The following is a 223,353-nucleotide window of genomic DNA, read 5'->3' on the forward strand; positions in this document are numbered from 1 at the left end:
TGATTTCCATTGTATGTACAATGATAAATTATCTGTCTGTTAAAGACACCTCCAAGTGCTGTGAGTTAGTTGATTTTTTTTTTTTTTTTTTAACAAATTGACTTAAAACGATTCTGTGCAGATGGAGAAAAGCATCAAATTGTCAAGCAAAAGCTTGTATTCATTTTTTTTTCTTTGTCTGCACATGCTGTCAAAGGTCAACACTAAGAAATGTAATCTTTTTAAGACAGTAATGCATGTTTTGTTATTGCAATTAAATAAATGAATTTATTTTAATGCATAACTGTGACCATCACCAGTCCTCCCTAAGGAAGGGTAAGAAACAGTTTATTTTAGGAAGGATATAAAAAGAGAGGGCAGTGTTATACCTAGGTGAGGGGGAAGGGAACAGGGAAGAGGGAGTCAAGGTAGGAAATCAAAAGGGTGTGGAAGAGTTGATTATTGTAACGTGGGAGTGAGATGTGATGTTAGTTGTGCATATTGTGCTTATTGTGTGGTGTAATCAAGCCTGTCTGGTGACAAGTGTGAAGCTTAGGTATAATGGTGGTTGTAGACAGAGGGAAGGAGTGAGTGGTTATACCTAAAACTGGTATTTGGGATCAACATGTCTAAGGTTAAGCCCAGTACGAGTTTTATCCCCCAAGGCATGCCAGTGCATCCTAGCCCCGGGCCCAAAGATGCAGCCAGGCCAGCAGAAAGAGAGGGGGCCAAACTGGCCACAATCCAGCAGAGCCGCACAGCCCCAGACCACGCTAGGACAGCAGCCCACCTGGGCCTTCCACTGCGGGAAGGAGGCAATCAACGAGAGAGAGACCCCGCAAAGAGAGCCACCCCGCGGCACCCCCGAACCATGCCAGCCCCACAGAGCGTGGGGTCACCTCCCACCCCCCATTCGCAGCCGGGCACCAGCCACATCCCCCAGCGGTCCAGGGAACGATCCTCGCCGCACGCTTGTATTCTAAGTATAACTTTAAGAAATGTCTAAGGCATTAATAGGTAAGAAAAATAAAATTTTAATTAACCAACACATTTACTTTATTAGCTTATTGTCCCATTGGATTAACTTCCACCTTTGTTGGTTGTACAGCGATTTATTGAATGTTATTTATACAGAACAAACAGTTTCAAAGTGCTTTATTATGAAATAAATAAGGTAAAATAATATTGGCATAAATAAATAAAATGTAATATTTCAAAACAATAATTATGTCGCCACCAAGAGCAAAATAAGCCAGCACTTAAGAAAGGCCAACCTACATACATGAGTTTTAAGAAGTGCTCCCATGGTTACCACTAATGTTATAGGCCAGAGATTCACTGGAAGTGGATTATGGGCTCCGGTCAGGCTAGTAAAAAGACTAAATTTCTCTAATGTACGCAGATGCCTGACTATTAAAGGCTTCAGAAACAAGCAGTAAATGTTTAGATTTGGTTTTAAAACTCACTTTAAACCTGGCAGCAGCAGTCTGCTCTGTTCTGCTGTATCTAAAAGGGTTACAGTTATTATCAAGCGTCCAGGATGGTTTAAAATGATGACTATGCCTTGTTATATAAATGGAAATCTTTTTTTTTTACTATCTATAAAAATAAACTGAACATAGACGGACTTGGCTTTAATAATATTGACTGGGGGCTTTTTGTACTTACTGGCTCCTCTTTATTTAAACATTATTATTATTTTGCCTTTCTAGGAGCTGACCTCTATTGTTCTGTGTTGATATATGTGTATATTTTTAAAATGACAAATCAAAAGAAGAAGAAGAAGATTAAGATTATTTTGCAACACTTAACTTGAAATTTAATATATGGGGCTGAAATTGCCCTGTCATTAGCATGAATAAGGTGTCATGAAGGCTGTCATTAAGTGTCGTTCGCTAAATTATGACACCTTTGGAGCTACTTTGGTGTTTTTGGGATTAGGTGGAGTTATGGTTAGGGTTAGGGTAATGGGCGACACTTAAAAACAGCCTTATTCATGCTAATGACAGGTGTCATGTCATAATAATGGCAGCGTAATATCAGCCTTTGTGTATAAAACAAGTAAAGTGCCTATTCTTTCTTATTTAAAACTTCCTTCAACATTTGGTTTATTATTTAGTCACATGAATGTGTGTCATTATTGTTGTTGAACTCCCAGCTTTGACATGAGAGACCAACTACACATACTGTGCAACTGGGGCCACATTTTGAGGCTCAGATGCAGTTTTGTGTATAAACTGGGATGTCAGCATTAATGTAGAAAGGAGCACTCAGTGGTGTTTCTCTCTTTTAAAGGTTGAAATGATCCATAAGTAAAGCAACGACATAATATTTCAAATTTCAAATTTATTTATTTATTGGAGGATATGCCCCTTGAGATGGAACATCTCGTTTTCGAGGGGGTCCTCATTTTCGAGGGGGTCCTCAAATATCCCAGGAAACCACATGGTGGACCCTCAGCCTGGCAGCAGTCTGGATGTGGTGATGTTTTTTTTTTGTTCAAGTCAGACTCTATTTGTTACATTACCACCAATGTATCGAAGGCCTTATTTTAGAGTTACAGAATGCAGGTAGGAGACTAATAACTCCCACAGTAAAACAAAGCCTTGGCTCGGCTCGTTTCAGCTCTAACAAGTGGACTTTAATATGTGGTGAGCAACAAGCAAAGACAAAATGCACAACGAAGCCTAAGATACTGAAGTATTGATTTGAACACTCACTGCCATCTACTGTAGGTTGACGTTCATGCAACAAACGTGAAGTGTTGAATCTAAGCGTAAGTTGTATCTCATATTTCCAAGTAAGTTTGAGTCTGTTTTCACCTTTCATTTTGTTTATCTTTAGAAAAGTAAAGTCTAAATTCAATTGGCCCAGTAAACGCAACACAACATCAAGATTGTCCAACAGTTTTATTAACAGTTTAAAAAAAAAAAAAAAAAAAAAAACCATATCAACTGTATGTCAAGTGCAGTTGAAACAAGTTATATACAAAGTGAACAGCTGCTTTATGAAAAGATAAAACCGTTATATGTGTGATTGTAAAATGATCATTACAATGTTCAAACTTGGCTGATTCAATGGACCATAAATCAAAGTAATATTCACACTCAGTCGATAAATCCACACAGAACAAATCCAAATGTTAGTAGTGACTTGTAGAAAGCTGCAATCGTTTCATAACTCTTTGGGTTCATCGTGATAAGATCAGCAAAACTGAAATGTGGTAAGAGGAGAATTAAAACACTTAAATGATATCATTATCAATTAAACAGCACTTACAGAAACATGTTGACAACAGGTGTAACACACATAATCTGGCAACATTAAAAAAACATTATTCAGCTCCAGCTTGCATATCTAAATGCTTTTAGTCGTGTTTTATTTTAGCGTTATGTTAGTTTTACTACAGCTGTAAATACTAAACTGAGGGCTAATGTGGCTGATGATGCACTTTTTTTCCCTGAGGTAGAAATAAATAAGGCTCGTGTTTAATTTTCGATTGGCTCTCTTTGACTAAAATGAGTTTGACAGCATGGGTTAAAATTGGGTGATAGGAAGTGACCTACCTTCCAACGGTTGCCGCACTCGTTGCATAAAACAAATGTGGTCATTGGCTCATCAGCACTGCGTGTCTGCACCTACACACACACACACACTTGTAATAATTTGTCACCTTTGTGTGCTTTGTTGTGTATTTATTGTGACCTGGTTGTAGGTGCAGTTCCTCTTCTTGCACTTGCCGCACTGCAGCAGGTCGGTGGAGGTTCCACCAGTTTTGGCCATCTGGTGTTCCCTGATGGCCTCCTGGGTGAGAACATTCCTCAGCTGCTTCAGCTCGTCACTGGCCATTTCCTAAATGAGGAGTTTAATTCCAAGGAACAAGAGGTTGGAAACTCATGCCGAACAGAGAGAAAAGCATGTGGGAGGTGTTAGTGTCAGCGTGAAGGAGGAGCCTCTCAGCAGACCTACCTCTGCAGACATGGAGGCAATGCGGCTCAGGTCGATGCTTCCTGCAAGAACATTTCTGCGTAGCCCCGGGTTCTTTGGGTCCTTCAGGTTGCTGATGCGGCTTCGAACCCTGTTTTTGTATTTCATGTCAGTGGCTTTTATCTCCTGGTAGATATGTGAGATCAAACAGTCAAGGGTGACTAAACTCTATGCAGCAATATTTATATTCCAACTTAGAAATATGACTTATATAGATCAGCCATTATCTGAGGTGAAAGTAATCGATTACTTGTACTTTTTTGAGTATATTTATAAATCAGTAATTATACTTGTACTTACGTACATTCTAAAAGAAGTGAAGTAATTTGTGACATTTCTACACCCAACCATTACTGAGTAAATTATGTTAAAAATTAAACCACAATACTGCACTGATTTCAGGTCAACAGTTTATGAAGACACATTGAACATAATCCATATGTTCTTAGTCGTGCAATTTCTGATCTTAGGTTCAGGTTGTGGATTCTAACTATTATGTTGTTACCCACATGGCACATTTGGCCGGGCACAAGGAATGTACATTTTGATAAACCTTTTATTTTATACATTATATTGTGCAAGATGTCGTCCATCCTTATAAATGTATATATGAAATGTTTTCTAAGGGAACCGTGGCAAGATCTATTACTAAAACTAAATGTGGGGGGTGAAAGTAACTTGTAACTTTTACTTAGAGTACTATTTAATTGAGCTAGGTTTTACTTGTACTTGAGTATTTTATGAATGACTTACTTGTACTTGTACTTGAGTACAATTTCAATCAAGTAACAGTGCTTATACTTGAGTAGGATATAGTGTATCAGTACTCTACACTTCTACCATTAACAGGAGGAGGAATCTCTCCACATGGTTGCATCTTCCACAGAAGTTGCAAAACTAAAAACTGTACTTCTCTGTAAAGTAAAATCTTAAGCAGATATTTATTAAAATAAAAAGCTCACTTTTTAAAAAAAATAATTGTAATGCAAATTACATAATTTGTGATAATAACAGGACTTCTACTTGAGTAGGATATATCAGTACTCTTTACACTTCTGGCCATTATTCATGAGAGAAGGATATGATCTTCGATCTCTGCTGCCATGCTGTCACAGTTTGCACCAAAGTCTTTGTAGTCATCTGTGGAGGAATACAACTCGTGATCAGCACCGTAAACGTTTAAAGTGTACATTTAACAAAGCTCATGCAGTAGACGTTCAATCTGACTGTCTGTGCGGAGAGCGGCCGTCAGCATCTCGATGCACTTGTCTCTGATGGAGTCTCCAGTAGCAAAGTGAGGAGACAGCGGACCTCCAGGTGAGGAGAAGCTGGGGGACATCGGGCTGGTTGGAGTGGTGGGAGTTTTCGAAGGTTCCACTTTACTTTTTCTGAGGTAAAGACAACCAAAATAAAATACATTTTTTCTGGTGGATGTTTAGATACGACTAAACAGACAAAAACAGGTTTGTGTGCACTTTCCTTAAAGTGCCAAAACACTGCAGTTTTTTTTTTTGTTTTTTTTTAATTACAGTATAACCGACAGGCAGTCTTAATAGGACAACACAAATAATTTGACAAACTAACCAATTTTATCAGGTTTTTAAATAATATGGCGTATTGGAGTTAGCGTGTAGCCTTTATCCAGGGCATTTATTGTGAAAGGGTAGAAGAGAGGGTGCTACACTCTGTTTAACTCATGTCTCATTTTATCCAATATATTTATCGCACAAGTTGCACCCATGATTAGGAAGTCGCAACCCTAGGGATAAGATGAGGTTTATTTCATCAATTAAAAAAGGTAACTTACTTTTCCAAGCTGTCGGTCGACAGCTTCCTCAGAGGAGGGCTCGGCAGGGAAGGCTTAGAGCCATGAGACTCTCTTCTACACATAAACCAAACGTACAAATATTGTTCAGATATTCAGATATATATTATAGGAAGTTTCTCTTTTTTTATATAAATAAAATGGCATTACATTGTTATTAAAGCAGAACTAAGTAACTTGTGCTTAGCGCTCCCCCTAAAGGTCCCTTTTGGTTATGTCACTGTGGTAAACACTCCGCACCCCCGTCGCCTGCCCCACCCCACAGCTACATGCACACCTTTGCTCTCCCAAGACGGTAGCAACTGATCACTGAAAAATCCTGATACAACAGTGACACTAAGGGTGCTTTCACACATATAGTCCCATGTGACCATGTGAACAGTATGAGGAAGAGAGACAAGTAAAATAAATGAATGATGTGGGAGTAATACGGAAGGGAGTGTGGAAATGTGTGTGATGTGTTTGTTTGTGTGCTGACAAAGCGGCTCTAAAAATGGATGGATGGATGGATGGATGGATGGATGGATGGATGGATAGATAGATAGATAGATAGATAGATAGATAGATAGATAGATAGATAGATAGATAGATAGATAGATAGATAGATAGATAGATAGATAGATAGATAGATAGATAGATAGATAGATAGATAGAGAGAGAGAGAGAGAGAGAGAGATATAGATAGATAGATAGATAGATAGATAGATAGATAGATAGATAGATAGATAGATAGATAGATAGATAGATAGATAGATAGATAGATAGATAGATAGATAGATAGATAGATGGACGGACGGACGAACAGATAGATGGATGGATATTTGTGTGTGTGCTGCCTGATGGAGCGCTGGCTGTCACTGCATTGAGTTGCTCTGTTCCTCAGACAAAGGTCTTCTCTGCCTTTTTTTTGCTGGCTCTGCCATGATATAAGTTTGAGAAAAGTGACTTAATAGACAACCGTGTGCAGGCACGGGGCTGGTCATAATCTAGCATTTGTTTGTATTGGGTAGCTGTAAAGCAGGTAGGAGGCAGGAAAGTTGCAAGTCCTGTTTTCTGACCAGAGACAGCAGGGGGAGATGAAAGACCCCCCCCCAATCACCCCATAAACACTTGTATTGCCCTCACAGGGACTACAAGAAAGATTTCTTAAAGTCAAAAAGTTACTTCGTTCTGCTTTAATTGCTGTTATTTTTCAGTTACCTTTCACCTGTTAGCTTCTTTGCTGGTGGCGGGCTGCTTTTATTCTCATTAGTGGATTCCCGCCTTGTAAATGAAACACGTTAAAGTGTATCCCAGTTAGAGAAAAGGAATGGCCTATTACAGAAATCTTGAACTCAGTGGTGCACATCACTCTGACCTTTCAGCTTTGGATTCAGTTGAATGGCGTTTCACAGCTTGGCCAGGCATGCAGTCAGAAGACTCCCTCCTGCAATGAAAAGAAGCATAAAGTCATGAAGGCATCTTGGAGCCTGGCCTACTCATTGATGCTGTGCTTTGGATTTACATCCATAAGTCCAGCAAACCTGTGGTTTTCCTTTCGGACCTCCAAACTGGATTTTTTGGGTGTCGGTTTTGACTCAGACGAATCTTTTCTGATGAAAGGGAAAAATGTCATTTGTGTGGTTGCAAACCACATTAACATCCACCATGCACACTCATATTAGGTTTCAAGGATGAAATGTTAAACTCCAAACTTCTTTCAGTTTGATGTGTTATGATCACACTAGTGACGTGCCAACCTTTCCCTCTTGGCCTCGTCCAAGTGCTTTTGAGTCACTTTGTTATCCACAGAGTTTTTTCTGTGAGAAGGAAACAATTGGTATCAACATAAAGTCACGTAAACAATGCATATGTTTCATGCATTATTGGTTGCCAGATCCCAGACCTGTCCTTCTTTACGTGATCAACAGTCTTTTTCTCTGTAGGCTGCTTTGAGTCTTTTGGTGACTTCCTGTCGTGGCAAAAACATTCAAAACGCAAAAATATTTTAGACAACGAGGAGGCCGTGCCATGCAGGGAGCAACGATAGCCCACCTCTCTTGGTCTTTTTTCCCTTCAAGTGTGTGACTTTTTGAGGGAGGTGGAGGAGGGTGAAGGTGAAGAGGGAGTGGAGGAAGAGGAGCGTTGGGGTCGGGAGGCTCCTTTCTATGCAGAAATAGATCTTAGAGCTTCACACATTCACAGTGAGTAGCATCAGTAAAAATCACTTCAATGGGAAGTGCAGAGTCAGACCTGGGAGGAGGGGGAGGATGAGGATGAAGGTGGAAAGGGAGAGGAGCGATCGGAGCATTTGGGTCTGCTGCAGGTTTCCTGATAAGATAACCAGAAATACTGAGTCTATTGACAAAGTCTGAACTCACTGGTGTTGTGCCCCCTGCAGCAGGTCTGACCTCTCTTTCTTTAGTTCTACTGAGGGTCCTTTAGCCTTAGGAGATGTGGGTGGAGAGGCGTGAGGACGAGGATGTCGGGACGAAGACTCTTTACCGTCCTTTCTGAACACGTCACAATAGATGAGAGCAAAGCACATGAGTTCCAGGTGATGCTGCGTACAGGTCAGGCAGATCATGAGTGAGTCAGCACAGCATGCACCATGCACAGAGACCACAGAGGAGGCGTCAGTGCACACAGGTAAGTCAGACACTCTCATGTCATGCAGGGGCAGCTTTTCAGGAGTCCTGACCTGTCTTTTTTCAAGTCCGAAGCTGGATGTTTGATGGGTAAAGGAGGCCGAGCAGGTCGAGGGGGTGAGGGGAACCGAGTGGGGTACAGAATGCTGCTGTCCAACACGCTTCTCCTGGAATAAAGAATCCCTCTGAAGCGCTTGTGGATTGTTCTGAGGTTTAAAAATTCAACTTTAATCTGACACAGTCTCACCTTTCAAACATCTGCCGATAGACATCAGCTAATTTCTCTCCGTGTGGTTCACTGTGTGGCTTTGCTCGCTGAAGACCATGGATGGGCCTCTGGGGTCGGCTTTCCTCTCGTTTGTCCTTCTTCTTGTCATCTCCACAGTGTTTGTTCAGCTCCTCCTGGTGTTCTTTAGAGTGTCTCATTATTTTTGTTTCTCCTGATGGTCTTTCTTTCCTCAGCTCTGACCTGTGTTTGTCAGATTGATGTTTCTGCTTTTTGTCTTCCATCTGAAGTCGAGCTGTCTGTTCGACCATTTGGATTTCTGGAGGATTTCTCTCATTAATGCTGTCCCTCGAGTGCTTTACACCACAGGAGTCCTCTGTGGGCGGCTTGTTGCTTTTCACTTCATGGTTTTGTTTTTCTTTTCTTTCTTTATTGTCTTTTTTATCAGGCTCTGAGTTGTGTTTCAGTTGGACATCCATTCTATGACTATCAGAAACAAAATGACAGAAAAACATAGTTTGTCCATTTATTCAAGAGCAAAAAGGACTCGTCTCTGTCCTCCCACAGACAGAACTCGTGACGAAGAAGTGACTGTCGTAATGCATTCAATGGAATTTTTTGAATTCTAAACTTTTTTCATCTGAGACCCAACAAAGAACCAAGGACGACACGATTAATGGAGTGAAGTGCGTTGGTTCCCTTTGATGTTTTTGAAAATATACAGTAAATAAATAACATTGTCTAATCACAATGAGGTTTATATGCAAACTGTATTTCTTGAGGTTGTCAAACGTGTGCAAAAACTGTTTGGTTCCTGTTGCTTTGAAACATGAAGACAAAAGCTGTCAAAGGTCAAACAGACCTGTGTTTCTGTGCCTTTTGTTTGATATATTATTCATATGTACTTCTCATGAAGCCTCACACAAAATGATGACCCAACAACTTGAATCCTATTGTTTTTTTACAAACAATGTAATTTGAGATGAACCTGATGGACATTTTTTAAAAGATTTAGGATTGAAAATGTCATGAGACTTCATCCAGCTTTTTTTTTTTTTTTTCAAACATCTTGATGATGTATTTTGTTTGGATTACAAGCAGATTTTTCCTGTTGATTTGTCTTTATTCTGTTTATGGACAAGATATTGTTCATGGAATAATTTCAGGATGTTCAAAAATGTGTTTTCCCTAAACTTAACTTGGCATGAAACACAACAAAAGTGTTTGTTACTGCTTTCCAGTTGATGGTGCATTACTGCCTACATGTTGAAGATAAACACAAACCTCAGAGGGATGGAGGTAACTGTCTTAACTCATTGTTTAAGGCAGGGATTCTCAACTGGGTCGCGGACCTGTACTGGGTCGATCGTGTTAAAAATAAATAAATACTTATTGTCTCTCATGTTGGACTTGTCTTTTATTTTGATGCATGCTGTGAAATGCATGTTGCACAGAAAAATATATAGATGTATGTTTTTATGTGTGTGTTTTCAACAGCTATTTAATAACTGTGGCAAAATGTGGGTCCCAGAGTGAGACCAGTTGGTTTACGGTCTGAATTTAGAGAAATAATGATTATAATAAAATGTGTTTATAGCATAAAGGGAAGTCACACATTAGATCATCACTTCATAATACCTTTTTGAGTTTTTTTTTTTTTCAACAAACACTAAACCAGAAGGTTCAAAGTAATTAAATAGATCAAGTAGTTTATATTCAGTTATAGAAAAAGTTGGTGTAACATGTTCTTTAACTTTAACTAATGTTTTTTGAGTAAATTTAACTATATTTGTTTAGAAGTAAGCACAACTTAAAAACACAACTTAAGTACAACTTAATAGAATTAAGTAATTACATGCTAAAAAAATAAAGTCATGTTATTTCTGTTGTTTTAACTAGGGATTATTTAAAAAAGGATTGTAATTTAACAAAACTGTTAACAAAAAAGTTCAAATAGCCAGTTTTCCAATCTTTTAAGGTCTGGAAAATGTTGGCTTTTAAGTTAATCAACTAAAAAAAAACTCAATTTTTTTGAGTTCCGATAAGCTATTCGGGTTTACAGTGAAGCTGTTGTAACTTCTTAGTCTTTTACGGAGGCTGTGGCTCAGGTGGTCGGATCTTTCCTCAAACTGCAAAAACAGTCAGAAACCCAAATATAAGTTGTCTTTGTTTTCCAAGTGTCCTTGAGCTGAACAGTAACACAAACAGCTGGCAAAGAAGAAAGCATCTCCATTACAGCCCAGCCACTTGTCCTGTTCCATGTGCATGGATGAGACTGATCAAGTTTGAAGTGTAAATTCTGCAGGAAAGAGAACCTTAAGGTTTTGAGTGTCACACTCTGTTGTGTCTGTGTATCTGTCTGTATACTTGTCTGTGTACCTGTCTGTGCTCTGCGTCTCTGAGGGCGAGCTGCACGGAGACGTTTTAGTGGAGTCCAAACTGTTCCTCCTTTCATCCACTTTCTCAGAGTGAGAATGACCCGAGTCGGCCTGAGCTGAAGACAAGTGGAGGTCACATCAGCATCGTATCAAATGTGTGTGTGTGTGTGTGTGTGTGTGTGTGCACTCTGTCACTACCCAGAAGTCTCTTCCAGTCTTTAATGAGGACTTTAGCCAGAGACACGACCTCTTCATCCGTGCAGTGTTTTCTGATGCCATTCACAGACATGCCGATTCGTGTTTCCTGAAACCATCACACCAAAGACCCCGTGAAGACTTACTGGTTTTTTTTTTTGGGTTTTTTTTACTTTAGCCTGCATAAATGTCTTATGGAGACTTTTGGTTGACATGCACATGAATGACAATGACACTGTTAGCTGGATCTCACCTGAAGAAGTTTGAGTGTCATGTTAAAGCTTCTCAGTTCCTTCAGCAGATCCATGGCACCCTCCTGCACACCAAGCAGTGAAAGCACCATCAGCCAAACACTCATTCAAACGTGTGAGTTTACCTTATTAAAACTACTATTGAGTCAGGAAAACATTGTTAGGAACTGTCATGTAAAAAAAAATACTTTACCTATCCGTAACTTACCTTGAATGTGTTCAAAACTAGGTAAAGATAGGGATTTAGTTTGTGTTTTGGTTGTCTTTAAAAATACTCTAAGGGTTAGGGTTAGGGTTAGACTAAGACTAGTTATAGTCTTAGTTCTATAATTACCAGTTTACATAGTTACTGATGATAATCGAGGTTTAGTTAGACATCAATGACAACAGACAAATTCATCACTGTTTTTGCTTTTTCCCAAGGGCTAAAAAAGCAAAAGGCACTGGTCATGGTGTTTTCACATTAGTGGAATGGGGTTCAACTCCCTACAGTGTCCTTGCTATAAGCCAAAATATATGAAAACACAATAGTTATCACTCTACACATTTCACAACAAACCTAAATGTCCCTGACGGCCCACCTTCAAACACAACCTCATTTGGCCATCCATGAAAAACCTACTTAACCTCCCACTTTTCTACAGCAATACATACTGGGCACTGCACTAGTATTAATACTAGTGCATGTATTAATACATTGGATTAATACTAGATCCCCACCAATTAAACAGGCCTCTTATATAATGATGGGGTATGTGCATGTGCATGTGCCTTTCTGATGCATCGTATGCTGAGGCGACTTTCCGAGGATATGAAGGTACTTCAAAAGGAAAAGAACTTTTCGTTTGGAGAGTTGGAGGAACGTAAACAACGACTGGAAAAGAAAGCTCGAGGAGATACGGAGAAAAAGGACAGTGAGGAGGAGTAACAACAGGAACAATGACTGCAGACGAGAACACATCACATAAAAAAGGACAAAAAAAAAAAAAAAAAAACGTTAATGAAAAGATGAAATTATGGTATGAAGAAGATGAAAATGTTTGACAAGGGAAGAAACGAGGTTTGATGTAAAATTATCTGTGTTCAAATCAGGGGACGGATCTAGATAAGCAAAATGCTTTTTTTCCGTCGCCCTTTCCGGCATGCAAAAGGACAAAAAAAAAAACCATGATGTGATTTTGCTGTGAATGTCAAAGTGAATTTCTGTGATTGCAACCATGTCGGAAATGAACTGAATAAATACAAAAAAAATAAATAAAAATAAATAGCGCGGTCAATAGCCCGTCTGAATAATCTGTCCGTCCCTAATATAACTGATGATGTATTAACATTCTTACAGCACTGATGTTCTGTGGCTCTGTGCTGTGCTGCCTGCAGTAATGACAACATAAATTACAACACTAGGAGAAGAGCTCAAGTTCATTGTTTACGGTTACATTTTCCCTTTTTTATTTTAACCATGTTTACTGATTGTAATTTGAACAACTTTATAACTGACTAACAATTTTTCTTACATTGTATCCTGGAAAATGTACGTTTTACAAAAGTTTTCCTTTTCTTATTTATCAGTGGCTTTACAGTCATTATGTTGACAGTGTCACTAATTAAAGTTCCTTATTCTAATTTAGTTTTTTTTTTGTCTTTAATCATATTTTGGACATTACAAGAATTGTGACCTTTGTATATCAATGTTCTTGTTTCATATATCAGCCGATTATTAAGATACCCAATATTAGTATCGGCATCTGATCCAAAAATTCCATCTTGTTCGGCTCTAAATACTAAGGGTGTAAGAAAAAAACGATTTGGAGCTAAATCGTGATATTTCACTGTGCGATTATTGTATCGATGCAAAAAACCTCCAATTTAATTTTTTTATAAAGAAAAAAACATTTATTTGCGCTGACATATGCATAGCACATAAACGCCTGGTCACTGTCCACATCAGACCTTGTTTAACTACTTCACTCCTCAATGCATTTTAGTTTGGTAGTTGATTGCATTTTTATTTTCATAAAACATACGGTGCATTTTTATAGATGTATGTGACTAGTTCTTTTGTAGAATTTAAGAACTTAACAGAATCAGAATCAGTTATAGAAGCAAAAGTTGAACTTTTTTTAATATAAAAAATGTAATTTGACAGTTTGATCAACATACCACTTGTTTTTTTATATTGGCACTTGAATTAAAGTGAGTTGCCATTTACTGGTTCTCACAAGTTTAACAAAAATAAAATAAATTGTATTCAATACCATTTTGTACTTGTAAAGGAAAAATTAGTAATTATTGATATTGCGATACATCGTATTGTTTAGTATCGGGATATATCGTATCATGACATGCACATAGTGAATCATATCGTCACATTCACAGCAATTCAAACCCCTACTAAATACTAATTGTTTTTGTTTGTAGTGGCTTTTAATACAGTTTCTATATATATATACATTTTTCATATAAATTATTCTGAATTGATTCTTCAAATTTGTTTCCATATTTTTTTAGCTTTTATGCAATAACTTTGTTGTTGTTTTTTGTACTGTTGACCTTTAAACAAGCAATAATGCGCAAGCTCTCAGTGTATAAAGAACACAGTAATGCACATGTTGTGTTTATTTTGTGTGATTCTACAGATCTATTCACTGCTGTGGTGTTTATGTCGATGGACTGAGCCTCACGCGCGCAGCTCTGTTATCTCTGCGCAGCGCGCGCCCACAGGAAAATGTCGAGTGTGCACATTCACTCACACCGACCTCTGTTTACTGGCCGCTCTGCATTGAAGGCAAATGTCACTGAATGTGTGAGGAAATGTGCAAAAAGAAAAAAGACAGACAAGAAAGAGCAGCAGACAAATACATCCAACATGAAGGTTGGACGCCCTGCACGCACCGAACACCTGTTGATCGTTTGTTACAGCTCAGACAGGCCAGTGCTAAATCTGTACACAGCATTAACACAAGGAATGAAAAGAAATCACTGTCACATATAATGCAAAACTAACTAAATAATAATAATAAATTAAAACAAAAGTGTGGACGTGGCCTGCAGCTACACGAGGTTACAGGACGACGCGCCACCTGTGCGTGCCAAAATAGTCTCACCGTGTTATTTCTAGACACCATTTTGTCCAGTTTTTTAGCAATCCGCATAAGGTCCTCCTCTCGGGTCATCGCTGCATTTGTCACCAACCAACCAATATTTCAATATCTTCTGGTAACTGGTTTAAAAATTAAAAAAAAAAAAAACAACTGTGGGAAAGTGTGGATCGGCTGCGCGTCGGAGTTTACGCACGGCTGACTCCATTTAACCCAGAGGCGTGTCCTCCTCCTTCACTGACCTGCTCCACACATGACATGACAACAACTAAATATAGCTGCTGTAGTATATACAGGCACCACAGGAGGGATTGCAAAGAACTATGTGATTATTAATGCCAGTGTTTCATAAAATTGCATGCAACATATTCATCTTTACGCATTTCCTTCAGAACATTTGGCTCCCGTTCCTAGCTGCAGTGTAAAGGCTGCTCATATGTCAGGTCAGTGTGTAATGATTAATCTGTGTTTGCACTGCAGTGTCAGCAGCTGCTGAGCCTCACAGAGGCCTGACCCTGTGACTCAGTGTTTATCACCAACTTCACCATGTCTACATGCAGCCTACGGTACAAACTAAGAACTGCACTTTTCCTTTCTCTTAAATCCATGCATTGGAAAATAATCTTAGAAGTTACAAACATTTCCCCGCTAGATGGTGCTGTTCGGTCAATTACCACATGTTTCCACTTTATGGATAATATCCATCTAATAATAATCTGACCCCTAGTGTTCAGAGGTGTAAAGAGCACTGATACAAGTACTGTTACTTGATTGAAATTGTACTCAAGTACAAGTACAAGGAAGTCATACATAAAATACTCAAGTACAAGTAAAAAGTAGCTCAATTAAATAGTACTTAACGTAAAAGTTACTATTTACTTTCACACCCGCCATGTTTTTTTTTTGTTTTTGTTTTGTTTTTGTCAATAAATCTTGCCACAGTTCCCTTGCACACAGTAAACATCTCATATATAAACATAAAAAGGAAGAGACCAAATCTTGCACAATTGGAACTTAATTTATTTATTTATTTTATCCACAAAGGCATCTGTATAAATGATCGGGAATCCTTTTTCTGATAAAGCTCTTTATTAACCTTAAAAAGCATCATATGAATGGACAATGAACACCAAACTAAATACTCTCCTGAAAACATATTTTTCCCCAGCCTCACTGATTATTTCATTTATTGCCTGTGTATATTATCCCAATATCTCATTGCCTTATTTTTCCCACATATATCCATCCATCCATTCATTTTCAGACCCGCTTTGTCACAGACAGACAAACAACCACTCATATTCACTCTTACGGGTAAATTGAAGACTCCAATCAATCAAACAGTCATGTTTTTGGATTGTGGAGGAAAGCCGGACTACCTAGAGAGAACATGTAAACTCCACACAGAAAGGACCCAAGGGCTTGAACCCAGGACTTTCTTGCTGTGAGGCAGAGGTGCGAACCACTACACCGCAGAGGTAGGACGATATACAAAGTTCACAAGATGGAACGATACATGATATTCAGCTCCTGATAACGATATGGGAAGATATTCTTGGAAAATGAAAAAAATACCAATGAAAATGCAGTTTAAATAACCATGCTACCACTTTAGGTCTGACCTTTTCAACTCAGTAGGAGTATGAAATATAAAATAAACAATTACAAAATAAGACAAAATGTTTCCCTATTTGTAAAAAGTGTCACTTTGCAAACATAAGGCAAAAAATGGTAAATAATTGATCATTGATGGCAGTGTAAAATTAAAACCAGAGCATGTTATCATCATGACATTCTTCCAAATAGCAATTAAGAAAAACAAAAAAAACTAGAACAGTCTTCACACCCAGATTTACAATATTTTCAACATAATTAGATTGTCTACAATTGCCCCACCCTATATAGTATAATATATATATTATTATTATATATATATAATTGATTGTTAGTTTGTTTTTAGAAATGTTATTGAAAACTTTCTAGTACAAGAGAGGGAATCTTTAGCAAAGTAGTAACAATTTACATCTCCATTAAAATGCTGGTGTGACGATGTCCTAAGTTAATATTAAAGATTGTCTTCTTATGTGTATAAAAGTATTCCTACACGGTCACAGTGATCCACCATTCCCGTTTTATGAGAATAAAAAATAAATGCAATAACTTGATGATTGTTGTGTTGTTTACAAATTCACAAAATGTGATTCATCACAATTACTTCACATCAGATTTCTCTTTAATTAGTTATTTTTTCTATTTGAGTCACATCACTTAAGTTAAAATGTAGCATGTCACTATGGTAACTATCAACAGTAATATTAAATATGTAAATAAAGCCTGCAGAAAAGTATTACTGTTATTATTATTATTATTATTATTATTATTATTATTATTATTATTTCTATTATTATTATTATTATTATTATTATTATTATTATTATTATTATTATTATTATTATTATTATTTTTGTCCGTTGACTTCTTTTTTTTTTGGGGGGGGGGGGGGTAGGGGGACGCCTACAAGCTCCTCCCACACAAAACAGGAGACAGGCAGCGTGTTTCTGAATGGCTGAAGGAAAATGAAAATTCAGTCAAAAAAAAAAAAAAAAAAAAAAAAAAAAAAAAGATTACCACTACACTATGGGAGGCCGTTTAGGAAAAAACACAGTGAAAATGAAAACATATGTCATTGCTAGTAACCTGTTTGCAGGTTATCAGCAGAGCAACAAAAGTAATTATCAGCATTATCAGCAAACGAGAAAAGCACGTTGAGTCACTGCAATAAGCACGTAGCCGAACTTTCACATCAACCAACATCCGGTTACACATCAATCAACGTCCGGTTACACATTTTTTGTTTTTTGTTTTTTTAATGCGCAATTTTTTTTAAGATTCAGACACTCATTTTCATTGAGAAAAACATATCTAATGAGCTTCATCAATGTGAAAAAAATAATGTAATTGTAGCTATATTGAAAAAAAATGCATTAAAAAAATGGATTGGCGCCATCTAATGTGTAAACCCATGGTTTTCGTTGAGTTTTTTAGGTTTTCATTGTGTTTTTTCCTACACGGCCTCACATACTACTCCCTCTGTTTTCGTTTTTTTCCCCCTGTTTTTTTTTCTCACTACTGGCTCTGTTTTTTGTTTTATTTTTCCTGTTTTATTTTATTTTTTTTTCTTCTTCCATTACTAGCTCTGTTTTTTTTTTTTTTGTTTTTTTGTTTTTTTTTAGTGGCCCTTATCCTCTTCCGTATCTCAGAGATTCAAATTCCGTGGTTAGTTTAAATATAGTCATGCATAGTTTAAATTGTTGCCTTCAAATCAAAAGCTCTTCGTTAAATTTACTTGAGCGGACTCAAGGAACTTCCCCCCAAAGATCCACAGTATCCCTGTGTGAAAGTGTTTGTGTTCCGTCTTTGACAATATCTTAAAATCATTCACTTGTTTTCATAGGAGATCACTTCCAGATGGAAATTCACTCCTAACATTTAATGCTATGTAGTTTTTGCTGCCACAGCCTCTGGAGAACTGACCGATGATATGGTTCAGAGCTGAGAGAGGTGCGTTTTCTCCACAGTTGCAAGCTGAGACACAAGTATCAACAGTTTGCTTTTGAAGTCGGATCAAATGTCAGGTGGAAGAGATTGGTTAGAATTGCACTTACTTTTGTCGAGAAATCTGCTCGTGCTGAGCAGTTTAGAGAGGCCAAGTTTATGTAGACAGTGATACTTTCTGACTTAATTATATATTATTACAGAGCAGTATTGGTTGGAAAAGTTAAATGCTCTTCCTGGAAACGAAGTGCAAGCATATGTCTTCAAATTCATCGACCTAAAATATGAATTGCCCATTAATCCTTAAGGTGATTTGTGTCACTCCTATGAGCCAGGCGGGGATTTGAAAATAAGTGTGTTAATGACTGCAGGTGAAAGTGCAGGTTGTCTCAAGCAAAGACTATTATCTCATTACACTGTTACACAACATCCTGAGTGTACTATACTTCCTCGACTGGTCTGGACACAACGGAGTGTCTGGCACGTATCATGAAGTGGACTCGATCCCTGTGAGGAAACAGAGGAAGTAGGACAAGAGGAAGAAGCAGTGATAAAGATGAACCTCTATTGACCTTTAACTCAAGGATTAAACCATTCAGCCTCGGGAAAGTGGAAAGGAGAAAGAAATAAAGTCATGTTTGCAAATGTTGACCTCTTTTCAAGAAGCTTGGTCTAAATAAACAGTCGGATCACTTGATCTTTAGGAAGAGTAGCCCATGTGTAAACATCTCTTTTCTCTGAAAACGTCCTAAAAAACATCACCCATTAATCGTCTGTATGTTCTGACACCTTTAGTTATTCAGTCTGTCATTGAAAGTCACTTTAATATTAGTGTGTAAATAAAAAGCAGTTAAAATGTAAGTGTACACTTGATTAGTGTTTCTCAAATTGGGGTACGTGTATCCCTAGGGGTACGCGATGGCACTACAAGGGGGAGAGAGAGAGAGAGAGAGAAATAAATCTATTCAGGAGCCACTAAATCAGTGCTTTTCAACCTTGGGGTCGGGACCCCATGTGGCGTCGCCTGACATTTAAATGGGGTCGCCTGAAATTTTTGAAAAATTCAAATACATTTTTAATTTAAATTCTTTTTTTTTTATTGGAACAACACACAATCTTAAACAACTGTACTTCTATAGAAATTCTTGATATCAAAATGGGGTCACGATCCAAAAAAAAGGTGTGGAACCACTGCACTAAATACTGCTTCTTTCTACTTATTTACAAAATGAGATTCTTTAAAATATGTGTTATCACTCATTCATTCCATCATTATGCTCTGTAGATGTTTTTAAATAGTTTTCTAAGCAAAATGTAGCAATCGGACAAAGGGGGTATAGGATTCAGAAAAAGTTTCAGAACCACTGCACGAGATATTCAAAGCCCTGTTCTGAACCATCTATACCCCAGTACTTATACTGCACTGTGGTTTATTTCTTACCAAATAATACATAATGAAAAACGACACTTTCACTTTGCCATGTGTTTGTCAGTGGGTGTGATGATTATGTCTGTACAGCACTAATAAGGCTCTGGTGCTGTAGGCAGTGCCTTTAGATTGACATCACAAGTAACACGATACTTTTCTGGTGACCAAAGTGTTTAGATTTTATCCCACACATTTCCATGGATTCATTTAAAAAAAAAAAAAAAACTGGACGTCCCAGTCAGGATGTCAAAAGAGGACATGTCTGGGTGACAGAGAACGTTTGGTCACCCCACAGTAGCAAATATGTACTTGTTTGTAACTACCAGTCAACTTGTATTTGACATGTGATACATTCAGGTGCACTTTAAATGGAACAATATGATCTGGGATGTGTTTCTGTGCTCTACATCTACTAGACTGGACAAGTGTTGGACATGTGCATTTATATTACACTGTTTTATTGTATTTATTAGGAACAAAAGCTCTTATTTTATAGCCGCCCTAATCTTCTAATTGTCCATAAAGTTTACTGTTATTTGGCTGTTACTGACAGGACTTTAGTTTGAGCATCTCTGACTCACGTTAACGTTCAATGGCAAAGACAAAGTCAAACGTAATGAGAAATAATGAGAAATGTAAATTGGCCAGTGTTTTGTCCCCCTTTCGTTATGATATACCAAAGAATAGGCCTATGAATAGTTACAGTCTGTTAGTGGTCTATTAGCAGTTAAGCTAAGTTTAGCTTACACTGAATAAATACCTTCTTTAATCAATAATTTGTTAATTGATCATATATTGGGCACAATTTCCTGTTCAACAAATGTAAGATATTTAGTAACAGCATATTAATAAACATATGTTTAAGTTCATTACAAGTGTGCAGCCTGTTTCCATTTTTGTATTTGCTCATGTACTGTTGCTTTGCGGCAGTGCTGCTATTACTTTGGCCTTCTATAAAAGGCATTAAACCACTAAAAAGTCGATGCCCTTAAGTCTCAGCGAGATTACTTTTGTCTTTTTCTTGAATTGTATGTTAAGTTGAAGTTTCGTTCAGTCAGACAAGGTTTTGTTAATTTCTTTGAAAAAAACGAAACCCCAACTTAACATACTATTCAAGGAGAAAACTATAAATCTCGCTGGAACTAGTACATGGAAGTCAAGTGAAACTTCAAAAGAGACAACAAAGGCAATCAGCAGAAATCCTCTGATGAAGAATACAAATTTCCTGAAAAACCTTGCCTGAATAAACAAAACCTCAACTTGACACACTATTAAGTCTGTTGCTGAATGTTAAAAGCATCTGGTAAATGCTAACTGTGCCTTTAACTACACATGCTTGTATATAAATGAACTGATAACATCCACCAGCCGTCTTCAGTCCATGCTGGACGTCCAGTGCAGCTGTTTTCTGCCAGTCACAGACCAAAGACGCCGAGCCAGAGTAATTATGGCAATTTTTGGATGACATCAGACCAGAAAATGAATGATTTCATTTCACTGACTTTTTTTTTTCTGGATCTGGTGGAAGATGCAGAACCTATAATAGAGCATGTCAAAACAGAGAGGCTGAAATGTTGACATCACATCTGCAGTCGGTTGGAAGGTAATCCCAGACTGGTGGGGTTTGGTTCCTCTGTTAATAATGACCGCTGTTCAAAGTCGGCACTCACCAAAAGAAGGATGAGCGTCTCTGAAGGCTTGGACCACCCAAAGACTGAAAGAACAACATCATTGACTCTATTTACAGCCAACACACCAAATCTGCTACTGCCAACAATATTTTGGTGGTGCCATCCTTTAGGCCAACGTTTTACCAAAATATACTTGGTTTCTCACAGTTAAACCCAATCCATCCAAAATAACCAATGAACAATAAAACAATATCTATACAATAACTATACAGCAAGCAGCAGATGCTTTGATCTTATTGGAATTGACCGAGTTGTATTTCAACAAACAGAAGTTGTAAAAATGAGACAAAGTTCCAATTCCAAAGCTGAACACTAAACACCAAGGGACGTCTTTAAAGACAGAAAAGCTGGAAAGTGATATGTAAAATATGTGTATAGCTCATCCACAACTATCAATTACACACTGGCGAACTGGGTAGACATTGAGTCATTTGTATAGAGTGTCTGCAAAAAGATCTTGTGGTTCTTTCCAAGCCTGCGATTTGACCTACCCCTTTAGTTTGTGCATAAGCTACTGCCTTATGCTGACAAACTAGTGCTTAAAGCTTTTGGATGAGGACTAAAAAGGGAAAATACCATCAATGTAATGAGACGCGTGTGTTGTGTGAATGAAAGCACATGTTGGGAAAAAAACACCACAGTGTGTAAAAAGGATCAGAGCAGCTTTGGATTTGATGTAGAAAGTGAGTTATTAGTTAGATACACACATCACACACAAACCCGTTACTTCTAACCGGGCTAATTGACAATGCAAAGTCCCAATGCTGACAAGCTGAATTGTGTTAGTGTGTAAATCCCCTCTTAGTCTCATTTCCTTTTCAAATGCCCACAAATCTAATTAGCCCGCTGTAGATCAAACCCAGCAGTATCCAATGCACTTTTACATTTCTTGCGTTTGCTGTGAATTCATTCATGTTAGAGAAAAGCCACGAGCCACACTAAAATACAATATAACCATACGGCAACCATCTAAATCTACCCATACATATGTATGAGCTTTATTTAATCATCTATTGTAGCCAATGCATTTCCAACCAAATATGATTCTGATATTATAAATGTGCCATTTTAACCTAAAGAAACACTGAAAGTAGATTCACACATCATGCACCCAGAGTTGTTCGTAGACTTCTTAACAACATCAAATCCCTGCAGCAGATCAGTGCAAACAGATTTCACCCCTTGTATCTTTGCTGATTTCACTAATGTCTGTTATGGGACTCCCACCCACACAGTGTTCAGTTAGCTTTCACTGACCCTAATGTACAGTACGGTATGTTACTCACCACTGCAGTGAAGTAAGGACAAATGTGATCACAAGCAAAGTTTTAAAGACGATTTTATTAAATCTGCACGTTTAATGTGACCCATTCCTGGAATATACAGATGTCTCTCTCTCTCTAGGCTCATAAAGTGTAAGATTTTGAAGCACTATTAATAATGACCTCAAAACAAGGAAAATTTAAGTTGTTTATTTTTTATTATTATTATTATTATTATTATTATTATTATTATTATTATTATTATTATTATTATTATTATTATTCCTGGTTTGTTTTTTGTTCTTGTATTGTTTTTAAACTGTACTTAGTGAATAAAACTTTTGTGATTCTGATTCTATAAATTACATTTATTGTATTGGAACTACTGTATGTATAATTGTATTGTCCCTATTTAAATACAATTATGGAGACAATAACAGGATAAAATCATTGAACAGCCCTTACTTTTAGTAATGACTGTCAGGGTGTCGTTCCAACCAAATTTTGTAAACTACATTTTTTATTACCTTTAGCTACATTTCTGTTCTGTACTGTATTAATTTGGAAGAAACTAAAATGATGAAAACCTGTTACATGAAACTTGCAGATAGTCTCTCCAAACAGAATCTAGCTGCACTTATTTTTAGGTTTGGAGTTGATTTATTGCAAACACATGATATTCTAACAGCCCAAAATGTAGGTGGAAAGTACTGAAAGAAAAAAAAACCTGAACACATGACAACCACAGAGGCCAGTTTTTGGTATTTACAGACTGAATTTTCAAAGGACAAAGCTTCATACTGATGATGTTGGAACGAGATGCCAAAGCTTGTCAATACTTATGTTTCCACTTCATTTGGGTGGTGTCTACGATGCCAATGTGTGCTTTTGTTGCTGCTATGGTTCACTGACGGCACACAAACATGCTCTTGTCTATATGGGGTCCAGGAAGTTAAAGTCTCAGAGCAGAGCTTCTCCTCCTCCAGGGCTTCAGTTCATCTGCTTGGCTTTTCTCCAAACAAACCACACACAACACATGTGCATTATAGTTTCCAACGTATTCCTTTGTGACAAACTGAATGTTGTCCAGTTAGTTTTATTATTAGAGCATGTTTATTTTGCTGTTAATGTAGCCTGTTTAATTCAGCTGGAATAAAATGATGCTGCAGGACAGAAGGAGAGAGAAGCACAAGGTAAACAAAAAGATTATAAACATGAGGAAAAACAATGTTATCCAATTAAGCATTAATGTAACTGTGTCACATGGAAACCAGGTTATTGTGTTACGTCACTTGGCCCAATGCCAAAGGTTACTGTTGGCTACTCCAGTTTACTCAGGCACAGCACAGTCACTCCTCAACTTAAGTTCATGGATGTTTTAGCAAATGTGATGTGCTCTTGTAGGTCTGTAAACCAAAGCCAGCTTGATTTTTAAGTTCATTATGATAGAAGGCAACAGAGCAGGGAATTCGTAAGATTTGGTGGAAAAAGATAATCATTTGAGACATAAATTGTCATCGTTTAAGAGTACAATTTCTGAGTTCCTGAACGACAAACCAGAAGGTTTTTTCACGCTCTTTTATCTCTAATGTCCAAAAAAAAACCAAGTGAAACAGCTGTGTTTCAAACAAGAACAATTATTTACAGGGATATGTAACTGATATTTAATTAATAGAAAAATAAAACACACAATTCCTGCAAATAAAACCCATTCAATATGAATTGAAAGGGAGCCTGTAGTAGAGCCTTGGGGAACACCAAACGTATTAAACCTTTAACTGCAAATTTTTTAAACACTTGGTAGGTGGACAAATATCTTACGAGGAAGGCTGTGTTTTATGGTTTTCCTTGAAAATAAGTAAACAAGAGTTAATATTTAAAAAATTACTGAATTATACATTGTCAGTTACCTGTTGAAAATGCACTTGTTCAGACTTTTTAGCATTTGTTCATGTAACGGTATATCCACATTTTCCATTAAGTATGTGAAAATGCAGCCAGCTGACAATGCGCACACAAAATAGTAGTATTACAAGTCATTTTACTCTCACATTGTTAATGTAAAAAGATTTTCTTGTCAGTTTAAACAAGATTCTAGCTTGAGTTTTATTTTTTTCTGTTTGCACTATTTTCTGCTTTGATCCACATGAAGTACATTTAAAGTTTGAGATTGTTAAGAATTATCCTCAGGACACGGGCCTTTCTTCTTTCTCTTTGAACAATATGGGACAAATTTAGGTTCAACTTTTGCACAAGGTTTTTTGCAAAACATGTTGCAGACAGACACAGTTTGAAACAGAATGCACCTGTTTTGAATCAAAATGCATACTAGCACAAACACATCATGGATTTGTGTGTTAAATTTCATACCAAGAAGAAGGACATTGTTTCCCGATGACCTTTGAGCAACATTTATTTGTTAAGCATTTATTAGTGTTATCATTAGAGATAATGTGCTCTGTGAACTAGCAGCCAAGCGCATCATTTACTTGCTGAAAGCAGCAGATTGTGGGGGTCAGGCAGCAGGCAGAGCAGTCGGCTTGGATGAAGTGTTGTTTGAGAATAACTGTACACTGGTTATACTGGGTTTTGAGTAAACAAACCCACATCAGATGCAGAACCCCATGCATTCTCCCAAAAACCCCACGTGAAAATCCTCAACACTTCAAGAACACAGTCAAGCCCTTCTCTCCACATCACCCTTCCTGTCCTTTAAAAGGAATGCATGAAGGGGGATACTGGTGAAAAGAGCCTTCTTGATGGGCTCCACATGGTGTCCCAGTAGTGTGAAAGTGATGATCTCATATGGAAACCATCATTATAGTCCACTTCTGAGAAGTGGGATTTATTTCCTATATGAACTTTAATAAATGCTACACTATGATTTATATAACAGATTCCTAGGCACTACTGTGTATTAAATAGATTTTTATTGTATATTACTTGAGTTTTTCCTTTTAAAAAGCTAAAACATTCTTAAATTTACTGCAGTAAAGAATATTTTGATCTCATGTGTTGTGTAGGAGCAATAGCAAATCGAAATCCAAAAGTTATTCCAACAAAGAGCCAAAACAAAAACGGGAGACTCAATATAATGCATCAAACTTTTAGTAACAGGGATCACAGACACAAGACTCTAAATAAAACATTATCAGAAACAATAATGTGATTATGCTTGTGCCTTATTGCCAAATATGAAGGTGCACATGGATAGGGATCGACGGGCGCATCACAGGAGCACTGGGTGTCGATCACACTCATGAGCCTTGAGACTTCATTAATAAATGAGAACAGCACCACTCAAGAACACATAGACACACATTTTCAATATTTTCAAGAGAATGGCATAATCTGAGCCTAGTTCATCTTTTAAAGAAAGGATTTTTGGAAAAAGAAATGTGAGGCTGAGTGTTCATCATAGACAGAAGGTAATTACCTTTTGTGGCTTCTTAACAAGCCCTAAATCACGTATCACGAATGACCTTTGCTCAGTCCTATCAAGTCTGCAGCATTCTGTGATGTAGCGGTCACTCGTACGTCTGTTTGAATGTTTTCATGGTTAAAGAGTAACTAAACTCTGAGGTTTGGGATAAAGTGCATCTAGACTGGAAATTAAAAACAATGCCTTGATTGTGGGCGGAGCTTCTGGAGCAGATAAGTCATTGCTAATTTACACTTAAAAATCTCAAAAAACAATCTATGCTATACTCACTATATAGTACATACTGTATATACTCATGTATACTATTCAACCTACTCGCCACAGATTGCATTCGACAGGTGCAAGTTTTTATAGAAGGGGCAGGGCCAACTATGGTGGTATATGACCACAAACCCTCATCATTACTATTGTAATAGCTGGGTTTCAACCCATAAAGGCCAAGCACTTACATTACATTACATTTTTTACAACAAAATGTGAAAACATTTTAAAATCTTGACTATAATGTCAAGAATTGGACACAAATCACACTACCTCATACCCAAATACAAATGATTTCATCAGTGGTTTTTGGAGTTTAGTTACTCTTTAAAGCTGATATCTGGAGTTTCTGAGAAACGTCTTGATGTCCCGCCCTAAACAGCCTCACTTCCCACTGCCTCTCCCATTCTTTCTGCACGTGCATCGCGGAACATAGCAAGGCCGCATCGGGCAGCATTGATATAGGTCTATGAGTCAGATAAGAGCCAAAATCATATTTGTTTGCTGTTTTGACACAGTCAGACAAAGCAAATATCTCCCTTTGACTTACAGATGTGCTTAGCCATCTGGATGTATTTATCATGCTGATAACAAAAGTGATTGAATGTGTCATTTAAAGACTAATTACCTTAAAGGTATTGTAGACGATGTTTAAAAAAGAACCTCTCCACGTTTTGAAAAAAAACGCGCATGCCAACACGCCTACGTGTGCGGGAGAGCGTGCACGAGCCCCGTTTTCCTCGTGCACAGCTCTATTTACAAGTTGGTGTGGACATCGGTCATACAAGCTTACCTTACAAAATTAGATTTGCACTTTTCCCACGATGTCAGACTCGCCACCGGTAAGTGAAAATCCATTTTCAATGGACCCGATGCGCACCGGGCACGAGCACGTACGACAGCCTTTCGTAAACATGACTGACAATTAGGAGGACCAATAGTCTTGATGATCCACCCGGAAGCTAAACATCGTCTACAATACCGTTAAGGTAGACAGGATTATTTTATATATGGAGGGTTATTTCACTTAATAACAAGAGCTTAATTGATAACCAATGATAATCTATGGAGCTGGTATCCCCCCTCGGACCATAACGTGTTTGGATGGGGACAGAGATGAGGGGTCCCCATAACCCCCCACCCTACCAGTGGGTAAACTCTACACAGTGTAGCCATTCAGTTGGCTCATCTCACTGGATAAAGTTAGGATTGTTGTTCACCAGGCTGTAATGCCAGGAATGCTCAGTGCTGGCTCCCCCTGCGTGTAAAGTGTCACTCTCTCACACTTTCTGCCTTTCCAGCAGCCGCTTCAATCTAAGATGACAAATAAGAAAGCCCAACTCTAAAGTAAAAAAAACAAGCTTTAATTCTAACCTATAGTTTTCTAGTTTTGTTGCTTTTGAAATGAACGCAAATGCACGCTTCTTCAGTGCTTTTTCAATCTACTCCACTGTTGGCCTCCTGCCCAAGACTGTCCTATCTGTGGTTTGCATACTGGTATTTCAATCATGCTCCATTTGGAGAACATGACATCACTGTTAAAAGGACACACACAAAGTTCTGAACCGACCTAATTCAAAAGTGGAATTAAATAATGATGTTATTCTTTAAAATACTGCCAAAATGAATCATAGTCTCTCATCTAAAGCCCTGACAGACGATGGTAGAATCACAATGGACTTTTAAGGACAGGAACACCACAGCTGTGTGGAGTTTCTGCCTATGTGTGATGGACTTTGCCCCAGCAACACAACAACAACAACAACACAAAGACAGAGACATGTGTTTCCTTTTCTGCACTCTGAGGATGATGTCACATCCATAGAGGCATGTGCATCTTAATTTGAAACATCCCCTCATCCTCAGTCATAGCAGTGGGATTCAGGCTTTATTTTGTCTTACAACAGGTGAAAAACACAGGGGGGGATGGATGGTCAACAAAGACACAAAATGAGAATCTTCCAGTGGGATAATGGGCAAGTGGTGACTTCATAATGGCTCCCTTGGGTGCAGAAAGCCTTTATGGGGAGAAATAATAGCACAGTTTGATTTGTGTTGTGTCGAGAAATTGCAAAATCTCTGTCATTAAAGTGTTTCTATCCTGTCATCACTCTGGTTTCACGCACACTCAAACACAGACCTCAAAATAAAGCCCAAATTAAATGTCTCAAAAATCTCACACCATTATCCTAAAGATAATAAAAAAAAAAATCAATCCATCTAAATGTACCAGACATGGTAGGTGATATATTTATTTTAATTCAAGCACATGAGAAAGCTGCCTTATCAGCAGAGCAGGTTGGCTTTTCCACATTTTGTGTTGATCCTTCTTAATCATGAGGAACAATTTTAAAGTTTCACTCTTAAAAAACACTAAAAGGATCATGGATTTAGAAATAGATTTTACATTAGTCTGAAAAATCAAGTGCAAATGGCAGGAGTACAGTTGGAGACTCGGTATTATCTGCAAGCTTTGATGATGAAAAGCACATAAACTCTCATCAGATGTGTATTCAAAACAACTCTTTTCGGAACAGCCAGAGTTTTTCTTGATGTCAGGAAATAAAATATGATCAACAATATACACAATAGGTTAAAGATTACACACACTTTCTTCATGAAGCCCATAGCAATTCCTCCTGTGTTAGTTAATAGACATGGAAGATATGGCCTAATTATCAAACTTTAACTCAAAGGTAGACCAATGACTGCACAGCAGATACAGCTAAATTAGGACAGTGGTAGAACCCAAACTTGTCAACATCAAAGAGAATCGTCCACAAATGGTAAAAAAATGGTAAAAATAAAATAAATCTTGAAATTGTTTCACTGAGCTTCAAATTAAAGTCATACTATTTATTTTTACATTTAAATATGAAGCGCACCAAAAATGTGACTTGGTTTAATTTAAAATTGAAGTTGTCTCATTTCTGTCAAATAGACCCAACATGCAGGAAGACAATTAGAGTTGCATCATTCCCAATCTCGGTTCTTTGCAGTTCAACAGTGGCTGTAAACATTTTTTCTTTTAATTTTCACAAACCTACAAGGATATCTTATCACTTAAGAAAACAAAGTTTGCTTTGCAGCGCTTACATTAGTGGGAGAACAAGCCAGTCTTTGTTTGGAAGCTTTAGTATCAAAGAGGAGAGAGAAGCCATTGTGCTTTAGAAAGGCCTCCTTATGGTTCATGTCCTCAGATTGTAATGGATCCTCAGCCCCAGTTTAACAGATGCAAGTCACTCCAGCTAACAGTATATGCATTTCATTGGCCCCGAGTACTGGAAATGAACAGACTGGTTGCCAACTGCTTGTCAAGTGTAGAACAAACAAGCATCCCTCCATCCCACCAATGGCAAAGAGAAATGGACAAATGTTCATCTCTCGTGTTGGATTAAAACTAATCCTGCAATCAGACGGTTTATTGAAGCCGCTGCGCTCCAGCAGGGGGGAAGCACAGATAATGATCACTTTAAACTAACTGTAGTATTTAGAACCAAATATTAAAATATCAATGATCATTACATAGAGAGATATTTGATATTTTTTCAATACTGGTGGAAAAACCGATACCGATGTTGGCTGATATTACATTTTATGGCAAATATTAGCCAATGATATAACCCATCTCTTATTCTAGGCCTAAATCCCATAGAATAACCACAATAACATGTAATCTGTTTTTTCCTCTTTTTAATCACACATGGTTGAATGTTTCTGTTCCTAAACAAAGAAACAGAGTCATCGAGAAAATACTCAAAGCACAGGTGTCATTATACAGATGTTTTCAGAGCGTTTCATGGTTTCTTTTATAGGCACTTGGAAATACAACAACATTCCCTATCCAAGCATCAAAATACATCTTTGGTCCAGTTTGTAATTAGTATGAAAACAACACCAGCTTCATCAAAATGTATTTCTCACTTCTATAAAGTTAAAAAGACTTTTTTTTGTAATACTTAAATAAGATATTGCTACATCTCAGAAATGACCAGCAGTCTCACAGATGTCTTACAACGGTAAGTAAGAGAGTAAGAAGAGTTTAGGTGTCGGCTCAATCAAACATACAGCAGTAAAGGGTTGTTGTTGTCAAGTCACATTTGGCAAACGTCGTTCTTCTGGTGTGTATTTAGTCCACCAGCTTTGATGGAGTCGCGCTGACCTCAGTTCAGCTACAGGGCAGCCATGTCTGATATGAATTACTGCACGGCGCGACATGTGGAGGCTGCACATGTGCAATATAATAATTACTGAAGTTAATGTCCTGGACATAAGGGGCTGGCTGGTAGTAACACGTCACATTGGTGACGGTGGGGATGGCGTTCTGTTCGGCCAGCACTTTCAGCGCCAGCATGGAGATGAGGTTGAGCGTCTGGCGTCGCTCGTGCCCCATCAGACACACGGTGCTCTCGTTCACCACGTGGTGCAGCGTCATCAGGCACTCGTAACGTTTGTGCTCCATGCCGGCAAAGTGGTTCTGCAGGTAGGCCTCCAGCTTCCTCTGCTGCTCGCCTATGTCGGAGAAGTCAATGAAGAAGCGCGAGCACATGTAGCGTTGCATGTGCTTCATGTCGGCCTCCGAAGAGGGCCTGAACCCTTGCACCAGCAGGTGACAGTACTTCAACAAGCCACCGCCTCTAATTTCCTCAGGGCTGCGTGTGGCTATGGTCCTCTGACACAGGTGGTCCATGGCTTCATTGAAGTCTCCGTACACGCTCTCCCCGATCACAGTCGGGTGAAAGCTCTCAGACATCGGCGTCTCCGAGCAGCGATCAAAGAGAAGCAGAGAATCAAGGCAAATCTGAAACGAGTCCACACTGAATTCAAACTGTCGTCGTAACGAGTCCACAAACTTAAGCTCCACGTTTTTCCCCGTGTTATTAGAAAGCGAGATGAGGCTCCAGCGATCCGTGTCATTACAGACCTTCACCAGTTTCTGTACGTAGGCCTCTTTGAGGGTCAGTGCTGAGATGCGCTCCTTGGATACCCCGACTGGTAGGAAGTCCAACAGGCAGTCTAGTACCACGTCTTTCACCAAACGGAAGGCCTGGTCGTCTTTCAGTGACACCCCGAAGATCAGATCCAGGTCTTTGTAGCCCCGCCCTGTGTCCTGGTGGAGCACATGGCTGGCAGCTGAGCCGTTCAGCCTCACGTCCTTCACACACACTCCCCTTTCCTCCAGCCTCATTCGCACCACCTGGACACAAACACACAGGAGATGTTAATGTAACATTTACCATTACTGTTAAAGTTATTACATAATCTCTTGGAGATGGAACAATGAAAGCCTTCCTTTTTTTTAGTATGGTCTTTTTTTAAAATTTTATTTCTATTTATTTATTTATTTATTTATTTTGGTCTTCATAGGTGACCGTGGCTCAGGTGGTAGAGGGGTCATCTTCTGATGGAGAGGTTGGGGGTTTTATACCTGTCTATAGGGTTCAGTGTCCTTGGGCAAGGCACTGAACCCTAATTTGCTCCCAGTGCACATTGTTGCACAACATCACATTGCAGTCCCACATTAAAATAATCGACTCCTCCGCACCCACCCCGTCCATCGTCCCACCCTGACTCCCTCTTCCCTGTTCCCTTCCTCCTCACCTAGCTGTAACTCTGCCCTCTGTTTTTACATCCTCCCTCTAATAAAATGATTCTTACCCTTCCTTATGCAGGGCTGCTGATGGTCACAATTATGCCATAAAATAAATTCAAATTAATTGCAATAATAAAACCTACATTGCTGTCACAGTGGTTGACTAGTACCTTGCATGGCAGCTCAGTCCCACTGGTGTGTGAATGTGAGTGTGAATGGGTGAATGAGCTGATATTGTAAAGCGCTTTGAGACTGCTTCAGTGTAGGGATAAAGTCCATTTACCATTTATACCCAAAAGACTTTTACATTTCAGCAGGACTTTCTAAAAACCTTATCAATTTCTGTAGAAAATGTCAGGTTTTGAGGTCACGGTGATAAAACACAGTTAAAACAGTTCTGATCTGCGAGTATAGAACACCAATCATTTTGGATCACCGGTGGCTAGCAGAAAAAGAAATTGGACTCTGGGGTCATTGTGGGCCAGAAGCATTTCCCTTCCTTGGTCTCAGTGACCTGCAGCTGGAGGAGGGAATGCCCACATCACTTCACTACAATTAGGGAAACGTGTCTCAGACATCCTTCAAAAACTCTGCGCATGAGCCTGAAGGGGGCAACTACAATCTGCATGTGTTCTAAGAACGTTTTCCTTTCCTTCTGAACATTTGGAAGCGATCAAAGCGCTCAAGCGCGGAGTCTGTTGGCTTCAGCTTCCTGTTTTATCTGGTGGCCTCTGAGGCGTTTGGAGTAATTTGTTGTATACGCAGCAGACAGACTGGATGCTAAAGCTAACACATGGGTTACACTGTAAATATGTACTTTACTTACTGTATGCGTAAGCTACATTTGGAGGTATTGCTACTCGTCTTTGATTGGAAACAAGTCTGCAGTGTAAATTAACATCTGTCTTTCCCGTTGAATCCTGGACCTCCATCATGGCTCTGACCTGTCAGATTAGCGTCTAATAACTCTCTCCCATGGTGATCAGGTAACATGATAGCTCTATTTTTACATTCTGGGTCAGGCTGCGGACAAAACACACTTTTGAAAAGAAGTTAACCTCTTTACACCGCAAAGAAGAAGAAAACAAACCAGCGAGAGCAGCAAACACTTAGCCGGGGAAGAGAAGCTAATATATGTTTGAAGCTCATTTTAAAAGCAACACTAATGGACATTTTATGGACAAGTCTGAGCATGTTGGGCTGAGTTTATAAGTGGGTGGATAACACTGTCAGCTTCTGAAGCACTGAGACACAGTTTAATCATATTTTCACGTTTATGTATAAAAAAAAACTGCATCTCTCATTTATAAAGTGGCCTAACTTAAACGTTCACACCATGGTTTAACAGTACCCACTTTACTAGGACAGATCATGTCTCATTAGTGAGTAGCTGACAGCTGTAATTATGGGTGTTGGACATAGGCTGTTATTTGTCTTTGTTTTAATGGACTTTAAACACCCTTTAAGTATTTTCCATCACAGAAGCACGGCCAAGCCTTGATTAGGTCATATGCACAATGAGTATGCAACATTTTTAACATAATTACTCTATGTGTGCGTGCGTGTGTGTGTGTGTGTCCAGTTCTTCATGATGCTGCATGACCTCTCGCAGCTTGTTTGTGCTTTAGAAGGACTACAGTTCAGTCTTATTCATGGCTGTAATGGATACCAACAGTTACACAACACATCCAAATGAATACTTTGCTTTTGTCATGCCAGATATCTTAATAGTGATCAAAGCTCAGCCTGTTCTTACATAAAACTATGTGGCAACTGGTAGGCCTTTGTTATAAAAAACACAAACAGTATGAGTCTCCACTCCAGAATGTTCAATGGAGCATTTATCTTTCCACAACCACGAGCATGAAGCGGCTGGTTTGACATACTCGGTGAGCTCATCTTGAATATGTTAACGTGTCATTCAAATGGAATGGGAAAAGGGGTCCATGTTTATCCCTTAAACTCAAACACAGCATTTCCTCAGCGGGCTAATGGACCTGTCAAAGGACACCACAGGGGGAAGTGAAATGAGATCCAGCCACAAAGCACAAGAGCCACGGGTCTGATTTCTATTCTCATGTTAAACCATAAGATTTCATATCCCTGTATATAGTTAGTAAACATGGCGTTTTGTGAGAAAAACTCATACATTTGTTGTTCTAAAGCTTGATGAATCTTCAACCTGTTTTTAACCAAACACAGAATTAACTGGTTTCACGAGCTATTGTATTAGTTTCTTTAGTATTATGATCAAAATATGAATGAATACATCTGTTGCTTTATTTATATATGTATTGTGATAACAATGACTGGAAGGGGTACGACCAAAGCTAATATAAATCAGTGATGTATTCAAATTGATGACATTGTTGTAAGAATTTTGCACCGTAGTGATGCCTTTGACACTGATTTGTAAGTACTTTATATTTCATGCTGCATGTAATAGTTTATCTTTGTATTCTTTGATTGTTTTAATTGTATTGTAACTTGGTGACAGTCCATATGTCGACGTGGTTTTATGTTTTCTTATATGTTTGAATTGGAAAACAAATGGAAATAAGCCAAAGTGCTAAATCTGCCATATTTATGTATTGTTGTGTATTCATATATATATATAATGTGTGTTCCAGCCTGAGGTAATGAGTTCTATTCAGTGTGGTTCAGAAGAGACCACCAGGGGTCGTTTATAATGAGATCTAGGTTATAAAAAAAAAAATACACTGATCAATTTTAGTTTATTTCATCAAATTTTACTGGTAAAATTTAATTTTCACACAATAAAAAAAAAAAAAAAAAAGTGCGTACTTTGTGAGGGTGATGCAGTGTGTGTGTGTGCGTGTGTGTGCGTGTGTGTGTACCTGGACGATCTGCCGGGGTTGCACGGACAGAGTGGGGAAATTCCCCCGGCCGTGGATAGGAATCGGTTCTCCGAGGATCGAGTCCAAACGCTGCACCTGATCCCAGGACAACACACAGAACCTCCGACTCTGATCCGAAGTGCCAGACATGACCAAACTCACTTCCAAAGAAACAAATAAAAACCAAGTGAGCGAGTCGTGCGCGTCCTTCTCTGGGTATTCCTGCCTGTGGGGATGAGATGAGACGAGATGAGCGGTCAGTGCGCAGAGAACCGATTCATAAAGAAGCAGTGATGGTTTAAAGGCAGCTCATTAGCATGGAGTCTGCCATTGGCTGCTGTGTTTGGTCACTGGGCCACAAGTGAAGGAAACACCCTGCGAGTGACGCACGGTGCACTGACAGGGCTTCCCCTGCAGCAGCGCTCATCAGCCAACGGGCTTCTCACACCGGGGTACGCGGACCTGCAATGCTATTTCTGGAAAACTAAGTAACTCCAATGCCAGCCTGACTGTTTTTTAAAGACCCTCAGAATATTTTGTCCCATGACAATCTGACATCTGAAACAATAGATTCTCTACCTACATCAGAAAAAATACTTTTGTTTCTAGCTTGTTTGGTTCTTCTGTAATCCGCAGTTGAATAGAAGCAAGTTTCACACAAATCGCCAGTTCGTGACAAAAAGCTGAGAAAAATGGCTTTTTCTGAAAAAATCTACGAGTGACTTTGAAGCAATTATTATTATTATTATTTTTTTTTTGCTTTAGGGACACCTCAACATTGGTTTCCTACTATTAAACTAGAAAAACAACACTGAAATTATTATTATTTTGCTATCTATGTCAATGGTTTGCTTACTGTATTTTGGCCGTCCTCCAAGTCTCTCCCCCGTCATTCTCCACACACGCAACTTCCTCCTCCTCCCGGACATACCAAGAGTCAGCGATTGCCCTGTTTTTTTTTTATTGTTTTATATATATATAACAATTTTTGCTTATTTTTACATTTTTACCCTTTTTCTGCAACTATACCAACTTGCCATATTTTAACCTATTTTCATCACTTTTTTTGCCATATTTTCCATCACATTTCAATGCCTTTGGTTTTTTCCACTTTCAAGAAATGTTTGGTACTTATAAGCCCATTCCACCACTTTTCCCACCTACTGTTGCTTACGTCGATCCTTTATTGTCACTGCTAAACTCTTTTCACCATATTTGATGCTTATTTTTTTTGCCAATTTAACCACATTCGCATTTTTCATGCCCTATATTTACCAATTTACAATATAGTTTCTACTAATTGCTCCCATATTGACACTTTGAACACTTTTTACTACTGTTTTTCGTCCATTTTTGGCCACTGTAATTTGCAAATTTTAACCAATTTCAGTGATTTTTAAAATCCCATTTCACCACATTTGCCACCATTTTTAACCCATTTCATGTCTGATTAAAACAAGGATTTGCATCTTTAAGATGGCTATACACTATGATGTAGATAATAATAAACTTCCTGTATAGCAGTGGATATTATTCAGATAAATAAATGTGGTTTTCACAGATTCATCATTTTGCTGACTTTATGGATGGGCATTTTACAGCATTTTGAAATTCATTCTAATCAGAATCAGAATCAGAATCAGAATCAACTTTATTGGCCAGGGGTGTATGAATACACACGAGGAATTTCTTTTGGTGACCTGTGCTCTCTCAGGTAGTATAACATTAAATAATAACAATCAACTAGAATAAAGAAAAATAAATAAAATAAAGAAAAATAAAATGAAAAAAGAAGTATAAACATAAATATAAGAGTAGTTAGACTAATATGTGCAAACTAAATAAAAATAACAAGATAATAATAATAATAATAATAATAATAATAATAATAATAATAATAATAATAATAATGAAATAAAATAAGAATACAATAATAATAATAATAAGATAATAGTGCAGTAGTGCATTGATGAGTAGTGCAAATAGGTGAACATTTAAATGAAAAAATTATGTCCATGAACATTCACAGTGACAAGGTTGTTCCAGGGTTGATATGTTTAGTTCCAGGTTATATCACAGTAACAGAAACAGGTCCGACACTCTTTGACTGTTTAGTGTTGAGCAGAGTGACAGCCTGAGGGAAGAAACTGTTTTTATGGCGGGAAGTTTTGGCGTACAGTGATCTGTAGCGTCTGCCGGAGGGGAGGAGTTTAACAGATTGTGTGCAGGGTGTGAGGGGTCTGCAGTGATGCTACCTGCCCGTTTCCTGACCCTGGACAGGTATAAGTCTTGGATGGAGGGCAGATCAACACCAATGATCTTTTCTGCAGTCCTGATTATCCGTTGTAGTCTGTGTCTGTCTAGTTTGGTTGTAGATCCAAACCAGACAGTGATGGAGGTGCACAGAACAGACTGAATGATGGAGGTGTAGAACATGATCAGCAGCTCCTGGGGCAGGTTGAACTTCCTCAGCTGTCGCAGAAAGTACATCCTCTGCTGTGCCTTTTCCTGGTTGTGTCTATGTGGGAGGACCACTTCAGGTCCTGTGAGATTGTGGATCCCAGGAACCTGAAGGAGTCCACGGTAGCCACTTTGCTATTCAGAATGGTAAGGGGGGTGAGTGGGGGGGGATTTCTCCTGAAGTCCACTGTCATCTCCACAGTCTTGAGTGGGTTCAGTTCCAGGAGGTTCTGACTGCACCAGAGAGCCAGCTGTTCCACCTCCCGTCTGAAGGCAGACTCGTCCCCATCCCTGATGAGACCGATGATGGTGGTGTCGTCTGCAAACTTCAGGAGTTTCACAGAGGGGTCCCCTGAGGTGCAGTCATTGGTGTAGAGGGAGAATAGCAGTGGGGAGAGAACACACCCCTGAGGGGCGCCAGTGCTGAGTGACCGGGTGCTGGATGTGATGCTTCCCAGCCTTACTTGCTGCTTCTTGTCAGTCAGGAAGTTGGTGATCCACTGACAGGTGGAGGCTGGCACTGTGAGCTGGGTGAGTTTCTGGTGAAGGATGTCCGGGATGATGGTGTTGAACGCAGAGCTGAAATCCACAAACAGGATCCTAGCGTAGGTCCCTGGGGAGTCGAGGTGATGCAGGATGTAGTTCAGTCCCATGTTGACTGCATCCTCGACAGACCTGTTTGCCCGATAGGCAAACTGCAGGGGGTCCAGCAGGGGTCCTGTGATGTCCTTCAGATGGCTCAGTACCAGCCTCTCAAAGGACTTCATGACTACGGATGTCAGGGCAATGGGTCGATAGTCATTAAGTCCTGTGATGGCAGGTTTCTTTGGGACTGGGATGATACTGGAGCTTTTGAAGCAGGATGGTACTTCACACAGCTCCAGTGATGTATTGAAGATCCGTGTGAAGATGGGGGCCAGCTGCTCAGCACAGGCTTTCAGGCAGGAGGGAGATACTCCGTCTGGTCCTGGAGCCTTTTTGATCATTTGTCTCTTGAATAGCTGGCACACATCTCTTTCATTGATCTTCAGGGTAGGTGGGGGGTCAGAGGGTGAGGTAGGGGGAGCAGGAAGGGCAGAGTCCAGGTGATGGGCTGATGCTAATGAGCAGGGGGGTGGGTGAGAAAACCTGCAGTAAAAGCTATTCAGGTCTTCAGCCAGTCTTTTGTTACCAGTAGGGTGGGGGGAGGGTTTCCTGTAGTTGGTGACTTCACGCAGGCCTTTCCACACTTCTGAAGGGACTTTGTTTGAGAAGCTTTGTTTTAGCTTCTCAGTGTAGCACCTCTTGGCTACTTTGATCTCCCTGGATAGAGTGTACTTGGCCTGCTTAAACAGGACCCAGTCCCCACTCCTGTAGGCTTCCTCCTTAGCCTGACGCAGCATCCTGAGTTGAGGTGTGAACCAGGGTTTGTTGTTGTTGTATGTGCAGAAAGTCTTGGTCTGCACACACATGTCCTCACAGAAGCTGATGTAAGATGTCACAGTGTCAGTCAGTTCATCTAGGTTGTCTGATGCAGCTTCAAAAACACTCCAATCAGTGCAGTCAAAGCAGTCCTGTAACTCCTGCTTTGACTCCTCTGTCCATTTCTTTACAGTCCTTACTACAGGTTTAGCAGATTTAAACTTATGCCTGTAGGTCGGGATGAGGTGAATCAGACAGTGATCAGAGAGCCCCAAAGCTGCACGGGGAACAGAGTGATATGAATCCTTTATTACAGTGTAGCAGTGGTCCAGTGTGTTGGCACCCCTGGTGGGACACTTTATATGCTGTCTGTATTTTGGGAGTTCGTGGGTTAGATTTGCTCTGTTAAAATCCCCGAGAATGATTAGCAAAGAGTCTGGATGTTGTTTCACCACGTCTGCTATCTGGTCGGCCAGGTGCTGTAACGCCTCTGTTACACAAGCCTGAGGTGGGATGTAAACACCGACCATAACAAACGAAGAGAACTCCCGCGGAGAATAAAACGGTTTACAGTTTATAAAAAACTCTCCAGATTAGGGCTACACGTCTGTTTCAACACTGTGACATCTGTACACCAACCTTGGTTAATGTAAAAGCATATTCCGCCGCCCCTCGTCTTCCCACAGAGCTCTTTTACGCGGTCCGCTCTGAGGAGCTGAAAGTCCGGTAGATGTAGAGAGCTGTCCGGGATGAGTTCACTGAACAATTGGAGTCAATGCAAAAAATGTAATTTTCTAACATCAGTATTTGACTTATGGAGCTACATAAGGTACCAACATCATGTTGTCTACATGCAATTTGTGTATTTTCCTTTTTCTGTTTTAATGAATGATTTTTTGACAGAAATCTGCCTTTAGACGCTAGCTTCTGTGTTTTTGGCCTAAAATTGCCTGGCCCCTACCATTGCTGCACAGGAGCTACAGTATATATAATAATTGTCTCAAAATAATGTTTGCTTCAACCTTAAATCTCATATCCGGAGTTTCTGAGAAACGTCTCGATGTCCCGCCCTAAACAGCCCCACTGCCTCTGCAATCTATCAGAAGCCACGCCTCTACTTTTCAGGTCTCATTGATACAGGTCTATGGGTCAGGTAAGAGCCTAAATCATATTTATCTGTTTGCTGCTGTGACGCGCGGCCTTGTTTGCGTGCACATTTCCGCATTCACTTTGATTGACAGTCTCAAAAACAGGAAGTTAAAGCCTAGTGGCTGTGCACACTCGGCGATCGTTTCCATTTCTATAGGGGTCTATAGGACGAAGGAGGGACTTATATACATTAATGTATATGAATGACCACTGGCAGTAGACCATAGTAAAAGACGAGTTAGGTCATTTTCCGCATTTCAAAAGAATCATACATGAACATAGATTTCTCAGAAACTCCGGATATCAGCTTTAAGTTCATGTGTTCATATTTGATCTAATATTCTGGTTTTTCTTATTCTGTGGGAGCAAGTCATCTTCCCCTGGGGATTATGAAAGTATTTCTAATTCTGAAATAGAGTTTATAAATGAACATATTGTAATAGAATTGCTTGGACATCAGTGGGGAAAGAATCATAGTGAATCTCCTGAACTGAATACAAATGAGCAGGTATTGAACAGCTGAATCTAAAGGGAAAATTACTAAATTCAACTTACACCACTTGCACCATACAGACCCGCACTAGCCCAAAGGCATCTGAAAATGTAGAAAAGGCAGGAGGCCCGTTCGAGAAAAGGACATTTGACCTTCACCAAACAGGATTATCCAGATATCTCAAACTTTGACCTGAGCTTACTAACCTCCAGGCTTTTCTTTCCCACCCTTTCTAACCCAGTTTAGACAAAACACACTAGGCAGCTTTTAGAAAAAATGCCTAAAAAAGACCTGTTAAACCAAAGAAAAACAACATGTTTGAGATGTTTAACTGAGCCACAAAAAAGTAGCAACTTTTACTAAATAGAAATCTTTTTTTCACTTTTTTTCACTGCAAATGATACTTCACATATTTGGAAGCCAGCAGCTCAAAACCTAAGACTAGATTATGGTTTTGTTCTTAAATAAAGGTTGGAGTATGCCCAAATGAGGTTGGGGAAGAAAAACATCAATCCTTATCATATTTTAACATTGGAAATGTATTATTATTATTTCTGTTGAGATGAAATACTATGTCACGTTTACTCTCCTTTGCGCCCTGACTAATGTGGTCCCTCCTGATCATTTTGTGTTCACAAAACAAGTTTAAACACCATTTAAAGGAGCATTATTTATGGATTCACATTTAATCATGTCATAAAAACAAGTTAATTTGATCAAATTTGTCACTGTTAAAAGAGTGTGAGCAGGTTGTCACATGGTCACACACACACACGATGCCTGTACCGATAGTATCTAATGTTTCCTCATTCATGCAGGTGGAAACTAAAACTTACAGTAAGGTTTCGATTCACACACATGTCCATATTGCTCTGGCTTCCCTTTGTCCTCCATGGTTCAGTCTTTGACACTCCTTAAATCTGAAGTGAACATGTGAGTAATTCTATGGTTGACCACTGACTATGTGCAGTACTCAACACTGTGTGACATTTTCTTCTAATTTCACAAATGCTCTGCAGTGAATGCCAGACAGGCCTAATGGTTCACTTTTCTGTGCTGCTTACAGGTTATTATGAGTATATAATAACACTCACTCTGCTTTAATAATGAGCATTACCATGACTGAAGGGACTGATTTTCAGGTTTTATAATCTTTTATGAAGACTCCCATTTCACATGTCTGTCTAACAGCATATGATGCAGTTAAATGTTTATGAGAGAGTAAAGTTCACACCATGATTGCCCTTTGGCAACACTCAGTAACTTCAAAACACAGATGGAAAGAAACCGGCAGGCTTAGAAACGATGATGCCTAATACACACGTGTCTGGTGGTCTTCTGCGTAAACGGACTCATAGGATCACCGTCAGGGCTGTGATGTCAACACGATTCAGTTTCCATGGCAACAGCATCCGCTGTTGTCGGGCAGCTGGGATGAGGCATCTCCAGCTGAGGGTGCCTGCCAGGTACCGATGTGAGACATCTGCGTCATCCGGCTATAAATAACCAGCCGGGGAGGGGGGCATATGTGTGTGGTGGAGGCAGAGCCTGTATGGGAAACACTTTAGTCACAAGAAAAAGAATGGTGGCAGATAAAAAGCACCTCAAATCATGGTTGGGGTCAATTATAATTGTAACTCCGTAGTTGATAATTCATTACATATATGGCAAAATTATATTTGCAATTCTAATAGAAAATAAATGTTGCTGTTGTAATTACAATGAAATTGTAATCGAGCTGATATTTGACTTGAATTGTATTTTTCATTAAAATTGTAAAAAAAAAAAATGTGTCAGTTATCTAATCTACACATATGTAGTAAACAATTATTAAAATATGATTCACGTGACGCTTTCCCACATTTTACTGTTTAAAAAAAGTGAAATCAAGGGGTACACTGACGGAAAAAAGGTTCAGTCGCCCACACCAAAAATATTAAAACCTATATTTTCATTGATTAGGAAGCCTAACAAGGAGAAATTAGATAAGAGATGTTTGTTTTTAGTGTATTTTACAGCTGATTTAGGAGCTGTTATCATTAGAGACGCTAACACAAGAATAAGGTTAACCTTTATTAGGTTGTTTATTTCAGGCTCAGTAATTGTGATTAATTGTAATTGAACTTTAGTAATTGAGAACATAATTGTAATTGACTTTCTGAGGATAAAAAAAAAATAATTGTAAATGAAATGTAATTGTGAAAAATGCTGGTCACTGTAATTGTGATTGAGTTGTAATTGAATATGAATAACCAAAGACGTAATTGTAACTGAAAAATGTAAGTGACCCCAACCTTGCCTGAAACCCACTTATCATTCCCAGGTTCCGTTTATTCACACTTTCAGATTCACTCTACGACACATTCGGGCAGGTTACAGATAAAACTAAAGAGCAGAAATGAAGACTCCATGCTTGCTTTGTGTTTTCTACTAGTCTTTCTACAATCCTGTGTTTACACCAGAGTTTACATCCTGCTGGATCTCTGACAACTGAGTATGTAAGTCCTGTAGGTGTGGTGAGATCGCCAGTATTCCTACACACCTTAGACAAATGATATATTAGTAGAGGGACGTGTGTTTAAGTCCTAACCATTATCCAACAATACACAGCAAACCCACAACCAGGACAACATGAAAATGAGCCTATGAATGAAGTCTCATTAAAGGCATCAGTTGTTCTAAAACACGTCACATTGTGATTTTTATGCGTCGTCATAGCAATGTGGTCTTAATCAGTAGGCCTATCTGCCTCATAGGCAGTTTGAAGGAGGAACAACCAAGAGGTCACAGCGGGTTGTAAAAGTTGTGAAAGTACATTGGAGTCCTAATGAAAGGATCAGGCGTCGCGTCTGTTATTCTGGAGACACATAGTAGTAAAACAGGTGTCTCCGTCAGGGAACTGACTGTGTAAATGAACTCTCGCAGTGATTCTCTCATCTGACACTGCAGCGTTATTGAAGAAGACCAAAGGTTTTGCTAAAGTTAGAAAGCACATGCACCAAAATAGAGGAGGAGGCAGCTGCTGCCTCTTTACTGCATGCGTGACATTACCCTGCATGTTTCATTTTACAGTAAAAAACTTCAATAACATCGCTGCATCAATTAGGGTCCTGATTTCCAGGGTCAACGTGTAATTGCAACAGATAACCGCACACTCATGTAGGCAGGTTGACTTGACCAGTCACCTGGACACAGGGGCCTACCAACGTTTGATAAGAGGCTGTTTACTTTTCCAGATTGCTCCATATGAATTACTTCAAGGGAGCGAGGTTACGCAAGCAGCGCTCCCTCTGACGTCCCAGCAGCTCAATTAATGACATGTGTATGATGTGGCTATAAAATAAACCTTTCAAAGCACAAAGGAGATTCAAAGGGCATCAAGATAGGCTCACCTGCAACAACTCGATAAAAAGGAGGAACAAGAAGAGACGTTTGTTTGTCCACCTCATTATGTGTGAGATAAATTACACTCGAGTTTGGAAAAGTTTAGTAAAGTAAGATGAATATGAGAAGTAAATAATAAATATGTTGTAAGACTTTGGTAAATAAACTTCAGTTTTTAAAGGTATATTACAGGTTCTTCAAGTTTCCTTGAGTCACAGTCCTACAGTAGTTTGGGCGTGTAAAGGTTAGTGACATAGTTTAAATGCTCTGAGGCTAAACGGTCAAATATCATCTTGGACTGTGTGTTATGTAAGGCCCATCTCACTCTACTATCTGAATAGGTGGGGGAAAAAAAGCCTGCTGAGAACAAATACATTATTTCAAACCAGATTTTCACTAAAAGACAATGAAATTAAAACATAATTTAATTTCCTGGTAAATCTGCTTCTAAGAAGATAAATCAGGAAGAGGAATTCACTTAGTGCAAAGTAACTTCTTTTTTTTACTCTGAAACTTTGATTTTCAGTTTTGATTTTTTTTTTTTTCTTCCCCTTTTTTAAAAAAAAAATTACACTGGATTTAATTTTTGCAAGTATTTTTTTTCATCCGTAATGGGAATAAAGTGCAACAGCAAAGCTTTAACAAAGAATGTTAAATCCCCTGTGAGTTTGATAAAATAACAACCTACCCAACCAAACATGAATCCCTCAGCATTTTTATAAAGAGAACCTTGCATTAGAAAAAAAAAACCTCACACAAAATTCACAATTAAAAAAAAGCAATGGTAGTAGCAGGGCTCTATCACGTTAAACATGTGTTTGAAACTTGCTTTTCAACAGTTGTAAAGGGTAGAGAGACTCTTGTCATGATTACACATGATTAAACAGGAATTTACGCGAGTCCAAAGCCAATAGTAAAGCAGAGATAAAGTAAAGTCTCCGTACATGTGACTATAGTCATGCTCAGAGAGGAGCCCAGGAATGTATGAAGCCCAAAGCTTGGTAATAAAACACCCTCACTGCCCGGGACATTTAAGCCTGGAACAGTTTCCCGTGCACTCTAAATCACTCTCTAACAGCCACAAAGACAAGATCTGTAAAAGTTACAAATGTCATCATAAATACTGCCCACTCATCAAAAACAATATCCCCTCCAGGAAGGAGTGAATGGCAGCTGCTTGGAAGGTGTAGATTATGTCCAGTCACCAAATCTAATGTTTAAAGGAAAGAAACATTTCCTGTCATTTTTCTAACACATGCGCCCTCTGTGTGGACCCTGGAAAATGAACAGGAAAGAAGTGGTGGATGATGCTCTGATGGCATTTACTGAAAACAAAGGGGAACCCCTTTTTTTTGGCTTCAAGCTCTGATTTCACTCCCAGAAATGGTGCTCCAGTAGTCCCCCTCACCCACAGCCCACCAACCAGTAGCTGACTGAAAAACTGCACCCCTGTGGGCATTTGTGTCAGCCCCGCGGACATGTTTGGGTTTAAGCAAATCAGAAATAAAGAGCAGCTACACATAGAACCTATATCTGTTAAGGCCATGATCATGTAAGCGCACAGCTTGACTGAGCTTAACCAACATGTTTGACTCATCATTCTTTCTGTCAGAGTCCTTTTGCAACCTCTTGTCTTTCACATAACTCCTCTCGGGGTTACACAAGCGGCCATGATAAGCATTATAGAGCATAAAGCTGTGCTGCTCTTTACCACAGTGAAACGACCCCTGGAATATGTCTGTTCATGTTCCAACAATGACTCAGCATCTATATCTTGGAGTCACATTGCTCCACTCGTTTTGCCTTCTCACCTCTTCTTCTATCCTACATAAAACCAGTCCACGACCAAGTGCAGTCAGTTTGGTCACATCACTAGTTCAGTGGCCTTTATTGGTTATTACACAACTGTGTACTGTACATACGTAGAATTTGCTTGTGTCGTGAGGGCTTCTCTCTGATAACAGATGCTCTACATACAAGATAATACGTACAGTGTGTGTACAGAAATGTTATTCGTACAATGTTCAATGCAAAAAGTTGACATTTCTTTGGTGTCATAATGCCATGTGTGTCAGAAAACCAGTATACTGAGATAAAAACACACTAAAAAAAATATTGGATTATATCCGCCTGTGTCTAAAGTCTCCGATTTTGGTTTTATTTGATTTATTGAGTCTAATTTTAAGGTCTTCTAATTTGTTTTTCATTTATTGTATTAAATTGTAGAATATGCTTATGTTTAAGTTTATCTAGTGGCTACTTTGCGCTTTTATTGGATTTAGTGAAGTTATTTTTCAGGGTCATCCTTTTATATCAGCTGCAGAATATTTTTATGTTATACAAATGGGTCAGTTTTTCTCATATACCTCTTGTTGCTGACTATTATTCTCTATTTGAGTAATATTACTTGATCAAGTCTTTTCTAACATTCCACACTACAAAATAAAAAAATAAAAGTATGTATGATCTGTGCTGATATTGGGTCAGATCAATATTGTATCGATATCTGGCAATTTTCAAGGCAACAATATCGATATTTTTACTGCCAAACCTTCATAAAATATCTAATATTTATTAATAAAATATGTCACTGAGTGGTTCATTTAAAGCCCAGTTTTTCAAAAGCAGTTTTTATGACGCAAAGATTGACAATGCGGATGTATTATTTACTAATCTGGCATTAAAGCACATATTCAGGTGTCCTTCCACCCCTGGACAATATGTTTTTGCTTGTTCTGGCACCTAATCTGTGCACTTAATAGATCATTTTGTTCAAAACATTTTCATTACAGAGAACAGAAAAGTACTTTTTGCAGGATTTGATGACTTCAGCACATAATCAAAGTTGGCACATTCACAGTGTTAAATTGGGATCATACATGTGCTCCAGCCGGAGCTGTAACCCGCCCGGTTCGAGGAGTCACACACATATACTGTAACCTTACACTTATAATGAAACTGCAGTCAAGGATAGTTTATTACAGACAGGGTTCATAAGTGAGAAAGAGACTGTCAGCGATGGCTCAGTGAGTGTTCCTTCATCCACAGGTTTCAGAGGACAAAAAGAGGAAAATGTGTTGCCTTCCCCCGGCTTTTATCTGCTCCGTTGCTCCTCTTTCATTGGGCCCTCCTTCCACTGGTCTGGCCTGTTGGTCAGTGTCTATGTGTGATGTGTGAGGATATGCTTACTTGGTACTGACCCAACTATAACGTGCATGAAGTAAATGATTGTCTAACCTTTTTCAGGCCTTTTGACCAGACTGACACAAGCCACCATGTCAAAAAACATGTTTGGTCTATGAGGGACACAAAGAAAGCTACAGATAATAAATACTAAAAAGCAGTGGTGGACATCAGTTTTACTTTTGACAGCAAATTTTTATTTAGATTTAGTAATAGTCTTTTGACTAAAATGCAACTTTGTTTTAGTCAAAATGTAGTCATTAGGATTATTTCAGTATAGTTGTAATCAACTAAATGACATTAAGATTTTAGTCCACTGAATATGTTACAAATACAGTCGACTAAATTGTAAAGCAAAAGAGTTTTTGCCATTTGGGCAAAGGATTGGGGGTTTGAATCCCGCTCTAGCCAAGTCATTGTTGTTGTGTCCTTGGGCAAGGCACTTTACCCACATTGCCTAGTATGAATGTAGCTGGATTTCCATTACAGATTTTTACTAAATAAATTAAATATATATATAATATAGTAAATATTTCTAAATATAGACAAAGTATAATTCCCGTATGATTTCATCCCACGAGACTTCGCTGCAGAAAGACAGACGCTCAAAACCTCCTCATAACACTCTGTATTCCTTTGTTGTTTCACAACTAATACGTCCTGTGACGTGTATTTGCGAAAAAGGTGTTTCCATGGCGCTTTTGCGACACATTTCAATATCGAAAAGTCTAAAATACCTCCTTGTGAAAGCGTCAAAACTATTTAGCAATATTTGAGTGTTTTTTCGAAATTCAGGTATTTCCATCACCAGTTTTTATTGCGCTATTTTAGATTCTGCGTATTTGATGTAATCAATGCGTAGATAAATTTCTTCCATTGTGACAAACTTATTTTTTTATCAATATATTGTTGCTGATGATGTGAGATTACTTTAGCACGTCTTGCACATTGATATTTGGGGTGTAACGCTGGAGAAGATCTCATTGTTCCTGTTTTTGTGAAGAAATCATGAGCAAGAACAGTTTGCAGTATTGTGTAAGGAATTTCAAGGCCCCTGTGCACGGTGCCCATGGGAATGGGCTGTTTCATGTTTCACTGGCAGTAGCAACAAACTGTACTGCCAGCTGCCATCTCCCTCAAGCTGGTTTGCTTCGTCCAGCACCGAGTTAATTATATCCAGCTTCAGAGAAGCTCCTTCTGCTCAGCTCGGGGATGCTGACTGCAGCCCTGACCGTGAGTCACCTGTTCTGTTTACCTCACTTCTGCTCTCTGGATGACAAAAAAAACTTGTGAGAGTGAGACACGCTGCACACATGACAGCAGATAGAGAACTGATGAATCACGTAGTGGAGTGGTGGAGAATTATCCCAAGCTTTGTGCATTCAAACCATCACCAAGTCGCTGCTCTGACAAAGATAGATGTTTATTACAATCTACTGAAAGCAGTAGAACATGAGTATTTACATCCAGCCCACTGATGTATTGCTCCATCAGAGAAGTAAAAGAAAGCCTTTTGATTTGCATCGAAGATAATGAGGCCTCATCTCACTGTGTGGCCTAGCTGCTCAGGCTCTGCACCACAATAGTCAGGGTCAAAGAGCATGACGTGAATAATCACCTACAGCTGGCGAATCAGCTCTCAGTAATCCAATGTCAACTCTGCTTACAAACAAATGTCGCTCGCCTGGTGCTCCATTGGCTTTCGTTAGAAAAAAACTCCAAAGTTCATCCATAGAGTTTTTATTTTCTGCAAACAAGCAATGAAATGCAAACCAGCTGCTGATGTAGTGATGCTTTGGCTGTATCAGCAGCAGCCCAACCATCTGCTTCATGTTAGCTACACAGCAGTAGAGGCTGGCCAATAGAGGGCGCTCGGGCGCCGCCCCCCCTAGTGTTTTTGATTTTTCTTTTTTAAAATAAACAATAATCAATTATTTTGAGCACCATATGTGTTTAAATTTCCAATGACATGTTATATACAAAATATAAATTATAATTTTCGGGGGAAATGGTCTCTGCAGTGTCCTGCTAATGTCTGCTGACTCGTTTGGGCGATAGAACAATTACCTAGCCAGTGCGGCAAAATCACCGTCAAGAGATTTGACATAGCAACAGGAATATCCAATCAGCGTCGACTTCAAATCTGATGCCGCTTGGGCGACATCTCTATCGCTTTCTGGCAAGCAAAGTGTGCCTATAGTGTAGTGAAACACGGGACCTGTGGAGGGCAGCAACGGGCCTTTGATGCATCTCGTCTGCCGGTTGTACTTTGATGTGATCATAGACATTATGGATGTGATAACTATGATGACAACAATGATGAAACTATACAGTCTCTCCTTCAAAATTACTTTGAGAGGAGAACATTGGTAGAAAAATTAAAGATAACACAGCGAGGCCCAGATCAGCATCAAAATATGCCAACAAGCCAGCGAAAAAGGTAATGTTAATGAACTAGGCTTCTCTCGTAATAGAACGTTATCATCCGGAACACTTGGCCTAGTAACTTGCCCCCCACCCCATTTTGAGAGGTGCCAACAAACGAGCTAGCCACTTACACTCAACTCTGGTGAAGAAAATGCCAGGTCTTACAAATATAGACTGGGATTAGATCCCCCAGAAAGACTGAAGTATGAAAAGAAGCTGTCCTTGCTCGGTTTGGAGTGTTGTCCATACCAAATTCCTCAAGGTTCGTGGAACGACAACCCAACTGGGTGGCCGGCTATTTACGAGTACCTGGTCGAGACTCCTGGTGTGTTCACAAAAGAAAAAAATTAGAACATACCAAAGTCTTGAGGCATACATCTTTTTTGAGGTAAGACCTAAAGCCATGGCTATTTTTAACTCATTCACTGCCATTGACGCATATATAAGTCATTTAAAATCGAGTTCCGTCGGTGTTAACTCTTCTCAAAGTTTGTGCCCATTTCGATTGTTTTTCTGACTCTGTTGGGAACAAGAAAAACAATTTCCTTCTCGCCTTGCAGTGAGTGGTTGCCGCATCCAAAAGCAGCACACCTTATAGTCATGACATGTGTGACGTCAAGCAAATCAATCTATTTGTACAGCAGGAAGGCTTGGCTAGCTGGATGTAGTCATGTAAATGTATTGTATTGCTTTCACACAGAAGGACAGAAGGGGAAAATTCCAGTACAAGTAAGACACACACACAATTACTTCAGTCAGGTCATTTAAAGGTACCATCATTTTTGTCCAGTCCAGTTTCATAATTCATACAAAGTACTCTTCAACAGAAGAGTACTACTGTCTGTCTGTATACACACATTAATTCCCTTGACCAGATTTTTCTTTGTATAAAGTTGACCGATTTAACACTAATGCACTGTTCCATGTGCTCAGCTGTATATAAAAATGTAAAAATGTGTAGCAAGTAAAGTGATTAATTGCCAAAATTGTGGCTGTGCAATATGTTGTTTCTGTTTTGCGCAAAAAGGCCTCAAGTTATTATTATTGGTATTTAATAAAAATTATTTCACAGAGCACTGATATCCTGTCGTTTCTGTTCAGTTGTATCAGTATAGTTACTGAAACTGACTTTTGACATGATATGGCACAGCCGCCACTGCTACACAGGTTACACTGACATTGACTCAACTGGATCTTTTTCTCTTTCAAGCAGAATGAGGCAGAGGAGCTAATGGAGAATGATGAGGTTTTGGGGATGGCAAATTTTCCTAAAAATGTACACTTTTAAGGGGTTTTTAAAGGAACATGCTTGCTTTGCATTAATTTACATCAACTAAAAGCACAAAATTAAGGACGTCTTTAACTTTATAATATTGTTCTTGTAATCATTGTTTAGGTCTGTAAATGTGAGCATTGACACATTCCAGCTGTGTATCATAAGTATAGAACTAAAGGTTTGTTCAGCATCTCTGTGTCCACTGTCCACGTCTATTTAGAGAACAAATTCAAGCTGTAAAAATAGGAGGGTAAAATAAGTGTGAGAACAAAAATATACATATATGAAAAAGATGGTAAGTAACATTTTTTACATGTGTGTATTGTTCCCACTGTTCTTCAATAAAAAGCAGCAGATAAGAGATTCACCCATTTTACGTGCACAATTATTATTTTGAACCTAATGAGATGAGATCACTTCTTAAGATGAAAATAATCATTTCCCAGTCAAGAGAAGAATCTTCACTACAGTTGTCTAAATCAAGAGCAAATTCCACTATGTAGGTATTTTACCATCAAAGTCAACGAAAAGCAGAAGACTTCTCCTGAGTAAACAGATAGGGGTTTAGATTAGAGTCTGTGCAGTGCAGAAATCACTGACATAAAAATGTACTTCAACCAGAAAGATTCCAAGAGTGGAATATGAAAGATAAAAGTAACCCAATGAGCCAAAGTACACTGGAAAAGAAACCACTAAATTCCTTAAAAGTAAAGCGAAGAAGAGAAACGATCGCAAAGGTGAAGACAATCAGCAGATCAAAGTCCAGCTGAGTGTTTGACTTGCTGTAGGAAAATAACACAAGAACAGTATTCAGACTAGTGACATTTTTGTCCATGATAATCTTAGTTTGTCTGATAACATGCCAACACAATGACTCCATGAAAGGCCCTTTCAGGAAAACCTTAAAGCAAACATTTTCGCTTTGTTCAGCATAGTTAGTTGTGAACTCACTAGAACTCAAGCTTTCAGGGCATTTTTCTCTCTCAGCATTTCAAAAACTGCAGACAAAATATCTGGTGTGAAAGACTTATTTTGTTATCCGGCCATTACATTTAGATTATAAATGGAGCTAAATATGACAATTATGCAAGAAAACACTTCATACACAACCTCCTCTTGTACTGATTTTGGGCTTTAAAGAGTGACTAAAACCTAATACCACTTTTTCTGCTGAAAACAAATGTATTTGCTATGAAATAGTATTGTTGAATGATTCTTGTCTAAACCCTGATATATGCTTCTGCGCCAGGACCTACGCCGCCAACGCGCAGAGGTTGGCCAACTGTAGTTCTGCGTTGAGGGAACGCCTCGCTATGCGATTGGCTGCTATGTTGAGGCAGAGTAGTGATAATAACAGTAAACACACCTTTTGTCTGTGATAGACTCTGTTTGGCGGTACTTTGCGTGTGCTGCAGTCATGAGTCTCTTGGACTCAATCCACTGTAGAAACAACTTACGTATCGCTCCACAAAAAGTTGAAACATGGCGGTGTTGACTGAAAAATGCAATGACCGGGGCTGAGGTTTGGAGCTGACCCTTATGTTCCACGTGGCCTCAATGTTTAGTCAGGATTTTTGGGAGGAGCAAGTCAGGTTACGCATGTCTACGGTGTCAATTTTACGCAGAACCATCAGGCTTCACTCTTGCTGTGTTTCCATTACCTTGGAAATGTGCAAAATCTAAATAGCTCAATAAAAACTGGTAGTGAAAACACCCGAATTTTGAAAACATACTCAAATATTGCTAAAAGGTTTTTTTACGCTTTCATGAGGATGAATTTCAGACGTTTTGATATTGGAATGTGTCACAAAAACGGTATGGAAACACTTTTTCTGCAAATACACGTCACAGAACGTGATGTACATGGTCACATGACCACTTCTCTCCGAGAAAACATGGCGCGGGACGTGTAAACAGAAGAGGAGACCGGAACATTTCTTAGCATTATAATGAAAAATGATTACTGCCACATTAGACGTTAAACAACAAAGGAATACAGAGTTTTATAAGTAGGGTCTGAGTGTCCATCTTTCTGCAGCAAAGTCTAGCGGGATCAGATTTCACGGGAGTTATGAGGCTCCTGCCCAAAACAATGTTCAAAGCGCAATTATACTTTGTCGACATTTAGAAACATCACTTTTATTTTGCGAAAATTTGTAATGGAAACCCAGCTTCTGACATTTTAGATAAAGTATTTCAAAGTGGCGTATTTTATAAAAAAATGACTGACCCATAGATTGCCCTCTATGGGATGAAACCTGGCTATTGCAATTGAATTTTGCTATTGGCTGAGAATGGTGATTTGTGATGTTTTGATGGCTTCTGACATCATAAACCAGCCCTGTTAGCCCCGCCTCTCCTATAAAAACAAGTACCTGTTGACTCTGCAATCTGTGGTGAGAAGGTTGGATTGAGATAAATATGAATAGAGCTAGAGTAATAGTAATGAGTAGCTAACATACCATATATTGTTTGGAGATTTCATAGTATAGACCGGGCGTGTCTTAACTGCGCCAAAAGCCTTGCCCATCATCAAGGCATTTTTAGAATTTTCACCCTAATGGCACATCAGCCAAAACCTGATTTAGTAACTCTTTATTTTAAGAGCGGCTTATTAGACAGATTGACACGAATGAACCCGTGAACTGTCTAACAATGCATTTTTGTCTCATCTGGTGTCCACACTGCAGTCTCTGCACATGTGGCTGACATGCATCTCTTCTTTGTTTCCATGAGTACACTGTCCAACATCTCCACCACAATCCATTCAGACGAGCTACTAAGAAAAGTGAAAACAATGCGTTTAGAAGACTGTTTGGTTCATAATGAATGCACTGTAAATAAATAGAAACAAAGCAGGTCAGGAAAAGTCATTTATTAACAGCTCCACTGTTACAATCTCTTACAGTTTGTACAAGGCCTGCTTGTAACCATCCTATGGCTCTGGATACAGGTTGATGAATTAATGACACACCAACATGGCTTTCACAACTCACAACACAGCTACAGCTTCAAAACTCAAGTACACACACACACAAAATGATCCAACACTACAAAGGCTTTTTATTTCCACCTAATTCTACTGACAAGACTCAAATAACTACTCACAGCCTGCCCCCTAGTGGCACAGACTCTGCTGTCATTTACATTAAGACTGTCTGGTCACTCACAAAACAGAATGCAATAATAGTAGCCTATAAACCACATACATGTCCACAAACTAACTCTGCATCGTGTCCATAATGCATCATGTTTCTTTTTCACCTTAACAGGAAGCGGCTCATAGCTGATATGAATAATGTCACTAGGTTCAGTCTTTGACATTAAAGACGCACGTCAACAAGTGACTAGAAGTGAAATATTTTACTTGTGTGATAAGGAGTAAATCTCAAATAAATCATTTAAACAGTGTCACTTCTATTAAACATTCTTGTGCAATAATTTCCAAATACTATATTAGATTATGATTCCCAAGATCATTTTACACCATAAAACATGCAGATTTACAAACAATTGCTGGAAGGAGTTGGAGAGAGATAATCCGAGCTTTGATTATTATTGATTATTTCCATCACAGGACATAAAGATAATGATTAGGCTCATTATACTGACGATGCTTTTTCTTGCATCCTCAGCTGAAATGTGTCAGTTTGCTGAGATTCTCAGACTCATAGTTTGCATAAAAAAACTACAGGAGCTTCCACACCGAGGTTGGGGAGAAGAAACATCCATATGTGGTATAAAAGGTAAAAAAAAATATTTGTTGTGCTTTAAGTATTACTAGGCTTTACTGTTGTTTTAAAGGATGTAGTCATTTCCTCCTACACACCTGTGTGAAAGCAACCTGCAATGTGCAGGGTCACATCACAATGAGAAACAGTTTAGCAACAGCCATGTTTTCAGCAGCAGATCAAGATCACTACCAGCCCTCAGTGCAGCGGGACAAAGCCAAGGTCTGGAGAATCACTCAAATTCAACGCAAAGTGGCTCAGAGATGGTGAGGGAGAAGCCAGACGGAAAGCTGGATTTATGGAATGCAACGAGTCCCTCTCATTGGTTCCTAAGCCAAACAGGGCACAGGAATCAGCAGCAGGTTTTATGCTGTGCTGACCTGAGCAGGACGTAGAGTTTGGAGGCTCTGTGGGCGTTGCTGCTGATGTAGGAACTTCCAGGACCAAAGGGGTGGTTTTAGGGGTCCCAGGAGGGCACAGGCAATGGAGGTCAGAGGTGTGCACCATCCTTTCTAACATGTCCTTTGTGCTGGGCGTGCACTGTGTGAGAGAATTAAAAAAAAGAAAGAAAGCAGACTGATGAAGAAAACAAGAGCTGCAGAAACACACACCATAAACAAGCATGGAAAGATCAATCATCAATGTGATTTAAAGGGTTAGTGAAAAGAAGCAAGTGGATGATAAAATGACTCAGATGGAGGAGCAACCAAGATGTAAGATTCACACCGTGGATGAGAACATAGAACAAATAGAGAAAATGACTGACATTGGAAGAAGCTGCTGACTTAATGTTTCCTGTGAGTGAAAAGAAGGGCATGTATCAAGAGTGAGTGGAATTATTAGTGACCCATTACATGCAGCAGTGACTGAAACCATATTAATGAGTGAAATTGAGACATGCATGGAAACCACACAGATGAGCTGATGATGTCATGGCTTCTGATACCCACAGAAATGGTAATTACATGAAAACATAAGAGAGGATGCAGGGAATGGATGAGGAGATGCTGTGGTGGCTTTCATGTTGAACCCTAGTCTTACCATACACTGTCTACATGTGGCAGAGCACTTCAGGCTGTGCAGGACATAGAGAAATCCTGACAGTTCTCCTCCTAACAGGGTGAAATGATACAGTGCAACACAAGTCTTTCAGTCAACTTATGGACGAAGACACAAACCCAACATTTCCTTCAACTTACCACCGCCCCAAAAAAATGTCTTGATAAATACTTACAAAAAAAATGCAGGTACAAAAAAACTGAGGAAAAACAAAAGACCAAAATATAAAAATAATGTTTATTTGAAACATAGTAGAAAACATCTTTTGGATGTAAAAGTAAAACATTCGAAAAACATGAAGCAATGCAAAACCTGTAACAGAATATTTATAAAACAGAAACACATTTTTCAAAGGGTGCACAAAAAAAAATAATAATTGTATGTTCAATGTAACAACTGTTCTGTCAGTCGTGGAACCAAGGCAAAGAGGTAGATATCCTCTGTTTGAACATCACAAAATTGACTGCAACCACTTAACAGGTTTACTTCAATTTGTAATTCACTTATATTCTTCTTGTATTCTTCATTGCTAAATAATGCATGGTTATATCTCCTGCAGAATGTTTCATAATCTGGTTAAATAATAAGGAGTTAGATAAACCAATCATCTCATAAGGCCTTTGCCTTTAAAAAAAAAAAAAACAATATATTTTTTTTGATTCAGTTAAACAGAAAAAGTAAATATATCCTTTCAATACTGTGAATGCACTGATGAGACTAAATGGGACACACGCTATACGAGGAACTGAGGGATGACGAAGGGGTGCTGAGCTCACACAGAGAGAGGCGGTCTAACCACAATACAGCTATGGGACGGGTCAGGACTTGAGGAGGATCCTGGAGTCTTTTCATCCTACCATGTTTACGTCGCTCTTGACTGCAAAAGGAGGAAGCTCCATACGTGAGGCTGAACCGACAGGAACCGCTTCATCGGACAGAACAAACCCTCTACGATCGATCAAACTACATCACAGAGTCAAAGAGGAAAGTAAAACTCAGACTTCCTGATATCAGCAATGGGGAAAAAGGCATTCATTACTCACCTTGGAGGCATGGGGCCACATAATGTTGCACAACAGTTGGTTATAATGCTGTTGTATGTGTATGGGTTCCCGGACTCCTCTGCTCCCCTTTTACTTGACCAGGAACCCTTTATCTGTAAAGTCACTCTGTCAGTCCCACAGTAACAAGATGCTAGTAATCATTTCAATTCTAAACATGTCCATTTGGTGTGAGTGTGACCTACGTCTTCATTTGTGGTGAGGTTGGATGCCACCAAATAGGTATGGAAGCCTGAGAGGCCCAGAATGGACCAGATGGAGAAAAAACAGATCACCAGTTCCACTACAGTAGAAATTAAGAGTTAAGGTTTATAAAAGAAAAAGTAAAAAAACAAAAACAAACCAGCACTTTGGACAAAAACTTGTTTCCAAGCTTTGAGAAAAAAATAAGTGTAAGTATATTTCTGTAAGAAGCAGTTTACCATAGATTAAGAAACAAACTGGCTGTTTTTTGAAATAGCACACTCTGTACTATGCACTACAAACTCAATGAGTATATACTGTCTATTTTATAGTATAAGTATGGTTAGGATGATTAGTATGGTGACCGTTCTCACTGAAGTATGCTTCCAAGTTTCCCAAGATGCATTTCAAACCTACGACGACAAAAACCTGAAGAATATTGAGGCTAAATATCTCTGTTAATTTCAGACTCGCTATTGTGCTACTGACTAAACTTCTGGTTAACTTCAAGATAGGGCTGGGCAAAAAAAAAAATCGATTTATCAAATTTGTAGATAAAGACAATTTTTATTTTGCAAATTCGAGTTTAAAAACAAAAAAATTCCACCACAGTTTTTTCAGACTTTTTTGCGTTCCGTCCTTGTGGGTTACCGTAGCGCGATGTGAGCCCGCCCCCTCTTTGTTTACATGTGTTTACCCTTTGAGTAGGCTATATGTGTGCCACAGGCATGTTTAATGTTTTATTCGCACTATGCTGAGATGCTAAAGGAAGAGTTTATTATTTTTCTAAATATTATATGTTATAAAATATGTAGTTATCTGATTTCTTAATCAGAAAACTTAAGCTACTGTGAAGTTGCTGTTGCACTTTTGCTTAAACCTGGGTTAAAACTTGAAATAGTTAAATGACAGAACCTCATTTATTTTTTATTTTGTGATTGTTTTATGCATTGTAACTCTTGAGGACAATCACAGTAATAAAGTTGCACTTTTGACAATATATCTGATGTCTGCAGTAATTTTTAAGTGCATTGACAAAAAAAAATTTTTTTTAGGCAAAATCACCCAGCCCTACTTCAAAACAAGAGCCCTATTTACAGAAGTGTTAAAAAAAATAATGGAAGACAAGAAGAGATGTTTTTGTTTTGAAAAGGCAATGTTTGACTTTTAGCTTGAAGACTATTTTACATTCCACTCACAATGCATCATGGGGCGGTTGAGTATGACTAGTTTGCCCATTGTACATACTTCAAAAATGTCCAGACATAGTATACATCCGGGTATTTCTCGCATACACAATCTTTCCATAGTATCTAATGTGAACGCACTACATACTAATTTTGACGTCAGACTTAGTGTGAGTAATACATTGGTATGTGATTTCAAACACAGCCAAGCACTGTGGCATTCTTGTCTACATCTATCTTCCTGCTGACATCACCTCACATGGACTTTGCGGCTACAGAGCCATCTGCTATTGGTGCTGCTTCACTGCATGTTAACCCTCTGATCCTATTAACTGTGAGCTTAGACTGGGGAGCAGGGGAAACACAGTTGCTTGCAAACTGGGAATGTAAAGGGTGGAAAAAAAGGATATCTGGCAGGGCTCTCCTGAATGGTTTGAATGATGCTTTTTCCTGTCTGAGAACCTGCAAAGACCAACCAATCAGAAGCTGAGTGAATCTAAAGTTGCTCCTGATCACAGTGTATACTAGGAGTACTTACGTAGAGTCAAGTGTGTGATGACACATCCAAATATAAAGGATGTCAGAAAAGACAAGGAGATGATGAAGATGTAGAAAAAGCGGTAATTGCGCTTTCCAACACAGTTTCCTACCCATGGACAGTGGTGATCAAATCGCTCTGAGGAGAGGAAAAACACACACAGATAAACCATAATTGATATTTCACTGCAATCAAGTCTAACGTGTTGCACAAAACAAAATCACACTGACTTAAAGAGCTATACAATTTATGAGATGTAAACATCCTCTATGTTTGCAAAAATTAACAAACGCATTAAAACCATTAAAGGAAAGCTGTACTCGTCATGTTTTTTTATCCATCCTGTTTTGTGTATTACCAATAAACACAAAATGTGCATATTCACTTCAAAAACACACACCATAAAATTACTTTTCTGAACAATTTCAAACAGAGCTGTTACTTAATACAAGGACTCGTGATGAATATTATCTGACTGAACAAGTACTGAAGTAATACACACAATCATTTGATAGAGCCAGAGATTAAAGGTTTGCTTAATGCAGTGGTTCTCATACTTTTTTTGGCTCAAGTACCCCCTTTCTCTCATTTCTGAATCCAAGTACCCCCTTCGTCCAACTACATTTTGCTCAGAATACTGTGAAAAACCCACTATGCAGCATAAAGATGGAATGAACGAGTGACAACATACATTTTAAAGAATCTAAATTTGTAAATAAGTGGAAAGAAACAGTACTGAGTGCATCCTAAATATAATTATTCCTACAGTTTTTATAATTTCCCTTTCAAATTCAACCCTTGTATTATCAGTTCATGTTCTAATCATATCATTTCCACCATCATTATTATGATTATTTTTAACTAAAGATAAACAACATAAAATCTCTCTCTCCCTACCATTTGAGAAACTCTACTTTATTGTACGTATCTCCTTTTACTTTAAAAAGCCCTGTGACCCTGAAAACTGGAACAAGCGGGTCAGAAAATGGATGGATGAATAGTTTACAAAGCAAAACAAACAATCAAACACTGAACAATAACTGCAAGGCAAGTCCAAAGAACAAACAAAAGTAAACTCAAAGTTTGATTATTTTACTGTCATACATAACACTGAGTGCATCAACATCTAAAAGATTCTCCAGGTAATCAAAGTTTTCTCTCTGAGCCTAAAACCATGCAATCATGAGAACTGAAAGCAGTCACTAAAGAAGCAAAGTAGTGTTGTTGTTTTTTAAATTGTCTGTTACTATGTGTTCACGTCACAATCCTGAACAGGACAAGCAGATATAGAAGCTGATGTTCAGAGGCTGTGGATGTACAGTTTGGAATTATGTCAGCCCAAGTCTCTCAGTATAAATGGACTCGAAGATCTGCAAAATGTGCTGAACTTCATGCTGGAATAAATAAACTATAGGAAGTGGTAAATATCCTTACCTACACAGTTGTCACACATGCTGCAGTGTGAGGTTCGAGGAGGGCGGAACATTTTACAAGTGAAGCAATATTTGAGCTTCACCACCTGCTGATTAATGAGGATCTCCTTCGTCCGTGGAGGGGGGCGATACGTGGAAGATCCTGAGGTATCTTAAATCAGAGGAAAACAACAATATGTGCTTAGATTTAACCAAACAATAAGCAGGCGTGTTAGAGTCCGATATGCAACAACAATGTAACAAGGCCTGAATTGCTGCAAAAATGTTTTTAAAAAAACCTGAAATGTAATAACTGGTCAACAATGTTGACAAGATACTGAGCCCAAAACGTAAATACTTTTTACCTTTTATATATATATATAAACTTTTTAAATGTATGTATATATAAACATATATGGAGGTATAAAAAAAAGTTACCAACAATGTCGAGGTTCTCCATATGCATTTGTATGTATGATGCTACTCCCTACATTGAAGCAATAAGGCCTTTAATCCATAAATCAATGACCCACTCTGTGATGTAATAAGATGATTACATTATTAGGGGAACTATTCTTTTACCTGCCTCATAATGTAATAACAAAAAGTAAAAATATATATAATTTACACAATGGGCTGAGCATCTTTTTTTTATATATATTGACCAGTTGTAACATTTTGTAATGACATTTCGGGCTCAGCACTTGTTACATTTCATGATTTTTTTTTTTTTTTTTTTTTAAATAACTATTCGGGTTTTGTTACATATCGGGCTCCGACAAGGCAGGTCATGGGAAATGAAAATGCATTCATTAAAGTATGTCTGGCTTTTGAGGATAGCAGTCATAACAGAGTAAAGCTGCTTAAGTCTTGGTCTGAATTTTAACAACACAACTCCCCAGATGGCCAATCTCCTTGTCTCATCTGCCTCCTCCAATGAGCTCTTACCTATCTGCCTCTCTACATCTGCAGCTTCTTCTGTGGTGGCTCTGGGTAAAATGCCTGGGTCTGTGAAGCTGGTCCTCAGCAAAGAGCTGAGCACAAACACAAACAGCACGCCGCCGATTACAGGGATGAACACGGTCAGGTGCTCCACCAGGAAAGGGCAACTGGATTTAACACAAAAACAAGATAACACACTGGTTAATCATAAGTGGACTGTTACTCCATTAAATAAATATCTGTACTTTCTACTCCTTACATTTTAAAAATGAGCTTGTTACTTTTAAAAACCTTAGAAGATGACATCACGACGTAAAAAGACGCAAACCAACAACTCTGAAGCCAAGACTAATTTTTTGCCCAATTCCAGAAACCTGGAAAACATGATTCTCTTGTGGCTTAATAAAAAAAGGGCAATTTGAGCTTGTTTCTGTTTGGCTGGTCCCTTAGCTTTATTGTTAACATTTTCATGGTTTAAAAAAATGTTAAACTGGGTTTAATTATGCATTTGCGTTTTTCTTTTCTTGAAACATTTTATTTACTAATTGCGTCTATAATGAGTGCTAAATTCTCCAGGAGTTTCTGGGGAACAGATTTAATTTATTTCCATGTAAAAGTTTTCAACAAGTTCCTAAAAATGCTCTGGTTTTTTTTTTTTAACATTTGCACTTTTTTTTCTTGACACATTTTATTGACAAATTGTATTTATTATGAGTTCTAAATTCTCCAGGTGTTCAAAGTTAACAGACTTAACTTGTTTCCATGTACCAGTGTGTGTGTGTAGAGAGAGAGAGAGAGAGAGAGAGAGAGAGAGAGAGAGAGAGAGAGAGAGAGAAAACATGCATTTTTATATATATATATATATATATATATATATATATATATATATATATTGAAGGGACTGACTTTTTTACTTAAGTACATTTAGTAGCATGTACTTTTTTACTTTTACTCAAGTAAGGGAGCAACTTCGATCCTATTAGTTTTACCAGTCATTTTTTTTTTAAAGTATGTATACTTTTACTTGAGTCCTGAAGACTCATATGAACACAAATAATGGCTTTTTAGGCAAACAGGATCCATTGAACAGAAACAGTCACACACACAGACAAACATGTCATTCCCGTTACTCACTCAAATGCAAAGAAAAGGCCACATGTGACAACAATAAGGCCCAGGGTGAGAGGCAGGACGCCATTCTGTCTGGCTAAGATGATCCGTCCATCGCAGTAGAAGCGGTTCTTTCCCGGGAACACTTCCCACTTCCTCCGGGGACGCTGTCTCTTCGCCTCCCCGAGGCTCTGCGCAGACTGCGGGGACACCGACAGCGTCCTGGGGTCTATCTGCTGGTACTCACAGTTCTTCATTGTTCGTCACAGTTACCAGGTGAACGAAGGCACGCACAGGGACGCCTTGTCTCGCTTTTCCAGATCCAAACATGGGAAGTGTAAACGGTGCCCTGCGCTCACTCATCCATTCTGGAAGCTAACGCTGGCTAATAACTAGCCTACGGTATAAGTCATTTTTCTTAGTGGTTCAGTCTTAAAAATCAGCTCTAAATTAAACCTGGGTAAAGGAATGTTATCGGGGACTAAACTAACGGCTGACACAGGCACTGCCACTCAGAGTTTGTTCTTATAATCCTGGCATTTGAAGTCTCCGTCCCAAGCTTCTTGAGCTACTTTACGTTTCCTTTGCTCACGAGCAATCTGCTGATGAGCGTCATGACGTCAGACGCAGGGCTGTCACGTACGAGCGCCGATTAAAAATAAAAACACAAAACGACTGTAAACTCGTTTACACAGATTCACGGGCAAGTAAATAAGATAATTTAATTAATTGATACACCAGACTCATAATTAACAAAAAAAGTCCAGTAAAAAAGTCACAAAATTATTTCTCAAATATAAAATAATCTAAACTAATGCCAAGTTTGGCTGTAAATGACAAAGCACTTCAGAGATTCCTAATCCGTGTTGCAAATTGCTGACTGAAAAACATTAATTGATGACTTGCATCACAAAATATAGTTCATTTTTCAATGGGTTCGAGGCATAAATTCTCATTGAAAACTAAGTATGAATTATATTTTATTTGTTTGTCCAATTACTTTCAATCACTTGAATACTTGGGGTCAAACGTTATTATAATTTAAAAATCAAATGCAAGTGGTCTGAATTTAAAGCTCACCATTGGCTCTTCAATCCCACATAAGTTTTATCCGTTAAATCCATTGTGGTGATATAAAAAGATGAATTGTTGTAAATTGGGTCAATGTCTTATTTTTTTCTGGATCTCCAATGTTCAGTACATTGTAATACTAATATATCTGCTTGGTCATATTAATACACATGTATCAAAGTTGGTTTGATGACTTTTTTTCTCAAAGAAATCAACAGAAACTATTTTGATTACCTCTCGTCTTTTATTTATTATCCAAACTCATTGAAACCCTTAACCTAGAAACCTGAATGTCATTTTAAACATGCAGTGCAAGCTTCAGAAAAATGTCAGCAGTAAAAAATAAATAAATTAATGTAAAAAAAAAAAGCTTTTTGTTTTTTTCAAGTACACCTGCAGTTAAGATAATATTTACAACCCTCTCAGTGCTACAAACTGTCAAACATACTTTACAATTAGGTTTTTGTTTTTAACAACAGACATGACTTGCCTATGGGGGGCAGATATATACAATCATTGTAATGGCATATAAGATTTTACAGTTGACCTAGATTTCTTGAAATTTCAAGAAGTATTTTTTTGCGTTTAATTATATCAACCATATGTCTTTGTATTGACTGATTTTAAATACTAGATTTAAAAATTGTAAAAGATGAGGAATGTGCATAAAACCCCCCATTTTTAATAAACCTGCTAAGTCTATGAAATATTGCATTCAAAGTTTAGACTTCTGGTTAACGCTCTCAGTTAGGTCCAAGGCAAGAAATTACAATGCAAAACAAGGCCCAGAACCCAGTATGACAGAAAATAACCCAAGATGCTTTGAGTGGTGGGAGAACAATCTTTGAAGTGTGGCAGCAGTGCTACTATGGGGTTGTGAGGTGCGAGTTTGAAACCATTTCTGGAGTGTGTTTGGATCTGCACGTTGGGGTTGGATGTTTTCCGTCGATGAAGGAGTGGCTCGTTGAGGAGCAGCAGGTGAGCACTGATCCAGAAGGGCACGGGAGATGAGGATGCCAAGAATCTGGTGAGAACCTGGAAAGGGAGGTTAAAAAAAGGAGGCGAGCATTAGATCTGACCTGCACACATTAGGGGGTGTCAGTGTCCGATCCTTTCACGGGCCCAATCCTTTCAACGCATGCACAAAGATTACGTGCACTTCCTTCACACGCAATATTTACGACAGAGCTCCTGGGATGTGATATTTGAATGTAAACCAACCATACAACGTTTGTTAAATATTTTAATAGGACACATTTTAACTCCCGAAGACAATCACAGCAATAAAGTCGCACTTTTGACAATATATGTGATGTCTGCAATCATTTTTTTTTAAAAAAATGATCAAAAATGTAATTGAAACTCGATTTTTTCTTTAAAAAAAAAAAAAAAAAATCAGATTTTCTTTTTGGCAAAGTCGCCCAGCCCTACCAAACAGAAAATAAAATGAAAAACAAAATAAAATCGGAATTCACTCAAAACATACATTTCTAATTCGTTTTAAATAGTGCACAAACTGCCGTAAAATAGGCCGACCGGATGTAGATGCGTATGCGTTGAAAAGATCCAAAAGGATCAGGCCCGCGAAAGGATTGGGCACTGACGGGGGGAAACGGTTAAAAAGAAATGAAATAAATACCTGCACATGCATGCACAGTGTTCCAAACACCAGGAGCACTGCAGAGTGTACAATGTATACAAACACTCTGGGATTAAAGAATCCTGGTATGGGCTTGTCAAGTCCTTTGCTTGCAGGTGTCTCCCAAAGTCCTAGTCTCAGGCACAGCTCTGAGTTAGCTTGAAAATATGCATAGGCAGCCATTATGCCCAGAGTGGCCATCGGCAATGCCAGAATAAAGTTAGGTATCTGCTTCAGCTCAAAATAACGAAGGAAGCCCACATCCCAATATACATCTTGGATATGAGAATAAAGCAGAGGGAGGGCTCTCATACACCAAAGTGGTGGTGGACCGTTTTCATCGGGAACTCGATAGCCTTTACGCTCAGCCAGCAGCAGAAGGCCAGGATGGATGCTCTCCAAGGAGGTGGACGGAGTGCAAAACGTCCTATAGCCGTAGTATTGGAAAGCACAGAAAGGCAGAGCGATGATGGCAGTTCCTAAGAGAGATGTGATCAACAGGCTAGCGACGGCCCAGATGTAGTGGAAGACTTTGCTGTGACCTTTTGTCGTTGAGCGATAGAAACGGATGTGGGATATGGCGTGCAGTGATGGAAGATACAGAAGAAAGCCAGTGTTGACCAGGCCATTAGATCGCGCTGCAGTGGCTATGCTGAGAGCCAGGCAGGCTCGGAGGGTGAATCCTTTCTCCAGCAGGAACAGTCCCCCAAAGGTGAGCGCAGCAAACAGACTTTCAGAGTAACCAGCCGTCATAAAAACATTGGCAGGTGTGATGCAGTAAAGCAGGCTGGATAGCAGAGCGAGGCGTCTGTCCTGCAGAACTGTTCTACTGAGAGCGTACAGAGCCACCACACTCAGCAGGAAGAGGGCGCTGTTTCCCAAAGCCACAGCTAGCAGAAGGCGTCCCCGCAGGCTCAGCCAGCTGCTCAGGGGCCAAAGCAGAACATCTGCCAGTCCTCGGAGGACAATGGGGAAGAGGGGGAAAAAGGCAAAATTGTGCTCATACAGGTATCCTCTCTCTGCAATAAAGAGGTAATGCTCAGCATCCCAGCGGGAAAGGCCTCCCAGCAACCACTCCACCACCGAATCCAAGTACAAAGGCTCCTCTGTCCGAGGGGGCCTGAACGCATCAGCATCATGATCAGGGATGACAGCATTCAGGACTGCCTGAAAGGGTTAATGATACGTTAGAAAAACAAAGTATACACAGATGTGAGGAATAATTCTAGAAAGTTAATTCTTTCTTTTTTTTTTTTTTTTTAAATATATGTTAAGGTTTCATTTATTCAGACAAGTGTTTCGACTGTCAACAGCCAGTCTTCCTCAGAGGTGATTGCTTTGGTGTATCCCTACGCGTTCACTCATAAGAAAGGCATCAAAGCATCTTCCGATGGCCCCCATGTGTCCTTATAAGTTATTTCTGGGAGTGGCAAACCTGAGAATTCTCTCAGGCTAGCCACGCCCCCTGTCGCCCAATGTTCTCTGGAAAAGAAAGTTCCAGCTGTGGGAGAGTAAGAATGTTCCCACATAGCTGTTGATGACTTTTTGATCTTGATGGCTTCTTTGATCCAGCGTTTGTGTTTGATTCTTTCTCTCCCAATTATTTTTGCGTTGTTCCAGTCCACGAGTTGATTTTGTGTTCTAGAGTGTTCTGATATTGCAAACTTCAGGTTTTCCTGTTGTGCCTTTTCTTTCCCCATCCTTGTGAGTATTCCTGCTGTCTCCTTTTCACACTCCCTTTGATGTTCAGTTTTCTTTGTATTAAACATTCTTCCTGTTTCATCTATGTATGTGTGTCAGCATGACATGCATGGAATTTCATATTGCAGTGCATTCGGAAAGTATTCAACCCCCTTCAGTTTTTCTATGTTAAAGCCTCATTCCAAAATGGATTAAGTTCTTAATTTTTCTCATAAATTTACTTACAATACACCATAATAAAAGTTTTTTAGGATTTTTTGCATTTCATTAAAAATAAAACACGAAAAATACCACATGTACATAACTATTCACACTTTATTTAATGCTTTGTTGAGGCACCTACAGCAGCAATTAGAGCGTCAAGTCATCTTAGGTAGGACGCTACAAGCTTGGAACACCTACATTTGGGGATTTTTTCCCACTCTTCTCTGCAGATCTTAAGTTCTGTCAGACTAGACGGAGAGCGTCGCTACACAGCTAAATTCAGGTCTTTCCACAGATGTTCAATTGGGTTCAAGTCTGGGCTCTGGCTGGGCCACTTAAGGACAATCACAAACTTGTCCCAAAGCCACTCTTTAGTTATCTTTGCTGTGTGCTTCGGGTCGTTATCCTGTTGGAATGTGAACCGACGCTCTAGTCTGAGGTCCAGAGAGCTCTGGAGCAGGTTTTCATCCAGGATATGTCTGTACATTGCTGCATTCATCTTTCCCTGTATCCTGACTAGTCTCCCTGTTCCTGCTGCCAAAAAACATCCCCACAGCATAATGCTGCCACCACCATGCTTCACTGTAGGGATGGTATTTGCCAGGTGATGAGCAGTGCCTGGTTTCCTCCAAATGTGATGCTTAGCATTAAGGCCAAATAGTTCTATTTTTGTTTCATCAGACCACTGAATCTTGTTTGTTATATTCAGAGGGTCATTTACATGCCTTTTGGCAAATTCCAAGATGGCTGTCATGTGCCTTTTACTGAGGAGAGGCTTCCGTGTGGCCACTCTTCCATAAAGGCCTGATTGGTAAAGTGCTGCACTGATGGTTGTACTTCTGGGAGGTTCTCCCATTTGCTCAGAGTAATGCTGAAGCTCTGTCAGAGTTACCATCGGGTTCTTGGTCACCTCCCTGACCAAGGCCCTTTTCCCCCGATTGCTCAGTTTGGACGGGCGGCCAGCTCTGGGAAGAATCCTGGTGGTTTTGATCTTTTCCCATTTCCGAATGATGGAGGCCACTGTGCTCTTCGGGACCTTCTATGCTGCTTCAGTTTTTTTATATCCTTCCCCAGATCTGTGCCTCGATATAATTCTGTCTTGAAGGTCTACAGACAGTTCCTTGGACCTCATGGCTTGGTTTCTGCTTTGACAATCACTGTCAGCTGTGGGACCTAAATAGACAGGTGTGTCCCTTTCCAAATCAAGTTAAATCAGTAGAATTTACCACAGGTGTGCTCCAGTCAAGTTGTAGAAACATCTCAACAACAATCAGTGGAAACAGGTTGTATCTGAGCTCAGTATTGAGTGTTATAGCAAAGGGTGTGAATAGTTATGTACATGTGATATTTTCATGTTTTATTTTTAATGAAATGACAAAAAATCTTAAACTTTTTTCACTTTATTATTATGGGGTATCAGGAGTAGATTGATGAGAAAAATTAAGAATTTATACATTTTGGAATGAGGCTTTAACATTACAAAATGTTGAAAGAGTCAAGGGGGTTGAATACTTTCCGAAAGCACTATATTACTTTGCATTTTTTGTCTTGTTCAATTTTTGTCTGTCTATCAAAGCAATCACCTCTGAGGACGACTGGTAGTTGACAGTCGAAACATGTCAGGAGATGAAACATTTCCTGAAAAAAAAAACTTGTCTGAATAAACTAAACCTTAACATAGATGTGAGGAATGTCTTGCAGGAGTACAATAATACATACACTAAAGAGAAAATCTAAGCCTTCTTATCCAACATCTGTGCCTGACCTCAGGAATGACAAATTAAAGTGGTGCTTATGTGCAAATAGTTATCAGCTAGAGTAATTACCTGCAGGACCAGTGCGATGCCCCTGGTGACTGTGGCAAACTCCAGCACTGCCCTGGCATCCATGATCAATGATGTGATAGAGGAGCTCGTAGGAACCCGGCTAGGACAGACCAAAGCACCGCTGCTGCGGAGAAAAACCCGCCGCACCATTCCTACGAACCATAACTGGCTTCACTACCAACGCTACAGACAGATTTGACCAGGTTTAAACCATTGTTATAACCTTTATACAGCTGTGACCATGTTTGTTTGTCCTCTTCTCTCTGTCGCAGGCTGCCGCTATCGGTTCACTTCCGGTGTGATCGTCAAACGTCCTTCAAAACAAAAGCTAGGCATTATGATAACTGGCTCACCTTTTACTATAAATTACACAGTAAACACTCAAATTTAATTCCAATAATGTATAATGGACTGTATCTTTGATTGCACGGTATAAACGCATATGTTAAAAGTTTAATATAGAACACTGAATACTTGATGCTGTTAAATTACACGGTGTATATTTCTTTACCAGCAGGGGGCACTCAACACCGTGTTGAACCAAAGTACATAAAGCGTATAGAAAAAAACACTACTTTTGGCACTTGGGTTATTGTTTTGGTAATAACATATCTGAGGCGAAACTTACCCATGTTTAATTTTATATTAGTTTAAGGGTAGTTTATGCATACATTTATGCATCATCCGCATCTGTCTCTCCAAAATAAATCTGATTGTAAATGTATGCATGCACCTCTGTGTTAAGGTCATTCAAGTGTGTATATGTATGTAATTTTGTATCCATTATTATGTTCACTGTTTCTACAGTATTAAAATGTGAGTTCGTCTTAGGGCTGGGCGATTATGGACCAAAACTCGCATCTCGATATATTTTTTTCTAAAATGGCTATATATATATATATATATATATATATATATATATATATATATATATATATATATATATATATATATATATATATATATAAATCTCGATCATTTTAATTCAATACAGTCTTAGCAGAAAGACAATTCTGGGTTAAATGTGCTGATGCAAAATATCACACAGGCACATTCATTAACTAACAGCTGCACAATATGTGCCACTTTTGGCTTTTTCTCCTATAAAAGAACAGCTTGTGTGAGTGAGTTCTGTAGTGTGTGCTTGTTTAGGGGAAGGTCTGGGTTAGGACACACTCAGAAATCATCTAGCTGTGCTTTTCATGTTGTTCTGAGAAGTAATGAAAGCAGCAACTCCTAAAACGAGTCTTTTAAAACAAAATAAGCTATATATACATATACGATTGAGAACCACTGGTTTAATAGACACCGTATGTATTTATCCTAAATGACTCAATGTAACTGTTGTACCATAGTTTATATATTTTATGTTATTTCCTCTTACAGGGTGAAGTTCTTAACCATTTGCAACATTTGTAGTCTGAAGTCAAACATTGTATACAATCAATGTGTCTAAGTAAATATTGTGTATGCACTTCAACCTCTGTACTGCCACGAGCGCAGTATTCTTTCTGCTGTTTTAGTGTGGGAAAACTGCAGTAACCAGGTTTGATGTAAACAAAGGTAGTCTTTTTCAGTTTTTGCTTTTACATCACTTGGTGGTAGTCACAATTATTTGGGATTATTTGTACAAAAGCAAAAAAAAACAAATATTTATTTCTATAAAAATGTACCACATATAAAGTATATTTCAGAATCTGTTAACAAATTGGAGGGTAATTGTAATTAAATATACAAATGTTTGTATTACAAACATATGTATTGAAATTTTGCTTGAATTCGAGTTCATGCGAAATAATCTGAATTTTAAAACAATTGTCACTAAACTCAAAGTTCAGTGATGTCAAGTGGAATTCTCTATTTAAGATTGCATTTAAAAACCCTGTCTTTTATTGCATACACATTGTATATCAATATATATTGCTACATGTATAACATGTTAAAAGAAGCCTGTCTAGTCCTCCCTTTTCATAATTGTTATACTTATGAAACCAGTTAACAGTGGGCTTTGTTGACTGGAGAAGCATTTTTAAATAGCGTCCACTTAGGAATATTAAAGTGTTTTTTAAAAAAAAAAAAGCCAAAGGAAAAGCAGTCTGCCACATGTTTCCTGACAGCAACAAGAGCTTAAAAGATTGAATCAATAATTACATCCAATTTACTTTTTTGTTGATAAGGTGTAACAAAGCATCAAACAGCTTACCAAGATTTAATGTACATTTATTTTTACCACGTGGAACATATAGTATAAAGATTTCATACTGAATAAATGATATTCATTGAGCCAAAAAAAGGGAAGGGGGGGAATTTACATGTTCTTAGCTACATAGTCTGAAATACAAATATGCTGAATCCTTGACTTGAGAAAACTTGTTAAATGTGTACTTCATCTAGTTGATTTTTATTGTACCAGGAGATAACAAGTTTGCGCCCCGATTGCCATACTACAGAGCTAGAGTGGGTCAAATAGTCAGGGTCATGGACCAAGCTCATGTCAGCCCCCACTCCTCACCAATATCAAGTGTGAGAATAGTGACACAGACAGACAGACACAGAGAAAGGAAGTATAATGTACAACATTATATATACACCACAGCAAAGCTGTAATTGAAGTTTAAAACCAGTCCTAAGAGGTGATTTCTTTTCATAAGGGTATCCATACAATCAAGGGATAGGAGGAGGTAAGGGTGTTGTAGGTTATCAATACTTTGGGGAAGAAAGCCATTTTCTGTTTAACACCAAACTAAAATGACCGTAAAACTCTAGAGGAGCTGTCACCAGCTTCTGTGTGAAATGTGTTACAGAATTCATACACTCGAGAGCAGTACAGAACAGAAAATGTCCTACAATCTACTGCACAGGCCTCCCCGGTGAAGGTGTCGGATGAAAGTATTATGTCTACTGTCGGGCTGACTGGTGAGATTCCGACTACAGCAACTACCACCAATAGGCCACTTGTCAGTCTGCCTCTTCTCTGAACGCCAACCAGTTACAGACTCGCATCGCAGTACCCTCGAGGATGGAGTTAGGGCACACCGTAGCTCCCAAACTCACTGTAAACGAGACAGCAACTTTGGTAACAGTTTTTGTTTTTCAGCTATTCTTTTATTTATCTTTATTAAAATCTCCCCTCAAGTGCAGAACAGTCTCCCATCTGTGGTGCTTGGTTCTGTGTCATTCAGTTGGCTTTCCTGTTGCAAGTAGTGTCACTTTGTCTGGATCTCTGCTTTATATTCCACAACATTTCTGATCACCTTCGTTGGGCCAGACCAGCACAGAGAGGGCTCAGAGAATTAATTCTCAAGAAGTTTCATAAATTAAAAGACAGTCACTCGAACGTTCTTTGCCCTGTTACATACAACAAGCCAGGTCACCTGCGAGAAGGGATTAGGGAATGAAAACCCCTTAAACATGGAGCCACGGCTCCCTACAGCTGTCATGACTGGCCAATCAAAAAGAGTACATCACAGATAACATGAGAAACCAACGAGTTCATTAAGGGTGACACAGAAAGATCGAGGAGTCGAGACTCATGTAGTGTGAACTCGGAGTGGTTCTCCTCTAACTTTGCTAAGGCGTGCAGTGCCCGGGCAGCTCGCCGCATCATGTCCGGACTTGTGGGCTCGAAGTGCATCCCCTGTAGGTGTAGTAGCGAGCTCTGGCTCTGTTGAACCTGCGTGGCAGTCAGGCTGTCCTCAAGGAAGCCGAGCAAGTTCCCCACGCTGCCTTTTTGAACAGCGATTGCTCGGGCTGCTAGAGTGTCACCCTGAGCCAAATTGGCTAATAAGACCACAGCCATCTCCCTGCACACCGCAATCCTCCTGTCTCCAATGAGCCGTACCAGGTTCCCATACAGCTTCTCCAACCGGCTGAATGGCGGAGTGGCCAAAATGAGGTCCACATTGTTGTCTTGGATGCTTAGTTTGCTTAGTGTCTCCAGGACTAGTCTCTGAGGTGACAAAGCACTGTGGGGACCCAGGGTGGGGAAGGGGTCCTGGGCCTCTGCTGAGGGGCAGACAGCCCAATGGAGCAGACCATCTAGCAGAGGCAGGCAGATGCTCTCAGGGTAGATGGAGAGGTCCAGTTGGCCTGAAATGTTTGCCAAAGTGACCAATGTGTTCTCCCTTAGGAGTTCTAAACAGTCCCACCACCATTCATCTCTCTGGCCTGTTCCCTCTTCAGAGTCCTCGTCCTTCTCGTAGGTGAGTGGAGCTTGTTTGCGCTCAGGGTGGCGGTGGTGGAGCAGAATCAGGCGGCCCAGTAGCAGCAGAAGTCCTGCGTGTTTGGACATCTCATGGTCGTTGCCAGGAACAAAGGAAAGGCTGCGAACAATATTGGAGATACAAACACAGCGGCGAGCCAGAGAATCCTGCCAGTTAGCCAGCGCAATGAGTGGCCCTTCGTCTTTACTGTGTGGCTCGTCCTCTAAGATGGTACCTGTCTGCTTTGATTGTGGTGCAAAAATACTGCCAGAAGAAGGAATAGGTTTATTATTCTCCTGCTGGCTTTTAGACACCATCTCAGCCACATCTCCTTCAGCTTCCATCTTTTCATTCTCCAACTCATTAGAGGACTTCTCCAACATAGCAGTTGTTAATGAGTTTATTTCTTTAAGCTTTTCTTCTATAGTTTTTGTTTTGTCTTTCTCAATCGGTAGACAAATCTCTCGAACCTCTTCTGGAGCTCGTCTCTTCAGTAAAACCTGGGGCACAGGGAAACGTTCGCGTGCTTCCAAAAAGTCTTTACGAGGTTCAAAGTGGGTCTGAATGTGTTCCGTTGAGTCTCCACCACCAGCACTCCAGTGAAGCAACCCACTGTCAAACTCTTGCAGGTTGCCATGATTATTAGTCTTGGCAGCCACAAAAGGGTCTTTCTTTCGTATCACCTTTAGGGGAAACTTGTCAAACTTGCTGGCCTGTTGGGGTTTTTCATGAGCTGGTGAGGATTGCAGCAAAGCGGTTGGTTCTGAGGAACAGATTTTGTTCTTTCGCTCCTCATCCTTTCCCTCACTGACTCGAGAACACTCCTCCTGAGTTTCCTCCTCTTTTACATGGGATGTCCCCTGTGACTCCTGGTCCTCTTCATCCTCATCATCTTCATCTGCTTGCCCCAATTCTTCAACGCCAATCTCCTCTTCTTCTGTGCCATTCCAGTCTGATTTCAAGGCATCAGGATCAAGTAGTGTCCTCTGGCCAAGGTCTCCAACCTCATATTCCCGCAGAATTCCAAATATTTCAATGAGGCAACGTCTGAAGTATTCCACCACCAACTCCAGCAGGCCAGGTAACTAAGTGAGAAGACAAAGTAAGCATGAGACATGACAAAACAATGTCCTACAAAACCAAATTTTAATTAATTTTCAAGCCTCACCGTGTTGAGATCGAAGGTAGAGATACTGCTGTCATCGTACAGGAGGATATTGATGGTATCTAAAGCCCATGTGCTCTCAGCCAATAACCCAGATTTTAATGACATCATGACTCTCCATGCTTCTGGGGTTCCTAAAAGGCCAGACAAACAACAGAAAAATCACACCAACTCCTTCATTACCCAGAAAGTCAACGGTCCTTTCAACACCATTAACAAGTGTCAATGAAAGTTGTCATAATAAACAAAGAAATATTGAGAGACATACCAATATCTTTCATGGTGAGCCTTCGGCGTGGTTTCAGGACCGGAAGCGAAGCTTCCACTGAGCCCGGGGGAAAAGGCATGTCTCTCCGTATTAGAGGTGACTGCACTGAAGGGGGCACTATGTGGGACGCAGGCACTGGAGGTCCAGCCTTTTGCATCTTCATTACTCCATGCATGTAAGGAGATTTACTTGGAGATGTCCTACTCTCCATGGGCCGTGGCATAGAGGCTGGGCTAGACACCTGTGGAATATGATTTTGCACACCCTGAGGGGACTGATAGTTGGACTGTACCGAACGAGACAAGGGTTGTCCAGGCCCAGCTGGACCATACGAAGGCTGCCGAGGACCCATTTGGCCCCCCCACTGGCCATCGTGATTTATGCGCTGTTCTGATGACATCATCTCCTCTGAACGATTAATGGCAGGGTACCCAGGCCCTTGGGGTAGGCCACCTTGACCACCCTGCCGGCCGGGGTAATTTTGATAGTTAATGTCACGGGGTCCCTGCCACATGCCTCCCTGAGGACCGTCAGGGCCCGACTGCATCATCTGAGGAGGCATGTTGGACTGAGTGTTGGGACCCGTCACGCCCTGCATCCTTTCTGGCCCAAAGGGAAACGGGAATTGATTGCCAGGGCCGGGTGGGCGGCGATCAGAACCAGGGTAAGGCCCACCGCTGCTGTACTGATTGTACGACTCCTGTTGTCCTGAAGAGGGTGCAGAGGCACCCACTTGCTGTTGCTGCTGCTGTGCTTGTTGCCCTCCAGGGAATGGCCCTGTGTACTCCGTCTCATGGCGTTTTGCTGGAGGGTAACCCCCTTCTACAGGACGTTTGTAACTCTAAAGAAAAGAGAACAAACATATACATTGACTATACAATAAAAAAATAAAATAAATCAAAAATAGAATCTTGATAAATTTCACATAACTAAATATTTAACAAAAAAATAAAATAAATTCAAAGCTGAACATAATTGGGAAGAGTTCCATTTGTTGCAGCCACTAAAATTGCCCCAAAATAAGTTTTTAAATTACATACTGTAGCCATAACCTTATTTTTAGCTTTAAGACTAACCATTTCATACTGTAGCTGTGACAGAATCATTAAACACAGAACGTGATGTTAAACCGTCCTTTGTGCCAAAAGGGTTAGTGTTCTCCACTGGCATTTCTGCAGTTGTACCAACCTTTTCAGTAACATTGGTGCTGATACACTGCAAACTGTGGTTTTGTTCCCATCGCTGTGCTTCAATCGACTAAACTGAGTGGTTGCTTCGTAAGAAGTACCAGTCAATGCAATTCTGTTGCCTCTGCTCTCTAACATCCTCCCTTTCCTTGGTGGATTCTCTGCCCCCTAAGCAATGTTATTTTTTTCCAGCCACAGGTGCACACCTGTCCCATGCTTGGTTGTTTCATTGGCACAGCCCACGGTACTATGCAAGCAGGGGGCATCCTCTTCCCTGAGTCAAGCATAAAGCTTGAAATCAGACTTCTTCCTACTCCTTTTTAGAATGTGTAAATGTTTTAACTGAAATATTCTTACTTTGTGCTTTTGACTTGTTTTGAAAATGAACTTGTTTTGTGACATTCCTTTCATATGTATTGTTTTAGTTTTTACTAGTGATCGGCCAATTTTTGCGTGTTTTACGTGTATCGGCATCAGCCGATGCGCACTGCTGCGTTCGCCGATCCACTTTATAAACAGAGCGGCTGCTCCGTCTTGCTGGAGACAGAGGCTGTAGAGCCCCTCCCCCACTAGGAGAGCATGAAGCAAACTCTTCAATCCCAACTGCAGGTTTTAAACTTTCAAAGCATCTTTTAGCTGTTTAACTTAGCGGTTGTTCCGTGGGTCCGTGTTGTGTCGCACTTGTAGTTAACGAGCAGCTGGCTGGAAGTTTGGCGTGTGTGTGTTTCTCTCCCTCTCTCTGCTTCTCACTCAACGCTGCGCTAAGAAGTTTTTAACTTTGAGAAGCAGTTCACTACTTGTTTGAATATTTATTCTTGTTAATGTTGATGCAATTTAGAACAGAAACTTGAACAGCTTTTCACATTATTTTTCTCTGCTATTTTCATGTTCTGGGGTTGTGTTGGAATGGACTAATTATATATATTTATACTTAATAATCCTGTTAATAAAATATATCTTCAGTCAGGCCAACTTTTGTCAAAGCTATTTTCAGGACAAGGACGAACAGTTCTCTTTCATAATATTTCATGAGATGTCTCACTCTATTTTTAACTTGTTCTTCATCACCAGTTTTTATTATTTGTTAAATATTTTTTACTTGGTGTTGTTCTACCTCACCTTTGTTAATTTCAATAAATGTTCCCTTTTTTTAATTGAGACATGTACCATTTGTTATCATCTTTGTGTAATTTTTATTATGTAAATTGAGGTAGAAAAAGTAGTATCGGCTCAAAAATCGGCTCAAGAAAATCGGCAGTTCATATCGGTCATCGGCTAAGACTGATGGAAAAAAAAAAAAAAAAAAAAAATTGGTATCGGCCCTAAAAAACCCATATCGTACGATCCCTAGTTTTTACATGTTTATAAATAAATTAAATGAAATTAAAACAAAATAAAGCTGACCGCATAGAAGTAGTATGCAGTAATAAAGACTTATTCTCACCCCAAAACTACTTAAAAACATTCAGACTTTGTTTATCTAAATTATACATCTCATCATATGAAATCTTTTATAAATATAATGTTTGTAGGTACTTTTTTGCTGTTATATATATAAAGGCTGTGATGAAATGACCTCTTACCACATAATTTGTCTTGGTATAAATAGCAAAGCTGGTCAGTATTCTCATTCATTTACCTGTTGTTGTGGGTACATTCCAGTCTGCTGATTTGGGTAGGAACCAGTAGGGGGTGTTCCCTGACCAGGATACTGATTACCATAGGAATCAAGCCTGGAAACAACATGCTAAGTTAGTTAGTTTGATCTTAAAATTATCATGCCCATCTCTGAGCAAAGACAAATCCCAATGTTACACATGCAAAGGATAAAAGTTGCAGCATACACCGATACCGTTGTCTTTATAGGTGAACACTTATAATAGTAAACTGATAAAAGTAAACAATGAAAGTAAAGGAATTAATGTATTTACCTGATATATTTCTAAATAGAAATTAAAGTCATCTCTGATAAATTAGAAGTATTAGTAAAACAGCCATTGAATGACCATCATTATATTCTAATTTAAAGTAAACATTGAAACCAATACATTTATGGGCAAAACTTGTTTAAGTTATGCCCATAATATTTATGGCCATAACTTAAACAAGAACAAAATTATGTAAAAGTTTAAGACCGTAAATCACACAAAAGCAAGAACAAGGTTCCGTTATAACTGACACCATCTTTGAACTCTTTTCGTTAGAAGCTGACCAGAACACAAACGCACCGTGGCTGCTGTGGTGGGAAGCGATTTGGCGAATACATCCCTGCGTCGGTGTTGGCAGGCATCATCGGGTTTGGCTGAGGAGGTCCAGATCCCATTGTGCCCTCTGGGCCCATTCCTTGCTCCGATCTGGTGAAAGACAAAAGACGTTTGTGGGCTTTTTTTTCTTCTTTTTTTTTTTTTTACATACAAATTATGTTGAAGCTTAAAACAAAAAAGAAAAATACATTTCATAAATACAACATAAATTATCATGAAACTGCTAGGGCAGTTTCATTATAATTATAAATAATAGTACAAGAGTAAAACAATTTAGTTTCCCTGACGATATTAGCATTTCAAATATTTATTAATTTTATATAATTATTTATCCAACTGTGTGCTGAAGCCAATGTCAGCAGACTTAGGACCAAGGCAAAACTCTATACATACCTAGAGCTGCACAATGACTTGAATTTTAATCGTGATCATGCGTTTGGTTGCCACGATTAAATAAACCTGATCGTCGGCAATATTTACGTTTAAAATGTGGGCTCTGCTGCATATCTAATAAGGTACTTTCTCAACCATTAGTCAGCGGCAGCTCCGAGTCATTTGGTGGATTGATATGAGCTGTAATTGTTTCCAATGAGTTGCATTTCTTGAAAGCCCTCTGTAATAGTGTATTTATTCAGTTAACCCTTGGTACATTTTAAATTATTGGGTTAATGTCTAATTGTTTTTCTAAAACTTCCTTTTGCACTGTAAGCTGTTTACATTGTGTTTTTTTTTGTTTTTTTTTTTTAAAGTAGTGCAACAGAAATACAGATTTTTCCCTAAGATGATAAATAATTGTGATTACAATAATGATCAAACTAATCGTGATTATCATTTTGGCCATAATCGTACAGCCCTATACACACCAGGGACAGGATGCCGGTCTATAGCAGGCCTTCCACACAGGGGGCATCACTGATCACATGTTTTTGGACATAAAAAGAGTTAAGCCATACATTCTAAGGAAGGAGTTCACGGTGACAGTGAGGTGTGAACACTAAACTTTGTCTCATCAAGAGGCCTTTTATTAGTAAAAAAAAATATAGACATTAGCACAGCCAATGTGCTCAACTTATTGGATATTGTCAGTGTTTTCCTAAATAGAGTTTTACAAATGTCACACGCTATGATGTGCCAAGACCCAGTAACAAACTAGTACAACATCCACTGCTCCCCCCATTCTTCTTCACTTATTTTGAAGGATGGGCTCATCGTAAACTACATGGTTGCAGTAAGTAGTAGCAACAATAAATAATGAAAGGTCTTTTGAAGATAACGTACCTTCTGTCATAGCCTGGTCCATAGGGGTATTGCTGCCGGGGTCCTATTGGCATGCTGCCCATGGCCCCTGGTGGTCCTCGGTTGTATTGAGGATGCTGTGGCTGCTGCTGCGGCGGTGGCTGATGCGGTTGTTGGTCTCCTATTCCACTGTTGGGCCCCTGGCTAGCAGGAAGGAACTGTTCCCCAACTAGTGACAGATTTGAAACAAAAGCAGTTAGAGATTATGAATTAACAGCTGAGACCGGCCTGAGTCGACTTGGGATTCATCAACATGTAGTTGGTTTGCCCCTGTCAATATCATGCGTACCCACCTTTCCGCATATTTACAAATGGGTCCTTGTTGGGTTCGTACGAACTCATTCGACTTTGCATGTCTGAGGTGTTCATGCCAGACTGATATGTGGAGTTGGGGGTCATATTTTTCCTGGGGAAGGCTGGGTCGCTTCCTTCAGAGAAGGGATCCTGCAGGTTAACAGTGCTTCTAAGTGGGAGAAGGGAAGCACAGAATACCAGAAAAGAAAGCAGACCATTAGTCTCACTGCTCAATATTTCATCAGAAAAATGACATTTATTGTTCTTAATCCAAGAGAGACATACCTGGATCCAGGGGGCATGGGTGGCATTTGGGTATGAGGAGTAGAAGCGGGAGTAGGAGGTTTTAGGTCTCCCCCCTCAGCCATGGAGCTGCTGGTGGACTGGGGCGTTTGTGGTCCCTGCAGAGAACCTGAACCAGCTGTGGAGCAAAGGGACGCTTCAGTTTGAAACAAGAGAGGAACAGAAAGATGAGAAGATGACTCTAAAGACATGTGATCAAGGAAAGTGTTGCATTAACGTGCACAAGTATGACACATGAAGGCCCAAACCTGGTGACGGTGGCTGAACCTTGGAAGTTTGGTTCTTCTTGTTATCTATGATCTCCGGAGGAGGGTCTTCCCCACGCTCAATTTTGCACTCAAAAGCGTACAGACACTGGATGTACTGTTTCTTCAAAGAACTAGCAGCACTGCTAGATGTACCCACATTTAGGGTCGAGGACAGTTCACGCCATTTCTTGTTCTTATTCACCTAAGGCACACATGTTGGAGGAATTCATCAGCAAGGAATGCCCGACAAGGGGAAAAACCCAACATGTTATAAATGAATAACTCAATAAAATGCCACACTAACCTGCATCATTCCTCCTATCTCTTTAACTGACATATAAAGGCGAAAGAGGTCAAGAGGTTTGCGTCCCACAGCAGGCAGGTTGGTCATACACATAGCTTTCTCTTCAGTAAAGGCCAAGAAACGGTCCACCCATATCTTTCTGTCTGGTTCAGGCCCCAACTCATACAGCCTTGTTATCTTTTCACTGGTGGTGGTGGAAGAGTTGGACTTCTGCATTTAAAGGAAATGAAAATAAAAAATTAACACATAGTTGAAAAATAACCACAAATCCCAGACGATTCCAAACATGCTTTAGTCCACACTACCTTGGATTTGGACTCTGGTTTGGCAGTACCACTCCCATCTACTTTGTTGTTCATTTTGTTGTTCATCTCAGGACTAGGAGCCATACCTGGAACACAAGAACATTTCACGGTAAAGTAAAACAAAAACAACACAAGCATGTGCTGGTTTTGCTGAGTAACTTCAGGGTTCCCCCACATTTTTCACAATGTTTTTTCAAAACCTTTCCAAAATATTTTACCAAATTTCCATGATTTAATTGTTAACCAATAAGATCTATTCAAGATCATGATAGCACAAAAACGGGCAGGCTTTTCCAGTGTACTAGCATAACAGAGGTCTGCGTAATGATGCTGCCGGTATGCAGCACTTTCATTTTAAGATAATGCTTAACGTGTTTAAGGGCTTAATATATTTTAAACATAAAAATAAAATAAGCTGTATTTCCAAAACAGTTTAATTATTCCATGATTTTTCAAAACTTTTCCAGGCATTTCATGACTGCGGGTACCCTGTAACTTACCACTTGTGTTATTGGCCATGCTTGGCCCCATCGGATAAGGTGATCCACCGGGAGTGTTCATCATCCCAGGCATGTTGTTCATTGGTGGACCATAAGGAGGACCAGAGCCCATCATTCCTGAGGACATGTTCGGGTATCCGGGCATCCTGTTCACGGAAAAACACATACATGAGCACATGATATGTGCTATGGAGCTATTTCATAAAAGCACAAGCGGAGAGAGACTCTATGACTGACAGTTTGTTGATTCAGTGTTAGTCGAACCTGTTGTGCATGGAATTGGAGGCAGGATGTTGCATTGCTGTGGGATCCTGCGGCTTTCTGTTCATTCCTGGTGGAGGACACATTCCCGAGGCTACTTGGGGAGGCATGTTACCCATGTTGGGAGGCATGTTTGGACCCATGTTGGGGCCCATATTGGGACCCATGTTGGGGCCATAAGGACGTGCTCCCATTTGATTAGGAGGCATCCTGCCCGGAGGCATGCCAGCATAGGGTGTTCCTCCACCTTGTCCTGCCATGGGGTTCATGGAGCCCATGGCGGACCCTGGATAGTTAGAATTTGGCATGTTCCCATAGCCAGGTTGTCGAGGATAACCTAAGAAAAATGAAAAAACAGATGATATCATTTTAAAATGTTTGTGTTTCTCATTACACTTGGCTCTATTTATAGAACAATTGTTCCTTAAAAACTTTAGCTTTAATGGTTTTCTTATTGAAAGCTAGCGAGAAGAGCTATAAACCCTGAGCAACAAGCCTTTGTCAGTCCTAACAGGAGGCTCTGCTACATCAGCTGACTGCCTGCTATAAATAGCTGCAGCAAGGGGAGGGATCAAGCAGCAGTAGCGTGGTATTCCTGTGAGGCAAGGGAATATACTCCATAGGTCATTTTAACTAAGTATGCAGTATGTACACAAACTTAGCAACAAGACAAGACAAATTCACTAGATTACTACCCAATGTACCACTTTGTTGCCCAGCACTGGTAATCACCACAGGGATTGCATTTTCTGTCATGATGTAAACATTATTTTGTTGCTATACACCCACAATTATTATTTTATATAATTTTATTATAGAGATCAGTTTTCTTTAAAGCAGAGTATAACCCATTAACACAACTTAATCACAAATATTGCATCATTTTGGCCAAAAACATTCTCAAGCCAACAACAGCTTAGAACACATTAGTTATTAAAAAATAAATGAAGTAATAATTTGCACTGGTTAATACTTTACTTACAAATAAATGAGTCCATGCTCATGTTCATTGATGGCTCAGTTGAGCAGATTACTAAACCACCTGTAAAAAAGTACTTCTTCACTGACCTCTGGTATAAACTGCAATCTTTATATCGATACACTAATTTCAATTTGTTATTTTGAAGGTCTTAAATGCTTTGTTTTGGACAGGCTACCACATTTTCCGCCGTACAGGCCGATCTTTTCCAGTGAAACGACTGTCGGATGTAAATCTGCGTACAGACTGTATCACTGCAGCAGGATGACAGAACTGGCACAGCCACTGAACATCTCCGTGAACTGAATGTTCAAAAACAAGCTTTGGAACTAGTAGGAAAAGTGAAAGCACGCACAGCTTTGATAACGCAGAAAGGATGAGATGTGCTTCTTATGCAGGATGGTGTCCGAGTGGAGAGAAATTGCAATTAACTGCAGATGTCATACATCTGTTATCAATTTGTTTTCATTCTATATTGCTAAAATAAGGTGTATGCTTTGATACCGGTAATAAATTAAAGTTTCTGGACCGAGGGTTGAAAAAAAAAAGTGCTGCGATAAAAACAATGAATAAAATACAAATAACTCCAAAGTTAAAGGTGCAGTATCATGAAAAAAAATCACTTTAAAATGGTTTTGCTACAGTGATATACATTCCTTTAGCCTCATTCAGAGGGCCAAAGTTGAAAAAATTATGTTTCCTCCCTCCCTTGTTATTCCAGATTTTGTAAAAAGTCAGCTCAAAACGGGCGAGTTGGATTTTTCTAAATTTGTGACGTCACATTGCGGAAACTCCTCCTCCTGACAATCCTGGCTCCTCCTACCCTATAAGAATGTGAGCTCCTCCCTCTCAAACTACCTCACAGCTAAAACAAACACTGTGGTTTAATATATAATATATTACACTTTATTGTCATATATGTAAAGCTACATACACAAAATGTGTTCTCTACATTTAACCCCTCCCTGAGGAGCAGTGGGCAGCCACGGAGTAGCGCCAGGGAGAAGTTCCATTTTTAGTAGCCGTTATACCGCCCTTGACTTGATCTGACGGGCTTATGACGCAATGCAATGGACAAAACAAATGATTATCATCTTAAATGCACTATTTCTGTAGTTAATAAAGATGAGGAGGAGAAGAAAGTGACTTAGCAGCTTAACACTCCAGTGAGTGTTTGAAACATCCGACTGACTCCGCTGCTGCCGATGTGATAAACACACAGCCTGATTCAGCGCTGAGACGGACTCACAATCACAATAGTCGCTTAAATATCCATGTGTTTTACTGAAATGTGCAGTTTTTTGGCTGAACACATTACAATAACAAGTGTGTGGATAGCAAAAGAAAAATGCTTTGGTGATCACTGATCACCCTCGCAAGAGCGAGGCATGAAGTCTGCGTATATAGACACGCCCACTCAAACATTTGCATGATGGCCCCAAAAACTGCCTGTTTAAGGAAGCGTCATTAAAGGGACTTTTCAGAGGGCTAAAACTAGAGAAAACAGTTTTGGGAAAATAAACCTCAAATACTATGTTGTTGAGGTTCTTGAACAAATGGAGATAGGTGGGAAAAAAGCATAATACTGGACCTTTAAAGTAAAAGTACAGTATATCCATATTATACAGTAATAATTTTTTTTATTTAAAAAGTGTAAAAAGCCTTCACATTTATTTAGGAAGCATTGTTTTCTATATCAGGCTCTGAAATTACTTGCTCCACCAAAGTTTTTCCACAATTCTACATTGCCATTATATTAATCTCAAGTTTGTCTTATTTCATGGTTCCAGAGCATGCTGTTCTCACAGGTTAGCTTGAGGTTAAGCTAAACCTGTGCACTAAAAAGGACCCTTTCATTAAATAGGTGTCCTGGCAGTCCCTGTTCAGTGACCCAAAAGACTGACAGGGTTGGCAAATTCAAACGCTTATTTCCTTCACTTAGGGCTGGGCGGTATGACCAAAAATGTATATCACGGTATTTTTCAAAATTTTAAAGGTTTCACAGTATTGTTTTTTTTCATGCATTACCAGGTGTTCACAGCATTTTCTACTGGTTGAGAGAGGAATTACTGCAATAGATTGACTCAGGATGGGCCATCTTACTGTCATGATGAGTGAATATTGTAGAATAATTCAACACTAGTAGTAATACAAGTCTGGAACAGCAGCCCAATGGCTCTTTGCCACGCTAGCTTAGCTTTAGCATTAGCTTGATTTCTAGGTTTAAATGCTGCATACTCAGTGGTGTGGTGGTTTCTTATGGTGAATAAGATAGTGTTTTGTTTGCAGCTCCACCAGGACTTATTTCCATGTTACAGGAATTACAAATTGCGATCCTTTGCTCTCTCTTTTTTTGTGTATTACTGCCAAACTGCTGACATGCTACGCTAACCATGCCTCCGTGTCCGTGAGTGTTGTTCTCCTGTAGCAGTGGCATGCGCACGCAGGCACATGCTCACATGCAGCTTCAGAGCTTTCAATTGTGTCTTTCTGATCCATTTACACTGTAACTAACACCAGCGCGCTACTGTTTACCTTCATATTTAGAAGTGCAACGTTGAAAAGGGTCTGGTCTGAAACGGGGCGCAGCGTTCCCAAAGTTGTGTAATCAAATCCACCGGTACAGCGGTATATTAAACATTATATTAAATTATAATATATTTATATTTAATCATATTAAAAATGAATATCATAACATAAATATACGCCAGTAATCTGTATGAACTGGTACACCCCCCAGCCCGACCTTCACTCTATTGTTAGTTTTAATCATTCACGCTATGCCTTATTCTTAAAATAATTTTTAATGAAAATATGCTTTTCTAAGTCAACGAGGGAAGTTTTTAAAATATACACACAAGTAAGATGTGACTGACAAAATAAATGAACAATATAGATTTATCACAGAAATGTTCACATTAAAAAGCTGTTTGATCTTGATTTCATGTGTTACTCATGAACAATATTTATTTAGTTCCATAGGGGAAGTAGTGGTGCAGTGGTGGCCTAAAGCTTGAGGAAGTGAGCTTGTAAGCAGAGGGTCTCCAGTTTCAATCTACTGTGGGACTCTGATCAAGTCCCTTAAACCTAAATGCTTCCAGGTATCTAATAAAAGATATTCATAACTTCAAAGAGACTCCTTGTTAAATAAAAGGGAAAAAAGGAACTACTTTCACTAGTGCCTTGAATTTATTGTTTTGATGAATGTCTATGGTCGAATTCAACATGACACTAGTGCATCATGAAATACATGCTGGGCAGAATATAATACTCGATGAGGTTTTACACCACCCATACAATAATTCCTGTGTTTACATCATAGCTGGGCTTTAAAGACTTAAAAAACTAAGACTGACTGACAAAACAGTGACTGGTGGTATGTCATAAAAGAAAGAAATTAGTAAGTAGCAAGTAAAAGATTAGTATATGATTAATAATACAATAATAGTATATTAATAATAGAATGTGGTTGTACCAAGCATACAATGGAAATGAGCTAATAGTCCTTTCAAAGTAAATACACGTTAGCTTCAAACAAGTCTTGTTTTTAATACATTGCCATTGAATATCAAAAATAAACCTCGATATTCCACAGAATTAGGATAAAGGTTATGATATGTGTTGAACAATTAAATATTAAGATTATGAAAATATTGATTTTATTATATATTTTAATAAATACATTGATGAAACAATAATGAAACTTTTTTTTATTTTTTTAAATAGGTCAACCTTGAAAAAGACAAATGGATTGACCAACCTTGGGGACCATATTGCCCTCCCTGCTGCCCGTAGCCACCCATAGAGTTGTTCTGTTGATAAGGGGCCATCCCAGGATGCATCTGTCCCCCAGAGGACTGCCGGGGCGACAGTGCGGAAGCTGATTGGGGGGAGCCATAGGCAGGCATCTGAGGATTTCTCTGCATGAACCCTAAAAGGGAAGGAGACAACATTTTGATTTACAAAGGACATCAAATATTCCTGAGACACAAGCATGTAGTTTGCATTCAGAGAGCGTCGTACCTCTGTCTTGGGCCATAGGAGACTGGCTCATTGCAGGGTGAAGGCTCCCATCTGACTGCACACTTGATGGCCTCGGAGGCATCTGGGTCCCTGAATGGTAGTAATTAGGATAGTGAGTAAAAGCCACGTGAAGACACAATGAGTAGCAGCTGTAGTAATTCCAATAAATGAAACGAGACTGATTTATTCGCTATTACCAAGAGGTAGTATAATACAAACTATTATAATGTTTGATTTACAACAAAATAGGTGAAACATCCCAAAATCACAAACTTCACCTTTACATTTAGTGTTATTGACACTAAAGTAACTAGAGTAAGCTGGAAACCTACTTTGCACTAATGAGAAACGTGTTCTGAGAGCCACAGAAGGTATTATTGATATGATGTAAAAATACTGTAATCTCATTAAAGATGGAGATATGGAACTGAACGCCCACCTGGCATGTTGGCAGGAGACAGTGGTCCTGTGCGTGGCGTGCCCGAACTAGCAGGGGAACCAGCTGGGGACGGAGATGGCCCTCGAATGCCTGATAGGTGTGGGGACGTGTGGGGGGAGAAGGGCGACTGAGCTGGGTTACTCTGTTCGCCCTGGCTGCTCGACACGCCCGACGTACTCACACCGGGACTAAGAGCGCTCTCTGCACCTGTGGGCAGGTCATCAATGGACCCCGACAGGTCCTGAGGGCACCAAGAGTGGAGAGCACAATCAAATTACTGATGAATAAATTAATCAATGCTCAATACATTATTATCCAATGAGATGCATTGATGACTCTTTGTTCTTAAGCTATGATTGGTGATGGTAATGTGCACATACGCACTGGCTAACTTTTTCTGTGCAATAGATGCAGAGGTTGCCATGGTTTTTAACAAAATAAGCACCATACTGGCCTAGGGCTGGGTGATATGGACCAAAACTCATTTCGATATTTTTTTTCTCAAAACGGAGAAATACAATGATATAAATCTCGATAACTTTATTTCAAACAAAGTCTTACCAGAAAGACAATTCTGGGTTACATTTTTCTGTCGCAAAATGCCACAAAGGCACGTTTATTAACAAACAGCTACACAATATGTGCCACTTTTGGCTTTTTCCCTTATAGGGGACAGCATGTGTGAGTGAGTTCTGTAGTGTGGCTTGTCTAAGGGAAGGTCTGCAATCATCTAACTCTGCTTTTAATTCTGCTCTGAGAAGTAGCAAAAGGAGCGACTCCTAAAAAGAGTATTTTGATATATATATATATATATGCAATATTGTCATTTTCACTATCACCAAAATAGAAAACTCGATATATGTTGAATCTCGATATATCACCCAGCCCTATACTGGCCATGTGATTTCTACACACAAATGAACTCATTATCAGTAAAGTTTGAGAACCTGAAGACCTAAAGTCTCAAAAACAAGAAACATTGATTTATTTTCTTTTTCACCAAAAACTTGCTTAGTAAGTAAAGTTCAGTGGAAACTTCAATCTGATAGACAGTGCCAGGTAAATTTGAACTTATAACTCATCTTTTGGTGTATCTACAGTCTCCATAGGTTAAAAAAAATGCCTCTCAAGAATCACCTTAATTTAAAGCAACAAAAAAAACAAAGCAACGTAAAGAAGTTCAATAAAGCTGCTGCTCTTAAGTTGTGTGTGGTGTGTGTATCAGAACAACTCTAATATACGTGACGTATTCACACAAAAAAAAACTGTGTTGAAAGAGCAATGTTGAACTTCAACTGTTCAACATTGCTCTTAACTTTACTAAGTGGTGGAATGCCTCCGATGGTATATTTTGATAATGCATGAAATTCTATCAAAGCGTAAGGTACCATAATTACCAAAACATGACATTGCGTTAGTGCATGAATTGTTAAACAAATTTCAGACCAGAGATTTGAAAAACGCAACACCTGTCCAACCATATTCCGACATTGCAAACTGATAACAAAATAGAAAACATCTTTTAATATTGTTTCATTTCAGCTGTCCCATTCTCACCAGAGTTCAATTGGTGGATTTCTTATCAGCCTTAAAGAGCCATTGAGTTTACAAAGCAACCCTACAAGCATCTACCACACACAGCAGTGTCTAATCCAACTACACACGTGCAAAACACCACAACTACAATTTCTAAGAACCACATATCAATCTGAAAATCTGGAGGAAAAAACACACAACACAAATGTATCTTTTAAATAAATACTCTTTAGTGTAAAATAGACTTTGCATTAGTGCATTAATACAGGAACATATACTGACCGGAAGGCTGGATGGACGGCCATGACTGTCCTCTGATGCAGATTTAGGCTGAGTGGAGGAAGGGGTGTTGGACTGAAACGAGTCTTGGGAAACCTCCTGAAAACAAACAAAAAGTTTTTGCCTGAGTGTCGATACAGTGACGGAGAAACACACAAAAAAACTAAAAATATCTGCAAGATGAATAAGCTCCAAGTTTGAAGTGCGTACCTGCTGTTGCGGAGGAGGGAAACGCTGATAAGGTGACTGCTGTGCTTGCTGCTGCTGCTGCTGCTGAGGGTTCTGTGGGTAAGCTGCAGGTGGCCCCTGTGGGTGTTGGCTGCCTCCCGTTGGCTGCTGTGCATGAGACTGTGGCTGCTGTTGCTGTGATGGAGGCTGCTGGGGAGCCTGTGTGGGTCCTGGGTAGTTGGGTTGTCCCTGTGATCCAGGGGTAGCCTGGGAGTTTGGCTGCTGTGGGCCCTGGTTGGGAGGAGCCTGCTGCTGGGCGTAGGGAGAGTGGCCAGACTGTGGGCCTGAAGGTTGGGAATACGGTGGCTGAGAGTGTGGGGGCCCTTGGGACTGGCCTGGCAGTGGCCCCTGCTGCGACTGAGGGGCCATATGGGACTGCTGATAGGGTGACCCTCCTTGGGCATGTGAAGCTGAAGATGGTGGAGGGTGGGGTTGCCCTGGGTAAGGGCTCTGACTCCCAGGTTGTCCTGGTGGGGGCTGGGAGTAAGGGGATTGTTGTTGCCCTGGGTGAGGAGCTTGGCCTTGCTGGCCATAATACGGTGACTGGCCCTGAGAGCCATAACCTCCTGGCCCCTGCTGTCCATAGGATCCCATCTGAAAGTAAAGCATAGGACATTGCAGCATGAAGGACAACATTTCAGTCACGACATAGGAATACTCGGGCACTGATAGATCGAAGTACCTGTGGACCATATGGCATGCCACCAATGCCTCCAGGGGTACCTCTTTGCATACCCACCGGATATCTTTGAGGTCCTTGTGGGCCATAACCCTGCCCAGAATAACCAGGACCTGGTTGTGGACCTGTTGGAGGACCTTGCTGCGTTTGCTGACCATATGGACTGCCTGCCCCGTATGGCTTGCCTCTTATTTTCCCCATTGGATCCATGGGAACAGGAGGCTACAACAGAGCACACACATAAAATCAGTATTGTAGGTATATTTCATAAAAAAACATAATGCTTCTGACTGATGTGATCATGAAACACCCCCAGTGCTAGACTGTGCTCCTACACCTTATTTCCCACGGTTATTACCCTCATTTTTTTTCTCCCTTTCTCACTTAGTGTAAAAAGTCATGAGAGCTATATATATCTACTTTCAAATGAGCGGCAGAATGCCCAATCTTAAACATGTCCCAGCTGTGCTCCTGTTTTCAGCCTTGGGCAAGTGCTTTTGTTATTATTCTCTCAGAAGGCCGTTTGGCTCTGAATGAATGACACTAGAAAGAAAAGAAGCAATTTCACAACAGCCGGGGAACCTACAAAATGATCAAGAGTTTATTTACTTCTACATTGGGAAAGAAATTGAACACATACAGTGGAAATAACTAATTTATGTCCAAAGTACTGAATTCATCATTTAAAAAAAAAAAAAACATTAGACCATATTGTGAGTTATTCTCCAATAAAACCATTTACCTCTCTGAAATTGAGTACCTAATTACATTTTAAATAAAAACCAAATGTGCACTTGGGTAACAGGAGTGTCCTTAGCGAAAAAACAAAACCTCTCTAAGAAAAAAGTGCCAATCACTCTAAGTGACATTGTGGATAATAGAATGAAATAAATAAGAGTAGCACATGGCTAATCTGCATAAGACAGAGAGGAAACTCCCTTGGTGGGTGAGAGATGGTGGACTGCATTCTGATTGGCTTGGGGGAGGATTGGGGGAATTCTTTGCAGTCACACATTCAAACTTGAGCAGCGTGCCAAACACAGCAGCCACACACATACACGCCTCCAGCACTCAACGTGCCCCTAATCTTCAACAAAAGGCCATGTTCAAGTATAACATTGCCATGTATTTCTAAAAGTTCTACATCTTTGTCCAGGCAGAAATGATGACACGTTAGGCATGGTTAAATTAAAGGTCGCCTCATTTCATTTTACCTGAATCAAAGAGATTTATAAGACTCCTGAAATGATTTATAACTTTTTCATTTTAAATGACGTATTTAAGGAGAAAGGATAATGTGTGTGTTATTAAAGGGACAGGACGCACCTTTTTACCATTCATGGTCTCCTAATTAGAGCCTAACTAGTTAATCGGTGCGGCCAATGAATAGGGCCGATTTTAGCCATCACCGATTAATCGACATCAGTCAATAGCCCGGGTGATTAATCGGTTGAGCTAAAATATGTAATTCAATTATTACCTTTTGTTGCTGAGGCTCCATGCTTTCTGCATTACAGGCTGCTACATTTGAATCAGCAGTAATGATTAAGACGGTGGACTAACTTTTACTTTTATGCATGTTAACTTTATTTTTTTCATTAAAAAAATCATATTCTGGAAATAACAGTTTGCCTTTTCTTATTTATCAGTGGCTTTACAGTCCTTATGTTGACAGCGTTACTAATTAAAAGGTCCGTATTTTAATTTAATAGTGTTTTGCTTCTCAGTTTTGAATCATATTTGGTATTATACGAATTTGTGTTCTTATACAATGTTAATCCTGTGTAAAAACCAAAATATTGGTGTCAGCATCGGCCATAAAAATCCCATATCGGTCATGCTCTACTCGGGCTGGGCGATATATATCGAGATTCAAGATATATTGCATTTTCTACTTTGCCGATATAGAAAATGACATTTTTGGATATATATTGTTTTAAAACACTTGTTTTAGGAGTCTCTGCTTTCACTACTTCTCACAACAGCATTAAAAAGCTCAGTTAGGTAAATTGCTGAGTGCGTCCGAACCCAGACATTCCTCTAGACAAGCCACACGACAGAACTCACTCACACATGCTGTCCCTTATTGGGAAAAAAAAGCCACAAGTGGCACATTTTGTGCAACTGTTTGTTAATAATTGTGCCTGTGTGACATTTTTCATCAGCAAATTTAACTCTGAATTGTCGTTCTGGTCGGACCATTTTAATTAAAATTTTCGAGATTTATATCATAAATCTCGAATTTTTTTGAGAAAAAATATCGAGATAAGCATTTTGTTCCATATCGCCCAGCCCTATGCTCTACTACTATTGTTCAGAATTTTGTATTGAAAATATTTCAAATTTGTAGAAGGGATTGATTTTGTCGCCAATTATTTAAGCGTCTCTTCTAGTTGCCTGTACTAATTTTTATCAGTTTTACTATAACTTGAATGATTGATGATGATAATAATTTAAGGAGTATTATTTGTCTTTAATAACTACTGCTAAAATTTTCGCTGCAGCATTTTTCTCTAATGTGATAAAATAAAAACAAAATAAATATACTAGGATAGAGAAGTAGATATGTTAGTATTTATTTTTGTTCTTTGGTTTAATTTTGCTATTCTATGGTGATGCTGCAACATGGGGATCAATAAAGGTTTATTCTACTATATTATATTCTAGAAACACAGCAAATTAATTAGAGGCGTCCCGATCCAATATTGATATTGGATATCGGTCCGATATCTGCCAGAAAATGAATATCGGATTGTATCGAACTGCATCTAAAATCTCCGATATATATTTTATTTAATCAATTGTAGAATACTGTAGATACTATGTTGAAGGTTAAAATGTATATAACCAATTGGTTAATAATAAATGGGTCAGTTTTCCTCATGCCTACTGTTGCTGACTAAAAAATAAGTCATAAAAGTATGTATGATTTGTGCTGATATCAGTGTCAGCCAATACTCAAGGCTGCAATATCGGTATTGTATTGAAAGTGAAGAAATTGTATCGGACATCCCTGAAATTAATATACCATAATTATAGCATTGCCTTCAGCAGGTTATGCCTATTCAGTGATCAAAAAAAAAAAAAAGTATTTGGATTGAGGGGTTTTAATTTGTAAATCATACCATTATATACCATTAATGTGAGTGTTTTTAGGTCCAAACAGGAGGTGGGAGAAGCAGCAGGAACCTTCAGTGACCCTGGAGATGAGCTAATGCAGTGTGTTCTTATCAGCAACTGTTGCCTTGCATCACATGTAATTATAAGTGGCCATGAGCAGCAGATGCGGAGCCAATCAGATTACAGCTAGCATGTCAACCCAAGACCAACTATCTCCTGGCTTTGACAGTAGGATTTTTACCTCCACAATTCAAATCCCAGAGCAAACTGCAATCCGCACTCAGTCGGTCATGAGACAGCGCTGCCTGTTTACACGCAGCACGCATGGAGGCACGCGGCAGTCGGAAAGCGTCGTGTAACCTCGTAAAGGCGCTAAAATAACATTTTATCATCTGTCCTCAACATTTGCGGGACATTTTCTCTCATTTGAGACAAGGATCGCGTTGGCAATTCAGTCAACAGTGAGAGGTTTTTAATCGACACGCAACGCATTCCTTCCGTCATGGCCACAAAATTACAGCATTAGCGGGCGGAAAATGACACAAACATGAGCCATAAAACCGATTAAAAACGTGCCACGTTTGTTTTAAACACAGCAATACAATGCGGAAGTTTTAAAGCTTAGTACATGTTGAATTCACAGTGTTTTAAATGGAGAAGTCGAGCACACGGATATTAAAAAAAAAAAAAAAAAAAATGTGTCCCTTGCTCGGTGAGATTTTCGTGTCGTTTCAAAGTCGGGCCTTCTTTGAGTCCCTGAGCGCCCTTACATTATGAACCAGCAAACATCCACTCCTCTGTCCCCACTAACAGCCATACATGAGTAGTTAAATGGACACCTATTTAATAGTGTTGTGTAAAAGGAAAAAAACACAGAGAGAAGAGGCAGCCATTTTAGAGTCTAGTATCAGACAATGGCTGGCCTGCTACGATATGAACTAGTTAGAAGGGAAATGTCTGTGTTAAGGTGGCTTTACCTGGCTTCTACCGAGCGGTTGCCCGGCACTTCCCGGGCTCATGGGCGACGGGTGATGGCTCCTTTGTTGCCAGGCTTGGTTGCTGCCTCCGTACTGCCCGCTGCTGCCCATGTCCGCCGGCCCCTTACTAGCCCCCTCCTGGCTACTGTAGTCGCCGGTCGGATAGTTCGGGTATCCCCGCGTCGAGCTGGGGGACGTGAGAAGCTTGTTGAGGGTCGGTGTGGATGTGGGCTGAGGGTTTCCAATGTTATATCTCTGGTTATTGTAGGAGCCAGCCATGGCTGCAGGTCCTCCCGCTGCTGGCTGCTGCTTAGCAGGCTGCCCCCCAGCTGTCGGCGCCTGGGCACTGCGAGGGGAGTTCATGGCGTACGCCTGGCCCGGGTACGGAGTCCTATTAGGGAACGGGTTGTAATTGTTAAACTGGTGGTTTGAAAATCCATGTTCGTGAGAATTGGGTTGATACGGATCCATCATGTTGCTTGACTGCACGACCGGACCCGCAGCAGCTGCCATGCCAGGGCTTTGTTGTCCGCCATGTTGATGAAAAGGGGCCCGACCGTAGTGCTGACTGTATCCGTACGAAGGTGGAGGAAAAGCGGGGCCGTGGTGATGCACCAACCCCGGGTGGTTATTTCCCTCCGGTCCGACAGAGTCGTTCTGGGTATTATTGTTAGCTCTGGGCGGGTTCCCATTCCCGTTCTTCATCTCAGGTTCCCCTCCTCCCCCTGCATTTCCACCGTCGGCGCCGTCCTGCAGATCCCCCCGGCCCGGCGACGCGCTGCCCAAACCCGGCTGCTTTTTGTCAGACTTGTCCCCCGGCACCGACTCGTCCTTGGGTTCTCGATCCGGCTTTTTGAGTTCAGAAGGCGGGCTGGTGTTAAGAGTGGCGGCGCTAGCGACCTGAGCGGCCATGATACACCCCCCCGCCACCTCTCTCTCCCTCTCTCAGCGAGTCAGTCACAATCAAAAGCTAGCAATGAATATAAATAATTGTTTAAAACCATTTATCCTTGTGCCGATTCATTACCGCAGCTCACACCGGGCCGACTCCGGCCGCCATTCCCCCGGCTCCGGTTCTGAAAATGGGTCAGGGAGATGAAGGAGGCTCCATACAATGCGAGGAAAGCGATAGAAATTGTTGTGGGAGTTGCTAAGCCCGGGCAGAGGCAGGGAGCGAGCCCGACCAACACGAGGCTCCGCTACATACAGCCATTTTACCGAGCCACGCGGACGGCCACAACACCCGGAGCGGAGCCGCTCAGTGCGGAGTGGACCCGAGGAGGTCCAACTTGCAAACCTCACCTTCCTCCTTCCGTGGGAGCATTTCTCTAATGCTCAATGTAACTCTACCGTCATGTTAATATCAGGTGGGGAAAAACAAGCAAAAATTAGAGCATGAGGAAGAAAGGAAAATGAATTCATGAAATATATTACAATGCCACTAGTATCGGGACATCCGTCAATATAATTTAATTGATCTTCATTAGGGAGAATTGAACTCATTGTTTCATGTGAAAGTTTGTATTTGAGAACATTTATTATGGGTGGGACGATATACCAAGTTTACAAGATGAGACGATATACGATATGATATACGATAATGGGCTCGCGATTATGATACGAGGCAATATTTTTGGAAAGGGAGAAAAATACCCCCCAAAAAAACAAATCATGTCCTCATCAGGACATTCTTCAAAAAATATTCCTATTTGTTATTGAGCTTTATAAGAGTTTTTTTATGTTCACAGTCTACAGTCAACACAGCCCAGAATTAACATATTGACATGTTATTTTTCAGTAATATTAGCATGTCTGCATTTCCTGGCAGCGATGGAGACCTTTTGACATTGACTATTCCTGCAGTTAAAAAAAGACACGCTTGCTTGGGACATATTTAGCAGAGATATCATATGTATACAGTGTATATAATAGATAGATAGATATACAATATTGTGATACCATTCGTACCATTGACGATGTACCCTGTGATGTTTTATGACGATATCTTGCTACAACGATATAATGTCCCGCCCTTAGCATTTATGCATTGTGCCGTGATCATTTGTCACCTGTACTATGAGTTTATGTTTACATTTCCTTGATGATGACATTATTATTCTAAGGTCAACCGATAGTAATAAAGTAATTTTCAGGGTTTGTGATGTTGTCTGTTGGTATTTTGTCCTGTCACCTGTGTAAGGCCACTGGACTCAGTAACAGAAAGGACTTGTTCTGAAAGATGAAAAATGACAATGGTGGGACAATAAAGATATGGTACAATAAACAGGAGAAAAGAAGCGTTCTGGGCTGTCTTATTTCGAAGTAGGGATAGAAGGATTTTCGGGAACAAGAAGGTAGTCTTCCCTAGAAGCTCTTCTTCTGGGAGGCGACTCATCTGAGCTCAACTACGCGCTCATTATTCGTCGTCTTCTGTTTCTTCTGTTTTCTTCTGTCTTTCTTCTTCTATTTCTGTCTTCTTCTTCTTCTTCTTCTTCTTCTTCTTCTTCTTCTTCTTCTTCTTCTTCTTCTTCTTCTTCTCCTTCTTCTTCTTCTTCTTCTCCTTCTCCTTCTCCTTCTCAAAGGTCCAGTCCTATGCCAGATTACCTCAACTGCAAAAATAATAAACCAATCGCCCTAAAGGTGGCGCTACAGCAAGCATCTACATTTCAAAACTTGGACAATTCATAGCAAATCAACCATGTGTGCTACAGATTTGCAACTTTGACCAAACGGTTGCCCCAATACCAAAGAAACTTTTGAAAATATGACACATGCAAATTACAAAGTTTTTTTTTTTTATTATTATTATTTTTTTTTTACAAAAACTATAAAACCAATTAAACCTATCTCCTCCCACAATTTTTGCCTGATTGACACCAAGCTTACTACAGCACACTTTCAGACTGTCCAACACAATCTATCCACACAGATTTTTTGATTAATCAAAAATTTAGTCTACAGTGCATCAAACTGCTCGATAGTCTGCAAATGGTAATGTACACATACTTGAAAGTTATAGCTTTTGCTTCTGATAAACATTCATTAGAGAAAAAAAAATACAAAAATTTGCAAAATATCTGCATTAGAATTGTTTTTTTGTTTTTTAGGTTTTTTTACAGCATTTTGAATTTCGCTTTCATACAAACAATTGGAGATGATTCAAAACATCAGTTTTCCACTTATAAGGCCAATAAATCATTGTCAAAAACAAATGACCAACATTTCCATGCTGTCTATAGGTGCAGATTTTTTTTAATCTTATTAACAGAATTTTTGACAGCCATTAGAAATCTCTCTTTACATGCTAACATCTGCTGACTTGTTTTGCCTAAAAAGGCCTGATCCTGACCATTGCTGCACAGTAGCTATAATTTGTTGTTTTTGTGGATATTAGTCAAAGTAAAATCAAACATTATTCTTTACATCAGCATTTAGCATTTTATTATAATACCAAGATTGTAAAACAATTTTTTTTCTTTGCTAACAACATGTCTCTGCACATGCACAAAATACAAGGTCCATGAAGACATGGAACCATAGAGTATAACTTTGTATCAGATATGAAGGATTGATAATAGGATGTATGCAAGAGGTGTGTATATTGTTGAAATATGGATTATTATTCATGATTTCTTTTATTTTTTTTTTTTTTTTTACCATACCATCATTAAATGTCCAATAGCTCTTATTTAACCATAATAAAATATATTCAGGTCAACTTTCTCAAAGCCTATTTGTTGGAACAAACAGTTTCAGAACATCTGATTTCATCTTAATCTAAATCTAACAATGACACAAGCAAGTACGTAAGCAATGAGACAAATCAAATAACTAGGACACAGATTAACACTAACAAAAGAGAGTTTGACCAAAATGCACAAAATCTAAATCATTAACAAATAGGAATAATTTTACTTTAAATATGACACTTAATACACAGTAAACAACTCATATACATACACCCTAATAAATCAAATAAACAGACACAATTGACCGCTAAATTATAAATAATAATAATGAATCAATCAATAATCTTGAACATAATTTGTATTGCTTTATATCAGCAGTAAATGTCATCTTTAACTATAATAACTGATTGTTTGATTTGTAAATGTAAAACATCTTCTATTTGAAAGAATACTGTTAGATATAAACTTTTGAAAACTGTTTAGACTTATATAATTTGTGTGTGTCTTTATCTTTGATGAGCTCATGTTTAAGCCAAGGGAGGAGAAACTAATACTGTAGATAAAATAGAATAAAAATGCTGAGAAAACGACATGCGAGGCCCAGGAGTGAGCATTAGATGAGTTTCCTGTTATATCCTATTGACTTGATATTGTTATCGACTCATTTTCTGTTTATCAGTAATAAATTGATTGATTCAGCAGAAGCAAAACCTCTGACTATGTCTCTGTATGCAATCTCAGGTACTGAACTCAAAACTTGAACAACATGAAATAAAACACCAAGACATATTTAAAACAATACAAGTCTTCTTTCCTATTTACATCAATGTAAAATATGATTGGGACATTTAAAATAGTCCAAACCTATGCAGTTTAAACACCTCCACTCTGGTGTTTTTATGGTTCCCACCAGAATCTGTGAGTGGTGTTCAGGCAAGAAAGGCAGCACACATACAGGTTTTTCCACAGCAGAAGGAGGAAGCCTTGCAGCAAACGAGACTACCAATGCACATTCCCTCCCTCCCTCCCTCCCTGCTCTGCTCTGCTCTGCTCTCTCATTCCTCCCCCTCTCCTCTCCTCTCCTCTGTCTGCCTCTCACTCCAGCAGAAACACTCTCCACTCACTGTGGGGGATGGGCGCACAGGCTCCAGCTCTCTCACCCTGCTAACATTGACCTACACACACACACACACACACACACCTTATCAGGCAGACAGAAGGAGCTCAAACTATCCCCATAGTTAGAGAAATAGATCATTGACTTCCTTCTCTCTATGCGCAGGAAAATGAAGCAGACATTTGTGGCACTGACAAAGCGCAAAGGGTGTGCGCGCAGGGAGGGATGGTAATGAAAAGTGCGCGCGCGCGTGTGTATGTATGTGCATGTGTGTGTGTGTGGGGGTGTGTGTGTGTGTGTGTGTGTGTGTGTGTGTGGGATGGGCTTTGGGAGTTCATGTTAGAAACAATGTAATGTAAATTCGTTAAAGGCGTTCAAGTCTCATGAAAGTCTCTAAAATCCTACACACTAAAATTTGTCACACGCGCTCAATCGCTCGGACTCACATTTACGCACACGCGCGCACACACATCTGCCTCTAGGGGGCTTAAAGCCAAAGGGGGGGAGGGGGGGGAGGCAGGAAGTAGCTGTGAGGAGGCATACTTGATCACATGTACAAACATAGAAACACAATTTAGCATTGTGACTGACACACCCCCCTAACACACACACGCGCGCACACACCTCTTGTTTTATAGCCACGTCCTGCTGTCTCAAGACGGTAATGTGATTCCTTACAGCTTGTGAAGTGGATCAGCTTTATCTCCACTCCTGCATAGTAACTAGAACACACACACACACACACACACAGTCTAATGTTCTGTCTAGTTTTAATAGTCGTTACATATATGGTTTAAAGGACAGATCTTAAAGGTGATGCTGGTGCACATTCACACTAAAGGAAATAATGTTGAGTGTTTGATTCAGTTTATTATATTTTAAAGAGAGGAGCTTCCATCCTTCAGACCAGACACAGGGCCAGTTGTGCAGAAACAGATTTAATGTGGCTTCCTCTCCCCGCCTGACTTAATGTTTCTGCTTGGTCGGAATGAAGAACTGGACCGGAGTTTTATAGACCTGGGAGGTGGATTTGAAAGCTCATGCTCCACCTGCTGGCACAAAAACTAAACCGATTGACAGACTTGTTTCTGGATAATAGTCGTCTAAATCAGTGGTTCCCAACCATTATTCAATTAAAAAAAAACTTTTTAATAATAATAATAATTAAAAAAAATAAAAAATCACTTCAATCAAAAAAAGTTGACTTAAATCAATAATAAATGTTTCCAACCAAAGGGAAAAAAAAGTATTAAAATGCAAAAAAAATAAAAAATAAAATCATTGCATTTAACACTTCTATTTGATTTGAAAATAAATAAACTTTCTTTTTTTTTTGATTGAAGTCATCTTTTTGTATTTGGGCCATATTATGGGTATTACATTTTTGTCTTAATTATTCAATACAAATAATTTTAAAAAAATTATTACATTATTATTATTTTAAATCAAAGACAAAAATGTTTGAATGCAAACAAAAAAAAAAAAAAATTGAGCCCCAAAAAATGTTTGAACACTTTTTTTTTCTTTGAAGTGAAAAAAGTTTTGAAGCTCTTTTTTCTTGAAAATGTTTTTTTTTTTTTTTTTAATTGAAGTAATCTTTTTTGTATTTGGGCCATATTATGCATAGAACACTTGTCTTTATTATTCAATCCAAAAAAAAAATATTACATTAAAAGAAAAAAAAAGTCACTCAGAAAAATATTTCTAATTTAAAAAAAAAAAAAGTGAATGTTAAAAAAAAAAAAAATTCTTTGAAGTGAAAAAAGTTTTTTTTTTTTGATTGAATAATAAAAACACAAATCTACCTCCATATACAGGAGCACATTCCAGGGGGTACTTAGAAACATTTATTAACCAACTTTTAAAAAAATAATTAAAAAACATTCCTAGTTCTTTTTTTAGGCTTTTGTTTTTTTTTTTTTTTGACAAATGTACCATAAACTAATAATATATTGCTCAATAACATACTACCATTTCTTGTAATTTATTGAAACAGAATTAATTTATGCTGTAGAAACCATTTATTCACTCTTAACATAAGGAGACAATATAAACAGCATTTAATCTCATGAAAGTTGCATTGGTATTTTTTTAAAATGCACTCAAGATTATTGTATAACCTTTTAAAGTCATGTTAGCAGCATTTTCAGCACTTCAACCCATGGAGTGGCTCTTTCAGCAATCAAAATGCCAACAATTTGATGGGACTGGCATTTAATCCAAGGTGTCTTTACTGTTTACTAGCAAAGCACGAAAAAAAAATAGAATCAGTAACAACTTTATTGGTGTTTGTGTAAAATCTTAGCGTTGTAATTCTCAAGTCTTCTTCATTTTCATTAACATGTGGCATGGTACGACTTCAGGCCGAGAATGACAAATGTTTCCCAGAATCGTCTGGTATAAAAATGAAGCAGTGGGGACAACTTATTCTTCAACTGCACCAGTTACAGCTCCATCATCTCCTCTTCAACAGTCTTTTTATCGGTTTTAACATATTTCTCTTCCACCCCAAGTGAGCTGGAGGATTAAACAATAAAGGAAAATGACAACAACAATCACATGCATCATGCTATTAAGGCTATTAAGCAAAGTAAGGCTTTGAGTGTAGTTTCAGGCCTTGATGATGAGTCACAGTGACTCACTGCAGCGACCAGGAAAGGATACGAGCTAAACTGGAAGTCTGCGCCGATGGCAGCTGACATCATAGCTTGAACATTTCTCTCCTCAAGGTCTCCAAAACAGTAGCCATTAGCCTTGTCCACTGTCCGTAGGACCTGAAGCATGCTGTCTTTGTCCTGAAGGCAGAAGACACAAGGGTTTGACCATGAGGCTGAAACATCCAAGTAAAGCACCTGCATGTTAATTAAAAAAAAAAGAAGAATAATATTAATTATAGCATTTGAGGCAAATCACTTCTGCCTAACAAAAAAAATCCCCTGTGTTTGATTAATGAAGGGTGGACTGGGAAGCTTTCTGTGTGCGGTTTGCATGTTCTCTCTGGGCTGACGTGACTTTTCTCCAGGTAATCTGATTTCTCCTCACAGACCAAAAACATGTGTGTTACCGTAAGTGGAGTCGCCAGATTACTTCTAGACGTAACTGTATCAAGTATGTGAATGTAACGTCTGCCTCTAAGTGTAACTCATTGGTACCACCACACTTTGTAACCCTGTACCCTAAAGTGAGTACAAAACATAAAACAATGACTGTAGCGAGTAGAAAACAAAATAAAAAAAAATCACCAAGTGCACAGAAAAAGGGCCATTATGGTCTGAATTTAGGCTCCAAAAAAAATGACATATTTCATAAACTTTAAAGGAAGTTGACCAAAATTTCTATTTTAAATGACAAAAGGAATGAATATCTAACAAGGAACTGAAAATGCACTGAAAAGGCCTGTTACTAGTGTATGATTAGGCAACACTATGGCGACTTCAATCTAAAACTCATTACATCAAATGTAACAATCAATGGTAAACTCTGTGGCTGCCATCTGTTTACAAGATAATTCAAACTTTTATGTTTATCTTTTCCTGACATTTACAGTAGGTCTACATAAGAAGTCATGAATATTTCTAGAGCTATTTCATGAACTTGGATCACAATGGCTTCAACCAACAACGGGATAAACAGGGACTGAATATGATTAGATGCTGATCTACTGACATGGACCATATTTAATAAAAAGTATTTCCTGTAACTATCAGTTGGAAGTATTCAGATGTTGGTGCTCTGCATTATATGACACTGGTACCTGCACGTTAAGCGGCACAAATGACACCAGGCTGTAGTCTTGTACGACCTCCAACAGCTTTTCATTGAGGTGGCGGAATTTTTTGAAGAAAGGGTCTGCAGCAAAGTGATCAAGGAGATAGGTCAGGTCCATGACCTCCGTGTAGAAATCCAGGTTGAAGGCTGCACAAGAATACAAGCAAAATAAATCCGTTTTTAGAGTGGAGGTAATAATCGTAATACCGGTGTTTCATAAGTCTTGCTACTACTCTGTAATAATCTGATATTTTGTTGTGAACACCCACCAAGTTTTCCATACTGCTCAATGAGGTCCATCTTAGAGAGGACGTTGACGTGGGGAAGCTCCACATGCAGCATGGTGGACAGGGTCGTACACAGCACGGAGATGAACTTGGCAGGATCAGCACAGTAGTGAGAGTCCACCAGGTGCACGGTCGTAAGCTACGAGATCACAGCAAAAGGTCTCAGGAAACGGCAAACGTGGCACAAAATGCAATCAACATATGACATCACTGAATAAATCACACCCTTACAGGGATGACTTATTTAATTTTAAGTATTATTCCCCCAGAACACCTTAAAAGGGGGACATTTTTAACCCCTTTTCACCTATTTCCTTTGATCATTTTGCAACTTCCTTTGTGCCATTTTTGGTTTGCACGTTGGTCAGGCTATAGCTACTTTCTGCCAATAAATATAACCTTTTTCCATTTTGGTAAGTTCTTTTTGACACTTGTCAATTTTTTTTCTGGTCACTTTTCATCCAAATAAGCTAACGTTTGCCCAATAAATACCACTTGTTTCCTTTTTCCCTACATTTTCCCTCTTTTAGTTTCACATTTTTTGCCTAGTTTCACTAATGTTTGCCACATTTTGCCCTTATAAGCTACCCTTTTCCATTACATAACACCTGGTTCCTCTTTATTTACCCATTTTTGGGACACTCTTGACTGCTTTTGGCCCATTTGAGTCACTTTTCACTCTATTCTTGCTATGTTTTTGCCACTTTTGATCACCTGTTACCATGTCTGCCTTCACTCGCTCATCGGACGATGCCCGGTATGCCAGATGGCCAGTCCACCCCAGTCTCTACTAGATACAGATGCTTACCCTAAAATTCCACTTTTCCAACTGAGAGAAAATGTTTTTGATTGAACTCTGGTGGGTGTAGAGCTCCACCTGTCCAGGACAGTCAAACAAAAAGTAACAGTCACTGTGCTGCTTTAGCTTGGCCTCCAACCAGTCCAGATTGGCCTCCAAATACTCCATGCAGTACAGAAGTCCACCATTAGGCCCAAGCTTCAGGCCATCCATGACATCACCCAGAGTCACCAGCTCTGACACATCCACTGCACAGGAATAAGGTATTCCCTCGTTGGCAGGGTCCATGTTCACGACCACCACCTTACGACCCAGGTGAGTAAGGAACTCCTGCATCCCTTGGCAGTAAGTGGTTTTACCAGAGCCAGGAGGGCCAATAACCACCTGACCAAAGCGCAGGTGGGGTTTGGCTCCAGTGGGGCCGGACATGGTCTCAGTAGCTCCAGTAGAGGCTGAGGTCAGAGGGGCCACATGTGGTGTGATGTGCAGGGTAGAGGGATACAGTGAGTCACCTGTGAGAGTCAGCAAGTGAGTTAGGTAATGCTTAGGATACGGCGGGACTCTTGTATTCACTTTAACAAAAAATTAAAAAAAAAAAGTAGCAAAAATGAGCTCAATGGTTTTATATTAAAGTAAATAAATAAAAACACAAGTTATCTAGAAAAAAAATACAAACAGGGGCAAAAAAAAGAATGTTGGAGTTTTCTATTATTATTATTATTATTTTTCTATTATTAGTGTCAATAAGTCAGACAGACAGTAGTATTTTGCTCATAATATTTTTCATTTGTCAATACAATAATTTAATCTGATAACGATACGTTGTGATAAAATTCTGGATTTACAGACACTTTCTGACAGGTTTACCAACACGACTTCTACAAGATGCAGAAAAGAAACATTACCGTGAAATAAAACCTAAAAAGAACCCAATGTGTTCCATAAACGTATCAAATCTATAAGTATCAATATAGAAATGTTACATTAAACACAGACACGGATTACAAACCTTTTAGCGCCACAATTTAGCATGCGTATATCACAATCAGGCTAAAGCTTCCAACTACTTCCGGGTTACGGAATCGGGATGTCAAAATAAAAGCTTTTTTTTTTTTTTTTTTAATGCATGGCGCACGTAACAGTCTTCAGACACAAACTAACCGATCTTATAGCTCTATATTATGCGAATTTTACTCTGATCCATAAATGTTACTCTAAGAAAAATATTGGTAATTTATTGTGTTTTTTCAAAAAATAGCCTAATTTTCTTTGGTCTAACTTTTAATTGTTTGTTTTAATGGGGTGACATTTGAACATTCTGTCCAGGGACTACAGATGAAAAAAACCTTTCTGGCTAAATCTGGTACATTTTCTATATGGATATTAATGTATATGTATTCTGTGGTTGATTTGAAGCAAATTACATGATTTACAGGATTGTATGACTAGTATCAATGATGCCTTGTTTTTTTGTTTTTGTTTTGGTCAGCAATGGATGGACTAATTATCATATAAAGACCTTATTCATTGTTTACCAAATTAACAACTGAAATAAGCATTTGTTTATCATTTAAGTACACTCATAATACATCGTGTTCAGACAGGTTGATATTTGTAATCTTTTGGGGAGCAATTGTGTGGCATCTATGAAATTTTCATAATGATGAGGATAAAAATCAGTCACAACTTCACATCTCAGTGTTTCTTTCTTTATGTATGATTCAGTGTTGCATTTTGTTCCATTGAAATCAGCTTGAGGAATTTAAAGATAATATGCTAACCTGCCATCTGGCACAACAGGGAAATTATCTTTTAAGTGCTGTTTAACCTCCAACCTGAGAGACAATAATCATTTACTGCTTTTTGTCAAGTCAGATACACACTTTTTTGAAATACATTTACCTTGGATTACCAAATAAAATATGTAATGCAGTCTATATTTGTATCTTGCCTGACTCTTGGGGGTATTAAATATAATAATAATAATTAAACACAGAAAAACCATCATTATGACACAATTTATTACTAAATTGGCTAGTTAAAAACACTGCCCACTTTATGTACATTCTTGGATGAACTTGTCGTCATCGACGTGGTCCGATGCTGCCCCCTGCTTGCCATCCTCTGTATTTTAAACTTGTGTTTGGCTGACGTCGAAGCAACGTGTCTCCTCCATCAATGTCTTTGGGTTTGTCATACACAGTAGATATATGCCAGTTTTTTTTAATCTTCTTCCCAGGATGTAATACCAAAGCCTCCCCATGATACCTGTAATAAGCAAAACAAGGGATATTTCATTCACAGCTAATCCAATATTAAAGCATATCATTTAAAATGACAAATTCATATTTTCAGTGATTGAACTTACCCAAAACCTCTTTTACAGTATGGATGTTGTCCTTCATTCTCCAGTGCCTCAGACATCCCTGTTTGACTGTTTCCCAGCCCTTCACCCTCCTTCCAGCCCTGCTTTTCCATCACACGGCGGCCGAAACCCTAATCCGATAATTAAAAAAAAAAAACACATTTATGTAAACAAAAACTAAAAAAAAACTGACCATAAAGGTGCTGAGGTGTCCCACTTACCTTTGTAAACCTCTCGAAGCTGCCAATAGACTGATTAACACCCGAACGATCTTCTAAACCTTCTCTCAGCCTCTGTTCATAACGCATTCGGACATAATCACGAGCATCCATGTCTCCTCCGTCTGTAAGAGGAGAGGCAAAGTTCAAATATAGCGTATACCAGGGTCTATATTGACGTTTAGAACTGTAATAATTGTATAATACCTTTATCATAGTAAACACTCATGTCGACGTCCCAGTCATCTGCTGTTTGTTCATCAAAGTCTAAAGAATGTGGCGGAAGTGGAAAGAAAAACAGGAAAGTCGGTTAAAAAATACATTATTTTCTGATTTTATCCAAACACACATTAAATGAACATAGAAAATAGCTTAATTTTCTTTGGTCCAACTTTTATTTCTACCTATTGTTTTGAAAAATATGTAACAATGTATTCTGTGGTAGATTTGAAGCAAATTACATGATTTACAGCAGGGATGGGCAACTTTATCACAGCGGGGGCCACAAAACTGTGATTGTATCTGATCCGAGGGCCACATGATCAACATTTATGTCAGCATTGACACAAGGGGAAAAAGGTTTTATCTTTTATTTTGTCTTTGTCTGTGGTTTTGATGTTTGGTCAGTTTTTAGCCTTTTTGTGTGTTTTTGAAGTCATTATTTGTGTTTTTATCTGTTGTAATTCTGTGTATTTTTCCTGTAATTTTCTGCATTTTTTTGTCAATTTGCGCCTTTTTGGGGTCACTTTCTGTAATTTTGTTGTTTTCTGTAACTATTTTCAGTAACTCTGTAAACTGTTTGTGTGTTGAGATATTCTGTAATGTGCTGTTGTTTGGTGTGGTCATGTAGTCATTTTGTTGATATTTACTGGTAAGTGGTTGTTGTGTCTGTCTTTGTTGTCATTTACGGCCTGTGCTACGAAGCTAGATAAATATATCCTGGATTAATCTACGTTAGCAAGCTTAACCTAACCAAACATTCCCTGTCAAAGAGAAGCTGTCCTATGAAGGTCGATCACAACAGGTTGAGTTAAGCATACTGATTTCAGTCTGGTTAACTGGCACACTCTAGTGACGAAGATGGATATGACAGCGTCAGAACAATCACAGTCAGAGAAACTGGAGAGCAACTTATGTCACAATTGAGGAATAATTCTTTAGAAATATGAAGAATTAAATTCCATAATTCAGACCAAAAACAACAATGTTGCTGCAGCAAAAGCAGGAAGTAATTAATGCAGGAATTGATGAGTGTTGATGCCTAAATTAGTGAGATTATAAAAGGAGACTAAACAGACACTCTGATCAGTTTCACTTTCTCTTTTACCTTGTCTGTGACTCTAATGCTGGGTTCGTACAGATCAGCCAACATCATAAGGTGGAATATATTTATATTTTGTATTATCTACAGAACTGAGGCTCTTTGCATTACCCCAGAATACATTGATGAATGAATTAATTAATTCATCGGTGTGAAAGTTCCCGAAGCACGCAGGCTACATCAGCTGACTTATTTTACTTTATCAATCCATCAGATATAAATCTCTATATTTCCTATAGGATGTCATCGGTAAATGAAAGGATTGCATCGATGTCTAAATATTCTGTCTCCTGTCAGCTGTCAGATCAGATCCACACAGTGACGTGTTCACACATCACCTTTTATTGGACAGCTTGCTTTCTAAGAGATCTGATTGGTCAGGAGGCGGGACTTAAGTACTCGCTAAGTCGTTCAGCCTAAGTTACCATGGTGATTTAGCTCTGTAAGACTTTAGCGAGCTTTATAGGACAGCACACACTGATTAAATCCCAGAAGTCAGTGCAATAAGAGGTAACCTTGCTTCGTAGCATACCCCCTTAGTGTGTTTTTGGAGTCATTATGTGTGTTTTTGTTATTTTTTTGTGTTCTTGTAATTTTGTGTGTTTCTATGTCATTTTCTGCCTTTTTGTTGTCGATTTGTGCCTTTTTGGGGTCACTTTCTGAATTTTGTTGTTGTTTTCTGTATTTTCATCTGAGCTAATCTGTAATGTGTTGTTGTTTTTTGTGTTTTTTTGTCATCATTTTCTTTGTTTAAGTGGTTGCTGAGTCTGTGTTTGTTGTCATTTTATGTTTTATGAGTCATTTTGTGTATTTCGGGAGATATATCGTTGAGGAAATTATTGTAATACATAATTTAAAAAATGTATGAAAAAAGACAAATGTGTAGTTAGTGTTCAGATGACCCACCTCCTTCCTCTTCCTGCCAGTACTGAGCGTCAGTGTAAAACACCAGGCCTGAGCCACCCTTTTCCCACTTCAGCTCAATCTCTTCTTCAAATAGTCGCTCTTTGCTTCGCTCCTGGCTTGTGACGTCGTCATGCAAGGCCTCGTGACGCTCCCACTCCTCACAGCCGTCATCATCCTGGAAAAATATCATACGTATATATGAAAAAAAAAAAGCTCAGCGAGGTAGTCACGACAACAACAAAGCATTAATTAAAAATACTGAGAAAATAAGATTGAGTTGAACTCACATCGTCTGCATTTGACTCAGCGCCCTCCCACTCCTCCTCATTGGCCGGTGCCTCATCAGTCTCTGTTGTCCCCGCTGAATCAACCTGTCGTCGCAATTTACCAGATGATGAAGTGGTCAACACTCCTGGCCCTGATATTTCATGGCCAGCAGCTGTAAATACACTGTCCTCTGTTGCTGGAAGTGTGCGAGTGTCACGGTACTTAAAAGGCACGTTGCCGTATCGACGGTTTGAGCTGGTTTTGGGAAAGGTAAGGCCCAGCTTTCGAATCAGGCGCGGGGGTAGACGACAGGTCTGGATGAGCTGGAGGAAAACTTTTATCGGCGTTCCAACGTTCCCATTCTGCATCAGGGCGGGTGGATTCAGCTCAGATAACCTTTTGAGGTCCGCCTCCGTAAATTGCTCCGTCAGGGAGATACGGTATCGCTGCTCAAGCTTTGTTTTATATGGAAAGAGCTCATCATCTGAAAGAGTAAAAACAAAAAAGATAAGTTGAGAACATTTTATCCTTTTTATCTTTCCGTTTTTATCAGGCCTGGTTGAAGTTATAGCCCAATCTCTGATTAAACTGGTTAAAAATTTCAATACATGTTAGGAATACAGGAACCCTCCATCTGGTTCACACAGCTTTTGTAAGTAAAGCACAGGGTTTCTCTTGATGGCAATCACATTAAACAAGTAAATGAAACTACATTTATCTGCGTTATACTAGACCAGTGCTTCTCAAACTTTTTAGGCTCAAGTACCCCCTTTCTCTAACTTTTGAATACAAGTACCCCCTTATGTCCGAATGCGACATTTTGCTCAGAATTCCGCGAAGAAACAACTATGGAATATAACGATGGAATGAATGAGCGATAACACATTTTAAATAATCTCATATTTTAAATAAGTGGAATGAAACAGTATTTAGTGCCTCCTGAATACATTTATTTCCATTGTTTTTATCATTACGGTCATCTCCCTCATGATGTGGGACCAAGACTGACCTTTGTATTTTCAGTTCATGTTCTAATAAAGATCATTTATATCATTTTGTGTGTTTTTTTTTTTTTTTTTGGTGTCTTTTTATGTATTTTGTTTTCATTTGTCTTTTCTTTTTCTTATTCAATATATTTTTCTCGTGTGTTTTTTGTCATTTTTGTGAGTCGTTGGTATTATTTAAATTATTCTATCTCAGTGTGTGTGTTTTTGGTTGTTTCTTATGTCGTTTTGTATGTTTCTCTGTTATTTTTGTGTATTTTGTAGTGATCTTGTTTATTTTTCTCTCATTTGGTGTGTCTTTGTTGTCGTTTTTTGTGTGTTGCTGGTAATGGTAAGTATTTTTCTCACTTCGTGTGTATGTTTTTGGTGTCATTTTGTTGTTGTTTGTTCTTTTTATTATTATTATCATTTTGAACTAAAAATAAACATTTTAAAACTCCATATTGTTAATGCTTTCGTTTTCCCGCCCAAAGCCTGCGGCCCACTTGTGATTGAACTGAGGGGTATTCCATAAAGGAGGGTTAACAAACTCTGAGTCTATCCATAAACTCTGGGTCAACATACCCACGATGGCAAACTCTGGGTATCGGATTCCATTACAGCTGGTATGAAGTGGATCAATCAACCCTGAGTATGTAAACCTTGGGTTACTTACATGCACGCGCGATAAAAAGCCATCATCAATGGATTAAAGATGAGTCGAGCTGCCATGGCAACCACCCGGAAAATAGTGATGTTTTCACCGTAATGGGTGAAATAAGTCGGTGTTTGAGGAATATGAGCCTGTTCTAAAGGTACGTTCAGTCTTCAGTGATTATAGTGGCTTAAATCACCCGTAATTAGTCACACTTTTTGGTCGCTTCATCACTTTATTGCTTCAGTGAGCGAGTGGTGAATAATATGAATAAAATGTGTCTGAGGAGACGTGTCAGCAGCATCGGATGGCTACATAGAGAGCCCTCCCGTTACACTGGATATAAAGACAGTAAATGCCGCTTGATATTGCATCATTTATATTGATTTTTAATGTAATATGATCGCCAGAGTCATCTTGACATCCTAAAAAAATGTCATAAAAAAACACTGTAGCGGGACGCGAACCAGTGACCCATCGCTTCCAAGAGCAGCATCACAACTCACTGCGCCATCACGTCGTCAAGGAACCGCGATCTACAGATTTAACTGTATGACAATATAAAACAACAATCGAGCCTTAAAAGTGGATTCATTTAAATTATCATCTCCTTTATATTATCCACAGGTTTGTATTCAGTGAACTTTACTACAGACGTCAGTAGATGTTTTAATGCAGATCAACTTCAACCTAATGATCTGTATCCACAATGTTATAAAGAAAACTACCATTTGCACACAAAAAAAAAAAAAACGTATAGCAACACAACATTAGTAATGATGTGAGCACGTCTGTGGTGTGTGATGTTACTAATGTGTGTCAGGGAAAAGTGTTAAGGTTCATTAGTGTTCAGAAACGGTGTTCAGGTGGGCGGAGCCAGGTAGAAACCCAGGGTTTCTTTGATAAAATCTGCCAGCGACCAGGTTTAGTTCACGGACAATGTTGCCATGGTAACATACTCAGTGAAGAACACACCTTGTGTTTAGGAATGGGATACTCAGAGTTTCCCTCATTTGAGCCCGAACATACTCAGAGTTTGAACATAACCCACTTTATGGAACACCCCTCTGGTCGTTGAACTAAAATAAGTTTGATACCCCAATGTACAATATATATCTTGTGTATAAGCATGTTTTTATTTTACATGTTGGCCGATATATTAGTTAGGTGTCGGCAATATTGTGAAAAATTCACTTTATAATGGTTTTGCTACAGTGATGTAAATCCATTTAGCCTTATTCAAAGGGTCAAAGTTGGAAAATGTTCAGTTTCCTCCCTCCATTGTTATTCCACATTTTGTAAAAATTCAGCTCCAAACGGGGGAGTTGGATTTTTCTCACTATTCAACGTCACCTAGTGGAAACTCCTCCTCCAGACCATCCTGGCTCCTCCTACCCTATATAAGAATGTGAGCTCCTCCCTCTCAAACTATTTCACACAAAAAAAAAACACTGCAGTTTAAAATTGAATATAAATTATACTTTATTGTCGTATGTAAAGCGACATAGGCATTTAACCCCTCCCTGAGGAGCAGTGGGCAGCCACGGTGTAGCACCCAGGGAGCAATTACAATCAGTTCAATTTTTAGTATCCGTTATACCGCCTTGTTTTGCCTTTGAGATGATCTGACGTGTTTGTGACCCAATGTGACGCAGTGGTTGAACAAAACAGTGGAATATGACCTTGAATTAACTATTTCTGTAATAAGTAGTGGAGAAGATGAAAAGAAAGTGATGTAGCAGCTTCGGTGAGTGTTTGAAGCAGCTGACACAGCTGATTGACTCCGCTGCTGCCACACACAAGCACACACACCCTGAAACAGTGTTTGTCAGACTCACAATCACAATAGCAGCTTAAATAGACATGTGTTTCATTGTAATGTGTAGTTTTATGGCTGAAAACAATAACAAGAGTGTGTGGATAGCAAAAGAAAATCGCTAGTGATCAGCTGTTGAGTGGAGTCCACGTCTAAAGACACGCCCACTCATGAATATGCATAAGTAGGCCCCAAAACAGCCTGTTTTTGGAACTGCTCAGAAAGTTACTTTTCAAGGGCTAAAACTCTGGAAAACAGGCGAGTTTGGGAAATAAAGCGTCTGGAGGTACGTTAAACGTAGCCATAGCCCCCACACTCACGTGGGTTTCACTAACGTGGGCTCAGGTTCAAATCCTGTTTTTGCAAAAAATAATTCATTTTAACATATTTAACACGGCAAATTCTACCTTTAAAAATACATATCTGACAAAAATAAACATTTTAGAGTTAGTTAGGTACGGAACTTTAGGTCACGTGGTGCATCTATCACGTGACCTAAACTGGCCAATGAGGGGCGCTGCGTATCCATAGAGTGACCTGTCTACGGATACGTTTAACGTATCCGTAGACTTTGGGAAAATAAACCTCAAATACTATGTTGTTGGGGGGTTTTAGAACAAATGGAGATGGGTGGAAAAATAGCATAATACTGGATATTTAAACAAAGACCTGTGCAAACTGAAAATAAGTACACGTTAGGGTCTTAGGAGATATAGGGTCGTACATTTCCTCAGTTTAATGTCGCAGATAAAATGTATGGCTGACCTTTATCGTCTGAAACTTTGACTCTCCTGATAACACACCGCCTGGACAGCCAGTTTCCCTTCGAGTCTATCCAATGATTTCCCGCATACATCTTCATGAAGCGGCCAGCCTGTTCAGCGGACACCGAGACCACACAACAGCAGGATTTCACGGCCTTCCGCGGCTTCGTGTCCCGCTGCTCGGTCAGAGAGGCTCCGGGGCTCCGCTCTTCCTTGGCTCCGCACTCAGAGCCCCGAAGCACCTCGGGCCGGTGGCGGTAATGGAAACACTGGAAACCGCCGCTTTCAATGAACTGACTGAAGTAATTCCTCAAGTTCGCTGACCGAAAACTGGCAGGAATGTTACTAACAGCAAAATACACTACAGATACGGCCTCAGCGTCCGCCATCATTGTTTATAATTAGAATCGAGTCAATATGACGTCACCAGGACGACAAAGAGAAAACACGTCACATCCGTTTTCAGTTAATGACAACAGTATAAAAATGAAAAAAAAAAAAAAAAAAATACGATTTATTTATCTGTTTTATTTGTGTCAAATTATGGAGTCAATCACTGTTTGAAATAAAAAAAATTAAAAAAATTAAAAACGTATTAAACCTATCTCCTTCCACAGTTTTTGCTCAATTGAATCGTAACAACTTCTGACTTCAAACCTATTTCGCGAATGTTGACAGGTAGTCATGGTAACTCAGGCTAAGCTAAAAAACAAAGAATCACTACTGAAGAGTCAACGCATTGGAACACATGTAAGTCACGACTGAAGCAGGTCTGATATTAAAACACCCCCGTAAAGGTTGACCAGATATCCTCAGTGAGCAAAGAGAGTTTTTTTAAATATTGTAAATTGTAATGACTAATTCAGTTATATTCCTGAATCAATACTGCTTGTTTTATAATATTGTAAATGTATTTACATATTCAGTGATAATCCTGTCTAAATGAGCCGATAAGCCTTTACACACTCTGGAACTACGCATGCGCGACCTGGTGGGCGGGGGTAAAGGTCGAGAGGGATATAAACGTCAAGAAGCTCGTTCACTTTGTTGATATTTCCAACCAAACAGCGTTTTTAATTTTATTCCAGAGATCTTTTGTGTTTTAATGGTGTTTATATTATTAATATTACATATAATCAAACTCGAGGGGGGACCAGGGACTTCCGCTGAAGCCACTTTCGGCCTATCCGAGCACTTTTAAAAACCGATGAGTGAGAGAATCAGTATCAAAGCGACAGACTTCCTCTGCTTCCTCTTGGCCATTGAAATCGCGCGATAACTGAGCGAAAGCGATATTTCCGATAGTGTGAAAAGGCTTATTATAAAGCGCTTTTGAATTTTTATTATTATTTTTATTTTGAAGTTATTTTGTCTATTTTCAGTAATTTTGTGTTTGTTTTTGGAATAATATTGGGCAATTCCATTGTAATTCTGTGTATTTTGTTGCTTGTTGTTTGTTTTGTGTTTCCAGATTAATTTTGTCATTTTGTTTCTGTGTCGTTTTGGACTCATTTTGCATATTTTTATTGTCATTTTGTATATTTTTCTGTCAGGTTGTGTGTTTTGGGTGGCTTTTCACTCATTTCATGTGTTGTTGTTTTGTGTTTTTCTCTTGATTAATTTACTGTATTTAGTAAATCATCAGTTGTTTGAAATTCTACTACCCAAGCTTTGCTGCTGGGATTTACTTCCACTTTGTATTTTGATCAATCAAAAGAGAGAGGATTTCTGTCTGATTTGCTGTCAGTGTGAGTGAACAAATTTTATCAGATGTTCTGATGTTTTCCTTCTCTGTCTTGCAGTCATTCATAGGTGGAGCCATCGCCTGATCCCTAACGGCTATACCAATCTGGGCGAAGCGTCAAACTCAAGCACAGTGACAAATATGCCTTACCATGAAAACACTCTCAACAGGAGAAGACCCAAAGCTGCCAGTGATGGCCACAGTAATGCAACTTTCTACGGCAGTTGTATGAAGGCTTGTGCGTTCCTTCTCCTCCCTCTTCTACTTTACATGGTTTTGAAGCTCCCCTCTTTCACTTCACACACAACAGCTAAGGATTCTCTTCCTATTTTGCCCAACGTCATCTCTGAGGGCGGCCTTGGTGGAACCAGTTCCACCTCTACTGAGCCGCATCCAGATGCTGTGACCGCTGCTGTGTATGCAAAGATGAATCGTCTTTTGGTGGACATGCAGCTGAAGACGGAGCATCATCTAGCTGAGATGAAGCGCATAGTGCAGGTGGATATCCAGAATATTAAAGCCCAGCTGGCGGAAGTGAACTCGAACAGTCAGCTGGATCTGAAAAAGGAGATTTCTGCTCTGGAAAAACAGATCTCCAACTACCAGGCTGAGAGCCAATCAACTGCTGCCAGTCTGAAGCTGAAGGTCGAGAACTTGGAGGCTGAGAATGTCAACCTTTCAGAGGAGCTGTCTTCCATTAAACTGACGCCTAATAATGATAATAATAATAATGATAAAACATCTTTTTTTAAAGCGCTTTTCAAGACACTCAAAGACACTTTACAGCTTAAAAACAAGTATCTCACCCCAGAGCTGGAGAACGCCATGGAGAACTGGTTTCGTGTGCGTATGCAGGTGCACAAAGCCATCCTGAGCAGAGATTTTGCTTTGGAAAGTCAAGGTGGCAGTGTGATCAGCACCCGGTGTTCAGAGACGTACCGAAGCCGCTCAGCCTGTGTGACCTTTTATGGTTTCCCGCTGTGGTATCAGTCAGAGAGCCCAAGGAGGGTTATTCAGGGCGACCCCGTGCTTCTGCCGGGTAAATGCTGGGCCTTCCCTGGTGAGCAGGGAACGCTGTTCATCTCCCTCTCCCATCCAGTGAGCATCACTCATGTGACCCTAGATCACCTGCCGCGCTACAAGGCTCCATTGGGCAGCATCAACTCCGCTCCCAAAGACTTTGAAGTTTTTGGGATGAACAATGAGAACGAAGCAGGAACTCTGCTGGGAAAGTTCACGTATGACCAGGATGGAGAACCAATACAGACCTTTAAGCTGCCTAGCCAGAGCGCCATCCACCACTTTGTGGAGCTGCGTGTCCTCACTAACTGGGGTCAGAATGAGTACACGTGTCTCTACCGCTTCCGTGTGCACGGAAAGGTGGCATCCACGTGAGGTCAAGAGGCGATCAAACACAACTCAAATACCCTAAAAGTAGTATATTTTATGTGGGTCAATACAATGTCGAGCAGCGTTTTGTGTGACACCAACTATGCGGAGAAGTCAGCGCGGTAGTAAAAACTACCTCACAGCAAAAAGGTTCTGGGTCCAAGCCCTGGGGTGGACACTTTAGTCCTTTCTGTGTGGAGTTTGCATGTTCTCTTGCTGCATGGGTTTCCTCCGGGTACACCGGCTTGCTCCCATAATCCTAAAAGTTAGGTTGATTTGAGTTTCTAACTTGCCTGTAGGAGTGAATCTGAGTGGTTGTTTGTTTGTGTGTTGCGATGGACTGGCGCCCTGTCCAGGGTGTACCCCCGCTTAACCCCCAGTGTGAGCTAGAGATAGGCACCGACAGACCTCCGTGACCCTGAAATAGGACAAAGCGTGTCTGAAAATGGAGGGATAGATGGATCACACAAAGCAACACAATTCTACATATTATAGAACTAACAATAACAAATGTAGGGACTAGCACAAGTGCTAATCAGCTCTCTCATTTGTAATAAATCTGTGTTTTTCTGTCATTAATTCAAATAAACTTTTGTAGCGAAACGCTCTGCCTCCTGTTCTACCTCTAGACACTTTTAGAACTTCCAGTAGACCAACAAACTGAGAACTGAGTGTTCTGCCTGGACAATAGGGAACTAACAGGTTTTTAAGATATATAGGAGCTTGATCCTGTAGAGCTTTGTAGGCTAAGAGGAGGATTTTAAACGATTCTGTATTTTACAGGAAGCCAATACTGGAAAAATATGTTCTCTCCTGTTTGTACCTGTTACTATTCTGGTTGCAGCATTCTGAATTAACTGGATACTTTTTAGTGAGTTACTGGGACATACTGACAGTAGAGAGTTACAATAATCTAGTCTAGATGTAACAATCTCACGGATTCGTTTTTCAGTATCACTCTGGGCCAAGATATTCCTGATTTTAGAGATATTACAGAAGTGGAAGAAGGCTGTCCTTGTGATTTGCTTAATTTGAGAGTCAAAGGATAAGTCAGTATCAAAAATAACACCTAAGTTTACTGTGTTGCTGGGTGACAGAGTAATGCCATCCAGAGACACTATTTGCTCTGGTAATTTCTCTCTGAGGTGTTTTGTTTTGGTTTTATCCTGGTTAAGAAGGAGAATGTTGCAGCTCATCCAGGATGTGATGTCTTTAAGACAAGCCTGGAGTTTTAATAACTGTTGAGTTTCATCTGATTTCATTGACAAATAGAGCTGTGTGTCATCCGCATAGCAATGGAATCATGTTCTCTAATAATGTTACCTAGTGGAAGCATATATAATGTAAAGAGTATTGGTCCTAAAACTGAACCTTGTGGAACTCCATGATTAACTCTAGCGTGCGCTGAGGAGAGATTATTAACATGAACAAAGTGGGTTCTGTCTGATAAGTAGGATTTAAACCAACCTAACGCTGTTTCTTTAATCCCAAAAATAATTTCCAGTCTCTGCAGAAATAAGTGAGGAACCACTGTATCGAAGGCTGCACTGAGATCCAAGAGCACCAGAACTGAGACCAACCCTCTGTCTGAGGCTGAAAGGAGATCATTGGTTACTTTTACTAAGTCAGTCTCTGTGCTGTGATTAGCTCTAAAGCTAGTCTGAAAGCTCTCGTATAAATTGTTCCTATGTAGATGATCACATAGTTAACCATATTTAAGTGTAAAAATGTAGGTTGGCCACAAGGGGGGCAGTCCTTTTGATGTTTTTAAAGGGTTAGTTTTATGAAAAAAATCACTTTATAATGGTTTTGCTATAGTGATGTACATCCCTTTAGCCTCATTCAGAGGGTCAAAGTTGAAAAAATTTTGTTTCCTGCCTCCATTGTTATTCCACATTTTGTAAAAAGTTGGATTTTTCTCGCTACTTGACATCACCTAGCGGAAACTCCCCCTCCTGACGATTTTGGCTCCTCCTACCCTATATAAGAACTTGAGCTCCTTCCGCTAAAACTAACTCACAGCTTTAAAAAACACTGTGGTTTAAGATAGAATATATTTTGTACTATATTTAAAGCGACATAAACAAAATGTGTTCTCTGCATTTAACCCCTCCCTAAGGAGCAGTGGGCAGCAATATAGCACCCAGAACAGTTCCATTTTTAGTAGCTATTTTATCACCTCGTATCTCCTTTGACATGATCTGATGTGTTTGTGACCCAATGCGACTCAGCGGTTGGACGAAACAGTGGACTATTACCTTGAATGAACTATTCCTGTAATAAGTAGGGGAGAGGATGACAGGAAAGTGATGTAGCAGCTCCGGTGAGTGTTTGAAGCGGCTGAAACAGCTGATTGACTCCTCTGCTGCTGCACACACACCCTGAAACAGTGTATATCTGACTCACAATCACAATAGTCACTTAAATAGCCATGTGTTTTACTGTAATGTGCAGTTTTTTTTTTGGCTGAAAACAATAACAAGAGTGTGAGGATAGCAAAATAAAATCGCTAGTGTTCAGCTGTTGTGTGGAGTCAGCATCTACAGACACGCCTACTCATGAATAGGCATAAGTAGGCCCCAAAACAACCTGTTTTTAGAACTGCTCAGAAAGTCACTTTTCAGAGGGCTAAAACTCTGGAAAACAGGTGAGTTTGGGAAAATAAACCTCAAATACTATGTTGTTGGGGTTCTTAGAACAAATGGAGATGGGTGGAAAAATAGCATGATGCTGGGCTTTTAAGGCACAAGTAGCCTAAGCTGCTAGGAACCTATTTGTCCTTCATCATCTTCTAGGGAAATCCTACTTCCCAAGCGTGAACAAACACCAAATTTTGCTTGAACGTCCAGTCCTATGTAAGATACCTTAAGCTGCAAAAACAGGCCAATCGTCCTGAAGGTGGCGCTACAGCAAGCTTCTAAAATTTAACATTTACAACAAATCAACCATATGTGCTACAGATTCACAATGTTCACCAAAAAGAAGAAACCTTTGTATAAATAAACCTATTGCAAATCATGAATTCCTTTTCAAACCTATTTCCTCCCATAATTTTTGCTTAATTGACACCAAACTTTGACACAGCACATCTCCAGACTGTCCTACATAAACAATCCACACAGATTTTTGATATATCAAAAATGTAACCTACCTTGCATCAAAATGTTTGACCAGAAATGGTAAAGTAATCATATACTTGAAAATGTCACAAATTGACTTTAAAAACTGAACTTCGAATTTCACTCACATGTTGGAGTCTAAGCAAAAACTGCATTTAAAAACACAACTTATTTCACTTGGAGCCAATAAATCATTGTTTAAAACAAAGTACCAACATTACCCATGCTGTCTGGATCATGAAGTTTGTCTATTTTTGTCTTAACAACTGAATTTTTGACAGCTGTTTGAAAAATCTGCCTTTAAACGCTAACAGCTGCTGTCTTGCACACAGGTGACTGGTTTAGTCAAATAGTGAAGCTACAGGTGACATTTCCATGTGCTAAGTAGCTCAGTGTGCTAGAGGATGCTCCATCATGAAATAGTTGTGGATTAATTATGTGTTTGAATTCTTGAATTGTTGATTTGCCAAAAATTGTGATTTTAAGCCTCGGATGTGAAATGCACCTTAGAATACCACCCTTTTCATCTTCCTACTTTCTGCTTGTTACTCAGATTTGCATAGGTAGAGCGACACAGACACACACGAAAAGCTTTCCCACTCTAACAGGGACAGTCTCAAAAGTTAAGTCACAATCAACTTTTGGGGTCAATGCTGCTTTTTAAAGATTATTATATAAACATGTTAAAAGGGGAAACAGAATGGCGTTACATTGTTGTTTAAACACTTAGTCATATATTCATTTATTTTAAACAGCAATATGTGACATGTTAGCACATAAAACAAACAAATGTATAGTATATTTTAAAACCGTTTAGAATCACTGGGTGCTTTCTAAACTTCTCTCAGCCAGGCAGGTGACGAGCTTACTCAGAGTTCATCAACCCAGAGGCTATTGCCTCATTTAGCCTTCACCTCAGCTTTATCACTGTGTTTTGATAGTAAGAGGCAGTAAAATTGGACTCACTTGTCTGAACCCTGACATAATTTTACACGTCATATTAGACATGGACAATAATGTCAGAAGTAGGGATTTGTGTCCTCCATCCTATCCAGAAATGACTTAGGATAGAAACTTCTTAGAAGGTATCTGTAAGTGTCCTCATGGTGATTGGATGGAAGGCATATCTTTTATTTTATATCTTGTCTTTCATTTGAACCTACACATATCCTCTTATAGTCACTAGTTTAGGTAAAAACCTAAAACAGCTTACATTCTGTCTACTTTACCTGCTTCTCCTGCAAAAGGGTCACGTGGGTCTGATGAAGCTACACTTAAAAAACAGGCAATCATTATATGCTCAGTATAGAACTTATTACAACATAATTATGCATCTCAATGAGCTACCTGAAGTCTTTGTCAAAGCACTTTCAGCTGCATTTTTTTTGTTGTATGAAAAGTGTTTTTTATATATATATATATATATAAAAAAATAAAGATTGATTTTTTTTGATTTGAAAACAATTCCTAGAATTTTAGCCCAAAGCAGAAACTGAGCTCACATACAATGAGTCACCTTTGGGTTGTTGACCTTATGAAAACGGAGCCAGGCAAATAAACTACTGCAGTTTTAGCAGTGGTTCAAGGCTAAGTCTCATGCTTTAGATATGATGTTCAACATATATTGGGAGTTCACTGAAGTGGGAGAGCTAAAACTGGAAGTCAATAGAAAGTACATGTTTATTAAATCTGAGTTTTATTATATATATATATATATATATATATATATATATATATATATATATATATATATATATATATATATATATATATATATATATATATATACATTTCATTTTTTATTTTATTTTTTAAAGCATTTTTATTTCCAATATCATGAGTCTTTACCAGTCAACACATTAAATTTTAGTGGTTGTGTTTAAATAATAATGTAATATGTAAGTGATTTCCGCCAGGGATAAATATAGGACTTCTGATTCTGAATATGCACTATAAACCCAAATAAATTACCAGAACTCCAAAACATTGAGCCAATAGATTGCCTCAATATTTTTAAGTTTATTCACTTAAAAGTCAAAGTTTTCCAGAACTTAAAAGGTTGGATGACTGGCTACTTGTACTTTTTAATAACAGTTGAATTACAGTGCTACATGAATTAGGTTCATTTTTAAATTCTCCCTATTTGAAACAACAGAAATAACAGGACTTTATTATTATTAGCATGTAATTACTTAATTCTATTAAGTTTTACTGAAGTTGTTTTTTTATGTTACGCTTACTATTTACTCAAAAATTATTAGTTAAAGTTCCTCAAAAAGGAAGAACATGTTACACCAACTTGACATAATTAAGTTAGTAGAACGTTTTCTACGACTTTGAGTATAATCGACTTAATTTTTTAAAATTTATTTCAACGTTCGGTTTTACAGTGCGATGTATAATGAAAATAAGCTTTTAATCTGTCCTTCGGGTGTCACCTGTTTTTTTCTTATTCTGTTTGATCTTTTCCCTTCCTCGGTCTCCAAAAACAGGAATTGTTTAGCTTTTATAATAAAAGACATTTCTTTACTCTCCTGAGAGGTTACACGTCTGTCCTCGGTTCCTGTCTCTGCCTGCTCCTAGCCTCCATAAACACACATTTACAACTGTCAGCATGCTTCTTTAATCCACAGGACTGCTGGGTGCATTGTAGGTCATTCTGCATTATTGTAGATATCATCAGTTTAATCATGTGTTTAAAGCCTATCTGTGTTTTATTATTACTGAGTGTCCACTGTGACTCATTGATATTACCCCATGTGGAGGCGGAGTTTAAAACATTTTGTACAAAGTGGGCAAAAACTGAAATTGAGTAAGACAAATAGTTGGTGACTGGTGCTGCTAGTTGTGTCTGGTGTGAAATGACTTTATTGGAGTCATTGACTTTATGAACTGACCTTGACTCCACCTGCTTTTTGGTCCAGATCTTGTCAATTAAATAGGAAAAGAACAGTTACATATAGCTTCTCTTGTGACCGTGGAATGTGGTAAATACTTTAATGAGTATGTGGAGTTAGATGTGTAAAACAAAGGAGTTTCTATTCCTGAGCTTTGTTTATTTGAGGCTGTAATAAAATAGTCTCCTTATCAGTGTCAAACCTTGGTGCCAGGCACAGGGAAGATAATACATCTCGATGAATGTAATTAAATGACATCAGGACGTGCACAGCCTGTTACAAACACCATAAACTGGAATTCTCCTATTAATTTGTGCCAACTCTGAGGACAAGCGCCAAGTGCCTACTGTTTTTAATTGATCAACAATGAACAGAAAAGGAGACACAGACACCAAATGGGTTGGAAACTTTCCGCAAAGACAATGTTAGATATTAATTACAGCTGGATAGAATACATATAATATTTAATGTACAATATAGAGCAAAGTTCTTGATTTATTAATTTATTTAGGTTTTCCATTGGCACATAGTCCTTGCCCTCAGAGCTGGTTTCAGATATGGGCGATCGCCCAGGGAACAATCGATGCAAGGCCGCAAAACAACTCTTATTACATCACAACTCTTCATTTTTGTCAACTCACTTTTTGGACTACTACCACCTCCAGACTACTGCCTACAAGCATTTCCACTGTCCGACTCCTACAGCCTCTGAGAAGTGATCGCTGCTTGGAAATGCCTGTTACATGCGAGTGGTCAACCAAGGAAGGCTGCAGTGCCAATGAGAACATTTGGAGAAGCCTTCACCACAATGAGAAGCTGACACCATTGAGCGAAAGAGGAGCCGGTGTGGTGTTGATCGGAGTTGTCTTAACCGGGTTCCCAGTTTTAGTCACATCAAGAATCTAATGCAATAGAGCCTAGCAATCCGCAATGGAGGCGGGGTCCACACAGGAGATGATGGCAGCCTATCACACATGGTCAACACAAGAACAAGCAGTGAGATTCAAACCCAGATCTTTGCACTAGGATTTAATGATTCAAACCTTTTGGACACAGCGATAAATATAGAAGTATAAATAATCTACTCAGATAGCGCAAACCTCGGCCAAGCACCAAATATATCCTCTGTGCCAGTTTTTGGCAGTTATCTGGATCAGTGATCCTGATCATGGTACTGAGATCATTAACGCTTTAAAGGCTTGGAAGAAATTTCCATCCCCATTAGTAACGATACAGTAGGTCTAAATGCATGGGCACTGCATGCCTTTTTGTTTTTTTGAAAAATCGCAATGAAATGCAGAATCCGGATCCAATCTGGATTAAACTCCAGGGGGTAATTGAGAAACCAATGTGACATAACTGAGGAATTTCATAAAGATCGGACAATTACATAAAGAGATATTAATTTTTTAATTGTATCCAAAAATGAGAGCTATGGATTTGATTTGATTTTTCTAACTGATCCAGAATCAGTGTATTGATCCAGATCACCTCCAAAATGTAATGAAATCTTCCATGGTGTAAGATCTAGTTTAGTTAAAATCTGTTAAGTACTTTTAACGTAATCCTGCTAACAGACAAACAAATAAATAAATGCCGGGGAAAATATTAGCTCCTTGGTTGAGGTAAGAAACATAAAACTTAGTGGAAAAAGGAAATCTGTGAGGTAGATGGACAACTATCATTTTAAACAGTCTTTTTTGTAAAAACGCTGCACTTATGGGGACTTAACTCCAAGGTCAATGCACTCATTCTGCTTTGGCCTCTTTCCAGCCCTGTGAGTGTGAGCTGGCAGGTTGCAGTTACACAGTGTGAGGTTAATTACCCCTGCAGTCCTTGGTAGCCTGGTACTGCCTGGGTTAATGACACTAGCTACAAGATAAGGCCAGACCTGTCTAGATATCCTGGTTTTACTCCAGCAGCTCCTTTTCATTGAGAAAACCTTATCGTATTCCCAGGTTATTCCATCAGGCCGAACACACGGTTGTTTATCGCAAAGTCTATTGACAAGTCAAGGTCTACTGAGTGTGGGGTGGGCTGGGCCTATAAATACAGGAGCCTTGGTAGTAGCAGCAGCAGAATCTACAAGCTCACAGAGAACTCGGCCTCTCCGACCACACTTAAAAGTACTTGAACTATCAAACAAAATGGATCATGAGTGCCGATGTTCAAACAACTTTGACAAACTTTCGAATCCTATCCTCTACAACATTCTCATGCAAATGGACAGCAGCAAAACCAGCATGAGGCACTTGAACTACAATCCAGTGGCTCACAGATGCAACTGTGAGGTGCGACAAACTGTGTGTTTGAAACGACCGTCCGTGGTTTGCAAAGAGGCTTCAGCTGTTTTGGTAAAAACTCTACATTTTATGAGGAACCTACCTGCCTTCAACCAGCTGCCGCCAAACGACCAGTTTGCACTACTCCAAAGCTGCTGGGCACCACTGTTCATTTTAGGTCTGGCCCAGGAGCACATTGACTTTGAGGTGACGGACATTCCTGCAGACAGCATGCTGAAAAAGATCCTCCTGAACTGTCAGGAAAGCCCAGAGCAGGAAAAGGACCAGCCCACCATGGCTGGGGTCAGCAAACTCAAGAGTTGCATCAAAAAGTTTTGGAGTTTGGATTTGAGTCCAAAGGAATACGCGTATATCAAAGGCACCACTATATTTAACCCAGGTATGTATAAAATGAGAAGACAGAGTAGCACTCTAGAAAAACTGCAATGATGTGCTGTGATCAAGCATTGTTCATGACTCTCTAACCTCATCGTTTTTTTTTTTAAACCACCAACAGATGTACCAGATTTAAAGGCAGCCGTCTTTGTCGAAGGCTTGCAGCAGGAAGCCCAGCACGCGTTGAGTGAGGTGGTCCAGCTTCTTCACCCCAGAGACGACGAACGCTTTGCTCGAATCCTGCTCACAGCCTCCATGCTGCAGGGCATCACACCCAGCCTCGTCACAGAACTCTTCTTTCGGCCTGTGATAGGCCAGGCCGATCTGATGGAACTGCTGGTGGACATGCTGTTCTGCAGATAAAAAAGACAATACAGAATTTTGGAGGATTTTTGGAGGACGTGACACTGAAGGCCATATCCACCGAGGACAGTCAGAACTTGCAGCGACAAAACTTTTCATACAGATTTGAGTTGTGAACATTTATAGAGCTTTTTAAATAAATATATATATATTTTATATCAATGAAACACGTTTTGTCTCATTTTCTAAACACAATTGAATGTTATGTAATTTTGGAATGCCCATCATTATTGATATGCAGCAAACCGAAATACATTTCAGTGTTTCTTTGACATCATATCAAAGATAACATGCTATGAAGGACACGAGCAGAGAACAAAGGACTTTTTTTTTTTTCCTGATACATTCTTAGTTTGTAACTGCATGGTCTTCAGCACAGTCAATAACTTATTTCCTTTTCAAATTAAAAAGACAGTTTGACCCATAATATTAGAAAGACCGTGTAAGGACAAGTTGGTAGTGGCCGTTTGTGTTTCTGTGCATATGTATTAAAAAAAAGTGTCTTACTTTTGACAGGAGAAATTAATATTCAGGAAGAAGAAGGAACAATGGTTTGAAAAAGGACAATTAGTAATTGTGATGATTTTGAACTGATTTTCATAACAGTCGGCATTCAGGAATTTAAAATTGATCGAAGGAAAGAAAAAGAGTGAACCAGCACTAGGTTGGAGAGAATAACAGCTGTGATCTGATGAACAGAAATCACATATAATTCAAAAAAAAAAAAGATGTTAAAACAGACAGTGGCTTCATCCAGGTTAGATAAATGACCTTTTCTTTTAATAACTGTGTTTGTGTGTCTACTTAGAGAACACATGGTCGTGGAAAATACTGTATGAAAAAGGCCAGATGGCAGAGAATGTGTGATGCTTTGATCAATATCCTCCAGGAAATTCTGGTCCCAGCAAAACCATTAAAAACACATGTCAAACTCAAGACCCGGGCGCGAAATCCATCTCTTTAGTTACGGCATCCAATCCAATCATGAAATCCAATGAAACATTTCAGTATTTGCCAGGGATCACAGTTTCACAAGATCACAATTATTTTTAATCTCAAAATGTTGAAGGAACTCAAATCCTGCCAGTTTCCTCAACATATCCCACAGAATGTCCCCAATTTAAATGAAAAAAATTGGTAACAAAATCAATGACTGATATCTGTCACTTATTGCTTGAATATCATTCATGCCTCACATACTTTCAAATGTCATTTATCTGTTGTGGTGCAAACGCGTTATAATGTTGAAATTACTTATTTTCTCAATATATAATTCGTGGCCTACTTGAGATCAGACTGCTTGGTTTATATTTAATAGAGTTTGACACCCCTGCATTCGACTGTCACTTCAACACACCATATATATTCAAGCACTGCAGCAGATTTATTTTGTGTTGCTGTGGCCATTGTGCCTGCTATGCTACACCAGTTAAAACCAACAATGGTTGACAGGGTTGAGGTTAATTATAATTGTATTTGTGTAACTGATAATTAGTTACAATTATGACGTAACTATAATCATAATTGTTTTTTTTTTTGTTTTTTTTAAATCTGTTGCTGTTGTAATCAAAATTTGAATTGTAGTTGAGTTCGGAATTATATAAAAACTTAATTATAATTCAAATGCAAAACTGGAGAACCATGTTACAGCTCTATGGCGTACACATACAGTTCGTAGTTCAGAAATAATAAAATGTGTTTCACATCAAGTTTTCCCACTACCTGTTAGTTCTCTTGGGGATCATTTTACCTTTAAACAAAAAATAATGTATAAATTAATATATTTTTTAAATGAATAATAATATTTTTTAGTGTATTTTATAGCCGATTTAAGAAACGGGTCTAATCCATATTCAATAATCGATAAGGATGAGAACTCAGTGGATCTGATGGTGTACAGTATTTACGCTTGTGATCATATTCTGTCTGGTCTCTGTAATGTATTGTGTGTAGAGGTGAGTTGTCTCCCTCTTTTGGAAACAGTAAAAACGACAAATACTCAGAGAACAAACAGTCAAAGAAAAAAACTGAACTCACAGCTTGTGATCTCTGACTGCAAAGGTTACGAACGACTAAATACATATCGTGAGTTTACAAACACACAATGACAGACTGTAATAAAGCACAAATCTATCTAATATACAGTAGAAATGTATACATGCCATGCTCTTAAGTGAATGTGCAGGCTATGCTTGATGTAATGCTCTCCAGTCGTGTGGACATGCTCCCCGCTGTGGTATGCTGGTTGTGAAACAGTTGCCTACAAGACACTTCCATACAGGTAAAACAGGAATGTGCTGCTGGGGGCAGAGAGCCAGAAGAGACAGGGTGACACAGGGCAACTGCAGCAAACCACAAACACACAACAAGCCCTAAAGCTTCAATAATAAGACTCACCATTTTAAGATTTGTTGAGACAGCTACACAGAAGTAGCAATTTAATCAAAACAACAGTCTTCATTAAGTTGTCATATTTTTTGACGCAATAGCTAAAAATCTTGAACAACCCTCTGTGCAGATTCACTGGTGTCAGGATTGAATGAAATCCACCAATGAATGATTGAATGAAAGCTCAAAATGTATTTCTTAAGCACATTTTATGTCAGCAGATCAACACTGGATCATGAAAGATGTGTCATCACACTGCTTAAGCTTTTATAAACCGACATGTCCCTGAAATGAGGCGACATCCTGCACTGCTTCTATCCTTTGCAATAAATAACAAAGACAAACCCCAGGATTTTATTTCCTTTTTGCCAGAACCAGCCAAACAAGTTCTGTCTTTTGCTGAGGGTTGAAAAAGAAAATAAAAGGCTGAGTGCTTGTCGCTCAGCTGCAACGCAGTGACCTCAGGCAGAAAAGTGCAACAACAATAGTCTAAAGAGCTTAAACGTAAAGTAGGTAAAATGGGCAGAATTAAGAGAATTCATGACTAACTTAAAAACTACATTAAAAGCTTAGGGTAAGGTTATACACACATGCATGTGTAATCAGCAAAACATTTGCAGAAAATCCATCACAACAACGCACCAGCACACACTAAGTATTTCATTATAGTATTATAACATAATACTCATCTATCCTCATCAGACTCAGGAAGAGACCAAAACACGCATCAATGGCTTTTATTTAGATAAAAATGAGACTTGTCGTTGAGAAAACAATAACAACCAAGGTAACATTAACTCAGGCATATTTTTTTCAAAATATGGCTTAACAGTAAAGTTCAGAGTTCAAACATGCATATCAGAGGTCTACAAAAAATGGCAGGTGTGTAAAAGAACACACATACAGTAACATACATGCATGGCTGCTTGCAAAAACAAGTAAAAGGACAAAACAAAGGAACGTTTCTGTTCCGTCAAGGACGCCTATTCTCAGACATCCTAAATACCATGGTTTTCATATTCTAAAAACAAGCATAAACAACACAAACAACAGTAAAAACACATATTTGTCCCTGTGCATAAAATAACAGACCGACTCTGCGTCTGTCAATAGGAAACACTAAGCTGAACCATTAAATGTGAGAAGCATATGTGCCCCGGGTAAAAGGTGCTCCAGTCTGTAACAGCATAAACAACAGTGAAGGGGATGAAAGTGTCCATGAATTTGGCAACATCCAAAGTCAAAGCAGGCAAGTGAGTTGAAACGTAGTCCCTCAGAGAAGCAGCAGAGCACCTGACGATTCCGTTTCGGTGTGGTCGTGATAGGGCGAGTAGGGAGAGGCTGTACTGGAGGAATATGCTGGAAAATATGGGAAGAAAGTCACTAATAACTGCTCAAAAAAGCTCAGAGATAATTTGACGTTACACATGTAACACGACCCAACGTCCTTTTACCACCGACAACAAAACAAAAAGCCCGCTGCGCAGTAATTCATCTGTAACCCAAGTTGCTCACTAAGATGACATAATAGATCAGGGACATTACGGGGTCTATATTTAATGTGACTTGATCTGCAGCTTTAGCAGGTGGTGTAGTGTAACGGCTGAGCTGGGGGGCAGAATGAGGTGGACTGGATCGGTAGGTGTTGGGTGGCAGATGTGGGAAGGAGGCCTTTAATAAACCAGCAATTGTAAAATGCAGTGAAAGGAGGCAGGAATGTGAGGCTTTCATATAACAAACACCGGTAAAAGAAAGCAGACACTACACTGTATTACACAAAACGCCTCAGTGAATCACACAGCAGGATAGTAATTACTAGCAGAGGGAAGCTGTTTTTGGAAATAGGGCTAGGTTAAAAAAAGAGTAATGGATTTAAATCTTTTTTCACTTTCAATTGGCCAATACTGATTCATAAAGTCCTAAAATCAATCATATATAACATATTTTTTGCCGTGTGTAATAGGGTGTGTATTGCCATGAATCCGACAATACGATTCATGATTTGTGTCACAATACAATGTATCTCAATACAGGGGGGGAAAAAAAAAAGTATTTAGTCAGCCACCAATTGTGCAAGTTCTCCCACTTACAAAGATGAGAGAGGCCTGTAATTTTCATCATAGCTAAACTAAACAATACAATATACATTGCAATATCAATAATTACAAATTTCCCCTTTACAAATACAAAATATTATGAAAAACTATTTATTTGCAAGAACAAGTAAATTGTAACTAACTGTAATTCAATTACCAGTATCAAAAACAATCTAATTAAAAACCCTGTTCAAAAAATTGGATTTGGACATTTTTTTGGATCGATATGTACTCGTCTTCTGCGCTTTTTTATTAGTTTCAAGAACATTCAATATTTATTTTGACATTGTGAACTTGTTTTATGTACTGCTGCCAGGATACACTTGTAAAAGAGATGATTCCTCTCAATGTGGTTCTCCTCGCTAAATAAAGGCTAATGAAATTAATGATATGATAATCGCGGAGTGAAATATGGCGATATATCGCCAAATCGATTTTCTTCTTACACTCTTGGTGTGTAATGCAGTGCTGTGGGCTCATTTTTTAATGCAAACATTACTGATTTTAATACTGCACCAAGCTGGTTTACAGCATTAGCTCTCTGGGAATCTCTTCCATATTCAACTAAAAATGATACCATGACTGAAAACACATTGACCTTATTGATAATGGAATTGAATCGTTCTGCTGAATCTGAATCAATACCCAGCCCTGTTGGGAATGCATGCGTCATATACTGTATTTCCATGCAAAGGTCCCCACGTGCACTCACTTCTTCCACTGTAGTGTCTCATTTTCCTCGCCAGCTCATCCGACGGCGTCTGCTCCGACACCTTCACCTCTGGAACTGTAGCAGAGGAATAGCAGTGCAACGTAAACATGCAGAAAAAGCGCACAGTCGGCGTCACCTGGGTCATTTAAAGCTCAGCCTGCTCCCGCACCTGTGTGAACTTGTCTTAGATTATTGGCAATATAGAAAATTACAATATTGCCTATATTGATATATTTCTTTTTAGAGCTAATTTTGTATAAAAAATACTCGCTTTCGGAGTCGCTGCTTTTGCTACTTCTCAGAACAGCACTAAAAGCACAGTTAGAAGGATTGCTGAGTGCGAAACCCTCCTCTATAAATAAGCCACAATACAGAACTCACTCACACATGCTGTCCCTATTAGGAGAAAAAGCCAATAGTGACACACATTGTGCAGCTGTTTGTCAATAAATGTGCCTGTGTGGCATTTTGCGTTAGCAATTTTAACCCAGAATTGTTTTTCTGGTCAGACTTTATTTGAATTAAAAATATCGCCATTTTGAGAAATAATATTGAGATTTTGGTCCAGCTCTATCTTAACTTAGGCTTCTCAGAACAGCATTAAAAGCACAGTTAGATGGATTTCTGAGTGCGAGACCCTCCTCTATAAAAAAGCCACACTACAGACTCACTCACACATGCTGTCCCTTATAGGAGAAAAAGCCAAAAGTGGAACATATTGTGCAACTGCTTGTTAATAAATGCGCTTGTGTGGCATTTTGTGCAAAATTAACCTTGTCTTTCTAATTGTCTTTCTGGTCTGACTTTATTGAGTTAAAAATATTGAGATTTATATCCTATATTGTCTTTTTCAGAAAAAAATATCACCCAGCCCTAATTTAGAGTCAGTTTTTTGAAATATGTTGGATTTCTTGCTTACAATCGCTGCTCATGAAGGTGTTGGTCATCGTCCCGTTGCCGCTGTCAGGTTGAATCCCGTCACTCCTGCCGTTGTGATGCTGCCCAGTGGACCGATGGGCCCTGCTCCGGCCCTTTCCTTTGCGTGTGCTGATGCGGATGACTCCGTGCACCAGCTTGCACTCGGCCTCCTGCTGCTCCAGGTTGTAGTCGTGTGCGATGCTGTAGATGAGCTCGCTGATCTCGTTGGTCTTGCGAGAAAAGGATGAGTCAGACGTGCACTTGGCAAGCTGGTCGATCTGATGCAGGGCGTACAGCTCCAGCAGCTTTTTGGTGATGAGCGAGTCGATGTCTGTGCCCGAGTCGCTAATGTCATCCAAGTCATAGTCCTCGCGGGATAACAGGCTTATGTTGCTGACTGGACGCGGGATTTCACCTTTGCCGGGTGTACGTGTCCGTTTGGGGTCGGCAGCCGTGTACTTCACCTTCTGACCTGCGATGCGCACGTCGTGGTAGCGGAAGCTGTCGCTGGCAGCAGGCAGCTTTGACACTTTGGTGCTCTTGGTGGGTTCCACAGTGATGCCACAAGTGGGGTTTGTCATTGTGATGCCATTAGGAGGGTGAGACTCAATGCTCACTTTGGTGGGATGATCTGTTGAGCTCTCATTACCAGGTAGGCAGGGCTTCCTGCTGCCATAAAAGCCACATGTAAGCACGCAGCAGATCAGAGCCTTACAGCCGCTCCAGCCCACGGAGGTACACGAGCCACAGGCGTGTCGGCTTTGAGGTGCACAGTCTGCAGAGCCTGGAATAAAACCTATCGTCTCCGAGCCACGTCCCGTGCCATTTCTCGGGTTGCCCCCGTTGTGTCCGTACTTGTTTTCTGCATAGCGGGGGCGATCAGTGCTTTGGTCACGGAGATCCTTGTAGGAATCCTGGCTGTTGGCGCTCTCCTTGGATGTGGTGCGAGTCTGCCTGTATTTTTCTGCTCTGTGTTGTTTGGGGTGGCTGGGCTGGTGGGGCCCTGTGCTGCGGCCAGGCATGGCTCACAAAGCCTGGAACCTGGGGATAAGGGACACACCGAGGTTAGAGTTGAGCTTAGTTTTGTGTCGCAGCCACAAACACAGAACACACATCTCAGTACATAAACCCAGGCTGTATTAAAAACTCAGAGAAGTCACAGGACCTTGGCTGATGTAATAAAAATGTAAATGAAACTGATCCTGTGCTTCGTAATAACTTGTCTCTATGAGTCCTAGAGCAGTGTGGTTCCCATTCTTTTTTGTCCTGTGTACCCCCTTTGCATCTTTGTCAAATCATGCGTACCCCCTTCATATCATCAGTACCCTCTCCATAATTTCATATGCTTTTTCATTTCTGGAACAGTGGACTATCCTACACCCTGAACTGTGTCTCGAATATGGTTCCCTAAGGCTAAATCTACAAATTAGTGGAATTAAAAAAAAAAAAAATTAAAAAAAAGAAGTCTGAAGTGTTGATAAAATGGCCTCTACAGCACAAAACCATCCTGTTTCAAGAAAATATAGTATTTTATTGAGTAATATATTAATTCCAATATTTCACTAAAGTCATGGACAGTCTCCTGACAGTCGAAACATGTCAGGAGATCAAAGTAAACTTCCAGAAAAAAGGTTTGTGGTGAATTTGTCCAAAAAAAAAAAAAAAAAGAAGAAAAAAAATAAAAGCCTTAAAAAGAAACTAGGAAAATGTCATCATTCTTTTAAAACGAATTGTTAAATAATTCCGTGTACTCCCTGCAATTGGCTCCTGTACCCCTAGGGGTACACGTACCCCTGTTTGGGAACCACTGTCGTACAGTACGTGTGCAGGAAAACTGTTCCCAACACACACAAAAAACCTCATTCAACATGTAACAGATTTGGTGCTGCATGCAAAGCTTGTACATACCGCATAGGAGAGGAGGGCCGGGGCTGTGTTTGTATCCCAGGCTGCTGCTTGTTCGGTGAGGAAACCGCGGAAGTCCCAGCAGAGAAAAACGTTTGAAACTCACTCACACACACTCCACCTTAATGTGAACATGAGGAAAAAGCTGCTCGGTTAAAGCCAGGCGACCCCGGGCCTCCACTGGATTCATTGGAGTCACTTTTGTTAACTTATGAGCCTCGTTGAGCTGAGACGTCTCTCAATGTTTGGCTATTACCTGCGGCTACAGCTAATCTCTCAGCTACACCCACCCACAGGTGAGCGGTGACGTCACGCCAGGCGGATGTAAACGGACAGGTATGGGAAGGGGAGGGCGAGCAGCCCTGCTAGTAAAAAAACAACCTTTTAGAAAATTTATTTATTATTATTCATTAGTTAAAAAAAACAACAACAAAAAAAAAACTCTCAGTTAAGGACAACAAAGACTAATCATATTTGATTTAACTCATCTAAGGACAAAGATTTATTTTATTTTATTTTATTTATTTATTCAGTTCATTTCCGACATGGTTGCATTCACAGAAATTCATTTGACATTCAGAGCAAAATCACATCATTGTTTTGTTTTTGTTTTTTTTGTTTTTTTGTCCTTTTTTTGTCCTTTTTTTTGTCCTTTTTCATGCCGGAAAGGGCGACGGAAAAAAGCATTATGCTTATCCAGATCCGTCCCCTAATTTGAACACAGATAATTTTACATCCAACCTCGTTTCTTCCCTTTTTTTTTTTTTTTGTCCCTTTTTTGTGATGTGTTCTCGTCTGCAGTCATTGTTCCTGTTGAGTATGCTAAAATAAACTGCAACATTTAGCAACAAACCATTTTTAAAATATGTATATGGATTTTTTTTTTTTCCATTATGCTACTTTTGACCAGATTTACAGAATTGTAAAAATATAATGTCAATGTTAAATCTAAATGCTAAATGTCAAATCAAAAATAATAAATGTTAAATCTAATTCTACATGTTAAATGTTAAACCTAAATGTCATGAGTGAAACCAAATATTTAGGTAATATGCAAATTCTCCGAAAGTACCAAAATAAACAGAAGTGTCTATTCGTACAGTTGCCGTAAGGACAACCCCCGGTGCTATTGGTACGTTTACCGTAGGGTTAGGATTAGGTTATAACCCTATATCACAACAATTTTTAGGGGTTAGGGATAGGTTTAGTCTTAGTCACGTGACCTAAACTGGTCAATGATTGACCTATCACGTGACCTAAACTGGCCAATGAGGGGCGGCACATACGGATAGAATGTATGTATATTGATACAACTGTATGGATAGCCACTGCCAAAATAAAATCTGTGGTCTATTTAGACAGAGTGATTGCTCTCCAATATTTAGATTTGACATTTAGCATTTAGATGTAATATTTAGATTTAACAATGACATATTTCTACAAGAAAAGCAAATATCAAACATTGCTGTAAATCTAGTCAAAAGTAACATAAAAAAAATCACACAAGTTTTTTGAAAAGTGGCTTGTTGCTAAATGTTACAAATTTGTTGCTGCTGATTTTAGCATGCTCAACTTTACAATCGGCACCCCATAGTCACTATCTATATCATTCTGCTCTATTTTCTCTGCTGGTGACATTCACCCACGCTGCACAAAAGACATGAACATAGCTTTGTTAAAGTTTGTCTATGTAAACACAAGTAACACAAATTATTTTTATTTTTTATTTTTTATTTTTTTTAATGTACATAAAATTGGGGGTCAAAGTAAAAATTCTATTTATTTTTTTCACCTTAAGAGCAAAAAACTAAAAATATTTATTTTACTCTGAAACCCAAATGTAACATCACTAACAATAATGAAACATTGATAAACTTTTTCCTAAATTGCTAAATCGGCGTCCTCAATAAGTTAGCTGTTACAGTATGTGGTTGTATTCATTATTTTTGTATTTTAAATATGGCCCAAATATGAATAACATGTATCAAAATTAATTCACTTCTATTTTATTCCCCGAATATTTATGTATTCCAAATAGAAATGTTTACATTACAGGCACTAAATTATCAGATTAAAACTTTCTGTTTGCCGTGCAAAAATAACCTCTTCAAAACTCGATGACACACACAAGTCAATAGATAAATAAAGACTTGACTTGAAATAGGTCTGAAATGTAGACAAAAATACATAGAATCTTAAAAACCTAGTCCTGGTCTCGCTATTTGAAACATTAGTTTAATGTTCGTTTTACTTGAAAGATAACAATATAACACCATAGAATAATTTTCTTCCAGAGTAATAAACACAGAGCTAAGGTGTGACCTGGTCATTTTGTAAATTTTTAAACTCAAGAGTGGACGTCCACAGAACACAGGCTTTCTAATGCACACACGTGCACTGTATGGTCCCACGTGCACACTGAGCTGCTGAGCCAGCAGGTGTATTTCTAACCAGTATCCATCATTCTGCTCTATTTTCCCCTGCTGGAGATATTCAATCACCCACTCTGCACAACACACGATACATAAACATATCTAAAGTTTAATTGTGGAAACACAAATACACATTTGCATCGCATTTGCATCGCATAAACAGGCACTAGCACAATGAGGGCACTATAATCTAAAAATGTACACGCGTGCATGTGTTTGTGCTGAGTATACTAATGTGTGTTGCACGCTCTACAAATTCATTGTAATTGAATTTAAATAATCTCACTCCTAAAGTAATTTAAGCATGTTTTTGTACAAATAGGCTGTAATATTATCTCAAAGTTTGCACAGACAGAAATGCTACGACATAGAAAGAGGTTGAAAAGAAACAAAAAGCGACAGAAATAAAAATGTTAAAATAATGTGTAATTTTCTTAGCTAAAGTACATGCAGGTAACAGTGTATGCTCTATAACACAGTAACAATAATGTGTGTGTGTGTGTGTGTGTGTTTGTGTGTGCGTGTGTGTGTGTTTTAAAGCCAAATATATGTTATTTTCTTTCTTTTTCATACATTATAAATCAAGGCCATTTACCAAACTGGCAGCTGACAGTTCATTCCTTTTTCTACTTGGCAGTATAATTATGCACCTAATAATCCTACTTGCTTTTTCTTTGAGATGCAAACACATGTAGAAATTACAATACATTGGAGTTAACCTATGCTTTCCTACACATCTGGACTGCTACCTAGAACACTTTACACCGACATCTACCAAATAACTGTTGACTTCAAATGAAGAGTCATTGACTAAATTACAGATTTAATGCCTGATCGTCACAAAGGCACTTTTGGACCGAGATATGAGGGTCTGAATTGAGTCTGAATTGTCCAGTTTGAATTTTCAAAGTTACGCCAAAGTCCTGCAAGAAGGTTATGGATTTCCAGGAGGGGGGTTTGTCACCATTTTGATTGACGTGTCTGTGGGAGTTTTAATGATACAGGTGTCATTTGGCAGCTGTTGGGACAAAGTTATTCCAAAATTCCCACGTTCTCTTTTGGCATCAACTGTGATATTTGCTAGCCGAGGGTCTGAATCAATCTCGTAGCGGTAGTGATACCCTTCCAGGACGTCCCTACACGCATCTCTTGTGTCCATTACCCACTTCTTCATGTCTTTGCGATTCAGGTAGAGCACAAATAGAAATACCATCCCCACAAAGCCCAGCACCAGCCCGAGGAAGACGTAGGACGTCTGCAGGGTGAGTTTGTTTACCTCTGAAGGAGCCTGACTCACGCAACCAATGGCTTGAACGGTGAGCGTCCGCAGCTTGGTCTTCATCAACCCGACCGGTGACAAGCACCTCACAGCATCCACATCCACCTGGGCTCTGGTTTTATTTAGCCACTCGATGAAGCTCTGGATCTCACAAGAACATGAGTAGGGGTTGTTACCAAGAAGGACTTTGATGCTTCCAAGCTTCTCCAGCTCTTGCAGAGCATCTGCCCCGATTGTCCTAAAGGCGTTCTGCCTCAGGTCCAGCACCTTCAAACCATTCATGCCAGAGAATGTCCCACTGTAGACAGTCACCAGGGAGTTGTTGCTCAAATGGAGATGCTGCAGATTGGGGATGTAGGAGAACATCCCAGGAGGCAAAAGGGCAAGGTGGTTCCCAGAAAGGTCAAGGTGTAGGAGACCTCCAAGGCCACCCCAGCGCAGGGCTGTAGTCAGGTCAGTCAGCACGGTGAAGTTGAAGAGTGAATGGCTGAGGTTGAGCTCCTGAAGGGGACTGCCAGGTATGTAGAGAGCCTCAGGGTGGATGAGTGCCAGCTGGTTAGCACTCAGATCCAGGAAGCCCAGGTTAGTGAGAGCAGAGAAGGTGTGGGACGCCATCTCTGTGATTCTGAGGAAACCATCGACACTGTCAGATCTATTCTACATGTTTGGCTCTCACTGTATATTCAGAATAAAGCAAACCAACAGCACATCCACAGAAGCAAATATTTATTTCTCACACACAGTTGTGCACAAGAAAGTGACAATCTCACCTGTTATTGTTTAAAACAAGGTTAGTGACATTCTCCTGCTGCGCAAATGAATTAGGTCCAATCTGGTGTATGTTATTCCCTGTGATGATGGCAGTCCGGACGTATCCTGGGATGTCCTGTGGCACCAGGTGAAGATCTGAGGAAACGCATTCTAATGTTTGTGTGACCTCAAAACACTCACAGCCAGGAGGACACACCGAGCACTGTCCAGGTGTGGAGAACAAAAACCCCCAAAACACACAGAGTGCAAAAACAACCATTTCTAAAAGCTTTTTAAATAAAGAAAGAAGATTTAAAAAAGTAAGACTTTAAGAGTACGACAGATGATCTAGTTGTTTTGTTTCCAGCCTCGGTCCTTGCTTCTAGGATAAAAGAGTCCCGTTAATTGATGGGGATTCACATCAGCAGGAACCTGCAGGAGGGAAGAAGGCGTGTGGCTCGCCTTAAAGGTACAGGAGGAAATGAGTGTATGCATAGCATGAGACCTGCTCAGCACATGACCAGGATAGACAAAGCTTTGTGTACAACAAGAAAAAAAACGAACCTAAAATAATCAGTGAAACCCATATACACGTATTTACAAAAGCCACCCATTTTCAGCTCTGCACTGTACACCAGCAGATCATCACACAACTAAACAATCAAAATGAATGAATTATTTAAAATGAAAGTATTGACATTTAAATACAATAAAGGACATTTTTAATTTGCACTGCCATTGTTAATATAACACTGTGACTTACATAACATATCTTTTAACAAGCGAATAAAAAACACAAATTATATTTTAAAAGGAGGACGTAAAGGGTAAAATTATAAAGACATGATTAATTAAATAACAGGAATAAATCAAAAGCATTACTTTTTTTTTTTTTTTTTTAAAGTAAATCAGTGTTTCTTTATTAGATGGTATTGCAACGTTATCCTAGTATGAAGATGTTCAGTGAGGGCATTGAAATTCTTTTTGTAAGGGAATTATAAGGAAAATGTATGAAGATTTAAACTATATTTTCTTTTTTAATTTAAGGGAGAAAAACTAGTTTATCACAGAATAGTCCTCACTACACAGCCTGTCTTTGGCTGCAGTTTTATGTTATATTATATTAAATTGTATTTATTGTAAGACTATTCATATATTAATATTTACACCCAGGGTGTCAAAGTTATGACACTTCTATGTCAAAAACATTTCAGTATAATATTTAATGGGACAGAAAATTTTTTTTATTCTATAAAAACCCATGAGCAAGATTTTGGTTCTTTTCCTCCCTTTTAGTGTAAACATCTAAAGATGTTTTGGGGGCTAAAATCATTACAATCTACATATAAATAATGTTTCATTTTGTAATAATCGCAATATTTAGTCAACATTCAAATTGAACAATAAAGATTTTCACTTTAGGGTTAATCTGTTTTCTTAATTCATGTCTTTGATCCCCCTGGGCTGAAAGGGACTACCTGGTGAGCACGGTTCAGCCCGTGGGCCATATATTTGACACCCCTGATTTACAGCATTAGGATCTAATAATCTATTCTGTAGCAGTTCATCATGCAGAATTAACGCATGTTTGCATTCATTTTCAGAGGCTCAACCTATAAAAGACAATAATATAATATAATCATGAGTAGGAAAAATGGTTCCTGAATACGTACAGATACAGAACTATAACAAATCCATTGTGAAACATGAAGGTGGATTTGTAAACTACCCACAGAAACCACATTGATTTTAATCACAGCTTCTGTAATGAAGTCCTGTCACATGGTTCACATCTATGACAATGATTTAAGTCTGTGGGTCACTCCGCTGCATTGCGTTACTGTAGGTTGAAGGTCAGGATGAACGTGGTGAGGACTCCACACAGCATGAGGAACGGCAGCCAAGTTTTGAGGAACGCCGCAAAGCTGAAGGTCAAACAGAAAGGAACAGAGAGTCAACATCATGGATATGAGTTTAAAACCAAAACACTCTTCCCTGTTTTCTTTTTTTTTTAAAAAAAGACTACAAACAATATAGGGCACGTTGATGCGTCCAATGACAAGCTATGACATCTACGTCCTTCTGTGCTCTCCACCCAGCCAGCATGGGGGGCACAGAGGGGAAACCCAGTTGTCAGTGATATATTAGGTAGATCACCCCTTTCAAAGGACTGGTGTGCTGTGAAAATATGAGGGCAGCACAAACTGTGACGCCAGCATTCTCTATCTGGGTCAGCAGAGAATAATGAGGAGGCTTCTCAGAGCCATATGTCTCCTCATAGCCAGCAGAGGAGGCAGTTTGTTTAGGATTAAGTTATTACAGGTGTTTGACCCAAATATTGTTCCAAACCCAAAATTGTCTGCATCAGCTGAACTGAAATTTAACCAGTGTCTGTGTGTATACACCAAACCTCTCGTTAAAATAATGTAGAGATGCCCTGTGTGTCCTGGACACATCATTTATAAAGATTTCCTGATGCATGCAAATATATTAATAAAATTAAAAAAAAAAAAAAAAAAAAAAAAAAAAGCTAAATGAGCTGACATTGCAATTTACTTTACTTCTTATTCTTATATTATATTATATTACATTATACACTCCTTAAGGATTAAAAAAAAAAAAAAAAAAAAGAATAATTGTATAATTTTTAATAAACACTTGGCTTGCCTGGTTCAAAATCAAAGTACTGGTATCTCTATTAAAGATATTCAAATTTTTGAACCAAATAATCAATAAACATTATGAAAACATCCCGGCACAAGAATATTAGACATAACTGAAGTAGACAGCTGCCAGAGGAAGGAAAATAAAATCAAGAGTAAAATAGAACTTTTAAAACTGGCAGGTAGGAGAATTACATTACAAAGCATTAATATACAGTATGTGATGTGAATTTATTCTATTTCCATTGAGCAATTCCATGCTAATTATGCACAATATTAGAAATTCAAGGATATTTCCTAGAGTTGCTGTTTGCTGATATAAAACCAAATGGGAGCCATCTGACACTGGTTAGATTAAGGCTGTTTGAAATGGCACACTCCGTACTATACACTACAAACAACTCAATGAGTATATACTCATATATATATATACACATATATATATGGAGGAATAAACGAGACCACCCGCGGAGGGTGAGGAAGAGTTTTTTTTTATTTTTTTTTTTTAATATATATATATATATATATATATATATATATATATATATATATATATATATATATATATGTACCCACTGAAGTATACTTCAAAGTTTCCCAAGATGCATTTGGAACCTACAATGAAAAAAACCTGAAGCACACTGAGGCTAAATATCTCCATTGATTCGCCACTTTTGAAAGTTCTGAAAACATTTTAGGTGAGAAAGTGACCAAGTAGAATATCAACACTTGGTCATTTGATCCATAAAACCCATTTCTAGCCGACTTTTCATAGACCCGCCCATGAGCTACTGACAAAACTTCCAGTTAACTTCAAAACAAGAGACCTATTTACAAAAGTGTTAAAAAAAACTAATGGAAGACAAGAAAAGAAGCTTTTGTTTTGAAAAATGGATGATTGAAGCCTGTCACAGGACGATTTTCCGTTCCACTCGCAATGCATCATGGGACGGTTAAGTATAATTAGTATGCCAACCGTGCATACTTCAAATATGTCCCAATACAATATACATCTGGGTATTTTCAGACTATCTAATGTGAAGGTACAACATACTCATTTTGACGTCAGTACGTTAGTGTGACATTTCGAACACAACCTTAAATGTGCGTCCACGGATTCCCAAAGCCAGTGTTTCCCAACCAGGGGTACGTGAGCACATTGCAGGGGGTACGTGGAAAAATTAAGAATTTATTTCCAAGATAATAAAATATATTCTCAGTCATTTCACAAGTCCGTCAATAAAATGGTACGTGTGCACAATGACTTGTTTTTAAAGTTTAAATGCCTGTTTAAAGGGGACATTTGAAAAGCTCCTTTTGTGGTAAATGTCATAAAAAGTTATATATAACACAGGCAGGTTAATTATTTGTTTTGTATTTATTTATTTATATTACTTATTATTTTTATTTATTCTTTTCTTTTTCTAATTTCAACTTTATTATTTTTTTCTTTAATAATATAATCATAATATATTAGTAATAATACAAATGTTTACTATATATTTTTATTGCCTTGAAGGCAACATCACTTTAAGTTTAATTTGTGAGGTAAATAAGAAGATAACGCCTGAATATTAATTGCTCAATTTAAGAAGATGAAATAATATTGTGTTACGTTCTACTTTTGGAGAATCGTGAACATGTATGAGTGATATGACAAAAAGGCTCAAGGGGTACACAAGACAAAAATAGGTTGGGAACCACTGAAGCAGACCCATGAGGTTGATCACAGATTTACTGATCAGAGCTGTGAGGATGCATGCACTGCAGATTTTACTCAGAGAAAACAGCCAATAGAAACCAATGCTGAGACGAAAAGGACTGGATGTCAATGTTACCACTGAGCAGAAAGCGCAAGGAGAGGAAAAAGAAGACACGTTTCATATTTTTCTTGCAGTTTCAAAATGTAAAAGTAATAAACAGTTAAAGTTGTTGTTATTTCGTCAATTTGTCATAGAGAACAACTGAGGCATGTATGGTCTGACACAGATCTATATGAGTTTGCTGAGTAGTTTCTTCACCTGTCGGCGTTTAAAAGAATGACGATGCCATAAATCACAATTAAATATTATGTAAATGATGAGATTTATGAGTGTTTGGATGGATTGTTTCTTAGAACTCAGTAATAAACAATAAGTAGGCATTTTACTGGTTGACTGACTAGGTTTGCAGCACAGACTTCATCACCACGCTTTGATGAAACAGCTGTTCTAGTTAGATTCCGATTTAACTAAGCCGGATATTCAGGTTAAACATGGAAAAAACCCTGAGCTGAGTTTGATGAAACCCCCTCCTGGATAATGTCATTTACCGCTTTGATTTGAGCTCATTTCAAGCCTTGAAACGTCACAGGAGGGCGAGTGCAGGCTCAGATTCCTCGGGAATGCTTTTAAAGTCAGGCTATATTCTTACCTCACATGTTTGCCTTGAATGAGAACCTGCACGCACAGGTTCACCATGTTCCAGGATGTGCTGTTGTTGTAACGCATGAGGTTCAGAGCCATGGCCACGTGGGAATGGCAGTTGTCGAGGCACAGATTGTGCTGCGATTTAAAAGAATTATATATTGTTAGTGAACTGTGGACGGAGAAGCTTTGATTTAATACAGAATATCCTTGTGGCTCTTACCGGCCTGCATTTGTATTCCTCAGAGGCGTCATGTACTGCTTTGTCCCATGTAGCTGCACCATTACCACAGACTTTATCCACATCTAGCTTCCAATACCTGAAATATCATATCAATCAATCAGTGTGGCCAATTTAGGCTACGATACTGTGGGATTGATATGATACGAATGATCAACTCACTTTGTTGGTCTTCCAAAGCCCATGTTGTCTTCCTGAAAAGATCACATTACACATTAAAATAAGCTATTACTTTGATTCAATACAATGACACAGGTATACGTTGCTTTTTCATTCAATAATCCAGACCACTTATTTTCTTTTATCTGCGTTGGACTTCATCATTGTGACATAAAAAAATGACATAAATGTAGGTTCCAGCATTGAATATGATCGTATATGCACGTTATCTGAATGTTTACATTTATTTTGTTAGGTTAATATAATTTAACAGTGTATGGAAAGCCATTTGACCATACATTTGATATGTGATATGAACCATGTAAAGCAAATTCAGCCATTTTCCATCCATCCATCCATCTTCAAACCCACTTATTCCTGTTTTTACAGGGTCGCGGGGGTCTGCCGGTGCCAATCTCCGGCTCTCATTGGGCGCTGGGCGGGGGTACACCCTGGACAGGGCGCCAATCCATTACAGGGCAACACAGACAAACAACCACTTCAAACATTTTCTTCTAAACACATTAAATAGGTCATAAATGTATTCCTTGAAACATGAAAAAAGCCATTTAACCGTTTATAATGTAATTGTGGAGCTAGACTTCACAAACTGTGTTTCAAATTTCTGTGTTCAGGATTTAATGGGCGGGTCAGAGATCATAGCCGCGTTATGTAACGGAGCCATCGTTAGCATAAACCCCACCCTGCGGCTGAAGCACACCAAACTACACCAGCGGGCGCAATTCGGCCCCGAGCCAAAAACAAACCACATATTCGGACTCGGGGGAACAAAACGTGTCCGCTGGTGCCACATTTACTGCGATTGTGTGTTTCGCCTCTAGCGGGCACAGTTCGGACTCTACCCGGGTGGGATGCACATATTCGGACTCGGGCGGAGCAGACCTTTCCGCTGACACGTCGTTTGGCCCGATCTGAGCACTTTTGGAAGCACTATCGACGCTGGAGCTGCTTTCACACTGCTCTCTCCCATAGACACAGTACATGGAGGCGGCGCCCTTCCCACCGTGGGCGTGTTTCCAGTGCCTCTAACTGACACCCCCCCCCCAGTGTTTCGAGATTTTTGAGTCCTAAATGAATATACTTAGCGATTTTTGGCTAAGTGGTCAATGACACACGTTTCTGTGGTGTGAAAAACTCATAACACACATTTATTTTTGCTGTACATGGACTTAAAACTCTGTTAGTGCTAAAATTAGGAAAACCGCATTTTTCGGACTATAAAGTGCACCGGATTATAAGGCGCACTATCAATGAATGGGTCTGACTGGGTCTATTTTCATACATAAGGCGGACTATAAGGCGCACCTGTTTGTTATTATTATTATTATAATTAAGACGCATTAAGCGAAATAAAATAGTCAGATAAGTCAAACTTTATTCAATTCATTAACAATAACTCTCAACATTGTTCAGGTTTAACACATAAAATACAGAACAATACACTCACTTTTTCAGTTCAGTATGTTGAAGCACAGTAGTTAATTTCATACATAAGGCACACTGTCAATTTTTGAGAAAATGAAAGAATTTTGAGTGCGCCTTATAGTCCGAAAAATACGGTACATCAGTATTACATTTCTGTTTACTAGTGCGTGAGTACACTGAAGCAAAAAAAAAGTGTCACTAGTAGTACGCCTTAAATGGTAATGAGGGAGCAGGGAAATGCAGAATCTGGCTTGCCATTGGATTACAAAAATATTCCAACCAATCAGAGTCCTGGATATGGTTCTAATCACGTCTACTTAATTTGCAATAGGTCTACTTGTACTACTAGTGAATCCTTAACAGAATAGAATAGAATAGAATAGCTTTACTTGTGCTACTAGTATACTAAAAACAGTCTACTACTACTAGTGAGATTTTGAGCGCACTAGTAGACAAAAATACTACTGAATGTTTTTGGCATACTAGTGAGGGAGGAGACCTTACTAGTGAAACCACATAATTTAGTGTTACTAGTACCAGTAGTACTAGTAGACTTAAGGAATGATACTAGTAAAAACTCAATGTTTTACCATACTAAAAGTATTGATACTACTAGCATACACAATAATACTTGTAGAATGTTTTGCTTCACTAGTACTACTAGTGCTTCACTTATGAAGTCTACTTGTGCACTAGTAAATCAAAACTGAGTACATGTAATCATAATCCGAGCACTAGTAGAGCTTTATTGTGGTTAATATCAATGATATCAATTTTTTTTTTTTTTGTTTTAATAAAGCTGTGTTTGCTGCATTAGTAGAAAAATTATGAATATGTGCTTTGAAATGAAAGAATTGACATTTAAATGAGATAAAGGACATTTTTAATTTGCACTGCAAATGTAAAGATACAGTAACACTGCGATTTACATAACATAGCTTTTAACAAGCCAATAAAAAACAGAAATTATACAGTATTTTAAGGAGGACGTAAAGGGTAAAATCATAAAGATATGATATTAAATTGCAGGAATAAATCAAATACATATATTTTTTTAGTAGATCAGTGTTTCTTTAATGAGATGGTGTGCAACACCATCCTAGTATGAGGATGTTCAGTGTGAGGGTATTATTTTTGTAGGGGAATAAAAGATAAATGCATAAACAATAAACATTTAAACAATATTTTCTCTTTAGTTTATGGGGGAAATAAGTTTATAACAGGATAATCCTCATTACACAGCCTGTCTTTGGTTGCAGTTTAAGGTTTTTACATATATTGTATTTATCTATTCATAGATTAATATTTACAGTCATGATATTTTTATGTCAAAAACATTTCAGTTTAACATTTAATAGGCAAAAATCATCATTCTATAATATTCCATGAATAAGATTTTGTTTTTTCCCTTCCTTTTTAGGGTAAACGTGAAGAATCACTAGAATCTGCATATGAAATATATTTCATTTTGTGATAACCGCAATATTTAGTCAACATTCGAATTAAACAATAAAGGTTTTCACTTTAGGGTTAATACTGACTTTACAACTTTTAACTCTGTGATGCAGTGATCAATAATACTGCACTCCTGCATAATAATATGAATTCCTGCTTTCTTAATCCAAAAGCATTACACACTCTGTATTATACACTTGTTTTACCGTATTTGAGTTATTGTTTAGAAGTTTGGGGAAATACATACATGACTAACATCCAACAGTTATTTACAATGCAAAAAAGAGCCACGACACTGATACATAACGCAGGATACAAAGAACACACACGTGAATTATTCTTAAAAACACCAGATTTAAAACTCCCAGATCTCATCAAACTCAAAACTGTCCAAATGATTTATAAAGCAAGTGAAGACGCACTTCCAAAAAGGTTCCAGAAAAGATTTTTAGAGAGAAAAGGGGAACATAACTTAAGAGGAAAACTACATTTCAAGATCCAATATGCTAGAACAACACTGAAAAAGATGAGTATAATATGAGGGGTTAAATTATGGCACTGCCTAAAGGATGAAATAAAAACATCAACATAAACCAGTTTAAAAAGATTTTTAAATCATATATCATTAGTAAGTATAAGAAAGAAGGGCAACAATTTTACCGAGGACAGCAATAATATATAATATGTATTAGGGCTGGGCGATATATCGAATATACTCGACATATCGCAGCTTGTAGTCTGTGCGGTGTTGAAAATGACCATACCGTTAAACTCGCTGACTTTTTTTTTTTTTTTAAATATCTTAGTGGCATTATGCACAAAAGGTGCACTTAAATTTAGTGTTGTTTTGAAATGTCATCTTAATGACAACATGCACAAAAGGGCACTATTTGTTTTTAAAATATTGTAGTGGCATTATGTACAAAAAGTGCACTTTAATTTTGTGTTTTGAAATGCCATGTGAGTTGCATCCTGCACTAATGTCTTGTTTTGAAATGTCTCTGTGACAATTTTGCACAGAACGTGCACTTTCTGTTGACAATTTTATGTTTGAGCCACTCACTGTTTAATAAATACAGTTATGTCAACTTTGACTTAGTTGTGATATCCCCTTTTTTGCATGAAAGTTTAAAATTGGCATATATTAATGCAGTATGATCAAGAATGTTTTAATGTAGACATATAGAATCATCATACTGGTGTGATTTTGTGCATCAAAGTGTTAATTCAAGGGTAATGCAAAATATCGAGATATATATCGTGTATCGTGACATGGCCTAAAAATATCGCGGTATTTATAAAAGGCCATATCGCCCAGCCCTAATATGTATATAATGGTATAAAATACTGTATATTAACACTTAAACATACTAAAATGTTTTTTTATTAATTCATATATTGCCACTCTAAATTTAACTGTGTCATAAATATGAAATAGTATAATATTAATATTATGTACATGTCATATACATTCATGTGCATGTAATGTATGTATATGTGTATATGTTTGATGTGAATGTATAAACTGTAAATATAAAACTGGTGCAGAATATATGCTGAATGTATATTGTGAAAATAGTAATATAAGTTAAATATTTGTGTGCGTGTGGCGTTATGTAGATAACCTTGTGTAGTTTTGTTGTGATGGGGTAGGTACAGTATATATAAGCTCTGCTTCAACCTACACTCTTTTGGCTGAAGAATTGGACAATTGAGTGTTTGTTCTGTACTTTTTTTGTTTTTTGTTTGCGGAGACCGCAGAGATAAAATTTAAAAAAATCAAAAATCAAACATGATAATGGTGGTATTTGGTGATGCATTAAAGCCGGTAAAACCACCGCAGGCCTATAATGTGAAACTACTGTAGACTATTGCTGTGTGTTTGCAGACAGGATTTATCTGAGCTTAGTCAAACACACACACACACACACACACACACACACACACACACACACACACACACACACACACACACACACACACACACACACACACTCACAGACACAAAGTAGGATCCTGCGAAATCCCGGATGACCCCAGAGGACGTGCAGATGCCCATGTGACCGATGAAGGGGAGCACCCACCTGCAGGAAGCATCATCATCATCATCATCATCATCACACACCGTGCATGAGATGCTCGATGCACATCTGAGTGTGCCACAGAGAGACAGTGATGTCTTTAAACCTGCGTCCATTGAGTGGACAGTTAACATGCAAAATAAAATAATAATAATAATAATAATAATAACAATATATTATTAGCATGCTAAAGCTAAACTATCAGTAGCAGGGACTCACGACAGGAGGGGGATTGGTGTCCACACAATGCAGTACGGGTAACGGCTTAGTTTCCTCTCGGATTTGAGGAGATCACTGTGATAGTTCATCATTATGTCGACGTCGTCCGTCTCCGCCATCACAGCCTGGAGGAGGAATACCAGGGGGACGACGTAGTGACGTAAGCACGCACACTGCCGTCTGCAGCCGAAAGACGCTTAACGTCCCTGAACGCAACACAGCTTTTTTTTTTTTAATTATCATACAAACATACATAGACACTACTAAAACATACAATGACTGATCAAAACACAACATTGACAAGACAATGAAGAACCAAACAAAAATGAAACTAAAACCAAAATAAATCAGAGGTCCCTTCAAAAGACAAATTTACAATAATTTGGGAAATCTTAACAGTAGGTTTCAAATGGATTTCACAAACTTATTATTTTAAATATTTGTAACTAATTTGAAATCGCTTTTGTAGCTCAGAACCACACTAAAACAAAAACATATTTAGAAGATGATTTAGGGATGATCGATACACAAAATTCACAAGATGAGGCGATACGCGATACTGGGCTGCATATCGATACGAGACGATATTTTTGGAAAGAGAAAAAGACAACAATAAAAAAATAATAATAATAATAATAACCATGCTCTGAGCCTATGTATGGGTACAAACTTATTGACTCAAGTAAATGTAAAATATGAAATACACAATAAGATTAAAAATAATAAATTTTTTTACCTTTGCATGCCAGTTTATATTACAACCAAATCATGCCATTACCATTACATCTTTCAAAAAACAAAACATCTATGCATTACCTTTGCATAAGTAAAAATTTTTTGAAAAAAAAATTTTTTGAAAAAAAAAAAAAAAAAAAAAAAATATATATATATATATATATATATATATATGCACAAGCCCAATGGGTCAAATGTGAAATGTATTAACTGCTTAAAAGTTGAGTAATTCTGTCATTGAATGTTTCTGTAATGTCTTTTTGCCTCACACAACTAAAACCCATTCCATCAAAACTGTATTCATAACACATCCTCATAAATAAAAAAAGATGGGAAATGAACAGAGTAACAATAACCTATAAATGTAGTCAGCAGTAATGAGCCTCAAGCGCCTCCTAGCTACTTATTCTTGCAAGTTCACATTTGTAGCTAATAAGTCAGCAAAACCACACTAAATAGTCATAAATGAGAGAAAGGTGCCCCCTACTGTCTTAACTGTAGTAAATCTTCATAAACTAGATAAGAGAAGCATATGTGCTGAATAAGTACTTCCTTAATTGTTTAACAATTGATAAAGAGCATTCGACTATTAACAAGGTGTTCTATATTTTTATTCTTTGTTTTGTTGACAAACTTCATAACGGGGCCTCAGTGAAAACAAATGAACAAAAGAACATCTGGAAGCCTTGAAATGTGCGACGACGAGGGCAAACATACACCCAAATATCTCTTCTCTAAACCAAAAAACAGAGTTTGTTTTACTACATCAAGCAAACATGTACCAGAACATCAGAGGATGAGGACCTCCAAACACTCGTACAATAAATGGAATTGTATAATAAAAACGAGCATCCATATCGGACTGATTTCTAACAAAATTCAGAGACTCACATTGCATCTGATGAAAAGACAGAAAATCAACTGGGCTAAAAAAGAAAAACAGATTGAAAACCTTTCCAGGCTTGCATTGATCTGTAATGATAAATGCTGTTAATTCACAATCTATCAATATAGTTTCTATCAAATAAAAATGATTACATTGATTCTTGGCTATCAAAGTTAAGGATAGCAACTTTTAGACAAAAGCCAGCTTGCTGTCCCCGTCAGTTGTAAACAAACTTTTATTTATTCGGAGCAGCAGCGTTTACAACCAAGCAAGCAGCATTAAATTCTGGGGCAGAAGGGTCACAAAAAAGGGATGAGCCCTCGTTTTAGTGTCTATGATGTGGGGGTGTGCAGCCATGGAGAGATCAGGCTGCTGTAGAGCACTTCCCTCCTTCTGTAGGAGACACCAGATGCAACAAGGCAGACGATGCATCGTTGCAGCCACACTGACCACAAAAAACGGTCACTGGACTGGGTTTCTCCTTGTTACTTGAATACAAACCTAAGAAGGATCTGAACCTTAACCCCCTCCTTCAGGAAACTTAGGTGTGACATGGAAGGTGCTCTTATAGATTCCCCCCCTTATGCCGACACAGGCTGAGGGAAAGGCTGAGGTGTTGTAGCTCGCAGGTATATCAACGGGGCGAGAATAGCTTCTCTAGCGATAAAAAGCGCCTCTACTCCAACTGCCCCCCCCCCCCCCCCCCCAGTGCCCTTAAAAACAGGGAAGTGCAATGCATAGTGTGGAGATGTGAAACGGCATTCACTCATTATTCTGCCAGACGGAGAGAAGAGAGTTCAAACAGGAGCCAGGAGAACGTTTCTCTTCGTACAGTCCATGCTGGTGGCATTAGCTGGGCCTACACTGGACTTGTCCCTCTGAGCCGTCTTCATCGTCTGAAGCCTCTGGTCCGACCCCACGCAGACCAGTGATCCTATAGCCCATGTTAAGCAGCATTACTTCCAGCGGATCCGCATTCATACGCCGCTGATTAGCCTGAGCGGCTCCCTCCATGTCTTCCACTACACGTCCGTTCTCGCTATCCGTCTGTAGGTAGATACAGTAGAGATCTGAGAAGAATTTCCTGGCCAGCATATCAACATTGTGTGGTGATTCCTTTACTTGCCTCAGGTCTGGGGTTCCATAAGCGAACCACAGGGTCGATACCGCTGGTTGCGAGGAAGCAGTAGCTGGGATGAGGCTGCAGGCAGTTTACTATGGACTCATCTCCCTGCAGAATTCTCACCAAATTCGTTGTTTCTTTTTCCCAGATGAAGAAGGAGCCGTCATCAGATCCACTGACTATGTATTGGCCTTTGCTGTGGAGAAAAGAGCTCCTTGAGTGTTTGTTTAGCCATGTTTTTATCGTCTTCCTCCAGGGTTGGGGTCTATTACATTTACATCTTCAATTATCCATGTTCAATTACAACTCAAATATGGTTACGGTGAGTGGCATTTTTTTCAATTACAATCACAATGACAATTATTATTTACCCCCTGAAAGTCAATTACAATTACATTCTCAATTACTAAAGTTGAAATTCAATTAATTACAATTACTGGGCCTGTAATAAATAACCCCATAAAACAACCTTCCTCTTGTGTTAGCATTCTGTTAGCGTCTCTTATGATAATGGTTCATGTTTTGACTCATGTCTTAAATCAGCTGTAAAATACACTAACAAATGTTATTTATAATCCAATTTGTTTTTCATCTATTGGTTACATTGTTAGGCTTCCTTATACATGGAAATATTGGTATTAATGTTGTTGGTGTGTCTTTCTGGCTGAGCCTTTTTTTCTGTCCCCTCGATTTCAATTTTTTTTTTAAATGGTAAAATGATCCTCAAGAGAAAAGTCAGGTAGTGGGAAAAGTTGACATGAAACATGTTTTAATAATTTTTAACTACATACTGTATGTGTAAGCCATAGAACTGCAACACGGTTCCACAGGTTTGTGTTTAATTAAAATTAAATGTAGAGTTTTTCTAGAATTTCCATGTCAATTACAATTACAAAATCAATTATCTGAACTCTATCACAATTATATTATGATTACAGCAGCAACATATTTTTTCAATTACAATTATAATTGACCCCAACCCTGTCTACTGTTGCATTATGTTACAGTTCTGAGCTGAGTTCTGCTTCCTCCAGCAGATGGAGAAAACCTGTCTGTGAAAATAATGCAACTAAACAAAATACCAACGTGGTGTAAACACTGATGTGGTCATTAAAATCAGACAAGCTGACTACTGCCCCCTAGTGTCCTCACCTTCCAAAAAAGTTTGCCTCTTTGATGTCAGTGGTGGTGTTACAGTGACCACAGTATCTGTGCTTGTAGTCAAAGCTGCGCTCCCTCAGGACCACCTCATCCTCAGGGATGGACGGCTGGAATCGAACTGAGCTGGACTTCTTATCTTCATGTGGTGGGTGGAAGATTCATACTTTTAGAAAAGTCACGCGCACCTACTTTGCAGATTCTTTCTTGAAATCAAAGTGCAAAAAAAAAACGCAACACAAAGTGAATCTCTCTCACCTGACTCTGTCTTGGAGAAAAGAGCCGTCTTGATGTCTTTATCCAAGGCATCACAAGCACTGCTGTGTGCCTGCTCAGGAAACTTTCCTTTGAAATCATCCAGACACTCCAGAGCCTCAGCCACATACTTCAGCTCAAACAGACACCTCGCCAGCCGGAAATGGGCCTTTAGGTGGCCGGGGTTCAGAGTCAGAGCTTTAAGGCAATCCCTGAGTGCATCATACAGGTCTCCATCCCTGGAAATAAAAACTCTTCATATTTATAGTTTTTAAAACTGCTACCCAGATCAGATAAATCCACAGTGTAGGCCTCACTGGTCAATAAATTGAAGATTGTTTGAAAACACTTAACGTGAAGCTTTATACATAAATATGCATACAAGGCTGACATTATCGGTCATTAGCATGAATAAGGTGTCACAAAGTCTGTCATTAAGCCTCATTCGGTAAATTATGACACCTTTGGAGCCATGTTGGCATTTTTTGGGTTAGGTGGAGGATCTAGTGGGGTTAGGTAAGGTTTGGGGTTAAGGTAATAAAGGGTTAAGGTTAGGGATTAGGGTAACTAAAGGTTAGGGTAACAAACAACACTTAATGACAGCCTTTATGACACCTTATTCATGCTAATGACAGAGTAATGTCAGCCTTTATGTGTAAAACTTTAAGTAAAGTGTTCATCGTTTGCTCGAAAAAGGACGTAAAAAGTTGAATTTGCAGGTTGGTATCAAGGGGAATACTGGAAACAAACAAGCAGCTTTAACATTTACCTGCAGAAGGCAACTCAGTCACACCTACCATTTGCGTTTCATGTAAGCTGCAGCCCGGTTCCCGTAAAGCATGGAGTTGCAGCTGGCCTGATGAATACCTAAGCAGTACAGCTCGATGGCCTGTGTCCATTGTTGCCGTGCAAACGCATCGTTAGCTTGTTGTTTGATTTTCTCTAAGTGAGGAGAGAGCTCTGTACAACTATAAAGGAGAGGAAGAGGAAAAACGTTTGTTTTCCAAAAGCTGTTTTATTAAGAAAGTAATTTAAAAAGGGTGATGAAGTGAAATTTACTTAGAGAGTGTTTTACTTCCACAGAAGCGAATATGGCTGGTTGGCAAGTGAATTCCATTGGAAACACCGTTGGTCGTCTTTCCGTTTTGCATCACACCTGGAAAGCCAAAGTTTCAGCAATCAAGTACAGTTGAAATCATGTACATTTCTGCATTTTACCTTTTACATAGTAAAGACCCACCTGTTGATGATTGGCAGGCTTTTGAAAACAGGAAAGTATATGGCTTTTGTTTGAACGTCAAGTCAAAAAGATACACCTGTGGGAACATTTTCCAAATTAAAAAACATCGGTAAAATCTCACACGCCCAGAAGCCAGGGATGCGATATCGCCATGACTACAAAGGATGTTCGTCTTTTGTGAGACACGTTACCTGTTCACCACCCATGTTAACAAGAAGCTCAGTGCCGTCTGGACTGAAAGTTACATAAGTGGCCACCAGTACCCTCAGGCGATTATTGTAGTCTGGGAGCTTTACTGGTAAATGTCCTGAAGTATTCACACAAAGGTAAATCTTATCAACAAAACACTATTGTACCAGTATTCCTCTTAAAAAAAAGACCCAAATAGTAATAATTAGTTTGGTAAACGTACAAACCTGCAACATAATACTGCCCCGCTCCATCTGGAATGGGTTTTTGCCTTTCACAAAACGTGTGAACAGCAGCTGATGTGCTCTGACTCAGGGATTTTCTGTGGGCAGAACAAAGAAAACTTCACACCTCAGAAACAGGGTAAAATCTCAATGCCACCATTATTGGAGAGTCTGTAATACAAAAAAAAAAAAACTACAGCATCTGAGTGGAAAGCAAAGTAACCTGTGGTTATGGATCATCCTGATGTCATAGAGGCGAACAAACGGCCCGTTAGCTCCCACAGCTAGGTAGTTATTATCCCGTGGATTGACAGCCAGACACTTGGCCTCAACCAGCTGACCACAGAACTCCGTCAGGTCAATCAGCACCTCTGAGTGTTTACTGTTCTCCCTCAGGTCGTACTGCCTGCAGATGCCGAGAGGATACAGAGTACACTGTAAACCTGGATTTCATCTCATTTCATTTTCTACTTGGATTCATGGTTGCACCAAACCTGATGATTCCATCCTCTGCAGCACTCCAGAACGTGTTGGGCCACATCGGTGCTGTGGCAATGCGTTTGACTCTATTAGTGTGATCCGAAAACATATGAATGGTTTCTTTCACTGTCAGGTCGTGCACGTGGACCTTTGTGTCGGCGGCACCAGTCACCAAGATTCTGTCTCCAGAATGAGGAAGGAACTGTGAAAGAATGAGAAAAAAGAAGTCATCATATGACTTCTGTATGATAACAGCCAATTGCCGCCCTGCATGCTTTGAACCAGTGCTTCTCAAACCCCCTTTTCTCTTATTACTGAATCCATGTACCCCCTTTGTCAGACTTCAACATTTTGCTCAGAATTCTATGAAAAACCACTATAGAGCAGCATAATAATGAAATGAATGAGTGATGACACACATTTGAAAAAGTCCCATTATAAATAAGTGAAATGAAACCGTATTTAGTGCCTCTTGAATGAATATATTTCTATAGTTTTTATCATTTCTGGTCATCTCCCACCTGCTGTAAGACTAAGACTGACTCTTGTATTTGCAGTATTATGAATATCATTTTTACCTAAAAATAAACCTTATATTCTCTCTCTCTCTCTCTCTCTCTCCCTCTCTCTCTCTCTCTCTCTCCCTCCCCCCCTCTCTCCCTCTCTCTCTCCCCCTCCCTCTCCCCCTCCCTCCCTCCCTCCCTCCCTGTAGTGTCATTGTGTACCCCCCCATTTGAGCAACACTGCTTTAAATGTCTCCCAGTTTAACACGGTGGGGTAAACAAAGAACAAAACAGACATCATTAAGTTAAATTTCATAAAAATCAACTGAGATATACATTTTTACATGTTTGCCAAAGATAGGGAATTTTTCATTTTTGCAACCACCTCCAAAATCAATATAATAATAATCCAGATCCCCTCTAAAATGTAATGGACTCTTCCATAGCGTACGTACAGTCTATCATTGGTTCAAATGTTGTCAAAATCAGTTTTGACATTATGTGGCAGACAAACAAAAATAAATAAATAAATGAATAAACGCTAGTTGGGTGAGAAAATAAACAGGGCATCATACATTTGTTATGTCCATAACCCAACACTGATTACAAGATTAAAGCAATAGAAAATGTTTTTGCTTCAAGTGTCCTCCTTACCTTAACAGAGAATATATTAGCAGCGTGGCCAGTGTGCATGGTCGTGAGCTTCTTGTGTCTGAATGGATCCCAGATGATGGCATGTTGATCATCTGAGCCTGAAGCCAGCAGACTGAATACAAATATAATAATAATAATAATCAAATACGGTACACATCTCTTGGACACTGACAGCTGTGTCTTTGATGACTGACTGCCTCAAACTATTTATTATACATTGCATTATATAAAAAAAAGTGTGAATCTAACACATAAACTAAGAAACTTCTAATATAAAATGATGTTCTGGAAAAATAAGTAAATTAATAATTAAAGCCTCCTCTTTCAGAAGTGAAAGCTGATGCTAGAAAAATATTCTGTAATTACAGTCAGAAATGATGTGTGGCTGAGCAGAACTGAGTGCTGTACCTTAGTAGAGAGAGCCAGAGGTTTGCAGGTTTATTTATGGTCAACACAAAACCACTAAGTAATTGACTAAGGAAACATTTTCTCCTCTACAGTTATTAATTATGTTAATAGTTATATTTTTCAGACGTACAGTAACTTAAAGTTCTGTTTTTTTTATCCTTTTTTTAAATGTTTGTCTCGGTCACACCTTCAGGATTTCTAACATGTTTATTGATTAGATCATTTACTATACATCAGTGTTTTTCAACCTTGGGGTCGTGATCCCTTGTGGGGTCACCTGAAATGTCTAATTGATCAAATACACTGATTACTTATGTTTTTTAATTATTATTTAATTTAACAAAAATAATCTCAAACATAATTCTAGTTCAAATTACGGCTGGGCAAAAAAAATCGATTTTGTCGAATTTGCAGATAATTTTTTTCACCACAGTTTTTTTTTGGACTTTTTCGCGTTCCGTCCTTGTGGGTTACTGTAGTTCAATGTGAGCCCGCCCCCCCCCTTTGTTTACATGTGTTTACTCTTTGAGTAGGCTATATGTGTGCCACAGGCATGTTTAATGTTTTATTCACACTACGCTGAGATGCTAAGGGAAGAGTTTTTTTTTTTTTTTTTTTAATTGTAATGCTAAACATTATAAAATATGTAGTTATCTGATTTCTTAATCAGAAAATTGAAGCTACTGTGAAGTTGCTGTTGCACTTTTGCTTAAACCTTGGTTAAAGCTTGAAATTGTTGAATGACAGAGAATCATTTACTTTTTATTATTTGATTGTTCTATACATTTCAACTCTTGAGGACAATCACAGCAATAAAGTTGCACTTTTGACAATATATCTGATGTCTGCAGTCATTTCAACATGACTGCAGACACATTGTCATGTTGAAAAAAATACATATACAAAAATCGAAAATCGAATCGCAACTCAAATGTTTCTTTAAAAAAATCGAAAATTTTTTTAGGCAAAATGCACCCTAGTTCAAATAAAATGCATTAAAACATATCTGAGCTGGCGCATCCTGTCACTTTGTGCACAAATCCTGTATAACAAACTCAAAAACTATTTCTAGACAGATAAATAAATAAATAATAAATTACCAGAAATTTGTGATATAAAATGAGGTCACGACCCAAAAAAGGTTGGGACCCACTGATTTACATAGTTATCAAAACAAAGGTTAACTCACTCTCCTTTTTCATTCCATTCCAAACAGTTCACACAACCAGTATGTCCCTATGGAAACACACCACAAAAAAATGTCCAAAGATATCAAGCTTGCAGTCGTATTATAATAAAGTCAGTTATGGTTCTGGCTGACCTGAAGCTCAGCCTCCAGTCCAAGTCTCTTGATGAAGGGGTCCGTCACATGGTAGGACCTCTGGAAACCTGCTGCTTTCTTGTCCTGAAAAACCCAAACCATCATCTGAGTCAGACTCCTTGGATTATGATATCATTTCTTCCACTCATGGATCACATTCAGGTCACGCTCTGGTATTTGTTCACTCACCACGATCTGTCTGTGCAGGATGTCTCTGGTGATGTTCACAGTGCTCATGGTCTCACTGCAGAACGTAGAGGAAGTTCTAGGGCTGGAGGTCACCACTCAAGCGACATTTATGTCTGTTTTCTTATAGCTAAGATGAAAAGACGTGGAAAAAGATGAGGAGGAAGGACATTAATGGAGGTCGGGCAGTATTATATACAGTAGATCAGTGGTTACCAATCATTTTTTGGCCCGTTATACCCCCTTTGCATTTTTGTCAAATCATGTGTGCTCCCTCTTCATATCATAAGTACCCTCACCATAATGCCATATGCGGTTTAATTTGTGAAACAGCTTGCTCTCCTAATCCCCTGAATGGTCATGTTTACATGAGAGCTTTCCTCTTTAATTCCGAATAAAAGTTAAATCCTCTTTAAACTGACCTTGTGAACAGTTAATTCCGAATAAAAATGTAATTCCAACTTAAACCTAAATCCAAATTAGGTGGCTGGTTTATTCCGAATTAAATGTCTTCTCGAAACATTGGTTCCCAAAAGCTTTAATCTACAAATTCAAAACAAAGAGTAGAATTTAGTTAAACTACTACTTTTATGTGATTACTTCAATAGTAAGTAAATAATAATAATAATGCATCAGTTTTATACAGCGCTTTATCATAGACACTCAAAGTCGCTTTACAGAATTAGGGCATTATTCTTTCACTCCACACTTAGTGGTGGTAAACTACTATTGTAGCCACAGCTGCCCTGGGGCAGACTGATGGAAGCGAGGCTGCCATAGTGCGCCATCGGCCCCTCCGACCACCACCAACACTCACACACTACATTCATACTAGGCAATGTAGGTGAAGTGCCTTGCCCAAGGGCACAATGACAGATACCACTGGGGTGACTGCCACCCCACTGTGGCACCTGGAATTCTCAGTGGTCTCCCATCCACCTACTAACCAGGCCCAGACCTGCTTAGCTTCCGAGATCTAACGGGATCGGGCAATGACAGTAAATACAATCTGCTTTGTAAAACGTAGCATAATGTAATTATTGTCAGAAGTGTGATAAAACTGGCCTAAATTACAAGAAAACAGTATTTTATTAAGCAATTTCACTGTTAGTTTGGTGAATTTGTTAATAAAAAATAAAAAATATTAAAAATAGCCTAAAAGGAACTAGGAACATTTGCTTATTATTTTTAAATGAATTGTATCACCTGCAGTGTGCTCCTGTACCCAAAGGGGAACACGTACCCCTGTTGGGGAACCACTGAAGATGTAAACATAAGAGCTAACATAAGGTAATACAAGTTAACGTAATTTACAAAAAAAAAAAAAAAAAAAAAAAAAAAAAAAAACCCTGCTATTTAATAGCAGCTATAACATAAACAGCTCTTATGTTAGCAGGTATTCAGGGTCAGCTCAGTTTAACAGTGCTATCAGCCCAGCAACAACAAGGCTATTTGATTAGCTTACACGCTAATAACAGCGATCTTTGCCTGTGTGACAATCGTGTTTGACAACCACTCTCATGTACTGCCATGTAGAGCACCGGTAGCCTGTCAGAGTCGTCAGTAACCAGAGTATTAAAGCTTTCCAAAGACCTGCTGCTGCTGCTCCTCACCAAGTTGCAGCTGATAGCTCACTCACGTTAGCTCGCTAGCTCAGCAAACCGTCCACTTTCATCAAACGTTTCTATTTGCGACGCTTTTATTACAGATTGTTAGAACTGGGTTAACCTCACCGCGTTCAGGATACTAACATGGTCTCAGTCAAAAAAGCGTCCAGTAAAAGAGAGTTCTTAGCGAGACTCGGTGAGAGTTTTGTTGATACCTTCTGTCACTTAAACACAGCCCACCTCTCAGTCAGGACATCACTGAACAAGTTCGTGCTCAACAACACCGCCAGCACTTCCGCCTGCTGACACGTTTCACAATAAAGGCACTATCTTAAAAATAATAGACTACTTTCACCTGAACAGAATAAAACAAATATGACATCTGTGTAGGTAGATGTATGTATTTATCATTGAATCAAAAACAACAACTTTTCAATAAAAATGAAAAAAAAAAAAAAAAATGGCAGTGGCTATCCGTACGGTTGCCGTATCAATATACCGACATTCTATCCGTACACAGCGCGACCTTTTTGGCCAGTTTCGGGCACGTGATAGGTCAGTCATTGGCCAGTTTAGGTCGCGTGACTAAAACTAAACCGTACCCTAAGCCTAAATCTAACCGTAACCCTAAAAATTGTTGCGATATTAGGTTATAATTTATAACCTAACCCTAACCCTACGTACTTGTACTTCGGTAACCGTACCAATAGCACCGGGGATGTCCATACGGCAACCGTACAAATAGACACTTTCGGGAAAAAAAAAATCACTTCAATCAAGAAATAAATATTTTCAATCCAAAAAAAGTGCTGAAATGCAAAAAAAATAAAATAATATATATATATATACAATATTTAAGACCCAAATAATTGAATGTGAATACTTTTTTTCTTTTATTGAAACGTTTTGTTTTGTTTATTTGTTTGTTTTTTATTTATTTATTGAAGCAGTCTATTTGTATTTGGGCCATATTATTGGTAGTACATTTGTATCTTTATTATTCAATCAAAAACATTTAAAAAAAATAAAATAATAATAATTACATATGCTCTTATTTTTCACCAGTCAAATACAGAAGGACAAAAACAGAGGCCCCAGAGGGGTATTCCATACAGGCGGGTTAACAAACTCTGAGTCTATCCATAAACTCTGGGTCAACATACCCCGCGATGGGAAACTCTGGGTATCGGATTCCATTAAAGCTGGTATGAAGTGGGTTAATCAACCCTGAGTATGTAAACCTTGGGTTACTTACGTGCACACGCGCGATAAAAAGCCATCATCAATGGATCAAAGAATACTCAAACTGCCATGACAACCAAACGGATGATAGTGATATATTCACCCTGATGGGTGAAATAAGCCGTTGTTTGATGAATATGAGCCTGTTCTAAAGGTACGTTCAGTCTTCAGTGATTATAGTGGCTTAAATCACCCTTAATTAGTCACACTTTTTAATGCCATGTAAAGCGCTTTGAATGACCATAATAAGGCGCTATATAAATCTAATGCAGCATTATTATTATTATTATTATTATTATTATTATTATTATTATTATTATTATTATTATTATTATTATTAATTACAACAAATTTTGGGGAAAGAAAAAAACATGTAGATTGTAGATTTTTAATTTCTATTCAAAGACTTCATCTAATTTGTCTTTTTGAGAAAGCACAATAAAGTCAAAAGAAAAATAAACAGTAGTTTAAATACACACATCGTGGTTTTTTAGGTTAGGTTAGGCAATGTCCCTGCGCATCTCGCTTGGGTTGGCTCGTTTCATCAACAACATTAGCTCTTGATCATGTGACCGCGAAACATCCCTTTTTGTGTTGAAGCCGTTTTTTGCCAAAACATTTTTTACAAACTGCTGCTCGTATTATATGAAATAAATGTAGTAGAATAATTAGAGTTGTAAATCTAGATCATTTGACCTGCTCTACAGAGGTAAAACAGAGCGAGTGTGTGCTGTGCAGCGGGCGGCGCTGCAGTATTAATCTAACGGTCACTGTGTCCTCAGTGTGCTGCCTGCAGAGGAATCATTTGGCGAGCTGAACAACAGCGGATGGTTCAGATTGGAACTACGAGCCTGAAACCGAGATTTTACCGCTGCGCCCCAGTGTTCATGTTCATCTAAAGGTAACGTAGTCCTGGGATTAACACTGACACATAGAATACGAAAGGCAACGGTAGCGTAACAGCGTTGTGTAGTTGTTGTGAGTACACAGGAGTACACCGTGTTAGCACTTTAGCTAACACGCTCGGCGGAAACGCATTGACACGAATTAGCTTTGCGGTTAACGGCACATCTTAGAACAATAAAAGTAGACAACAAAGCCTAGAAAACCTCCAAAGTTAGTGCTTTTGAACCCAACAGGACCGTAGACAATGATCTTTATATTGAGCTTTTTTTCTTTTCTTTTTAAAATCCCTATTGTTTGTTTAACGAGTGGTTTTCTTTTTGAATTAGCCAGTTAAAAGGATTAGTGTGTAACAGACGGGATGTGCCTTCTTATCCCTGCTGGTGTCCTTGACTAATCTTTCTATATCGTTCAGCCTCCTGTAGTCTCATATGTCTGTAGATCTCTGTGTAGAGACATTATGTAACGACTGTACGAGGTGTGCTGCTCATGTTGTTATTTTCGTTGGCACTGACTGAGGGTCTGCTGGGGTGGACGGAGACAGATGTAAGTGATAGGTGAGAGCCTCAGTCAATAGCCAACAGCTGCTCAGTCCTTCATCAGTTGCTCTGACATGGTCTGAGTGCAGGACGAGGTCGACCTGTCCCTGTCCTGTCTTTGTGTGTGCACGTAATGTCTCATGACGCCAAGGATACGTTGTTGTCAGGTGGTTTGTTTGTTATTCGGGAAAGTAAATCTGAGGCAATCGTTGAATACATATTTACTAAGAACAATCTGAGTGATTACCACACAAATCACAGATCAGTTAGGGATTAAATACAGTCACTAGTGCTGGGCAATAAAACAATAACAGATGTGATCAATAGGAAATAGAAAATACCCCGCGGCTATTGATACGTATCAATAGCCTGCCAGTCTACCCCTCATTGGCCAGTTTAGGTGACGTGATAGGTGCACCACGTGACTTAAAGTTCCGTTGTATTTTAGCTCATATTTATTTTTAGCTACCCCGATAACCCTAACCCAGGAAATACCCTAAAATGTTTATGTTTGTCAGATATGTATTTTTAAAGGTGGAATTTGCTGTGTTAAATATGTTAAAATGAAAAAATATATACAAAAAAAGGATTCGAACCCACAGCAGCGGAAGGAAGAAATCTTCAGTCCTGCTCCTTAGAACACTCGGCCATCCGTATCAATAGACACTTCGTAGAAAATATGTGCAATCGTACGTTCAATAATTTTATTGAACCCCATTAGAAAAAAACTAAAACATTTATTACTTTATTATTAAGCTATCAATATTTATAATAATATAAATATTTGTCAATTAGAAAAATGTATAGGGTAAAAAAAAATCTGCCAATACAGTATACTTTAGAACATTGGTCACCAACATGGTGCCTGCAGGCACCAGGTAGCCCGCATGGACCATGTGAGGGGCCCTCAGGAGATCCATTCACAAATGAGGTCCATCTAAAATCTAAATTTACATTCCAGGATTCAAACTCACAAAGATAAATACATAAGTGATATATAATCACTAAAGTTAAATACTGCTGATAAAGTTCTAGTATCAAATTACTGCTGCTATACTTCCTTATTATCTTGCCCTCTAATTAAAGTGAAACCCTGATAATTTAGTATTTAAGAAGTGTGCTTTTCTAACTGTTAACCCTTCAGACTACACAGTGCCTATGAAGTAGCTCATAGTTTCAGAAAGGTTTGAGACCCCTGCTTTAGAAAGTTGACTCGGGGTGCGATTTGTCATTTTTAGGTAATTAGAAAATTGTGTAATTTGTGTGAACTGACAGGGGAAGGTTTGTGGGGTCATTAATTATGTATTTATTAAGTTAAGGGACAGAAATATAATAATTTTATTGTTCTTACTGCTCCTTTCCAATCATGAAAATGTTTCATTTGGACTGTGATATTATTTGATGTAATAATCTATGTTGGTTAACATTTTCATGAAAGGAACAAATAAATACATTTACAAAAATCGAAAAAACTTTGCACATTTTGTATGATTAAACATTTTTTAATTATATAATAATAATTATATTTGCACATCAATTATTTGACAATTTTTTTAAAATCAGTTTTTCATTTTACCATAGTTGTGTTGACTTTTTTTATTTGTACATTTTTTTTAAAATAAAATGACTTGTATTTGACCTTTTCTCCTCCTGGTCCTTAATTTTAATAGGATAAAACATTTTTTTTTTAATCAATATCGACTGATATGAAATCCTTATATCACAAAGCATTTCCAGGCTTATCACCCAGCCCAAACAGTCACTCTAAAATTTCTATTTTGTTTAGAGTAGGAAAGTAGATTTAGAACATTTCTTTAATGTGTCATATTTGACTTGTAAAGCTGTTACGATCATTATTCATTTGATGAATCAATAGTGTATGCCTCATAGATCAATGAATCAAACATCATTTACTTCAAAAAAGAAAGGAAAAAGTGTGAAAGTTCCACTCAAATGCTTGTTTTGTTTTCCCCTGTAAACACTCGCTTATTGACATTGTTTGAAAAGTTTCACACAGTTGCATTGTGGGATGTGGAGTCCTGTAAAGGGATGCATTGAAGTGTTTTTTCCCTCGTTGTTACTGTGATTTCTTTTGTTTCTTCACCAGTCAAGGAGGTCAGTGATTGGCTTAACTCCACTTCCGTTCTAGTTTCTTCCTGGTATTCTTCATGATATCATCTCACTCTGCGAGACATTACATTTTTGGCTGGATTCAGATCTTTCTTTGTAAACCTGAAAATAAACATCTGTCATTGATTTGCCACAACTTCCAGGCTGTATAAACACCAGAATTGTGTTGATAAGTCACTTTGGCAGAGTTTTGGGGGCAAACCCAAGAAATCACATACATCTGTCTCCCGGGTTTAACATCCCACAGTGCAATGCGCAAAACTTTACCGAAAATGTCCAAAAAACTGAGTATTTATCGTGGAGACCAAAACAAATTTCGAGTGGCAAATTCAAATGATGTTGGATTCATTGATCTATGAGATGCCAGTCATACGCTATGATTTGATCTAAGAAAAAATATTTTGCGTACATTTTAACATGCCGGTTTTGGCCTGAAGTTCTGTGTTTGACATTGAGTAGAACTTTTTACATTTATGTAAATAATAAAACAAGAAAGATTTGGGCATCTGTTCATGTGACACACTTGAGGTCACACAGGTATGAGCTTCTGTTTTCTCCTAAACTCATCTTTAAGTTTGACCCTGGGAAAGTCTAAAGCAGGGACTTCCACAGTTGACAAGGCTTGCAGCTGAAAGCAGTCAAACCAATGTCTTTATGAGACATGTAAAGAACATTTTAAACTAAAGTGGAACAGATCTTTAAAGGGAAAGTGGTGCAAGGCATCAGGGATCTGACTGGGAAAAAAGAAACTCAAACGCATGAACAGTGAGTCCGTTTAGGACATTACTATACTGTAGACTGATACCAGAAGTTGTGGTTTGTTTCCTATTTTGTTGTCTCTTTTTGACTTTTTTTGTCCCTCAGGTAACTGTTTTTCTATGGAATGACCACTTCTCAAAGATATATTGACTCCAAGTCAGTTGGTAAGTAAAATAGTTGAGTTATCCTTAAGTTGCTAGTCTGAGCATCAGTTTCTCACACTGAGCTCTTTTCTTTGTCCTTTTTCAAAAAGGAACCTCAGCTGTGTTTGCTGACATGGAGTGGCAAACACCAGCCATCTCGGAGAAGTTTCAAAGTCGTTTTGGCCGCCGGCCGGGAACATCGGACAGTGGGGACACCGGGTTTGGCACATCAGCATCTGACAGCACGGAAGGTGATGACGAATTTCCTGTTTTTGTGTGCCATGGGTCATTGTTTGTGCACAGACGGGCAACAGGTGTTGTGTGTAAAGGTTTTTGCGGTATAACCGGATTTTTAAAAGTTGCATAGACACGTAAGAAATTGTGTAATGATTCATATTGTGATTTACTCTGATGTTGGGTTTAACTGACGCGTTGCATTGCTCAGGGTTTGAGCCTCTGAAAAGTGTCGCAATCATAGGGTGGACTTTATTATGCCAACGAGGGACCATTAGAGCGCACCGTTGAATTAGCTGCTTTTTAAGAATTATGAAATATTCCTTGAAAATTTGCGGATTAGCTACTCCGTCACATAGGTCGCGCTCTATTGGTTAACGAGTGTGCTTTACAAAAGGCTCAGCCAATCAGAACATGCAGGTAGGTGGGATACTCCTCTCGTTTGATTAAGGGAGATTCACATGTATTCTGATGAGTTTCCATTCACACATGAAGTCACCTCCTCACTGCCCCACGACTGCATATACAGTAAGTCCATTTATAGCTTTTTATGCTGAGTTTTCACTGTAATACAACAAAGTTGAGTTCTTCTTTCTGTGCGCTCTGTCAGAGGAGTGATTGCAGAGCCTGGACATGATCACTCCTCACTTAGTCCACTGAGTTTCGAAAAAAAATGGGGGTGTCCATACTTTTGGTCTTACTGTATCGTTCTTCCAAAAGTGTCAATGATCAAGATCACTGATCCAGATGACTGTGACTATCTGGCAAAGAGGATATTTGGTGCTGGCCGAGGTTTGCGCTCTCTGAGGGCTCTTGTTCGTAATGTAAATGCCACACTCACTCCTGTTTCTTTGTGTTTTATTTTAGATAAAGCTTCTAAAGTAGAGGTGTTGTACTTGTTTACCATTTGCTCAATGGTGTACTCTCAGAGAGCAGATGAAACGGTTCTGGGTAAGATGTTTGGTAATGATAGTCCAGCTGGAATGGGTGGACCCAGTTTCCACAGGAAACAGTGAAATAACAGTGTAACATGTGTCTGACATCTATCTGCACCCCTGGGTGTGAACTCAACTAAACAGTGTTCATGCTGGAACAAACATTGGTGTGGTTTGCCGTATGTCACCCATGTGAAGGAAACATTGCATTACCAGATCTTGCATCAAGGGGTGTGAATTAATTTTTTTTCATATTTTGATTTTCTTTATCACTCTAAAAATCTTTGAAATAGATGATCCCTGAGGTGTCCAGTGTTTTAGAAACCTAGCTGCTGTTTAGCTCTGTGCTGGTAAGGCAACATTCCTCCAAGGATTGCCGTTGTATCCAGGTAAATGGTAGCCGGGATACGGTCATTGTTAGATTTTTGAGCTTTATCCCTTGTGTTGATGTGGTGTTGGTTTGTTAGATACGTTTTATTTACAAAATCATATTCTTGTTTTGGAATAAATGTTTGAACTGCTCCCTTTAGTTTTCCATAGTAAAATCTATCCCAACAAAACACCTTCATAGCAGCCTTTCTAAAGACTCCGTTTTGCTGAGCAAACATTTTTGAATCATTCTTTTTACGGAGTAGTTCAGACTTGTTCTTCACCGTCATTTCTGGGATAATGCCTGGAGGCTTATTGCTGATTTGAAGGCATAAGTTAATGTTAATGATGATGTAGATGTTGCATTATTTATTTATTTTTATCAGACATTTTTTCCTGTGGTTATTTTAAATCATAAAGTTTGATTGTAAACTGTTTGAGGAAAAATGTCCCATTCCGTCTCTACTTTGTGTAGGTAAGGTACATGTGCGATGTGTGTTTCAGTGGGAGGCGGAAAGGTGCTTAAATAAGCGGCACCCACAGATCACTCTGTAACTTGAGAGGTGGGCTATAAATACCCCTAACCTTTCCTGTGTCTGCCTGTTTGTATGTGTTTGCTCAGAGCTTAGTAGGATCTGCTCTGCCTTGGAGAGGACATTACATGCACAGCTCAGAGCTTGTTACGCAGCTGTCAGTCTTCACCTCAGATATTGTTTAGTGCCTCGCTGAGATGCAAAGGACCGTTTTCTGTTTTGATGCGAAGAGGCTCGGGTTTACACTCGCCTCCGCTCCGCTTTAGAAAAATGCTCCAACTGATGACGTGTTTGCTGCATTTGAGTGACTGCTTGATTCCCCGACTTCAGCAGGTCTGTCAGGTGTGTACTCTCGTTGAAATGGTTGTGTAACTTCAAATATGTGTCACAAATTGTGTAGAATTTTGGCGGTTGGCTGAAGTAATCGTTTTGTTTTCCTGAAGGTTTTTTTTTAAGCTACTATGATCCTTGAGGTTTCGAAAGAGGGTTTATTTTTGTGTGTGTGGTTAATGAAGAGGATTCAATGTCGGCCACGCTCTGTCTTTTTAAAGAACCAATCTAAAAACAGTAAACACAAGGCAGATTTACACATGCAAAACACACATTGGATTTTGTGTCGTTTTAGGTGTAAAAAGCTGAGTTGATTATGTTTCGTGATGATCAAAGTAAGGCAAGGCAAATGTATTTGTATAATGCATTTCATACACAAGGCAATTCAATGTGCTTTACACGATTAAAAAGTGCAACAGAAAACATTCAACAGTTTAAAAATTAAAAAGAACATTAAAATCATCAGTAAAAACCTTAAATCAACAATATGGTTAAATCTTAGTCATAGGCAGTAGAGAAAAAGTAGGCCACTTGTAAACCCCCCTGCATTTACTTAGTCACTGAAAATTGAAAAAATGGCCCTCACCAGATACCAGTAATAATTAAATAGAGAGAATTGTATATTGATCAGCGTGGAATGTACATACACATACAGTGTTTGAATGACTTTTTTTTTTCCTGTTTCAGATTTCCGCAGTAACAGCAGCAGCCCCTCCTTTCAACCCATCCGCAGTCAGATTCCCATACCCACTGCACATGTCATGCCATCTACGGCCGGCGCCCCGGCCTCCAAGCCCCAGTCATGTGTCCAGGAGGACTCCCTGGCCTCAGCTGAGGGACATCGATCTTCCTCTGGTTCTAGAACCTCAAGCGGCACCACGTCCAAGTCTTCCTCTCTCTCTAAATCAGCGTCTTCGCCCAACTTGGACGCACCACCTGATGTAGGAGGTGAACCCGTTGGGCCAAAGCCAGACTGCCTGAGTCGTTACCGCAGCCTCATCAATGGGCTGGACCACTCCCTTTTTCCTACTGATTACACACGAGTGGAGGAGGGCCAGAGGTTTGACACCCCTGCTGTGGAACCCACGCTAAACCAGTCCGCTCTGTTGGGGGGCTTATGTCCTGATGTCAGACTCCGATTACAAACCACCGGGATCAGAGACGTCCCGGACTGTGTTTCTGAGGCCTACAGAGGAGCTATGGAGCACAGCTTCAAGGTCCTGCCTGAAGCTAGAGCTGCCATCTCTTGCACAGCAGAGGCCTCTAATCAGAGGGGCGGAGCTTATACGACTCCTCTCAACCTGCAGACTCAGGCCCTGCTGAGGGAGCACGCCGGCCCCAAGAGTTATGAGGCGTTACGTCAAGACAGATGTAGTGAACTTTCTAACTGGCAGCAGCAGCAACAACACAAGCAACAACTGGAGAGTTTACGCTTGCAAGTGGAGCAAATGCAGGTAAGCCTTTTTGATATGTTAACTTTATTTATTAGTGGTTGGTTATAAAGAACAGCATCTGCTTTAAGGAGTTAGTTTCTTTTTCTCTGGATTTATTATTTTCTACCCAGAATTGGCTATTCTTTAAACTAAGTTTAAACTGTAGTCAATGTTAAACTATAATTCAGTTTCCCTGTTTGTTTGTTTTAGATAGGTTTGCAAATATTTAGTTCCACTCAATATAAACAAGACCTAAAATCAAACTAAAGCCTTGTCTTATTTTGAAGCAGTATTCATTGACTCTTTCAGCTCATACTGTCAGATTGATTTTTATTACACCGTGAATTCACAACAACATTGGATTCGTTACACTTCCCATTTACAGCCAGGGAGTGCTGTGATAAGAGCATTTTATCAATAGTTTTTATTTGTTTTATCATTTGAAATTGTATTTTTTAGAATTGTATTTTCGCGCCTTAACTCAAAGGATTAAAATATGCTTGAAATACTTCATTGCATTTTGTTCCCATTGAAAGAGCTTAACAAGTCAATAAGATGTGTGGGCTCTACAAGACCTGTAGATCGTACGGAATAGTCCTTTCAATTGTTGAAGAAATTATTTGAAGCTGCATTTACCATCGGAAAATGATGTAAAGACAGGATCACTATGTATAGATGATAAATTGTGGCTGACTAACTGACCAAAATGGTTTATTATGATGTAAGACAATATATATATATTACAGTATATCTATTTACAAGGTAAGATTTTGAATAAACAAGCAGTGCTGCTAATGGTGTTTTGCAGATTGTTGTAGAGGATGAAGAAAAATGGTAAGCATTGCCTGATTACATGTGTTTTAGTGATTTTCTTTTTTTCTTTTTTTAACAGTTAATGGGTGCAGGAGTGAGCCAGTATCCATCCCTGTACTCCACACCAGTTCACCCAGAGTCTGGGAAGTGGGACGCTCTGGTCAAAGCCAGTGAGAGTCTGCTGAAGGAGAAGGAGCTCATCATTGAGAGGCAAGTTTCACATTAGTTTATATCGACCTTTATACTGCAGCTGTGTGGGAGGTTGTTCAAAGGTTACCACGATGATGATCAGTTCAGTTCATTTACTGATGGTTGGTTCCATCTTTTCATGATGCAGACAAAAGCAGCATTTGTCTCAGATGGAGCAGCGTCTGAGGGACAGTGAGCTGCATGTTCATGGAGCTCTCTTAGGTCGAGGTGCTTCATACGGAGATCTTTGTATGCTGCGTCTCCAGGTCAGTGAGAACCTCCTATGAACTGGAGAATTGCATTTGGTGTGATCTACATAACGACTCCACCTTTAATGCCACTTGATGACCTTGCAGGAAGCACAAAGGGAGAATGCCTTCCTGAGAGCGCAGTATGCTGAGCGCACCGACTGTGCTGCGTTGGAGAAAGCGGAGGCAGAGCGCAGACTGGGGGCAGTGGAGGTGGAAACGCGTCGACTGACAGACAGTCTGAAGGAGGCCTGTGAGAGGCACGCCGAGGAGATGAAGAAACAGGAAGAGAGGGTTTGTACTTCCTCAAAAGATTTTCACCAACATTTTCTGCACGCTCGACAGTCACACTCTGAAAAACACCTGAATTTTTATTAAAGTAGCAACAAATAATCAAAACAGATGTTCAGTGTTATTGCATTAGGATCTACGTGTCATTAAACTAATATACTTGGACATTTGTCAAAGTAGAGATCAAGATTTTTTGACATTCTTATAAAACAAAGACTTGGAATAGATGACCAAAAATAAATCAATTAAACATTTATTTTTAATTCTAACAAATGCATTAATCAAAAATCATACACTTGGGGTTATCTGGCAAGACAAACGATAAGATGAAAAGGATTAAAAAAATCTTTTAATTGTCGATTGCAGAGGCATTGGGTGTCAATCGTGGACTACAAGACTTCATATCTGACTGAGAACAGCAACTGCAATATGATCTGATTATGGTTATGGTTCTGCCATGCTGAAATGGAAATGTTTATTTATTTGAGCTTTAGCTTGTTGAGCGTTTTTGTGCCTGTGTTTGCACGCATGCTTTGTCTTGATAATGAAATTGTGAGGACCACATTGCCTCATTTATTGTATTGACATGGTTTTGCTTGTTAAACTGCAAAGTAAAGTAAATCAAAGGATGAGGAGGAATTGACGAACCACTACAATGTTAATGTGAACATGGTCCCCTACCCTATACATTTTTGTGGACTGGTCTGCTCCCACCTGACGCATGTTTCTATGTACAGATCCGCAGCCGGGACAAACACATCAACAACCTTAAGAAGAAGTGTCAGAAGGAGGCGGAGCTAAAGAGGGAGAATCAGCAACGCATTGAGACTCTGGAGCGTTACCTTGCTGACTTGCCTACTTTAGAGGACTACCAGAACCAGAACAAGCAGGTTGGACTCCTCCTTCAATTTCTCTCTCGGACTGTGTCCATATTGTTGCCATGTTATCTTTAAACGTGTGTGTGTGGTCATTGCAGCTCCTGGAGGCTGAACAGCAGGCGACTCAGTTAGAGGAGAAAATCCGAGAGCTGGAAACCCGTCTGAAGACGACACACTCACAACTGCAGGAAAAAGATGCACATCTGGAACAGCAGAAACGGCGGGAGAGAGACCTGCTGACCACCATTACTGAGTAAGTACATAGTGCCACATTTCTGACTCCACCACACTTTTTCTTTTTTTCATGCTTTTGTGTTTGTGCAAAGAGACAGTGTTAACTGTGCATAATAACTCTTGGTGCTTTTGTATTTCCTTCATCAGTATGCAGCACAGGGTGCAGCAGGGCCTCGAGGATGGAGCCAGACTTCCTTCTCTAGATGTTGAGAAACTGAGAGAAGAGAACAACTGTTTGAGAGACGAGCAGCATCGTCTCAAAAAGGTCTGTTTTTCTTTGTCATCATAGCTTTTTATAATGAGATGTTTTACTGAAAATGTTGGTCCCCCATCAGTCAAACACATGATTTAGATCAGGGTGGTCAGAGATCTGTCCTAGCGGGCTGCAGCCCTGCAGACGTGAAACCTATCTTCATCTAGGTTTGATGTTCATTTTGTCATCCAGTCATGTAGATACCTCTTCACAACATGGTTTCATGTCAATGTCCAATTAATCCGCTGCTAAAATAGTGTCACTGCTGTCCCCGATTTCTCCTCATTAACTGTTCCTTTTTAATTGTAGTTTTCGTATTGACCGCGACCAGTTCTAGTTCCTGCTGACCTCATTTATCATCCCAAATGGAACCGTCTGTGGAGTAGAGCTAAATGAAAGCTAATTTTTCTGGTTTGTGTAATGGAAAAGTGATGTTTTTACCAATTATGAATACCATTGCATTTATGCTACTAATGTGTGCTAACCTCACTAAAAACAAGGCATTGAAATTGCAAAAATTATTATCAAACCTTCAAAGAATAAATCAGTTTAAAATATATATATATATATATATATATATATATATATATAGGAAAATGTTTAGCACTGACATTTCAACAATGTACAATATAAAATCTGATAAAATTAAATGAGCTCCTGTTTTTGGTGCATTTTCAGTGGAAACTAATCAATAGTATTGTTTTGAAGCTTTTTTTTTCTCTCTTTACAGGTTATTGAGAAGCAACATCGCATGATGGAACAGCTGGGCACACAGATCCAGGTGTTTTTCTTACCACAATGATGCTAAAGGATCCCTGACCTTTTCTCAAAAACTAAAAATGTTCTCTGTGTGTGGTGTGTGTGCGTGTAGACCCTGGAGGGGCAGATATCTCAGGAGGAGAGTGGCTCCCAAGCTCTCAGAGAGGAATTGTTGTCCAAAGAGCAGAATGTAGTGGAGCTCCGTGCAGCCATGAAGGAGGTAAGGGTAAAACTAGAGAATCCACCTCCTCATGAAACCTCTCTCCTTACACCAAGTCTGATTCTTGTTTTTCAGCTGTCGGCCCAAAATCAGGATCTAATGGAACAGAATCTGACTCTGCAGGAGCAGATGAGCGATTCAGAGCGAGGTGGCACTGATCAGGCCTCGTCCGTCCTACAGCCAGCCGGGGCTGACCTCACTCAAAAGCTCCACTCAGAAATCGCTTCCTGTCTCAGCGACCTGCGCTCACTGTGCAGCATTCTGACCCAACGGGCTCAGGGACAAGACCCCAACCTCTCCCTGCTGCTCGGCCTCACTTGTAAGCACCATTTACAAAGTGAGCTTTTTTTCAAATAATGCAGATGTTTGAAATTAAGCTGATTTTTTTTTTTTTTGTTCTCTTCAGCTCCACCAGCTTTTACCGAGCAAGGCGAGGATTGGATGAATCCTGAGGTTCTCCAGAAGAAACTCGTTGAAGCTCAGCAGCTCCGTCGTGACGTGGAAGAGCTACGGAGCGTCATCCTGGATCGTTACGCACAGGACATGGGAGACAACTGCATAACTCAGTAACCAATGATGGAAACTCACATAAGAACTCACTGATTGAAGTGAATGAAGCTGAGAAAAAAAGCTGAATTTTAATGTTCTTAAGAGAAGGACAGAGGAAAGCCCTGATGGTTTAGATCTCATATCAGGTCTCTATTTCAGTCCAAGGGCTAACAGAAATGACCTTACCTCTAATACTTGACCCTTAGCGTTGTGTATGTTTGTCCTTTTTTTCCATTATGTTGTCAGTAAACATTCTAATTGTTTTTATTCCACTATGGTGGAAACGTCTGTGTGTAGATGTCCCACATGTAATTTATTTAACTCAGAATTTCCTTTTTAAGGGGAATTATTTATAAAGTGGTTGACAATCAACTGAAAACAATTTTAACCTTTTGCTTCTAACCTGATTTGGAAGTAACCAATACGCCATCATTGTGAATGATGTCCACTGCTGTACGATGTACTGACTGGAGGGTTTTATTACCAAAACAGCTTCTCACACCAACGGGCCTACAAACCAGTTAAAATACCAAAGACTGTGGCTGTGCAGGTCCGTGAATGTTTGTAAACACTCCTTCTTGCTGCACGATTCACGATGAATCCAACGCCAACCCGTGCCTTTCTCTCACCTTCAACAACCACAAAGACTAACTCTGCTCTCTGACCTTTGCTCCCAGCGTATCAACCAGTAGCATAGTCGATACATTCCCTGACTCTGAATGTCACAGGAAATGTTGGGCCTCGATGCGCTCTTTGTTCCTGGTAGATAAACGAGGTAAGAGCCTCTAATCTGAGTAACCGAGGTAGTATTAGCTGTTTTTAGATTTTACGTTTTTACCTTCATAACAGCTAAACTGATGAATATATAACCAAGAAACAGTGTTACTCTTCAGTATTATTTATTTTTTAGTGTTTGCATTGATGATTCAAAGCAGAATTGTTCAGATACCTTCTAACGTCTAGTTGTTACAATGTGCTTATATTTGTTTAAACTTCGTCCATGCTGTGAAGGTCCCATGAAGTGCCTTTTAAATGTTTGTTTTTTTTTGTTTTTTTAATCTTGTCTGTAGAGCGATACGTTAGATGGGAGTCATGTTTTATTCCCACACGATGATGGTTTGAGGGGTTGGCTGGATCACCCCTGAGTCACAGATCACAGGAAAGCCATTTTAAAGGAAACTTATCACTTTACAGGAAGAGAAAGGGATTTTTTTTACCCTACAAATATGCAACTGTGACTTTTTGAAAAAAAGATTTACAGAATAAACACACAAGCCATTTGTCATTTCATGGGACCTTTTATCCTAAAGTAGCACAAACACCTTTTAAAAGGTTGGGCTTTGCTTGCCTTAACACCTTTAATGTTATTGCTAAAAGGGAAAAGATGTTTATATTTTCATACCTTTTGTCCTTTGTATTTGCATATTTTAGAAATAAAGATTTTCAACCTTGTTATAATTTGCTTGAGATGTTTTTTTCTTTTTAGAAAGAGCTCATAAGTATCAGTTGATGCTTTGATGCTTTCCTTCTGAAAGAACTCAGATATAGTTCATCAAAAGCAATCACTAGATGCCTCTGAGAAAGACTGGCAGTTGAAACATGTCAGATCAAATTTCCTGAAAAAAAGTTGTCTAAATAAATGAACCCTTAACATATGATTTCTTTTTAGAATATGTGTTATTATTATTGGCAGTGTTTAGAGCTACACTGCTTTTAATTAGACCAATGGCTCCAGACATATTTAGGTGGTGGTGCTATCTGAGCTGTGACACGAGAGCTGCAGCTATTTAATGAAGGTTGTGTAAGTGCAGTGTGTGTGTGTGTGTGTGTGATCAGGAAGAGGACTCTGAACCACACACCACAGGAAGAAGAGCTCAACCGTTAAGTAACGTAAAACCTAAGCTTTGAATGTTGAATGCAGAAATAGCAGAAACTTCCCACAGGGATTGTAGATAAAGTTTAATTAGTTTGACTTTGGTTGTGTTTCCTCTTCTGTAGCAGTAAAGTAGTATTTGTAGTGAGTCCACATGATTGAAGCGTCTCATTGTTACTGTTGAAGTATTGCTGTGGATGAGCTCTGATGATGTCACAACCAGCATGATCTTCCCCTCTGTAATAGAGACACGCTCTATCAGCCTACGACACACTGCTAAATATAACATGAAGGCAGGAGGGGATGTTTTCACCTGTGTTTGTCCAGATACTGTCGCAGCTGGCCGAGTGTTTCTGAGGTAAACATCTTCAGTAAATAGGTCTCATTCCCGTCCTCTGACCTCACCTTTAACGTGACAACATTGGGTGGAGATGGCAGTGGTCCAGTCTCATCTATGAAGCTGTTGGAAGATAAAGGAAAGCTAAAAGATCCATGTTCATGTCACATGATATGATTTGGATCTGTTGTGCTGCCACATTCTGATGTTCAGTGTCTGCCTGGGTCCCTCTAGGCAGGGGTTTCTCAACCTTGGGGTCGCAAGACACTGGGAGGGGGTCGCCAGATGCCTTCAACTAAGAATTTTTTTTAACAAATTGACCCCATTTTTGCTTATTTTTACCCTTTTTCTGCAACTACCCCAAACTTGTCCTATTTTAACCTATTTTACATCACTTTTTCTTGCCATATTTTGGCTCCTATTAATGCATTTTTTGTACATTTGAATGCCTTTTCTGTGCATTTTTTTGGCACTTATAAACCCTTTCCACCACTTTTCCCCACATCTATGTTACATATTATGAGCCATTATTGTCCCTTTTAACCTCTTTTCACCATATTTCATGTTTATTTTTGCAAATTTAACCACATTCACGTTTTGTCATGCCCATAATTTGCCAGTTCAAACTAATAGTTCCTATATTGACTTTGAACCCTTTTTACCACTTTTCTTTTTCTGTCCATTTTTGGCCACTCTAATTTGCAATTTTTCACCAATTTCTTTGGTTTTTAAATCCCATTCCACCACCTTTTCCACCATCTTTGGTCACTTTTAACCCATTTTATTTCTGATACTGATCCCCATGACTGTTCTTCAGGTATACCTCTCGGTCTTTGCTGCCTGCAAAGCTGGTGTGATAATGTGGATCACTGAGCTGCTGCTGTGACTATCACACAAACCCTGGTGAGAGAATCACATTCATTATCTTTAGTAATAGTTTAACCACAAAGAAGCCACCAATGAGACATGTTGGTAGAAGTTTCTCACAGAGCTGCTGATGTCAACCGGTCCACCATCTTCGACCACCACCCTCGGCAGGCTATTCAGGGACTGACCAGTGGTCGGCATCGTACCTGTGAGCATGAGATGAAACATAACCATCTCCAATGTAGTTAAAACAGTGAAGTTTAGAGATCAGACCTGCTAAATGAGAGCCATCACCACTTCTATGGCCACAAACAGCACGTCCTTCTCCTGGAAATGTGTCCAGTTTGGGTGTGAACTTTTCATGACGCCTATCCTCAACCTGTGCAAGAAGAACCCTAATGATACACACATCCTGCCATTTTCAGAGGAAAACATCTGAGGTCTGATCGGTACCTGAAAAGGAACTCCATCTGGAAATCTGTCCTTCAGCTCAGCAGGAAAAAATCCATCCATTAAATCTTGCAAGCACCACTGTAGAGTTGATAGAGATTATCTAACCATCCAGAAAACATGTACCAACGTCCTTTAAAGGTGTTTTTTTTGTTTTCCCTAACCTGAGTGCTGGGCTCCTCATAGGAACGGAAAGGACCGTCCAACATGATGATGCCGTTGCTATAGAGACTCAATTTGATGGGATCTTTTTCTGCCAGCCGTGCTCCGGTTGCTGTCGTTTGAACAAAATATTCTCCTTTACCAGCTAAGATGTTCAGATCACTGATCCTTTGCAGCACAAGGTCAAAGTCCATGTGGTAGAGCTGGTTAGCAGAGGTGCCTGCTAATGGAAAACAGCAAGTGTATCGACTTTCTGTAGAACACATGTCTCCTGGAGGATGGGGACTCTGTACCTGTGTCACAGTCTGCTGAGTCATCCTTGTCTCCCACCCAGATTAAACCGTAATCACTCAGGAAGGCCTGCAGCCAATCACAGGTCGACCACATTTACACATACAGTAAATCGATGTTGGATCACATGTTTACAGTAAATGTTTCTTACCTCCATCTCATGCACTTGTTTTTGCAGCTGATGGCACTTTTCTTCTAGATCTAGATCTTCTAGATCATTTCTGTCTCTCTGACCTTGAGCACCTTCTAAAGCCCCACAAAGACCAAATACAGGAGAAACGTCTCACACTGGTAACCAGGGTTGGGGTCAATTATAATTGTAATTGTAATTGAAAAAATTCGGTTGCTGGTGTAATCATAATTTAATTGTAAGTGAGTTCAGATAATTGATTTTGTAAATGTGATTGGCATGGATTCTATAAAAACTGTCATTTACAATTTATTTCAATGCAGAATTGGGGAACCTTGTTACAGTATAGTTCTATGGCTTACACATACGTAGTTAATAAATATTAAAATGTGTTTCCGATCAAGTTTTCCCACTACCTGTCAGTTCTATCATTTTATCATGACATATAAACTTTAATCAAGGGCTTTGCTGACCAAAAAAAGGCTCAGATACCCACACCAAAAATATTAATACCAATATTTTCAAGGCTAAGGAAGTCTAACAAGGTAACCAAGAGATGAAAAACAAATTGGATGAAAGATAATATATTTCAGTGTATTTTACAGCTAATTTAAAACGTTATCATAAGAAGTGCTAACGGAAAGCTTGTGATTAACTGAATTTCAAATTTCGTAATTGAGAATGTAATTGTAATTTACTTTCTGGCAAAAATGTTGGTAATAATTGTTTTTCTTATAGAGGAAATGATCAGTGTACTGAAGAACTATTACTTCAGTACACTGAGTATTTCCCTGATCTGGGTAAATAACTACTACTTCTTTCTACCACAACAGGGTTCTCACCAGGAATTTTTCACAGCATAGGGGAATCGCGTAAAGCGCGCGAGCGAGTGCAAAGCTTACAGTAGTAGTTATTGAGAGTTTGCCAAAAAAATTAGTTATGGTTCAACCAAACCGTCATTCATAGTCATAGCACCATCTATTGGTAAAAGGAAGTCATAGGCATTATATTTGCATAGAACATTGCAGGAAGGTTTGTGATATAATCCTTGAAAATGGTCAGCTACGTCTCAACACATCCAACACATCTCAACGTACTCCACTTCCCAACATGCGTGTGGTTGCGAGGGCCCATTCAATGCTGCTTGCAGCTTTAATTGAAGATGTAATTGTAATTGAACAATGTAATTGACCCCAACCCTCTGGTAACCTAATGTGTGTATGTTGGAGGTAATTACCCAAACCTGTCAGAGTCTTCAGCCTGTCCTGCAGATCTGCAATAGTTTTGTCCTTCAGGAAGGAGAAAAACACCAAGCAGTTAATTTGTCACATCCAGTCTGAAACCAGTGTGTTGGCCCACCTTACGCTCTATCTCCTGTGCTTGGCTCTCAGCTGTTTTCTCCAGCTGACTGAGTCGCCTCATCATCACAGACATGAGCTCAGAGTCACTCGGAGGAGCATCTGAATGTCAGCATTTAGAGAAGAACAAGGAAATCCACATTTGTTAATATCTATTCTGTACTGTTTGATAAAGTGAGATGAACAACTCAGGGGAATTTAGATTCCATACAGGTTCAAAGTTCTGTTCAGTTATGAAAGCAATATGTACCTGTATCATTGGAGGCTTTGGGTTTACGTGTGAATGCATCTATGAGTGAAGTGTTGGATGATGGGGGTAAAGGGTTTGTTTCAGAGGAATCCCCTTGAACCTGCTCTGTCCTCAATTCTAAGGTAAAAGAATAGAACAAACATCACGTGCACAAGAAAAACAGAATGAAAACTACTCATCAATACTTAATAAAGTTATTTAATTAATTTCTTTAATTTGATTAAACATCTAAGTTTATATTAAAACCTAAAGTTCACTCTACACTTAATGTGTTAATGTATCTTCATGCTTGTATTCCTTGAATGCTTTATTATATGGAAAGATTTCAACGCAGATATTGTAGCTGACATAGACTTAATGACTCAAAATGTCTAATTCTAATAATGCATTTTGATGGATAATTTCCTCTTAAGGCACCCGACATCTGAAAATATTTCAGGAGGGGGGAATATTTATTAATTTGGATGACTAAGATTTTACATTTGTTCATTGCTGTTTTATCACAAAATGCAGATTGCCTGTTGCAGTGAAAGGTGCAGTTTTGTTTGTGATTTATGTGCATGGAAAGGCAATCGCTATTACTCTTTGTGCTCACAAATTAGTCCAACAACATTTTTCAACACTTTCTGTGCTGAATAATTTTAATGTGATGGCTCCAGAGGTGTGGGCGGGTCCTCGCGACTTTGATCTATTCCTGCAATGGGCCATTTTATAATAAATGACTTCTATAATAACTAATAAAGTGAGCTGTTTATCCAGTCTAAGTGTCAGAGAGAGTGAATCCCACCTTGCCGCATACTTCTCCTGAAAGGCCCTGTTAGTCCATCCCTGCAGGTTAAAAACAGCTGATTTTAGACTTTAGATCAGGTCTACAGTGAGCCTTTATTAAAGAGCAGTAATGGAGACGTACCGCTGCTTCTTCAGCTGGCCCTGCAGAGGAGAGCGCCTGGTTTTCTTCAGCATGGACAGTGGGGAGCTCATATTGATCACAGAATACAGCAGATCTGGCAACCTAAAGTTCGCTCTTTGCTTGTTTGGACTCTGTTGTCCATGGCAACAGTGAAAGCGTCGCTTTGCGGAAAAGGGCGATGATCTTTTATGTCCGTCAGAGGGCGTTCTAAAGAAACACTGTTTGGTCCACAAGCATTTAGACATCATGCGCCGTGTACTGACTGTATGTTTTGGTAATTCGTTTTTTTCTGTTCAGAAAAGGATTTAAAAAAAAAAAAAAAAAGTGTTTATTGGTTTTGATTTTTAGGTTATAAAATAAAAACACGCAAGGCATTTAGCTTTAAAGCTTTAAACCGGTTGATTTTAATTTTGTTTTTCTCAAAACAAAACAAAAATGACATGTCAGAAGCTATTTAGTATGGTGAGACCGGAAGTTGCCCTTTTCAAAGTAAGAGCATGTATGATGAAAAAAGAAAGAATGCAGGTGTCGCCTGGACCCTAAAATAAAACTGTCATAGGTATTTGATACAAAGTAAAAGTTATGAGATTAAAAAAAATCAAAATAAAGAGATACATAATGAAATGAGAGTTTTCAGTGGTGTGTGTGTGTGTGTGTGTGTGTGTGTGTGTGTGTGTGTGTGTGTGTGTGTGTGTGTGTGTGTGCGTGTGTGCGTGTGTGTGTGTGTGTGTGTGTGTGTGTGTGTGTGTGTGTGTGTGTGTGTGTGTGCTGTTGTGCTTCCGGCCACTAGTGGGCCGGTGCAGCCGTATGGAGGGAAGATGGAAAGGCCTGGCCGCACAGCAGCGTCCTCCCCGCAGGCTCACTAGCTGCTCCGGGACATGGCTGCTCCTATCGCACACTTCGACGAGGACTGGCCTTGCCTGGGGACTCTGAGCTCGGTGTCGGAGCAGGTGCTGCGGCCGAACAAAGGCGGAGCTGCGGAGGAAGCAGCGGCTTCTCTGCTGGAGGTGGATGGTGGTGGTGGTGATGATCCACCGGAGCTCCAACATGGGAGCTTCTCTCTGGGGGAACCCGGGGGTTTCACCTCCATGGAGGACCTGGTCAACGGCTTCGAGGAAAAACTTTCCGTTTGTTTCCGTAATTTTAACGTGAAGGCGGAGAACATTGCGCCTGTGTCTGCCATCACGGAGGACGGACTGCTGGAGAAAGACGGGTGAGTGCGGGGTGTCGTGTGCGTGTGCGCGGTGTCAACAACAACAACAACAACAACAAACAAACAAACAAACAGAAAACTAGAGGTATTGTCAGCATAAGGCCCGCGGGCCAAATCCAGCCCGTCAGAGCATCCAAGTTGCTTTATGAAAACCACAGGGTTTAAAAAAGAAAGAAAGAAAAAAAGCACAGTTTTTTTCTTCACATTAACCATTAAGATATATATATGTATATATATATATATTGTTTCAAAATACAGTATTATATTTAAATGACTGCATGACACTAGATTCAGTGGACCTGATACATAGCCTGGACCCGACGCCAGGCTATGCATTTAACGCTGCAGTATGTAAAATCGTGAGACTGGAATGGAAACAACCATGCTCCCCACTCCCCTCCCTGTTTTGAATCCACCGGCATGCTCCTGAACGCGCATGCCTGTGGAGTTATTGGTCGTGACTAAATCTGGCCACTGGTTTTACCGTGTTGTGTGTATGTGAGAATATTTATATCTCTTTAAAGGTAGGATCTGTGTTTGAACAAAGTTATTTTACTTGTTGAACTGCAGGACAGACAGTCTGTTTTGAAACAGGATGTGATGATGTTACAGGATCTGGACTGCCCTGACCAGTAACTATGGACGTGTGATGCCGGTGAACTGGGAGCAGTCTCGAATACACTCCCTCCACATGACCACCTTATTATCCCAGGAGGAGAAACCTGTGAGTAATGCCACTTCTCACCTCTTTTCCACTTTCCCCTCATCCCTGCACCCCCCCCCCCTCTCATTCTGCCAATGTCTTCTTGACACAATGCGTGCAAACGTTTTTAGTGCTTTGATGTTATCTCCTCACTGTTCCTCTGCTGGTTAGAGACAGCCTGAAGCGACGGTGGAGCTCTTAGATGATGAGGAGCTGAGGGATCAGCTGGACATGCACACCATCATTGTCTCGTGCCTGGCAGAGGAGCCCATCCTCACTGCAGAGCAGGTACATTACACACTGGCTGTGTTCAAAATCCGATACTACCGTACTATACACTACACACTCAATGAGTACATACTGTCTACTATATTCGTATGATGAAATATACTTCCAAGTTTCCGAAGATGCACTTGGTGCCTAAGACGACAAAAACCTGAAGCACAATGAGGCTAAATATCTCTGTTGATTCACCACCTTTGAAAGTTCTGAAATCATTTATAGGGGAAATATTATGAAAAATCCACTTTTGCAGTTTTTTTTGATCATATATGAGGTAACTTGAGTGTCCACTAGCACACGAAATGTAAAATAAATCCATGCGGTCTGTGTAAGTCTTGCAACACGGTGAAAATTGCCCTGTTTCAAATTTTCCAGATTTGTGACGTCACAAGTCAAATCGGGAAAGAAAATACCTCCCCTCCACTGGTAACTCCACCCATGGACTCTACTCCCAACCTGATGAAAAACAGTGTTTTTCTCGCTAGCGATGAAGATCGCTGATCTGACGTGACACAATCAGCCGCAGTGGTTGGAGAAAACAAATGATTATCACCTTAAATGCACTATTCCTGTAGTTAGAAGAGCAGAGGAGAAGAGAGTGACTTAGCAGCTTAACACTCCGGTGAGTTTGAATGATTGCTGCTGAGATAAACATGGACCCTGAAGTGCTGAGACGGACTCACAATAACAATAGCCTCTTAAATAGCCATTTTTTTTTATTGTAATGTGCAGTTTTTTGGCTGAAAACAACAACAGTGTGTGGATAGCAAAAATAAAATTTCTTTAGTGATCACTGATCCCCCTCGTAAAAGAGCGAGACACGAAGTGAGTGAGTGTCTATCGATACGCCCACTCATGAATATGCATAAGTAGGCCCCAAAACGGCCCGATTTCAGAACTGCTCAGAAAGTGACTTTTCAGAGGGCTAAAACTCTGGAAAACAGGCGAGTTTGGGAAAATAAACCTCAAATACTATGTTTTTGTGTTCTGAGAACAAATAGAGATGGATGAAAAATTGTATAATATGTCCCCTTTAAGCAAAAAAGTGACCAAGTAGAATATCAACATGTGCTCATTTTAAAACTCGTGGAAAACACATTTCATGCCAACATTTCGGAGTATCTTGGAAACCCGCCATTGTGCTACTGACAAAACTTCTGGTTAACTTCAAAACAAGAGCCCTATTTACAAAAGGAAAAAATAATAAATAATGGAAGACAAGAAGAGACGCTTTTGTTTTGAGAAGGGGATGTTTGATTTTCAGCTTGAAGCCCGTCCCAAGACGATTTTACATTCTGCTCGCATTGCATCATGGTGCGGTTGCGTATGACTAGTGTGCCCACCGTGCATACTTTAAAATGTCCGGATATAGTATACATCCGCGTACTCAATCTTGTATCTAATGTGAATGCACTACATACTAATTTTGACGTCAGACTGAGTATGAGTTGTACGTTAGGATGACATTTCTAACACACTGTGATAAGCCTGTAAATGCAGGGCAGTGAGGCAGAGGCTTAAACCTGGCTGTTTTCCATTTAGGGTTCATCACTGATGTGTTGAACATTTGCAGGTTATTGAGGAGATAGAGGAAATGATGCAGGACTCTCCTGACATGGACGCAGAGCACAATCCATCACAGTCAGACCTGTCCATGCTATCTCTGGACATCCAGGGTTTCAGCTTCACCTCCGACCTCAAGGACAGTAAGTGTCTGCTCATCAAAGCTGCTAATCAGCTATGTATCCTCACATTGTTCCAAATAGTGATAAACATACAGTGTGCGTGATGTCCCTGTGGTTTGAATTTCAAGGGGTGAGAACCCTCAGCGTGGCAGAGTTGAATAAGTGTCTGGAGGAGACTGAGGGAAACATCAGGAGGTTTTCAGAAGTGCTGGTGCAGCACTTGGCTTTGAGGGACGAGCTGGACTTTGAGAAAGAGGTGAAGAACGGCTTCATCTCAGCGCTCATCGATGTCGAAAACCAACAGAAGGAGCATCAGGAGTCTGTGAAGAGGAAGAAGAAGCTCAAAGCTAGAGCTGGAACATCTCAGAGCCATGGGGAGAAAACGCTGGGATCGGTTAGTACCGTGCTATTACACATTCACTCTCCATACTTTGTGACGTCATCCTGTGATGTCATCCTTTCTTCAGCACTGTTTTTCACAATTTCCTACCCAACCTATTTGACCTTTTCAAAGTGCTGCCTTTTCCAGGATCTTTGTCGTCCCTTCGCTGACATTTCTTTGCTTTTCTCCTTCCTTCCTCAGCGCTTCACTATGGAGGGACTCTCCTCTGTCATTCAAAACAGCTTCCGTCAGACTTTTGGGAGTGGGTGCAGTGAAAAACAGGTCACTTTCACTTTCCTCTAAAGCTTCGTCTCACAGTTTTCCACACATCATGTTTGATACATACAGGTTTTCATCTCATGAAAAAAAAGGCTTGTTTGTTGCTTTTAGGGGGACACACTAATGGTATGACATTCTCTGGGTCGTGATTTGATGACTGAGGATGCAAATGTAAAATTAGAGGACATAGTCTGATATTTCTATCATTTAAGTTGTGGACTCCTGCGCTGCTCTGTATTCTGCTTTAGTGCCAGTTACTACAAGTCTAGGTTTAGACTATTGGTTCTCTACTGATTTGACTTCAGGCCTCCCAGATCAGAGAAAACAAATATCTGTAATAAACCATTACATTTAAGCCAACCAAATGAAAAATACTGTTAAAAACATTAATTAATACCTTAATTATTTTTTACAATCTGGACAATTAAGATAAAGTCATCAAAAAGTGCACTGAAAAGATATATTTTTAATATATTTAATTTATATTAAATATAATATATTATATTAATTTAATTATATATATATATTATATTAATTTAATATATTTTCATGGGATAAATAGTAGAAAACACTGAATGAAACTAAATACATTACTGCCCCCTATTGTTAGAAGTAAAATAGAATTGTGCTAAACTCATAAATTAATCCCTTTCAAAATAAAAGCGATGGCTCGCTCCTTTTTTTTTTTTTTTTTTTAAACTTTTTTCCCCAAACAAATGACTGTCACAGGTTCACTAACCATTACAACACCAGCACATCTACCTCACAGCAAGAAGGACCTGGGTTCAAGCCCTGAGGTTGACACTTTGGTCCTTTCTGTGTGGAGTTTGCATGTTCTCTGGGTACTCTGGCGTCTTTCCCCTAATCATAAAACATGCCTGTTAGGTTGATTGGAGTCTCTAAATGGCCCGTTGGAGTGTCTGTCTGTGTGTGTTGCCCTGCGATGGACTGGCGCCCTGTCCAGGGTGTACCCTTGCATAGTATCTGAGGCTGAAAACATGTTAGATTGTAAAAAAAAAAAAAAAACCAAAGGTCTTGAGTCAAAACAGTTTTGTCTGTAAGGTTTTCCTTCAAGTTATTGTGAAAGAAAAAGGAGCATTCTCTCAATTAGTGACAATCTGATAGAAGGTAGAACTGGGAAAGAGGAATATGTCACTTCCTGTTTTATGTCACATATACTGTACGGTCCAAATTCCTACGTCACGTATGTGCTGATGTCTCTGATAAGCACATGTTAGTGGTACATGTCATCACAGAAAATAATACATCATGTGTGGGTTAATAGGCACCACCTGAAAAAGGAGCAATTTCACAAACTCTCAGACTCTTTCAGCCAATCAATGTAAATGTATATTTTGTAATATAAACCCTTTAAATTTGTTTAAATTAGTGAGTCTGACAACTTGGTTCATGGTTTAGCTGAGTAAGATGCTGTTCCAGCTAGGGGTGAGTATTGGCAAGGATGTTTCAATACGATACGTATCACGATACTTGGGTCACGATACAATATTATCACGACATATTGCGATATTCTACCCAGTTAATATAAAAATTAAACATAGAGATGAAAAATCAAGTTGCTGTATATGTGCGGTTGTTTCTCTGCTAACACCTCTTCATGATCTCTTGCTAGGTGAGCTTTATTTTCCCAAAATATTTATGAATGAAGACTTAAATCAGTCCCTTTCTTTGTTCACAGTATTTAACTACAGTCATTCCTTATGAGAAGAAAGGACACCCTCCATCTATTGAAGACCTCCAGATCCTGACCAAAAGTAAGTTTAGCCTCATTCTGATGATGGAACCCCCACCTCAGGTTAGCGCTCATAGGGGAGTCAGCATGGAAGGAGGTATTGGGGAGAGTTTCTGCCTTCAGACATTACCAGACTGCCACTATAGACATTATAATGATGTGAGACAGTGGAAACATGTCTGCTGTTTCTTGGATGCATGCACAATGAGCTTCGTCTCCTGCTTATGATTGACTGCTTTCCCACTGATCACTTCCGATGGATTCCTTTTCTTTGCAGTTCTACATGCAATGAGGGACGACAGTGACAAGGTGCCCAGTCTCCTAACAGACTATATTCTCAAAGGTCAGTAGTGTTTTTGGATGTGTTTATTCTAATTGGTGAGGGTGTGATCACATTATTGGCACATCAGCGCTGTCATGTTTTGTTTCACAAAGTAGAGCAGATCAGTATGAGTTGATTGTCGCTGATGAGCACAGCTGTGAACAAGCATGCTCCTACTTTAACAACTTTGGCTTTGGTTTTAAGTAATTATAATATTCAGGTTATTCAGTTCTCCTAAATGACCATTTTAAGGTGTTAAATTTGATGTACAGTAAATGAGGGACAGTATGATTGTGTCTAATGATAAGATTTATAATCATTTTCTTCTGCTGCTTTTAAATGCTCATCAGTGCAGCCCTGCATGTCTGAAATGCTTCCCTGCTCAACAAACACCAGGGCTGTGTTTGAAATTGCATAATAATGTACTACACACTCAATGAGTATCTACTGTCTACTACTGTATATACTATTAGTACGATTAGGAGGATTAGCATGATGAGCATTTCCAAGTTTCCCAAGATGCACTTGGAACCTAACCTTGCCTGCAAGATGGATTCTCCTGGTGTTCACAAACACCAGAATTCATCTTGTACTGTTCCCGCCTTTGCAATTCAAAACGGGACCAAAACGGTTCAAACCAATCATGAGGCAGTGTTGTGGTTTAGGGCGGGACATCCGGGTATGACGAAGGCAGAAGCACCGAAGCAAAACTGCCGCATACGCAGTTGCGGTGAGAGGAACGAGATGGGCTACCGCTATTAGCATAGCTCTGAATCAAAATAGAAAGATGTTGACATAGGAGGATGAACGTGTGGAAGCTGATATAAAACGGAGACTTGTTGTTGTTGTAGCAGCGTTTCTGCGGCGCATGCCGATGATGACATTATCATTTGTTACCGTGTGATTGGCTAAAACAAATTATGGTGGACAGGCGCTTCGCCCAATCAGCTTCAAGCATTCTGTCCATGTCTCTCCCTGGTTCCGAAAGGATTCTCCAGACACAGACCCAGATTGACATGGAGAACTCAGGATAGAGGGAGGGCTACACATCAATCTGGCTCTTGCCAGGTTACTTGGAACCTACAACAACAAAAACCTCAGTACACTGAGGCTAAATACTGTATCTCCGTTGATTTGTCACCTTTGAAAGTTTGAAAACATTGTAAACGATAAAGTGACCAAGTAGAATATCAACATGTGGTTATTTGATCCATAAAACTCGCGGAAACACATTTCACGCTGTAATTTCAGAGATTTTCAGAGACCCGCCATTGTGCTACTGGCAGAACTTCCGGTTAACTTCAAAACAAGAGCCCTATTTACAAAAGCATTAATGGAATAATAGAAGACAAGAAGAGAGACTTTTGTTTTGAAAAGGGAATGTTTGCTTTTTAGCTTGAAGCCGGTCCCAAGATGATTTTACGTTCCATTCAAAATGTCCCGATATAGTATACATCCTGGTATTTCGTAGTCAATCTTTCCATACTATCTAATGTGAACTCACTACAAACTAATTTTGATGTCAGACTTGTATGAGTAGTACGTTAGCATGACATTTCGAACACATCCCTGGTTCAAATGAATGGGTCCTCATCACAGCAGCTGTAGTTTTGTGTTCAACCGTTTGTTTAAATGGATTGTCCCACTTTCTAGGAAGCACATCAACACTTTACACAAGTACAGTGATTGAACAGATTTAAAAGCAACGTTCACCAGGAAAGTGTCTCTGTGCATCATATTATTAAAAACAACAACAACCTGTTATGTTTTAGATAAAAAAACATTTATGTTACAAGCTAGTATCAGTGTGTTCAACACTCAGCTCTGTCTTCTCCCTCATTTCTCTCTTTGGTCTTCCTTCCTTTTCTTCTTTCGTCTGCTTTGTCTTTATTTGTTGCTGCCTCACCAGCTCTGGTGTGAGGATGGATGACAGGTTTGTGATACAGTGGTACATGGTTCAGTACTAGTGGTGTTTACTCACATTGGGAGAGCACCCCCTATCCCCAGCTAAGCTACAGTGCAGTGCGAGCCATCCTCACTTGTCCTCACTGCCTGATTGATGCCTGTTGTTGGTCTCTGTAACGCACACTAACTCACACACGGCGAGCTTTGCTTGAAACACCACCGTAAACCTTCTAACCTGCACCTGAAATAGCTTACTACATCTGACATTTTCCTTTTGTCTTCCTCGTGATTATCTCCTCACTTTGTGACTCATGCTGATCACTTTGTACTAAGGACGTCTGATTTTTTCATTTCACATCCGCTTTCTTTTCCAGTGCTTTGCCCAACGTAGTGCTGACACTCTGCAGAGGCGACAAATGAAGAGGACAGATTGGATTGTTTTTTCCACATGAAGCACATTTAATTTATTCTAGTATATTCTAACCTTCAAGTGTTGTGTTTGATTTTTTTCTTTGTGTGAAACACATATTTTGTATTTCCTCTGTATTCATGGGGATTTTAAGTTTATATTTATTGCACTTGAAGTTTGTGTATATTATATAAGAGTTTGACTCAAATAAGATAAACTGAGCTTAGTCAGTTGCTTCCAAGCCAGCATAAAGCAAAGGGCTGTATAGTTATCGCTTGGTGCTTGACTCCACTGAGCAGTGAATACACAAAAGTCATTGCATTACAGAGCAATAATAAATAAAGTGGGTTTTTTTTTTTTTTTTTACAGTTCAGGTGAATCTCCAGATGGTATTTTAGCAGTGTATAAAACAAGTAAGGGAAAACGAAAAATATCTACTTCCAACAGTTTTTGATGAATTATGGAATATAAGATGTTTTTTTTTTTTTTGTGGCTAAACTTAAACTATGCATTTTAAGTGAAATTTAAACTGTGACCCATGCACTGTCAGTATTTACTGTGACTCCGACTGAAACCCTGAACCACTGTGTGCTCTGTATGTACAACATTGTACAAGCTGCCTTTGTTTGAACTTTTGTACACTTTAGATAACTTATTACAACAGTTTAATTTACTGTTTATTTTTTTTGAAATTGTTTGACAAAGTATTGATAAAGTTTAATGCTTGTTGACTTGATGGTTTTTTTTTTCTTTTCATTGAGTATATGAAGTTTGGGTAAATTTTTTTTTTTTTTTTTTTTTTTTTTTTTTGGCTCTAGTGGCCTTTATATGACAGTTGCTTGACAGGAAAGGGGTCAGAGAGAGCAGGGAATGACACGCAGGAAAGGGTCCCAGGCCGGGAATCGAACCTGGACCCGCTGCAGGTGAGGAACTATAGCCTCTGTACATGGGGCGGGCGCTCTACCCACTGAGCTAAACACCACCCCAAGTTTGGGTAAATTTGATGACTTTGTTTAAACCTTCACCATGAACCAACTCATGTTGAGCAGTGTAACAACACTAAGTACATTTCCTGAAGAACAGAATCCATAACATATTATTCAAATAGAAGACAAAAAAACTTAATGGAATTATTACACGGATGTCAAGGAAACATCAAAGCGATCAACAGACGCCTCTGAAGAAGACTGGGAGTTGACAGTCAAAACATGTCAGAAGATCAACATAAATTTCCTGACGAACAGTTGTCTGAATAAATGAAACCTTAACATATTATGTTAAGGTTTACTTGCTGGAATTAGTGTAACAATATATTACACAAAAACAGAAGATTACAAAGTTACAAAAAAAAACTCCACAGTATTTGCCAGGCTCACAGTTTCCCCATGCTTATATCATATGATGGCAGCCATTTTTAATCTTAAATTATTGAAAAAACTTTACATTTTTCCAAAGTCCTGTAATTTTCCTCAAAACATTCCACGTTTCCATGAATAAATAAAAAAAATGGGTCACAAATTCAAGGTAATTTAAGCAAAGAGGACTGATATCTGTCGCTTATTGCTTGGATATTGTTGGTCGCATTTACTGGTTTAATAAATGGGAAGAGATTCAAATTCTGATGTAGCTGGTTATGATTTACAGTTCGCATAAACAGGACTGAAACATAACATAACCGCTAGAGCGGACATGGGCTCGTCTGTGAATGGTCGCATTTGCAGACCTTGGAGTCGCTGTTAGCTTACCAATAAACGGGAAGAGATTTGTCATCTTTATAATGAGTGTTGACTAGGCCACTGGGAGTGAGGCCCAAGGCCAAGGCAGGCTGACTTGATAATACTGTATCATGTTTTTCTGCAGTCAGTGCCTTCTCCTCGCCCTTCTCTCTATGCTGTTTCAGGTGTTGTGAAGCTGATGATGGCAGTTCCTGATCTGTGGTTCACAGCTCAACTAGTCTGGGACACTCTGATGTTCTATCTCTATCCTGTTCTGTTGGTCTTTCTGTCCACTAACCCTAACCAGTCACAGCAGATGGCTGCCACCTCTGAACCTGGTTTTGCTGGAGATTTCTTCCTGTTAAAAGGGAGTTGTTTCTTCCCACTGTCACTAAATGCTTGTCATTGTTGGGTTCTTTCTTTCTTTTTTCACATTTTGATAAGCGCATTGAGATCACTTTGTTGTAATTTGTGCTATACAAATAAAATTGAATTGAATTGAATACATATAAATGATATGTGGAAGTGTATATAGGGCACAATAATGTTGAAATCGCACTTGTTTTCTTCTACAATAATCTGCAGCCCACTGAGATCAAACTGCTCCATATTTGACCCCTGAACTAAAAAGAGTGTAACACCCCTGCGTTAAATGGTCACAGTTCGATGACGCAACATAATAGTTATTTATGAGGACTCATTTGTTGAAGTGTCTGAACAACCCTTGGTTTGGCTCGATTTAGTGAACATTACACCATATGAACATAATAGCGTTCCATCATTATGTAAGCCTGCTCCACCTCCAGCTGACTGAGGAGATCCAGATGTGGAGTGCAGAAGAAACCCCAAAAACACACATTTGAACTCAAACTAATCAATAAATCCACTCTGTAAGGTTTAACAGCATTTTACTAACAACCTGAATAGTTTGCTGTTCACATTCACATGCTCTGGTTATATTATCTTTAGTTTCAACATGAGTTTGACTTGATGTTTTCAGAGGGACATGCTGTTTCAGAGAATAAGCAAACTGGTGGAGCTTGTGTCATGCTTGTCTAATCGCTGTGAGATCCACAAACTCTCCACCCACAGCCTTTCAAGTACAACACAAACCACCGACAAAAACATCTGGGATGCATTTGTTCTCTCTCAGATATTATTTCCTCCTTTAACCTTGTGCCTGCTTTGAACGTGTGAACACAAGCTTCAGAGCTCAGAGGCTCTCTGGTGGTCCTGCAGTATAGGACAGTGTCTTTAGTGGATGACTTATAGGACTTTTTGGGGCTGACTGATATGGAAATGAAAGGAGTTTGGATGGTGTTTTGCCTTCTCCTGCTGACACAGTACTCACTGCAGCAGACTTCATCCAAGAAAAAAAGTGGCAAGAAAGGTATGGACGTGATATTGCAAAACAACCAGCCTGACTGGAATCTGATTTACTAACCTTTTCCTTCATGTTTTAAAACAAGACTCTGCCACCAATGCTGCCATTGAGGAACTGAAGAAGCAGATTAATGATATCTTTCAGGAGTTGAATCTGATAAAAGAGAACCAAGCTTTACAGACAGGTATTCTCTCACCAATCACTATAATGTAACTGTTGATTTTAGAAAGTGTCTATTTGTACGATTGCCGTACGTACAACCCGCGTTGCTATTGGTACGGTTACCAAAGTACAAGTACGTAGCGTCTTTGGGTTAGGGTTAGGTTATAACCCAGTATCGCAACAATTCATAGGGTTAGGGTTAGGTTATAACCCGATATTGCAACAATTCTTAGGGTTAGGGTTAGGTTATAACCCAGTATCGCAACAATTCATAGGGTTAGGGTTAGGTTATAACCCGATATTGCAACAATTCTTAGGGTTAGGGTTAGGTTTAGGGTAAGGTTTAGTCATAGTCACGCAACCTAAACTGGCCAATGACTGACCTATAACGTGACTTAAACTGGCTGCATATGGATAGAATGTCGGTATATTGATACGGCAACCGTACAGATAGCCACTGCCTTGATTTTAAAGCTTTGTGTCATTATTGGTAACAGTTTACTTGAACATTACGCTGTCATTAGCATGAATAAAGTGTCATGAAGGCTGTCTTTAAGTGTCGTTCGCTAAATTCTGACACCTTTGGAGCAATGTTGGCATTTTTTGGGTTAGGTGGAGGGATCTAGTGGGGTTAAGTAGGGTTAGGGTTATGGTTCTTTTTTCTTCGCTATTGGCGTGTTGCAACCAATATGAACAGGTGCATACCGCCAGCTACTGTACATGTTTTATTTCATTACTTACATTAGGGTTAGGGTTAAGGTTAGGGGTTAGGGTAACGAACGACACTTAAAGAGTAACTAAACCCCTCTGCTAAATACAAATGTATTTATGATTGAAGTAGTGCTGTTGATTGATCCTGGTCCAACTCTCAACAGCTTATTTTGTTGTAAAATGTCAGTGACTGCCCTCTATGAGTTGAAACCAGGCTATTACAATTGACTTTTGCTATTGGCTGAGAACAAGATCATGTGACTTTTGGGACCGTCTTGCGTCACAAGCATGCACTGTTAGCCCCGCCCCTTTTATAAAAACTAGCACCTGTGGGCTCTACAATCTGTGGTGAGTAGGTTGGACTGAGAGAATAGTGAATAGAGAGGCATATTGAGTAATGAGTAGCCAATTAACATAGCATAGATTGTTCAATGGAGATTTTATAGTAGAGACTGGGCGTGTCTTAACTGCTCCAGGAGCTCCGCCCATAATCAAGGCATTTTTTGATTTTCCCTCCTAGTGACAAGTCAGGATAAAGCAGGGGTTTAGTTCCTCTTTACTGATAGTCTTCATGACACATTATTCATGCTAATGACAGATGTAATGTCATCATAATGACTACATAATGTCAATCTTTATGTGTAAAACTTCAAATAAAGTCTTACCGGGTATTTTCTATCACCTCCTAAACTCTGTATATTAGTGACTGTATTTTTAAAGTGTCAGCCAGAGCCAACATTGGTTCTTTTCTTCTCCCAGTTTGTCTGAAAGGGACCAAAGTCCTCGGTAAGTGTTTCCTGGCTGACCCTGTGAAGAAGAACTTCCACGCAGCCAGTGACGACTGTATCGCCAAAGGAGGAACACTGAGCACCCCCCTGACAGGTGACGAGAACCAGCAACTGTACGACTATGTACGCCAGAGCATAGGTGCTGAGGAGCACATCTGGCTGGGCATCAATGACATGGTCACTGATGGACACTGGGTGGATCAATCAGGATCCAATGTGCGCTTTAAGAACTGGGAGACGGAGATCACCCTGCAGCCTGATGGAGGGCACAGGCAGAACTGTGCCGTGCTTTCCACCACGGCCAAAGGCAAGTGGTTTGATGAGAGCTGTCGAGCTGAAAAAGCCTCTGTGTGTGAGTTCAACATCATCTGAGGGGCTGATACTACTTCTCACATTATGGCGCTGATGATAAACACCTGTATTAAAACAATGCTTATTGGGAAGGAAGCGTAGAGCCATTCTGAGCTGCAGCTTTTCTATTTTTCTACACTCTGAGTCTTCCAGATATTGGCCCAGAAATAAGAAAAGCCACGTGGTGTGAATCAAAGAATGAGCTTGTCCATGAGATCAGGGGTCAGGACCCCATTTGGGGTTGGAAACACTGGGAGGGGATAGCCAGATGCCTTTGAGAAACATTTTTTTTTTTTTTTTTACATTTTGAGCCTTTTTTTTTTTTTTTTTAACCCTTTTTCTGCAACTGCACCAAATTGGCCATATTCTAACCTATTTACGTCACTTTTTCTTGCCATATTTTGCTCCGTTTAATGCATTTTTGCTACATTACTCCCATTTCTCCATCAAATTTCAATGACTTTTCTGCAAATATTTTTCCACTTTCAAGACATTTTGGGCACTTATAAACCGTTTCCGCCACTTTTTCCACATATTGTTGCATATGTGGACCCATTATTGTCACTTTGAACCTCTTTTCACCATATATCATCATGACTGTTTTTGACAAATTAACTACATTCATGATTTGTCATGGACATTATTTGCCAGTTTAAACTAATTGTTCCAATATTGACACTTTGAACCCTTTTTTTTTTTTTTTAAATCACTTTTTCCTGTTTGTTTTTGGCCACTCTAATTTGCAACTTTTAACCAATTTCTGTGGTTTCTAAAATCCCATTTCACCACATTTTCCACCATTTTTGGTCCCTTTTAACCCATTTTATTTCTCATTAAAACATGGATTTACATCTTTAAGATAACTACATACTATGGAGCAAATAATAATAAACTTCCTGGTTAACAGTGGACATTATTCAGGTAAATAAATAAATATAGTTATCACAGATTCATAGAACAATGGACCATCATTTTGCTGACTTTATGGATGGGCCCCTAAAAGCTCTTCCCTTTATCCCCCCTTATAGATGGCCCTGTCTCCACATGACTGTTCTTCAATGTTTGTGTCCAACCACCTTCAGGTACAGTGGGGGTCTCCGGTCTCTGAAACCTTTATTTTGGGGGTCGCAGGCTGAAAGCGTTGCATTTTAGATGAAGGATCAGCTGTAAACACTGTTGGGCTTTTGTAACTTTATAATATCTGCTTTTCAATGCAATACACCTCACCTAGTAATGTATAAAACACAGTATGAATGTTATACCCTGTCAATAAACATATTTCTCAATGTTCTTGTTTTTATTTCAAGTTAAAAATGGTAAAGCTATAGAGGAGCATCACACCGGTGACATCACAGTCAGAGATATGATCAGATTAGCTGCTTGTTCAGTCATTGCTTGGGAATAAAGCAGAGGGCCTACAATATGAAGCCAATGGGCTTTCGAGAGGCGGGGCTTGAACTGCAGAACCCATTTAGATCACCTTCAACAATAGTTTGATTTCATTAAACATTAATATTATCTTTGTCAATTAATTGTGTAACTGGTTTGTAATAAAAATCTAGTCATAGTTTCAATGAAGAACAGTTTTACATCCCACGAAAACAGACTAAACAAAAGCAGGGTGAGTATGAATAAAATACATTTTTATTTTCATTGAAATCAACATTAACATAAAATATTTATAAAAATAAAAATAAAATACAATACAATAACAGACCATCCAATCAGCCCCTGATTTTGGGGCTGAGGCTAGTTACTGTAGGTGGGCCATGATGTTAAATGAACCAATCAGAAAGTAATCACACTTTGGCAAATGGGCTCACTCTGACATGTTTAGACCTCTGCTAAATTCAAATACTTTGACTAAAATACTAAGATGAATGAATGAACACCATTTCATACCAAACACATTTGTTTTTACTCTTAAACATAAATAGAAAGAACTGTACCCATTGCTCATCTGAATTCTGTGTTTTTTTTTTTTTTTCCTTATAATAAACAATAGCAAACAATATTAATTTACCTTTCCTAGCGTAATTCATGTCACACATCAACATGCAGGTTACACACTCTATTCCTCAAGTAAAGCCCCAACTAATTCAGTTGTAGATATCTCCAAAATAATACACAAATTCAACAGAATTCAACAATCTTAACAGGGCTTACATTTCCCTTCTGCTTATATCACATGATGGCAGTCATTTTTAGCTAATTCAGTGCCATTGACGTACTTTTACGTCAATTACGTTTTTTCACGGAGATTACTAGAAAACACCCTGGCGGAGGTCCCTCATCATCTAAGCTGTAAAAGAACGAAACAAGCTTGAAACTAAATAATTTTTTCTGATGAAATTAGAGACTTATCTTTCAGAATCAGAATTCAGATTGTCATAGTACAAATTATTCTATGGGTCTTTAAAAAATCAGTCAAAATGCTCAAAAACGGCTGGCACTGAGGGGGGTAGAAATTCTGAAACCGGCTGGCACTGAATGAGTTCTCAAATTGTTAAAAGAGCTCCCAATTCTTCCAAAATTTCTCCAAATTATTTCACAAAATCTCCCCAATTTACATTCAAATAATTCCACAAAATCTCCCCAACTTAAATTAAAATAATTCCACAAAATAAAATAAATTGAAAGTGAAGATCCGACAGGGAATGGTATCTGTCACCTATTGCTTTGATATTATCGGTGCCTTACATATTTTATAACTATTTATTCGTGGAAGTGCAAATTAGGGGACGATAATGATTAAATTACTCATTTTTCCACCTTAAATCTGTAGCCCACCTAAGATTAACTGTTCCGTATTTGGCCCCTGAAATAAAATGAGTATGACAACCTTGCTTTAAGGGTTCGTTGTTTATTTGAACTTTGTCTCCACCTGTTGCTCAGGTTTTGAACTGCAGGCTGCACTTCCCTAATGCATCTTCCTGATCCTGCACACAGTTCACTCATCCTGTCTTTGTGCTGACATATGTTACATATTCACCATCTGTGCTCTAGCTTTGGACTTTTATACTGTACAGAGAGCAAATGCACAACAGGAATGGATGAGCGTGTGGGTACTGGTTTCAGGAGGAAGAGATGTAATGAGTGACTTAAAGAAGGAGTGTAATGGCAGCTACCTGAATGATAAATATACAGTAGAGTCAGCCATTAAAAGGACCCGTTGCCCATCTGTATTTCTTATTGCCCGAGCACAGCATAGTACACATACTTGCTGTTGGCCGTTATTTTCTCGCGAGCTGTGTTTACATGGAGGAAATTATTCATGTATTGGTATACAATTGAAATTATGATGCAGTGCATAACATGTGCTGACATAGGTGTAAGACATTTTTAATAAGTTAAAACAAGAGAAAAAGCCATGTGCACTTTCAAATTGACTGTTACTAAAATCTCCTACAATAAACAGTGTCCAACGTTCTGATGACACAGCATAAAACTGTTCTCTTGTTTTATTAACAAGAACAACAAAGCGAAAAACTGCACAAAATGTATTATCTCAGTCAATTGTATCTAAAATATCCTAAATGAATCATTCACAGTCTAAAAACAAACATGCATTTTTTTTGTCTGGACACTGAGTGGAGCATAAAGCATGGCAACAGCAGTGGACGGGTCAAAACAAATTGTTGATGTAAAACCTACATTTGTACAAAAAGTCTTCTACCGAGGCTAAACAGCAGGCAATCACAAAGCCTCCTGGGTAAAAATATAGCAAAGTTCAAGAAGGTCAGGGAAGATAAAATAGAAAAATGGATTCAATCTTCTCCTCCGTCCCCACCCTCCGGCTCCAGCCGAGGTCCCAGATTGGGAGATTGTTCCTGCTCACTCTGGCCCTCGGTTTGGTAAATCTCATTGTCAACCATGGACTGGATGTGGCTCGGGGGCCTGTTGGGGAGGGGGGGACCCTCACCAGCTGATTCCTCAAACGGGCGATAAATGCTCACCTCCATGCCGTCAGCTCTGGAGTCTTTAGACATCAGAGGTTTCTGTGAGTCTGTTTGTCCAGGGAAAGAGCAGTAAGTGTCCGTCTCTCCATACACGCCTATCTCTACACCTTTCCTCAGGAGGTGGGTGTAGACCAGTGTGTCCTCAATGGATTCATACACATGGCTCTCGCTGTCCTGTTCTCTTTTGGGAAGGCCATTGTACCCTGGCAGGAAGCTGGTTCCGTTCGGATTGTAGACGGACACTTGATGTTGGAGCATCTTTTTCTTCTTCCTGTTAAATGAAACACAATAAGACTTTTAAAGCTGTGGAAAAAACTGTCCCAGGCCTGCACACACAGAAATATATAAATTAATTAATTATTAATATGAGCACTAGCAACAAACAACAAGGTTTACCTCACTACGACACAGACCGTCACCAGGACAACGATAAAAATGACCAGGAGTGCAGCAACCACACTTAAGATGATGGTCAGAACGTCCCCTGAAGGAGAGAAAACAACATGTATTATTACATTCTGACATGTTTATTCAATGTATCAAAAGACCTGATCATTTAAATCTTATGAAACAATCAATTGGAAGATTGTAACAGTAGCATGTGAAATTAAGCCCTGTATTCTAAAGAGTAACTAAAGCCCAAAACCACTTGTTACTGCTGAAACCAACTGTATTTGAATATAAAGTAGTGTTTTTGATTAATCATTGTCTAACTGTTGACATTTTAGTCAAAGTTTTACAACTTAGTGTCTCCAATTTCTACAAGAGCCACACAATCATTGGCAAAAGAACCAAAGGAAGAAACTGAAGACACGTCAGAACCTCAGCAGTTTATACCTTCATATCTTGTTTGTTGTAGAGAAAGGCATACTTATAAAGATACATTTAATTTGTTAATTAAATTTGACATGTACTCTAGAGGCAAAATAGCAGTAGCTATTGCATGGCTGAACAGTTTAAGACAATGGTACCCAACCTCTTTTGTAACGTGACTTCATTTCAATGTCACACATTTCTGGCGAACCCAAAGACACTTTTTTTTCACTCCTAGAATTAGTTTGATTATGTTTGTTATATTGTGTTAAAGTTACAGTGTAGCCAAGATTAGTGAGGAATTGAGCAATCTCAGATATTTTTGTACCGCATTTGATTTGAACTAGATTTATATTTGAGAAAGTGAAAGTATAGAATACAGTTGTTTGAAATGGTGTGTTGTGTTTTAAATATAAAAATAACTGAATAATGATTCAATTCCACTTTATTCATAGCGCCAATTGCAACAAGTCATCTTTTATCGATCAAATAATTTATAAAATAAGGTAATTCATAAGAGCGTATAGATTTAATAAGAATTATTTATTTAAAAATATATTTTTAAAATCAGTAATTTATTTTTATTTAATTACTAGACATTTCTGGCGACCCCATTTAAATTCCAGGTGACCCCACTTGGGGTTAAGAAAAAAACAGAAACAAAAAAAAAAAACTTAAATTATTATCATATTATATACTATCTTACTTTTCAGTTTTCTTCTTCTACATTAAAATAAAAGTAAATTATTTAATTCAACACATGTAAATGAGTGATCTCCTGTATTCCAACAAATACATACTTTCAACTGATTGATTATAATTTATTTTTTTGAATTTGAAATACTTTATTAATCCCCGAAGGGAATTTCTGGATTACACTCTGTTATTTTAGGGACATGCTTCTCACACACACACACACACACACACATGTACAAACAGGGGCTGCTTTTACTATGAATGGAGCGCACCAGGGCAGTTTTGGGGTTTGGTGCCTAGCTCAGGGGCACCTCGGCATGACATCGGGAAGCTATTGCCTTCCCGATGTCATGCATTGAACAGCAGTTAAAATGCAAGTAGACTGAAAACATTGGAAAATGTAAAAAATAAAATAAAACAAAATAAATTGCTAAACTTTATAAAATGACAGCGTAACCAAAGGAATATCTCCTCCTACTTTTGGCCTCTCGCAGGGTGATCTTAGTGATGACGCCGAAATCTCCCGTCTCAGGCATACAGTTGGACATGTTGAGGTAAAAGCTCTCGGACACAGTGATCTCACTCTGGGCCTCTTCGATCTCGCTGCGGCTGTAGTCCTCCTCGGGGCTGCCCACGCGCTGCACTCTGATGCTGGTGTGCCCGTTGCTGCACTTAGGCTGGCTGAGGTTGGTAAACACCAGATGTGCCCTCATGTTGGAGGGGACGGAGACCATCCAGGAGACGGTGGAGTAGTGCTCCATTCCCATAGGCCAGCCAGGGGTGGCAACAAGGAAAGGGCTGTTTTTTGATGGAGAAATAGTGAATATGTACCTTTCTGAGGATTAAAGAAAAGAGCTAAAATTAGGTTGAGCATCTGGCAGTGTCCATCCATCTAATACAGTATGTAGAATTGTTGCTTACCTGGGATTTCCTTTTCAAAACTGGCGTTCAACACATATTTGTAATAGGATCTTTGGATTCTGCCAGGCATGCTGGACAACCATGTCACGGACATGTTGGTGTGGATTTGGATTGCTTGCATGGCTCCACGGGGGCAGAAGTGTCCTATTGTGGCTCCATTTTCCTCAGCCACTTTGAATAGGATGCTTTCTTTGCAGATCTGTCCAGGCAGGGACTGCTTCAAGTCCCCAGTGGGCGAGGTCAGGCGTACGGTGCTGTGCTGAGCAGGGCGGAGGGTCCAGGTGACACTCCTCAGGGGGAAAGGAAGGCACGAGGGCAGAAAGGGCACCAACAGCGGGACTGGTGCTCGTGGGCAGTCGTTGGCATTCCTGCACACTGACAGGAAAAAAGACAGTTTCATCTACAGAGTGAAAAATATTTGACCTCCATCCATCCATCCATCCATCCATCCATCCATCCATCCATTTCCTGTTTTTCATTTGACCTGAATGAGAAAATCAAAACTCACCAGTTTGCAGGAAAAACAATCTATAAATGCTTAGCTGCAAGCAGATGCAGGTAGATTAATGAGACAATGAACATGATGTTAAAAACTAAAAAGCATGAAATTAAATTTCTTTTAATGGCTATACTTAATGAAGTGTATTCTTATTATTGGGGCTTATTTTTATTGTATTATTTAAAAAATAATAAATATTAAAGAAAGACAACTTCTGCTTTCAGCCCTTCACAACAAAAACCTCGATATGAGATTTAAAGATCAATAGATATTTTCCATGTTTTAACATTAAAAACTGTTGGTAACACTTTACTTGAAGTTTTATACTAAGGCTGACATTATGCTGTCATTAGCATGATTAAGGTGTCATGAAGGCTGTCATTTGGTGTTGTTCGCTAAATTATGACACTTTTTGCTAAATTGTGACACCTTTTGAGCTTTGTTGGCACTTTTTGGGTTAGATGGAGGGATCTAATGTGGTTAGAGTTAGGGTTAAGGTTAGGATAACGAAGGGTTAGGGCAACCAACAACATTTATTAGCCTGAATAAGGTGTCATGACGGCTGTCAATGACAGGTGTCATGTAATAATAATAATGACAGCGTAATGTCCGCCTTATGTGTAAAACTTCAAGTCAAGTGTTACCAAACTGATTTTTTCAATCCTTCCTGCCTTAGGAGTTCCCGGTTGGCCCCTTGAATCCTGATTTACCTATGAGCTTGGTGCCAGTTATGTGTACATCATCTGGGAGGCAGTCCTCGAAAGAGACTTCAGAGTTTGATGTGATTGTAATGTTCTCCTTTGCCACCGAGTTCATTTTCATCCTGCAATCAGACGTGGGTCTCACTTTATCGATGTGGAGGGAAACGCCGCTCAATCTGCTGGGATCCACTTTACAGGACACTGGAGAAAAGAGGTGAACAGCACATTTGAAGCTACTGAATGTTACCAAACGTATTCCATCACACATTGAAATTATTGAACACAGGTGCTCCAATCACTGAAAGGAGCAGGATCAGTGGATGCTCCAGTGCATCAAGAAAGAAAGGATTTTTGAACACAATATTGTGTGATTAGCTTTGAGTCGACCCCCCTCCTGTTCCAACATGACTGTGCATTAGTCAACAAAGAAAAGTCCATAGAGACATGGATGAGTCTGTTTGGCGTGGAAGAACTCGGCAGGCCTGCACAGAGTCCAGACATTAATCAGAGAAAACACCTCTGGGAGGGATTAGAGCAGAGTCAGGCATTCTCATCTCACAAAAATGCATTTGTGGAAGAATGGTTAAAAAAATCCAATTAATACACTCCTAAGCCTTCCTATTAGGGTAATAGCTGTAAAGCAGGGGTCAACAACCTTTCTGAAATGATGAGCCTCACCATAGATACTGAATAGTCTGAAGGGCTACCAGTTTGAAAATAACTTCTTAAATACTAAATGTTCACAGTTTCACTTTAATGAGAGGGTAAGATAAGGAAGGCTAGCGGTAACTTAAAAAGGTAGGAAATGTTGAAGTTTCAACATGAAACACTTTATTTTGCCTAATTTATGCAATCATATCATTTTATTATACATGTCGTTGAAATGTATCATCTTCCAATTTTTCAAGCTACTAAAAAACAACTTTTAACATTTTATAAAATGTAAAAATTGTCATATTATACAAAAAACCACCTAGTGTTTTAAAAAATATATCTTATATATATATATATATATATATATATATATATATATCATATTATATAAAACATATCACTGCTCAACCTAAAAACATGTGTCACACTGTTTCAGTGGAAATAAACATTTAAAGATGGTTAATTTAATACTAAAACTCCATCATATGCAGCAGTATTTAACTCTACTAAGTACTAACTACACCTCTTTTATGTATTTATCTTTGTGAGTTTTAATCCTGAAAAGTAAATCAGTTATTAGATGTAGCTCTTTGGTGACAGGAGCTCCTGAGGGCACCTCACATGGTCCATGCGGGCTGCCTGGTGACCGCGGGCACCGCGTTGGTGACCCATGCGGCAAAGGGTGGGCCACCATCATATTGAACGCTTTAGTTCAAACCCGATGCCAATCAAGTTCATAATCCCGTGAGGGTTGATGAGAGAATAGTTTTGGCAAAACCTTTTCTCCTTTGGTGGAGCAGATGGAGGTGCGTGGGATGCACTTCAGACTGAGAAAAATCACAGGAGGATGAGTTTCTTGCTGCTGACGTCGTTCATGCTCAGAGATGAGGCAACCTCAGAATTTCCCTTCACCCTGAGGGCTCACAGGAGAACGAAGGACCAATGCTTCCACACAATATTACTCACACTGGGATTACCCCATCACACTCTGACTGTTAAATAAACCACCCACATTATAGTATACTATGAAAATGGAGAAAATGGCATCATTTAGACAAACTTTCTGTTACACGTAAAGAAGATGTCACTCATTTTGTGACGCCAACAACATACAGTATAATGGGAGGAATATCACTCTTTACATTAATCAGGTCAGGTTCTCTTTCATAACATTCGTTTCAATGTCTCACTATGGGATATACGCCTCAGCGTCAAATCTCAGAAGCCCTATCTCATTACGCCAATCTTGCAGATAATCCTGCCTACTATAAGTAGAGTGGGCGGGGAATACAGCGCCTTTCAAAAACCTCTTCTCACTCAGAGCATATCTCGGGTCGCAGCATCTGAACTGTCCACAGATGGAACCTCTTTTGGATTCCGTCGCCGGACACTGCTGTTGATATTGTTCTCCGTTTTCTTCGACCACACCAGAGCCAACCGCTGACACACCTGTCTTTGGCTCGGCTCACCACTTTACTCGATGCCACACCACGGCTGTCGAGCACCGGACCCAACACATCAGTTGGCGCCTCTGTGACAACACCGCCCTCGCCACCCCACGCGGTCACCAGGCACTGGGTGTCGGCCCTCCATTAGCTTAGCGGCTAATATGCATCTACGCTCAGAGCCTTTTCGATTTGGGGCCCAGAAAAAAAGCAAAAGTCGATTTCTCATTTGTTTGCTAGTCAATTATTATAACGGTTGGTGGTACCGAATAATTGGTACATATCGGTATTTAAATGGGGCCCATTACCCCGTACGCGTCATGAGGGCAACGGGGGACCTCGGGGGCCCTTTTTTCAAATGACTTCTCCTCTATTAGTTCTCCTTAGATCAGCATGCAGTTTGGTATGAATACTCTATGGAAGAATATGATGAGACGCTTGAAGCCCCTTTTTTTTGTTTTTTTTTTTTTTAAATGGGGCCACCACATACTTCCGGTAATTTCCAAATTTATGGAAACATAGTTGTGTGATATATCATTTCAAAGATAATTCAGCGTAGATTACGATTATGCCTCGCACAATTCCACTAGGGGCCAGAGGGGCCCACCCCCCTTTTTTTGGCAATTTCCATTAAAGTCGTTTTCTCATTTATTTGTGAGTCAAATATCAACAGTTGGTGGTACCGAATCATTGACACATACCAATATATGAATGGGGCCCATTACTCCATGTGTCCCCTGGGGGCCCCATTTTTCAAATGACTACTCCTCCGTTAATGCTCGTTGAATCGGGCTGTAATTTGACATGGATATTCTATGAGCAGATGTCAAGCTTTTTGAAAGGGGGGCGCGGGACATATCGGAACATAGTCGTGTGATATATCGTTTCAAAGGCAATTCAATGTAGATTACGATTTTAGGTCGCAAAATTTGTTTTGTTTTACTCAGTGAAACCGAGTCATTTGACTGAATTCTCGGGAACGTGGCACGTGCTATTCGGCGCGGAGACGTTCCGTGGGCCCGGCTGCAGTTCATCTGAACTTGTTGAGAAACCATTTGTGCTAATTACGTTTTTGATAAAAAAAAAACATTTTTAAGAATATACATTTATTTTCGGAAATATATGTTTCTGTTAAAATAATTTAAGTGTATTGAATTTAAAGTAGCAATATATGGTTTTTCATAAGTCAGGAGTTCTGTGCGAAGGATGTAATATTTGATACAAGTCAATTCAGTGTTGAGAAGGCATGACTCAGCATCAACCATTTTAAAAATTCAATGTAATCAATACCTGTTATTCTTGAATGGGTGAAAAGTTGTTTCAGGGAAAGTCTGAAAATGGAAGCCTTTAGTTATCAGATATAATTAGGAAGCAGGGGCCTCAGCTATAACTGTTGCATACACACGAAAACAACAAAACAAGGCCTGAAAGATGCACAACACAAAGTTTGTGATTTATATAAATAAACGTAGAGTGAGAATGTGCACACCGGTTTGTTCACTTTGACTGATGCACACCAACATCTGGAGACAAAGGGAAATGATTTAGGTGAGGTGGTCATTTAAAGTCAGATTCAACTCATACTTTTAATGTCCTCACTGATTAGACTTGTAGATCCACCTAATCATAAATACACACTCCTGCACTGTTATAGATGTGCTTACTTAGTGAGCCATTAGGTCCATGTATATAAATATATTTTTTTTCCTGAAGCACATTTTCACATTTCTGGTGTACACACACCGTTAATATGGATCTTATCTTACACATTGGTTTATAAATGAGGCTCCAGATGAGGGATGTCCCAATACAACTTTTTCACTTCCGATACAATGCCTTTGGTATTGGCCGATACCGATCCGATATCAGCATGAATCATACATACTTTTATTACTTATTTTGTTGCGTGGAATGTTAGAAAAGGCTTGATCAAGTGATGTTACTCAGAGAACAATAGTCAGCAACAGTAGGTATGAGAAAAACTGACCCAATTATTATTAACCAATTGGTTACATGAATTTTAACCTTCAACATAATATCTACAGTATTCTACAATTGAAAATATGTAATATAAAATATATTGGCGATTTTAGATGCAGTCCAATAAAATCCGATGTTTGTTTTCTGGCTGATGTCAGACCTATATCCGATATCAATATCGGATCGGGACACCCCTTCTCCAGATCACACAAGCAGCACTTCTCACTCAACACTTATCCTTGAGAAACCGTTTGATTTTTTTTTAAGTCAAAAAGGCTGCAGGACAGATCTGAGTTAGACTCGTCAAATTTAGATAAAATAACAAAAATTACATCTAGCTCATTATAAACCTGATTCTCCAACTATGAACCTGTAAAATGAGGACAATATGAATATTTTAAACGTTATTTAAAACTAAAGTCTTTCAAAACACTGCTCGTGTACACACCTGGTGGTGGACTCACGCTTGAAGCGGACACCCTGATGTTAACCGAAAGCCCAGATGAACCAGCACGCCTTCTGTCCATCTCACAGTTCCTCAGCGTGATGGAGAAGTCCCCCTGACTCTGGGTTGGCTGGGCGTCTGTCAGCCCCAGAACCCAAGCACCCCTCCCTTTGTTGTGATACTCCACTCCTGTGTCCTTCTTCAAACACTGGGGCAGTGTGAGGTTCAGAAACTGAACAGCCGCCTTGTGTTTGTCTGGGACCTGAAAGAACCACTCCATCACGTCGTCATCAGGGAAACTGAGGGGATAGTTTGGGGAGAGCAGCTCTGATGACGAGGTCCCTTTGGGTAAAGTCAGCGTGATTTTAGCAAGAGCTGAAAGAACACAAAAAGAATAATTACACCGTGACATTGGAAATGAACAAAAAGAGAAGTATCAACTAACTTACATTTGATTTCCTCTCCAGTGGACAAATGGATCTGACCCTCTAGTTGGTGATAGCCTGCTGGGACGTCCAGAGAAATTCTGCCCTCATTCAGTATTTGAACACTGTTGATTGTGCCAGTTCTGCAGTAAGTCCCTAAATCCACAGTCCCTGTAGATTGGAATGCCTGGATCTTGTATGTGTGATAGTCTGGACAACTCTGAGACGGATGGACCTGTCTCATGGCTGTCTCTGTAAAATCCACTTTGATAGATTTCCTCATAGGTGTTGATGCCTTTACATTCCAGATGAAGCGACGCTTGAAATCCAACAAAGGAAGTGAGCCAAAGTCGGACTGGATCGTGTGGCTACTGCACCACATCCAAAAGCACTCTGGGAGGAACAAAGTTCACCAACAAAATGAATGTAAAACAATAATCTTTGCCAGTGGTTCTCAAACTTTTTTTTTTTTTTACTCAAGTACCCCCTTTTTTATGACTCAGAATTCTATGAAAAAACTACTATAGAGCATAATGATGGAATGAATCAGTGATACCACTATCATGCTCTAATCAAGATAATTTTCATTATCATATGATGATTATTTTTTAACTATAATGCCCATTGAGAGCTGGAGATAAGCACCAGTAGACCCTGCAACCCTGAAAACAGGAACAAGTGGGTCAGAAAATGGATTTCTAACATGAAATAAACATGATAGAACCCCATATTTTTTTATACTTTCATTGTTAATTTTCCACTTTCTCAATCTCAAGTACCCCCTATAGTGCCGTCGCATACCCCCATTTGAGAAACACTGATCTATGCCAAATAAACTAAATAAATAAATAACTAAAAAAAACCTACCAATAGTTTGTTCAATCTCCACAATGAATACATCCTGCGGTCTGGCGCAGCTAAACTCCAATGACACCGGTTTGTTGTCCGTTATTGACACGGACGAGCTGCACTGCTGTGAGCGTCCTGACCCGGTGCACACATGGCAGCCTTTGGTTTGAGTACTGCTGATGGTGATGATGGTGCCCCGATCAGCAGTCACAGTGAACCTGGGAGCTGTTGGAAATAAAGCAATGAATACAAAATGGTCAAGGGGACAAAGGATAAAACCGCAAAGTTGTCCCATCATTATCAGCCCAAATGATTATTGATTGATTCCTGTAGATATAATAACGATATGACGAAATGGTGTGAGCCTAATGTGTTGTAGTGTTGAGAGGCTGACTTTATGCTCTTAAAAGGAATGCTGTCATGCTGTAGCCTGCTCCACACATAGGGGAAGCAAGAGAAACATCAGACCAACTTTTAACTCTCTGTGATCCATAAACAGCTTACATTACCTCATCTAAACAACCCAGGCTCACTGCACTTATCCTATCACCAGAGGTGTAAACAGTACTGGTGTGTCCTACTCAACTAGAAGTACTGTTACTTGATTGAAAATTGTACTTAAGTACAAGTAAGTCATACATAGAATACTCAAGTTTATTCTCGGTAATAAATCTTGCCACAGTTCCCTTGCATGCAGTAAACATCTCATGTATAAACATAAAAAAAGAGATTAAATCTTACACAAATGGAACTTAATTTATTTACCACAAAGGCATCTGTATAAAATAAAAGGTTTGTCAAAAACGTACAATTTTGTTTTAAATAAAATAACACCAATTAATTCAATTCAAAAGAAAAAATAAATAAATTCTCAGGCTGAAATAACAGCCATTCAATGCTGTTTTGGCACAGTGCAATATGTTTAATCTGGTTGGTCGTCTATGATGTGATGCGTTTGAGTGTTGTCTGGTCATTTCATTTTTTTCTCCCTAGTTTCACAATGTCAGTTGATTTTAAAACAAAAATAATAATAATAATAATTTACTCAGTAACGGTTGGATGTAGAAATGTGACGAATTACTCGCCTTATTTTAAAATGTACTAATAAGTACAAGTAAAATCACTGCTTTGGAAATAAACTTAAAAAAGTACAAGTACCCATAAAAACAACTCAGTTACAGTAACGCGAGTACTCCATTAACTTTCATCTCTGCTTATCACTAAACAAGTGGACATATCAAACAGGACCTGTCACGTGACACTTTAAATCATGAAATGATGTCATGATGAAAGAGAAACACAAACGATGCAAAACGAAAAAGGAAAACTCACACTGATCATCAACAAATTCATTCTCACAGTCATTTCAACAAGATCTGAATAAATGATTAACACCTAATATAAAAATAAAAAGCGGTATAATTACTCCATTTGCGGATATAGACACATATAGTCAGGAATGTACTTAAAACAATGATCATTCATAGTTAGTTAAACATTTCCTCACCTGACGCTGCAGAGACAATGAGTTGCAGTAGGAGCAGGAGGCGGATTCTTCCTGGTCCCAAACACATGTTGTCTGTCTGTCTGTCTGTCTCACTGAGAGGACTCACTCTACACTTTATCCCACAGGCTGATCACATTCACATCACATGAATCCTGCTTTTCTCATCCCGGATCTCCACATTTTTTTTTCTTTCTCGGTTAGTACGAGGACAGCCCCTGGGAGTAGTTTCACAACTCCCTTCACTCCCTACAGAGCGCACGTCAACAGTTTTCAGGGAGTGTCCGGATCAGGGACGGAGTGGGCGTGGCAGGCATGAACACGTGGCCAGGTAAGGGTCGAGTTCTCGCGACACGAAAGAAAGAAATAGAGCAGGGGGCGTCAACCTCATTTTTGCTCATGGGCCACGTACAGTGGAGTTTGAAATCAAGTGGGTCACAGATAGTTAGGAATAAAGTGCAATCTTGCAACGTTATTTTGCCCGAGTTTTCAGTTCCATGTATAACTGATGCAGTATGATTGGCGCCAACAATATCCAAGCAATAAGTGACTGATATTAGTCCTTGCAAGATGAACATTTAAAAAATCCTTGATTTTGAGGTCATTTATTGTTATTTTTTTGTCATTTAGAACCGTTTTGTGGGAATATGTTGCAATTCAGAAAAAAATTGAGATATCCAAAATTTGAAATCAAAGACTGCAGTTGTGTGATATAGGCACAAAAGCCCCTGCAAATATTGTGTCATTTTATTAAATGTGTGTATTTATTTGGAGGAACAAAGAAAGTTATGCATTATATATTTGGGAATTTATGCAATAATTCATCTTATTTTTTGGGCCTAATTGGATGATCTAAAGGGCCGGATTTGGCCCCAGGGCCTTTAGTTTGACACTTGGGGCGACTGTGAATCAGGTGATTGAGGGATTGTCTTCTGATCGAGAGGTTGGGGGTTTGATCCAAGTTTATACCTGTCTATGCGTCGTGGTGTCCTTGGATAAGACACTGAACCCTGAGTAGCTCTCAGCGCCTTGCATGGCAGCTCAGTCCCATTGAATGGGTGAATTAGTTGATAATGTAAAGCAGTTTGGGACTACTTCGGTATATGCATAAAATCAGTTAATAAATCAAGACTATTTACCATGTGAAATAGACACATTTTAAATTCTTTCATCATATATAGTTAGCACCAAAAATAAAACCCTGAAAACAATATTGGACTTTATGTTTTTCTCACTGGTAATTCACTATTGTAGCCTTTAAAGAGTAACTAAACCTCAAAGCCCCTTTTTTTTGTTTGTTGCTGAAACCAAATGTATTTAGGTATAAATATAGTGTTGTTGATTGATTCTTGTACAACTTTGGACATTTTAGTAGTTCATTTGGCATATTTTGTTGTAAAAATGTATAAGTGACTGCCCTCTATGGGTTAAAACCTGGCTTTTTGCTATAGGCTGAGAATTGTTGTTTGTGACATTTTGGTGGCTTCATACATCACGAACCAGCACTGTTGGCCCCTCCCCTCCTGTAAAAAAAAAACTAGCGCTTGAGGACTCTGCAATCTGTGGTGAGTAGGTTGGGTTGAGAAAATTGTGACAAAAGAGGTATAGTAAGTCTTAAGTAGGTAGTTAGCATAGCATAGATTGTTCTGAAATTATTATAGTATAAAATGCACATGTCTTGACTGCGGGTGTCTTAACTTCTCCCATAGCCCCGCCCATAATCAATGAATTTCCTTCCATAGACTCGTGCCTTCCAAAACCTAAGGGTTTAGTTACTCTTTAACGTCATTCACTTTACCAAGGCATAATGATTAATCTACATGATTCAAAAAATATTTCTCTCCCCTTTTACAGGTATTTATCCTGTGCTATTCTCTGAGCCTTTACGCGCATCTCGAGGATTTGTTTGCCCGTAGAGTCCAATGCGTTTGGGCCGGTGTGAACGCGCAAATTAAGTCTAAAGCGGACCAGGCAAGCATATTCCAGAGCATTAATTTTGTCTGTACTCGGAGCATTTCAAATAGAAAGCTAGAGTATTACAGTGGCGCCATGAACACTAACCCTCTCAGCTCAGACCAAACAAGTATCGAACTTGACGAGAAGAAAACTACTTATTGAGAGTAGGAAAGGTGAGAAAATGATTGACTGTTCGCCATTTGGCTGAAGTCTGGGAATATAATGGTGTGAAAGCAGCCTTAGTTTAAAAAAAAATCTATTAAGATGATTATTTGATTATTTGCTGATGTATTTGAAGCTTGGTGGGCTGGTTTGGTCTTGGCTATAAACTATTTGGCATGTTTGAAGTGCATGTGAAGCACCTTAAAAAAGCACGTGTATCATTCTCTTAATAAGTCCTATATTTATGATAAACTGAAACCCAAATAAACAGTCCTAAAAGCACCAAAATAAAGGCATTAAAATACTAACATAACCATCTAGAAAGTACAACTTTAAATGGACAAGACTAGGAACCATTACTAATAACCAGACTGACCGAGAGAGAGCAGCATTAATCAGACAAGAAGTTAATGAAGCAGCAATCCCATAGTGTTCAGACACGCCTTAGGTTATGGGGAAGGTAATTAGATGATCCAAAATGAGTGAAAAAACAAGGGATTACTGAGTCTCTCACACAAACAAGAGTGAAAATAACCTAATGATCAACAGAACAAACTGAACAGCTCTTTAAAAAGTTAACTCAAAACTAACCCTGACTAAACATGAACAAAACACAAAACCCATACACCAACATAATTAAATCAGATATATCTTTCCTTAAGTAGGCTTCACTCAACCAAACATTTACAGAGCAGATTTACTATGAAGCTGGTTATCAACATGTTAACTTAAGACAGGTGATTTCAACTTGAATGCATGCACACGCACATAAAACAGGTGGACACTGCAGCGTCAGACCAATCACAAACACGGAGAAACCGTGCAGAGCAACTTATGGTACCATGAGGAATAGAGCTTAATAATATGAAGATTAAAATCCATAATTCAGACCAAAAACAACACTGTTTTGTCAACAAAAGCAGGAAAGAAGGAACACTGCAAGTTAATCAATGTTTCATAAGTACCTTTGTGAGATAATAATATTAATAATAATAAATGAGCGGACACGGATCAGTTTCATTTTATTACGTGTTTCTATTCATATCCGCCTCAGTCGGTGGCTCTGATGCTGCATTCATGCAACTCAGCTTACATCATTAGGTGGACAATATTTGTATTGCCTGTATTATCTTACAGGACCTGAGGCTGTTAGCATCACCAACAGGTTATATGAGTAAATGAATGATGTCATCGGGTCAAGTAAAAGATTGCAATTATCCATTCTTTCTCCCCGGTCAGCTGTCAAGATTGTGTACAGAGAATGACCTGCCTATTCTTGTGCAGGTTATTTTCCAAGAGAACAGATTGGTCAGGAGACGGGGCTTTTATACTCGCTCAAATCTTATCCGAAAAGAAAACCTACTCCCAACCAGGTTGGCCCAGGTTACCATGGTGATTTACTCTGGTAAGAAATTAACCAATGTAATAGTAGAGAACATGCAGAATAAATCCCAAAAGTTAGTTTCATAGTACAGGCCCATTAAGATGACCAAACCTTGGTGATAAATACAGACTTTAACTTCATGTCCGTTTTATCCTGCGTCAACTGGTGCCTATCATAACAACATGGCGCCAATCTGTCCTAGGGTGAGCCCAAAGCAACAGATTTTAATGATTTAATAAATATTTATTATCTTCAAGGGGCAGCCAGCTGTATTTAGGCTACAGTTAAAAAAAAAAGAGCATATATACACAATGCACATGTCATATAATGAAAATCCTGTTGCAACAGTTCAAACACCAAGAAATAAAAAGCCCAAATGTCTTCACCTTATTGTGCCTTTCAATTTTATTCTTAGGATTTAAGAGTTCACATGTGAGCTTTGAGCAATTGTGGATAAATATCTTTTGAAATATAAACTTAAATGATCACTCTCTGCTCATCATTTCAAACCAGTCAGAAAAACTATAATAAAACAGTTCAGTGTGGATACACAGCCTGACTCAAGCCTCTCAGTGGTGAAGATCCACTAACAAATGAATGGAAGGTGGAACTTATATTGCATTAAGTATGACACCAACACACTGACCCCCATCCTCACCAAAAAAACTTGCTGAGTATTAAGGCTGCGCAATTTTAGCTCAAAACGAAGTCTCGATTTTTTTTTTTTTTTTTACTTTTGAAAACTCGATTTTCAATTCTGATTTGGATTTTTTTTTTCTTCCAATTTTCTTTTAATTAAAAAAATGAAAACCATACTCGTGTATTGGGAATGAAGTGCAACTGCAAAGCTTTAACTAAGAATTTTGGGTTTGATAAAGAGAACCTTTTTTTGTGTGAGGAAAAAACCTGACACATAATTAGCATTTAAAAAAGGAAGAGGTAGTCGTGGGGGGGCCTATCACATTAAACATGTAGGAAACTTGTTTTTCAACAGTTTGTAAAAGGAGAGAGATTCTTGCCGTGATTACACATGATTAAACGGGAAAATCAATTTTTCAATTTTGACTTTTTAAAAATCCCCCTCAATGATCCAATTTCGATTTTATATCGAATAATCCTGCAGCCTTACTGAGTATTCTCAGTTTTCATTGAAAATGAATAAGGAACATGACTGTTGGACTGTTAACATTAAAAAAACATTATGAGTATTCTGAAATAACATAACCAGGGTCGTCACACACTTTTAGTTTACGATACAACGGTAAATTTGTCAAGCCAAAATTTCCAAACTCAGTTTCCCAATACGTGTCAGTAAATCTGAAACATATGGAATGACATTATACATGGCAGGTTTCATTGTAAGGGAATAAACAAGAAAGATGAGACGGCATTTTTTGAGCGATATCAGTATTTATACTGACTGAAATCAGAGACTTGGTGCTCAAAGAACAACATAAAAAGGAGGTTTAGACTTTCAGTATTGATAGAGAAAGCCATGGATACGATGAGAGAATATGTAAAAAAAAAAAAAGATTTAGTCGCAAATTAAAGAAAGGCTCGACTATGTGACAATCCACAGAGAACAAACAAGATAGAATAGGACAAGCTATTCTCAATTTAACTTTTATTCAAACATTAATAACAGTAATACAAATAAGCATTTATACCGAGCTTAACAATAGAAATCTAACAATATCAGTCTTGAAATAGCTCCTATTTCATCATAAATAACACATTGTGATTAGGAGAAATATCACACTTACGTATCTTGGATTGGACATGACTGTAGCTTATATATAATTAATGCATGTGACAGAGCACTAAAGATGAGTTCTCAGTGCAAAAGTTTCACACGTTAGATAAGGCAAAAGACTTTTAATAAAAGTTTAAAAACTATACAAACACAGCTGAAAGGTAAAGTTTGAACAGTTAACGCTGACATAATCTATATATAGGAAGGTCAGCAAGAGTATACAAAACACATTGGTCCCAGAATATAGGTTATTAATAACTTTCATCTGAACTATCTTTGATTTGTACCTCTGATGGCCTAAAGATGAGGTTTAAAGGTCAAAGAACATTCCACACTAATCAAAGAGTTCCCTAAACCCTTTGACTATACCCTTTCATGTCAATGGTTAAATGGCTACAGATATAGAGATACAGGCAGCACAGGCTAATGGTCAGGGGTCCCAAACTGCTGGTCCACGGGCCACTTCCATTCAGTCTTCCCTCCTTTTCCAGACTTGCAAGAGTATACAAAACTCATTTTTAACTGAGTTTTTATTTAACCAGATTAAAGCAGAAGCATCTACAAACAACATTTTGTTTAAAACGTGTTAAGATAAAAGATTTAGCAAGAAAAAGTAAATGGTCATTTTTTCCAGTTTATTAGCTAAAATTATTTTATTAAATACTATTTTTTTATGTTTAAAAAAGTGAAGACATTGTTGAATAAATTAAAAAATAAATAATTATTGTCATTTGCTATTTAAATTGCCTTTATTGTACTGGGAAATAATAACATATGTTGGGAATTGGGGTTTTATTTGCTCGTGTGACACTTTGAAATGACATCTTTTGTTTCCACCAGGTAGGACTCAAGACTGTAGATTTGGCTTCATTATATTGTTTTTTATTATACCCAGCAACAGTATCTAATTCTTTACTTCCTTGTAGGCTCTACTTTTTACATTTATGCACACACGTAAAAGTTTTATGTATTTCATGTCTAACAGTTACACTTTTATGCGTCTAAAGCAGGGGTGTCAAACACATTTTTGTACAGGGGCCAACAACGGAGCAGTTCTTAAGTTAACCGCAGTAATTTCAACATTACTGTGCACTAGTTTGCACTTTCATGTATCACTGATATATACAGTATTTAAGGCACTGAAAATATGTCTAAGCAATAAGTGACAGATGGCAGTGCCGGCAGGATCTTCACTTCACAATTCCTTGATTTTGTGACTCAATTTGACTGCAGAAATGAATACAGTCTCTTGATATATAGGCACAGGAACATGGCAAGCCCCTGTAAATATAGTGGAGTTTCATTCAATTTGTGAGTTTAAGGGGACTGAGATATATACAACAGAGTTATTTTGTAAATTTACACAATGATAAACGTTTTCCCAGTCATTTCTACTATCTCTTGCCGGCCAAAAGACACTTTGAATGGCCGGATTTGGCCCCTGGGCCTTGAGTTTGACACATGTGGCTTAAAGGTGCCTAAAGGTTAAAAAAAAATGTTTTACAAAACTGTAAAAAAAAAATAAATAAATACAAAATTAAAAGAATAATGTAAGTAAAAGGTGTGCATGCTGTAGCCTATACTTTTCCTTTACCATGTAATGTTCTTTAGCCCAGCATTAGAGAGCAGTGCAGCCAGTGGCCCAGGCCAGCATGGGGTTTTGATCCCTGATGTAGGTAAACAGTTATCTTGGTCTCCTCTGCTCCATCCCATTAGGTAGAAAGCCTGCAATGATGGGCACTGGCCATATGAGCGCAGCAACACTCCACACGATGATGACCAAAGTCATGAAACAAGCCACAAGTGTCGACTCTATGGGTTTTCTGTTCAGTCTCCAACTTTTGTCTCCCTTCAGCTCGTCGAGGCTGAAGTCCACGCAACAGAATGAGACCTGGTCCCCGGCCTGCTGGCCCCGCAGCCTGCCCTGACCAAACCTCCGGAAGCGGGACATCCCGCAGCCCACGCACAGACGCAGCTCCTGCTGACCCCCGGTGACCCCCAGGTGCTCGATGACAACGGGTGAGATGGCCCTGTTGAAGGAGGCGGAGAAGAAAGCCCTGCCGTGGTTGTTGGTGGTGTAGAGGAGCACGTCGCACTGGAAGCCCAGGCTGCTGTCCCACCGCGCCACCAGCGAGGTGGGCAGCAGCCTCTGGACGCTCACATTGCACTGGGACAGACCCTCGCTTTCCTCCACGGACCTCTTAGAGAAGCGCACGTCCACCTCCAGGTTGGCCAGGTACCTGCTGGAGGAGTTGGTGGGCGGCAGGAGGAGGTCCTCGTCGCTCCAGCCTTGGCATCGCAGGAGAAGCGTGGCCACCGCGGTGAGAGCCAGCAGGCGGCTCGGTGACAGGCTCAGCATGACGCACGGAGCGGATCCCCCGATCGCATGATGGTGCTGCTGGAAAGATCCCCGGGAAAAGACGCAGGGAAATAAATGTCAGCAGCCACTGGTGGTTTTTGACAACGCTGCTCCCAGCGGAGAGACACAAATCCCTGCCTGGTGGCTGCTGGAGAGGGAAACCTCCACAGCGTCACATGCGCGCATATCCCCTCCCTTCAGACACACACACACACACACACACACACACACACACACACACACGCACACACACACACACACACACACACACACACACACACACACACACACACACACACAAATCCCAAAGTGTATAAAAGCTCAAACTTTCAAAACCTCTAAAACTGTCCCTATATCAGAATAATAGCTGCATCATGTGCTGAAGGTCTGTTTGAAGAAGACATTATTTATTGTCACATATACTAAAGTGTTTCTATAGACTGAGGAGCAGTGCAGAGGTGTGGACAAAGTTCTCACCTTTGTTACTCGAGTGAAAGTGCACGTCCTCCTTTTCAAAATATGCCCTACTGCCATAGCTCAGTCAATGTTTTAGGTACTTTAGTGAAAGTACTACTTAATGTAAGTATTGAAAGTAATTAATAATCTTCAACATAATTTTCCTCATCATAATTCCAAATGAGAAAACACTGATGCTCAATCTGTTACATATTTATAGTACTGTAGTATAAAAGTGAATAACACTGGTGTTACATAAATTACCTAAATGGTTTTTGTTCAGATTGACTAAAAAAAATGCATTGACAGTTAAATAGTACAAAGTTCATTCATTAAAATGACTGCGTTATTAGTTATTAGTGATGAAGTAACAATAAACAGAGGAAGTGAGCCTTTAAGAATCAACCCCCCTCAAACGTGTAACACTTAATTGAAAATAAAGACATATTTAAACCCACATTTGAAGTAATTTATCATATTAATGTTTGCTTGTTGAGTTGAAAACAATGGAGTTAGGATGCTGTTTTGTATTTGTGTGTGTGTGTGTTTTTTTTTTTTATTTTTGCCCATATGTTACTCTCTGTGTTTGAACGATAACCCCATCCTCAAATTTCCTATCTTGTTTGTTCATCTGCTCTGTGCATTTATGTTATGCTTGTTTCCCTCAGCTATATTGTGCACTCAGGGGAAGCCAGACACATCAACAAACATGTGCCCCTGTTGAGCAGCAGTAGCAGCTGCAGAGTTTTTGTAGACTCACTGTGTGGATCCAGATCTGCTGTATCTACGTTCTCTTTGTGTAAATGACCTAAAGCACTCTTTCCACAAACAGTAAATGTAATTCCAGCTGAAAGCTGGGTACGCAGCTGCAGCTATGCTCCGTGAGTTTTAATGAGTATTTGAATATTGGGAGCTGTGATTGAACACCTGGTCTAATTTTGGCATTGCAGCTTAGAAGTTGTTGCTACATGAGGGTCGGTTCAGTCATCACTGTTGAAAACACAATAATTGTAAGCTGCACAGAGTTTGACCACAGTTATTATTGTATTCTAAGACATGCAATTCTTGTTTTTGCTTCTATTTGACAAATTAATTAAGCAATTTTAGATTTCCAAATGCAAAACAAAGTGAGGTTAAACAGTAAGCTCAACTTACTTTATTGCTGCACACACAGAACACCAAATTTCATCATCCTTTCACAACAAGAGCGCAAGTTATAGGCTTCACATCATAGTCACTTAATCAGTCAATACATTTAAATATAATATTATGAAATAGCTGAGCAATAAGAATATTTTGAAGAAGACCTGCCTTCATTATTGATTACTTGTTCAATAACTTCTCAGGAAGTTGTGCCTGTACCTTCAGATATAAGTCTATGATTTGTGTACGTTTTTAGTAGAGTTGTTCAATATTATCTTTCAGCCGATATTCATCATTATTCAATATATACCGACATACAATATAGACCCAAACTAATTTTAAGTGATATTTGGCATATCTCTCTAATAAATTAACAGTAAAGTGTTTTTCTGGTGGTGGTTTAGTTTGGTGTTTTTTGCAAAATTGTCAAAAAAAAGATTGAACTGCAGTGTTAACCTAAGACAAATGTAGATATGCAAAAGAAGAAAAAATTGCCAGAAAAAAAAAACATACTGGCAAATTGCGGCCACTGTGATATCTAGCATTTCTGAGTAAAGTGCATTTCAGCTGTTTTTTGTCTTTGTTTTAATCTAAGGTTTTATATCTGCGCAGATTTATTATTTTCATGCATATACACATTTATACATTTGTACAGCATGAAACAATATATTCCAAAAAAAAAAAACTTGCATTGATAATGTGGGCATTTTAATATTTTATTTCATTTTATGCTTCGTGGTTCTGTACTGTCATTTCTTCTCTGTTCTTTTACCTCCTCAGACTTAAGACCGCAAGATACATTTCCATTTGCTAATGACTCAAGCATTCAGCTTCTGATAAAGGAGAGCAATATGGCCATTACTGGATAATTAGCTTGAATCTTTTGTTGTATACTGTACTCTTGCTGAGAACTTATAATGCATCAGTAAATATAATAAGCTATTGACAGAATCAGATCAATGACTGTGAGCTGAGTTGATGAATTATTCTGTTTCATCTCAGCAGGCAGGAAAGCCATTTGTTTGTATTGTGTTCATTTGTGCTTAAAAGTGTGTTTAAATGGCATAATTTGCTGGAGAGGTCTGCTTCTGTGTATTTGATGTGCCAGCCTGGACTGAAACATGCTTTTGATCTGAATTTGCACCTGAAAGACCTTTTCCCTATTTAATTATGTCAGTATATTCAAGTAAAACAGTTGTTTAGTCCTGTTTTTCCACGCACATGATTCTAAATATGCACAAATACCCCTAGATATTCCAATTACTGGTCCCTTTCCATCAGACATGCTCCAGACAAAGTGGCCAAGAACAAGGATGTGAAAAAAGCTTTTCTTCTTCATTAATTATGCCATAAAAATGGAAATGGTTTTGTGACAAAAATGCAAATGGACAGGGATGAAAAATTCTGAAGAAGAAAAACGTATGAAAGATTATTTATTTATTAAAACATTGCTTCGGAAGTAGAGCCGATCCCTCTGTCTCATTGATCAGACTCAGGGATTGGTAGCAAAAAGCCTCACAGTCACAGCAGTCACTGTCTTTAAGCTTATGTTTTACATTTGAGACTCCAGAGGTTTCACATTGCTGTCATTTCACTACTAACGGCCAGGACTAATCACCACAGCAAGGAAAATCACTTTCTCCAGAAGAAAAAAAAAACAGAAATGTGGAGAAAATCTTGTACCTGTTTAGTCCCTGAACATACTGTATATAAAAATCTAAAAAGGGTTAATGTTTAATGTGTTTTTTTTCTGTAAACGAGGAAAAAGAGGGATTTGGGGTTGAATGGCTTTCTTGAAGGATTCCCGAACTTGCTGCAACTATCTCAAATACTGCCATTACAGCAGTTACTCACATCAGTATCGGAAGCAATAAATGTGGCGATATTTTTAAGAAGATAAGGACAAGATAGACAGTGCAACCAGTCGCATAATAAAATAATAATAAAACATGAATAGAATGTGAAAGAAAAGAAGAGTGAAAGGGGTATACATGGTAGTGCAATGTAGCATAATGTAGGGGAGGAGTGGGCCAGTGGGGGTCCAGACCTTCTTAATGAAGCCGGTGGCAAACGGGAAGAAACTGTTCTTGATGGACCAGAGCCTCGTGCCAGAGGAGTGTTTGGAAACGAGTGTGTCCAAGGTGGGAGGGGTCGGCTGCAATCTTACCTGCCCCTTTCAGAGTCCTGGAGATAATCAGGTGTTGGAGGGATAGCAGAGACCTTTTCTGCAGAGTGGATGATGCGCTGCAGTGTACCCTTGTCCTTGGCCATAGCTGCAGCATACCAGATGGTGATGGAGGAGGTGAGGACAGACTTGATGATGGAGGTGTAGAAGCGCACCATCATCTTTATTGGTGGGCTGAACTTCTTCAGCTGCCACAGGAAGTACATCCTATGTTGAGCTTGTTTGATGAGGTCTTGGGTGATGAATGATGGTGCCCAGGAAGCAGAAGGACTCCACAGGAGTTCATGGAGAGTTTTTCAGGGTGATGGGAATGAATATCCATCCATTCATTTTCCAACTCGCTTGGAATCCACAGCCACTCACACACACATTCACTTCTACGGGGAATTTAGAGACTTAAATTAACCTAACAGTCATGTTTTTGAATTGTGGGAGGAAGCTCGAGTACCTGGAGAAAACCCCCACGAGCACGGGAGAACATGCAAACTCCGCATAGAAAGAGCAAGTGTCCACCTCAGGACTTGAACCCAGGACCTTCTTGCTGTGAGGTGGACTTACAAACCACTATCTCCATCGTACGCCCTCAATAGAAAATCATCAATAGAAATGTCATTCATAGATACTCTATATCAAAATGATGGTTTGGAACATGTACAACCCATCCATCTGCTACCTTCTATCCTTCTAGAGTGGTGAGATACTGGAGCCAAGAGATAGAGTGTGCTATCAGCCGTCTTCTCCTTGGTCTCAAGCAGCTGAGATGGTGTAAAATTGCTTTTCTGTGGCGTTCCAAGCCCACTTCTTGTATAGATGGGAACTGTGAATCACACACTCACTCACAAAAGGTCACCTTGGACAGGTAAAGACATGTCACCCAACGACGCCCTTCATCTGTTTTCTACCAAACACATTTCTGCTCAGGCAGCTCTGTGTGGCCATTTGTCATCTGGCTCTCTGCAGGGAAAAATGCAATCGCCCGCTCAAACAGGGAGCGAGGGGATGATTACCATAGGGTGTTTGTCATGGTGGAAAAAAATGGAAGCTGATATGAGAGCGAAAGGACAATGATTGGTTGATTTCAAATGGGATTAGTGTGAAAAACAACAGAAGTTGTGCTCAAACTTGCTTGAAGAAAAACACTTCAATAATACTAAGCATGGAAAGGATTCCCAAACAGGGTCGTACAGATCTACAAAATGTTAACTCAATGATGTAGAACTGGCAAATTTATTAATGTTTTGATAAAACACTTTATTTTAGATATAAATACTGTCTATCAGGTAGATCTGGCCTATTGTGCCTTAAATGGAGGAGCCGATGAGCCATATTGAGACAAAAAGTTTTAATTGAATGATAATTTACTTAATAAAGCTGTGTAACAGATCCAACAGGTAGGATATTAATTCCGTCTCAATATGTTTTTTTTCTGATTCTTATTTCAGGGCCTTAGAAATATAGTTTTCAAGAATGATTAAGAGATAAAGTACACATTTGCAAGTGCCTGCATAATAATAGTTTCATATCTGCAAATCTTTCAACTGATTAACCAATGATCTTTGCCCAAAAAAGCCATACCTTTAAGGTCAGACCACAAACTGTGATAGAAAATGTAAATATCAGTCAATCTAAGTAAATAAAAGGTGCTTGGGATAAAACACATGTTCAAAAAGCAGAGGTTTGTGATTTAATTAAATACTATCCTATTTTTTTTTTATTTCTTTGGTCTATATTGGCTTGTACTCCTTCTGGTGAAGGTAATTTACAAAAAAAAGACCTATAAACTGACCTGTTGGCCTTCAGGTAACAAAGTAACACTACAGCATTCAAAAGAATGACACAGTTTTATAAAGCAGAACATATGAAGACCAGGCTGAGATTTGACTAATGAAAAAATGAAATCAAATCATCAGCCCCAGCCCCAGCCGTGGCCAGGAAGTGAGATTAAGATTCATACACTCTCTGTATCTGCAGACTGATCTTTTGTTGTATTCAGATATTTAGCATTACCACCATGCGAGACATCCATTTCCGTCTCATTCCTCCTCTGGAACCACATCCTGTTGTTGTGGTCTTGGTAGCTTCACTCATTTATCACAGCAAAGCCGCAGGTTTAGTCGGCTAACGTCAAATGGACAAACTCTCTTGAAGTGCTCCTAATGATGCTGCACCTCTTATTTTCTTCCCTCATTTGATTTGACTCTGACTACCTTCCTCCATCACTTCACTGCATCTATCTGCACGTCAGATCAAAGGTGAGAGTTCGTGCTCGTAAAAAAAAAAAAAAAAAAACTGACTGATGAGACACTACTTCCTCCCACCTCCTCATCTTCCTCATCAGTGCATCTCTGCATTTAAATGAAGTGACAGTGAGTGAAGGAGCTATCTCACTCGGAGATCACATTATGGTGGAAATTGGCTTCAAAGAATTCCCGCTTCCACCAGAAATCCTCCATAATCTGAGTCACCTTTGAAGTATTGCACGAGCAGGAATTCAATCAATGCCATAGTGTTATTAAAGTTGGGTTTCAGGATGACAAAATAATGGAGAAATGGACTGAAGTAGTTGCACCCCATGAGACATTCTTTTCTTTTCTAGAGATAACTGTTGAATAGATATGGAACACGTTAACAAATCCATTATCAGAATAAGTAAACTTTGTTTTTAGGATGATCATAAACCCCTATGACACTTCAGCCTATGGTTAAGAGATTAATTGACCTAAAGAAAGACATGCATTCTGAAAATACTTTTAAAATTGTAAATTGTAAAAAATGTAAAAATGTAGAAAAAAATTGTGAATTTTTCAAATTTTCAAAATTGTAAATTTTTCAAATTTTCAAAATTGTAAATTTTTCAAATTTTCAAAATTGTAAATTTTTCAAATTTTCAAAATTGTAAATTTTTCAAATTTTCAAAATTGTAAATTTTTCAAATTTTCAAAATGGTAAATTTTTCAAATTTTCAAAATGGTACATTTTTCAAATTTTCAAAATGGTACATTTTTCAAATTTTCAAAATGGTACATTTTTCACATTTTCAAAATGGTACATTTTTCACATTTTCAAAATGGTACATTTTTAAAATTTTCAAAATGGTACATTTTTCAAATTTTCAAAATGGTACATTTTTAAAATTTTCAAAATGGTACATTTTTCAAATTTTCAAAATGGTACATTTTTCAAATTTTCAAAATGGTACATTTTTCAAATTTTCAAAATACTACATTTTTCAAATTTTCAAAATTGTACATTTTTCAAATTTTCAAAATTGTAAATTTTAAAATGGTAAAAATTTTACATTTTAAAATGGTAAAAAAAATGTATTTTTAAATTGTGACTTGTAAAATTGTAAATTGAAAATGTTGTAATTGTAAATGATCAATGCATGGAACCATGTACGGCGTTAAAAGGCTTTTTTGTGTCTTGTATATTTCTTTTCCGTTTCTGATCTTTTTATGTGTATTTGGTGCTAGGGATGTCTCAATATAACTTTTTCACTTCTGGTACAATACCGATATTACAGCCTTGAGTATTGGCCGATACCGACATTGATACGATTCGATATCAGCATGAATCATACATACTTTTATTACTTATTTTGTAGTGTGGAATGTTAGAATAGGCTTGATTGAGTGATGTTACTCAAACAGAGAACGATAGTCAGCAATTCAAGTTCACTTCAGTTATTGTTTACTGTCAGTATCTGGTGGGAGCAACTGAGGGTGGGGACAAAAACAACAAAAACATATTGGAGCGCTCATGTCGAAGATTTTAGATACAGTCCAATAAAATCCAATATTGGTTTTCTGGCTGATATCGGACCGATATCCGATATCAATATCGGATTGGGACACCCCTAATTGGTACCTCTGTATGTATATATGTATCTTTTTATAGATATTTTCATTCATTTTTGCAATAAAAACATTTGTCTCATTTCAATTATTTTAAAACTCCTAATGAAATCTCTCCCAAAAAAAAATCGACGCTGCTTCGTAGATGATGTGTTTTATGAGATGTAAAATATTTTGGGTGTGATTCTCCACGTTCTCCCTGACTACCTGGATACATGAAACATAACCCTATTTCAAGCTCTGTAGATTTCTTATATGAATTGTACAACATAAAGCTATTTTGAAATCATTTTGAAAGAGATTGAGTTTCGAAATATGTTTAGAAAACCCAGCTCATGCT

The 223,353-nt window shown here is 39.0% G+C and overlaps 19 protein-coding genes across 42 annotated transcripts; 5 read left to right on the plus strand and 14 right to left on the minus strand.

The window, feature by feature from the left end:
* Positions 1–2,974: 2,974 nt before the first annotated feature.
* tcea3 (transcription elongation factor A (SII), 3) lies at positions 2,975–14,871 on the minus strand. 5 transcript variants are annotated; one of them, XM_028471522.1, is made up of 21 exons: positions 14,573–14,865; positions 11,471–11,533; positions 11,221–11,326; positions 11,024–11,138; positions 8,666–9,130; positions 8,472–8,585; positions 8,182–8,283; positions 8,024–8,101; positions 7,826–7,936; positions 7,677–7,742; positions 7,531–7,590; positions 7,315–7,383; positions 7,149–7,217; positions 6,992–7,054; positions 5,774–5,848; positions 5,194–5,354; positions 5,050–5,106; positions 3,949–4,103; positions 3,685–3,831; positions 3,546–3,617; positions 2,975–3,192 (listed from the first exon to the last, which is right to left on the minus strand). In XM_028471522.1, the coding sequence occupies exons 1-21, from the start codon at positions 14,639–14,641 to the stop codon at positions 3,184–3,186; spliced, it is 2,226 nt and encodes a 741-aa protein (XP_028327323.1). In that variant the 5' UTR covers positions 14,642–14,865; the 3' UTR covers positions 2,975–3,183. The 5 variants fall into 5 exon arrangements, with proteins under 5 accessions (XP_028327323.1, XP_028327322.1, XP_028327325.1 ...); XM_028471521.1 differs by lacking the exon at positions 2,975–3,192 and having other exon boundaries at positions 3,304–3,617; positions 14,573–14,868; XM_028471523.1 differs by lacking the exons at positions 2,975–3,192; positions 3,546–3,617; positions 3,685–3,831 and having other exon boundaries at positions 3,979–4,103; positions 5,003–5,106; positions 14,573–14,871.
* A 15,011-nt stretch (positions 14,872–29,882) lies between these two features.
* On the minus strand, positions 29,883–35,014 carry tent5ba (terminal nucleotidyltransferase 5ba). Its single transcript, XM_028471455.1, has 2 exons — positions 34,658–35,014; positions 29,883–31,403 (listed from the first exon to the last, which is right to left on the minus strand). The coding sequence occupies exons 1-2, from the start codon at positions 34,805–34,807 to the stop codon at positions 30,375–30,377; spliced, it is 1,179 nt and encodes a 392-aa protein (XP_028327256.1). The 5' UTR covers positions 34,808–35,014; the 3' UTR covers positions 29,883–30,374.
* Positions 35,015–53,360: 18,346 nt separating this feature from the next.
* On the minus strand, positions 53,361–62,275 carry zdhhc18a (zDHHC palmitoyltransferase 18a). 5 transcript variants are annotated; one of them, XM_028471650.1, is made up of 10 exons: positions 61,678–62,273; positions 60,550–60,710; positions 59,624–59,773; positions 58,190–58,327; positions 58,062–58,113; positions 56,467–56,569; positions 56,264–56,376; positions 56,078–56,183; positions 55,203–55,273; positions 54,573–54,701 (listed from the first exon to the last, which is right to left on the minus strand). In XM_028471650.1, the coding sequence occupies exons 1-9, from the start codon at positions 61,908–61,910 to the stop codon at positions 55,232–55,234; spliced, it is 1,098 nt and encodes a 365-aa protein (XP_028327451.1). In that variant the 5' UTR covers positions 61,911–62,273; the 3' UTR covers positions 54,573–54,701; positions 55,203–55,231. The 5 variants fall into 5 exon arrangements, with proteins under 5 accessions (XP_028327448.1, XP_028327447.1, XP_028327451.1 ...); XM_028471647.1 differs by lacking the exon at positions 55,203–55,273 and having other exon boundaries at positions 53,361–54,701; positions 60,550–60,635; positions 61,678–62,275; XM_028471646.1 differs by lacking the exon at positions 55,203–55,273 and having other exon boundaries at positions 53,364–54,701; positions 61,678–62,274.
* Positions 62,276–63,058: 783 nt separating this feature from the next.
* pigv (phosphatidylinositol glycan anchor biosynthesis, class V) lies at positions 63,059–68,385 on the minus strand. The gene is made up of 3 exons (XM_028470852.1): positions 68,095–68,385; positions 64,364–65,530; positions 63,059–63,759 (listed from the first exon to the last, which is right to left on the minus strand). Exons 1-3 carry the CDS (start codon positions 68,242–68,244, stop codon positions 63,472–63,474), a joined length of 1,605 nt encoding a protein of 534 aa, XP_028326653.1. The 5' UTR covers positions 68,245–68,385; the 3' UTR covers positions 63,059–63,471.
* Positions 68,386–70,644: 2,259 nt separating this feature from the next.
* On the minus strand, positions 70,645–94,236 carry arid1aa (AT-rich interaction domain 1Aa). Of its 3 annotated transcripts, none has more exons than XM_028469994.1 (20): positions 92,952–94,236; positions 88,858–89,076; positions 88,158–88,769; positions 87,951–88,046; positions 86,133–86,373; positions 85,694–85,783; positions 85,431–85,601; positions 80,695–81,028; positions 80,431–80,576; positions 79,931–80,016; positions 79,626–79,835; positions 79,322–79,523; positions 79,056–79,191; positions 78,770–78,939; positions 78,459–78,645; positions 77,145–77,270; positions 76,556–76,649; positions 73,730–74,570; positions 73,465–73,595; positions 70,645–73,381 (listed from the first exon to the last, which is right to left on the minus strand). In XM_028469994.1, the coding sequence occupies exons 1-20, from the start codon at positions 93,861–93,863 to the stop codon at positions 71,531–71,533; spliced, it is 6,855 nt and encodes a 2,284-aa protein (XP_028325795.1). In that variant the 5' UTR covers positions 93,864–94,236; the 3' UTR covers positions 70,645–71,530. The 3 variants fall into 3 exon arrangements, with proteins under 3 accessions (XP_028325795.1, XP_028325796.1, XP_028325794.1); XM_028469995.1 differs by having other exon boundaries at positions 79,056–79,209; positions 88,915–89,076; positions 92,952–94,235; XM_028469993.1 differs by having other exon boundaries at positions 79,056–79,209; positions 92,952–93,863.
* Positions 94,237–99,849: 5,613 nt separating this feature from the next.
* On the minus strand, positions 99,850–103,689 carry gpn2 (GPN-loop GTPase 2). The gene is made up of 6 exons (XM_028470940.1): positions 103,621–103,689; positions 102,621–103,123; positions 101,795–101,951; positions 101,512–101,672; positions 100,422–100,552; positions 99,850–100,274 (listed from the first exon to the last, which is right to left on the minus strand). The coding sequence occupies exons 2-6, from the start codon at positions 103,038–103,040 to the stop codon at positions 100,202–100,204; spliced, it is 942 nt and encodes a 313-aa protein (XP_028326741.1). The 5' UTR covers positions 103,041–103,123; positions 103,621–103,689; the 3' UTR covers positions 99,850–100,201.
* A 940-nt stretch (positions 103,690–104,629) lies between these two features.
* Positions 104,630–112,329, minus strand: gpatch3 (G patch domain containing 3). The gene is made up of 7 exons (XM_028470851.1): positions 111,908–112,329; positions 107,709–108,172; positions 107,422–107,596; positions 105,402–105,461; positions 105,198–105,319; positions 104,980–105,107; positions 104,630–104,879 (listed from the first exon to the last, which is right to left on the minus strand). The coding sequence occupies exons 1-7, from the start codon at positions 112,296–112,298 to the stop codon at positions 104,696–104,698; spliced, it is 1,524 nt and encodes a 507-aa protein (XP_028326652.1). The 5' UTR covers positions 112,299–112,329; the 3' UTR covers positions 104,630–104,695.
* Positions 112,330–112,575: 246 nt separating this feature from the next.
* On the plus strand, positions 112,576–115,501 carry LOC114478314 (SUN domain-containing protein 3-like). Of its 3 annotated transcripts, none has more exons than XM_028471304.1 (2): positions 112,576–112,656; positions 113,709–115,501. In XM_028471304.1, exon 2 carries the CDS (start codon positions 113,792–113,794, stop codon positions 115,043–115,045), a length of 1,254 nt encoding a protein of 417 aa, XP_028327105.1. In that variant the 5' UTR covers positions 112,576–112,656; positions 113,709–113,791; the 3' UTR covers positions 115,046–115,501. The 3 variants fall into 3 exon arrangements, with proteins under 3 accessions (XP_028327105.1, XP_028327107.1, XP_028327104.1); XM_028471306.1 differs by having other exon boundaries at positions 112,655–112,721; XM_028471303.1 differs by lacking the exon at positions 112,576–112,656 and adding an exon at positions 112,817–113,117.
* A 7,553-nt stretch (positions 115,502–123,054) lies between these two features.
* Positions 123,055–124,216, plus strand: nr0b2a (nuclear receptor subfamily 0, group B, member 2a). The gene is made up of 2 exons (XM_028471176.1): positions 123,055–123,737; positions 123,855–124,216. The coding sequence occupies exons 1-2, from the start codon at positions 123,203–123,205 to the stop codon at positions 124,094–124,096; spliced, it is 777 nt and encodes a 258-aa protein (XP_028326977.1). The 5' UTR covers positions 123,055–123,202; the 3' UTR covers positions 124,097–124,216.
* A 2,990-nt stretch (positions 124,217–127,206) lies between these two features.
* Positions 127,207–132,417, minus strand: kdf1a (keratinocyte differentiation factor 1a). The gene is made up of 4 exons (XM_028471859.1): positions 132,119–132,417; positions 130,212–131,251; positions 129,293–129,367; positions 127,207–127,843 (listed from the first exon to the last, which is right to left on the minus strand). The coding sequence occupies exons 2-4, from the start codon at positions 131,230–131,232 to the stop codon at positions 127,758–127,760; spliced, it is 1,182 nt and encodes a 393-aa protein (XP_028327660.1). The 5' UTR covers positions 131,233–131,251; positions 132,119–132,417; the 3' UTR covers positions 127,207–127,757.
* A 2,420-nt stretch (positions 132,418–134,837) lies between these two features.
* LOC114478613 (trophoblast glycoprotein-like) lies at positions 134,838–136,903 on the minus strand. The gene is made up of 2 exons (XM_028471788.1): positions 136,597–136,903; positions 134,838–136,451 (listed from the first exon to the last, which is right to left on the minus strand). The coding sequence occupies exons 1-2, from the start codon at positions 136,854–136,856 to the stop codon at positions 135,482–135,484; spliced, it is 1,230 nt and encodes a 409-aa protein (XP_028327589.1). The 5' UTR covers positions 136,857–136,903; the 3' UTR covers positions 134,838–135,481.
* Positions 136,904–137,374: 471 nt separating this feature from the next.
* On the minus strand, positions 137,375–147,392 carry LOC114478614 (transmembrane protein 222-like). Its single transcript, XM_028471789.1, has 6 exons — positions 147,246–147,392; positions 146,945–147,029; positions 142,048–142,079; positions 141,868–141,964; positions 141,652–141,782; positions 137,375–138,501 (listed from the first exon to the last, which is right to left on the minus strand). Exons 1-6 carry the CDS (start codon positions 147,362–147,364, stop codon positions 138,414–138,416), a joined length of 552 nt encoding a protein of 183 aa, XP_028327590.1. The 5' UTR covers positions 147,365–147,392; the 3' UTR covers positions 137,375–138,413.
* A 1,177-nt stretch (positions 147,393–148,569) lies between these two features.
* Positions 148,570–158,485, minus strand: wdtc1 (WD and tetratricopeptide repeats 1). Of its 7 annotated transcripts, none has more exons than XM_028471656.1 (16): positions 158,430–158,485; positions 156,611–156,737; positions 156,422–156,505; positions 156,290–156,336; positions 154,693–154,804; positions 153,550–153,737; positions 153,279–153,461; positions 153,059–153,153; positions 152,834–152,949; positions 152,643–152,718; positions 152,462–152,558; positions 152,200–152,370; positions 151,406–151,641; positions 151,142–151,286; positions 149,993–150,185; positions 148,570–149,913 (listed from the first exon to the last, which is right to left on the minus strand). In XM_028471656.1, exons 2-16 carry the CDS (start codon positions 156,656–156,658, stop codon positions 149,716–149,718), a joined length of 1,989 nt encoding a protein of 662 aa, XP_028327457.1. In that variant the 5' UTR covers positions 156,659–156,737; positions 158,430–158,485; the 3' UTR covers positions 148,570–149,715. The 7 variants fall into 7 exon arrangements, with proteins under 7 accessions (XP_028327457.1, XP_028327461.1, XP_028327462.1 ...); XM_028471660.1 differs by having other exon boundaries at positions 158,341–158,480; XM_028471661.1 differs by having other exon boundaries at positions 158,455–158,476.
* A 1,753-nt stretch (positions 158,486–160,238) lies between these two features.
* On the plus strand, positions 160,239–173,656 carry cep85 (centrosomal protein 85). 3 transcript variants are annotated; one of them, XM_028471005.1, is made up of 14 exons: positions 160,239–160,357; positions 163,893–163,951; positions 164,041–164,181; positions 167,019–167,785; positions 168,657–168,787; positions 168,915–169,032; positions 169,123–169,308; positions 170,043–170,195; positions 170,282–170,436; positions 170,565–170,682; positions 171,401–171,451; positions 171,542–171,649; positions 171,725–171,968; positions 172,056–173,656. In XM_028471005.1, exons 2-14 carry the CDS (start codon positions 163,912–163,914, stop codon positions 172,217–172,219), a joined length of 2,376 nt encoding a protein of 791 aa, XP_028326806.1. In that variant the 5' UTR covers positions 160,239–160,357; positions 163,893–163,911; the 3' UTR covers positions 172,220–173,656. The 3 variants fall into 3 exon arrangements, with proteins under 3 accessions (XP_028326806.1, XP_028326807.1, XP_028326808.1); XM_028471006.1 differs by lacking the exons at positions 160,239–160,357; positions 163,893–163,951; positions 164,041–164,181 and adding an exon at positions 166,067–166,343; XM_028471007.1 differs by lacking the exons at positions 160,239–160,357; positions 163,893–163,951; positions 164,041–164,181 and adding an exon at positions 166,067–166,334.
* A 501-nt stretch (positions 173,657–174,157) lies between these two features.
* ubxn11 (UBX domain protein 11) lies at positions 174,158–179,100 on the minus strand. Its single transcript, XM_028470519.1, has 14 exons — positions 178,827–179,100; positions 178,704–178,744; positions 177,917–178,033; positions 177,668–177,768; positions 177,552–177,597; positions 176,330–176,424; positions 176,181–176,247; positions 175,890–176,110; positions 175,729–175,806; positions 175,549–175,654; positions 175,396–175,481; positions 175,232–175,308; positions 174,385–174,531; positions 174,158–174,308 (listed from the first exon to the last, which is right to left on the minus strand). The coding sequence occupies exons 1-14, from the start codon at positions 179,072–179,074 to the stop codon at positions 174,158–174,160; spliced, it is 1,581 nt and encodes a 526-aa protein (XP_028326320.1). The 5' UTR covers positions 179,075–179,100.
* Positions 179,101–179,608: 508 nt separating this feature from the next.
* fez2a (fasciculation and elongation protein zeta 2a) lies at positions 179,609–188,490 on the plus strand. Of its 4 annotated transcripts, XM_028470784.1 has the most exons (10): positions 179,609–180,039; positions 180,652–180,763; positions 180,914–181,030; positions 182,598–182,730; positions 182,838–183,103; positions 183,293–183,373; positions 185,070–185,145; positions 185,401–185,466; positions 187,355–187,378; positions 187,725–188,490. In XM_028470784.1, the coding sequence occupies exons 1-9, from the start codon at positions 179,705–179,707 to the stop codon at positions 187,363–187,365; spliced, it is 1,197 nt and encodes a 398-aa protein (XP_028326585.1). In that variant the 5' UTR covers positions 179,609–179,704; the 3' UTR covers positions 187,366–187,378; positions 187,725–188,490. The 4 variants fall into 4 exon arrangements, with proteins under 4 accessions (XP_028326585.1, XP_028326584.1, XP_028326582.1 ...); XM_028470783.1 differs by having other exon boundaries at positions 187,355–188,490; XM_028470781.1 differs by lacking the exon at positions 187,355–187,378.
* A 1,939-nt stretch (positions 188,491–190,429) lies between these two features.
* On the plus strand, positions 190,430–193,196 carry clec3ba (C-type lectin domain family 3, member Ba). The gene is made up of 3 exons (XM_028471102.1): positions 190,430–190,864; positions 190,944–191,042; positions 192,491–193,196. Exons 1-3 carry the CDS (start codon positions 190,768–190,770, stop codon positions 192,889–192,891), a joined length of 597 nt encoding a protein of 198 aa, XP_028326903.1. The 5' UTR covers positions 190,430–190,767; the 3' UTR covers positions 192,892–193,196.
* A 2,264-nt stretch (positions 193,197–195,460) lies between these two features.
* On the minus strand, positions 195,461–208,039 carry LOC114478108 (CUB domain-containing protein 1-like). The gene is made up of 9 exons (XM_028470941.1): positions 207,765–208,039; positions 206,276–206,482; positions 205,433–205,801; positions 204,987–205,358; positions 200,469–200,660; positions 199,260–199,634; positions 198,817–199,173; positions 197,226–197,313; positions 195,461–197,100 (listed from the first exon to the last, which is right to left on the minus strand). Exons 1-9 carry the CDS (start codon positions 207,829–207,831, stop codon positions 196,638–196,640), a joined length of 2,490 nt encoding a protein of 829 aa, XP_028326742.1. The 5' UTR covers positions 207,832–208,039; the 3' UTR covers positions 195,461–196,637.
* A 4,989-nt stretch (positions 208,040–213,028) lies between these two features.
* tmem158 (transmembrane protein 158) lies at positions 213,029–215,562 on the minus strand. The gene has a single exon (XM_028470942.1). It carries the CDS (start codon positions 215,373–215,375, stop codon positions 214,701–214,703), a length of 675 nt encoding a protein of 224 aa, XP_028326743.1. The 5' UTR covers positions 215,376–215,562; the 3' UTR covers positions 213,029–214,700.
* Between the last annotated feature and the right edge of the window lie 7,791 nt (positions 215,563–223,353).

This window comes from Gouania willdenowi, chromosome 16 (genome assembly GCF_900634775.1).
Source record: "Gouania willdenowi chromosome 16, fGouWil2.1, whole genome shotgun sequence".
In the NCBI taxonomy this organism is placed as follows: Eukaryota; Metazoa; Chordata; class Actinopteri; order Blenniiformes; family Gobiesocidae; genus Gouania; species Gouania willdenowi.

Excerpts from the sequence above, each read along its gene's own strand:
- tcea3 (XM_028471521.1), bottom strand. The coding sequence starts at position 14,641 with ATGACCCGAGAGGAGGACCTTATGCGGATTGCTAAAAAACTGGACAAA. Across the intron at positions 7,218-7,314 it reads GTCCGAAAGGAAAACCACAG|GAGGGAGTCTTCTGACTGCA; the intron begins GTTTGCTGGACT and ends TTTTCATTGCAG. Across the intron at positions 7,055-7,148 it reads ACTGAATCCAAAGCTGAAAG|GCGGGAATCCACTAATGAGA; the intron begins GTCAGAGTGATG and ends TTCATTTACAAG.
- tent5ba (XM_028471455.1), bottom strand. The coding sequence starts at position 34,807 with ATGTCTGGCACTTCGGATCAGAGTCGGAGGTTCTGTGTGTTGTCCTGG. Across the intron at positions 31,404-34,657 it reads AACCCCGGCAGATCGTCCAG|GTGGTGCGAATGAGGCTGGA; the intron begins GTACACACACAC and ends GTTTGTGTCCAG.
- zdhhc18a (XM_028471646.1), bottom strand. The coding sequence starts at position 61,910 with ATGAAGAACTGTGAGTACCAGCAGATAGACCCCAGGACGCTGTCGGTG. Across the intron at positions 58,114-58,189 it reads CATCACACACTTGACTCTAC|GTTCTCAGACAGGAAAAAGC; the intron begins GTAAGTACTCCT and ends TGGTCTTTGCAG. Across the intron at positions 56,570-58,061 it reads ATTCAGGAGAGCCCTGCCAG|TGTAGTGGAACTGGTGATCT; the intron begins ATATCCTTTTTT and ends CTTAATTTCTAC.
- pigv (XM_028470852.1), bottom strand. The coding sequence starts at position 68,244 with ATGGTGCGGCGGGTTTTTCTCCGCAGCAGCGGTGCTTTGGTCTGTCCT. Across the intron at positions 65,531-68,094 it reads GCATCGCACTGGTCCTGCAG|GCAGTCCTGAATGCTGTCAT; the intron begins GTAATTACTCTA and ends TAACCCTTTCAG. Across the intron at positions 63,760-64,363 it reads CACTGTGCATGCATGTGCAG|GTTCTCACCAGATTCTTGGC; the intron begins GTATTTATTTCA and ends CTCCCTTTCCAG.
- arid1aa (XM_028469993.1), bottom strand. The coding sequence starts at position 93,863 with ATGGCCGCTCAGGTCGCTAGCGCCGCCACTCTTAACACCAGCCCGCCT. Across the intron at positions 79,524-79,625 it reads AGATAGGAGGAATGATGCAG|GTGAATAAGAACAAGAAATG; the intron begins GTTAGTGTGGCA and ends TGTGTGCCTTAG. Across the intron at positions 73,382-73,464 it reads CTACCTTCGATCTCAACACG|TTACCTGGCCTGCTGGAGTT; the intron begins GTGAGGCTTGAA and ends CTTCTCACTTAG.
- gpn2 (XM_028470940.1), bottom strand. The coding sequence starts at position 103,040 with ATGTCCGGCCCCACTGGAGCCAAACCCCACCTGCGCTTTGGTCAGGTG. Across the intron at positions 100,553-101,511 it reads TTGTGCCGCTTAACGTGCAG|GACAAAGACAGCATGCTTCA; the intron begins GTACCAGTGTCA and ends TTCTGCCTTCAG. Across the intron at positions 100,275-100,421 it reads GCAGACTTCCAGTTTAGCTC|CTCACTTGGGGTGGAAGAGA; the intron begins GTATCCTTTCCT and ends TTAATCCTCCAG.
- gpatch3 (XM_028470851.1), bottom strand. The coding sequence starts at position 112,298 with ATGATGGCGGACGCTGAGGCCGTATCTGTAGTGTATTTTGCTGTTAGT. Across the intron at positions 107,597-107,708 it reads CTGAGTCAAATGCAGACGAT|GATGATGACGGCTGTGAGGA; the intron begins GTGAGTTCAACT and ends ATATTTTTCCAG. Across the intron at positions 105,462-107,421 it reads CTGGCAGGAAGAGGAAGGAG|ACTTTGATGAACAAACAGCA; the intron begins GTGGGTCATCTG and ends CACATTCTTTAG.
- nr0b2a (XM_028471176.1), top strand. The coding sequence starts at position 123,203 with ATGGATCATGAGTGCCGATGTTCAAACAACTTTGACAAACTTTCGAAT. Across the intron at positions 123,738-123,854 it reads CACCACTATATTTAACCCAG|ATGTACCAGATTTAAAGGCA; the intron begins GTATGTATAAAA and ends AACCACCAACAG.
- kdf1a (XM_028471859.1), bottom strand. The coding sequence starts at position 131,232 with ATGCCTGGCCGCAGCACAGGGCCCCACCAGCCCAGCCACCCCAAACAA. Across the intron at positions 129,368-130,211 it reads CACCTTCATGAGCAGCGATT|TTCCAGAGGTGAAGGTGTCG; the intron begins GTAAGCAAGAAA and ends CCTCTGCTACAG. Across the intron at positions 127,844-129,292 it reads GAGACACTACAGTGGAAGAA|CATATTCCTCCAGTACAGCC; the intron begins GTGAGTGCACGT and ends CATATTTTCCAG.
- LOC114478613 (XM_028471788.1), bottom strand. The coding sequence starts at position 136,856 with ATGGTTGTTTTTGCACTCTGTGTGTTTTGGGGGTTTTTGTTCTCCACA. Across the intron at positions 136,452-136,596 it reads CTTGTTTTAAACAATAACAG|AATCACAGAGATGGCGTCCC; the intron begins GTGAGATTGTCA and ends TGGTTTCCTCAG.
- LOC114478614 (XM_028471789.1), bottom strand. The coding sequence starts at position 147,364 with ATGGCGGAGACGGACGACGTCGACATAATGATGAACTATCACAGTGAT. Across the intron at positions 147,030-147,245 it reads ACACCAATCCCCCTCCTGTC|GTGGGTGCTCCCCTTCATCG; the intron begins GTGAGTCCCTGC and ends TGCTTCCTGCAG. Across the intron at positions 141,783-141,867 it reads AGGAATACAAATGCAGGCCG|CACAATCTGTGCCTCGACAA; the intron begins GTAAGAGCCACA and ends TTTAAATCGCAG.
- wdtc1 (XM_028471656.1), bottom strand. The coding sequence starts at position 156,658 with ATGAGCACTGTGAACATCACCAGAGACATCCTGCACAGACAGATCGTG. Across the intron at positions 153,738-154,692 it reads CTAATATATTCTCTGTTAAG|TTCCTTCCTCATTCTGGAGA; the intron begins GTAAGGAGGACA and ends ATTCTTTCACAG. Across the intron at positions 153,462-153,549 it reads GCAGAGGATGGAATCATCAG|GCAGTACGACCTGAGGGAGA; the intron begins GTTTGGTGCAAC and ends CGGCATCTGCAG.
- cep85 (XM_028471005.1), top strand. The coding sequence starts at position 163,912 with ATGACCACTTCTCAAAGATATATTGACTCCAAGTCAGTTG. Across the intron at positions 169,033-169,122 it reads TTTGTATGCTGCGTCTCCAG|GAAGCACAAAGGGAGAATGC; the intron begins GTCAGTGAGAAC and ends ATGACCTTGCAG. Across the intron at positions 171,969-172,055 it reads CCTGCTGCTCGGCCTCACTT|CTCCACCAGCTTTTACCGAG; the intron begins GTAAGCACCATT and ends TGTTCTCTTCAG.
- ubxn11 (XM_028470519.1), bottom strand. The coding sequence starts at position 179,074 with ATGATGTCTAAATGCTTGTGGACCAAACAGTGTTTCTTTAGAACGCCC. Across the intron at positions 178,034-178,703 it reads CAGGAGAAGTATGCGGCAAG|AATTGAGGACAGAGCAGGTT; the intron begins GTGGGATTCACT and ends CTTTTACCTTAG. Across the intron at positions 177,769-177,916 it reads CAAAGCCTCCAATGATACAG|ATGCTCCTCCGAGTGACTCT; the intron begins GTACATATTGCT and ends GCTGACATTCAG.
- fez2a (XM_028470781.1), top strand. The coding sequence starts at position 179,705 with ATGGCTGCTCCTATCGCACACTTCGACGAGGACTGGCCTTGCCTGGGG. Across the intron at positions 181,031-182,597 it reads CCATCCTCACTGCAGAGCAG|GTTATTGAGGAGATAGAGGA; the intron begins GTACATTACACA and ends GAACATTTGCAG. Across the intron at positions 183,104-183,292 it reads GGGAGAAAACGCTGGGATCG|CGCTTCACTATGGAGGGACT; the intron begins GTTAGTACCGTG and ends TTCCTTCCTCAG.
- clec3ba (XM_028471102.1), top strand. The coding sequence starts at position 190,768 with ATGGAAATGAAAGGAGTTTGGATGGTGTTTTGCCTTCTCCTGCTGACA. Across the intron at positions 190,865-190,943 it reads GAAAAAAAGTGGCAAGAAAG|ACTCTGCCACCAATGCTGCC; the intron begins GTATGGACGTGA and ends TTTTAAAACAAG. Across the intron at positions 191,043-192,490 it reads GAACCAAGCTTTACAGACAG|TTTGTCTGAAAGGGACCAAA; the intron begins GTATTCTCTCAC and ends TTCTTCTCCCAG.
- LOC114478108 (XM_028470941.1), bottom strand. The coding sequence starts at position 207,831 with ATGTGTTTGGGACCAGGAAGAATCCGCCTCCTGCTCCTACTGCAACTC. Across the intron at positions 206,483-207,764 it reads CATTGTCTCTGCAGCGTCAG|CTCCCAGGTTCACTGTGACT; the intron begins GTGAGGAAATGT and ends TATTTCCAACAG. Across the intron at positions 199,635-200,468 it reads AACTGGCACCAAGCTCATAG|TGTGCAGGAATGCCAACGAC; the intron begins GTAAATCAGGAT and ends TTTTCCTGTCAG.
- tmem158 (XM_028470942.1), bottom strand. The coding sequence starts at position 215,375 with ATGCTGAGCCTGTCACCGAGCCGCCTGCTGGCTCTCACCGCGGTGGCC.